Source organism: Puma concolor, chromosome C2 (assembly GCF_028749965.1).
Source record: "Puma concolor isolate L17-30 chromosome C2, mPumCon1.1.hap2, whole genome shotgun sequence".
Classification (NCBI taxonomy): Eukaryota; Metazoa; Chordata; class Mammalia; order Carnivora; family Felidae; genus Puma; species Puma concolor.
Window position 1 is genome coordinate 152,287,696 of NC_141675.1, and position 218,905 is coordinate 152,506,600.

A 218,905-nucleotide genomic window follows, 5' to 3' on the forward strand; every position below is an offset into this window, starting at 1 on the left:
CACCATGGGACATGACCGAGCTAGAGGTAGACGAAACCTTCACTCACTGGCTTGTAGGGTGGTTCTCACTCTGGGATCACTCTTGAGGGGGAGAGAAGCACAGTGTTGGTTGAATTTGAGAACCCAGCCCAGGACGGAACCTCTTCGCTCGTGAGGACACCTGTCCACTTTTGCATGAGGAGGGAGGAATGCCTTCCTGTCTGTGAGACCCTGCACACGGTGATCCACCGTTGATTCCTTAGCTCCGAGACACTTCTGTTCCCGGTTTTCCTCGGCAACAACCCAGTCTGTGAGCAATGGCCCTTGGTTTTCTCTGGGAGATTCGCCTCCCCATCAGACCATGGGGAAACTTTGGCAGCCATGTTTGTGACATGTGACACTCCCCCCATCAGTCACTGCCGACTGGACCCAGGGTGGACACTTAACCCACATTGGCCCAATCGGAGCCGGTTTTCCTGGAAACTTGCAATTATTACTAAGATATTCCCATCCCAGTTTTGTTTGGTTTCTCATACAGAGAAAGAGAGAAAATTCGGGGGCTTTCACACAGCTATTTTTCCAGTCAAGAGGAATGAAATATAGGTGAGAGAGAGAGAGGAGAGTTGTCTGATGCAGAGGGTCCCTCTGGCGTGCCTCCACCCCAGTTCTCAGTTCAGATCCCTTCTGAGCCCCTGCTGATTTCCTGTACTTCCCTTCCATCAGATACTCCAGTATCATCGAAATAAAGAGTTTCACTGGGGCGCCTGCGTGGCTCACTAGGTTGAGCGTCTGACTTCAGCTCAGGTCATGATCTCAAGATTCGTAAGTTCAGTCCCCACATTGGGTTCACTACTGTCAGCACAGAGCCTACTTCAGATCCACTATCCCCCCTCTCTGCCCCTCCCCTTATAGTGCACTCTCTCTCAAAAATGAATAAAACATTTAGAAAGGAAGAAAAGAGACTCTTATGGTTGTTTATTCCAGCTCTGACCTGCACTCAGAGTCCTCACTAATCCAGGTAAGATCACATTTCCCTTTGCCTATCTCTGTCCTGCTTTAACTCTCGAATCCCTTCCTTCCAGAGACAGGAAGGCAGACCACAATGTCTTCCTTAAGGTACAAAATGAGAGCTTTCAAAAACCCAGTTTGGTTTGAATTACTATCTATAATGTAATATGTCGCCTGTATTTGAAATTATACAATCATTATTAATTTTTAGGTGCAAAATGGAACTATAGATTTATTTTATTAAAAAAAAAAAATTCTTGGGGCGCCTGGGTGGCGCAGTCGGTTAAGCGTCCGACTTCAGCCAGGTCACGATCTCGCGGTCCGTGAGTTTGAGCCCCGCGTCAGGCTCTGGGCTGATGGCTCAGAGCCTGGAGCCTGTTTCCGATTCTGTGTCTCCCTCTCTCTCTGCCCCTCCCCCGTTCATGCTCTGTCTCTCTCTGTCCCCCAAAAAATAAATAAACGTTGAAAAAAAATTTAAAAAAAAATTCTTGGGGCGCCTGACTGGCTCAGTTGGTGGTGCACGTAATTCTTGATCTCAGGGTTGTGGGTTTGAGTCTCACATTGGGTGTAGAGATCATTTAAAAATAAAGTCTTAAAAAAGAAAAGAAAAGAAAAAGGAAACAAGAATCTCTGCAGGGCGCCTGGCTGGCTCATCAGAAGAACACACACTCTTGATCTCAGGGTGGTGAATCAGAGCCTCTACACTGGGCGTAGAGATTACTTACTTACTTACTTAATTAAATAAAAAAGAATCTGAATCCTTGTCATTTAGAGTTACATATTGAAATATTTACGCCTGAAATGATATGATGTCAGGATTTGCTTCTAAACAATACTGGAAGGCAGGAAGTGGGTGAGGGCATAGATGAAACAAGGTTGACCTTGAGCTGATAACTGTTGAATCTAGGTGACTTGGGTTCATTGTGCTAGTCTGTCTACTTTTGCATATATTTCAATTTTTCCATAATAAGAAACTCTAAAAATAAGGATGGAAATTTTTTCAGGGGAATACCTCTGAAAGAACACGAAACTATCGACACTCAAAAGTAAGAAGACACTTCTTAAATTAGCGATCTTAAAAGTAAGCCTTCAAAGGCAGTCACCTCTCACGGGAATGGGTCTTGTGCAGCATGTAACTAGCGTGTGAATAAAAACATGCCGGCTGTGGATGACCCCCTTTCCTTTGAATGAAAATAACATCTCAGAGCTTGTGTTCAACTCCTCTCTGATGCAATCCAAAATAAAATATGCTAAGATCTATAGCTGTCTTTCAAATTTAAACAAACCACATTTAACTATATACTTAGTAGTGTTTTTTGTTTTGTTTTTAAATGTTTATTTTGAGAGAGAGAGAGAGAGAGAGAGAGTGTGTGTGTGTGTGTGTGTGTGTGTGTGAGTATGGGGGAGGAAGGAGAGAGAGAGAGAAAGAGAGAGAGAATCCCAAGCAGCCTCTGTGCTGTCATCACAGAGCCCGACACAGGGCTCGAACTCACGAGCTGTGAGATCATGGCCTGAGCCGAAATCAAGAGTCAGAGGATCACCTGATGGAGCCCCCCAGGCGCCCCTGTACTAAGTAGCTTTTTGTGTGTCCCCCTGTGCAGAGGCCACGCTAATCTTGCCTGTATTGTTCCAATTTTAGTATTTGTGCTGCCACAGCGAGCACAATATACTTAGTAGCTTTTATTTTATTAAAAATTATTTGGTGAATTTAAGGGTGAGAAACATTGCTCTAAGTAGAACGTTTTCCAAATAGGTTGAAAGCATGCGTGTCAGAAAATAAAGCATCTTGAGAGTTCTCCAACGTCTCCAAAAAGCTCACTGTATCTGTGCATACCTTCTTATTTAGAGGAGCGAGTAGGAGGGAGGAGGAGGGAGGGTGCCTGTTGAGTATTCCAGAGTGTCTGATGATTCTTTATATATTCATTATGGTTAAGAGTGGGTTTTGTGGGGGGGTTGGATCCGAGGAGGAATATTGAGTTTTCCTTTTGAGTGTGGCTGTCCATTTCACCTCCAGGCCTACCCGCTTTCAAGGTGGCCAAAGTATTGTCTGTCAGAGGACCCAAGGAGACCATCCGCTCCTTGCCTGACCGATTGCTGTCTTGATTTCATGGTTACTCTCACACCGTGGACACATTTGAGGGCCCACCGCCGAGACCAGGAGTCTTCAGTTTCCTTTTTTAGTGTCTGAACGTCCATTCCTTTCACAGCACAACTTCTCAGATTGAGGGAGGGGTTTCCTTTGGACTTTGCAACACTGCCCTCCTGACTGGTCTCTCCACGGTAGGCTTTTGCTCTCGTATGACACATGTGTACTCAAAACAACATATTTTACCGTCTAAGTTCAGGCTCCTCTGCTTCCAAAGACTAAAGACCCGCTCTCTATCTCATGGAAACAGGAGGTCATAGTAAGGACATTTTTTTCATCAAAGTGCGTCAAGACTAAAAAAAAAAAAAAAAAAAAAAAAAAAACGAACAAAAACTATTTCTCCCTTCAAGAACCTAATGACCCCCTTAGTTACATCTCAGGTGTTTGTGAATTAAATGGCACTAAAACGTTAGAATTACAAGGACAGCATTTAAAAATCTTTTTGTTATGAAATATTTACGCCATGAGAAAATAAAGCAAATATTATAGCCGAGTCAATAAACCAATTAATAGTTGACATCACTTTTCCATGGAGCCGTATTCCTTTATAGACAAGGTTGTATTAATAAGAAGTAAAACCTAGATCAGGCCCTCCATCACTTCTCATCCCCAACCCAAGGTAAATGTCAGTTAAGTTGCGGATTTCAGACCTTAAAATAATGTTTTAAGGATATTCAAATATTCAAAATATTTAAGTATGTTAAATATTTAACTGTATTTAAATTTTTATCTAGCTATTCAACAAAGGAGTTTAAATATTGTGAAGAAAAACAGAAAGGCTTGTGGTGCCTGGGTGGCTCAGGCGGTGAAGTGTCAGTCAGACTCTTGGTTTTGGCTCAGGTCATGACCTTACAGTTTCATGGGTTCGAGCCCCCTCTCGGGCTCCACACTGAGAGCATGGAGACTGCTTGGGATTCTTCTCTCTCTCTCCCTCTCTCTCTACCCCTTCCCCACTCGTGCTGTTTCTCTCTCAAAATAAATAAATAAACTTTTAAAAAAAGGAAAGAAAAATAGAAAGGCTTTTCAAACCATAATTTCTTCTATGGGTTGTATTTCTATAGATGTAACTGGCTGTGAAACAAAGTCTAATACAGTTATACATAACATAATTGTTTGAGACTAACACGGTAAAAGGTAAAATTGCTCAAGGTCAGACGTAAGAAACATTTTGTGGCACCTGTTTTAGCATGTTCAGACAATAACTTCAGATATTAAATCAATGGCTTTGAATATTTTGGCCTAGGACCCTCAGAAAGAAATACTTTTTAAATTTTTTAAAACTTTATTTATTTTGAGAGAGAGAGAGCAAGCAGGGGAGAGGCAGAGAGAAGGAGAGAGAGAGAATCCCAAGCAGGCTCTGTGCTATCAGTGCAGAGCCAGATGTGGGGCTCGAACTCACAAACGGTGAGATCATGACTTGAGCAAATCCAGACCAGATGCTGAACCGACTGAGCCGCCCAGGTGCCCCTTGACTTTCTTAATAACTTTCTTGGGAGCACAAAAGTTTTTAATTTTGATGAAGTCCAATCTCTCTGTTTTTTCTTTTGTTGTTTGTGCTTGTGGTGTCATATCTAAGAATTCATTGCCAAATCCAAGGTCATGAAGATTTTCTTACTCCTATGTTTTCTTCTAGATGTTTCATACTTTAGCTTCTACATTCAGGTCTTTGATCCATTTTGAGCTAATTTTGGTGCCTGGTGTAAGGCAGGGCTCTAACTTCGTTCTTTTCTATGTGGCTGTCTAGAGTCCCAGCACCATTTGTTGAAAAGACCACTCTTTCCTCAGCAAATTGTCTTTGCCCTCTTATGCCAACTGACCACACATGTATGGGTCTATTTCTTTTTTTTGTTTTGTTTTAACTGTATAATTTTCTTTTTTTTTGCTTTAGTATTGTAAAGCCTTAACATTAGAAACATACCAAACCAAAAACAAGCAAAAATATTCCCGAGTAGAGTAGTTTAGGACACACGTTTATAAACATGTATAATTGTATGGGTTTATTTCTTTTTTTTTTTAATTTTTTCTTTTAATGTTTATTTACTTTTTGAGACAGAGAGAGACAGAGCATGAACGGGGGAGGGTCAGAGAGAGAGAGGGAGACACAGAATCCAAAACAGGCTCCAGGCTCTGAGCTGTCAGCACAGAGCCCAACGCGGGGCTCGAACTCACGAACCATGAGATCATGACCTGAGGTGAAATCGGATGCTTAACCGACTGAGCCACCCAGGCGCCCCTGTATGGGTTTATTTCTAAGCCCACTATAGACTGCTCCATCTAGCAATAGCAGAATTCACATTTTTCTCAAGCTCACATGGAACATTCACTAAGATAGACCATGTTCTGGGCCATAAAACAGACCTCAACCAATTTAAAAGAATAGAAATCATACAAAGCGTCCTCTCAGGCCACAGTGGAATTAAACTAGAAATCAACGAAAGAAAGATAACTGGAAAATCCTAAACTATCTGGGCATTACACAACACATTTCTTTTTATTTTTTTTTTTAAGTTTATTTTTTAGAGAGAGAGAGAGAGAGAGGGAGGGAGGGGCAGAGGGAGAGAGGGAGACACAGCAAACAACACATTTCTAAATAACACATGGGTTAAAGAAGAAATTCTCAAGAGAAATTTTAGAATATTTTAAACTGAATAAAAATGAAAATACAACTTATCATGGGGCTCCTGGGTCCTGGTCACGATCTCTCGGTTCATGGGTTTAAGCCCCGCGTCAGGCTCTGTGCTAACAGCTCAGAGCCGAGAGCCTGCTTCAGATTCTGTCTCTGTCTCTCTCTGCCCCTTCCCCACTCACGAACTGGCTGTCTGTCTTTCTCTCTCTAATACAAACATTGAAAAAAAAATGAATACAACTGATCAAACTCTAGCCAAGCCAACCAAGAAAAAAAGACACAAGTTACTAGTGTTAGAAATGAAAGAGGGAGACTTAACACTTTCTGGTGCTACATGTAAGAAGTTTGGTAAGCCACCACTCCATCCTAATAAGTAAAAAGCCGAACAGACTAAAAAATTAACAACTCTTCTCGGATCCATAAGAGAGAGGATGACACAAGGCAAATTGTGGCAACAAGATTGGAGAGACAGGGATGTCTGGATGGCTCAGTCGGTTAAGTGGCCCACTTTGGGTTTCAGCTCAGATCATGACCTCACAGTTCGTGGGATCAAGCCCCGCATCCGGCTCCGTGCTGACAGTGTGGAGCCTGCTTGGGATCCTCTTTCTCCCTCTTTCTCTGGCCCTCCCCTGCGCTCTCTCTCAAAATAAATAAATGTTTAAAAAATAATAATAAGGTGCGCCTGGCTGGCTCAGTCGGTTAAGCGTCTGACTTCAGCTCAGGTCATGATCTCATGGTCTTGGGATCAAGTCCCCTGTCGGGCTCTGTACTGACAGCACGGAGCCTGCTTGGGATTCTCTCTCTCCTCTCTCTGCCCCTCCCCTGCTCGTACATGGGCTTGTGCTCTCTCTCTCTCTCTCAAAAATAAATAAACATTAAAAAAATTTTTTTAAAGACCTCATAGTCCAGCACTGTGTATTGTGTGATATCTGACAGCATTTAGTTTATATATATTTTTAAGTTTTCTAGCCATTTCTGAGTGGGAAGAGTGGGAAGGCTAGATTGGTACCGCTTACTACAACGTGGCGACATGCAGAAGTTTCACAAGTTTTGATACATGCTGTTTTTAAAATCATGATTTAGCCTCCATGACTTAGGGGCGCCTGGGTGGCTTGGTCGGTTAAGTGTATGCCTCTTGGTTTTGGCTCAGGTCGCGCATCAGAACACATTATATAATTCTTACCTGTTGAAATTTGTTGAGATTTGCTTTATGGCTCAGCATATATCGCTGTTGGTAAAGACATCATGAATACTTCAGAAGGTGGGTATTTTGCACTTAACAGCCATATATGCAGGGATCTACATAAGCTAATTGCATCAGTTTAATAGCATTGTTCAAATCTTCTGCATTGTTATTGATTTTTATTATGTCACACATTGTGTTTTCCAAAGATAGCTGCAAAAATACGTTCCATCCGACAAGACATTCTAAAATGTGACCAGTCTAGTCTTCCCACCAGATTAGGTCTTATCCTTCCCTTTGAATCCGGTCGATCTGGGGTAGCTTTGACCAATTGAGTATTTTTACCATGTGACTTCCCGCGGTGGGTCTTAAATGGCAACTCCATTTCTGTCTTATTTGCTGGCATACTTATTTTTTTTAAGTTTACTTATTTATTTTGAGAGAGAGGGACAGAGAGAGGGAGGGAGAGAGAGAATCTCAAGCAGGCTCCGTGCTGTCAGCCCAGAGCCCAGTGTGGAGCTCAGTCCCACAGACCGTGAGATCATGACTTGAGCTGAAATCAAGAGGCAGACGCTTAACCGATTGAGCCACCCAGGCGCCCCTCTGATTTTTTTTTTTTTTTTTTTTTTTTACTATCTCCATGGTTTTGCTTTTTCCAGAGTGTCATATATTTGGAAACATACCATAAATAGCCTTTTAAGATTGGCTTTTTTTTTTTCACTTACTAATATGCACTTGGGGTTCCTTCACGTCTTTTCATGCCTAATAGCTCATTGATGTTAGCACTGAATAATATGCCATTGTCGGAATGGACCACACTTTATCCGCTTGCCTGCTGAAGGACATCTTGGTTGCTTCCAAATTTTGGCAAATATGAATAAAGCTGCTGCAGACATCTGTGTATGGGTTTTTGTGTGTACGTGTTTTCAATTTGTTTGGGTAAATACCAAAGAACGCAATTGCTGGATCTTGTGGTAAGAGTATGTTTAGTTCTCCAAGAAACTGCCAAACTGCCTTTCAAAGTGGCTGTACCACTTTGCATTCCCACCAGCAGTGAATGAGAGTTTCTGCTGCTCCACATCCTTACCAACATTTGGTGATGTCAGTGTTCTGGGTTTTCACCATTCTGATGAGTATGTAGCAATATCTCATTGTTGTTTAATTTCCTTTTCTTTGGTGACACAGAATGTTCTTGATGCATTTTTATGTTTTCACCCAGTCTAAGAATCTTCTCTTTAAAAAAATTTTAAATTCCGGTAAAATACACATAACATAAAATTTTCAATCTTAGGGGTGCCTGGGTGGCTCAGTCAGTTGAGCGTCTGACTCTTGATTTCACTCTAGGTTATGAGCTCGCAGTTCATGAGACTGAACCCCACTTCTGGCTCTTCACTGACAGTGTGGAGCCTGCTTGGGATTCTTTCTCTCCCTCTCTCTGTTCCTCCCTGGCTCATAAGTGCATGTTCTCTCTCTCCAAATAAATACATAAATTAAAAATAATTTTTTTTACCATCTTAACCATTTTTAAGTATACAGTATACTTAAGTATACTTAACATTTAGAAATGTTAAGTACATTTGCACTGTTGTATATCCAATCTCCAGAACTTTTTCATCTTGCAAAGCTGAAACTCTTTATCCATGAAATCACTCCCCATTTCCCATCCCAACAGCCCTTGGCAACCACCATTCTGTTTTTGTTTCTATAAATTTGACTACTCTAGAAACATCATATAAGTGGGATCATACAACATTACTTTAAGTTGTTTTTTTTTTTTTTTTTTTTTTGAGAGAGGGAAAGGGGCAGAGAGAGAGGGAAAGAGAGGATCCTAAGCAGACTCCACACAGCCGGTGCAGAGCCCCACATGGGGCTTGAACTCATGAACCATGAGCTCATGACCTGAAACAAAACCAAAAGTCAGACTCTTCACCTTAACCGACTGAGCCACCCACGTGCCCCCAACATTTTTTACGATTAGGTCGTCTCACTTAGCATAATATCTTCAGGGTTCATCCATGTCATAGCATGTGTCAGAATGTATTTTCTTCTTCATTCTGTATGTATATACTATTGTCTTCCATTGTATGTATATGCTGTATTTTGTTTGTCCATTCATCTATCAGTGAACACTTGGGTTACTTCCATTTTTGGCTATTGTGAATATGCTCCTATGAACATGGGTGTGCAAATATCTCTTCGAGACTGCTTTCAACTCTTTGGGATATATACCCAGAAGTGGAATTGCTGGTTCATATGGTCATTCTATTTTTAGGTTTGTAAGGAACTGTCATACTGTTCTCCATAGTTGTAGCATCATTTTACATTCCCAATACCAATGCCCAAGTGTTTCAATTTTCCACGTCTTCACCATAATATTGTGATTTATAACAACAAATATATATTTGACGAAAGATCCACACACACACACACGCGCTCACGTGTGTGTGTGTGTGTGTGTGTGTGTGTGTGTGTGTGTGTATCTTCACCCCCTTTTCTGGAATTAACTAAGGAACTTCTTTATTGCTCAGTAAAGGTGTCTTTTATATGTTCATGAGGTGACTTTTGGATTCCACCTAAGAGTGAGGGCTGGTTGCCAAGTAGAGCCAACCTTGTGATTAGAGAGGGTTGGAACTTCCAGTCCCACTCACTCCCTTCATTTTCAGGAAGGGGAGAGGGCCTAGACATTGACTCAGTTGATCACCAATGGCCAATGATTTAATTGATCATGCCTGTGTAATGAAGTCTCCATAAATATCCAAATGGAGTGAGTTGGGAGAGCTTCTGAGTTGGTGAACACATGGAGATTTGGGGAAATTGGTTTTCACAGAGAGAGCATGAAATCTCTGAGCCCTTTCCGGGCATGTTGCCTTATGCATCTCGTTCATCTGGCTACTCCCGCGTTACAATCTTTTGTAATATGCCAATGATCTAGTAAGTACAATGTTTTTCTGAGTTCTGTGAGCCAATCTAGGAATTAATGGAACCCAAGGCGGGGGTTGTTGGAACCTCCCATCTCTGGTCAAAAGAACTGAAGCACAGGTGACAGCCTGGTCTTGTGGCTGGCATCTGAAGGAGGGGATGCTAGTCTGTGAGACACAACCCTTAACTTGTGGGATCTGATGCTATCTCCGGGTAGATACTGTCAGAATTGAGTTCATTGCTTGGTGGTTGTACAGGAACCCCTCCCTGCCTGCCCCACATTGGAATTGAGTGCAGCACATTTTACTTGCCAATACTTGTTATTTTCTGTTTTTTTGATAGTAGCCAACCTAATGAGTGTGGACACTTGCTTTTTTTTTTTTTTTTAATTTTTTTTTCAACGTTTTTTATTTTTATTTTTGGGACAGAGAGAGACAGAGCATGAACGGGGGAGGGGCAGAGAGAGGGGGAAACACAGAATCGGAAACAGGCTCCAGGCTCCGAGCCATCAGCCCAGAGCCTGACGCGGGGCTCGAACTCACGGACCGCGAGATCGTGACCTGGCTGAAGTCGGACGCTTAACCGACTGCGCCACCCAGGCGCCCCTTAAATCTCTTAACCTTAAGATTTAAGTATACATTTTACTGCTTTATTTTTCTCACCACTTTTACACGTTTTGAATTGTATTCTCTTTCTTGGATTCCTTGCTTTTTCCCCAAAGGAAATTTTTTCAGGAAGGATGAATGGGTGATAAACTTTCTGAGTCCTGTACATCCAAACTTTTTTAATCTGTAATTTGGAGATAATATTACCTCCCCCAAAGAGTTGTTGAAAATGAAGTGAGGTGAGAGTTTTAAGCTTTTCCTAGAGTGCCTGGCACCTTAGAAGCCATCAATAAATGTTAGCCGTTGTTACTCTTGCAATGAGCCTGCATTACTTCGTAATTATTAAGAGAAACACACACGGGCATAAACAAATGAGAAAGAATAAGAGAGAGGAAAGTTAAAACCAAGAGATTTGATAGAACAGTAGAACCGGTTAATGCAGCCCCTGCTCTCGACTTAACACGTCTGGAAAAGGTCTGCCCATTTTTGCCGAACGTTTTAACCTGGGTTATGTTGTCACCCACGGTCCAGAAAGCCACGTGGGTGTTGAAAGCCACACAGCCCATCTGTCTCCTCAGAGGTCACTAGAGTTTATCAGCTGTTGTGTACCCTTAGCATGAGTCAGGAGGGTTCTGGGGAAATGTCTTTCTAGTTACAAGGACTGACAATTTAGTTCAAAGATTAATGAAACAAAATAACACTTGAGAAGCATATGTCATGTCAAATACAGAATGTGTCTCCTCCAGGGAGGAAAAAAAAAATCAGGGTATTCTTTAGACAGGCCAAAATTTCTTCAATTGATTCTTTGTTATTCATGAGCAAGGAGAGAGAACAAATTGTTATGCCTGACACCAGATTTCAGGACTGGAATTTTGTAGTGTGATTCATGTGGCTATATTTAATATTTGCAGAGTCACAGGGTGACTCCTGTCGGAGCCCAGGGAAGCCTTCACCCAAGGGATCCCTTCCCCACCAGAGCTCGGCTTAGAGACCCTCAAAGGATAATCTTCCTATGGCATAGAAGTTCGTTGCACCCTTAAACGGTGGTCCCGTGATTGCATAAAGACCAATGCTGGCAAAATACATCCAGGCCTTCGTATTAACTTAAGAATGTGTTGCCCTTATAAAGATAAGGTGTTTACTGCTCTTGACCTCGTTGAAGGTCTGTGACTAGTTTGGATTTTCTAATACTAGAGCCTCTGGTAGTTTCACGCGCTAGGAGGGTAGAATCCTGGAACCCGAGATACACAAAAAAAGGGGGAAAGGAAAGTGGTATTTCTTCAAATGTGTACGTTTGTCAGAATTAGGGTAGGGTATTGGGTTTCAATCTTCTTGTAATACACTTGTAAATGTTGATGTGTATGATATTTAAATAACAAAAGGCATGGCTTCATCAATTTGTGTTCCAAAAGCTGTCGCAGGAAAGAGGTAAAGGATAATGTGGCTAATAAAGGAAAAGCTGGTAAGGGATTTAAAAGAAAAGAACGCTCTGATGGCTTCACAACTCCTGCTGGAAGCCTGGGAGATAAGGGGAAACACAAAATAAAAGAGCTGGGTGGGCTCAAAGGAAATAAGAATGGCTTTTCCCCTGTACACACCCCCCCCCAATAGAAGCTAAGAGGAAAAAGAAAACTGCTCCAAATCATGATAGGGGAGCATTTAAGAATTCTAATATCGTAAATAGACCGGCAGGCTGTCTTCCACGCAAAACTCGAACAGGAAATAAATCCGTAAGTATCAACTATGAGACTAATAAAGAAGCAAGAGTCTATTTCCAGAGGTTTAAAGTAAATCATCCAAAAACAAAAACAAACACGAACACAACACAATGACGACATTTCATCAGGTGTCATAGATGACAACGAATATACACACCAGGTTTTTCCAAGATCCAGTGAGACAGAAAGGACTTGAGACTGTGAAACGTTATTCGAATGTGTGGCGATATTAGCATTGTTGGGGAATATAAAAGCATCGAGACCCTTCTTCCTTCTCCCATTTCCATTCTTCACGGTTACCTCAAACTCTAAGAGTTTATTTCTACCCCAAAACCCCAAAGTTTTGTAAAACCCCTAGTGTAAAACGGGACGGGCAAACCCTGGCTTCTCTCACTTCCCTTATTGTTCTGTTGTGAGAAGATTTGCTTTCTTGGTAGTTATTTAAAAACTGTTATGGAAATTTTCAAACAGATAATGAAGACTCATAGCACAAACTCCCCAGACTCATCCATCAGCTTCAATGCTCATTAGCTTTTGGCTCATCTATTTCTACCTATAACCCCACCCAGTTCCCCAACTCAAATTATTTTGAAGCGATCACCAGACATCATTATGATTTCAGTTATCAGTTCAGTTAGAAGAATTATCCTAAAAGATACAAACTTTCCAAAAAGAACATGAAGAACATGAGTAGAGCATCTTAAAATAAGAATAATTTTTTTTTAACGTTTATTGATTTTTGAGAGACAGAGAGAGACAGAGCAGGAGCAGGACAGGGAGACACAATCCGAAGCAGGCTCCGAGCTGTCAGCACAGAGCCCGATGGGGGCTCCAACTCAGGAACCATGAGATCATGACCCGAGTCAAAGTCAGACGCTCAACCGACTAAGCCACCCAGGCGCCCCTTATAATTTTTTAAACAAGCTGTTTGAGTCCATTCATTGTGATTGATTAATGTATCTCTTAAGACTTTTTTTATGTTTATTTATTTTTGAGAAAGAGAGAGAGAAAGAGAGAGCTAGCACATGAGCAGGGGACAGACAGGCAGAGAGAAAGGGAGACAGAGGATCCAGGCTTTGTGCTGACAGTAGACAGACCAATGCGGGCTCAAACTTAAGAACCACAAGATCATGACTTGAGCCAAAGGCAGATGCCCCAATGTATCTCCTAAGACTTTTATATCTTGGGGCGCTGCCTCCATATGTCTCTCTCTCCTCAATCCTCACCCCCTGGTAAGTCTGACCTAGAATCAGAGACCACCTGGTTGACTCAGCATTTTATCCCCTGTTTGAAAAAGCACTATACATCCGAGTTCCTTCCTCTTCTATTTTCTCCAGGCTTTCATGGCTCTCAGGACCTAGGAAAATTTTAGAGTCTAGGAGTAAATGAGAAATCTGTTTTAAAGACCCCTTCCAACATTATCAAAGGCATTTACTTTTCCTCACTCCTCACTAAAGCCTGTGTTGATCACTGCTATAAGAGATGGGAAAGACACTCTAGTGGAAAGGTCTGTGTACATTTAAAGTAGTGTTGTGGGTAAAGTTCTCATCCCGGAGTGTTTTAGACGGGGAGAACTTTGCACGGGGAAGCACAAGCAAAACGGAATCATGAACAATTTGTGGTATTACCTTCAGGGTATCCATAACTTAAACCAGATCATTATTCACAGACTTGGAAAACGCTGGGACAAGAAGCCATGGCTGTAAGGCAATAAAGAAAAAAAATCAGATATTTCCTTAATACCCATTTCAAAAAGAGGAAAAGCAATTAGAAAGCAGCCCATTAAAAGGAAACACCAAGCCAGTAGGTCTCCAACCAGCTATCGAATGTGCCCATAGTACAAATGATGCAACAAATATGTTCTCTTGCTTCTGCCCAAGTTTCAGGAACCGGCTCATTGAGTTTTTGAGCAGTAAAGAATTTGAGAGATGACTCCGTCTACTCTCCCCACCCCACCCCCATCCTTTGCACAGATGAGAAATGGCAGCCCAGAGGGGCTGTGAGGTTTGCCCAAAGTTGAAGCACCAATGAACTGCAGAGTGGTGGCACACGGGCCAGCTGACGCCTCTTCCGGGGGCCTCTCCACTCTTCTGCCTTCCTTCTGTCGGGTTTTGAGAGAGAATTTACAAAGCGTTCGCGGCAATTTGAAGGAAAGACCACCAGCCACAAAGGTAAGCCGGTGTCACCAGCAGTCTTGGAACCTGGAGGTTCCCCTGTGTTATGCCCAGAATTCCTGATCCCCAAAGACCACCAGGGAGCGGAGTCCGATGCAAAAGCAAAAGAGCCTTTATTCGAGCTAGCTCGAGCTCAATCCGCTACCTGCACCGACAGAGCGGTGAGACACCGGCGAGAGAGAGAGCGACTTTCAAAAGCACCAAGGTTTTATAGGGGTCTAGGGGCAGCCGATTGGCTGGGGAAGGGTCGTGGCCTCGGCCGATTGGCTGGGGAAGGGTCGTGGCCTCGGCCGATTGGCTGGGGAAGGGTCAGAATCCTGTTACGCAGGTCGCTGGGCATGTTTTGATCAGGAAGTTTGAATGGGTGAGTGGGAGGTTACTCAAGGGGAGGAGGCGTGATCTGAGGTTTCTGTGATTTTCCCGGAAAAGGGGTCATGTCGGGGACATAGTCACTCAAGGTGGAGAACACAGAACAAGATGGAGTTGGCCAGCGTAGGCCTGCCCTTTCCCCTGTAGGGGAGGAAGGACTTTCCTCTACCCTCCTAGGCTGTGTAGCTGGGTGTATGAAATAGACAACAACAGGCACATTCACAGCAGAAAAGGTCGACAGATGTATTCACTTTTAATATAAGGCACACAGGGGCGTCGTAGGGAGAAAAGAGAATACTGAAAGGTGGGTGAGACTTCAAAGCTTATGTATGTCTTAATAGGGGAATGAGGGGGGTGTAGCCAACTTAGGGGACGGCAGATGACTTTAGGGAAGCAGAAGGGGCCCTCAGAAGACTAGATGGGATGCATGACAGTTTCTTCTAGTCTCATGTCTCCAGTGATGAGAGTCTATCTTCCCTGCTGAAGACACTCCTGGGAGGGGATAGATGACCAAGTTCCTTTTGGAGTTGTCTCCAGGCAGATAAGGGCAATCAGAGAGGGTCTGTTCTGTATCTGCTGTTTTCCAGAGTCTTCAGCTCAAAACAGTCAGTGTTCCAAAGGGGCACATATTGGGGGAGCGTGTCCTGAGGTCCTTTGCCATTGAATCATTAAATTTATTAAGTGTTTGTTGAGGACTTCACAAGAATATTTTGAGGTTTCTTTTGCTTTTAACATTACACTTGTTTCTTAGACTATTTTTCTGTCTCGCGATTTATCATCACATAGATGACCCTGGAAGCGGGGTTTTCTTCCGCCCCCTTAGCAGTGGTATTTACACCACTGCCCCTGATCTGCTCTTCTCTGTGCCCTTCCCCCACCTATTTGTCTCCTGATCACAGCCAAGGATCGACTTGTTGGGTGGAGAGTGCGTCTGAGTTGAGTTCCAGGAAGGTAAAAAGGGCCATCCACCAGGTGTGGGGTGGCCACCCGCCCTTGACCTCTCTTTCTGCTCCCTTCAGAATCATGCTTTGAAAGGTACCTTTCATTATCAACCTGTTTTGCCCCCTTCTTTTTATAGATAAGAACACTGGAGCCTAGAGAGGCCAAGGGCTTCCTCAAGGTCACCCAAGGTGTCAATGGCAGATCTGGGCATAGAACCCACGTCCCTACAGTGCTGCCTTTGGATCTGGCTTTATCACACAGGAGAATCAAATCCATTCAGCTACCGAGGGATTTGTGCAGAAACAACTTCCGTTTGTGATTGAGATAACTAACACACGAATTTTCAGTCACAGAATTTCTTGGGAAGATGAGGGGGAAAAAATCCCCACTGGGAACAAATTTCAAATGAAAAGCTGTGAAAATGTATGCCTGAGAAAAGGTGTTTAACCTGCTTCCTGGAGTGACTTGTGTCAGAGATCACTCAGTGAGCACATGCTGACCCAATTAACACAGGGAAGGCAGCAAACTCCAGCCCAAGGTGACCGAGAGAGAGAGAGAGAGAGAGAGAGAGAGAGAGAGAAACAGAGTCGTCTTTTCAATAAATGTAAACAAATACCATCTCCGTTTTTTCCGTTTGATTTTGTTTTCTACAGTAATATAATAGTGCCTGGGAACAGTTCCATAGGAAGCTGAATCCGGTCATGAGGAAACCTCCAGCATGTGACCCATCCTACCAAACAACTAGAGTCCCGTCCAAAAAGTCAGTGTCATGAAAAACAAGAAAGACCTGGGCACTGGGGACTATTCCATAATTTAAAAGTCCAAAGAGATGAAACAACCAAAGGCAAACTGTGAAATTTGATTAAATCCTGATGGAAAAAAAAAATATATATATATATGTGTGTGTGTATATGTATATACACACACATATACATATATATATACATATACATATATATGTGTGTGTATATGTATATATACACACACATATATATATATATACACACATATACATATATATATATATAAACAGGATTTGGGAGACTATGGAGAATACTTAACTGTAGACTGTACAACAATCCACATAGGGGATCACAAGGGATTAGTGTTCATTTCCTTGGCTGTGATGATGATGTTCTGAGCGTGGAGGAGAATGTCCTTGTTCTCAGGAGACACCAGCTGGAGTATTTATGAAGGAAGTATTGTGATGTTGTCAACTCACTTCAAGTGGTTCAGAAAAAAATAAAATAAGGGAGAGATAAAGGTCACGTGGAATCCAGGTTAAGAGTATCTGGGTGTTCCTTGTACTCTTGAACTTTTACATACACTTGACATTTTTCAAAATAAAAGAGAAAACGGTTTAAGGCAAAAAGTCTCATTACAAAAAATGCGGTCTTCCCTTTGCCTCCACTTCCTTTTTCCCACGATACCTGCTTTCAATGCATTTAGCTGCCAGTTCTGTGTTTACCTCCCAACTTAAAAATAAACCCAGATACTGTTATTTCTTGGGTCCTACAATTTTAGATCTAATAACTCTCTGGTGTAGTAGGAGACGATGCTAGCTCTCTTGCATTCAGTTCCATATTCGATATTCTCACTATTATTACTACATGATATAGGGCCATATACTGACTAATGAGTACACAACAATTACAGTTCCTGTATTGTAAAAACTGCCTATTTTATTGGACTTAATTGCTTTCTTCAGTTGCTTTGCTTTTTAGGAGCCATTAAGTGTTTTCTTACCTAAAAATAACAGCTCTGTAAAATCCCACTCAATGCCATCTTTCCCCAGATAATCTGTATCAGTCGCACTTTCTTTGTGAGGACGCCTGGTGTGGAGTTCTCTGACCACCTGTGTGGGTCCGTACGGCATGCCCCCAGGCCTACTGCACAATTATTAACTGGGACTTTGCTTCATCACCGAGCTGGGAATCCCCAGTGTGTCTCTTCTGCATTAGATCCCCAGATTCTTGGATCGCGTGTTTTCTTTCGCCTCCTTATCTCATAGCTGTCTGTGTTTTGTTGAGGACTTGAATTCCATTCCAATTCCTGACTTTTTGTAGGTGACCTTCTTTTTCTGTCTAAAAATTCTTGGGATATTTTCTTCTATCTGATGTCCTGACATTGCACCATGGTGTTCTCTGATGTTGGTCTCTTTCCATTCATCGTGCCGGACACTCGGTGGAAGTTTTCATTTGGAGACTTGTGTTCTTTGGTTCTGGGAAAATTCATTGAACTATGTATTCAATAATTTCCTTTTTTCCCCCACTTTCTCTGGTCTATCTTTCTGGGACTCCTGTTAGCCAGATATTCAACATCCACAATGAGCTTCTAATTTTGTTACCTTTTTCTCCTGTGGGACATAGTGTTTTTGTTCTACTTTCAGAGAGATACTTTAGACTTAATCTTTCAGCTCTTTTACTGTTCTTTTCTTTTTGCTATTAGATATATTTATATCTATCATATTTGCAGTTTTCAAAGGCTCATTTTTATTCTCCAATCTGTTCCATTTTAAGCATCCTATTCTTGTTTCATGGATACAATGTTTCTCTTATTTTGCTGACATATTTAAATTTTTTATTAAGATTTATTTTGCACATAATAGAGTACACAAATCATGAGAGTACAGCTCAGTGTGAATTTATATGTAAATGTGTATATTATAGGGGTGCCAGGGCGGCTCAATCTGTTAAGTGTCTGACTTTTGGTTTCAGCTCAGGTCACGATCTCACAGTTCGTGAGTTCGAGCCCTGCTCAGGCTCCCCACTAACAGTACAGAGCCTGCTTGGGATTCTCTCTTCTTCTTTCTCTGACCCTCCTCTGTGCTTGCTCTCTCTCTCTCTCTCAAAATAAATAAACTTTTAAAAATATTTAAGAAAATACATATTTTATGTACATTATATGCTATTATATAAATATATCATAATATTTATATAATGTAAATGTATATAAATATTAAAGTGTATATCATATGATACATATTATATGATATATTCATATGTTCATAATTAATTGTAACATTTATATAATTATGTGTATTAAATTGTAAATGCTAATAGTAGGATAAGGTGTGTATAGCATATATAACATACATTCATTTATAATTTAAATGTATCCTCATAACTACCACCCAGATCAAAATAGAGAACATCTCCAGCATACCATCAGCCTTCCTTGTGCCCTTCTCCCCACAGAAATAACCACTCTTATCATCTCCATCATAATGCCCCATTTCTCTCCTCTATTATCTTTTTTTTTTTTCCTTTAGGTAGGCTTCATGCTAAGCATGGAGCCCAACTCTGGGCTTGAACTCATGACTCTGAGATCAAGACCCGAGCTGAGATCAAGAGTTGGGCGCTTAGTGAACTGAGCTACCCAGGAGCCCCTCCTCTATTATCTTTTAAACTAAATATTCTTATATAATTTTTAGCGAGCGATCTCATCATTCGCCCTTGACTTTATACAATTGGGTCTGAATTCGTACTTTTACCATTTACTAAATGCAGGAGCCTCGTGACACCATAACTCTTGTACTCCCTTCCTGCTCCTTGTGCTAATGTGGCCATGTATTATCCTCCCATGGATGGCAGAGAACACCTAAGACGGGATTGTCACTGGTTTATACAATCAACAGTCCTTTATATTTTCTCTTATTTAGCCTTTTCAGTGCTGCTGGCGGTTCTAGTTTCCTCTGAGTGATCATCTCTTTTCAATTTCAAGAAGTTCCTATGGCATTTTATTGAATCCAGAACTTCTGGCAATAAAGTCTCCCCATTTTTGTTTGAAAATGATTTTATGTGCTTTCATTTCTGAAGGATATTTTCACTAGGTATAGAAGTCTGCTGTCAGTGTTTCTCCTTTTAGCAGTCTGAAGATGTGGCTCCATTATTTTATGGATTCCATAGTTTCATTGACAAATCAGCTGTCAGTCTAATTGTAGGTTCTTAAGGATATGTTTTTTTACTCTAAATGGTGTTTTCTCTTTGTTTTTGGTTTTAGTAATCTAGACATAATGTGACTGAATACTAATTTCTTTTTATTTATTCTGCTTGCAGTTTTCCAAGCTTCTTGAACCTATAGATTAATGTTTTCATGCTCCTGCGTTATCTCTTCAGCTATGGCTTCTGCCCTATTCTACGTCTCCTTTCCATCTCAGACTCCAGTTGTACATTTGTGAGACCTTTTGCTGTGTCCCACAAATGTTTTATGCCAAGTCTGTTGCTTTTTTCTCCCTGAGCTTCAGTTTGGATTTTTTTTTCTACTGATCTCACTTTTATTTTATTATTTCTATCACCCGTTACGCCAGTCTTCCATTAAATTCTTCCCATAAGTTCTTAATTTCGGTAATTTTGTTTTCAGTCCAAAAATGTCCATGTTTCTTTTTACAGATTTCCATCTACAAATGAATTCGACATTGAAAGTCTCCATGTTTCACCCATTTTATCCATCTTTTCCTCCATTTACTTTTACACGGTGTTCACGGTTAAAGTCCTTGTCTGTTAACGACGATACTTGTAATATTTCTCGGTCTGCATCAGTTGTTTATTTATGTTTTTATTGGTTATTAACTATATGGTCTTGTCTCTTTGAAAATTTATTTTTTTACTGTATGTCAGACATTATATATAAAAGGATTGTAGAGTCTCCAGGACTTCATCTTTCCTATGTGAAATATATAGGGTGAAGAGCTAATCACCTCAATCCAGTTGGGAACTGAGATGGATTGGGGTTGGGTTGCAGTTTCAGTAAGACTCAGTTCACCTCTGGTCATACCTTTATCTTGGTGGTCTGAAACCTGACTTAAAGTATTTTATTTGCCTCTCTCAAGTGAAAGTATTAAATTAAACAATGTTGTTTTATATGTTGGGGCCTCTTATTTGGCACACAATGAATGCCACCCTCCCCTACTTGACTTGTAAAGAGTTTGAAGAAAAACAATGAGGACCAAACTATTATCTTATGAATAATGGAGGCCACGTTAGCAAACAAAGCTTTCGGCTTATTCCACAAGTTAGCTTGTCAATATTAACTCTCAGATTGGGCAGTCTTTCTTACCTAGTCCCAGGGAGTCCTTCATGGGATCAAGCCTCCTTCTATGGGGGTACTGTGTAGGCATGAGAACACAGCAGAGGACGTTTGGTCCTTGTAAGCAACTTTGTCTCAAGAAGAAATAGGGCAGAGCTGAGCCAAGCACGCTACCTCATCTTCTAAATAATGGTTCCACCTCTCTAGTGTTAGAGGAAAAGCTCTCACTATGGAAAACAGAAGTGGGGAAAAGGTATGCTCCCTTCTAGCAGTATTACCCAGACTGTGTTCTCTCTGGGGGGCCACAGCACTGAGGCATAACTACCATCCTTGCTTAAGTCATAGTTCCTTTCCTGCATTTACTCCCTATTTAAGAGTTCTAGAATGCCTAGAACATTGTCATCCAAAGGTTATCTTATGGCAGGCCCCCATACATTATCTTAGAGCGAGGGTGGGTAAACTACAACCTGCAGGCCAAATGCCAAATTGAATTCTAGAAGGTTGTGTTTTGTACGTATGTTTACTTAACACAACCATATCCTCTTGCCTATGTATCTTCTGTTTTCACACTCCAATGGCAGAGTTGAGTTTCTGGGACTGATCCTGGATGGTTCCCAAAGACATAAATATTCACTATCAGGCCCTCTGCAGACAAATTTGTTGACCTCTATCTTGAACCACGACTGGTTCTATACCAATCTTTTCTCTCTCTCTCTTTTTTTTCCCTTTTTTTCTCTTTCTTTCTTTCTTTCTTTCTTTCTTTCTTTCTTTCTTCTTCTTCATCTTCTTCTTCTTCTTCTTCTTTTTATCAACTTTATTTTCTTTATTAAACAATCAGCACACCCAGTGTGGAGCTTAAACTCATGACCCTAAAATTAAGAGTCACATGCTCTACTGACTAAGCCAGCCAGGGCACCCACCCTCCCCTTTCTGTCTGAGTTTTATTTAAAAAAAGAAGTATAACTGGATAAAAGACCAGGTTCATTCTCCTCTATTGATAACAACTGCCAACACCTTAAGATCTCTGAATATTTCTCAAGGGTGCTTCTTTCTGCCTTTTAAACAACATAGCTTCCAATCAGAAAAGCCAATACACAGTATTGACCTGGGAATTATATAGAAACAGGGCATTCATTACTCATATCAGCCTTGCAGGTTTCCTGTAAGACAAAGTCAAGCAAGGTTACCTATCAATTTCACACAGCAGTTAGTGACAAACTGATCACGAATGATAAGGTGACCTTGAGTTCATTCTCTCTAAAGCATGATCATCTCACCTTTGGACAGGTGGGATAGGTGCTTATGCATACCTTAACATCATAAATATCTCTCCATCAGAATATACTTGTCTCAATTTGACCAGGAACATCTTCCAGGCTATTTGGCAGTCACTCTGACTCATTCAGCTCATTTATTCTTGAAACCATAGCCAGGTAACACACAAGCAGCAGGAGCTCTGTTGGTTCGAATGTACTATTACTCCTTCTGGAAAGGTCAGTTGCTGGTGTCAGTTGTGGCTTTGGATATGAATTGGCTTCCTCAATGGCTGCTTACCCAAGATTTGTACACCTGCATGAAAGGCTAAAAAATGAGTTAATGTTTTTACATGTTGGGGTATCCACATATTGCTTTTAAATTATCCACCCTTGTGTAGACAGGTGGCTGAGTTCCATAGGCTCTCAGAGGAACATGGAGGCAAAATCTCATATGGCATAGACCATGCGTAATAGTGGTGACAGTGATGATGATACTATGACACTGCCTGACGTAGACTGAATTCTCAGTCAATATGTTCACTTCCAATCTCCTGGGACTCATCCTGCAGGATTTTCCTTCCCCTTGTAGGTCACACTCGGCCATAAGACTTGCTCCAGCCAAAGGTTTGTCGCAGAGAAGAAGAAGCATTAGAAGCCATCACATCTCTTTTCCCTCTATGTAGAGTCAGGCATGTCTCAAGAGAGACTTGCTTTTAGCCCAGGTCCTGAAATAAAGAATACGTGGTGCAGAGCCTCGGATCGCGGACATGTATTATGAAGAAGAGATCAGCCGCAGCAAGCCGCAGAGACTTGTTAGCACAAAGTTATGTTGTAGCATTGGGATTATTTGTTCGTTATAACCTAACTTAGTGAAAGCCAACTAATATGATGATAACTTGGATTTGGGGTGATTTTTCTGTGATGCTCAGAGCACTAAAAAGATTATATTCTCCTGGCCAAACGTAAGCAGTGTGGGAAAGGTGACTTAGACATTTTAACTTGCTTAGTGTTACCTAATCAATCAATAATTAAGATTCAATAATTAAGATAACATCTGCAGACAATCTATCCTCAAAACTCACCAACATTTCCTAAAGTAAACACTAAAGACCATACTAGTAATATTCTTACATTTCTCCCCAGGTCATTAAGGTAAAAACCATTGATCATGTTGTTCAAAAATATTCCCGGATTTTGCTTTTCATAACTGCTATGGGTCATCTGTTTGCTCAGTTGCTATTACTTGGGGGTAAAACAAGAAATTTTAAACCCGTAGGTATAGTACATCTAAATGTATAAAATGTAGATAAATGTTGTGAATGCAAAGGAAACATCAGCGTATTAATTAAATACATGTATGGTCAATTTATCGTCTGTTGCAGCAAAAAGCGCCCAGTAACAGCGATGCCTGGCTCAGTCGGTTGCAAGTTTGAGCCCCACGTTGCGTGTAGAGATCACTAAAAAATAAGGAGAATAAACTTAAAAAAACAAACAATTGTCAATTAAAAAAAGTGTACAGTAACAAACGTAATGTGACTTCAACAATGATAAAACAACAGACTACAGAGCACACAACACAGACGTAGAGTGAAAACAGCCCAAGAGAATCCTGATTGGATGATAGCACTTCTGTGAATCTCAAAAACTGGCAAAATCTATCGTGACAGGAAACGGAGCAGGGGGGTTACCCAGATACTGGTTGAGAGAGGGCAGGAGGGAGCATTCTGGGGGGCTGAAAATGCTCTATGTGCTGATCTGAGTGCTGATGGCACAGGATACACACATGTGAAAATTCCTCCAGCCGGTCACGTAAGACTTGTGCACTGTGTGTCAGTTATTCTTTCCATTAAAAAAAATTTTTTTTTTAATTTTTTTTTTTTAACGTTTATTTATTTTTTTGGGACAGAGAGAGACAGAGCATGAACGGGGGAGGGGCAGAGAGAGAGGGAGACACAGAATCAGAAACAGGCTCCAGGCTCTGAGCCATCAGCCCAGAGCCCGACGCGGGGCTCGAACTCACGGACCGCGAGATCGTGACCTGGCTGAAGTCGGACGCTTAACTGACTGCGCCACCCAGGCGCCCCTAAAAAAATTTTTTTAAGGTAACCTGCTTTAAGATTCATGAATGAAAACTTGCCACTGGGAGCATAGGGTATTCATTACCCCCTTAAGAAAACATTTAAAACCAGCATTTAAGCCCCATGGTGTTGGCAACAAGTTGACATCCGATAGTAGAGTCAAACAGTTAATAGCACTAACTCGGTAGGACACGAGAAAGCTCCAACTGACAAATAGGATGTAACTTTTATACTTAAAACTTTTTAAAGTTCTTTTCTTCTTCCAAAAAGGATGCCGTTGTAGAAATAGTAAAATTCAGATTCTTTGATTGAAGATTTTATTTGATTCTTCATATTAGGAGCTATGATTAGACTATGGAGTGATTCACTGTGATTAAGATGTATTAGAAAATGCTGTTTTAGGGGCGCCTGGGTGGCTCAGTCGATTAAGCAGCTGAATTTGGCTCAGGTCACGATCTCACCGCTTGTGAGTTTGAGCCCCGTGTTGGGCTCTGTGCTGACTGCTCAAAGCCTGGAGCCTGCTTCAGATTCTGTGTCTCACTCCCTCTCTGCCCCTCTGCCCACTCTCTCTCTCTCTCTCTCAAAAATAAAAAAACATTAAAAAAAGTTTTTTTTTTAAAAGAAAGAAAATGCTGTTTTATATGTTAAATCTTTTATGGGGATATTGTTTACCTAGTTAGTGTTTGAAGCTTACAATGAATAAGATGTGGTGGTGTCTCATATGAAGACTACAGAGGAGGACAGGTGTCCTGTCCTGAATGAGTTTACAGTGTCATTAGGATTTACCAAAAAATATGCTCAAAGTAGGTGACAGATGATGTAGATGGGAAGCCAAGTGAGTATTAGTACTAACATATCGCAGAAGCAGCGGGGCAGAGACGATTGGAAAAGTTTTCACAGAAGATTTAGGATTTGAACTTAACCTTGACAGATGGGTAGAATTTCAAGTGGGCATAGAGTTTTCCAGGCAAGAAAGAGAGCAATGTGAAGAAGAAATAAAGGTGAGAAACCACCAAGAGAACTTCTCGCGGCTGTGGTCTATGGTTTGACAGGCTGGAAGTTTGCATGAGGCAAGAACAAGGGATGTGACTGGAAAGGTGGATGCTGGCTGTGAGTGTCATGCTCATGATTTTGAACTATGTTTGCTGTGTGGAGTCACCAAAGATTTCTGAACGGGTGCTTAAGATGGTAAAAAAATTGCATTTTCAGAAGATTATTTGAAGGCTGCTGTTTGCAGGATTAATTGGACAGAGAACACCCTGGGATGCAGGAAGACCAAGCCGGAAGCGTGAGGTGGTCAAGAGAGGAAAGCTCAGCCCCATGGTGGCCGTGGTACAAGTGGAGAGGCAGGGATAAGAACCGGTGGATCCTCTAGAAATGAATGGCACCGGCTGGATGGCTGATGGGGATGAGGAGAACCAAGTGAGAGGTGAGAGGGACAGTTTGGTATTATCTATTCTCTTGTGGGCCAGTCTGATTAGCTCGTGGTAGCTGCTTGAGGTGGTGTATAGAGCAGGGCTGGGAGCCCACCTCCAAGTCCTCCAGAAAGACCAGAGTAGACAATCAATTGTGCTATTGACCTTGAATAGCCAAGGGGAGGCCATGAGTGTAAAGAACTGAGCTTTATTTAGCAGCAGCATGCTTTTACAATACCATTCAGCTTCTGACTCAGTTCTTCTTCAGTGAATCCAGCAATGCAATGCAATGCAATGCAATTCAATTCACCTCAATGTATGTGGCACATAATTGAGATCCTGAAGAGTTTTTGGTTTAAATAATCTGATCTTTTGGGCTTCCGTGTCACCACCGACTTCTGGTCTTCTTCCTCTAACACCACTTCTCGGTATCCTTTGTCAAGTCCCTTCCCTCGCCCCCCTTGGACCTTCAAATATTGGGATTCCGGAGGACTTATCTTGGGCTCTCTCCCTTCACACCTCTCTTATCTATCTCCATGGCTTCAAAAGCCATTTGAACACACAGAAATTCAGAAATTTATCTCTACTTTTCTCCTGAGATCATTTGGGCACACACCACTGTCTATTCAACATCTCCATTTGGATTAAACTCAGGAGATCCAAAACTGAACTCAAAATAATGCCTCACTAATCTACCTCTTTCAGTATTTCCTGGCTCAGGAAATGGCTCCACCATGTACCAGGAAGTCACCTTTGACAATTTCTCCTTCACCCCTTCCTCCAACACCCCACCCCGCTTCCCTTCCACAATACAATCAATCACCAAGTCCTATGAAAACATAGTACCTCTCATTATATATTATTTCTTATTTGTTTCTTTTTCTTTTTAATTTTTTAATGTTTTTTTTTAAATTTTTTTTTAACGTTTATTTTATTTTTGAGACAGGGAGAGACAGCATGAACGGGGGAGGGTCAGAGAGAGAGGGAGACACAGAATCTGAAACAGGCTCCAGGCTCTGAGCTGTCAGCACAGAGCCTGATGCGGGGCTCGAACTCACGGACCACGAGATCATGACCTGAGCCGAAGTTGGATGCTTAACCGACTGAGCCACCCAGGTGCCCTTTAATGTTTTTATTTATTTTTGAGACAGAGAGAGACAGAGCATAAGCAAGGGAGGGGCAGAGAGAGAGGGAGACACAGAATCCAAAGCAGGATCCAGGCTCTGAGCTGTCAGCACAGAGCCCGACACGGGGCTCGAACTCAAGGACTGTGAGATCATGACCTGAGCCGAAGTCGGACGCCCAACCGACTGAGCCACCCAGGCACCCCATTTGTTTCTTGAATCCATCCAATTCCCTCCAGCGCCAACACTCCAAGCCAATTGCCATGGTTTTTGTGTTTTTTCCCGGTTCAACTACTGTTATTAGTGTATTTTTTCCCAGTTCAACTACTGTTATTAATAACCAACTGTTTAATGAAATGCACCCTTTTCCTCTGTTTTTAAAAAAAATTTTAATGTTTATTGATTTTTGAAAGAAAGAGAAACAGAGTGTGAGGGGGGAGGGGCAGAGAGAGAGGGAGACACAGAATCTGAGCAGGCTCCAGGCTCTGAGCTGTCATCACAGAGCCTGACGTGGGGCTTGAACCCACAAGCTGTGAGGTCTTGACCTGACCTGAAGTCAGATGCTCAACTGACTGAACCACCCAGGTACCCCACCCTTTTCTTTTTAAAAGTTACTGTAGCTTTGTAATATGTTTTTTAAATTATTTGTTTATTTATTTATTTATTTATTTATTATTAACAAAAAAATTTTTTAATGTTTTATTATTTTTGAGAGAGAGAGAGAGAGAACAAGCAGGGGAGGGGGCAGAGAGAGAGGGGGACACAGAATCGGAAGCAGGCTCCAGGCTCTGAGCCACCAGCACAGGCCTGATGTGGGGCTCGAACCCACAGACCGTGAGATCATGACCTGAGGTGGCCGCTTAACCGACTGAGCCACTCAGGTGCCCCAAAATTATTTATTTATTTAAGTAATCTCTACACCCAACATGGGGCTGGAACTTCAAGACCCAGAGATCAAGAGTCTCATGCTCTTTCTTACTGAGCCAGCCAGGCGCCCCTTATTGTAGTGAGAATATTTTTATAAAACCAGAAGTGGTTGCTATCAAATGCTTTTTTATTGTCAATAGAAGCAACCAATTATTTTCTCTTTGAATATTTTAATATTGTAAATTGTTTTAATAGATTTTTTAATAGCAACACACCTTTTCATTTTCTTTAATGTATTCCACATGTTCATTGAAATAGTCGTGTAATGTTTGTCTGATATTTTATTTAGAATTCCTGCCTCGTCAGGTTTGTTTGTTTGTGTCGTTTGGTTGTTTAAGTAAGCTCTAGGCCTAATGTGGGGATTGAACTCATGACCCTGAGATCAAGAGTTGAATGCTCTACGGACTGAGCCAGCCAGGTGCCCCACCTTGTCAGTTTTAAATGATACTACTCTGTCATTTTGTTTATGCTACTGTAGTTGGGTTTTTGTTTTGACATTAAGCTATCATTGCAGAAAAGGTTGGGGACATCTTGTTTGCAATCTAGGACAATTTAGATAGTATTGGCATTATCTATCTATCTCTTAAAGATTGGGTCGAATTCTATGGTTAAATCCATCTGGCATTTTTTTGTGAGAGGCTTTGCCGTTTTAGTTTCCTGTCTCTTCTGGGGTCAACTTTGTTAATTTACATTTTCCATGAAAAGTGTCCATTTCTTTTTTTTTGTTTTTAAGTTTATTTATTTATTTTGAAAGAGACAGAGACAGCACAAGTGGGGAAGGGGGGAGAGAGAGAGAGAGAGAGAGAGAGAGAGAGAGAGAGAGAGAGAAACCCAAGCAGGCTCTGCGCGGCCAGTGCCCAGAGCCCGATGAAGGGCTTGAACCCACAAAGCCTTGAGATTATGACCTGAGCCAAAACCAAGAGTCAGACGCTTAACTGACTGAGCCACCCAAGCACCCTGAAAAGTATTCATTCTGGTTTCCTATGCATTTGCATAGAGTTGAGCAACGCATTTCAAGTTACGCTTTAACAGTATCTCAGGAGTTCTGACTTAGTTTTTTTTATTGTGATTATTTCTCTAGATATTATGCAGTTTCGATTGTTTTGTCTCTTATACCCGAATGTTGTTTATGAAAGAATTTTTCAACTTCCAGGAAGTAGCACCTTTTTGGTTTTTAGTGTATTATTTATATCTAGTTATACCACATTGTGATTAGGAACTGGTATTTTGTGCTATTGCTATTTTGAGGAATTATTGGTTATATGGGGAGAAGAATTGAGATTTTTTGTGATCTAATATGTTATCAGTTTTTGTGAATGTTCTGTGAGCACTTAAAAAGCAGCTTGTTGTGAGAATACAGTATATGTATCATTTTCATCTACCTCAATAATTACGTTATTCAGATCTTTTACATACTTATTCATTTCTGTTCATTTGACCTGTCATAGACAGAGAGAGTCTTCTGTTTCATTCCTTATGTTTCTAGTAATTTTTGTTTTGTGGGTGTTAATGCCTTTAAAATATCCTTTTTTTGTCTCTTTTTTTTGCCTTGAATTAACCAATGTGTGAAATAAAAATCATGTTACCTGCTCTCTTTCTTTAGCGCTTACCTCATGTTTCTTTACGGATTCTTTGATTTGCAACCATTGTGCAAAACCCTCCAGAGGGTTCCATCTCACACAGAGAGAGGGTAAAGTCTGTCTGACGGCCTGCAGAATCCTCTGTGGCCTGGCTTCCCTGATTACTCATCCGTATAGTTCTCCTCAATCCCCACTTCTTTATCAGCTTAATTTTTCTCCGTAGGACTCCCTGTCATTTGACACACCGTATATTTTCTTGTTTATTATCTGTCTCCTTCTTCTAAAACAAAGCATTTTTAGGGTAGTCATTTTGGTTCATGGGTAGTTTGCGGGCACCTATTATACACCTGACACACAGTAGGACAATAAATACTAATGAATGAACAGGTGAACCTTGCTGAGTCACTCTGTTTTAGGTATTTCTCTTGTAGACGGTTTGGCTTAGTGATCCAAATGGAGATGATTTTTTTCTTTAGATGTCATATTTTGACCCCTCACTATAAGCAATGTTAGAATTACTATTCTTCCTCCCTGTCCTTTTCCTCCTACCAATTCTACTAAATCACTAGGTTTTCTTTTGAAGTTCACCTTTATGTCTTTAAATATGCTGATCCCTCATTTATTGGCTCTAAATGATATCTTTGTATTTCTGGTTATAAAAAGGATGGAGAAATACAGTTCCCACCCTCTTTCCACATTGCCCACAGGCTTTCTGAGTTATTTCATTTTTTACATTCTCCGGAGTTTCAGTGTTCTTATCCTATTTGATGAGCACAGTCTCCCTGCTTGTCATATAGTTACATGGGCTTAATGTTCATCACTGCTTTATATGTGGTCATGCTCTCTTAGCTGGTTAAATTGCATTCTGTAGTAATTTCTTTAAAAAGCGTTCATGGGAACGGTAGTCCCTGTGTGAAATTCTGAGGTTGCATACACTTCCCTGGAGGAGGCCAGGAATGCTCATTAATTGCTGTTGTGAAAAAGTCTGGGGTTCGTGTTCTCCTTCCTTCTTGTAAGGAGAATGGCTATCTATACATCTGGTTTACCAAAGACAACCCCAGTTCATGCTGTTGCACCAATGTAACAACTAATAACCAATAACCCATTTTGACTCCCCCGGTTGTTCCAGTTAAATAACAAATTACGTGGTCATCCTACATAACTTGATCTTTTTACAGGATGCCTAAAGAAGTATCTTTGACGAACAGAAACTTTGAGATAATATAGTAATGTTTATCCTTTTATGTGTGTTTTTTCCCCCTGGAACAAGTTATTTCCTTATACTCTATAAAGTCCTCCTTTATTTTTGGAAAGTTTTCTTGAATTGTATCTTTAAATATTTTTTCGTATACTCTCCGCTCTCCACCTTGTCTTCATTGTTGTTGTTTTGTTTTGTTTTCTTCTAACAGGATGAAGGTTATGTATGTTGGATCTTATTGGTATTGGTCTTCCGTATATTCTTTCTAATCCATTAAAAATATTTATTCATTTTTATTTTATTTTTTTTCTTGCTCTTCTTTTTCCTATGTTCCATTTCCATTCTTACGCTCTCCACAATGTTCTTTCTTCTTTGCGTTGCTCTCAGTTTGACCTTCATTTCCAGGATTTTTTTTTCAATTTCCTTTCTAAGCTTTCATTTTGGGGGGTTGTCTGGGCATTTTTCCTGGCCACTTATATCTCTATTTGCACTTTTGCATTGTAGGGGAAACACATCCACTGAGCTTTTGTAGTTCAGTGTTATCTGTTCGATTTCATCTACTCTCACAGTGTTCATCTTCGTTACGGCAATATTTTTCTATCTAATGTTCATCATTTGTCATTTTTTTCCTTTTTTCGTGTACTTCTGACAATATAATTCTATCAGTTCTATTTTAATTCACTTTGAGATGAAGTAGACTGAGTAGACTAAGTTTTGTATGGACAAACACAGGTTCAGATGGAGGAGGGGCCAAGGTTATGTTTCTGAATATTAGATAGTGTGCCTGGATGCACTCTTTTCACTTTTATTTCTCCCAATGACCAAAAGTCAGCTCTGCAGTGCTGTTCCTAATGCTGAGTGTCTCTGCTCCAACTTTTCTCACTAACAAGATGCCTCTCCTGCAAATATGGCTTTTCCATGTGATTTTTATTCAGTACCAGTTCCTTGCCTATTAAGAAGGTGTGTCCATTTAAACTATTAAAGTCAGAAAAAGGGGCACCTGGGTGGCTCAGTCGGTTGAGCTTCCAGATCATAATTTCGGCTCAAGTCATGATCTCACAGTTCTCTGGCTGACAGCATGGAGCCTGCCTGGAATTCTCTCTCTTCTTCTCTGTATGCCACTCCCCTGGTTGCTGCATTCACTCTCTCTCAAAATAAACAAATAAACATTTTTTGTTTAAGTCAGAAAAAGGGGAGTCTGAGTGGCTCAGTCAGTTAAGTGTCCAACTCTTGATATCGGCTCAGGTCATGATCTCACAGTTTGTAACTTCAAGCCCCAAATCAGGCTCCACACTGGGTTGGTCTGGCAAATTAGTCTCTCTCTCACACACACACACACACACACACACACACACACACACATACACACACACAAGTAGATGGAAAGGCAAGAAATACTACTAGTGATAAAGAGGGACATTTCATAGTACTGGAAGGGTGAATTCAACAGGAAGACAGAGGAATCATAAATGTATGTGTATCTAAATGTATGTATATCTTCAAAGTATGAAAAGCAAAATTTGTCAGAAATTAAAGAGAAATAAACAAATCCACAATTTCTGATCTCAATAACTGATAAAACAAGCAAGAATAATCAGTATAATCATGGTAGATTTGAATAGCATTGGTAGCCAAATCAACCCAATTGGTATTTATAAATCATGTCACTCCAAAACTGCCCAGTAACACTATTTTCAAGTGCACCTGAAACAGTTGCCAAAATAAATCATACATTGAGCCATATATTGATGTATAAGTCTTTTCAAAAATAAATAAATGAATAAATAAATAACTCATTTATTTTGAGAGAGAGAGAGCATGTGTGCATGTGCACACACACACACACACGTGAACACAAGCAGGGGAGGGGCAGAGAGAGACAGAGAGAGAGAATCCCAAGCAGGCTCTACACTGTCAACACAGAGCCTGATGTGGGGCTCGAACCTATGAACCTTGAGATCATGTCCTGAGCTGAAATCAAGAGTCAGATGCTTAACCAACTGAGCCATTCAGGCACACCAGTGACACACAAGTCTTAACAAATCTCAAAAGACTGAAGTCACACAAAGCATGTTTCCTAACTACAGTGAAATTAAAGTTGAAATCAAAAACAAAACTAACCAGTAATATCTGAATATTAAGCAACACATTCTTAACTAACCCATGAGTCAAATAAAAATCAGAATGAAAATTGAACATATTTTGAATTCAAACCATAATACTTTTTTAAAAGTTTTTATTTATTTATATTTGAGAGAGAGAGAGAAATCGCACATGTGCTCACACATGCAAGGAGCAGAGAGAGAGGGAGACACAGAATCCGAAGCAGGCTCCAGGTTTTGAGCTGTCAGCACAGAGCCCGACATGGGGCTCAAACTCACAAACCATGAGATCATGACCTGAGGGGAAGTTGGATGCTTAACTGACTGAGCCACCCAGGCGCTCCTAGCAAAATGCGGAGGATGTAGCGAGAGCAATGCTTAAAAGAGAATGTATTGCTTTAATGCATAAATTAGAAGAAACGTTGAAAATCAATTATTTAAACTCCATCTGAAAAAGCTAGAAAAATATGATGAAATTTAACCCAAAGAAAGTAGAAAGAAATAAAATACTTAGGAGCAGAAATCAGTGAAATGGAAAAATAGGCTGACAATAGACACAATCAACAAGACCAGAAGTTGGTCTTTTAAAAAGATTAATAAAAATAATATAACATTTATCAGACTGATGAATAAAAAAGAAAGAAAATACAAATTATTAATATCAGTCATGAAAACTGAGATATCACCACAGATCCTACAGACATGAGAGCATAATAGAAGGACATTCAAAACAAAGTTAAGTTGACAGGTTAGGTGAAATGGAGACATTTTTTGAAAAAATTCATTCATCAAAATTGATACAAGAAGAAACATAATATATAGATATTCTCATATCTTTTAAAGAAATGGAATCTATTATTAAAAAATAGTCTTTCTATAGGGGCACCTGGATGGCTCAGTTGGTTGAGCACCCAACTCTTGATCTCAGCTCAGGTCTTGATCTCAGAGTGGTGAGGCCAAGCCCCATGTTGGGCTCCGAGCTGGGTGCAAAGTCTACTAAAACAAAGCAAAACAAAACAAAAGGCCCACTATAAAAACATCAGGCTCAGGTGACTTCACTGGTAAATTCTTCCGAAAATTTAAGGAAGAAATGATACTAATCTTATATTACTTTTTCACAGAAATGAGAAAAAGGGGATATTCGCTAACTCATTTTTTGAGGTGGTATAACTTTGATAATAGAACCCGACAAAAACATTGTAAAGTTATAGACCAATATCTCTGGTGAATGCAAAGATCTTAAACAAAATATTAGCAAATTAAATCCAACAATTTAGGTTAACACATCATTACCAAGTACATTTAGCATTTGAAAAGCTATTATTAACTAAAAAGTCACTAACAAAATAAAGGAGAAAAACCAAAGGGTCATCTCAATAGATGCAGAAGAGTCCTTCAGTGAAATTCAATACATCAGTCACAAAAACACTCAGTAAAGTAGGAAGAGAAGGATATTTCCCGACTTGGTGAGAGTATCTACAAAGGCCTATGGATAATGTACAAAAATTCTGAATTGTGAGATAGCAAATGCTTTTCCCTCTGGGTTCAGGGAAGAAAAAACATTTGCTCTCACCATTTATCTTCAACATAATACTGGCGGTTCAAATCAGTGTAAGAGCAGAAGAAGTAAGGGACAAAAAAAGCTTATAGTTTGAAAAGAAAGGAGTGACTGGGTGGCTCAGTCAATTAAGCGTCCAACTCTTGATTTTGGCTCAGGTCATGATCTCAAGATTGGTGAGATTGAACCCCATGCTGTTAGCGCAGAGGCTGCTTGGGATTCTGTCTCTCCCTCTCTCTCTGCCTCTCCCTTGCTTATGCTCTCTCTCTCTCTCTCTCTCTCTCTCTCTCTCTTAAAATAAATATATAGACTTAAAAAAAAAGAAAATGAAGAAGTCAAAGTGTTATTCACAGATGATTGTATACACAGAAAATCCAAAGAGAGTTATACAGTCTATTAGAACTAATCAGTGAATTCAGCAAAGCTGTGGGATACATAGTCAAAATACCGAAATCAATTGTTTATATACATTAGCCACGAAGAAATTGGAGAATGAAAACTAAAGTGAGAAATCTGTTTTAAACAGCCCTTCTAACACTACTGAAGATGTTTACTTTTCCTCACTCCTCACTAAAGCCTGTGTTGATCACTGCTATAAGAGATGGGAAAGACACTCTAGTGGAAAGGTCTGTGTACATTTAAAGTAGTGTTGTGGGTAAAGTTCTCATCCCAGAGTGTTTTAGACGGGGAGAACTTTGCACGGGGAAGCACAAGCAAAACGGAATCATGAGCAATTTGTGTTATTACCTTCAGGGTATCCATAAGTTAAACCAGATCATTATTCACAGACTTGGAAAACGCTGGGACAAGAAGTCATGGCTGTCAGCCAAGAAAGAAAAAAATCAGATATTTCCTTAATACCCATTTCAAAAAGAGGAAAAGCAATTAGAAAGCAGCCCATTAAAGGGAAACACCAAGCCAGTAGGTCTCCAACCAGCTATCGAATGTGCCCATAGTACAAATGATGCAACAAATATGTTCTCTTGCTTCTGCCCAAGTTTCAGGAACCGGCTCATTGAGTTTTTGAGCAGTAAAGAATTTGAGAGATGACTCCGTCTACTCTCCCCACCCCACCCCCATCCTTTGCACAGATGAGAAATGGCAGCCCAGAGGGGCTGTGAGGTTTGCCCAAAGTTGAAGCACCAATGAACTGCAGAGTGGTAGCACATGGGCCAGCTGACGCCTCTTCCGGGGGCCTCTCCACTCTTCTGCCTTCCTTCTGTCGGGTTTTGAGAGAGAATTTACAAAGCGTTCGCAGCAATTTGAAGGAAAGACCACCAGCCACAAAGGTAACCCGGTGTCACCAGCAGTCTTGGAACCTGGAGGTTCCCCTGTAGGGGAGGAAGGACTTTCCTCTACCCTCCTAGGCTGTGTAGCTGGGTGTATGAAATAGACAGACAACAGGCACATTCACAGCAGAAAAGGTCGACAGATGTATTCACTTTTAATATAAGGCACACAGGGGCGTCGTAGGGAAAAAAGAGAATACTGAAAGGTGGGTGAGACTTCAAAGCTTATGTATGTCTTAATAGGGGAATGAGGGGGGTGTAGCCAACTTAGGGGACGGCAGATGACTTTAGGGAAGCAGAAGGGGCCCTCAGAAGACTAGATGGGATGCATGACAGTTTCTTCTAGTCTCATGTCTCCAGTGATGAGAGTCTATCTTCCCTGCTGAAGACACTCCTGGGAGGGGATAGATGACCAAGTTCCTTTTGGAGATGTCTTCAGGCAGATGAGGGATTTCAGAGAGAGTCGGCCCTGCACCTGCTGTTCCTCAGTGCCTTCCGTTCAAAATAATCAATGTACCAAAAGTCATATGTTGGGGTGGCTTGTCCTGAAGTTCTTCATGAGAAACAGTCTTTATACAAACTCTTTCTTTTTCTGCAGTTCTCATCACCTCCCTACCAGGCATTCCAGAGTGAATCATTAAAAGCTGGGTGTGGGCGGTGTGGGAGGGTGAGGTGGAAACTCAAAAAGACTATATGGAGAGAAATGCTTCAGACTATGGACCTGGGATTCCCCAAGACAAGGGTCATCTGCCCCCCTCCTTTCTATCCCAGAACTTGCCATATTATAGTTTTTCTGGTGCATGGCTGGTCTTCCCCACTGGTCTCTGACTCTTTCGGATTTGGAGCCCCATCCAATTTATCTTTGTATCTCCCGCATGATCAGGGTGTCTGACACAGTGCAGGTATTCAAATACATGTGGAGTCAATACATGTGGCAACTTATAACTCGGTTTGTAAAAAATGACGGCTGTAGGCCCGAATGTGTCATCTAAGAGAAGAATGCAGGATGAAGGCTAGTTCTGGTTTGACAAGTTGAGACCTCCGGTTTGTTGTTGCTGTTGTTTCCTCATTTACTTATGTTTAACCACTCACTGTCTGGATTTCCTTCTTGATAAAAACTTGTAACATACAAAGTCGTGAACGGTGCACACTTGCACTCTCACTCCAGGGCAAAGGATTCGGTCCCGTTGCAGATCCAGGGATCAGAAAATAGGCCGTACTGTAATACGATGTCATGGGTATCGACGGAACAATTAACTCCCAGCTGGCTTTGATATATCCTGTGGGGCGCCTGGGTGGCTCAGTCGGCTACGCGTCCGACTTCAGCTCAGGTCACGACCTCAGGGTTCGTGAGTTCGAGCCCGGCGTCAGGCTCTGTGCTGACAGCTCACAGCCTGGAGCCTGCTTCTGTGTCTCTGTCTCTTTCTGCCCCTCTCCCCGCTTGTGCTGTTTCTCTCTCTCTCTCTCTCTCTCTCTCAAATAAATAAAAAGAAGAAAGCAGATGAGAGAAAGATTAGTAAGAAGGGAGGATATGAAAGTAGTTCCTAAGAACCTAGCAAATAAAGGGGCGTCTGGGTGGCTCAGTTGGTTAAGCATCGGACTTCGGCTCAGGTCATATCTCACAGTTTGCGAGTTGGAGCCTCACGTCCGGCTGTGTGCTGACCGCTCGGAGCCTGGAGCCTGCTTTGGATTCTGGGTCTCCCTCTCTGTCTGCCCCTCCCCCACTCATGCTCTGTGTCTCAAAAATAAATTAAAAAAAAAAAAAGAACCTAGCAAATAAGGAAGGAAACCAATATTTCTTGGATGTCCACCAGGTTCGTGGTATTCTGGCCTCATTGTTCCTTTTTTTTTTTTTTTTCCAGAAATGAGAAGTGGGAAGAAGCCTATTTTATGATAACCTGGGCCATTAGAACCTATAGAGACATAGAGCCTGTTTTTTCTCCTGATTACCAATAATTGATTGTAAAAAATTTGAAAAAAGGCACAGAGAAGATAAATGTCACCTGAAATTGCACTACCCAATGACAAATATTACAAAAATTTATTTTAATAATGTACTTTAAAAAAAAGTATGCACTTTTTATTACAAAATTAAATACTACTACTTTATAACCTCCTTTATCTTTTAACAGACTGTGATCATTTTTCTCATGTCATGAAATATTCTTTTATTATGTGTTCTATTTTGACATGGTATGCCACATTTCTTGTTTTTCAATTTTTTTTTTTGTTTGTTTAGAGAAAGAAAGAGTGGGGGAAGAGGGAAGAGGAATGAGAGAGAGAAAGAGAGAGAGAGAATCCTAAGCAGGCTCCATGCTGAGCATGGAGCCTGACACAGGGCTCGATCCCACGATCCTGGTATCATGACTAGAGCCCAAATCAAGGGCTGGGCCCTCAAATGACTGAGCCTTCCAGGCGCCCCCATGATATGCCGCATTTTTAAACCGAGGCTCCCCTGCTGGATGTTTAGGTTGTTTTCAATGTTTCAACTCGATGAAATCCTTGAAGCTTGTGAAGGAGGTGTGGGGGCTTGGCCCCGGGAAATAGATGAGATATGCAAATGTTGGAAGCCAAGGAGTTTAAACTCAGGTGGGGAAATCACAATTTTCTTGCAACATTTGAAGGCTGCCATTTTTTTAAAGATTTCATTTTATTTCATTTATTTATTTATTTATTTATTTATTTATTTATTTATTTAAATGTTTATTTTTGAGAGAGAGAAAGACAGAGCACGAGTGGGGGATGAGCAGACAGAGGGAGACACAGAATCCGAAGCAGGCTCCAGGCTCTGAGCTGTCAGCACAGAGCCCAACACGGGGCTCAAACTCATGAACTGTGAGATCGTGACCTGAGCCCGAGTCAGATGCTTAACCAACTGAGCCACCCAGGCGTCCCTTAAAGATTTCATTTTTAAGTACTCTCTACATCCAAGTGGGGCTTGAACTCACAACCCTGAGATCAAGAGTCACACACGCCACTGACTGAGCCAGCCAGGCACCCCAAAGTTTGGCATTTCTAAGAGGGGTGTGCGGAGCCAACAGGGAAGACTTCGGGTGGGTGGAAAGTCTGGGGAGATCAATTTCTGGTGCATAAAGACAGACTTTCCTCAGCCAAGGGCAGTCAAAAGTCTGGTTAGTTTCAGGAAGTCGTGAGTTTCCAGCTGGTGAAGATGCTTAAGCATAGGCTTAAGATCACCTCTGTGAATATAATGCCTTCACTATGTTTAGAGAGACTGGAGCATTTGAGAGTGTGGAATAAGTCACTTGTTCACCTATTTTTTTTGGAAGGGGAAAGCCAGTTGGGAAAGGCTTCAAAAGTGAAAATTTGAATGCAATGTGCTTATTCTATATATCAGGGCCCAATATTTGCATAATGATTGACAGTTCACAAAGATGATAAAGAATCCCCGTTTATCTTTTTATTTTTCCTGTTACTACTTTTTTATTTATAAGAATCCCCCTTTTAAAACGAGGAAAAAGATCCAGAGAGGCTAAATCGCCCAGGACCTTACAGCTGGGATGCGGTTGACCCTAGACTAGATCCCCACATTCTTCATCCCTACAACCACTTTTTTCCCAATTGCTCTGATGATTACTAAGGTCACCAACTCTTCTAGAAAGTCCAGATTCACAGGACATTGCCTATGCCCTTCTTTCCTGCAAGAAAATGAAAATCTTTTCAATGACGAATGTGACCAGCATGTCGCCATACAGTTAACAGATAAGGTCTCCTGTGTGTTTTTTCTGGCCCATAGCAGCGACTTCACGATTAGGGTTTGGACAGGTTAAGGGCCTGGCTCTTCCCATTCTGATAGCCTATGAGCTTATGATGGCTCAGGTGACTTCTGCCCGGGACAGAGCGCCCTTCCTTAGTGGTCTGAAATCATATACCTCGAACATATTGGACCCTTTCAACTCAGAACCCTGGACCCCTGGGCTTTGCCCTCCACTCTACCTGCCTCGCTGCACAGCACGTCACCCAGGAATTGGTTCCTGCTTTCTGCTTCCTCCTGAATTCTTGCCTTCATCCCAGTCCTTCTCGGACTAGACATTCTAGAAGGAAATGTCAAGGTCCCATTTTGGCAGCATCTTCAGGTGACCAGCTCCCTGCTGCACCCCTACCACCCCTGACCCCCCCACCCTCCCATCCCCCCTCCCCTCCACCCTCCATCCCTCCTCTTCCCCACCCTCCCCCCCAACCCGCCTTTCTAGCCAGAGTAAATCAGAAGGTACCATGACAGTGACATCCCCACCCCCCAAGTCACACTCCTTCCGTGCTTCACTGAAGCCACTGCAGCCTTTCCTGTGGGTTGACAACCCTCCCAGTCAGGATCCCCACCAGTCTTCAGGAAGCCTGCATCCACTGTGGGAGGGAGAGGAAAGCCGGAAGCAGATGGCCACCCCCTTTCAAGCCCTGGGTGAAGAAGTGTATTCCTCTTGGTTTTAACCATTTCCTGGTTTCAGCTGCTTGCCTACTGAAGCCACCTCCTGCTGTCTTGCAATCCTGTGGTGGTTTTATTCTCACCAGAACATTTATTTGGTAACTAGTATATGCCAAGCACGGGGGAGGGGAGGTAAAAAAAAGCTAAGTGAGTTAGGTCTCTGCTCTTGAAGAGCTTCTTTTTCTCCCGGCTGATGGAAAAGGGAGCTTTCAATAAAAACACAGGAAGGTAAAGGCTTTGGCCAGGGAACAAGGCCTTCCAGGGGGGAGAAGAGTATGCAGAAAAGAGCCAGTTATGTTCTGGGGTCTCAACTGGCCAAGAAGGACCTAGGGGTTAGATCGTGACACACTAATAAGTAGTAGAAATGTTATACCCTAGGGGCGCCTGGGTGGCTCAGTAGGTTGAGTGTCCGACTTCGGCTCAGGTCATGATCTCACAGTTCATGAGTTCGAGGCCCGTGTTAGGCTCTGTGCTGACAGCTCAGAGCCTGGAGCCTGCTTCGGATTCTGTGTCTCCCAGTCTCTCTGCCCCTCCCATGCTCGCTCTCTCTCTCTCTCTCTCTCAAAAATAAATTAACGTTAAAAAAAAAAAGAAAGACAGAAACGTTATCCTGAAAGCTAAGAGAGCCCTTTGGGTTGTTCAAATGACACAGCATTTGAGAAAAAGTCCCTGTGGCCCTGGAAAGGAGGGTGACAGAGAAAGGAGACAGGGAGGCTAGGAGGGGGCTTTTACTCTTTATTTTATTCTGTTTTGTTTTCCGCTTTTCAAACCACATACTTGAATTGTTTTTATTAAAAAAATTAAACACTATCTGGGCAATGGGATTAGTGGCTCCTTTTGTCTGGTCCTCTATACTCTGTGTGTTACATATTTAAGAAGGATATGTAATAAATAATTTTTGCTTTTTTTCCAACGTTTTTTTTTTTTTTTTTGGGACAGAGAGAGACAGAGCATGAACGGGGGAGGGGCAGAGAGAGAGGGAGACACAGAATCGGAAACAGGCTCCAGGCTCTGAGCCATCAGCCCAGAGCCTGACGCGGGGTCGAATTCCCGGACCGCGAGATCGTGACCTGGCTGAAGTCGGACGCTTAACCGACTGCGCCACCCAGGCGCCCCAATAATTTTTGCTTTTAAGAGTCTGGAAGTAAATTCAGATGTGGGAATAGACAGACGTGTTTGCTTTCCTTCATAAATGGACTTTTGACTATTTGGCCCTGCCCCTGAGTTACTAACAGTGCAGGCAGGCAGCTATATAGATGTTAAAAGACTCAGCAACACAGGGGCGTCTGGGGGGCTCAGGCAGTTAAGTGTCCAAACTCAGCCCAGGTCATGGTCTCGCCTTTCCCCGAGTTTACGCCCTGCATCAAGCTCTGTGCTGACAGCTCAGAGCCTGGAGCCTACTTCAGATTCTGGGTCTCCCTCTCTCTCTCTGCCCCTCCCTGGCTTGTGCTCTGTCTCGCTCCCTCTCTCTCTCTCTCTCTCATGAATAAATAAACCTTAAAGAAAAAATTTTTAAATAAAAAAAAAAAGAGTCAGTGACACAGAGGTCCTTCTGAAATCTCTGTCCACTGAGAATGCCCGAATTTATAGTTTCTCAAACTGGAGATACCTGGGGTGAACTGCAGACTGTGCACGAACACGGGTTTGAGAAACACTGCGGTGGTAGAACTAACTAGTTCCATGGTGATCACGAACAGAACTGGATCTCTTACGTGGAATTTTCTTTTGCTGGCTTTGCTGACTGCAACAATCTTTCCTCTTGTGCTAGAGAAATCCCATCCATTTTAAGATCAGAAGAGAACATTTCCTGCTTCTGTACAAATCGCTGGACAGTTTCCCCTAAATTTTTACAATTGCCTAAAACGTCAGATGGGATGGAGGAAAATAGGAAGCAAATGGCTAGAGCTCACCATTCATTTAAAAAATACAAAACTGAGCCTGGGTGGCTCAGTCGGTTAAGCGTCCGACTTCGGCTCAGGTCACGATCTCGCGGTCCGCGGGTTCGAGCCCCGCATCGGGCTCTGGGCTGATGGCTCAGAGCCTGGAGCCTGCTTCCGATTCTGTGTCTCCCTCTCTCTCTGCCCCTCCCCCGTTCATGCTCTGTCTCTCTCTGTCTCAAAAATAAATAAACGTTAAAAAAAATTTTTTTAAAAATACAAAACGATATTGTATTTATGGTGGACCAGATACAGTGGTAGTGGATGAAAGGCTGAAAGTGTAGGATCCTTGCCCTACGAGCACGCTGGTGGTTAAGAGACAGGCATGCAAATGCAGTATAATAAAGTGACGCCACTGCCACAATCACAGACGTCTTTTGAATTGGATAGAAGCAAAACAGCAAAAATGTTGAAGACGGTAGCAGGAAATGCACATATCCGTAAACACTGTGGGAATATTAAATGATGTCCATTACGTAGCTACATTAAAAAGCCAAGAAAACAATCCCCAACTCACGAATTGTTGAGCTAACGAAGCGTTGAAGTAAGTGACCTTTGTAGATTTCTGTGTCTTCTACCTAATTTTTAATTCCACGTACTTAATTGTTTTTCAGTTTCATTAGGGCATTTTGTCCCAACCTGTTAACTTTGAGGAAGCTATTATATACCTATGAATCAATATATTAAAGTGCATTCCTTTTCAAGTCTTGCCAAAATGTTGCAAAATACTGTTTCGGGGCGCCTGGGTGGCTCAGTCGGTTGACTGACTTCGGCTCAGGTCATGATCTCACAGCTTGAGGTTCGAGCCCCACGTCGGGCTCTGTGCTGACAGCTCAGAGGCTGGAGCCTGCTTCGGATTCTGTGTCTCTCTCTCTCAGCCCCTCCCCAACTCATGCACTGTCTCTCTCTCTCTCTCTCTCAAATATAAATAAACATTAAAAAAAATTTTTTAAATACTGTTTCAAGCTATTCTCAAACAGTGCAAAATATATACCATTACATATTCTATTTAACCATTCACATTTTCTATTTAGCCTTTATCTTGATGTCACAGGAAAAGAAAACGTTAACTATAATTCGTGCGATAATACTTGGTAAACGTTCTTACATGATAGGAAAATTATGAATATTGTCCTCCTTTTTAAAGATGGCACCGTTTGGGGCGCCTGGGTGGCGCAGTCGGTTAAGCATCCGACTTCAGCCAGGTCACGATCTCGCGGTCCGTGAGTTCGAGCCCCGCGTCAGGCTCTGGGCTGATGGCTCGGAGCCTGGAGCCTGTTTCCGATTCTGTGTCTCCCTCTCTCTCTGCCCCTCCCCCGTTCATGCTCTGTCTCTCTCTGTCCCAAAAATAAATAAAAAACGTTGAAAAAAAATTTTAAAGATGGCACCGTTAGATCCAAATCTTGGCATCGAACAACCTTGTAAGCAACCTCCTGATGCTAGGAGAATGGAGCATTTGGTCAAAGGTCTCATCAAGAGGAGGTAGGAGGGGGAGGGCAGAGGCTGAGGCAGGGAAAAGGTCCAGGTTAGATCCCCCGGGGAGACAGGAATAGAGATGGCCACAGATAAATCAGGGTGATGGGCATCTAACACTAGCCTAACCATTACATATAGCTTTCCAGTTTCCTTTCCTTTGTTCCCTTTTATTTCTTTTTTTGCAGTAAAGTTAAAAAAAATAGAAATAGAAAAATTAAAATTAGAAAAATAAAATCAATAAAATCCCACCTCTCTCCCAGATGAGCATGGAATGAATATATATACAGGCAGGGAATAAATAGCCAATAGACATATAAAAGACAGAAGACCTTAAATAGTCAAAGAAAGGTAAATTAAAACAAGAGAGTGGGAAAAGTCATTCTCACACATGACTTTTACGACTGCAAATTGGTGAAATCGCTTCTGAGGGATATTTTGGCAACAGGAATCAAAGCTTTTTAAGGATGTATGCCCTTACCTCACCCTGAGGAATAATAGCTGGACAGGCGTGTTAAATGTATTTATGCGATGTTTATGCAGCTTTACTTATTTATTTGTTTTAGATATTTATTTTGAGAGAGAAAGAAAGAGAAAAAAATGTGAGAGCGGGGGAGGGCAGAGAGAGGGAGAGAGAGAGAGAGAGAGAGAATCCCAAGTCCCTACGTGAGGCTTGAACTCACAAAACATGAGATCGTGACCTGAGCTGAAACTAGGAGTTGGATGTGTAACTGACAGAGCCACCCAGGCACCTCTGTACAGCTTTAGTTGTAATAAAAAAGGGAAAACTTCCTTAAACAATAAAGGAACAGTTAAATGAATTATGGCCCACTCAACTGATAGCATACTTGCAGCTGTTGAAACAATCACCTCAATGTTACCTGATTAACAGAAAAATGTGTTCATAACAGAATTGTAAGTAAAGAAGGCATGAAATGCACCTCTATGTGTGTATGCATTCATTCCTAAGAATGTCTGGGAGGGTATATGTCAATATGAAGATATGAATAAGGTTTATCTCTGGGGACACCTACGAATGATCTGTACCTCTTTACTGTTTTCCATTTCATAAAACTGTTTGCAGTGACCATATATCACTTTTTTTTTTTTTGGATCTCTGATGTAGAGAACTGAGTACAGCTGATCCCGGAAATGTATTTTCTCTTGTGACTTAAAAACAAATTTTAATGTTTATTTATTTTTGAGAAAGAGAGAGAGAGAGGCAGAGTACAAGCAAGGGAGGGGGAGAGAGAGAGAGAGAGAGAGAGAGACAGAATCTGAAGCAGGTTGCAGGCTTCAAGCTGTCAGCACAGAGCCTTATGTGGGGCTTGAATCCACAAACTTTGAGATCATGACCTGAGCTGAGGTCGGGTGCTTAACCGACTGAGCCAGGCTCCCCTCTTGTGATTTTTTAAAAACAATTGTCTTGTGGCATTTGGGTGGCTCAGTTGGTTAAGCGCCCGACTTCAGCTCAGGTCATGACCTCATGGCTTGTGGGTTCAAGCCTCACGTCGGGCTCTGTGCCCACAGCTCAGAGCCTGGAGCCTGTTTTGGTTTCCGTGTCTCCCTCTGTCTCCGCCCCTGCCCCTGCCCCCTCACACTCTGTTTCTCTCTCCTTCAAAAATCAGTAAACATTAACAAAATTAAAAAAAATAATAATGGGAGAGCCCCTGATAATCTTTAAAAAAAAATTACAATTTTCTTGGGGCGCCTGGATGGCTAGGTCGGTTGAGTGTCCGACTTCAGCTCAGGTCATGGTCTCGCTGTCCTTGAGTTCGAGCCCCGTGTCGGGCTCTGTGCTGACAGCTCAGAGCCTGGAGCCTGTTTCAGCTTCTGTGTCTTCCTCTCTCTCTGCCCCGTGTGCTCTGTCTCAAAAATAAGTAAACATTAAAAAAATTAAAAAAAATTCTTTTCTTTCTCTAGCTTATTGTAGGAATAAAGTTTTTTTTTTTTAATTTTTTTTTTCAACGTTTATTTATTTTTGGGATAGAGAGAGACAGAGCATGAACGGGGGAGGGGCAGAGAGAGAGGGAGACACAGAATCGGAAACAGGCTCCAGGCTCCGAGCCATCAGCCCAGAGCCTGACGCGGGGCTCGAACTCACGGACCGCGAGATCGTGACCCGGCTGAAGTCGGATGCTTAACCGACTGCGCCACCCAGGCGCCCCAGGAATACAGTTTATAATACACATGACATACAAAATATGTATTAATTGTATGTTTATGTTATTGGTAAGGCTTCTGGTCAACAATAGACTCTTAAGAGTTAAATTTTGGGAGAGTCAAAAGTTCTCTGTGTTGGCTGTAATGGGAAGGGGGTGTCTGCATCCCTAACCCTGTGTTGATCGAGGGCCAAGTGTATTAACTTCTTTGTTCATAACATACTACCATTGTCAGTTTAAATAATGCCCGTCTCTTGTCTTATTTTGTTTTTAATGTTTTATACACATGAATTACTATTAAATTCAGAGCAAACAGTAAAACTTGTATAAAGGGAGCCATCAAGGACCTTCATTCAGAAGTCTATGAGAAGAGCATGGGTGTCAGATTGCAGCCACATCACTGTGCAGGGATAAGTTGTCAATAGTCCACCTTCTCACCTGGTGGGAGGGGCAGAGACAGGAATATTTGTTAGTTTGTCCTTGGAAAGTTTGGGTTCTAATTCCTGGCAGGGCTCCAGCTAGTGAACTCCTGGGCTTAGTAGGTGCACCACCAAGATTGGTCATTAACACAAGGGGAAACAAACAAAAAATCCGGGCATCTTGGCTTGGATCTGTGAATTCGTTTGCTAGGGTTGCCAAAACAAAGCACCACCAACCAGGTGGCTGGACAGAAATTTACTGCCTCACAGTTCTGGAGGCTACAACTCCAAAATTCTGGTGTCAGGAGGTTGGTTTCTTCTAAAAAAAATTTTTTTTTAATGTTTATTTCTGAGAGAGAGAGAGACGGAGCATGAGTGGGGGAGGAGCAGAGAGAGAGGGAGACACAGAATCCACAGCAGGCTCCAGACTCTGAGCTATGGGCACAGAGCCCGATGTGGGGCTTGAACCCACGAACTGTGAGATCATGACCTGAGCTGAAGTTGGACGCTTAACCGACTAAGCCACCCAAGCACCCCAGGAGGTTGGTTTCTTCTAAAGGCTGTGAGCAATAATCCCAACTTCTCTTTTAGTTTCTGGCAGTTATCCCTTGGCTTGTAGAAGGTGGTTTCCTTTGTCTTCCCTGTGTGTGTTTCTGTCTCTGTCCAAATTTCCTGTTTTTAAAAGGACATAAGTCATATTCGATTAGGGCTTACTCTTGATTACCTCTGGTAAGAACCCAATCTCCAAATACTCTTGAGCCATCTTGGTGTGGAAAGAATATGGGCTTTGCAATTACACCTGGGTTTCAATGTTGGCTTTACCAGGTACTGGGGCTATGACCTTGGGAAAGTTTTTTGAATTACTCAGAACTTATTTTCTCATCTGTATAGTGGGGATATAATGTTGCTATGAGATTGGAGCTACCCCAGAATGTACTGGGTAAATGGAGGCTATTATTATTTGTGAGTTGGGGGGGGTCTTTGCTTTTAGAGGTTCACTTCTATGATTGGATATATCTGCCACTGGGTCTGCTAGGGCTAAGTCTCAGATGACAGTGATGAACCTGGTCAACACTGAACTGACATTTCTACCAGAGTCCTTCCTGCCTACCTGTGTTCACTTGTTTGGAGTCAGTACAACTTACATGTTCCTTTTTAGGTGAAGCCCTATGTAAAACTAATTTTACAGCACTCCAACCTGGACACGATAGTTCATTGATCAATATTGTGTAAGGCTGTCAGGCTGGGGGTAGGGGTGTTGGGGAGAAGGGATATAGCCTTCTAGATATGAAGACCATCAATGCTTTCTATGATGCATGACTATTAGCTCAAGATTCTGCCTCAACCTGATCTTAGCTCAAGATTCTGCCTCAACCTGATCTTCCAGATTGATTTGACTGAAGACAAGGACACATTTCCTGAGACATTGCCATAAAATTTTGCAGGTTACCTAGAAGTTTAATTATGCAAGTTTCCTTCATCACCAGCAATAAAAATTTGACTCAAATCTAGTGTTACCGGTTGTAAATGCTTAAGTGTTCTGATAGAAGTGAAACTGGTGAATCAGGGTGGGGTGGGGAGCAGGGAGAAGACGAGCCAGTGGAGGAAGAAGTTGATTGTGTAAGTTGTGTAAAGAGAAGTGTGAGCTTGGGAAGAATCAAGGTAGGATCTTTCACCTCAGTAGGGACATGCTTGGCTACTTCCTTCAAAAACAATCAAGTTGAATGTGGATTTTAATTGCATTAGTGAGTCAATTTTGAGGAGCAGCAATCCAAAAGAACTTAAAAAAATTTATTTAGGGGCGCCTGGGTGGCGCAGTCGGTTAAGCGTCCGACTTCAGCCAGGTCACGATCTCGCGGTCAGTGGGTTTGAGCCCCGCGTCGGGCTCTAGGCTGATGGCTGAGAGCCTGGAGCCTGTTTCCGATTCTGTGTCTCCCTCTCTCTCTGCCCCTCCCCCGTTCATGCTCTGTCTCTCTCTGTCCCAAAAATAAATAAACGTTGAAAAAAATTAAAAAAAAAAATTTTTTTTATTTATTTTTGCGGGGGGGGGGCAGGGAGGGGGGAGGAGAGAGGGAGGGTAGGGGCAGAGAGAATTCCAAGCAGGAGGAAGTGGGGCTCCAACCCAAGAACCCTGAGATCATGACCTGAGCGGAACCCAAGGGTCTGATGCTTAACTGACTGAACCACCCAGGTGCCCCCCAAGTGAACTTTTGATAACATGGAGAATCAGTCTGAAGTAAGCTATTTGCCTGACTACTTTTTAGCTAATTTATTTGAGGTTTAGTCTGATTTTTTTCAGGGCCTGGCTAATTTGAATTGTTGCCTTATACCAATGTTCTGATAAGTGTAGGAGGGAAACGTTTGTTGTAAATCATTTAAAGCAAGTATCTTTCCTTGAGTCACATAGGATAGAGACCAGTACTTATTATGGGGCCTTTCTGTACACCAACAAGATCATATCTGTTGCTAATGTATTTGTGAACAGCTTAAAAAAACTGGAACACTATTATATGACGGGAAAATAAGCTTAGAAATCAATAAATTTGTGACTTGGTGTAAAATAACACCTATTATCATCCTTTTTAGCGTAACATTTTTAAGTGCCATTTTGTTAGCATTGGTACAGAATATAATTTTTAGCCAGTGGCTGTCTACTGCTTACAATGTAGCCAGCACAGCATGGCTACTAGCATATCTAGATTTTAATGCCTGGGAAGCACACCTAGCGATATTTAGCCAGGCGGAAGGGGTATATAAAATAAAAACGCACGGAAGCCAGAATATTAATGAAGAGCGGTGGGCGAAAAGAATCGGGAAGCGGAGATGGTGCATCAAAGAGGAAAACAGGGAGTTGGGCAACCAGGATACAGTAATAGCTCAAGAGGATGAATGTTGGGGGCATTCCGTTCCAGAAGGAAAGGCTGCGCCCAGAAAGGTGGGGAGGGGTTTGGAATAGGTGGGAAAGCCTGGGAGAGCGTGCACAGCCTAAAAAAGTTTTTATGATGGCTCCGTGCATAATATCTGATCGTTGGCATCGGTTGCCGCAAAAATCGAGAGGCAGGATTTAATCAAGGTGTCAGCCGCAGGGGCATCCCGGATTCGGGCGAAGCGTCCGGAATTCCTGAGATGTCTGAAACGCGGAGGCGGCCTCTTCCCCACCCCCGCCGCGGCCTCCGTGGGCATTTTCCGGCGAGGGGGGCACGCGAACCCTTCGAAGAACAGTTGAAACGCGCGGCCGTGCGCACCCGGGCCCCCCTCCCGCGGCCGGCGCGCTCCCCGGGGATGAAGGTGAGAGCCCCGGGCCCGGGCGCCAGGGGGTGGGCTTCCCGGGTCCCCGCGCGGCCGCAGAGCCCGGCCCCCTCCCCCTCGGCGCGGGCGGGGCTGCGGGCGCACGACGCGGAAGCGCGGGGTTCCGGGGGCGGCGGCGCGGAGGCCGCGCGCGCTCCCCGGGCCGCAGTCGGCGCGGGCGCGGGCGCGGGGCGGGGCGCGGCCAGGAGGCCGGGGAGGCGGCGGGCGCTCGCGCACAGGCCGGGCCGCCGCCTCGCCCCCCTTCGCTTCCCTTCCCTCCCTCGGCCCGGCCGTCCCCCTCCTCTCCCCTCCCCCGAGCGAATCACGCGCCCTCCTCTGACACTCGTAGCGGGCCCGAGCTCCGAATTTATCCTTCACGTGACCTGAGGGGGTTGGGTGGTTGGTTGGGGACACAGGGGGAGAGGGAAAGGAGGGAACGGAATCTGCCGTTGCCCGAGCAACAGGCCCCGCCCGCCGGCTTGGGGCCGGGGGGCGGGAGGAGGACGTCAGCACGTCAGCCGGGGTTTTGCGTTTTGATTGACAGTTGCTATAGCGACCGGGTCGGTCCGTCGCCATTTTGTTGGTTGGTTTTTTTTTAAACCCTTTCGCTTCCCGCCCGAATAATAATAAAAAGCCCCATTGGAGTGAGGCGGGGGTGGCGGCGGCAAGAGCGGCGGGGGGATTCGGGGAGACTGCTGCCGTCGCTGCTGCTGATCGCGGCCCAGGTCGGGCTCTGGGAGCGGACACCTCGAGCGGGGGGTGCGGGCGCCGCCGCCGCCGCCGCCGCCGCTTCTGCTGCTGCTGTTCCTGCTGCTGCTGTTGGTGCCGCTGCCGCCGCCGGCGAGCGGGCGGGACCGGTGTGAGTGTGAGAGTGTGTGTGAGTGAGCGTGTGCGAGGGCGAGTGTGCGTGCGTGTGTGTGTGTGAGTGTGTGTGTGTGTCTGTCTGTCTGTGCGGGGACTCGGGGGCGGGCGGTTCGGGCTCTCCTGGCGGAGGAGCCGCCGCCGCCGCCGCCGCCGCTCGGGCCCCGGCGCTTCTCGCTGCGCAGGTTTGGAGCGCGCGCCATTTTGTGAGATTTACAAAATCCTCCTCGGGAAGAAGCCGCCGGGAGCGGCCGCGACTCGGCGCACGGCCTCGCCGCCGCCGCCCTCCGCGCCGCGCCGGGCCGCGCGGCCCCGCCGCCGGGAGTCGGGGTCCGGGGACTGCGGTATTTGCCGGGGAGGGGGCTGTCGCCTCCCCGGCCCCGGGCGCCGCTGGAACCGCGGAGCCGGAGAGAGACTGAGAAGGCTGCGGCTCGGCCGCGGAGCCGGGAGCGCCGGGGGCGGAGAGAAGCGGCCGGGGCGGCGCTGGCTGCGGAGGCCGCGGCGGGAGCGCAGCGGCGGGAGCCCGAGGCTGAGACTCACCGGAGGGAGCGGCGCGAGCGCCCCGCCATCGTCCCGGTGAGTGTCCGGCCCGGCCGCGGCCCCGCCCGGCCCGGCGCCCGGCTCCCCCCGCGGCCTGCAGCCGGGTCCGCGCCGAGGCCGGCCGGGCGGAGGGAGGGACCTGCCATTTTAGGAGGAGGCGCCGCGGCCCGGGGCCGGCCGCCGGGGGAGGGAGCCCGACAGGCCCGGTCCCGGAGGAGAGGCGGGTGCGAGCGGAGGGAAAGTTGCGGAGGGTGGGAGCAGGGGCCACGGCCTCCCGGGAGCCGGGGCCTGGGGGCCGGAGAAAGCGCCAGACCTTCACTGGTCGCCCGAGCGGAGGGGAGGAGGTTGTCTTCCTCCTCCTCCTCCTCCTCCTCCTCTTCCTCCTCATCCTCTTCCCCCAGCTCCTCCCTCGTCCCTCCTCTCGGTCCCCACCAGTGTGGGATCCGCCGGGGTTCTCCGCAAGGACAATGCACGGGTTAAGAAAATGGGGCTGGCTGCTGGGCGAGGCGCCGGGGAAGGTCGGGAGCCGGGTCCCTCAGCGGCCCTTGGGGTGTGTGCCGGAGCGAGGGCACTCGGCGTGCTCCGAAGTTGTGCAGTGAGTGCAAGTGATCCCGGCCACTCGAGGTGGAGTAATGACCTGTTTAGCAGCCGGAGGAGTTGGTGGTTGAGAATGCGTAAATTATAATTGATACCTGGCTATTGCAACAAAACTTCACAAGTCTATTTACAGGCACAAACCCGCTCTCGTTTGGATCCACCAAAGCTGCCGAATTTCTTAACACCTCTCGAAAGGCCCCTCCCTAGTCTGAAATAGTTAAAAATGGCAAAATTAGTGAGTGATTCTGGCTAATGGGCTCTGCTTTTCGTCCAGCACTAGATTATATGGTCCTCGTAATCTAGGTGCAGCACTTGAATGCCACCACCGTTTGGTTTTTGAATTCCGCCCAAGTTGTGAGAAAATACACCGTATGGCATTGTTTTCACACGCATTTTTTAAAGATTAGGACGAAGGGTACCAGGCAGTATTGTCGGGGTTTTACATGTATGAACTTGCTTTTCCTACCGGTAGGAAGTGTTAACCCATTTCACAGATGAGGAAACTGAGCTGTGACTCATCCAAGGTCATACAGCTGGGACTCCAGGAGCCAGGAGTCTGTAGCCAGCCTGGGCTCATAATCACTAGGTTATAACCGATTATTATAAACACTGGCAAATTTTGGAGCGATCTGTGTGTAATGACTCAGGGTTCTAACCCAGAGATTGTGCCCCTGGCAGTGTTGAGCATGGAATTAACTTTGTCTTTGCGGAAGTGGAAAGATTGAAAGGAGACCCTCTTAAAGAAACTTGTCAGATCTTCCCTCCACCCTCCCCCCCCCCCCCCAAAAAAAACCCAACTATGTAGGCAGTTCTTGAATGGAAGGAATTAAATATTTTTTGGTGCGTTTTGTTCTTCACACTTAATTTTAACTGTAGGCATCACTTAAGTATTGATGAGTCATGAGAAAGTTTTGTGTAAAGTTATTTTTAGGAATTTTTAAATCTTTGAATAGATTTCCTGTATGACCTCTTGTACCTTACATACACAAAATGTTTAAGAATGGATATATTTAATTTGATTTGGGGGAGTTCTAATAATTCAGTGGAATTAACCTTTAGGTTTTGTTTTCCTAAATTTGTCATGTCTTGATTGTTCAGTTACCTTGAGAGAAATAATTATCTTCAGACAGACTATAAATGTGAGACTAGAAGATAGCTTCAAAGAAACAGCAGTTAAGAGAAAAGTTTACTCGGTTACAGTTAAGATTTTTAATATACACATGACTTACACTTAAAGTACCCCAGTGCTTTTGGAAGATTCGTCTTGAAATAGCCCCGGTGCTTGTGTTGGCTGTCCAAATTCATTTACACTTCCAGCCTTATCAGAAAGTTAAGGACTCCTGTTAACATGTGTACCAAGTTCTGTTGTAAAGCAGTATAAAAAGTTCATAAGAGGCATAAGCTCAGAAAGTCATTATTCTAGGGTCACCTCTGTGTAAGGAGGCAGGCACGCTTTAAAATCTAAAAATGATTATGATTTGAAGGAACAGACTTGAATGAATGGATGGTCATTATTGGTAGGGGATGGGAAGTGGACCAAATGAGCTGGTGGGATCTTTGTTATAAGGAATTTGGGTATAAGATTCTTAAACATGTTTTAAAGACATTTTGGTGGGACTTACTAGAAACTTAAGAGATACACAGAATTACTGTGTGTTGGGATTCAAAAATTAACCCATTAGTCCAGTCTTTTAGGGGAACTGATGTTCAAAGTAAATGAAAATACTCCATTTTAATGCAGTGTCTTGTTTGGGAATGTGTATAGTAAAAAAAAAAAAAAAAAAAAAAAGATCCTTGGTTAGTATATTTTTACCTCCTAGAATATTGTCAGATGACTGTCCTGTGGGTTTCAGTTTATGGAGAGTTATTGTGTTGATGACTTAAAGATTGGGGGGGTGGTTAGGGAACTGGTATTTAAAGAATTTACATACATAGGTTTTTATAGTGCTGTGAATATTTATCTGCCAAAGCAAAGTCAAAGACAACTTACAACAGAAGTTATAGAAGGACCGTTGGCTTGCATTTTGTTTTGAAACTAATATGCAAAAAAACGAATATGCTAGTTTGTATCGAATTTTGGGTACTACTTGAAAACTTTTTTTTTTTTTTTTTTTAAATAACAGCTTAGCTACTTAGATTACTAGGGATGTTTTTACATGTGTGTTTATGGTTGGTAAGTATCTAGTTTGGGGAAGAAAATTTGGATAGAAGTAACTTTATTATGAGTGCAAAGGGAATTGCTTAGTAAAAGTAAGTTTAATAGGAGTCTTCATTTTTGACTTTCTTTGTATTTGTGATAAAGGTGTCAATCTTTTTGCTTCAGAATTAGCTTCTCTCTCACTTCAAAGAACTTTCACATTTCCTACGCCCACACCCCCAAGCAATTTCTCTCATTGCCCCAAGAAAAAAAAATGAAACATTTGAACCCAGCAAAACGCAGAAACTTCCAGGAAGAGTCTTTATAAAAACTTAGCACTTACACAGAATTTTATTGCTCTTACAGTTTTGTTGTGTCCCTTGTCAGTAATTCCAGCTATGAGCTAAGAATCCCTACTTTCTGTTGAGTGTTTTGGTAGGTGTACCTGTTTTCTTTTTTTTTTTTTTTAATTTTTTTTTCAACGTTTATTTATTTTTGGGACAGAGAGAGACAGAGCATGAACGGGGGAGGGGCAGAGAGAGAGGGAGACACAGAATCGGAAACAGGGTCCAGGTTCTGAGCCATCAGCCCAGAGCCTGACGCGGGGCTTGAACTCCCGGACCGCGAGATCGTGACCTGGGTGAAGTCGGACGCCCAACCGACTGCGCCACCTAGGCGCCCCTGGGACATCATCTTTATTTTTTTTTTTTTTCAATGTTTATTTATTTTTGGGACAGAGAGAGACAGAGCATGAACGGGGGAGGGGCAGAGAGAGAGGGAGACACAGAATCGGAAGCAGGGTCCAGGTTCTGAGCCATCAGCCCAGGGCCTGACGCGGGGCTTGAACTCCCGGACCGCGAGATCGTGACCTGGGTGAAGTCGGACGCCCAACCGACTGCGCCACCCAGGCGCCCCGGTGTACCCGTTTTCTATTTACAAGTAAAAATATTACTTGAAGTTATCAAACACGGTCACCTGAAACTTGGTGCTAACACAGTTGGCCTTGTCAAGGTATCGTGGGACTTGAGTATACATGGTGATTATGCCTTTAAAAATTTTTTTTTGGAACATGTATTTATTTTTGGGAGACAGAGACAAAACATGAGTGGGTCGGGGGGCAACAGAGAGAGAGGGAGACACAGAATCCGAAGCAGGCTCCAGGCTCTGAGCGGTCAGCACAGAGCCCGACGCGGGGCTCGAACTCACGAGCTGTGAGATCATGACCCGAGCTGAAGTCAGATGCCTAACTGAATGAGCCACCCAGGTGCCCCTGTGCCTTTTAAAAGACTTCTTACCGTGTATTATCTTCACCGTTGGTCAGTGTTTTGATGGCTAGAGAAATTGTGGTAATTCCTAACCACGGCTTATACAGTTTTTGAGTAAAAATTTGGGGAGGCTAAAGTTTTTGTTTACTTACTTGGAAAAGAATCATCAAATTATTTCAGGTTATCTAAAACTTCTCAGGTGCCCCTAAATGAATAAATTTTCTGAAATCTTGCCTGCAGTGTTAAGCTGGAGCTGTGAAGTTTATCGTTGGTTATGTGAAAATGAAATGGTGGCTTCACAGGACAAAATAATTAATCAAAGATTCGTATTAGGTAATTAAAGACAAGTTGTGTTCCTAACTTAGTGGCTACAGGCAGCCTGAGTTTCATTTTTTAGTGTACGGAAAGAACATGGTTTGGGAGTATTGCATTATATAGGCCAGCTAAACATTTTTCAGAAGTTAAGCTTTTGCTTTGAAATCCTTTCAGAATTGTATAACGAGTTAAAATTTTCTTTTGGAGATAATAACTTACGGTACGTTGAATGTCTAAAGTGATGTGGTTCCTGGTGGGCATACTTTGTGCTAATGTAGAACCACTTTTGGGATTTTTGACAGTTGATTTTTCTACCAGAGCTACGCACCTCTGTTCTAGAAGGGGATTTTTGTTTTATTTTATTTTGTTTTATTTTACTTTATTTTATTTTATTTTTACTTTATTAAATCTTTTTTTTTTTTTCCTTTTTAACTTTTATTCAGGTTTTGAGAGACAGGGACAGAGCAGGAACAGGGGAGGGGCAGAGAGAGACACACACACACACACACACAGAATCCAAAGCAGGCCCCAGGCTCAGAGCTGTCAGCTCAGAGCCCGACGCAGGGCTCAAACTCACGAATGGTGAGATCATGACCTGAGCCTATGACCTGAGCTGAAGGCAGATGCTTAACTGACTGAGCCACCCAGGTGTCCCTTAAAAAATCTTTATAAATGTTTATTCAGTTTTTGAGAAAGAGAGACATACTGAGCTTAAGGGGGGGGTGGAGCAGACAGAGAGGGAGACACAGAACCTGAAGCAGCGTCCAGGTGCTGAGCTGTCGGCACAGAGCCCAGTGCTGGGCTTGAACTCCCAAACTGAGATTAAGACCTGAGCTGAAGTCAGATGCTTAACTGAGCCACCCAGGTGCCCCTAGAAGGAGATTTTGAAAAATTTATAGTACCATTAAAGTTTTGACAAGGTACTTACCTTTTGCTTGAGGGATATATGCTCATATGTAATACTGCATGGTAGCTTAAAATGTATTTTTACTTTAGAATTGTTATGAATTTTCTGTTCCCATAATTAAAATGCTTGTGTAAATCAGTGGGGAGGAGCTTAGGGATCTGGTTTAACATGGAACAAATCTGGTTTTCAACATCCCTTTTATTTTACATAACATCCCTGTTCATTAAGTAACCCTGTAATTTTTCTAAGTATATCAAATTTCCAATGGCAAGAGTTGATTTTTCTTTTTTAAGTTTTATGGATATTTGTGGTTAGGGTTTGCATCTGACACCCGTCCAAAATGCGCATAATGTCTAGTTATAGATGGCCATTGGGACAGCGTGGTCCTGTGGACAGAGTACAGGCCTGTGAGATGGTGCTGGGCAGAGGCTCCAGAGTCAGGCAGATCCGGAATCTCAGCAGGTCCTGCCACTCACTGGCCGTGTGATTTTGCTAAGCATTGGTTTCTTCCTCTGTAACACGGGGTTTGTGATACTTCCCATAGGGCTCTTGTGAAGGTTGGGGCAACACATGCACATTTCTTAATAGCTTTCTCCTCTCGCTTCTCCTTCTTTTTCCTCCTCCATTCATACTCATGGTTATGGTCCCAGGATAAATGCTACTTCTTCAGAGAGGCTTTCCCCCAAACCCCAGTCTAGGTAGGGTTCTTTGGCTGTGCGTTCTTATGGGACTCTGCTTTTTTTTTTTTTTTTTTTAATAGCTCTTATTGCAGATAGCTGTACGATTATTCGTATATATTCACAGTTCTACTTATATGATGTCTGTGTCTTCTCTCCATTAGGTGGTAACATCCACCTGGACAGGAATAGTTCTTTGATCACCCTTCCAGTACAGCAGAGGTAGATAGACGTATATGTGTATAGAGGATGGAATGAGGAACCTATCTGCCGAGTCCTGTGCTAGTACCATTCCATAATTGTGCAGTCTTGGGCAGAGTAGCCTCTCTGGGCTTGGGTGTTTTATATGCCAGACGTGCACAGCACCAGCCGCCCTGCCCAGGAGTTTGAGACTGTGGAATGAGATACTGTAACGCGGTGCTTTGCAAAAGTGTAAAATGCCATTTAAACATAAGTTGGTACAGTAGCAATAATTTCAGTGGTGGGGTTACCCAAGAATTTATAATTAGAGTTTCAGCTTTATTGAATTAGTAAGAAGTTATTAATATTTGTTATACACTTAAACTTTCTATATGCATTAATTAGAATACAAGATTGGGCCTTTGTTCTGATTAAATACAGTAGCTTAAACAAGAAGTTTATTTCTCTCTCCTGGAAGTAATTTTAAGGCTAATGTGGTGGCTCCATGGTAGAGGGGACCTTGGTTCCTTCCCTGTGCTTAGGGAAACCCCACTTTCTGTATGGTAGAAGACCGTTCCCCACCATATCCACCATCTAGGAACAGATGTGGGGAAAGCACATCTCCTTTTAAAGACAAACCTGGAAGTTGCATACGTGACTTTTGTTCACATCTGTTGGTCCAAACTTGGTCAGGTGGCTAGCTGCAAAGGAGGCTGGGATATGTGGTCTCTGGCAGGGTAGCTGGTTGGTTGAAAATCTGTTTCTACTGAAGAAGAGAATGGTGGGGGGGGGGGGATTATGAGGCATTTCCTGTCACACCTTGAAATGTTTTGGAAGAAACATACAGAAATAAACCTTGAAAAGACAACTTACTGCACTAATTAATAAGACTTATTTTCCATATTTGGTCATTAATCTTTTGAACTGTGGTGTGCACATTTAAATAGATCACTATTTAGTATCTGCAATATACGCATATATGGTCAGATTAGAAAACATGTAGCTAAACTTTTAGTAGTGAAGGAATTTTGGCACGTTATTTTACTGACACTGTTTTCTAATAGAAACATGGTTCTTGATTGCTGTGACTGTATTTTATGTAACCAGTATTTGGAGTCTCAGCTTTTGAGTTTTATTTTCATAGTTTCCTAGTAGGTATTCTTATGGTATGTTTTCATACTTATACTCTCAGCAGACAATTCTGGAATAACACCTGTGTCTTGTCAGGTTTTCAGTAAATGTTTGAGCCCCTGAAGTTGTAAGGATGATAGCAGTGACGTTTAGAAAGAAGTTTACTATCCAAGTATGTTCCTCTTAAGTTTCTGTGGGTTTGAACAAAGAGAGTCTAGGATTCCTTTGAACTAGAGAGTGTTATTATTTGATCTAGTGGAGACCTGAGAAACTAACGGTTCTCAAACAGGCTTCTGGAGAACTTCTCAGAGTTGTGAGATTTCCCAAGCTCAGATACTTCTCTTTCTATAGGTTTGGGATGATGCTCTGGAATTGACTTTCTGTTCCTTCCTTCCTTCCTTCCTTCCTTCCTCCCTCCCTCCCTCCCTCCCTCCCTCCCTCCCTCCCTCCCTTCCTTCCTTCCGCATTTATTCTTAGAGTGAGTGTGCACGGGAGGGGCAGAGAGAGAGAGGGAGAGAGAATCCTAAACAGGTTCCGCACTGTCAGCGTGGAGCCAGATGCGGGGCTCGATCCCACGAACCGAACCGTGAGATCATGACCTGAGCCAAAATCAAGCCAAAATCAAGATTCAGAAGCTTAATGGACGGAGGCACCCAGGCGCCCCAGGAGTCTACCTTTTTAATTAGGACTCCAGGTAATCCTGGTACAGTAGAAACATTTTGAGAAACATTCATAGAGTTCATCTTCATTTTAGGGAAGGAAATGGATGTAAAGAAGCTAAATGACTAACCAGTGCCCCAGAATAGGCTGGTCTCCAGGGCTGGTGTATGTTTCCCCGACTCCTGGTTCTTTGTTCTTCATACAAACGCAAGAGAGGACGAAATACCAACTGCATTGGGATTTTATAGGGATATGGGTCATTCTCAAATAGTTTTTTTTATGTGTGAGCTCATTGGTAGTGAATGGTGGGATCACTTAATTGTCCTTTTAACAAATAGAGGTAGTCAGATGAATATTTAAAGGTGGGAAGTTGAGGTTTTGAATAAGGTGTCGTTATTCTCAGTGCTGTAGTGGACAGGGTCGTGGACGGGCAGTGTGAGGGGAGATGGTAGGTAGGTGCCTGCCAGGCACGAGGAGAAGGAACCAAGTAGGTCTTGTCCCCGTTCTTACTTTCTTTTTCAAAATCTGCAGTTCTCACTGTCAAATTCATTCTTTTAGATGAAGCGAAGAGCTGGATTCCCTAATTTAAGATGGAAATATTCCCAGAGGAATGTGCTTTATCTGTATATCAAGTTAACACTTTATTCTTATGAATTAGCTGGCTGTCATTTTAAAAATTGGAGATGAGCACCTGTACTAATGAGAGAGCTTTGTGGGAAGGGTGGGGGGAAGAACAGGGCACGTGTGCCCTTGCCGGAGGAGAATGAAGGGCATGTCTTTGAAAAGTGTCAGCTTGTGGTAAAGTCCTGGAAAGGTTGCTGGAGGCTTTTCTGGTGGCCAGAGGTTGGTGGTATTAGACTGACTGCTGGTCTCCTGTCACTAAGAGTGTTGGTAATGAAACTGTGGATAATTTTGAGGAAGACCACTTGATTGCTTGATTGGGAGTAGAAGGCTTTTTTTTAAATTAGCGTCCATCATTCCTTTGGAGCGGTCTTATAGCATGTCAAACATATAGGAATCGTTCTGATGACCTAGGGAATTTTAGTTCCTAAAGATCACCAAGTAATAATGTCCTCACGATATAAAAAAAAAAAGAAGAAAAAAGTTCAAGCCCTATAGAATGGTGCCTTATCACCCCCCCACCCCCACCTCACGCTCCGTAGGTCATAGTTGTTGTTTTCCTACCAGAAATGTCCTGTGCATGTAGGTGCAACTGTATATATATACATTAAACGTTTATTACATGTGTGTGTTACAAAGCTGTATGTTCAGTGTGATCCTGTTATTTTTTAAAATTTAGTATTTTTTAAGGAAATTCTACCTCCAGTGTGGGACTTGAACTCACGAGTCCCAAGATCAAGAGTTGTGTACTCCACCGACTGAGCCAGCCAGGCACCCTTGATCCTCTTTATTTTTTAAAGTGCACATTGTGATGGATTGTGTGTGTGTATAGTGTCTGCAGTTAAGAGTGAATGGGATCGTGCCAGACACACAGATTTGCATCTTAAGTGTCTTGATCTCTTTGGGCCGTATTTCCCTATCGGCCATATGATATTTGCTTGTTGTTTTTAAACGGTTAGGGAGTATTCCGTGTTATGGATGTACCCCAATTTACTCAATCTCTATTAAAGAACATTTGAATTGTTCTTGTATTTTTGTTTTAAAGTGTTCCAGTATACGTCCTTGTGCATATAACTGTGTTCTCTAGAACACTAGCCCTAGATTACATATTTCAAAGGGAAATTACTGGTTCACCAAGTATATGCACATTTGAATATGTCTTGCGAAAGTGTCTTCTCAAAAGTAGCACCAATTTCTACTTCATGAGCTGGGTCTGAGAGTTCAGTTTTCCAGATCTCACCAATACTGGTGTCGTTAGAATTTTAAATCTTTGTCAGTTTAATAGGTGAGTAATGATGTTCAGTTGTTTGGATTTGCATTTCTTTAATTATGAGTGAGTTTGAACATCTTAAGTTGTACTCGGAGTTTTGTACTTTAAAAAACGAAATATTTATTCTCTGTCAGATACATAATTAAAAATATTTTCTGATTTTCCTGCATTTCTTTGTTCTGTTGAATGAAAAATGGATGTTTTGATAACCTGTAGATGCTTGTAATTGTAAATGCTTTGATAAATTGTGCAAGGGGATTCTTGTTCCTCATCATTTGAGTAAACGTTTGACTGGCCCCTGTATGAGGCATGCGCATCGCGGTGGTAGGAGCTCTGACTCCAGAGGTGGGTGAGATTTGGTTACCTGTGCTGTTAGTGTTGACATAGCTGTTGGGTGCAGGCACCATTATCATAGTAGAGACCACGGCTGCTGACATGGAGAGGAGTTGACATGTGAAGGACTAGAAGAATGTAGAGAAGTAAGGATTCTGGGGGTTTGAGTGAGCCTTGAGGAGGAGGGACTGAGTCTTGGTGGAACCTGGGGCATTGGCAGTCTGCTGGGGGCTGTCCTGTGGGTGACCTGTGGTAGCAGGGGAAGTGAGGGGTGACTCTGGAGAATGACAGATTCGTGAGCCCCGAGTATCAGTGTGTGTGTGTGTGTGTGTGTGTGTGTGTGTGTGTGTGTGTGTGTGTGTGAGAGAGAGAGAGAGAGAGAGATCCTGGAGGAGGGATAGGGACGGTTGCACTGAGAAATGACAGTGATGGGTCTTACAGATTGTGAGGCATTTGATTTGGGGCAATTGAAGGAGTTTCCACAGGGCAGTGATGATGGGTCTGGGTTAGGGAGATGACAGTGAGAGAAGCAGGGCCTGCCTGGAAGGTAGCTTGTTCTAGGTGTATAGGCTTGGAGGAATACGAAGAGGTAAAAGGTACAAGTCAGATGGGAGAGCCAAGTTTGGAGCGCCTTGAAAATTCTCAGTTATTTACTTTTCAGCGGGACAAGTGAATATCACTGTGTTCAAACAGAAGCGTGGCCAAATTTGTGGAGATAGAAAGGAGAGAATTGAACTTAGGTAGCAGTACGGTACCGGAATGATTGGTTTAGCGGGACGGTTGAGAACGTTTCTCCCGAAGGCCTGAAGGAACTGTCAAGGAACAGAAGATGGAATTATTAGTGTAGTCAGGCTTCCATTAAGGGCAGCTGGAAATCATTTGTAGCACCATTAAAGATGAGCTTAAAAATAGGGCAGTGGGAGAAGGCAATGCTAGAAGGTGTGACTCTGGAAAGGAAAAGGTTGTATCGTAATACGTGGTTTGCGAAGTATAGAGTAGCTGAACACGTGACAGAGTATCTTTGTGTTTTCCCGAAAAGTCTCATCTTTTTCTTTTCACGTGTATCCTTATCAGGATACCAATAATCTAAAATGTATTTATCTCGTGAGGTGTTTGGGATTATTTATGGAGTACCTCCTGGTGCCATACGTGGAATTGGGGCCTGGGCGTCAGTGCTACAGCAAAGCCTACTGTGGGTGTCCTGATGGGAGTCAGGATCTGGTGGGAGATCTTTTGGGATCTCTAGAGTAGGCTCATGGACTTAGTCTAGGGTAGACATGAATCTTCATTAAAGGGAACACAGAGTCCATGAAACTGAGTGATTTTGGTGTTGCCTTTTGAAGGTCAATTTTTTGGTCTCATTTTAGAGTTCTTTTGGCAGTTAACTTTGAGTTAAAGTTTATTTGAATATAAATAGGACTCTAGTCTTTAAGACAAATTCTGTGTGCTGAAAAATTTGTTCCGATTTGATCATTTCTCCTTGAAAAGAACAACTGTCATCTCGGTGTTTTTTTTTTTTTTTTTAACTTTATCTTTACATCGAACACATTCATTACTGAATGACATTACTTCCATGGTACAAAAGATTTTGTAAAAGTTTTTTCAAAGTAGCAGTGGTAGGAAAATTATTAGGATCTCATTTGAGCATACTATTATCTAATCTCACCTTTTCAACTTCCCTATAATGGTTCTATGGTACAGTTCAAAACATCAGGAAAGCTAGGTGAATTTACCTAAGAATTGGCCCGAAGGCCCGCGGTTACTCAGCAGTATTCCAGTCAGCTATGCAGAGGGAAGAAATTGAAGACAGGAGCCTGAGGATTCAGGAGAGACCGCTTGGAGGAAGGCTTCTTGCTGAGTAAGACGAAGATCCAGACACACAAAGGATGCAGGCATGCAGGGAGAGTCGAGAAAAAAAGGAAAGTTCAATAGCATGGGCAGGAATGAAAGAGTGATCTGAGCAAATGATGAGCAAGAACAACTTTGTTTTTTTAATGTCTATTTATTTTTCATAGAACACAAGGGCGGGGGGAGGAGAGAAGAGAGAGAGAGAGAGAGAGAGAGAGCAAGCTCCAGGCTCTGAGCTGTCAGCACAGAGCCTGATGTGGGGCTCGAACCCACTGACCATGAGATCATGACCTGAGCTGAAGTCGATTGCCCAACCGACTCAGCCACCCAGGCGCCCCAAGAACAGCTTTTTAATGGTACATTGGGACTCCTGCTAGTCACAGGACCCCGCAACTGGATGGTGTGGCCCCAGCTCACTTCCACACTCTAACCTTCCGGGTCTCCAGACCCCGTCTGGGCATGTGCTCCTTCTTCGGCTGGTAGTCCTCCCCTTTCTTGAAGTCCGCTCCATTTCCTCCTTCACTTTCAGCTCAGATGTCACCTTGTCAGGGAAAGCTGCCCCCCAGCCCCTGCCACCTCTTCGTTTTTAATATCTCCTGTCTTGCTGTATTTTTCTCTATAGTGCTTATTACACTTGATAATTTTTTTTTAGTGCTTAGTTGACTAATGCCTTTCAGAGAGAAGGGGCAGTGGTTGGCCCCCTCCCCCCTTCTTTGGGATTGGCAAGTGTTTGGCACATACTGAGCACCAAGTAAACATTTATTTGTTGAGTGAATCAATGAACTACATGTTTTGATCTTTACTATTTGGTCTCAAGGACCCAAGAACTGTCTTCTTAAAGATAGGACTGGAAAACCATGTAGCCAGGAAAAATAATTATTTGCTCCTGGATTCCTTTAACAATGCCTGTGAAATACCTACTGTTTGTGAGAAGCCAGATGTTAGGAATATGGAATAGAAACATCGTGCCTTTTTATTTTTTATTAAAGTTTATTTGACTATGCTGTATTGGATTGTGCCTTCTTTATTAAAGGAGCACATCATTTTCGTAGTTTATTGAAATAGGTACAGCCCTTAGTGTTCATCTGGAGAGGTTTTAAAAATTGTGGAGGGAATCAGCCTGGATACTCTTCACGGTTCCTAGCCAGCAGAGTGAGGTTCATTCTCCAGTGATCTCTGGAATGTCAATCTGGCATTTGCAGTAGCCAATGTCGGGTTCACATTTAAAATAAGTGCTAGCTTTGACTTCATCTAAAAAGTGACGGAAAAGCGGAGACGGTGATTTGTTTGGATGCTTTTTGGCTTTAACTTTTTCAAGTTTGGACAACAGGATGAAAATGATTAGGGAAAGTTCATTGTATGGATGGATTTTTTTTCTTTTTTTAAAGAATGAGTTTCGTAGTTAGAAAATTATTGAAGCTGTTGATCTTGTCAGGTGAATGAGCCTTAAAAAAAATTTTTTTTAACATCTGTTTATTGTTGAGAGACAGCATGAGTAGGGGAGGGGCAGAGAGAGAGAGGGAGACACAGAATCTGAAGCAGGCTCCAGGCTCTAAGCTGTCAGCACAGAGCCCGACGTGGGGCTTGAACCCACAAACCGCGATATCACGACCTGAGCTGAAGTCGGACGCTTAACTGACTGAGCCACTTAGGTGCCCCCAGGTGAATGAGCTTTTAAAAGATTATAAGGGATTTGTTTAAAATAGTTCTGAAACCTTTCTCGGTGACAGGTCTGTTGTAAATATTTAGGAAAACATATTCAGAATTATTCAGTAGCTATTGAAGCGCTCCTCTCTGCCTGGTGCCATGCTAGGCCCTTGGGAGTGAGTTACACGGACATACACGTCCTTGCCCTCATGAGGCTTTTCGGTATAGCTAGGAGCTCCCTGGAGAGAAATGTAAAGGAAACACGTTCAGCATGAGCACTTCCTCCTTCCCTCCCTCCTTTTGTTTATTTCTTGAACTTGTTTTTGGTGGCAACATGTTAGGTGTCCTTCAAGCTACGTGTTGCTTTATCTCTGATAACATAGGAAGGAGGTAAAGGGGGGAACGTTTATAGTACCATGTAAAATAGAAATTTAGATCTTCAGGGTGTTGGTAGCTTTTTAAAAAAGTTAATGTCGATCAGTGAATTTATTCTCTTAAAAAATAAGCTATTTAACAATAATAATAGTAACAATAGCTATTATTAATTGATTGCCTGCTATGGGCCAGACACTGTACATATTCATTATTAGTTATTTTAATATTCTCAGCCACTCTACAAGGTGGTTGGTCATATCTCTGTTTTATAAGCTAGAAGGTTGAGATGTAGGGAAGTAAATTTGCTTAAGGATCATCATAGCAGATTGCATATGCTGCCTCCAGATAATAGAAAACTTAGTTGAATGGGTAAGTGCCGTAAAGTTAAACATTTAGAGAGAAAAGAGAGAGAAACATAGAGCTTCTATAATCCATTAATTGAAGAAATAGATACAAGTTCTGGTATACTGGGATTGATGCCTTGTGCTACTGGTTCATTCGTTTTTTCCAATAATAAACAAAAATGTGTAAACGCTTTTTAAAAAAAATGGTTTTTTTTAAATGTTTTGTTTATTTTTGAGACAGAGACAGAGCACAAGCAGGGGAGGGGCAGAGAGAGAGGGAGACACAGAATCCGAAGCAGGCTCCAGGCTCCGAGCCGTCAGCCCAGAGCCCGACGCAGGGCTCGGACTCACAAACCGCGAGATCGTGACCTGAGTTGAAGTCGGACGCTCAAGCGACTGAGCCACCCAGGCACCCCTAAACGCTTTCTGTATTTGAGGAATTCTTTATCCTAAGGGTCTTGGGGGGAAGTAGAAATCTTCAATTTTGAAAGCCTAATTTGCTCACTTTCTCTGCATCTTTTGGAGTTGGGACATGGTCGTGTGACCTGGGGCCTCCAGGCCACTACCTCAGAAGCTAGTGATTTTCAGAAGCAGACACTTTGTAAAATCTGTGTCCCGCAGTGCAAGGGGATGGCAGCTGCACCTGTTTCCCGGAGGTGGGCAGTGACAAAGATTCAGCTGTAGCGTTTGGTTCCTGGTGTCACTGGCATCTGTACTCGTTGCAGTGACTGAACCCTGTGTTGTCTCCACTGGACCAGATCTGTGGTTTGAATTTTGGGTGTTCTTCATTGTGTAGCCTTCTAGTCTGGCCCTCCTGGGGTTTTCTGTGAGTTGCCTAATATGCTTTAATAACTTCCTTTTCAGTTTCAGCAAAGCCAGAGTTAGTTTCTTTTGTTTGCAACTAAGAACCTTTACTTCCATGATGCTAATTAAGGTAATTGACAATTCCAAGAAACTCCAGGGTCAGGGTTACTTGCATCTAGATTAGAATTTATTAGTGGGAAGAGCTCATGTATATTAAGTGAAATAGTTACATGCAGGCTGCTTATTGATTTAATGAATTTGCTGATTTGAATTTGCCTCTTCTAGGTATTGGGGATACAGGAGTGACAAGATAGACAAGATCCCTGCCCTCACAGAGCTTAATTCTGTTGTGAAAAGTAGAGAAAGCAAGAGAGCAAATAACAATGGCAAAGAGTGATAAATGCCATGATAAAAATAAAGGTGGGGTAATGTGATAGATAACGGGGTGTGGGTAGGTTTAGGAGATGTGTCTTATAAAACATTTACTTTAAAATCATTCTCAGGAGTCGTGACTTGGGTTTTTGACTATGAGGCAGTACATTCTGGATTTACCCACCTTCCGTAACCACCTAGGAAACTGGACAAAATACATGAAACAACTATTTTCAGGTATTGAACAACAGGCAGTACAGAACTGTAATCCCTGACAGATGGGGAGCAAATGAGGTGCGCCCTTTGATGGCCCAGTTTTCTTGGAGGCAATTTTCAGATCTCAGTGCAGGGAGGGGGATCCCAAACAGAGCCTTTGGCCTCACTGAGTTGAGGAAGCAAAGATTGGAGTTGGGGTTCTGCTCCGGCAGAATGGTTCTGTTTTGAGGAGCAGGGTTCTGGAGAGAAGGGAGCTGGGCAGAGCATAAGTCTTAGTGGTCCTCTTCAATGATTGATTGAAGATTAATCTGTGCACATGTAGGGTGCAGTTTCATAAAGGAACAGTTCCTGGGGAAGAAATCCACTGGAAAACTGTAGGCAGAACAATTCTCAGAGCTCACATAGGGCTGGGAAATGATTTGAGTACCTTGTAGCCAGAAGACAAAAGTTCTTGTTAAATGCTGTGTTCATTGAGACTCCAGAAGGGTCATGTCTTAGTAGTGGGGCCAAATTGGTCCTCAAATAGAGGCTTCTCTAGATCTCACTGGAAAATGTTTAAAAACAAGCCTCGAAAGGCACAAACTATTCTGAACGGAATGTAATTGCCTGCAAAGTCCAATACTCTTTAAAGAAATATAACAAAAGCTAATACTTAACAGTTTAAAATGTCCAGCATCCAATCAGAAATTCCTAAATATGTGTAAAAGCAGGTTCACCTGGCTTATAGTTAGGATATCAGTCATTTGAAACCAACCCAGAACTGAAAGGTGTTAGAATTGACAGGCAAGGGCATTAAAGCAGTTATTGTAGCTGTATCCCATATGTTTAAAAAGGTAGAGACTGGAAAGGTGAAAAAGAGACCCAAATAAAACCATTTAGAGGTGAAAAGTAATGTGCGAGATGAAAAATACATTGGATGGCATTAATGGCAGATTAGACATTACAAAAGAAAAGATTAATGAATTTGAAGACCTAGAAGAGAAAACTCAATAGAAACAAATGACAGAGATAAAGGAACTAGCAAACAGGGTAGTTCAGATGGCTTTATGAAATGTAGGGTCAGATTATGGTTAACGTCGGCACCTTCATACGTGAGTTTTGCTTAAAAAGAACAATTGTGGGGGCGCCTGGGTGGCGCAGTCGGTTAAGCGTCCGACTTCAGCCAGGTCACGATCTCGCGGTCCGTGAGTTCGAGCCCCGTGTCGGGCTCTGGGCTGATGGCTCGGAGCCTGGAGCCTGTTTCCGATTCTGTGTCTCCCTCTCTCTCTGCCCCTCCCCCGTTCATGCTCTGTCTCTCTCTGTCCCAAAAAAAAAAAAATAAATAAACGTTGAAAAAAAAAAAAATTTAAAAAGAACAATTGTGAATGCTACCTGAATTTGGCTTGATGTGTAGTTAAGAGTAGTTGAAAATCAGTATTTCAGTAAAGCACTGGGGTATGATGGACGAACTTTATTATGCAACAGCGTTTAGTTGTCTTTTGGTATGTAACAGTGTTTCTCCACGGAGTTAGAAACTTAAAACATACAGGTATGATCTCATAGTTTTTGGGGGTCTGAGGCCTGGGTACAATTTAGCTGGGTCCTCTGCTTTAGGGTCTCAGGGCTACAGTCAGGATGTTGGCTGGGGCTCTGGTAACATGTGAGGCATGACTGGGGAAAGATCTCTTTGAGACTCATTTGGTCGTTGGTAGAATTCAGTTTCTTGTTTACTATTGCACTGAGGGTCTCAGTTTGTTACTACCTGTTAGCAGGCATCTGCCCTTAGTTTTTTGCCGTATGGTCCTTTCCAACAGGGCCACTTCACTTTCTCAAAGACAGTAAAGGAGAGTGTCATCTCTTCACAAGACAGATGTACACTCTTATGTATCATACCTGCAGAAGTGACGTCCTATCACTTCTCCTGCATTCTATTGGTTAGAAGCAAGGTCCCGGGCCCCGGGTCAAGGAGCGGGCCATGCCACGAGGCCATGAACAGCATGAGGCCGTGTCATAGGAGCCATGCTAGGGTCTGTCCAGTGTGTAGTGGTGAAGAGTGCATTCTGTGGAGTCTGATCTAGAAACCTGGCTTTGAATCTTAGCCCTGTCTCTTCCTAGCTGTGTAAACTGAGCCTCGGTTTTCCTTTGTATAGAATTGGGATAATAGGTGTCTACTGTTCATAGTATCGTGAAGAGTAAGTGAATGCGTATAAAGTGTTCAGGACTTTATCCTTCCAGCTCCTACTCATCTCTTCTGTCTCAGTTTAGATCTCATATATTTAGGGAGGCCTTCTCTGATTCCTCTTTGACTCCTTCTAACCTCCTGTCTACGTTAGGTTTAAAATACCGTGAACTTTTTCTTCTCATCGCTTCACACGTTTTCCACCTGAATTTTATAGCTGTGAGGTTATTTATTTATGTAGCATCTGCTTTCTTTAGCCTAAGCTGCTTGAAAGCAAGGGTTGGGTCTGTTCTGTTCACTGCTGTGTCTTCAGGGCTTGGCACATAGAAGACTCCATAAATGTTTGTTGAGTGACTGAAAGAATGAGGTGAAAATGCACGTGTTGTTGCTTTGAGAAGGCGTTTTTAGTGTCACCGTACTCTGTTTTCGCAGGTACTGGAGTGGTCAGCCTAAAAGATAAGTGGTTAGAAACATTCGTGGTCCTGTGTGCCCTGCCCACTAGCTAGCATGGGGAGACTGAAGCGTAGTAGTCTTTAAACTGATGGTAAGGGTTTCCAGAGTGGACACTAACTAGTGGTTAAAAAAACCAAAAAAACTCAAGAGAACTAAGAGGCCTAAGGGACGAAGACTTAATAAAAATCACTCCTGGTGGATCCGAAGCAGAGTACACGGTAGGAAGCTTCTCTTCTCTGTAAATGTGCTCTGCAGACCCGTCCTCAAGATGCTCTGGTGTGGAGGAAATCCGCTCGGAGAAAATTGCCTTCCTGAAGCTTCACCATGCCCATTAGCATGTTATAGCAAACCCTCTTGTCACCCAGTAATGCGGAAGGACAGTCTTTCTCAAGCGTGCTCAGCACACTGTGTGAGTATACGCCTACCACAACCTAGTAAGGTAGTATTTTATTTAATGGATGATAAAATTTAGGCTTAGAGTTGAAGTAATTTTTCGTAGTGGTTGGTAAGGTAGGATTCAAACCAGGCTCAGCCCTCACTCAGCGTTATTATTCAGTGTTTGCTTCTGTGGACTGTGTTGTTAGCAGATACTAGGTTAATTTCATGAGTGCAGAAACCATGTGTATTTTGTGTGCATTTTGTGTCTAGGACTAGAATCTTGCTTGGCCCTTAATACATGGCTGAATGTTGGCGTTTTGGTATTATTTTATACTGTGTCTCAGCTTCCCAAGTTAAATTACAGTTGACCCTGAACAGTGTGGGGATTAGGGTTGCTGAACCCCCCCTGTGCAGTTGAAAATCCACAGAAACCTTTTTTTAAAGAGAGATCTGATTTATTTTTAAATGTTTTATTTATTGAGATGTATTTATTATAATAATATAAACTTATTACTTATCATTATAATAATATAAAATTATTTATTTTATTTATTGAGTGCGAGGGGTGGGGTAAGGGCGGAGAGAGAGGGTCACAGAGGATCTGAAGCGGGCTCTGCACTGACCGCTGCGAGCCCCACGTGGGGCTTGGACTCACGAACCGCAGGATCATGACCTGAGCTGAAGTCACTCAACCGACTGAGCCATCCAGGCACCCCGAAAATCCACATAAACCTTTTGACTCTCCTCGAAGTTAACTGCTAATAGCCTGCTGTTGATTGGAAGCCTTACCAATAACAAATAGTTGATGAACAGATATTTTGTATGTTATACGTACTATATACTGGGTACAATAATACGTGTTTCTTAATTTTTTTGGTAGTTCTCGGCTCTGCAGTTCATCTGTGAATTTTTTCAAATTGTCACAAATCTCCAGAAAATTTTTCCAGTGTATTTATTGGAAAAAAATCCTCATTTAGGTGGACCCGTGAGTTTAAAACCATGTAGTTCAAGAGTCAACTGTACTTGTAAAACTTGAGAGTTTGGTAGGTAGCGGCTAGTGTAATCCAACCAGTGTAATGTATAACAAAAAATAATTTATGTTTTCACTTTGGGTGATCTAGTAGAGTTCTGTCCCCAAAGAAGAAACATTTTTGTAGTCTTGGTTCCTCTCCTGTCACTTTTAAATTTACTCTTATTACCAAACCCTCTTGAGTTTTGTTTCTGAAATAGTCTTCAATTAAGTTCTTTCTTCACATTATTGTTAATGACCTCTCCAGAGATCAGATTAGTCTCTTTTCGGCTTACTGCATTAGTTTTCTTCAGAATTTTCAGTTTTGGGGTGCCTGGGTGGCTCAGTAGGTTGGGTGTCCGACTTTGGCTCAGGTCATGATCTTGTGGTTCGTGGGTTCAAGCCCCACGTTGGGTTCTGTGCGGACAGCTCAGAGCCTGGAGCCTGCTTCAGATTCTCTGTCTCCCTCTGTCTCTGCCCCCTCCTGCTCGTGCTCTGTCTCTCTCTCAAAAATAAACATTTACAAAAATTATAAAAAAAGGAATTTTTAGTTTAACATGCGTATAATCCAAACTGAATACTAATGAAAGGTTTCTAATGAAAAAAGTTGTCCCCAGACACACCCCTCAGTAGTCCTGCACCCTAGAGCAGGTCTTCCCAAACGTTGTCACCTCAGGGTCTACACGGGCACGGTAGAATACAAGAGGCTGTCTAGGTCCCGAGGTCTTTATGGGATCTGGGCTCATCTGAAATATTGGTGGCCCTGCGTGCCCTGCCTACTAGTTGGCGAGCTCTTTTACCTCAGCTCTTGGTTTCTTCTATTCACCTCTCTGATATGCTTATTGTACCAGTCAGGATGCTTTTGGATGCTGGTATGGAGATCCGGACTCAGACTAGATTCAGTTGGAAGTCCAGAGGTAGGATGGCCTCTAGGGCTAATTGATTTGGTGGCACAGTAATGTCTTCAGGGACCCAGTTTTTCCATCCCCCCCTCGAGTCACTCGCTGGCTCCATGCACAGATTAATTAGGTGGCTGCAGCAGTTTGAGGAGTTGTATCCAGACACAACAGTGTCCACAGGAAGAGGAGAGAACTCTTTCTTGTAGCTGTGTAAGAATGTGGAAACTGCCCAGAAACTCTTTGGTAGACTTGTCTGGGTTGTATGACTGTTTCTGAAACACTCACTAGGAAGGGAAATGGGGTTACCTTGGACCAGTTGGGCATCATCGTGGAGCTGGCTACACCGTCCCCTGAGCACGTGCCTAACTGGGGTGATGTGCACATGGGTCTTGAACGAAAACCGCTTCTATTACAAAGGAAGAAAGGAGAGGTTGGAGGCTGAGTAGGTTAGATAGGTAACCTTGACTCTGTTTTTGTATTTAGCTTAAAATTTTAGATATTATTTGTTGACTTTCTATTAAGGTAGGTGAACATTTAACTTTAACCCTGCCTTAATACTTTTCTCTTTCCATCTACCCATTATAGTTACATTTTTTTTTTTCATTAAACATTTGGTATGTATGATTATGTAAGTTCACTATGGAGCTATATTGTATACTATGATTACATTTCCCTCCTTGTATAGTTTTGTTTTTCCTGGAATTAACAATTGTATTTCCGCTTGCTTTGTTTTCTAGGTCCGCGTGACTGAGTTTTCCCATACCTTCCATTAGGCTCTCAATATAGTTTTTTGCACAAACATATCAGAGAGCTAGTTCTCCTGTCCCCACAAGAATCTTCTTAGGGGACCCTTCATCAAGCCTTGCCTGTATGAAATTCTTGCTCTTTGGGCCTAATAGTATTACTTTTGCAAATCTCCAGCAGGGTTGTGTCTTCTGTTTCCTGGTTCTCTGACCTTTACCTTTCCTGTTTTTATCTTTCATTTTGCTGGAGTACAGCTTTCAGTGCTTCCTTTGGAAGGGTGCATGAAAGGTCAATTTTTTGAGACCTTGTCTGAAAGTATCTTTAATCTGTTTTCCCTCCTGATTAGAAGTTTTGGTTGGGTATGGGATTGTAGTTTGAATATAGGTTTTACTGCAAACTTCTGAGTATATTACTTCATGGTCTTCTAGCTGCATGTAGCAGATATAATTTGTATTGTGGATTCTATTAAAACAAAAACTATGGAAAAGTTAGAGAACATAATGAGCTTCCAGATACTTGTCACTCAGCATCATCATTTATCAATTCATGGCTGCTTTCAAAAAAAAACCAAAACAAAAAACCGGTATTCCTGCCTGCCCCTCTTTCACTTGAGTTTTTACAAAAACCCAGATATCTGATTTCAGTTGTGAATATTTCAGTATATATCTCTAAAAGATAAGGGCTGATTTCTAAACTATAACCCCAGTGCCATTATCAGACCTTAAAAAGATTAACAGTAATTTTTCACATATCCAGTAAGAGTTCAGATGGCCTGGATTGCCTCATAATGGTATGTTTTTAAAACGCGTGATTCAAACAGGATCTAAATAAGGTCCCTTAATGGATTGATTGCCTCTCTGCATCTTTTTTTTCCCTCCTTGACTTTGTTGAAGAAACGGTGTCTTCTATCTTGTTTTACCTCTAGTCTAGATGTTGAGTGAATCCCTGTGGTGTCACTGACATGTTCCCCTGTCCCTTGTATTTTCTGGTACTTGGTAATAAGATCTAAGGCTTGATAACATTCCATATGTAATGCTTTCTCTTTGTTTTTTGTTGGGAGGAGGGTGGTAGGTAGGGAGACTACTCCGTGGGTGGGTGATCGGTTTCCTTTGGGAGGGACACAATATTCGACTCTGTTGGCAGCCATTACATATTACATACATCCATTAATTTATTAGTAGATTCTGGTCCTTTTTGTATGACCCCTCCCCCATGTTTTGTTGTTGTTGTTCATTCTCTGGAAGTTTTAAGGATCTGTTCTTTGTCTCTGGTGTGAAGTTTTGTAGTGATGTGCTTTGGTGGCTGGTTTCATTATGTTGGACCCATCCTTTTACTTTGGAGGTACCTGTTCTTCAGATATGGGTACGTTTCTTGTATGCTTTCCTTGATAACTGCTTTTCTTTGGTCTTCTCAAGTGACGTACACTTTGGTTATCTTGTCTATTTGCTATTTGTTAATTCTTAACTCTTCTTGGGACATATTTTTCAACTTTTATCTTCCATCAGGGTTATCATTTGTTCTTTGCTTTTTATTTTTCCTTGAAGTTTATTTACTTATTTTGAGACAGAGAGAGTGTGGGGGAGGGACAGAGAGAGAAGGAGAGATTGAGAATCCCAACCAGGCTCTGCACTCTCAGTGCAGAGCTTGTGGCGGGGCTCAAACCCACAAACCAAGAGATGAAATCAGAGTCAGCCGCTTAACCGACTGAGCCATCCAGGCGCCCTGCCTTTTTTGTTTGTTTGTTTTGTTTTCTGTTAAACTAGCGTTTTGTTCTACTTCACGATAACACGTATTCTTTTACCTCCTCAAGCACATGATAGTATAGTTTAACACCATTGTTTTTTTGGTTGTTTGTTTTCCCTCTTTGTGGCATTGCCTCAGTTTCCTCTGGATTCCCATTTTTCTGCTTGTTTTGATTTCTGTCTTTAATGTTGGCACCTTTCCTCAAATATTTGGCCGTTTTCGGGCTGGTGGCTTTTACTTCAGGGTAAGGTGTGGTAAAGTGGATGGAAGCTCTTTGTGAGGTGTGAGGCTGGCTTCTTTACTGAAGGCTTGGTGTGGAGATCGAGGAACCCACGAATAGGAGTGTCCCCATTGCTTTCACTCCAGGCCTCTGGCTGTCCCTGATTGTCCCCATGCCTGGGGGAGAGGGAAGGGATACTCCTGTTGCTGGTGTTCTGGAGGCAGAATTGGGGAGGGGAACTGGAGTTCACAGTTCTGTGTCAAGACTCTTCATGGATTCGGTTTTGGTTTCCCGCCTCAAAACTGTTCTCTGTTGCACTGGATGTCTCCAGGTCCAGAGGGTCTGTTCACGTCCCCCATAGATTATGCCTTTGGGCTCTTTGCAGACATGGCGGTTGCCAGCCTGGACAGAGCTTGGGCTGCAATTTGAGATCTTGCTGCCTTATTTTATTTACTTGTTTACTGAAATGAACTCAGAAATGTTGCAGGTATAATACAAGTAACTTCTATTTCCTGAACCACTTGAGAGAAAGTTGTTGACATGATGTCTCTTTCTTTTTGAATATCGTAGCGCATAATTCCTACAAACGGGCACTCTCTTGCGTAACGTAACGGTAATACCACCACAAAAGGCAGGAAGTTAATATTGATACATCACAGCTGTCTGATCCCTAAGACCCCATTCAAGTTGCGGCAGTTGTCCCGGGAGTGTTCTTTATGGGAAGAGGATACAGTCGAGGATTACTTATGCATTTTATCGTCATGTCTTTTCAACTGTTTTGATCTAGAACAGTTCCTCATCTGTTCTTTCTTCTATGACGTTGATATATTTGAAGAATACAGGCTGGTTATTTTAGAGTCACCTATGCGTGTTTGTCTGATGTTTCTTTGTATTAGATGGTACGTGAAGCATCTTTGTAGGAATATCGTAGAAGCGATGCTATATTTTTCTCATTGCATTGTTAGGTGGTGTACTCCTGGCGTTGTGTTTCTGCTGTACCAACTTACCACAGATTGAGAGGCTTAAAAACCACAAATTTATTATAGTACGGTTCTGGAGTTCAGAAGTCCAAAATGGATCTCACCTGGGCTCAAATCAAGGTGCAAGCCAGCTTCCATTCCTTTCGAAGGCTCTGCTGGACAATGTCTGTCCTTCTTTTGCAGCTTCTAGAGGCTGTCCGTACTCTTTGACTTCTGGCCTCTTCCTCCATTTTCAGAGTAGTCGCTTTGGACCTTGTCCATTGTCTGCTGCTGTCTCCCTCTCCTTCCTCTTTCACTTTTAAGGACTGTTGTGATGATACTGGTTAATCTCTTTATTTTAAAGTCATCTGATTAGCAAGTTCCGTTTCTCCTGCAACCTTTATTCAACCCTTCGCCCTGTAAAGTAACACGTTCACAGGTTCTTAGGATCAGGACGTGGACATCCTGGGGGGGGGGGGGGATGTTATTGTGCCATATGATTTCACTTTGTCCTGTTTTCTGATAATGTTCACTTTGATCACTTGATTATGGTGGTGCTTTCAGACTTCTTCATTTTAAAGTTAATCCCCGCCCTTGTAATTAGTGTGTGTTTTGTGTAGAGGTACTTTGAGACTATGTAAATAGCCCATTATTAGTAATCAGACTTCTAATTTAGTCACTTATTTTATATCACTATGGGTACCTGATTTTCTATTTTATGTAATGGGTAATAATCCATAATTGTAGTTAGTTACTTACTTTAATGCTCCAGTTGTCCAGGATTTTGTTAGAAGAAGCTCCTTCAAGTTGGTGTCTGTGCCCTTTTGGCATGTCTCCAGTATGTTTTGAGCACTTTGCAGGCTTATCTTGAACTTCTGTCTCAGTCTGGAATTGGAATTGGACAATTTTTCCAAGGAGCCCTGTTTTTATTTTTTAAATAATCCTTTGTTTTGAAATAATCATAAACTCACAAGAAGTTGCAAACATAGTTTAAAGTCCCATGTACCTTCTTTATCCAGCTTCTCTCAATGGTGAGTTTTGTGTTAGCTCTACCAGGATACCCAAATCAGGAAATTGACATATCTGGTACATTTCTGTTAACTAGACAACAGACAGGCCTTATTCAGTTTTTAGTGTTCTTTAAACCTACGTGTGTGCGTGTGTAGTTCCTTGTAACTTTATACCATGTCTAGATTTGTGTACCTATCCCCACAATCAAGATAATAGAGCTGCTCCATCACTTTATAAGAACTCTCTTCTGCTATCCAACCCCTTTGAATTCCCAACAGCCCTACAACCATCAGTTTATTCTCCATGTCTGTGGTTTTGTCATTTCCATATGTTGTATGAATGGAAGCATACAGTGTGTAGCCTTTTGAGATCAACTCTTTTAACTAAGCATAATGCCCTTGAGGTCCATTTGTTGTTGAGTGAATCAGTAGTTAATTTCTTTTTATTGCCAAGTAGTATTCCGTAGTATGGATGGACCAAGTTTGTTCAGCCGCTCACCTCTGGCGGGACATTTAGGTTGTTTTCCAATATATTGTGTAATAATATGAATAAAACTGCTTTCAACGTTTGAGTACAGGTTTTTGTATAAACGTAAGTGTTCCGTTTCTTGGTGGTATATGCCCGGGATTGAGATGGCTGGGTCATAGGGTGAATGCATGTTTAGTTTTGTGAGCAGCTGCCAGACTGCTTTCCAGAGTGTCCGTACCACGTTTTGTTCCCAGCAGCAAAGTACGAGGGATCCCGTTTCTCAATATCCTTCTCACCATTTGGTGTTACGACTGTTTTTCATTTAGCTGTTCTGATAGGTGTAATGATATCCTGTTGCGGTTTTAATATGCATTTCCCTAATGACAGATGATGGTGAACAGCTTTTCATGTGCTTATTTGCTCTCACTTCTTCGGTGAAGTAACTGTTCATGTCTTTTGCCCATTTTCTGATTGGATTGGTTTTTTTTTCTGCTGAGTTATGAAAGTTCTTTCGCGTATTCTAGGTGCGGGGTCTTTGTTCACTGTGTGGTCTGCGCGTGCTCTCTCCCAGTCCGTAGCGTATCGCGTAGCTTGTCACTTCATCCTCTTAGCAGTTTTTTTCAGAGTGAGCGTTTTAAATTTTAATGAAGTTCAGTTTAGTAAATTTTTCTTCAGTGGTTCGTGCATTTGAGTCAAGTTGGAGAACTCTGCCTAGAAAGCTCTGGTTCTTTTCGTGGAAATGGCATTTAATACGCAAGTGCCGGGCATTAGGTATGCTCACTGCTCTCAAGGTGTGTATGCTCCCAGGCTCTCAGTGGACAGAGCCAGAGAATATGTGTGTGTCCTGAACCTTTCCAGGATCGGGGTGCCTCGTTTTCTTGGTACTTCCAAGTGTCAGCATTCATTCTGTGGCTTCCTTCATTCTCCTCTAAGTCCGCTACCACAGTCCGTCTTCTTTGCACTGTCTAAAAACCTGTTTCTCCATCACTGTCTTTCTTGTTTTATTTTCCTTTATTGATTTTAAGTAGATTTTATATTCATTGGAGTTTTGTGAGAGAGCAAAGGTAAATGCATGGATTACCGTCTATGTTGAATGTATATTTATTGAAGCTGTAATATTCCTCTCTCAGATCTTTTGCACTGCTCTTTGTCTTTGATTATCTTTTGCACTGCTACCCTTTTTCGCCTTCCACCCTGATTGTGCTATTCCACAGCCTATAATCTTTCATGATTCTCATTTCCATGGAATGAAGATCCAGTATTCAGGTTCTCTTTGTAGTTGTACCTCTGCCTACCTTTCTGATCTCTTTTTCTGCAGCCCTACTGTATTTGTTCCATGTAGAGCTATTTAAGTAGTTTACATTTCCCCACATGTGTTGCGTTCTCCTTTTCTCTGAACTTTCATTTGGAGCACATTATCTGTACTTCTTTTACAAATTTTCCGTAGAGCACAGATCCTGGCATATAGTGGGTGCTTGGTACATTAAATAAATAATACTTCCTCTAAAATAATGCCATTCAAACTGCTTTTATCCACCTTCGTTTCCTAATGGTATCATATGGTATCTTACATAAGTTTCAAAGCAACTCTGTACACCACTATTCATCTTACATAAATGCTGCTGAATGCTATGGTATTGCCCAAGGTCCATAGGAGTTCAACGACATTTAACAGGCATTTGTGTATCTTATTATGTGGCCAGCCCTGTAGATGCTACAGACCCTTGGGGAACAAAGCTGATAAGCGTGCTCCTCGTGGGACCAACGTTAGAATCCTTAAATTCCAGCTGTTGTGGGATGGGTTTGAGGGGAGGTCTTCCATAACCTTAGTTACTCATCTCAGATGTCCTCTCCTTTAGTCTTTCCTAACTCTCCTGGAAGGAGGCAGGAATGGGGTAGAAAGAACAGCTCCATCTTCTGTGTTCTCGTTAGTTCCTTTTGTGTTTACGTGTACACAGCTTTATTCTAGAAAGTGTTGGTAATACCATTATTTGTATTTGGGGCCTTTGCTAAGTTGAACTGCTGTGGGCGAGACTGGTTTTTTTTTTCTTCCTGGTGTCCAGGATGCTTGGCACATCGTGTATAATATTCTCGGTGATTCTCCAAACTCGTTGATAGAGATTGACATTTACCCATGATTGTCGTTTCCTAACAGTAGGCAACAGTACTCTTCCTTACCCCGCTGACTCTATGTAAAGATACAAATCAGTTTCAAAACCTCCACTCCATACACTCTGAAAGAGGTCATCTACGGGTTAGTTTTTAGTGCAGTTTAATAAATCAGCTGTTCTGTTTCTGGATGTGTCTGGAGGTCTCTAGTCTTGAGGTGGAGCCTTGACCCCGTCTCTGTCCAGCATTAGCCATCTGGTAGCGCCTGTGTTATTTGTCAAAGAAGTGCGTTAATACAGTCTGTTAGAATTTACTGGCCTTTTTTTCAAGTCCAAGAAGATAAATTATTTCAGAAGATCTAGAATACTTACTTTCAAACATTTTGCAGACAGGTACATTGTAATTTTCCTTTGTATTTGCATACAAAATGTTAAACTTGATCTTAGCCGAAAGGCCGAGAAGCGATTGCATGCAAAATGTTGAGGTTATCTATGGCTTTTTCACAAACCAGGCCAAACCTGGTGGCTTACCATTTCTTCGCTCACAATTTTCCAATCTGGGCAGGGCTTCTTCCTCCATGCTGCGTGGCAGCTGCGGGGACTGGAGAGTCTGAGATGACTTTGTCTTTCACACGGACGGTGTCTGGTGTGTCTTCCTCTGCACGGCTGTTTCTTCCAACACGTGCTTTCTCACGGCGTGATCTTGGGGTGCTTGGACTTTGTACGTGGTTGACTGGATTTCAGAGGTGGTGACCGGATTCTAGAGGTGCCGACGGCAGGAGCTGCTGTGCCCCCTGAGGCCTTAGGCCCGGACCCGGCACAGTGTCATCGTCGCCAGCTTCTTCAGTCCCGCAGTGAGTCTTGGGCCCGTCCGGATTCAGGCGGAGGAGACTGTAAGATGTGGTCACTGGCAAGAATGGCTTATTGGGGCCACCAAAGAACATTACACCGCACGAACAAGTATCTTTCTGAAGGGGAGAAGGGAAAAAAGATGACTTCTCTGTTCTTTTTGTTTTGTCTAATCTTACTATTAGACATTATTATTCGTTTGATAATGCAGTGTTTGTTAGAGCTTTGCTCAGATAGCTGTGTAGTGTTAGTATAATTTGTCAAATTCAGTTAGACTGTGTATGGGTAGGGTTCATAAATCCACATTTGGGGATGGGGAAGAAAAGATCATGAGTACTTTATGGGATGCTCGGCCCCAATTTACACCTAAGCGAAAGTACCGAAGTACTAGATAGAAACCTTGAATATGTACTTTGTGAAATAGGTGACATAAATCTCCTTTTGGGTCACATGTTACAGTCCATAAAACACCTCTGGCTTTTCTCCAGTAATCCTGTGCTTGTCTTACGTACCGGAGAAAGAAGAGGTAGACCGTCCTCAGATCTTCTGTAAGAAACCCAAACAGATCTCTTTTTCCTTAATGCGCAGGATGTGACAGCTATTTCACTTAAATGGCTCTCATCTGGATTCTATTTTGAGGTCATTCTGCTACTAGGCATTGGGTATGACCACGGAAATTCATCAGAAACATTGTGGCCCACAGACCATATAATCAATCCTTTGGAAAGCTTAAGGCGAGGTGCAGATTTTGGGGGTTGAACCCAGACTTAGCATATTCAGAAGTCTTAGAAGGGATCTGGGTGATGTCAAGTCTGAGGAGCAATGCATTCTCCTTGGGGGGTAATATCACCCCCACCAGGGTAATAATTGTTGGAGATGAGGGAGTGAAAAAATTAGGTATTAATGATGGTTTGTGGCCCTCTGAAAGTCAACCCTACCTGACAAAATATTTCAGGTTTCATTTTTCTTATTAAGGAGAAATTTAATTTAAATTTGATTTAGTTCTCTACCCCCCCCCCCCACCTCTGAGGATGGGAATACTTTTAAAAAGGTTGAGAAATATCGTCCTGTGAGAAATATTCTGACATCATACCTGCCCCACAGGACCTCTGACCCCCCCCCCCCCCATCCTGGGAAACTGTAGTATATGATTTGGTTAATGTTTCCTTTTTTTTTTTTTTTTTTTTTAATTTTTTTTAACGTTTATTTATTTTTGAGACAGAGAGAGACAGAGCATGAATGGGGGAAGGGCAGAGAGAGAGGGAGACACAGAATCGGAAGCAGGCTCCAGGCCCTGAGCCATCAGCCCAGAGCCCGACACGGGGCTCGAACTCACGGACCGCGAGATCGTGACCTGAGCCGAAGTCGGACGCTTAACCGACTGAGCCACCCAGGCGCCCCTGGTTAATGTTTCTTAAGACTAAGATTTTACTGACGTTAAGTGGAATTTCTTTTAAAATATCTAGAGAATGGAAAAATTTTACTCTATGGCATTTTGCATCCAAGTAGATTGATTTTTATCTTTATGAACAAAGCACTGCTGGAATGGACTCTGTTCTGGGATTTAAAAACCTTTTAGCTCTCTGTTAGCAAAAACTCTTCGTGTTATTTAGCTTGTTAACACACAGCTCGCCAGGATCCCTTGTATGCCACAGGAAAGAGGTGTTCCTGTCTCGAGGGAGTGAGGCCTGTCCCTTTGCTTCTGTCTCCTCTGTGGTGCAGGCCGTGGTGGGGGAGGAGGGCTGCGAGGGGTGGAAGGCAGGACTTCCAGTGGCCCTGTTCACGGTGGGTGGGGAGGAGGAGTGTAGGAGTAATACTGTTCCCTGGGTTTGCTGGCCTTTTCCTCTGTTTTGGGCTAGGTATAAATGGAAATGCTTTTTTGTGGGGACGCCTGACTGACTCCTTTGGTAGAGCATGCAACTCTTGATCTTGGGTTGTGAGTTCGAGCCCCACGGTGGGTGTAGAGGTTACTTAGGGTAAAAAAAGTCTTCCAAAAAGATGTGGAGTATGAGAGGATGGTGGTGGGAGAAGTAGAAGAGAAGTTTCCAATATACTACTTTCTGTAAAGAAAACTCCCACATTTTGATTTGGGTATTTCTAGGTCCTTCAAGGGAGTGTTGACATTATTTGTACTTGTTTTGTTTTCTGTGTAATTTGTGCAGGCTCAGGAGAGTTAAAGAAGTAGTACATCGAGAAAACTGAAGGCCTCTGTAAAATCCTCATTCACCTGAAAACACATTGCTTGGCAGCTGACAAGATGCTGGGCTAGATTATCTGTTGAATCAGTGAATGAAAGTCATCCACAGGTTATTTTGAAAAATGTAGTTTTCTTTTCTGTGATTTTATTTTTAAAATTTTAATTTTTTTTAATGTTTATTTTTGAGAGAGAGACAGACAGAGTGTGAGCGTGAAGGGACAGAGAGAGAGGGAGACACAGAATCCGAAGCGGGCTCCAGGTTCTGAGCTGTCAGCATAGAGCCCGACATGGGGCTTGAATCCATGAATTGTGAAATCATGACCTGAGCCGGAGTCAGCCGCCCAACCGACTGAGCCACCCAGGCGCCCCTGTTTTCTACGACTTTAGAATCCATTCTGTAGAATAGTGTTGAAGGAAGAATGAACTGGGAAGATAGAGGAATGTTGGGGGCCAGTGTTTTTCCTACTGCCGTGCTTTTGACTCTCCCTAGCCATCAGGATCCTTGTCTTCAAACTTGAGTTATTTTGTAGATGATCTTTTAAGAGCCCTTCAGGGTCCAGAATTTTATTACCCAATATCGTGACCACATTAGAAATACCGTCAGGTTGATGGAGTTGTGAGAGGGAATTCGTTCCAGTTGCCACACAGACAGCAGGGTACATAGTTAAGCTGCTGTAACTGAGAGCCGGCTAATGGATGGCCCCAAGAACAGAGTCGTCTGGAGGTGAATAGCCTGGTTGGTGGGGGTGACTGCCTCAGTTGGTCTTTCAGAGACGCAGGTTTCTTTTATCTTGGTTTGCCACCAGACCCCGAGGTATGGCTGTCAGTTGTGTTGTCCTTGCCCCAGTTTACAGAGAGACACAGAAGTGTTCACTCCGTGTCTTCCAGCCCACAGGTGGCACCCCACCCTTGTTTTCACTTTTCATTTGTCCGTGAGAACTTTGTCCCATGGCCATACTTAGGCGAAAGGGAGGCTGGGAAATGTAACCTCTCTGGGCAGCCATGGGCTTGGCTACAATTATGGAAGAAGGAGGGGACTGTCTTTGCCACAGATAGTGTAGGTGAAGCTATTTAACTTTCTTAGTATACTTTTGGGGGAAGCTTTTTTACTTAAGGTCTTTATTAAAAAAATATGCAAAAAATTATGTAATTACTATAAAGAGGAAGTTTTGGCAAGTGATGGGTTAAAATGCTAAGTAGAATATATCAAAAGACAAGTTTTAAAATTAACCAGAAACCTAAAACTAACCAGCTCTAACTGATGACACCTTTGTCTCCTCAGAGTACAAGCTAGGTAAGAGTTGTTTAATCTGTGGGGCATTCTGTGTTCATAGGAACATTCAGGTACACATTCAGTCACAGACCACGTCTCTGTTTTCTGGAGGAGTAGCCCATAGTTCATTTCAGTAAGCTAGCCCAGTAGAAGGAAGCTCCTTCTTAAATACATACCATTGGGCCTCTTGGGCTCTGAATTCTTATCAGAAGTCCCTAAATTTGGCCCTGTGTCAAAATCGCCTTAGGGCCCTTTTTCGAAATGGGTGTTCTGGCCCTACTCTCTGGAGGTGCTGGTGGTTAGGTTTCTGAATCTGAATTTTTAGCCAGCCCCTCAGGGTGATTCTGTTGGAGCTGTGAGGCGTCTGGGGACCATGGCTGTACATAGTCCGTGCCTCACTTGCCTCACATGCGAAAGTGCAAAATTATACCTATGTGGCTTCATAGGGTTCAGAGAGCACGAAATGAGTTGTATTTGTAATTATTTCACAACTAAAAAGTACCATCCAGAATTTAGGGAATTTAGAGTGGTGTTATAAGTCACGTCCGTTCCAGGAATCGAGCTTATTTATTTGCCCAACAGACCCAAGGGGTAAGTGCTGTTCTCTCCAAAAATAACTATAAGGTCGAAATCTGGGTTTCCTGATACTGCGTAATTGAACGGGGATTCAGAAAAAGTTATCTCCCAGCATAACTACCAACAGGGGAACAAGCCGGCCAGATAACTTACGTACTTTTGTTTCCACATGGTTAAGATACCATGTGTCAACTTGATGACTTCAGTTAAGTACCACGTTCGGTGTCATCAGTGTGGGCAATTTGGAGCTTTGCTCTTTGGCGAGGCCGGCCTGAATGTGACACGGTCTCTGCCCATTGGGAAGTTACAACCTCATTAGAGAAGACTTCCGAACAGAACGTGATCATGTTCTTGGGAACATTTTTTTTTTTTTTTTTAAAGACTTAATCCTGCAGCCATAGCAGGGCAGGATCTGAGTACGATGTTCGGATATTCGCGTTCAGAGGAAGGGAGAGGTCCGGCGAGGTGGAGGGCGCAGCTGGAGACGGGAGTGACTTCCCTCTTCTCTCCCCCTTCCCTGAGAGAGAGCAGCCTCCGGCAGGTCCTCGGAGGACTCCTCTCCCCCCTCGTGTCGGGACCTGGGAGGCAGATGAGATGCTAGACCAGCCTGCGGGGGTTACGGATGCGCCCCCTTCCCTGAAGTAGAGGGAGGCAGAATGAATTCGATGGTGCGGACCCTGTGCTGGGCCCTACGCGTGTCACCGTAGCCGTTCCAGCGGTCCCGCGAGTGGCACGGGCCGGATTTGTGAGTGGGAGGAGCGTGGGTCTCACAGCCTAGAAGCACTTGGTGGTGCTGGCGCCGGCTGTGGCTTCTGCGCGGATAATCGAAAACGTGGCTGTTCCTGGGGGGGCGGCTTCACAGCACATCTCAGACCCATCCTTCCTTTCGGCCTGGTGGATTTGCCTCGCTTTCGCCCGGGCAGCCTTTCGCCTGGGCGACCTGGCGGGATGCTGCGGCTGGAGATGCGGGCTCAGTAGGAAGCTGCGGGGCTTGTAGCCAGGGTGGAGCGGGAGGAGCAGGAGGGGAAACAGGCGGCATTTGGTGGCCGTGAGTCTCTACGGGAAATGGGAAGGTTGGTTTCTTTGACAGCGTGCCAAACGTTAGGGTTAAAGTAGTGAGAAGGAGAAAGATACGGTTGGTGCCCTCACGTTACTGACAGCACCTTAGCGTTTGCTGTTCGCGTTAGATTATGTGGGAGACCTGCTTGAGCTCTTCCAGGTTGGGGGGCTCCCTATCGGGTTTTGATGAGCATGAGTGGGGGGGGGATTTTACACGGTCTGTCTCCTAGCGGTTGTCTTTATTATTTATTGAGTTGTTTTTTTAAAGTTTATTTATTTTGAGAGGGAGAGAGAGAGGGAGTGAGCAAGTGGGGGAGGGGCAGAGAGAGAGGGAGAGTGAGAATCCCAAGCAGGCTCTGTGCTTTCAGCGCAGAGTCCGATGTGGGGCTAGATCCCCTGAACCTTAACTTGCTTAACTGACGGAGCCACCCAGGCGCCCCTGCTTATTATCAAGAAGCTTGAATGAACTTACCAAAAACCGGTAAGATTGCAGATCATTTCCGAGCGAGAGGTGCCCATAAATGAAACACTTTTTTACATGATCCAGGAAGACAAATACAGATTGGAACATTGTTCGGAGGTGACGTTTATAGAATGTCTTTCTTGTGTTAGTTTGCTGTGGCTGCTGTGACAAATAAAAGAACAGAAATTAATTTTCTCACAGTTCTGGACGCCGGAAGTCTGGAATCCGTACCATTGGGCTGAACTCAAGAGTGTCTGCGGGGCCGTGGCTTTGCTTCCTCAGGCGTCTCTAGGAGGCTGCTGGCATTCCTTGGCGGCTGGTCACGGCGACACTCCAGTCTCTCCCTGTGTGGTCACGTCACCTTTTCCTCTCCTGTGTCAAATCTCCCCCTGCCCTTCTCTTTCACGGACACTTGTGATGGCAGGCAGGGCACCTGGATATCTCCTCAGCTCGAGATCTTTCACTTACTCATCATCACATTAGCAAAGGCCCTTTTCCAAATATGCTAACACCTATAGGTTTCAGAGGGAAGGATGTGGATAGTTTTTGGGGGGTGACATCTTTCAACTGCCACTCCTATAAATTATTTGGAAGAGTAGGAAGGTGGCTTTTGAAACAGTAACTTTTAGATCTCTCATGAGTATGTTTCCCGTTTCAGTAAGAGTTCATAGTATGTCTTGTAACATTTCCGTGTTAGCTTGATGATCCAGATTTGGGATCCAAATTGGGAGTCTTCACCCCAAATTTCACCACGCTGCATGTCACTTATAATAATGGTTTTAAGCTACTTGTCTCTAAATAATGGGGGTTATTCTTTTAGGGCTGGCTCAAGCTGACAGTGGTAATTTTTATCAAGCATTTATTAAAAATGAATCTAAATTTAGGCAAATGATTAAATTGTTGGCACTTAATTTAGCAATCTAGGAATTTTAATGACTGAGAGGGTGCAGATTGCAGGATAGAGGGAAAAATATACTATGATTATACTTTTTCTAATGTGGCTTGGTTATATCAGACTTGAAAATGTGTTATAGTTGGACTGTTTTTTTTTTTTTTATTCTGCTCCTTTGTTTTAGCTAATTTTGGACAAATACAGCTAGCTCATTGTGGATAAACTATGAACACACATATTAAACAGCGTTAAAAAAAAAGAAAAGATGTTCGCACTTAGAGTGGATGGTGTCAGTGGAGGGTTTTTGAAGTTGTGAGCTAGTCATGGACATAAATGTGTGTATGTGTGTGTTAATTTAATTTATATAAAAACTTGGTGTGTGTGTGTTTATTAGAGAGAGAGCAAGAGGGGTAGGGGCAGAGAGAGAGGAAGACGGGATCCAAAGCAGGCCCTGCACTGACAGCTGAGAGCCCGATGCGGGGCTTGCACTCACGAACTGCAAGATCATGACTGAGCTGAAGTCGGATGCTTAACTGACTGAGCCACCCAGACGCCCTTGGTTTTATTTACTTTTAAATATTTATTTATTTTGAGAGAGAGAGAGAGAAAGTGTGCATGTGAGTGGGAGCGGGGTGGGGGGGGGGGAGCAAGACAATTCCAAGCAGGCCCCACATGCTGTGCAGATTCCAGTGTGGGGCTCCATCTCAGGACTGCGAGATCGTGACCTGAGCCCAAATCCAGGGTCAGATGTTTGACTGTGCCACCCAGATCACCCATGTGTATTAATTTTAAAACCTGGTTCTTTCTTGAACCTGCCTGTTGTTTTGTCAGCCTTTAAAAAAGTAGTCTTTTATTTCTCTGAACATCTTAAGATACATATTTTGAAGATCTTTTTAGTTACTCCTGTTATTTCTAGTTCCTTGGGTTATCTGTTGGATTTCTGTTGTGATGGAAGGTTTTTTTGTGTGTTGTAAATACTGTGCATGAGATCTTCACAGGGACTTCTGAAGGTGTTCTGTATTTTGAGGGCAGTGCATCTCTGTTTTCAAATGTGAAAGTCACCGACACTTTCCACTTCTCATAACCCATTTCCCAAATGTGATAACCATAAACATGTCTGTTTAACCTGCCTCTCGCTGAGTACCGTTGTTGCCATGGTTTTTACTGCTACATATGTTACATTATACATTATAAACTCCAGCATACAATTTTTACGAGTTCTGAGTACATGTTTTAAACTCCAACTTAAAAGTTTTTGTTCTAAACAATCAAGTCTTTTAATAAATTATGAGAAGCAAAATATATTTATGAAAATTTACTTACTTGCATTTCAGACACTTTTTATTCCTTTGTGTCGATTTGTGTTTCCATCCATTCTCATTTCTCTTCAGTCTGAAGAAATTCTTTAGCATTTTTCATTGGGTAGGTTTGCTGGCAGAGAATTCTCTCCGATTTTGAACAATCTTGCAAATGTCTTTATTTTACCTTTGTGTTGGAGGGTTCTTTTCACTGCACGTGGAGTTTCGGGTTGATCATTTTTTGTCATTCGGCACACGAAGGGTGGTGGTCCAGCCTCTGGCTCCCGTTGTTGGCTGATGAGATGCTATTGATTTTACTATGTTGTTCTTCTGTGTATACGTAGTGTCTTTTTGTGCTCCGGCTGCTTCCAAGATTTTATCTTTGGTGTTAAGCTGTTTGCCCATGATGTGCCTGGGTATGTTTATAATTTGCGAGGTATTTAGCCATGATTTCTTCACATTTTTCTGCCTGCTCCTCACAGTTTTCTGTGATTTCACTTACATGTGTCAGAACATTTTATATTCTGTAGGTCTTTGAGGGTCTGGTTTTTTGTTTTTTTTTTTCAGTTTTCTCTGTTTTATTTTTTTTTTTATTAAAAAATTTTTTTTTAAATGTTTATTTATTTTTGAGACAGAGAGAGAGCATGAACAGAGGAGGGTCAGAGAGAGAGGGAGACACAGAATCCAAAGCAGTCTCCAGGCTCTGAGCCGTCAGCACAGAGCCCGACGTGGGGCTCGAACTCACGGACCGTGAGATCGTGACCTGATGCTTAACTGACTGAGCCACCCAGGTGCCCCAGTTTTCTCTGTTTTAGAGTGGGTAATTTCTATTGACCTCTCATTTTACTGATTTTTTTTTCCCTGCTGTCTTCAGTATGCTGTTAAAATCCATCCAGTAAAGTTTTCATTTAGTTATTATATATTTGACTCTTAGAATTCCTTTTTTTTTCTTTTTTGTAGTTTTAATTTTTCTGCTGTTCAGATAATTCTCTCTGTTCACACATTAAAGGGCATTTTTTTTTTAAAGTTTATGTGTTTTCTTCCAATTCTTTGTGTAAGACATCTGCTTTAGAGTCTTTGTTTGCTAAATCTAACATCTGGTCCATCCTGGGGTTGGTGTTCTATTGACTCCTTTTTTCCCCCCCTTGATTGTGGATCACATGGTTTTTTCCTTTGCTTGTTTACTAATATTTGGCTAAATATTATTTTCTTCTTGTTAAGTGTGTTAATGTTTATTCTCGAAGGCTGGTTGGTTACTTTGAATTTATATATATTTGGTTTTATACTGTATTTTGCAAGATCTATGGAAAGCTCAAGGTGAATCCCCTCTAATATGGGGGGATGACTTCCAAACTGAGCCTTCCTTCATATCTTGCCCTGGGTTTGGTTTTAGACACTATTACTATTGGTTCATAGGCTATATTCTAGGAGATTCGGCCCTTAGTCTTGAAATGAGGAAAGGAAGTTAAGAGTATGTGTTTGTCCTGGTTTTCCAGTGAAATAGACCCAAAGGGAGATACATGATTTATTATAAGGAATTGGCTCACCTGATTATCAAGACTGGGAAGTCCTCTAAGATCTGCTGAGGGCAAGTTAGAGACCCAGGAGAGCTGATGGTGTAGTTTGAGTTGGAGTCCAGAGGCCTGGGAATCATAAGAGCTGATGACTTAAGTTCCATTCTGAAAACCCACAGGCTCTAGCTAGACTTAAGAAGAGCCAGTGTTTCAGTTTGAGTCCAAAGGCAGGAAAAAGGTTGGTGTCCCGGCTCAATGTGGTCAGACAGGAGTTCTCTCTTATTGTGGGAGGGTCAGCCTTTTTATTTTTTTTATTCAGGCCCTCAGCTAACTGGATGAAGCCACCCACATTAGGAAGAAGTTTATTCAGATGGTAACCTCATCCAGAAACACCCTCACTACACACCCAGAAAAATGTTTGACCGAATGCCTGGACACCGCATGACCCAGTCAAGTTGACACATTTAAATGAACCTTTATAAGATATTAATAAGATCTTTCCACGGTGCCTGGGCAGGGACTCCCCACATGCCTACGCCTGCTCATTCTCCATCATTTCTGTTCTGTTCTCAACGTCTTAGCAGTCGCTCTTTGCTAAGCTTTGAGTAGACTCACTCTGCCCATGTGAATTCTGGTCCTCTTGGATCCCCTTTTGCACAGCTTCCTTCTCTCTGTTGCCCTGTCCACCAAGATTCCAGCTGCTTCCGTTGTTGAGATCTTTACTTCACATCTCAGCAGGACCCCCGTGCTTTGCTTGGACTCCAGCTCCTTCCGCCTTGTTGAGAAGTTGTCCTCAGAGAACAAGGGCAAAACAGGCTCAGTGGAGGAAAGTGTTCTTACAAAATAGTAGCTATTCCCCTGGTTATATTTCATAGAGCGGGCACATTTTTAAATAATGCAGTGATGTGGGCTTTTGGGCCAGAGGGTTGGACTCTAGAGTAATCGAATTCTACTTCCTGCTTAGTGTTAGAGTCATGGCTGAGGCAGGTGTTATGGGTCCCAGGCTCTGCAGGAACATGCAGCGACGGGGGGTGCCACTCATGAACTCCCCATTAGTGGATGGCTTCATTCTTTTATTCTTTCTCCACGTGTTCTCCTGTAACGTTCTACTTATTTCTGATGTTAGTCCTGTGTTCTTGAAACACAGGAAGCTAGTCAATTCATTCCATAATTGTGAGACTTGCTTAATTATTTGAAGGCATCTACTCACTGTTCCTCTAGTCTTTCACTGATCTTGGCTGATCAGCCTTGGTCCTTCCAGATTCCCATCCATCTATTATTTTCTCAGAAGTTTTAGGTTTTCTCATTGCCACTCATTGTGTGCATCTAGAAGTTAAAAGAATTGTGAGCTTGAGAAGCTGTACGGATACAAAGACTACACATTCAGATCTCTCCTGTCATATTCTTGGCAGGAGTATTTCTGACACTCCTTTCTCAAATCTAAATTGGTTCCCCTTTTTATATTCTGTTCGTAATTCATATTTCATATCTGTTAGCCCAGTTTGCAGTCCTGTATTACTGTGATTTTTGTCTGTTTCCCACGTTGGATCATGAGTTCTCTGAGGGCAGGCGTAGTGACAGTAAATTGTGCCCTTGTGTCTCTGGTACTCGGCACGTGATCATTGAAGAAATGGTGAATTTAAAAGTCTCCTTATGTCAAGACATCATCTGATTTTTAGGATAGCTGCGTATATGCCGTTATTTGGCATTATTTTTCATTTGTTTCTATAAGTGTAAAGGATGATACTTCTGAAGTGTGTACAGATGTACGAATGTCTCTCTTTTGACTTCTCCCCACCCCCACCCCGTCACCTTCCCAGGCCCATTGTCCTAACTAGAGGTACTGCTCTTACAGCTGTGCAGTTCATCTTTCTGGACTCTTTCCTGTGTGTTTTCATTTATGTATAAGTATGCTTTTGTTGTCATTACATACGTATGCTATCTTTGTACATACTTCTGTGTAGCAGTGGGGTTTAAATGCTCGGTTAAAATGGCAATTAAGTATTATTTGACTTTTATCATTGATCGTTAGATCTTTTTCAGTGTTTATTTTACTTTCAGATATCCTAAGTAAGGCACATAACTTCTAGACTTTGGTTTCCACATCTGCTAAAGGATTGATTGGAATGAGGTGAAATTGAAGTCCTTGTAACTGTCTGATAATTAAATTTGATGTTACTATAGAATTCATCTATATTAGATATGAAAAATGTGCTATCTGCATAATATAAAAACTGTAGGAAGATGAAGAACATGACTGTGGGTAGCAAAAGGAAATGTTGGGGTAAGTTGTTAGTGTTCAGGTTTTGTCCTCCAGGAGTGGCTGGAGGATGGTGGTGGTTGCTGAAAAGAGTAGTGGGATCATCTGTTTTGGGGACTTTGGCACTAGGGAGTTGGTGGTGTATCGATCTTGCGAAGGTAGCTGATGATATCCTACAGGGGATTTATTTCTACCTAGCTCCCTGGATTTTCACACCACAGCTGTACATTTAGTAACACAATGAATGCTTCTGGAAAAATTGTGTAGAAACCCAACTTACATAGGTAAATCTTTGTTAGTGATTTATTTAAAAATATTTTATAGAAAATAGTTTCCCAGGCTACTTTAACCCCTTTTTCCTCTCCCCAAAGAGAAACAAACAAGAATAGAAAAGCAAATTTTGCTGAGTTAACGGTTGGTTTGTAAGCCCTCTTGTGATAAAATATAGCAGAATCTTTCAATTTCTTTTTGTTTCTTTTGTCAAGTAGCTCACATATTGTATGGATTAAAGAATTGTATTTCTAATACTTTTTTCATATATTATCACTTTTATTTATTTACTTTTAATGATTATTTTTGAGAGAGAGCGAGACAGAGCATGAGCAAGGGAGGGGCAGAGAGGGAGACACAGAATCCGAAGCAGGCTCCAGGCTCCCGGCTGTCAGCGCGGAGCCCGACGCCAGACTCGACCACCCCTTTATTTTTTAAAGGAACTTTTAATTATGGAAAACTTAAGAGATGCATAGGGAGAGTAACATAATGAACCATCATGTCCCTGTCATCCTTGCTTCCGCAGCGATCAGGATTTTGCCCGCCTGGTTTTTGAGCATTTTCAGTATAAGTAATACCGTAATTAAAAATAATTCTTTTTTTTTTTTTTTTTAATGAGAGAGAGCACGATTAGGGGAGGGAGGGGGAGAGAGAAAAAGAAAGAATCCCAAGCAGGCTGCACGCTCAGCATGGAGCTGGACACAGGGCTCAATCCCACGACCATGAGATCACGACCTGAGCCAAAATCAAGAGTTGGACGCTCAACCGAATGAGCCACCCAGGCGCCCCCAAATTATTCTTTTTTAAAAAAGAGTTCTGGTGTTTAGCAGGAATAAAACTGTGCCCAAGCTTTGTGTGGAGTTGATAATCCCATATTTCTTAGCACAGACAACATTCTCTGTGGCAGAACCGCTAGATTTTGTGCTTTTTGCACTGAAGTGAGTTCTAGAACTAAGCCAGCCATTAACTAAGCGAACTCCGTTGCTGCACCACTAGATTTCGTGTACCACCTAACTGTACTTCTTGTCGTGTCTTAAATACTGAAGAGTTTTAACTCACTCGTTTCAGCAAAGCAACCCGAAGCAGGTGTTTTAGGAGATGACGCGGCTTGATGATCGTGGTTTTTCTCTTGTGTATTGAGAGTCTGCTGTAGTTGAGGAAGCTGGCCTTCCCCAAGGGCGAGATGAGCAAGGCTCGTCCCATTTTCCGGGGCTGGAAGCCGGCACGTGTGCAGTTAGGTAGCTACAGTCCAGGGCCAGTGGCGTGAGGCCCGAGAGTCTCGGTGTAAACGCTGCTCTGCAGGGCTGTGGAGAGAGGGGTCTGCGGGCAGCGTGGGCCGGAGACTTCCGTGGAAGGCAGAGCTGGTGTTGGGCTCGGAGCTTGGTGTGGACACGCAGAGCGGGATGAGGAAAGCTCGTGGAACAGCCCCCGGCAACAACGTGGCCTTACCCGTTGTGGCTGGAGTGTCAGCTTGGGGAAAATTGATGGTAGGAGAGAAGACTAGAAAGGTGAAGGGTAGCGGTAGCGTGAAACGCACCGGCGGAGAGAGTCGCTCGGCACAGCTGACCGCAGTGTTGTGAATGCTTCACACGTGCTGTGTCACTGATAATAACAGCCTTACGGGATTATCCTCACCTTGCGGGTGAGGACGGACACGCAGTCATCTAGGAGTTGGAACCTGGCGCGAACCCTCCCGTTAAGTTGTGGAGCCTGGAGTTAAACTGGGGCAGGCTGGCTGCAGGGCCTTGAGTCAGCAACACGAAGTTAAGCGACACTAGGTGCTTTTTTGGGTCTTATTGCGGACAGTAACCTGCCAGTGTATCAACTGATTTTTAAAAAATAAAGACTTTTAATAGTTCATTAGCGTGAGCTTTTTACCTGTATTGGAGTTTTAAAAATTGGGTGTACTTGGAGGTGGTTCTCATAGTTGTGGCTGTGAGCTATAGATAGCACGATGGCTTTCACGTTTAAGGTGTCGGTTGAATTTCTTGGGCCTTTTTGTTTGTTTATTTGTTACTGATTGTAAGAGATGTGCTTATTTATAAAAGTTGTGATGGACAGAAAAGTATAAAGAAGAAAATTTAAAAATCACCCAGGATTTTATTAGCCAGAGACATTCATTATTAATCTTCTATATTTTTCTTCAGAGATTTTTCAGTGTATTTATTTTACTTTCCTGAGATTGTGCTTCGGAGGGAAGGTTTTGTGTTCTTTTGATACAGTGTGTGACTCTTTCCCTTAAGTCATACAGTTATCGTAAGAACTTAACTTAGAGACATAATTTCTCATGTGAATGTACCATAACCTCTGTCACCTTGTCTTTTTAGTGTTGAAATCTTTTATTTTCTGATTTCTAAATTATTTTTAATGAGACTTGTATATAAAGATGTCGTATTTTCTATCATGAAAGGGATTTCTAGATATGAAATCTGGAAATGGATCCATCTAGAGATGGAGCATGAGACATAATAGACCACAAGTGGACCACATATCAGAGCCGCGTGAAGAAAGGAACACTGCGTAGGAGCAGTACTTAGTGTTGCGAGGCTCACGTTTAAGTAGACTGTGTACACATTTGGAGATCACACATTGAGAAAGCAGGAGACTTGAGCAGGAGAAATGGACTGAGGCTGGCTAATTCAGTTTAAGACACGTCGAGTGTCTTCATGTTCAGTTGGAGGAAAGCTGAGGAGCGTTTGTGCACGTGAAGAGGGTTTTGTAGGCTGTGTGCAGCTCTTTTCCGTTTCTTCAGTGTGCAGGAGAAACATCATGAACTTAAGTTTGTCTAGGGGAATTTAGCATAGAATTTCTAACTACGGATGGACCATTTTGCTACAGTTTGTCATGAGAATTAATCTTTGAGATGGGAGATTTTCACTGTTAGGGTTTTTTTTTTTTCTGCTTAAGAAGAAAGGGGTGCTTAAGATGGTGTTCTAAAGGTTTTTCCAGACCTTTATTCCTAAAATTTATTTTAAAATTAATTTCAGCTTTCTCACCAATTCTGTGTCTCCTGGTCTCATGTGGAAATAGGAGAGCAGTAACACTATGTTAAGATTTGTAGTTTTGATTGAAAGGACAAACCAAGAGCGCAAACAAAACGCCACTCCTGTACAGCTAGAGAAGCAGCATGTTCATGTATAAAATCGATTTGCACAGCTGTGAACAGGGTCCCGGAAGTTGAACATCCACCTGGTGATGCCAATGGAATTTGAAGTATAAAGGCTGGGAAATGTTAACATTAACAAACAAGTCATGAGTATTAAGATTGTGGCAGTGTGACTGCTGATATCCATGCCGGTCCTTTTCACAGGATTTCTACTGGTTAAAAAAAAAAAATTCTAGGTTAAGATTTTAAGGTCTAGGATTCTAGGAAGATTTGGTTTCATGACAAAATGCATATTCCTTTAAGGAAAATTTGAAAGTACAAAAAATAAGAATAACAGTTTTCTTCAGTTCCTCTCTCTGGAGATCACTACTATTTATGGTTTATGGATAACCTGTCAGGTTTTTATTTTATTTTATTTTATTTTATTTTATTTTATTTTATTTTAATTTTTTTATGCACACAACTATTTTTCTGTCCTTTAAAAATGTAATCATATGGTGTCTGCATCCTGCTTTATAACTCACTTTTTCTATATAGAACAATAGTTTTCATGTTGTTTTTCATGATACCGATGTGTTTATTGAACATCTACCATGATAAAATAGAAATATGAAACTCACCAAGCAGTAGATAATATCACTGGAATAAGAGTATAACAGAAGTAACCAACAGAGCATGGTGGTGGGTCATTAAGTGCAAATTCAAGGAGAGGCTGGAGTGGCTTACAGCTGGAGGAGGGGGAATCGAGGTGGTCTTGAAGGATGGGTAGGATTTAGGTAAAGGGTTAGGCGAAGAAGGGGCAAACCGTAGGTAGGGGAATGATTTGAGTGTCGGTGCAGAAGGAGGCAAAACGGCATTTTATAGAATGCCATGCCACACTCTGTGTTCAGGACAATGAGATTTGAGCGAATGTTTTTAAGTTACAGAGGGTAAGTTAAATCCAGGTTGAAAGTGCTGTGCTTCCGGAAGATCTGTGTGGCCGCTATATGCCAGATGAGTTGAGATAGGGGATAAGCTGCCTTTACATTCGGTGGTTTCCAAAGTGGGCTGTGCTCAGAAATCACCTGGATTTAAAAAAAAAAAAAAAAAAAAAAAACTTGGGTTCTTCTGCATGCTTCCCGAATCAGTATCTTTGGGTGTGGAGTCTGCAGTCGAGTTTTGAGAACCTCCCTTAGTGTTTCTGAGAATACCACCAGGCCCAGCAGATGCTTTTCGAGGAGGATCTAGAATACCAAGTATGCAATAAGGACCTAGACCAAGGTGGTGGCAGTGGGCATGGAGAAGAATTAAGGCATGAAGCATTTTGAAAATTGGCCAGGACTTAGTGAGACCACTTCAGGTAGCTAAAGAAGTCAGTTTCTAGTGATGTCGCTGGAAGAGTGCTGGTGTTAGGGACAAAGATGGGAAGGTGAGCTCTGTAAGGAAGGAGGTGAGGGTGCGTCTTTAGTGTGGGGAGTTGAGGTAGTGACATGGCACTGTAGGCGACACCCAGCCGCTCGTTGTAATAGCTACTGAGCGGGAGGTGAGTGTGGAGAAAAGACTTCAGCATTGTTAGTTCAGAGTAAGACTTTGAAGTATTTCTTTTGGTGGGAGAGATGGATCGAGAACTGAGCGGAGGGGGCAGGGGATGAGGCTGCAGGTAACACCTGAGGTTGGGCTACAAGTGAAAGAGACATGGGGGCGTCGAGGCCACACACATTTTAGGAATTTTCTTAAAAGTGTGGCTGGGAAAAAGAAGTGAAACTAAACTCATTTACTACTCTTAGTAATCGTCACGGGCTGGTGGAAGGAAGATGTAAGCTACTAATAACTGTGTTTTTGATTATTTCTGGGCCTGGTTATTTTTCTGTATTTTGGAAATGTAAAGATAATTAAAAGCAGAGGTTTATAAAATTGTATATAATTATATATGTATAAAGGTACATGCAGCCGACTAAGTATATGTGTGCGTGCACTTATGTAAATTAATTATACATAATGTGTGTTTTATAAGTAAAATTATATGTGTGTGTCATATAAATATATATGACCACTGTAGGAAAAAAGTCAGTGCTATCAGAAAGGATAGAGCAGAGTGGTTTTCCAGAGTTCTTCTTAAAAACTAGTCATGAGAAGGACTTGCAGGCTGTCGATTGAACACACACTCTTCCTGAGAGTCTTGTGTCTGATAGGAATATATAAATGAATGAGATGAACCCAGCTGTTCAGGTTGGTGGCGGGGCGGGGGTGGGGGGGGTGGGGTGGTCACTAGGGATAACTAAGCATTAGATCTCGCTCTGATGTGAATCTCAGAGCACCTAGAAGTCCCTTAATTCCTTTTTAATTCCTTTTATGCCCTGGGATCGGTTTGAATAATAGAAGGTTTGAGTACATTATGTGTAGGTGATATGAAATATGTCTTTAAGCAAGCACATCCGCAGTAGCGGTTGGAAAAGTCTCGGTGTTCGTATTACTTTTTTTTTTAATTCCTTAATTAGCAAGTGGGTGAAAACAGGCTCCAAGGCTCAAAATTGATGCTTGTGGGAAGTTGGAAATAACCCAAATATCCCCCAATAGGTATTTGTTTAAAGTAAATTTAGGTCAGTGCAGGGGTGTATGCTCCAAGCATAGAGTAAGGTGCCGCAGATACAAATTGTTGATGTAAAGGTGTGGAAAAAAATGAGCAGAGATGCCATAGGATATCGGAATTTTGTGTGGCTTTTGGTTATTCCTATTCAGTTTCTTCTCATTCCCTTTTTAAAAAATAATGAACAATGTAGTGTTTTATAGTTAGAAATGCAGTCTGCTTATTTCAGATAAATGATGGGAGAAAAACTTGAGGTCCTTAATCTTTTTTTAATTTTTAATATTTATTTTGAGAGAGAGAGAAAGAGGGAGACAGAATCCCAAGCAGGCTCCGCACCACCAGTGTGGAGCCCGGTGCGGGGCCTGAACCCACAAACTGTGGGATCATGACCCAAGGTGAAATAAAGAGGCTGATGCTCAACTGACTGGGCCATCCAGGCGCCCCTTGAGGTCTTTAATTAAAAATTTTTAATGTTTATTCTTGAGAGAGAGGGAGGGAGAGAGAGAGAGGGAGAGGGAGAGGGAGGGAGACACAGAATCTGAAGCAGGCTCCGGGCTCTGAGCTGTCAGCACAGAGCCTGACATGGGATGGGGCTTGAACTCACGAACCGTGAGATCATGACTAAGCCGAAGTCAGATGCCCAACCCATTGAGCCGCCCAGGCGCCCCTGAGGTCTTTAATTTTAAATGGAGAGAAGACCATCGTTGTTCAGTTCCAGCTTCAGGACAGCCTGCTGGCAAGTGGTCATTTTTGTGATTGTGATTGGGCTGGAATGGTGACAGCATGTTTTGAGGCCTGCAGTTCTGATGAGAGTGGGCTGTATGGGGAGACTGGAGCAGGGAGGGCAGATAGGACCGGGAGGGCCTTGACCGTGGCAGGAACACTAAGAGGTGGAGCGATGAGGCCAGCTGGACCTTTCTGAGGGGAACCCGACCTAAGAATTTGCGGAGTGGATGTGTGTTGCAAGCAACAGAAAAGAGGTCCTAGGTGATTAAGGTTCTAGTTGGGAGATGGGGGTGACGGTGACACGTGTAACCTGAGACTGGGAATACAGGAAGGAGAAATGGATTTTTCCCCCCAGTCCTGCCTGGTCTTCCCCCCTTTTTTGTTTTGAGCAGGGGAGAAGGTTGAGGAGATTGTAAATTCAGTTTAACATGCTCCTGGGGGCACTGGCTTTGGAGTCCTTTTGGTTGGATTTGAATTTTCTCTTTACCGTTAGTCTCGTGCGACTTGTGGAGACTCCACTTCTCTGGGCTTTAGTTTCCTCACCTGTAAAACAGGGATAATAGTACTACTTACTTATATAATTATTTATGGGAGTTAAGTGAATTAAAGGAAAATATGTGTACAGTAAAGATAAGACATCTATTCAGTGGTAACCAGGAAACAATAATGCCTGGCACATTCAAGCCTGGTTTACTGGGTGGAAATGTGGGCCCGGAACTCTGCAGAGAGAGGCAGCCAACCCGGTACCTTGTAAGAGCCCGTGTAGCTCCACATATAACTATAATACTGGTGGACTTTCATCCTGCTATCTTAAAAATGAGCCTTCTGGAACTTAGGTTTGCCTGTGATATATTTCTTAGTATCTATTTTATTTGGTAGTCACTTTCTCATAGTAGGAATTAGGTTTCTGGAAAGTTTTGTGGTCTGAGAATTTGAGGAACTTAGACTAGATGTAAATATGTTGGTAGTTGGCCTATTTTGAATTCGTGACAGGGCACCTGTACTTGACGCTTACTGATCATGGCTTCCTCCCAGAAACTTTCTAGTCAGTCTCTCCTCTCTGGTTTTATTTTTTTTCAACTTTTTTTTTTTTTTTTGGGGGGGACAGAGAGAGACAGAGCATGAATGGGGGAGGGGCAGAGAGAGAGGGAGACACAGAATCGGAAGAAGGCTCCAGGCTCTGAGACATCAGCCCAGAGCCTGACGCGGGGCTCGAACTCACGGACCGCGAGATCATGACCTGGCTGAAGTTGGATGCTTAACCGACTGTGCCACCCAGGCGCCCCTCCTCTCTGGTTTTAAAAACGACATTTGTCAGTGTTATGTTACAAGTAACATGCACATGAGGCATTTCCCTCTTGTTTTTCCGTATGTATTGTTGTATACAAGTAGTGCCTAATTTTGTTGGCATTTGAGCCCAGATGTAGATAGTTCCAGAGAGGCTAAGTAACTTGGTGCTTGAAGTAGCAAAAATTTGGGGCCACGTTTATGTAATCCACTCAGATCTTAGTTCTTCAACCTTCTCTTTAATGTTTACTCAGGGTTGTGTTTTTTTCACATAGTTTCATGAGAAATCACATCTTCCTCTTTCCTTTAACATGTATGTATCTCAGGTACCTTCACTTCCAGTATGCCATTGGAGTCCTATAATTGTAACCCTTCTTCTTTTTTTTTTTTTTAATCTTGCCCAAGGCGTTGATGCTGTAGTGACTTACCTGCTTTTGGTTTATACCTTCTTTTTAGTTTGCCTCCTTTAATATTGTTTGGTAAAGGGAATCTATATATTAGTCCGTTATATGCTGTGATCAGATTTTCTCTGCTAGACTAGAGGAGAGTTTCTTTTCTGTTCTTCTGAACTGAAATGCTTTTTACAAATTAATTTACTGCCTATGAACTGTACTTTATGTTTGGGACGGTTGAGGTGGAAGATTGAGTATGGGGTCTAGAAATCAGACATAGACACCCTTTGATTCTTGGCTCTTTGTAATTTTCTCATGACTGTTTCAGCGCTTATTAACGAGGGGCATTTTGGTGTGAGACCAGAGTCCACAAGCTGTGACCTTAGGCCAAGTAGGCTGATCTCTGAATTCGCTCTCCTCATTGATGAAATGGAAGTAACATTGCCCACTTGTCGGGCTGTCAGGAGACGAAGTGTGTCAGCCTGTGTACAGTGTCTCAGTCGAGTGGTTAGTGCGTGGTGTTGAGCGAACGTTTTTTTTTCCCTGTCGTTTTGCACAAGATTTCTTTGGGATTCTCCTGTGCTTTTTGCCTTCTTAATTTTTTTAAGACTATGACTGTTTCTAGGGGTTTTGGTGGAGTCCTAAATCGTCTTGGTTTTAAGGATTTCACCTGAAATCCTGGTTAGCGAAAATGCTTTTTTGTCTGTGTTATTTGGTCATCTTATTGGGAATTAGAATTAATAGATTTCTTTTCCTTGTGTTAGGTTATCAAAACCATATTTAAAACTTTTCTTTTTGCTTTGACTCCTTTGGTTATCATGACTCTAGAAAACGTGTTCCTAAAATTGTTACGTGGAAAAAGAAGACATTTCTTCTGTCTTTTCCTTAATGTTAGCGTAAATGAACAGAAATTTACAAGGAACACCAGTCACAGGATAGTTTTTAGATAATCATGTTGTAATTTCAATGCATGGAATCAAATTGTAGTCCCCGATTTCATTTTTGTAGCCTATTCTGTTTTGGGAGTGGGTAGCTTATTTTCAGATTGGCATCTTCTGAACTATCTAAATTGCCCTTTTAAATCCTATTGTGTATTATATTTTATTTTTTCACGTGGATTAGTTTTTTTTTTTTACAACGTTTATTTATTTTTTGGGACAGAGAGAGACAGAGCATGAATGGGGGAGGGGCAGAGAGAGAGGGAGACACAGAATCGGAAACAGGCTCCAGGCTCCGAGCCATCAGCCCAGAGCCTGACGCGGGGCTCGAGCTCACGGACCGCGAGATCGTGACCTGGCTGAAGTCGGACGCTTAACCGACTGTGCCACCCAGGCGCCCCTAATTTTTTTTTTAAAGTTTATTTATTTTGAGAGGGCAGGAGGGGCAGAGAGAGAGGGAGAGAGAACCCCAAGCAGGCTCTGCATGGTCCTTTCAGAGCCCAGTGCGGAGCTCAGTCTCACGAACTATGAATGAAATCATGACCTGAACCACAATTGAGAGTTGGACCCTCACCTGACTGAGTCACCCAGGTGCCCCTGGATTAAATTTTTTAATTGTGAAATACACATGTGCGAATATACATACCATGCAAATTTAAAAGATGTTTAAAAAACAGCTGTGTGCTTCCACACGGCTTAAGAAATAAAACAGTCCCTACCAGTACTTCCGAAGCCTGTGTCGGGCTGATTCTTTTCACCTGCTACTTGTGATATACCTACTAATTTATTTTGAAACTGCATACACGTTTTAGTTGTATGTCATTATAAAACATTGTGACATCAGAGAGGAGACGTTGTATCTTCCACTTAGTTCATTAACTCCTGAGTTAATCTGGATTTGCCATATGAAGCTAATGCGTTCATTTCAAACACAGTTTTGCCGATCTTGATCTTTGAGGATTAGCATTAATTTTCTAAATCTCAATCCGTCACTGCTTTTAATTAGGTGTCTCAGTGTTCTCCCTCGCTCTCCTTCACCTTATCCCTCCCTCCTTCCCTCTGTAGAGAGAGACCTGTACTAACAGATGGAGTCTGACGCCTACCTGGGCATTCCGTGCATTTAAACTTCCGTGCGTTGAAATTCTGTCTCTGCAGATGTGCTCTAGGTTACTTTCATGCAGTGATTTTCAGACAACTAAACAAATGGTTTGTAGGTTTAGCTTCAAAAATCAGTTAAGCTCAGTTTCTGGATTGTTCATAGACTGTTTTATTGCCTTTGGCAAAATGTTTGCTAAAACATACTCTAAAAGATCTTGAGGATTATAGGAGGTTCCTGTGGTAGGGAGAGTAGAGGCTTTTCATTAGCATCTAATTGAGCGCCATCATTTGTGAATGACTCCATTTGTAGGGGGAAAGGTGAAAAATTCACTGTGGGTTTTTCTCAGAAGAATTTAAAATATGACTGGATTTTCAGACTTTAGAAAGAAAATTGTGTTTGTAGTTTGCAAAGTCCATCTGGTGTTCGCTGTTACCTACTTATTGTCATAGAACCCTGACCTCGTAGGAGCAGATTTTTTTTGAAAAGTGACCGGCCTGAAGGATATATGGAATTATCGGTAGAATCTTAATTTCAAGTAGTCCAAGGTCAAGACTTACGGAGTTTAGTATCGCTCAGTAGATGACGGTTTGGTTGCCGCGTGTGTCCTCAGCAAGTTTCGTAACTTGTAGAGATGCTTTCCCCGTTGCTAAAGGCTGCTTTTCAAATGAGTGGTGATTAATGGATGACTTTTCTCAATTGGACAGGCTTGAGGCATGCTTCTTCCGATCCTCAGATACGCAGTCCATTGTGCCGCTGGCCTGCCCGCATTTCTTACCTTTAGATATTTAATACAGTGATGGAATAATTTGCTAATTTCTAACTGCTTTTAGTAGAATAAAAAGACTGCTAATGCTTTACCTGCTTTTGCTTTTTTTCTTACGAAGTATGAAGTATTTTTCTCTCGTATCAGCAGTGTCTATCCTTTTGAAACCATTGAAGTTGGCAAAGTGTCGGTAACATTGTAAGTTAACATTTTATAGGTGAAGAATGTGATGTTGAGAACCCAAGAGATTTGATAGTATATATATAATTCATAGCTAGAGATTTAATTCACATTTCTTGTCTCCATGGTCTATGCTGGAATTGTAAAGACTTGACCATTCATGAGTGAAAAATTTTTAGAAGAGTATGTCTGTGATGTAAAAATCCTTAATCTTGAGGTTTCAAGTATTATTTTTTAAATAAAACTATTTTGAGATAGTACTTCAATGTTCATCCCTCTACCTGTCCGTACCCACCCCCTCAAAGTGGGCACCAGTCGGTTCCATGTCTGAGGTTTTACCGTAGAATCTAAACTGGAAGAGTGGTTCTTTAGAAGTGGAGTCTGGAATGTAGGTAGTGATTTTGGACATAGGCGGTTCCTAAGTTACAGATAATTCATACATTTAAACCTGTGTCCCCGAGCTGCTCTTTCCAGTTGCTGCTATTTGGAGTACAAATGTCAAGCTTTCAAAGAACTTGGGAGTTCAAAAATAGAAGGAGAAATGAGTGAAAAGCAGACATATTTGAGGGCAATAAATACACATTCAAATCTGTGACCATTTGCCTACAAACGTTTTTCTTCAAACAAGCTTGGTTGTTTTTACCTTTATTTTGTAATATGATTAGAATTCTACCAATTAGGGGTTCATTTGGACTAACTCACATCCTTGTTGAAAGTTGCAAATATTAAAGTGAATTATTTCAGTCTAGTTGATTTCTTTCTGTCACATACCTGACGTGAATCACACTGAGGCAGTAGAAGTTTTAGATAATAATTTAGGAACACAGAACTTACTTAGGAGAAAGGATTAGGAAGCAGGATGATTGGGATTCCCTAATGTAAAATTTAGGGAATTACAGACATCAGGATCGGAGAGAGTGCTAACAAAGAAAAACAACCTAGTTTAGACTTTGTTCAGATAGGGAGAGGATCTGCAGTTGTATTCTAAGGGGTCCTCAGTGCCCATGACCAATAATATCTTTCAGTATCACTTAAGTTTCTTTTGGCTGGCCTGGGAACTTGGCCAACGTGAGCAGCATTACTTCATTAGTAATATTTACTGAATTCCACAGTATCCGTTGAAAAAGTAGGTTTGTAGACTGAACTCATTTATAAGTTAGGTTGTAGCCTGTCCTTGTCCTTGTCTCTCGTCTGTTACCACCTGCTCTCAGCTGATAACATTGCGGTTGCCATTGCTTTCCCATCAGTCACTATAAAATTTGCTGCTCATTTGTGAAATACCAATGGAAGCAGTAAATAGGAAGTCCGGTGCAAGACTTACAGTAAAGTAAGAGAAGCCACTTGGGGAGCAGAAGCGGCCTGTGGGCTTAGGTGGGGGCAGTTGAGCAGTGTCTCAGAACTTCATTGACAAATAACCTTGGTAGATTGACAAGTTAATCTTAACCGTCAGGCAAATCGAACTACCTCTGATAGTAAGCCATGATGAGAAGTGAATTCACATTCATACTGATTTGTGAATTGAGGGATATTACAAAATGTGCATTTCCCCCCCAGATAAATTACATAGAAGAGTGAAATACTGACTTTATTTCATACCTAGAAATGCCTGAAGTTTTCATTGGTGGTAGACAGATTTTTGAAACCTTTTCTCCCTGGCAATGGAATACATTACATTATATATATGTATAATGGATTTTCATTAATGAAAATTATTTTCAAGTAAGCTTAATAAATGTTAGTGTACAAGTTTACAGTCACTGTATCTCTGTTTTGGGGATTGTAGTTACGTTAGATGTTCCTCAATTAGGGGTGATTGTCTTGCATCCTTATCTCTTATCATAATCTGTTTTTCTTCACACAGTGTTATAGTTTTGCTGCTGGACTCTTCCCTCCCTCCCCCCACCCCATCAGGATGATATGAGACTTGAAAGAAGACGATGCATACAGGTGACTCAAGTTTTGAAATACAGTAAAGCTATGGCTGTCTGAGCGAATGTGGGAACTGGTGCTGTATTTTGAATGTGGGTGCTTTCTGATAAACATCGTAGTGGGGGGAATTATATTTAGATCGATAAATACAAAGATAGTTGTGATATTTAATAAACTTGACTTTGGGAATCTGTTTGATATTAGTGACTGAGTAGTGTGGTATTAACACAAGTACAGCATAGTAATTGCTAGTACTTGACTTTTTCAAAAGTGGTTGGTTGGCTAATACTTTGGTAAAATTGAAGCGCTTCTGTCAAAAACAAAAAAATATTCACCTTTATGGTTGAATGCATGTTTCCTTCAGCTCCCCATTAGGATTGAGCAGATCTTTTAAGGACATACGGAGTAGGTGTTCGTGTATCTAAATTCAGACTGACAGTTAAAGTAAGGATATTATACCCATACGTATGATTCCTTGGAAAAATAAAGTCTGGGATTTTGTTTTTTTCTTCCCTTGTTCCCTCCTTCATCCTTTCCTCCAGCCCTCTCTCTTTCTCTTCTTCCTTCCTTCTTTCCTTTCATCCTTTTGTTATTTGTATTTACATGGGAGAAGCAGTATAAAGGCATTTTTGAAAGAGTATTTTTGATTGAGTTTTGTTTTTTTTTTTTTTAAATTTTTTTTTTCAACGTTTATTTATTTTTGGGACAGAGAGAGACAGAGCATGAACGGGGGAGGGGCAGAGAGAGAGGGAGACACAGAATCGGAAACAGGCTCCAGGCTCTGAGCCGTCAGCCCAGAGCCTGATGCGGGGCTCGAGCTCACGGACCGCGAGATCGTGACCTGGCTGAAGTCGGACGCTTAACCGACTGCGCCACCCAGGCGCCCCATTGAGTGAGTTATTAATTGAGGTGATCTTATTAATGGAAAATGGAAAAATGGAGGCTAGCCCATCTATGGCTGTGTTCACACTCTTGAAACTACAGGGTGGCTGATGGATAAAGTGGTAACTTTTAAACTTGTATATTCTTTAAATCACACTGATTGTGAGGCTTTTTGTTGAACCAAGTGCCTTATATTTGTAGACTTTGTCAGGATAGTCTTATTGGATTATATTTATAAACTGTTTGAAAATGTGGTCTTTAACTGGGAAAGAAGTAATGACATAAACCTTACATAGAGATTTAATTGCATTACTGGTGTAGCTCTTAAAGTTGTTGTGACTGGTTTTTGTTTTTGGTGATCTATGCTTTCTAAAGGAAAAAAATTACCTTTTTGACTTTAGAGTGGGATTCAAAAAAATGTCTCTACTATTTTGAATGAAGAAATGTGTTTTGAGTATATTTTTAAATGAAATTGTAGATGAAATAATGTTTTACCTTAATGCGGGATTCACAGAATCTTCTGGTAATTCTCTTTTAAGTAAAAGGTGACTGGGTAATCCTCTTTGATCCGTCTCTCAGACGTGCGCCCTAGAGCTGCCCCGTGTACACGTTCTGGCTGAGGGGCTCGTAAAGTCAACGTGGTGCCGAGGCTGAGTGTCACTGTCCTAGAGAAATGAGTAGGAATATTTACGGAGAAAAACTTTAGAATTTGGTGAAAATTTTGTCGTCCGATTTTATAAGTTTGACCTTTTGGTGCCGGAACAGTTTTCAGCACTGTCGGCCCGCGGATTGCTCGTCGGGCACCATAGGGCACATTGGCTTTCCCAAGTAGGTGTTCACTTTCAACCGAGGTCAGTAGAGACACCAAGCATTTGTGGGATATCTCCAGGATTTATCCATGAATAGTTAATGATTTTGGTTGGAGATGTTCCTGCATGAAATTTTGAGGTCGTGGCAAAGTTGCTCTTTTCTTTCTCCTTTAATCTCTATGAGTGAGATACAAAGGGTTCCCAAGCAGCCCTTTTTCTTGAAAGGCTTATGGATGGCATGAGGTGTCTAAAGAGTAAAAACAGTTTATTATAAAGGTTACCTAGTCACTTTTATGAATGCCGGAACACAAAAATTCTACGAAGATTCGATTTATGATCTAATGCGGGCTCTCTCATTTGGCCTTGTGTTCTTTAAAAGTTATCAACACTTAGCGGCTTATGAGGGAAAAACTCAAGAAGGAAGATCTGACTTTCTCTACATATGTATTAGCTGTTGCTGTATTTCCCTTTTAATGACTTAAAGGTTAGTAATTGTTTTTGAGCACGAAATTAGCAGCTGTCCAGATCATCATTAATTAAGGCAGCAGTCACTCTTGTGTTCCTGTGCACACATTTTATTGTACTTCACCTGATAGAACTTGACCACACAAACGCTCACGAGGAGTTCTTCCGTGAAAGCTATTTCTGGAATGCTGCTGCATACTCGAAAGTGGGTGTTCTGTTCTCCCTAGGCTTTCATGGCACTGACTCTCTCTGTTGGTTGGATGCTACGATGCCCTGCTCTGTCATCCCACTTGGGTGGTTAGGTGTGGGTCCAGAGCTGCTAGAAAGTGTGTTGAACTAGGTGTTGACTGATGATTGGTCTTTCAAAAGCAAAGGCTTTAATAATAGATTTCTCTTGAGCACCAAGCTAAAGTCAAACTTTGATGTACCTCTAGTACTTGTGTATATGGGTATTCTCATACCCTTTAGATTTGAGGGTCTTTTTGCATATTTAAAAATAAGACTATAAATGAAGTAAAATTGAATTGTTTTTAAATTTGGGGACAAAAAATTATCTGTGGCCAAACAACTGTTGGGCTCACGTTTGCCTTGTACCGGGTACTGTAACGTACCGTGATAGGTGGCCTGCCCACAAGGATCCCTGTGCCTAGAAGCTAATGGCACCGTTCAGTTGGGGAAGTGGGAAGATATGTAAACAAACGCTGCAGTGGATATTTGTCATCAGTTCTTAAAACTTCTGTATTGAATTCAAGGCATCTAGAGTAAAAACAGAAAGCTCTCTTTGGTTAACAGCATTCACAGTACTTGGCCCTCACCTGACCCCCACATGCCGACATTTCGCGAATCTACTTTCGTGTCCTACTCCTTTCTCCTGAGCTCCAGACTCCCGTGGCTGCCTCCTGGCTGGCTGTTCTGCGCACATCCCTGCCCTCCCATTCATTCCCGTTAGAGATGAGTGACAGTCTACCCAAGCACACCGTCCTCCTCAGAGCCTCGGAGCATTCTTTATCCTTTTGAATTAAGAGGTAACCACGTTTCACTTATTCAAGATGCAGAGGGGCACTTGGGTGGCTCCGTTGGTTGAGCTTCGGACTCTTGATCTCAGCTCGAGTCATGATCTCAGGGTCATGAATTCGGGCCCCATGTTGGGCTCCACACTGGGCATGAGCCTACTTAAAAAAAATAAAAGATGTAGAATCACTTACTTCTGAGATTGCATTTGGAAAATGCACTGCCTCAGAGATTTTGGTGTACATTAATATAAAAGCTCTTGCATGTTTTTTTCCAGTTTATTGGATAAAAGGACCTCCCACTCTTATTTGTTATTTATGCTCGTGAGTAGCCAGTGGAACATAATTTGTGGAAAGCTGTTGGATATAGCAGTCGATACCATTCTTGATGTTGGCATCGTCTTCTTTAACAATTAAGATTGTCGAACAATAGTGATAGGTTAGTCATTTTAAAACTTGAAAGAGTTCTGGAACATATAGAACTACAACTCTTTTAGGTGGAATGCCTTGGAAATTATTTTAAATTGTGCTGATTTGCTCATAGGGTCTTTGTCATATTTCTTAAGTGTATGAATTTAAGTGCTTAAAACTAATATGGCAGAATTTGAAACTTTAGATTCACTAATTCATCTTATTATTTATTTATTTAAAAAAATTTAATGTTTATTTATTTTTGAGAGAGAGAGAGACAGAGTGCCAGCAGGGGAGGGGCAGAGAGGGGAATCACAGAATCTGAAACAGGTTCCAGGCTCCAAGCTGTTGTCACAGAGCCTGATGTGGGGCTCGAACCCACAACCTGTGAGATCATGACCTGAGCTGAAGTTGGACACTTAACCGACTGAACCACCCAGGCACCCCTCTAATTCATTGTAAAATGTGAGTTTTCTAGGGCAAGGTTTGCATATTTAATTGTCTAGGAGTATGGCATATTATTAGGGTAGCAGTTAGAAGTCAGATCTGTAAATTAAAAGAAAAAATGAACTTTTAAATCTCATTCAGATGTAGGGTGCATTGGGTTTGCACATTTTAATATTTTGGCACATAACTGCCAGTTTGCCTCCTTTTGGGATTGTTCTTCACACAGCCCTGTGCATCTGGTCTTCATGTTTTTCCCTTCTCTAGCTTCTACTCATTTCTTAACCCTGGGCAATCAGATTCCACTTCTAATAATTCAACAAATTTATTGTTTTTGGTGAATGGTAAATCCAGTGGATTTATATTTTGCTCTCAGTCTGTTACTTTTTCTCCCCGTTTATTAAGTAATACACAGACACTGAAGAAATTTGGAAATTTGTTTTTTTTTTTTTAAAAAATTTTTTTTTTCAATGTTTTTATTTATTTTTGGGACAGAGAGAGACAGAGCATGAACGGGGGAGGGGCAGAGAGAGAGGGAGACACAGAATCGGAAACAGGCTCCAGGCTCCGAGCCATCAGCCCAGAGCCTGACGCGGGGCTCGAACTCACGGACCGCGAGATCGTGACCTGGCTGAAGTCGGACGCTTAACCGACTGCGCCACCCAGGCGCCCCAAGAAATTTGGAAATTTGTAAGAATAGAGAGAAGTAGGAGGAAGTAGACCCAAAGTTCTGTCCAGTTCACACTGGCACGTTTCCTTTCAAGTTTTTGTTTTCTGTGCCATTTTTGACATTCAGGATGGTGTGCTTGGGTTAGAATGTATTTTGTGTTATTTACATATTCTCTTTTTTTGGCTTAGCATTGGATCATAAATATTCCCCTGTGTCATTGAAAACTTAGCTAAGTTAATGATCTGCTGTCAGATCACTTGAAACTTGAAGCAAATCTGGAGCATTCGGAACTGTAGCTTTTTTGAGGGTGAAGTACTTTTAGAAATGCACTTTAAAGTGTGCTGATTTGAGGATATTTCATTATGTGATCATTTCCTAGTTGGATATCTCCTATTTGACATTGTTTTTAAATTTTTCCTTTCCTTTTTTATTTTAAAGTACTAACATCTGTGCACAAATGCTTGGTTATGTGTTAAATTACTTTCTTATAATTGAGTCCTAGGAGTGTGAGTATTGGGTTATAGAGTTTTGAAAACTTTTAAGGCCCTTGATACAACTTTTCAGAAAACTCTTTGGTACTATGTACCAATTTATACCCACTCGCATTACATGAATGTGTGTCTTTTGATGTATCTTTGTGAGCGTGAGTATTACAGTTAAAAATAACTCTAATTCAGCTGGCAAAAAGAAGAATCTCCTATTTTAGGAAATACAAAAGTAATAGTGTATACTCAATAGAGGAAAAAGTTTTAAGTTCTTCAGAAATGTCTAAAGTAATAACTGGTGCCTGGCTGGTTGGAAGAGCATGTGACTCTTGATTTCGGGGTCGTGAGTTCAAGTCCCACAGCAGGTGTGGAGATTACTTAAATAAATAAAACTTGAAAAAAAAGAAGAAATGCATCAATTAGGCAACAAAGCTAATAGTTCGGTAGATATTCTCCTCCCAGGTTCCGTCTTTCTAGCAAGTCATTTTTGTTTAATGCTTTTGTGGCATTTGCACTCGTTCGCTTAACTCTTGTTTTGTCCCACCTGGTCTGACAGTTCCCCAAGGTCAGATGGCTATGGCTTACTCTCTTTGTGTACCCTGTGTCTGTTGAGCAGGGTTCCTGGGACATAAAAATGGCTTGGTGAATTCTTTGCAAAAATAGTAACTTTCGCCATCCTTATCCCTAAATAATATTTTAATGTGAGCGTCTGCTCTAATACATTTCTTAAGATGGTTTTAAGACTTCCACATTATCTTCCCTCTCCTCTCCCTTTAGTATTTCATGTTTGTATTATTTCAGCTTCTAATCGCTACGTGGAAGCGGTTAATGATGATATGACTAAATATCACATGAAAGAACATACGATATTTATGGGAATGATGAGAAACCTAAGGGTAGCCACATTGCAGAGTTGAATTTCTTAGTCCTTAGGGCCTTTGTTCTAAGACCCAGATGAGACCAGATAAACTTACATTTGTTAATTTTAGACTTTAGGGATACTTACTATACGTATCTCCAAAGAATGTTTGAGTTCTGGGAAGATGACAGCAGGACATAGTTTTTTGAATCTCCACAGTTTTCTCTAAAAACAAAGTAACTAGAACAGCAAAACGGATACCTCGTGGACACCACCTCTACAAGATGAAGTGAACGGTGTCCCCACAAACCCCAGTGCAAGTGGGTGAGGGCCAACCCCCAGTAACTACAAGACGTGCATGGTGTCCGTGCTTGTACAGAAGGAGGCAGCAGGCCGTCTGAAGGGCCTGAGAACAGGAGAACCGCGGGGTCGCCAGCAAAAACTCCCTGGAAAGGGTGGCCAGCAGATTTGAGAACAGTAGCGGAGACAGAGATGTTTTCAAGTTTCCAGGATGTATGGGGCGTGTGGCGAGTTCTGAGGGTCAGAGCCGTCTGGTCCCTATGAACTTTCAAAGACAGTTGAAGCTCCTTTCCTGGCCAAAGCCCTGCACTTGAGGAGACACTGCTGGGAACGGAATCCAAAATACGCAGGATGGCGACGGTGGAGGCAAAGGGAAAAAAGGTCGGATGAAGTGAGGGAAGGTGAACACACAGGAGATCTCACTTACGAGGCTGTATTTCAGTACCCTTCATGGAGACATAAAAGGACCAAAGCCAGAAAAGTTCTTCAGTTTTCTAAGTTTTTTTATTTTAGGGGTGCCTGGGTGTCTCAGTTGGTTAAGTGTCTCACTCTTGATTTCGGCTCAGGTCAGGATCTCATGGTTCGTGGGTTTGAGCCCTGCATTGCGCTCTGCCCTGACAGCGTGGAGCCTGCTTGGGATTCTCTCCCTCCCTCCCTCCCTCTCTCTCTCTGCCTCTGCCCCTTCCCGTGCTCATGGTTTCTCTTGCTTTCACAGAACAAATAAGTAAACTTTAAAAAAAAAAAAGTAAAAATAAATGTTTTTTATTTTACATGAAAATGAGCAACAGGCAAGGATTGCAGTCATATTTCCCACAGAGCTTTTGTAAGAAGAAAGGAATAAGGAGCAGAGTAATATTTGTGCAGACAGTGAAAGCGTGACAGCGAGAAATGTCCATAAAGCTAATGAAAACGATAACCTAGTGTTTTAGAACAAACCCAAATTTAGAAAGCGATATGAATATAAATCCGGATAGAAATCCTAGAAATGTGGTGGTAACTGAAGAAACGGGGAGAAAGTCATTAATAAAAATCTAGAAGCCTAATTTAGAAGGAACACAAGAGTGAACAAACACAATAAAGAATTTCTTTAGCGAACTGGAGATAAATAGAAAAAAAAAATTAAACAAAAAACTGAAGAAAAATAACCATCTAGAAAAAGGTGACAGTTATTAAAGACAGGCAGTAAGGTTTCAACATATGGTAATAAGAAATCCTGAAGAACAAAAGTAATGAAACTTAATATATACTAAAAGTTAAATTTCCTGAAATTAAAAAAAAAAAAAAGATTTGCCACCACATTTTGAAAAGGTATGTTGTATACTTGTGTTATATGGGTCCAGAAATGACCCAACATGTAGACGTATTTTTTAAAAATTACTGGACTTAAAAGATTCTTGGTGGGGCGCCTGGGTGGCTCATCAGTTGAGCGTCTGACTTTGCTTCAGGTCATGATGTTGCAGTCTGTGAGTTCGAGCCTTGCATTGGACTCTGTGCTGACAGCTCAGAACCTGGAGCCTGCTTTGGATTCTGTGTCTCCCTCTCTCTCTGTTCCTCCCTCACTCACATTGTCTGTCTCTCTCAAAAGTAAAGATTAAAAAAATTAAAAAAAAAGATTCTTGGGGTATCTAGGCAAAGACATAAGTCATTATTAAAGGGAAAGAATAGGGGTGCCTGGGGAGCTCAGTTGGTTAGGCATCTGTCATCGGCTCAGGTCATGATCTCATGGTTCGGGAGTTCAAGCCCCACACTGGGCGCCGGGCTGACAGCTCAGAGTCTGGAGCCTGTTTCAGATTCTGTGTTCCTCTGTCTGTGCCTACCCAACTTGTGCTCTGTTTGTCTTTCTCTCTCTCTCTCTCTTTCTCAAAAAAACAAAACAAAACAAAACAAAACAAAAAAAACATTAAAAATTTTTTTTAAGGATTTAAAAAAAAATAAAGGGAAAGAATAATTAGATTACTTGATTTTGATAGTAACACTTTATGCCAGAAGCAGTGGGGTAACATTTAGTATTCTCAACAAAAACAAAAAAAGAAAGCCTGGAATTTTATATCCAGCTAAATGGACTAAACTATAAAAACAGACAAAGTGTTAGGAACACAGGTATGAATTTGGGGAACTTTGGTTTCTTTTTGAGCACTTCTTGAGGACTCTACTGGAGAATAAACTTGGGCAACCCAGAAAGACTGCAGGGACATGGATAGAAGGGGAGCGTTAAACAGATGCTTGTGGAACTGAAAGTGAATGATGGTTATCTGTGAGTGTGTTCTAGAATGCCCGTGCTCTCTGCAGTGAAGGTGCAGTTCAAATAACTGGAAAAATGAAAGAAGAAAGTTGCTGATTGCTTCCTAGTTCTTCATGGGGAGTAAAAGGGTAGTACTTCAAATGAGATGCTCAGAGGAGAGGACAGTTTAGGGGAGACCGCTAATCATTAAATTTTGGTGAGGATTTTAAGTAGGGGAATCCGCGGGGCCTACTTCTTCAACTCAAGACACGTAACGAGAGGGAAGGAAAACAGAAGAGGTTTGGGGCTGGCTATGCCAGAAATATGTTAATATAGAACTAACTATCAGAACAAAGTACAGAGCTCTAAACCTGTTTCTTGTGGAGAACTAGAAGCATAACGATGGTAAGAATACCTTGTAATACACAGAGTACATGGTGTGTACATAGCGCATGCCCAGGAGATGTGCTCTTATTTTTATGATTAGTGTTCTCACCCCATCCAGTCGTTACCGTACTATTCATGTGTATTGGGGGCTTGCATTTTCTTAAATTTCTCCTGAATTTGAGAAATTGGGATGTCTTTTCAAATTACACGTTAATGTCTCAAACTTTATGTTAGGCTTGTATTACCAGAGTTAACAGTCCGTTCGAATTCATATCTCATTTACATAGCTTAAAATTTGTGTTGAAGGACTGTTTTATCTATTATTGGGATTATGCTACTTTGTGGCCTATGATTTGGACTGTGGAATTAGGCAGAAAGCATTTCCAGGAGCAGGGTAGGCGGAAGGGGAAAAACTGTGATGGGTAAAGGGTGTTATTCTTGGAACCAAGATAGCTGAAAATTAACATTTTGCTTTTTCATACTTATGAAATGATGAATGTATAACATCCATTTTTACATGAATATCTTGTTGCAGTTATTACATTTTTCAACAATATCCTTCAAAATTGAAAGATACCTGAAATACTTAAGCTCTTCTTTTTCCCCATTGAGTAAGACACAACATGTTTGTAATTTTTTTCTTCCTTTGACAGCAGGGACTTTTTCCTATCCCCTCACCTTTCTTATAAGGTGGGGGGGGGGGCGGGGGCGCACGCACGTGTGTGTGTGTAACTATTCCATGAAACATAATTTATGTGCCATAAAAATTTATTCATTTTATGAGTAAATTTGAGTTTTTGTTGAACTAGCACGATTGTGCAGCTCTCACTACCACAATCCAGCTTACATACTGTTACTTAAAAATAACTCAAGTTCAGGTAGAACTTCTTTAAAGAAGAAAGTGAAAGTCACCAGTGATCCTAACATTCAGATTTACTTCGTGTGCTTTGTGGCTCCTTTAGACCATATTTAAGAAACAAAATCGGGGTCATATTTTACTTACTTTTTGTAGTCTTTTACAATTTCAACACTTCTCCATCATTAATATTCTTTTATAGCATCATTTTTAATGGCTAATTGGTATTCTACAAATTAGTTACTATTTAACCTATTCCCCATTGTTGCTAATTAGTTCATAAATAATGTTTAAGCGAACATTATTATGTAGTCTTTTTGTTCCTCTTTGATTTATTGCCTTAGGTCTAATTCCTCGAAGTTGTAGTTGTTGAATTAAAGGATATGTACATTTTAAAAGACTTACGATACATATTTTCAAATATGTTTTAAAGTACAATTGTCACTTCTGCCAGTTACACATCAGAACTTTCCCATGCTCTAGAATCCTGGCGATTTCAAAATGTTTGTTAATTTGATAGACACAGTAACTTAATTATTTTCCCTTGCACATGTTTGAATGTTAGTGAGACCGAGTATGTTCTGTGTTATTCATGTGTTATGTTTTATGTTATTCATATGTGAGTTTCCTTTCAATATTCTTTGCTGGTATTTTTTTGAGGTTGTTGTTGTTGTTGTTTTAATTTGTAAGAGATCCTCATTGAAGCTTTATTGTAATGCCAAGAACTGTTACAAGCAATTTACATTTTTTTAATGCGTGTACTCTTCATGGTAACTCTGAGATAGGCATGATAAGCCCAGCAGGGATTAGGGGGCCTGCCCCAGGTTGATCCTGTGAATGTAGCTAGGATTCAAACCTGGGAGCAAGCGTGGCTCTAGACTCTTAACCAGTTACTTAGTTACTGCCAATCAGACATTTTCCAGTTTGCATTTGTCTTTTTAATTTTTGTTCCCAGTATCATTATACAGGATTTTAAAGTTTCTGTATGGAGAAACTAGGTCTTATTAGTGTAACACCTGGGACATAATAGATTCTCAAATATTTCTTGAACAAGTGAGAACAAACCCATTAATAATCGTTGATGGTGGTGACCTTTTATTTTCTGGATTGTATTTCCTCTTTTAAAGAGATTCCCAAGAGTTTCATAAATAATTTACTCTTTGGTTTTGATAAAATATAATAAGCTTATCTGTATTAGCTTTTCTGGAAAGTCCGTGGAAGTAACTGCTGCTTTAAAAAGGAACATTGTTCTTAAGCACGTATGAGTTGTGAAGAATGTGTATTAACAACAGTGATTTGAATTGTAAATTCAAGTGAAATAAAGTATGTGTTTTGGTTCTAGGAATAATTTGATGAAGTTTAGTTTTTGTAGTTTTAGAAAAAGGGTAGATTTGGCCACTGTTTAAAAAGATTTTTGAATAAATTGTGGTTTACTTTAAGAAGTAACAAGCTGTAAAAGGAAAGCCCAAACTAAGAAAGCTGAAGGAAAAAGTTATTACGGTTTAAGATTTGGATATTGTAGATTACTTTCTCCAAAGGTGTGTAATTTAAGATTTTACCTCTTTCTAAAAGGTTTTGTCTTCCTTTTCCTTTGATATTTGACATCAGGCTACTTTGTAGTCTTTCTTTAGTTTGGTCAAGACCTGTATATCCTTCATGCTAGTCTTTTTAAAACGTGTAGCATCTTGGGGCGCCTGGGTGGCTCAGTCAGTTAAGCGTCCGACTTCGGCTCAAGTCATGATCTCACAGTTTGTGAGTGAGTTCGAGCCCCGCGTCGGGCTCTGTGCTGACAGTTTGCTCAGAGCCTGGAGCCTGCTTCAGATTCTGTCTCCCTTTCTCTCTGCCCCTCCCCCACTCACACTCTGTCTCTGTCTCTCTCTCTCTCAAAAATAAATAAGCATTACAAAAAAATTTAAAAAAACGTGTAGCATCTATATCGTTGAATGGATCTCTGTATTAGAGATTAGATTAGAGAGAAACACAGATTTATCTCCCATTTTTATACACCATCCCCGAAATACACTCCATGGAATCAAGTACTCCAAAAAGCAGACACTTGAAAATGTAAATATTTATCTTATTGTAAACCTAGATCTCCTTTCTGTAAAGTTATAAAAGTTAAAAAAAATGTGTTGGATATTTGCTGTTTCTCTAACCTGCTCGTTACAACCAGCGTTCTTTCCTCCTATTAGAAGTAGTATTTTTTAGGCTATGTTCAGCTGACATGTTAAAAATTCATATTTGTACTTTTCCTCTATATTAAGCAGTAATTACTCAGTTTACATGCGTATGCTAGTACTTCATTATGAAAGGAAGAAATAATCAGTTTTCCTTATTCTCCTTAGTGGTAAAAACGCTTTTAATCTTAAATTTTTATTTTCATTTATTTTTATTTTTTTAATTAAAAAAATTTTTTTTAACGTTTATTTTTATTTTGAGAGAGAGACAAGAGAGCTTGAGTGGAAAAGGGACTGAGAGCGAGAGACACAGAATCTGAAGTAGGCTCCAGGCCCTGGAACCCATGAACCGTGAGATCATGACCTGAGCCGAAGTTGGACATTTAACTGACTGAGCTTGAATTTTTCAATTCTTCCTTTGGTTACTTCTGTAACTTTAAATATAGTAATGTGTTTATAGCTCTGTTTTATTATTTAAAAAACTAATGACTGTCCTCCCAGAAAGACGAAATCGAATAGCTCTCTGTGCTGCTTTTCTTCCTGCCAATTTGTTGTCTTCTAAGTTTTTTTTCTGGGGGCGCTTGGGTGGCTCAGTTGGTTAAGCATCCAACTTTAGCTCAGGTCATGATCTTGTGGTCCGTGAGTTCGAGCCCCACGTCGGGTTCTATGCTGACAGCTTGGAGCCTGGAGCCTGCTTCCAATTCTGTATCTCCCTCTCTCTGCCCCTCCCCTGCTTGCACTCTGTCTGTCTCTCTCTCTCTCTCAAAAATAAACATTAAAAAAAAATTAAAGCTTTTTTTCTGTTGATTATGACTAAAATTTTATAAAACTGATTTAAACCTCTCTTTCTTGATCCATCACTTTTAGACAATTTCTCTTGATTTCCCAAGATACTCAGTGAGGATTTTAGGACCTTTGTTACATTTCTTAACTACATCACAGACTTTACCCACCAGATGGTCACTTTTACATTGTATGTACATAAGTATATATACACTTTTATGCACCTTTCCTTAACTAGAATTGAATCCCATGTTTTGTTTTTGAGATTCTTTTGAAAATTGAAAACAAAAAACTGTCCTGGAAAAGTGGAGAGAGGGAGATGTAAATATTGTGTCACTAAGTTTGTTCCACTCGTAGGTGAGATGCTAACCCTGGGACTGAGGTGTGGTGTTGGCAATATAATGGTTGGTTTTGTAAGAGGATTTAATTCTGGTACTGTATGAGTTGATATGCATTGAACTTTCACCAGAAAGAACTTTATTAAAAGCCTCAGATGCAGAGTAATTGTTTATGACACTTGTCACCTTTGGTCTGTACATGACCCTCCCCCCCCTTTTTTTTAATAGTAAATACCTGTGCACCCCTGTTGCCCAGCTCAAGAACTTCACTTCCTCCACCATGTCAGCTTCTCCCCCTGTGAGAGGACTGCAGACAGGTTGGGTGTTTATGGTGAGCCATTGGACCTGCAGGCTTCAGTTCAGCAAGTGTGAATTGGGGTCTTGGCAAGAAGGACTCATTTGTCCATTGCCAGGTTGAGGAGGCCCCAGTGAGAAGTATGGACTGCTGGGTTGCCCATCTAGCCCTTCCTAGGCACCTGACTTAGTATCCTCACAGGGTCTTTCTTTGGCCTTAGCCTGGGGGCGCCTGTGTTTCAGTGGCTGAGACCCTGTGTGTTGACTAGTGGGTACTTCCTAGAGGCACCCGGAGAGGAGTGACCATGTGGCAGATAGTTGTCTTCTTTTTCTCCAGTTTTCCTTTCTCACCCAGGATGGCACTTACCACTTCCACTGTGGTTTCTGGTGCCAGCTTTCAGCTGGAGGGCTGACATTCCTTTGATCGTTGGTATGATCCCATTGGCCTTTTGTCCTGAAGAAATCTGTCAGAATCTTTGGTTTACTGTCAAGTCCCTATTCTGTGTTTTAATTAATTGATTTTATTTTTGTGACTCCCTACTACCATTTTGGTGGATATTATGGACAATATGAATAAGTATGCTCAGTCTAGCTAGTGCTCTAGATTTTCTTTTTTAAAAGGGCCCTCTTCTCCCATCTCAGGAAACTGAACTTCTTCTAGGTGTGGTGTTGATTTCTTTTCTTGCTGGTAGTCTAAGAGGATTTTTTTTAAAGCACTATTCCAATTATGACCTTGGTTCTCTGTTTACTGGTGAATTTGGATAGCACAGTTGACCCTCGAATGATGCAGTCGAAAATTCAAGTATAATTTTTGACTCTCCAAGAACTTTACTACTACCGTTAACTACTTAACTACTACTGTTGACCAGAATTGTTGCAGGTAATGTAAACAATCGATTATCATGTTTTGTTTTGTATGTTGTATGTATTGTATACTGTGTTCTTACAGTAAGATAGAGAAAAGACCATGTTACTAAGAAAATCATAAGAGAAAATACATTTACAGTACTCTTTATAAAAAAAAAATCATGTATAAGTGGATTTGTGCAGTCAAATCCTTGTTCAAAGGTCAACTGTATAAAGAAGTAGGTGGCCTTTTGGGTCTCAGGAAAACATTCCTGCTTTAAGTAGTATACTTTAAGTGTAGCACTTAAACTTGCCCATGTGAGAAGCAGCCGTGTTGAAAGTCAATACCTGTACTTCATTTTCTGCCTTTGCGACTTTTGGTTTGGGCTCTGTTTGGAAGCACTTTTTTCTCTGTCCCTCATCTGTTCACATGTTTTACCTCCCCATGGACAGATACATGGCCTCTCTTTATTACCTTGAGTTTTGGAGGATGACTGCTTTTCTCTTTCAGGTGCTTCCCATGCAAAGCTCTTGAAAGTGAAATTTTCGGGGGTGCCTGGCTGTGTCAGAAGAGCATGCAACACCTTTTTTTTTTTTTTTTTTTTAATGTTTATTTGCTTTTGAGAAAGAGAGTGGGGAACAGAGGAATTCAAATGGGCTTCACACTGACAGCAGAGAGCCCCGTGTGGGGCTCCAACCCACAAACCATGAGATCATGACCTGAGCTGAAATCGGCTGCTCAGTCGACTGAGCCACCCCAGGTGCCCCAACTATGCAACTCTTGATCTTGGGGTCATGAGTTTGAACCCCATGTTGGGTGTAGAGATTACTAAAAAAAAAATAAACTGAATTTTTCATATTCATTAAAAAAATTTTTTTTTAATGTTTTTATTTATTTTTGAGGGAGAGACAGAGTGTGAGCTGGGGAGGGGCAGAGAGAGAGGGAGACACAGAATCCGAAGCAGGCTCCAGGCTCTGAGCTGTCAGCACAGAGCCCGATCCGAGGCTCAAACTCGGGAACCATAAGATCATGACCTGAGCCGAAGTTAGATGCTTAACTGACTGAGCAGCCACCCAGTTGCCCCTTTATTGTTCATTTTTAAAATAAGAATAAATATAAATCTGTCCTCTTGTTTTCACATGACATGGAAATTGACAAGTAAATATTTAATACAGTTTAAAGTGAAGGCACTTAACAAAGATGAAACTCTTTTATTGCCTTGATAAGCACAAAGCGAAATGGGTTTTTAACCCTCAACTTAATTTGTGAGAATCTTTTTTTGTTTTAGTGATATGCGTTAATGTAACAGTTAAATAAAGGCCTGATCAGTCAACTTTTATATTTCCACAGTACTTGGATGAGGGAGCAAAAATACATTTAATATAAAATAACGAGTATTGATAATGTTCTAGGAGTCTTTTTTTGTTTCATCAGGGGAAGGAGGAAGAAGATGAAACCATACCCCACATTGAAATAGTTGATCCACAAGGGTAAAGAATATTCCAGGCTTTAAAAATTTATGTCTTTGATACAGATTTAAATAAAAGTTTACCTTCTGTTTTTATAAGTGGACTTGATGAGAAGGAGGGGGTAAAAGAAAGCATGGAGATTCCTCTTAAGTTGGAGACGACAGATACTTGGCTTAATCTTTTGTAAAAGATGGTTAGCAAAACAGAATGGTGGCAGGCTCATTTTATGGAATGAGGTTTTACAAACTTGATTAAAGTAGTTGCCCAAAAATGTTTGAATATTTTTCCAGGTTAGATGGCTTCAAATTAATCTACTTGCCATATTTTAGAATTATAAAGTTACATTGTATATCTCCCTAAAATACAAAATCGTTATGGTATGATGTCATTTCAGAAAATCGTGGATGATTTATTATTTGGCCTAATAATGGCCTGTTCAGACATTGAGAGGTTGGAGGCTTTTTATATATATTGAGCATCATTAGTTATCGATGAGAAGTTACTTAAATATATTTCTTTTTACCATATAGGGGAGAATGTAATTGGGATACTGTATTTAAAAAATTAATGATTAAATTATTCTTAGAAAACTTATTTCCTTTAGTAGGAATTGAATTCTAAAATATATTTTAGTAATGAAGGTTTATTTAGTGAGTTAACTTTTTAAACATTTTAAGTGTTTAATTTTGGAATCTGATAGTACTAGTCATTGACACTTTCCTAAACTAAACTCCACAATTTAAGTAGCTTAAAAATTTTTTTGATAAACATTTTATTTTATTTTTTTTTAATTTTTTTCAATGTTTTTATTTATTTTTGGGACAGAGAGAGACAGAGCATGAACGGGGGAGGGGCAGAGAGAGAGGGAGACACAGAATCGGAAACAGGCTCCAGGCTCTCAGCCATCAGCCCAGAGCCTGACGCGGGACTCGAACTCATGGACCGCGAGATCGTGACCTGGCTGAAGCCGGACGCTTAACCGACTGCGCCACCCAGGCGTCACGATAAACATTTTAAATTCAGGGTGTTTTGTCCTGGAGTACCTGTAACCAGGCAGAGGATGTCTCCTTGGGTCCCTAAGCCACTAAAGAAAATAAAAGTGCCAAGGTTTTAATTTTTCCCCCTTCAAGGACAGGAAAGTTTCATGATATGAAGAATGTTTAAGAGGTAGACTAGGAAACATTCCTGTTTACATGGAAAATGCTTTGTTTACTGATGTTGATTGGAAGCTAGTCTTAGGATTGCTTTCCCAATGTGGAGGGAATAAGAGAAGTCTGAACTTGGGAGAACTAGCCAAAATGTTAAAGGCTCATGGACAAAAGTGTGAACTAAATTGATTTAAAAATTTTCTCTTATTTCTCTTCTTGCCTTTGTCCTTACTATTAAAGGAGGTTTGTAAGCATTCCAAGTAGTTAAACACACCAGATGATACCTAAAGTTTGAAGTGAAGTGACATTGAGTCTTTCAGGGAATGAATTAAATGCTTTGGGTTTGAGAGTGATTTTCAAACTTTTCTTAAGCCTTGATTAGTAGATGCTGTAGGTGATGGCAGGGGGAATGATTCCGAGCTACTCTTTTTTGAAAGCTTATATTTAAATATAATTTTCGTATGTGCGGGTAAACCAAGATGCTTATTGATACCTGACTGATCTATTGATTATTCATAGATACTGTTTGAAGATGGTTTGAGAGGGCTTTGATTTTCATCTATAGATAGGATCTTTTATGCACTATTTTTCTAAAAAGCATAGTTTCTTTTTTAATAGAATGAGAGGTTAGTATTAGATGATCTTTAAGCTTTCTTCCACCTTTAAAGTTCAGTAATTGATCACTCTCCTCCAAGAAGCTGACTCTGGTTTGGTTTTATTGGACTTTTAAGTGGTTTTCATCCAGAATCTCTAAGTGGAGAGAACATGAGAAGTTAGGAGACAATTATGGGTGGTGGGTGCTTGAAGATGGTGAAGTGGCTTCAGTTTTCTTAAAGGGGAAGATAATATGCAGTGATATAGGGCCAACATGCTGTTTTCTTTCAGTCTCGTGCTCAAAATCTGCTCTGTGTCTTAATTCAGTGTAGTTTTCAAATGCTGAAAGTCTTTCTGGAGACATTTACAGACATTGTGCGGAAAAACAGATTTTAAAATCACTAACTTCCTTGGTATGGGATGAATCTGTACTCCATTTAGAAGGAGATAATTGCTAGGATAGGTGGGACAAGTTGATCTATTTTAAAATAAAATTGTATCTTTTATGAAGATAGAATTATAAGGCACAAATGGGAACTGTGTCTCCTTGACATGTTTCAAAGCATTTCTCTGAATATGTGAGATTGAAGAAATTCTCTCAACAACTAAGAATTGTCTGAACACTGATGTTCTTTAAAATTATCTTTGTAGTTGTTAGTATGTACTGACAGAGGTTTTCTTTAATGTTTTATTCCTTATTAGAAAATTTACATGTGAATATAACGTGTTTATATTATGCTTATATTTTAGTTGAACTTGGTTCCAAAGAGTCTTGTTTACTTGGTCCCAATTTGCATATCCTAAGCCCTATAGGTTAATACTTAATTTGGGTTTTATTATTTTTAAATTATTTTTGAAGTTATATCGTAATGTGTCGTAATCAGAAGCAAAATATTATTTTTCTTCAGTCTGATAAAATTTAAGACTTCTAGCAAGCCATGTGTTCTGTTATACCCACCTTTCATTTAGCCTTCCCATAATAGAATAAATATGCTTTGTAGGATTCCTCAAAAATGTAATGTTTGAGAATCTTTTTAAATGTATAGAAAGACATTTACATAATGCTTGCTTTTGACTAGGTGGGGGAAAAGTTGAAATGTTGATTGCAGCTTCTGTTAGAAAAACTCATCTTTAGAGCAAAAAGTTAAAATGATAACAAATACACTACTTTGTATTCTGTGTGTATTACCATTGGATTGCTTTTGGAGTGGAAGGTAAAATATGATTCTAATCCTTTACAGTTGCTGTTAATTTTGCTCTAAACCTGAAAGTGTTAACAGCAACTTGAAAATGTGACAAAGCTCAATTTCATTTCTTGTTTATTGCTTGTTTTCCTATTGGACAATTGGAAGTAGCTCTGCCCTGGCAACTAAAATAGGCTATTTGCATAACCTAGTTTGATTGGCTAGCATTCCGACTAACAGTTCCAATCATATGGTGTCGGTTTAGTGGTAGGCTATGCTAATTAGCCGCTGTTGCTGGGGTTCTGGATGGTTTCTGTGTGCTGTTCTGCTGCATTGTGTTGCCTGGTGAGAGACATTGATAAATGAGTGTTTAATGATCTGCAGCAGTTCCCACTCACTGCGGGCAGGCGGATTTTAGAACAGAAGTGGAAATAAGGATTTAATTGCTCTGCTAAATACCTGTAACCAAAATATGTATATTATATCACAGAAGCTAAGTTGTATAAAATCTTCATCTAATTAAATACTTTAGAGCATAAAAGGGAAATATTTAGCTTTGTCTCAAAATATAACTCCGGTAGCAGCACTATGCACAGGTTTTCTAAAACCCTGTTAAATAAAATTGACCATTTTTTATTCCAGATGAGAAATAGTACCATTGCAATAAGTAACATACTTGACTTTTCTCATGATGTTAACCTTTCATAAAGGTACATGTTTGTTTTTCATAAATTGCTGCAAGCTTTGGGGCAGAATTTGTCTTGTACTGCCCATGTTATCTAGCAAATAGCATAAACTCGAACTCCTGGTTCATGTTCTTCTGTTCATTTGGAAGATCAGGTGTTATTCACCACCTCCTGCTATTACTGCCTTTCTAATTTAAGTCAGATGTTTTAACTGTTGCTTGTACTATATATATTTTTTGGTTTACATTGAGTCTTTATCGGGTGCTGGTAGGTGGCAGATTCTGTAGGAAATACAAAACTCAGTGCTTTGTTCAAGGAACATTAAGAGGTAAAGAATAAATACTTGGTAAATACTTGCAAAGTTAGATAAAATTGAAAACATTCATACAGAAAGTGCCATAAGGATTTATCCAGAAGAGTACAGGAAAAAAAAAATCAGGCATTTTAAGAATAGGGACATGGGGAATGGGTTGAGTGTTTGGGGAAGGCTTAAAGAGGAAACCCATAGAACTTGTTAAGGTTTTAATTTTTTTTAATGTTTTATTTATTTTTGAGAGAGAGAGAAAGAGAGCGCTAGTAGGGGAGGGGCAGAGAGAGAAGGAGACACAGAATCCGAAGCAGGCTCCAGGCTCTGAGCTATCAGCACAGAGCTTGACCCGGGGCTCAAACTCACCAACTGAGATCATGACTTGAGCCAAAATCGACTGAACCACCTGTGTTAAGGTTTTAAACATGGCTTAGGATTCAAGTAGCTGGAGAGTAATAGGAAAGAAGAACACTTGAGTGTGAAGAATAGATAGCAGTTGAATGAAAGTAATTTTTCTGGTGTTTTTCATTTGTCCAATATAGATGGTCACACTGATAGATCAAGGGCCCCCAGTGTCTTAGATATTTCAATGCCTGGGCTTCCAGGCAGGCTGGTTGTCCTTCCCTTAAAATAAGAGCTGCTGTTGTAGTGTTCTAGCTCTCATTTTCTTTGGCTTTTCTTCATTTTGTTTGGTGGCAAGCAGTGCTTTTCCCTTTTGTGTCTGTTGGTTAAAGCATAGGACTTTTTAACTTCTTTTCCTCCTTCCCTTTTGGCCCTAAAGCAGTGAAATACAAGATGGCACCAAAAATAATTCGTGTGAATTTAGATGTCTGTCAAGTCTACGAACTTTTACCCCTTTACTTGTTCTGTCTTTAAGAGTCTAGTTAAATTAGATGGATAAGCTCATTGGACAGTCTTACAGCCTTGGAAAGAATAAAAGCAATTAAACATTAACATTTGATTTGTAAAATGCTTTCCTAGGCATATATACTTCATTCACCTACGTAGTTGAAGGAACATAGACTCTTGGACTCAGGGAATTTAGAATGGTGGTTGAGGTATGTCTGTACACAACTTTATCACATGGCAGAGTATGCACACTGTAAGAGAAGTGGAAATTCGGAAGTGGGAGTAATCCTTTTTGGATCAGGACTAGGAAAAGATTCGTGGTGGAAGTGGTATTTCCCATGGTGTTGGGTAATGGATAGGATTTTAGTAGGTGACAGTGTAAGTCAGTAGGGTGTGGCTGATGCTATCTAGTTGAAGGTGGAGGCCCTTTCAGAACATTTTGTTGACTAAGGTTGATGGTAAAGAGACGGTTATTGAGGGCCCATGAAGGATGGATGGCACGGTCTTTCAAGTTTCTCTTGTAAAAAAAAAAAAAGTGGATTTTTAAATTCTTTTTAAAGCAGTATTTCAGTTTTACGAAGACATGTCTTCTATGAATGTTGACAAAGTTTAGAATAGACATTTCTTTGATTTTAAAATACTAAAACACAACACTGAATAATTTCCAGGTGTTTGATCTTTGTGACTGGAAAGTTTGAGTTGCCATCACATGAGATGGGATGTGCTGTCGAAGAAGCAGATTTGAGAGGGTGTGCCTATAAAAAGTCCTGTTTTGGATGGGCTACAGCTTCTTTTAACAGCTTTATTGTGTTATAATTGTCATATAATAAGCTTCCTCCTATTTAAATACACGATTTGATGGCTTTAAATCCACATGTACCACCTGTGAGACTTTTACCACCACCAGGATAATGAACATATCCATTCCTCCCTCAAAAGTTTCCTTGTAGTTTTTTGTAGTTCTGCTTCTTGTTCGTTCCCACCTCCCCCCAATCCCTAGGTGACTGCTGGTCTGTTTTCTGTCAGTACACATTACTTTTTCTAGAATTTTGTATAAATGGAATCATTTTGTCTGGTTGGCCTTTTTTGTCTGGTTTGCACTCAGCACGGTCATTTTGAGGTTCATCCATGATGGTAGTACATGTCGGTAATTCATTTCTTTTATTACTGAGTAGTCGTTGTGTAGATACATCACAAAAATTTACCATTCGCTTGTTTAAAAGACATTGAGTTCATTTTACAGTTTTGGTTGTTAGAAATAAAGTTGCCATGAATATTAATGTACAAGTCTTTGCATGGTCATGTTTTTATTTGTTTTGGATGAAAACACCTAATAATGGCATGACTGGATCATATGGCAGGTGTATGCTTCCTTTTTTAAGAAACTGGTAAACTGTTTTCCAAAGTGGTTGTGTCAGTTTGCATTCCTACCAGCATTGTAGAGGGCCTTTCAGTTCGTTCCTCCACATCTTGCCATATTCAGTGTGGTCATTCTTTTATATATGTGTGTGTATATATATATACATATATATATATACACATACATATATATACACATACACACATATATATGTGTGTATATGTATATATGTGTGTATATGTATATATACATATACATACATGTATATACATACATATATACATATACACACATATATGTGTGTATATGTATATATACATATACATACATGTACATACATATATATATACACACATATATACACACACATACATACATACATATATATTTTTAGTTTTAGTTTTTTTATTTTAGTTTATTTTAATTTCATTTTTTATTTTTTAAAATTTACATCCGGGGGCGCCTGGGTGGCGCAGTCGGTTAAGCGTCCGACTTCAGCCAGGTCACCATCTCACGGTCCGTGAGTTCGAGCCCCGCATCGGGCTCTGGGCTGATGGCTCAGGGCCTGGAGCCTGTTTCCGATTCTGTGTCTCCCTCTCTCTCTGCCCCTCCCCCGTTCATGCTCTGTCTCTCTCTGTCCGAAAAATAAATAAAAAACGTTGAAAAAAAATTAAAAAAATAAAATAAAATAAAATTTACATCCAAATTAGTTAGCATATAGTGAAACAATGATTTCAGGAGTCGGTGTGGTCATTCTTTTTAATTTTAGTCATTTTGATAGTTGTGTAGTGATATCTCACTCGTGTTTCCCAGTGATTAATGATGTTGAACACCTTTGCACATGTTTGTTTGCTCTGTATATGTTGTCTTTGGTGAAGTGTTTGTACGGATCTTTGTCTGACTTTTCTTCCTACTGTGGAGCTTTGAGAATTCTTGTTCTATTTTGGATACAGGTCCTTTATCAGATAATGTGATTTACAAAGCTTTTCTCATAGTCCATGGCTTACCTTTTCATTTTCTTAAAAAAATATCTTGGAAAACAGATACTTAAAGTTTTTATGAAGTGTAATTTATGTCTTTAAAAATTTTTTAATGTTTATTTATTTTTGAGAGAGAGAAAGAGACAGAGCGTGAGCAGTGGAGGGGCAGAGAGAAAGAGACAGAGAAAGAACTGGAAGTGGGCTCCAGGCTCCAGGCTGTCAGCACAGAGCCCGACGCGGGGCTCCAACTCATGAACTGTGAGAACATGACCTGAGCCGAAGTCGGAGGCTTAACCGACTGAGCCACCCAAGCGCCCCTGAAGTATAATTTATTGATTTGATCTTTTTATGGGTCATGCTTTGGAAAACACTTGCCTAATTGTCCCAAGATCTAAAAGGTTTTCTTTTTTTTCCTCCTTACCTACAGATTTTATAGTTTTAGGTTTTACATTGAAGTCTGTGATCCATTTGGAGTTAACATTTGTTATGGTTCTGCAAGGGGTAGCTAAAAGATCACTTTTTTTTTTTTTTTTTGGAAATGGATATCCAGTTATTCTAGAACCATGTGGCAAAAGGACTGTTCTCTCTCCACCTTTGTATCCTTGTTGAAAATCATTCATGGGTCTGCATCTTTTCTGTTCTGTTAATCTGTTAGTGTATCTTGATGCCAATACTGTAGTTTTTATTACTATAGCCTAATAACATGTATTGACAGCAGTGTTAGTCCTACAGTTTTCTTCTTTTTTAAAATTGTGACTACTCTGTGTTGATTGGGATTGTGTTGAATTATAGATAGTTTTGGGAAAAGTTGACATCCTGACAGGATGGATTCTTCAGACTCATGCACGTGGTGTAACTCTCCCTCTGATTCGATTTTTCTTTAATTTCTCTAAATTTTCTAATTTTTAGTGTGCAGGTCTTTCAGTGACATTTTTGTCATATTTATACCTAAGTATTTCATATTTTTGATACTATAAGTGGTTTTTAATTTTTAGTTTCTGATTGTAGTTGCTGGTACATAGGAATACAACTGAGTTTTGTATATTGATCTTGTTTTCTGCAACCTTGCTAAATCACTTAAAAAATGTTTTTTAAATATTTATTTATTTTTAAGAGAGACAGAGCATGAGAAGGGAAGGGGCAGAGAGAAAGGGAGACACAGAATCTAAAGTAGACTCGAGGGTCTGAGCTGTCCACACAGAGTCCGACGCAGGGCTTGAACTCAGGAACAGTGAAAATGTGACCTGAGCGAAGTCCAGTGCTTAACTGACACAACCACCCAGGCGCCCAGCTTGCTGAATCGCTTATCTTTAATAGCTGTTTGGTAGATGCCATGAGATTTTCTACATGATTCTGTTGTCTGTGATTAGAGACAGTTTGCTTCTCCCTTTCCGGTTTGATTACCTTGTATTTCTTTTCTTGCCTCTCTGCACTGGCTGGAACTTCCATGGAATGTAGAATACATAAAGAACATAGAATACAGTGTTGAATTGAAGTGATGAAAGAGGCTTGTCTTTTTCCTTATCTTAACAGAGAAACATTCAGTCACCACCACTGAGTGTGGTGCTAGTCTTTGCCCTTTATCAGGTTGAGGAAGATACCTTCAAGTCCCGGTTTGCTAAAGGTCTTTTTTTTTTTTTTTTTAATTGAGAATGGTTGTTGGGTTTTGTCACATTTTTTTCCTGCATCTGTTGAGATTCACCAGTGTGTTTTTTTTTTTTTTTTAAAGTTAATTTGGTGAATAACATTGATTTCTGAATGCTAAACTGTTTCTGAAATAATGGCCACTTGGTAATAATATATTGTCTCTTTTTAAATTTATTTTTATTTTTTGAGAGAGCATGGTGCTCATGCAGGTACAAGCAGGATAGGCAAAAGGAGAGGGAGAATCTTTTTTTTTTTTTCTTAAATGTTGATTTATTTTTGAGAGAGCATGGACAAGGTAGGGGTGGAGGGGGGCGGGGGGGGGGGACAGAAGATCCCAAGTGGGCTCTGCACTGAGAGCAGTGTGCCCGATACAGGGCTCGAACTCATGAACCAGGAGATCATGACCTGAGCTGAAGTCGGACACTTAACTGACTGAGCCACCCAAATGCCCAGGAAAAGAGAGAATCTTAAGCTGGGGCTCGATCTCATGAGAGATCATGACCTGAGCTGAAATCAAGAGTGGGACGCTCAACTGACTGAGCCACCCAGATGCCCCATATTGTCCCCTGTTTTTAGATTGTAGGATTCCGTTTACTATAATTTTGTTTAGTATTTTTGTATCTTCTGTTCATGGAAGTTCTTGGGGTTTCATTGACTTTTCTGTGTTGTTTTTGTTTTCTGTTTCATTGATTTCTACTCTGGATGTTCATTATTTTTTTTTTATTCTTTCACTTTGAATTTCATTTGGATTTTTTCTATTAAGGTAGAAAACAAGTCACTAATGTGGTATGTTTTGGTTTAAATGACACTGCTGTATATTTTCTATTTGTCCCATCTGTTCTTTATTCCCCACTTCCTCTTCCTGCGTTCTCTGGATTAACTGAGTTATTTTTTATGTTTTGATTTTTTTTTTTTATGATTTGATGTTGGCTTACTTAACTCTTTGTTTTTTAATTTAGTGATTGCCTTTTATCTTATCATAGTCTACTTCCAAATAATACCACATCCCTTCACATGTAGTGTATTGACTTTACCATCGTGTGCTTTCATTTATCTTTTACTGGTTTTCAGCTGTTTTTAACTAGATTTTATTTGTACATATGTTACAAATGCCACACTACATTATTTTTAATGTTGTTTAATAGTTCTCTTTTAACGAGACTTAACTTACTAGAAAAACTGTTACACATTTGCCCCTGTAGATACCTTTCCCTATGTTCTTCATTGTTTTGTTTAGCTCCTCTCTATATCTGAACTCTTTTTCCTTCGTCATAAGTGCTTCCTTTAACATATTTTGTAGTGCAGGCCTAGTAGGGACACATTCTTTCACCTTTTGTATATCTGACGGTGTTTTTATTTCTCTTTTGTTTTTGACAGATGTTTTCAGTGGGTATAAAAATTCTAGGTGATAACTTTTTTTCTTTCAGGAATTTAAAGGTGTTGCTCTGTTTGCTTGCATTGTTTCTTATAAGAATTCTTTCCTCATTTTCCTTCCTTTCTTTCTCTCTCTCTCTCTCTCTCTCTCTCTCTCTCTCTCTCTCTATATATATATATATATATATATATATGTTTCTTTTTTCCCTGCTGCTTTTAAGAGTTTCTTTTTATCATCAGTTTTAAGCAGAGCAATTTGATTATGATGTACCTTGATGTAGCTTTCTTTGTTTCTGGATCTTGGGATTTGTTGAGTTTCTGGATCTGTATTTGTAATTTTTTTCAAAATTGGAATATTTTGGCTGTGAATTCATTTAGCATTTTTTTCTGCTTACCTTCTTTTATGAGGAAATTAAGTTACATACTCATTAGGGTATTTGAGGTTGTCCTAGAACTTGAGGAATGTCTTGAATTTATTTTAGTCCTTTTTTCTGTTTTGACAGCTATTTTAGGTGTGGAGCAGTCAGTTGAAATTCTGCAGTACTTTTTATTGCTGTGTCTTCAAGTTCACTAATCTTTTCTTCTGCAGTGTCTAATATATTAATCTCACCCAGTGTTTTTAATTTTACACATTGTGGTTTTCATTTGTACATGTTCAGTTTGTGTCTTAAAAAATATTTTCTGTGATTCCCCTTTATCTATTTGAGTATGTGGAATTTGGTTATAATACTTGTTTTAATGTCTTTAGCTGCGAATTGTAAGAGCTGTGTTGATTCCAGATGAATTTTTTTCTCTCGTTATGGGTTGCGTTTTCCTGGTGTTTTGCATGCCTGGTAGTTTTGACTGTGTGCCAGACATTTGTGAATTCTAACTTTGTTGAGTGCTGAGTATTTTTACATTCTTACAGATTTTCTTGACCCTTTTTTCTGGGATAGGTTATTTGAAAATAATTCAGTCTTTTGAGTCACACTTCTGAGATTTTGTAGGTGAGACCAGCAAGTATTTAATCTAATTATTCCTCCCTCCTGTGAAGATACTACCCTGTGTAATTTATCTTGATGCTTCGCTTCCTAGCCTGGTGGTTGTGTTTATTGCCCAGCTTTTCAGGGTTTGCTGGCAACCTTTGGCATTCCTTGGCTTCTGCTGAGTTATCTGGATCCCTGCCTTCATCTTCACGTGAGGTACTTGCTCTGTGCATGCCTCTGTCCAAACGTCGTCTTCTTATAAGGGCACCCGTCATACTAGATTAAGGCCCACCCTAATGACCTCATCTTAACCAGTTATGTCTGCAGTGACCCTATTTCCAAGTAAGGTCACATTCTGAAGTACTTGGAGTTAGCACTTCAACATGTATTTTGAGGGGACACAGTTAAACCTGCAATTAAACCCCCTCCCCTGAACTACCACTTTTATGTTCTTAGAGTCTTTTGTTTTTCACTCCTCCTAGGCTGCCTGCTTTCCTTTCGTCTGCTTATCTTACTTAAAAAGACCCTACTAATTCTAATCAATCATATTTACAGGCATTTTTATTGTGCCTTTTATTATAAGTATTTACATGGCTGTTTCTTGCACAGACTTGTAATTTTTTTGAACAACTGGAGAGGACTCATTTTTGGAATTGGATTCCAGTTCTTTGCTCCCATCCCAGTACCGCCTGTAATATTTTATAACTAGTGCGTACTTGAACTGACTATATTAAGAAGTGTGTCTAAGCAGACAAGTTGTAGGAGTGAAGCATTTTAAGAAACATTTAGGAAGAGTTGGAGGCTCAGGAATCTGGAGTTAGGGAACCAGTTAGGTGATCACAGCAGGTCCGACATGCATGAATTTATTATACAAGTACTCATTGAGCTTACTCAGTACCGAATCCTTTAGTAGGTGTTAGGTAGACCTGTTGAAAATATCAGATCTGCTTCCTGTCCTTAAGGAATTTACTTTCTGTGGAGAGTTATGAGATAGGAGAACAGAGAAGATGCGTACAAAGGAATTTCCTAAGGAACCCTAGCCAGAACTTGAAGAATGATGAGTCCTTCAGGGGAGGGAATGAAGAAGAGTTAAAGAAGCATGATGTGACTCCTGGCCGGGTGGGAGAGTATTGTTAGTAGAAACGGGAAGTGTCAGGTAAAGGCATTCTCTTTCTGGGGTGGGGTGGTGGTGAAGGTGGATGAAATAAGGGACAACTCCTTGAGTTCACATTGCAGAAAATTCAGAAACGGATAGTGAATTGATGAATGTTGGCCTTGCTTTACCATGAAAGAGAGCGCGACGGATGATAGAATCAAGAGCGGGGCTTCCTGGGTAGGTGAGGCACTGCCAGTGTTCACAGCAGGAGTGAAAGGGCTAGAGAACTGGCAGGTGATACTGGGAGGATCGTTTCTGTCTTGCCGATGAGGAAACTGGGGCACAGAAAACTAAGAAAGGTACCGAAGGATGTAGGTAGTAAGTGACGGAGCTAGAATTCAAACGTGGGCAGTAATCATGGTGCTTTCAGGTGGTCATCTAGGCTTGCCTCTGATATTTTTCTTTCAGGCTGCTCATTTAATGTGTTAAGTCTTTCATAAAGAAACCGTAATACTATCAGACAACTAGAATACCAGCCTCACTTGTCACTTACAGAAGAGGAATAAAAGTAAGAAATCCAAAGCAATTCTGTTGATTTCGACAACGTACAGAATGTACACCTGAAGATAATGGAACTATTTTTGATCAGTTAGTAACGAAGGAATAGATGTCAGTTGGTTTAAAATAATGAAATGGTGTGTGATAGAAGCAACAAATATTTATTGAGCATTTATTGTGCCAAGAATTCGTCTTGGTTCTAGGTATATACTAGGAGATAAGACCTAGCCCTTGCTTTCGTGGAACTTCACATTCTAACGGATAGAGCTACACAGCAAACCGCTAAACAAGTAGACAGTAGGGGGAGGTGCAGTGTTTTGTGAGGAAGGTCAGGGGTGTTCTCTCCAAGGGAGTGCTTGACTTCTGGTTCATTTGACTTGTGTCAGATGAATACATTTATCTGTGGGTTATTCCATTTTATAGTGACAATCACAGTCATGCATAAGATCTTGAAAATCTGTTCTTGTATCCTGAACCACTTACACTTTTTTCCCACTTGGAGTAGGGGAATGACAGTTGTGCGTATGAAAGCCCAGGCAGCTCCAGACGGGAAAGTAGTGATTTGTAATTGCTGTCCATTTTGTCACAAAGCCAAGGAAGAGGTGGGAATTTAGTGTCAATATTGGCAGTCTTTTTTTTTTTTTAATTTTTTTTGATGTTTATTTATTTATTTTTTTTAATTTTTTTTTCAACGTTTTTATTTATTTTTGGGACAGAGAGAGACAGAGCATGAACGGGGGAGGGGCAGAGAGAGAGGGAGACACAGAATCGGAAACAGGCTCCAGGCTCCGAGCCATCAGCCCAGAGCCCAACGCGGGGCTCGAACTCACGGACCGCGAGATCGTGACCTGGCTGAAGCCAGACACTTAACCGACTGCGCCACCCAGGCGCCCCGATGTTTATTTATTTTTGAGAGAGAGAGAGAGAGAGAGAGAGAGAGACGGAGTGTAAGTGGGGGAGGGGCAGAGAGAGAGGGAGACACAGAATCGGAAGCAGGCTCCAGGCTCCCAGCTGACAGCACACATGTCCCACACGGAGTCCGAACTCGGGAACAGCAAGATCATGACCTGCGCCCAAGTCAGACGCTCAACCGATTGAGCCACCCAGGCAACCCTCAGTATTGGCAGTCTTAACATTATTGTTCATTTGGGGGTAAGGGCTTCTCTGCTTTTAAAACCTTGAGTAGATTTTGCTATCAGAAATGTCTTAGACATTAGGAAAAGAATGCAAAGATATGCAGGAAAATTTTGTTGCTGAAAATCCCTGCTAGTGACCCGTACATAGTCTCCATATTTGTCAACAGTTAATGTGGAAGAACATTTTAGGACTGAAAGTTGGAAAAAGTTTTCCCGAGCACTTGTCCTCTCAATTCACTCATTTTGCATAAAATAGATTACACTGCACTGCCTCATTTTATTTATCTCAAGTATTGTAGGATCTCTAAAAACAAAGGCATATTAACTTTTTTCTAAAATACACTGAACTATGTGTGTTAAAAATTATTTTTAATGTTTATTTTTGAGAGAGAGAGAGAGCGCGCGTGCGTGCGCATGAGCAGGGGAGGGGCAGAGAGAGAGGGAGACACAGAATCTGAAGCAGGCTCCAGGCTCTGAGCTGTCAGCACAGAGCCCGACGCGGGCTTGAACTCATGAACAGTGAGATCATGACCTGAGCTGAAGTCAGATGCTTAACTGACTAGTCACCCAGGTGCCCCTGTTTATGCTTCTTGATACCATATTTGCTCAGTGCCTGTTGTATGCTGTAGGCACTGTGGCCACCCCTACTTCCTGCTCTTGAAGCATAGTGTCCAGGGTAGGTGGGAGGGGCTCCTGCCCTGCGGGTGTTCTGTCTGTAATTCTTGTGCATGGTTTTGATGAGAATCACTGTTCTAGCAGTAGATACTAGTCTAGGTGACCATGCCTCCTTGTTAGCACTTGTCCTCCTTGTTCATGACAGCGATGGCTTAGGAGGGGAAGAGAGGGCACAGCTTTACGTGTGATAATCTCTCTAGTCTTTACGTGTGATAATCTCTCTAGTCTAGAAGTTAACTCTTGTATCCCCCTCCTCAATATGTGTTTTGAGTCTCATGAGCTGAGTCAGGCAGTAATGGTTTTTGAGTGTTACATGCTCGTTCACCAAACATTTGTCCGTGAATGAAGCAGCAGTTCCATCCTTAAGGACCTTGTATTATAGATGGGGTGAAAGATACAATAACACAAACACGTTTTATTTACCTATCTAGCTACAATATTTCCTATTATGTAACTATGTGTAATGTATAAATATATACACGTGTGTGTGTGTATGCGTGTGCGTGTGTGTATGAATGATAGTTTCAGGGGGCCTCATACTAACCGTACTGCTTCTGATGCCTCAAGATCCCAAATCCAGCCTGCTGCTCTTTTTGATAAATACACAGCCACGCTCACTGGTTTAGGTATTGTCTGTGGCTGCCTTTGTGCTACAAGGGCAGAGTTGATTAATTTCAAGAGAGACTTTATGCTTCACGAAGTCTAAAATATTCACACTTTGGCTTTAAGAAAAACTTGACTGACCCCTGCTCAAGACCTTGACAGCCATTGTTCTTGAAGGTACGGTTCAGCTTCAAAGCTAGAAAATAAAGATTGATCTGAGTAGCCAGCAGTGATGACAGATGGTTGGAACTTTGGGAGTGAAGGGGTAGTTTCTGTCCACTGGGTTTGGGATGGATCGCTGTGGTAAATCAAGAGGTGGGGGGGTGACTAATTTTGCTTTGAGGTGGGGAGTCTGTTATGTTTTCTGAGAGCATTTATTGTTGGTGTTTTCTAGTAAGTGTGAGTTGTGTATGGTGATTTAAAAGCTGCGCGTTAAAATGATAAAGTAATAAAAGCATGTATAAAGTAGATAATGAAAGCTGCTCTTGTTTCCCTAGGGTCCCACTTTTCAGAAGTATTAGTTATTAAGAGCTGTTAAGAGATGGATTTTTCTGTCTGTATTACCTTCTTCCAAATAATTCAAAAAAAATTTGTATTTCTGATCTTCACATTGTGACTTCTTCGTTGACTTTGTTCCTCAAAATGCAAAGAATAATGATTGCACAGTTGAGTATTTGTTACTTGTTAATGTAAAATATTGCAGAAAGGATTTTAATAGAAACTTCTCTGTTGATGAGTAGACGCTGTAGATTTTTAAAATTATCCCTTATACCAAATATTAATCATCGCTATTGTATTATTATTACTATTTTTAGAGAGAGAGAGCATGCGAATAGGGGAGAGAGGGGCAGAAGGAGAGAGAGAGAATTTTAAGGAGGTGCCACACTCAGCGTGGAGCCCGATGCGGGGCCTGATCTCATGACCCTGGGATCGTAACCTGAGCCGAAATCAGGAGTCAGACACTCAACCAGCTGAGCCACCCAGGTGTCCCATAATCATCACTATTTTATTTATTTATTTATTTTTTTAAATTTTTTTTTTTCAACGTTTATTTATTTTTGGGACAGAGAGAGACAGAGCTTGAACGGGCGAGGGGCAGAGAGAGAGGGAGACACAGAATCGGAAACAGGCTCCAGGCTCTGAGCCATCAGCCCAGAGCCCGACGCGGGGCTCGAACTCACGGACCGTGAGATCGTGACCTGGTTGAAGTCGGACACTTAACCGACTGCGCCACACAGGCGCCCCTAATCATCACTATTTTAAATCTTACAAATCTGACTCAAAATTCTTGTTCTAATGGAGAGGCCCTGTAACCAGATCACCTGGGAAGTATTTGAAAAATACTGATGTCTGGTCCCCTTTCAGACCTAAGAAAGTCCAAATCTTTAGAGGTTAGGGTGTCTTCTGTATTTTTAAAACTCCCCAAGTAAGCTGTTGAGTACGTAGCACTTTTTATACTATAACTGTGTTTTCATTATGAAAACTTATAGAAAATAAGAACATGCTTCTAGAATAGGTCATGATTTCTTCTGGAAAAACAAATTGTATACTGAGATTTTTTGAATTCAGATACTGAAAACAGATATATATCAGTAACAGGGGTTAATTTGGTTTGAAGGCTCATGTCAGTCTTTCTGTCTCCCCCTCTGCTTTTGTACCTGTTCTGTAAGAAAAAGTCTACCCTCTCAAAATCAAAAACAAATTTCTTAACTTTGGGGAGGTAATTTTGTATTAGTGCAGACCCTTACTAATTGTAAGTGGCATACGTGTGATCAATGTTTTCAAACTTGGAAAGAATATTTAAGTATATACTAGCCTTTCTAGGTAGATATTAATATCTGTATTCATTTTGGTAGGCTACCAGATGTAATAAAAATACCCAACATATCAGTGGTTTAAATCTGTACATTTATTTCTTACTCATGTAACAGCCCACTGACTTCTACCCCAGGGGAAAATTGTCCTGCTCTCTACAGTTATTCAGGGATGGTGGTGGTTTTTCATGTGTTCTATACATAGAGTATCCACAGGTCATCACCCTGGGTTTTAGCTTCCAGTTACTGGGTTGGGAAAAAGCATGTGTACAGGGGAGATTTTTATGGGTGAGGCCTGGTTGCACCACACATCACTTACGTTGATCTTCCATTGGCTGGATCTTAGTCACAGGGCCATGTTAGCTGCAGGGGAGGCTAGCTGCAGGGAGCTGAATGAGGCGAGTTGCATCAGTCAGGAAAAAGAAATGCCTTTTGTTATTGATGAGCAATCTAGTCCATATGGCAAGTGACTAAACATAGTTAGACACTGATTTATGCTATGTAGTTACTACTGTCATTGTTCCTTTGCTCATTCTCCCGTGTTTCTGCTAAATAACATCCCCTCTGCCCCGCCCACCATGATCTTTTTCTGGGGGTGGGGGTGATGGTTCATTGTTCATTTATATGTGATAGTCAAAGTTCTTGGATGCAGACAGCAGAAATTGATGCTCAGTTAAACTTGGGTAGAAGAATGTGAATTTCATGGAGGGCTATACGTTTGCCCCAGAATTGATTAGAAAGCTGGAGCCTATGCTAGAAAAAGACGTAGGAACCAAAGAGCCAGGCAGCAGAGGACACACAGCCAGGGTTGAGCCAGAGGCCCGTCTGCTGGGGGTGCCATTCCCGGCACTTTGCAGTGAGTATCTGTGTGATTATGCTCTCGGTGTCCCTGCATCTTGCAGGAGTGACCCCTCAAGTTTCTAAACTCTGACTGAACGGGAACATTTGACTGTTCAAGCTCTGGTTACCAGCAAGCCCTGGTTACCAAGGAGTAAGGAAGAGTGAATTTTTGTTGCCGTTTGGCTTTTGTAGTCGGTGCTGTAGTTTTGTTTTGTTTCGTTTTTTCTTTCATGATACCCGCAAACTGTGGTGAGTGCCCAGATTATGCATGACCAAGGAATGACGAACACTTCAGGACCTTTCCATCAGGAGATACGGCCCCATGTTATGGTATATGATAGGAGACTGTGTTCCAGTCTGGATTTGGCCACTGACCTTTTTGGACAAGTCCCTAAACCTCTCTGGCTAGCAGGTGCCTCTTCTGTATGTAAATTGCGACGGGGAAGTCGATAACTCATAGGATCTATTCATCCACTCGTTAAGTAAACATGTATTGGGTGCCTTTATGTGCTGGCCTAGTAGAGATGAGTGAGATATCCCAGCCTTCCCATAGTTCAGTGGGTGAGCAGAGAAATCATTTGCGTAGAGCTTGGGTGAGGTGCTCTCAGTAGTCCAGCCCAGGGCGGTAGGGCACCCATGAGGAGTGCCTCTTCCAGACGAGGGGGTGAGAGTGTCGTGGGCAGGGGATGCAGAGGCCGTCGTCGGCTTCACGCACGCACTCGTTTATCGTGTGGCCGCGTGAAGCCTTTGCATTGCTGTCGTTAGGGGAGTGCGCAGTTGAGACCAGACCTTCCCTCTGGGTTCTGATTGTGAGGTGGTGCCGTTTCTCGGCACAGAGCACGCTTGCTGTGGAAACGGCAGAAGACTCGGGGAAGAATGGAGCCGGGGAGCAGTTCGCTCTAAGCTTCTGGGAAGATTCCTTAGGGAAGCTGACATTCGATCTGGGTCTTGAAGTGTGAGTTCAGGATTTCTAGGAGCAGAAAAGAGGAGAACCTTTTGACAGGGAGCAGCGTCAGTGCAGCCGGGAGAACAGATGAGAGAAAGGCGGTCCGTGAGACAAGAAGTGTAAACGCTTCAACCTGGAAGCTCTGGGGTTTGAAAGTGTTGGGGGTTTTGAAACTTTCTGAGGAAACGAAGGTGACGGCATTGGGGAGAATTCAGGCGCGGAGACCAGAGAAGGAGCAGTTACTGGAGAGACCCCTGTCTTCACTTTCTTCTGAGAAGTAGTTGACCGAACACGGAAGCGAGCACATAGCTTTGTGAGACGTTTCTGAGTCTGGAGCCACAGAACGTAGTGTGATTGCGTGTGTGCGTGCGGGCGCGTAGGGAGGCGGAAGTGAGAGAGTGACCAAGGCAGAGGTTTCTAGCCTGTGTGGGTGGATGGGAGACGCCACTGGCAGATAGAAGCGGGTCATACTTGGCCCTCGTGCCTGTTCCCCAACCGTGGTGGGCGCGGCTGACGGAGCGAGCGTGCCTTCCACCTGAAGCTCAGCTTAGCCTTGGAGCCTTGGAATCTGTGATCGTGCGTGTTCCAGACGGCCACTGGCGGTCTGCGGAGGTCGGACTCGACAGGAAGCCTGGCTGCCTTCTCTGTTGTAAGGGATGGAGGGGGAGAGGCCTGTGCTGCTGTGTGGTCCCCTCCCCCCTCCACTTTCTCTTTCTCGGTTTTACTGCCTTCAGAACACCGTTTTCTGAAATGCTCACATTCACTTGTTTGTTGTTTGAGGGTTCTGCCCATCACTGGCAATAAAATACCAGCTCTCGGAGGCTGGAGACTTGGCTCATCTTCATATTATGTCCTTAATGCCACAGACTTTGTCTAGAACTATACTGTGGGCGGCTCACTCAGTTGGGCAGCCGGCTCTTGATTTCAGCTCAGGTCATGATCTCGTGGTTTGTGGGATTGGGCCCCGCGTTGGGCTCTGTGCTGACAGCACCGAGCCTGCCTGGGATATTCTCTCTCTCTCTCTCTCTCCCCCCCCCCTCTCTCTCTCTCTCTCTCCCTCTCCCTCTCCCTCTCCCTCCCTCCCTCCCTCCCTCCCTCCCTGTGCCCTTCCTCCACATGCATGAACTCTGTCTCTTTGTGCGTGTCTCTTTCTCTCTCTTTTAAATAAGTATTAAAAAAAAGGTTTCTAGGAGTCACAGTTTAAAAAACAGCAAATACAAACAGTACCATTAACCTTAGTAATATATTTTATTTCACCCAATATATTTAAAATACAGTATTTCAAAATTAAAAGTTATTTATAAGATGTTTTACATTCTGTGTGTGTGTGTGTGTGTGTGTTGTACCAAGTCCTTGAAATCCTGTGTGTGTTTTACGTTTGCAACACATCTCAATTCCTACTAGTCTCATTTCAAGTGCTCTATTAGCCATCTGTGACCAGTGGCTACCGTATTGGACAGCTCAGGTCTAGAGCATAGCAGGGGCTCAGTAAATACTTGTTGAATGAACGAGTGAGTAAATGAATTAGAAGAAGATAGATTGGTTGTTAAAGGAGCATGTAGATTCGAGGAAGAGTTTTATTTTTATAGTGAGGACATAGGGCCTGTTTCTGTGTTTGATAGAACCGGGGAGAGAGAGGTGGAAGGTGACAGGAGACAGAGGGGTTAATTGATGGAGGACGCTTCTGAGGAGGCGGTCGGGAGTGGATTCTGCAGCCCCGGTAGTGGAGGAGAGTTGTCTTTCTGTCTCCTCTCCTTTGAAGAGGTATGTTCTTTGATTCCATTTTAAGAGGCCCAAATCCAGTTCGTTTAGCATAGAGTTTATTCATTTTGAGGAAGAGAGAGCCAAGAGGGTGCACGAGCAGGGGAGGGAAAGACGGGAGAGAGAGACTGTCAGGCAGGTTGCGTGCTGTCAGTGTGGAGCCCAGTGGGCTCGATCCCACAAACCGAACGGTGAGATCATGACCTGAATTGAAATCAAGAGTCAAGACACTTAACCAACTGAGCTACCCAGGCGCCCCTAGCATAAACTGATTGGATTGTGTTATAACTATTCCTTTCCCTCATTTTAGGTATTAGAGAGTGGAGGGTTATTTTAAAAGCCTCAAAAGTGGTTTCTCTAGCGACTTAAAAACAGAAAAGACCGAATCATTATATTGTGTACCAAAAACTGATGTATGTCATTTATGCCTCAGCTAGAAAAACATTTGTAAAAGAAAGGAAAACCTCTTTTTAGGTGGAAGGTAGGAAGAAGTGTTACTGGCACGTATCACCATTTTTACCTTGGTGTCATTCAGCTATGAGAAGAAGTATTTTCTGTGTTAAAAATTAACCAAATCTGATTTTCAGCATTGTGATGATACTTGGTATTATAAAATTATGTACTGTACATGTTGGAATATAGAGCAGTTATTATTTCCCCCACATTATCCCTCAGCCCTTACATACATTGGGTTCTTAAACAGCATTTTACATAGTGTCTCGTGTTACGGGGCGTACTGTTCATGGGAGGTAAAGTTCTGTTTGAGGGGGAGACGTAGGCATGGGAGCACCTCTGTAGTAGTTTTAGATGCTCGTGGAGGTCACTGGATGTAACGAATCTGAACAAAGCGAGGCAGAGAAATGTAACACCAGTTTTTGAGGTTACGGCTTCACGGTGTCAGGCGTTGATGTTGTAAACAAAGCTTTTAAGGATCATCTTTAAAAGTATTGTAATAAATAGAAATTATGAACATATCCGTAGGATTAATAGAAAACATCAACGGTTCTAATATTAAAATGTTTAAGTCATCGGCACAGTGTCCCTGTGTGGTATCGTGCAGGGAGTCAAAAAGTGTGGTGTCCAAAACAACTTAAGAGGTAAGATTAGATGACTTTATTTTTACTATTTTTTTTAAAGTTTATTTTTATTTAGTTTGAGAGAGAGCATGAGCAGAGAGGGGCAGAGAGACGGAGGGGAGAGAGAGAATCCCAAGCAGGTTCTGCACTGGCAGCATGGAGCCCAATGCGGGACTCGAACTCACGAACCATGAGACCGTGACCTGAGCTGAAGTCAAGTTGGACACTCAACCGACTGAGCCACCCAGGCGCCCCAAACCTAGAGGACTTGATGGAAATCCAGTGACCACAAAGTCACTGGTATTGACGGTGGAGGTAGGCTCCTGACTGCGCGGAGTTGGGTACCTCTCCCTGTGTGTAGATAGATACGTAGTGCTCATCTCACTGGGAAGCGCGACATCTTCGTACACTCCCGACGGTGGTCTGCTCAGGCATGTCGCATGATGCCGGAGCTGGAAGCGACTGTGGACGTAGTCATTCAGGGGCGTTCAACCTCTTTTTCTGCCCAGGCATCTAGAGCACGTTGGGTTACTCAGTCAGAAACAGAGGCTCCCCAGGACAGTGCTCTGGAGACAGGAGAGGAGAGTGATGCATGTACTTTGGAGCCGCCCCAGATGAAGAGTGGTGATACTCCCGCGGAGAGGGGCTGTTTGGACGCGGGGCATCCCACCACGGTCATGTAGCTGCTACACGGGCTGCTCCCAGGGCCAGTTTTCTTTTTCTTGGCTCTACCCTTTTCATTCTCCTTTCATGCTTTTGTACTTTTTCCGCTTTCTCTTTCTTTTTTTTTTTTAAGTTTATTTTCAGAGAGAGAGAGAGAGAGAGAGAGAGAGAGAGACAGTGCAAGTGGGGGAGGGGCAGAGAGGGCGAGAGAGTCTCAAGCAGGCCCCGTGCTGTCGGCACAGGGCCCGCTCAGACTCACGAGTCATGAGACCGTGACCTGAGCCAAAATCAGATGCGTAACCAATTGAGCCACCTGGGCGCCCCACTCTCCTTTCTCTTTTCAACAAAGTTTTTTAACTATCACATGCCTGATAAAGTGCGAAATACTAGGAGTCAGTCTTTAAAGTTCAGATCATAATACATTTAAGGAACTATCGTCATTCAGCTTAGTACCCTTGCCTGCCTTTCTGAGCGTCATCGCTGGTTTCCCAGTCACCTAGGCTCAAAACCTCTGAGTCATTTTTACATCTGGCTTGTCTCCTCTCTTCCATATTTAGACGAGCACTCAGGTCCTGTCACCTCTACCTCCGAGGGTCTGTTCATATGTCTCCTTCCTTTTCTATCATTACCCTCCCTCCTGAAGGCTCCCACAGTCCTGTGCTTGAACTGTTGAAATAAGTCCCTGATTGATCTCTGCTTGTGGGCTCTCCCTGTTCTAGCCCCTATTACACACCAGTTCTGTTATGATCACCTTAAATAATAGAACAGTTACTGAGTACTTAAATGTGCCAGATACCACTTTAAACATTAGCTCTTTAATTTTCATAATAATCTTAAGGTGCAAGTACTATTATTAACTCATTCTGCAGATAGAAAAGGGATGCGCAGATTTTATTAACTTACCCAAAGTCACACAGTAGCTAGGCAGTAAGTGGCAAAATTGAATCTCGACACTCTAGAATGTGAATGGCTGGGGGCGCCTGGGTGGCGCAGTCGGTTAGGCGTCCGACTTCAGCCAGGTCACGATCTCGCGGTCCGTGAGTTCGAGCCCCGCGTCGGGCTCTGGGCTGGTGGCTCGGAGCCTGGAGCCTGTTTCCGATTCTGTGTCTCCCTCTCTCTCTGCCCCTGCCCCGTTCATGCTCTGTCTCTCTCTGTCCCAAAATAAATAAATGTAGAATGTGAATGGCTAGAACCAAAGCCACAACTGGAGTTGTGTCGCTCCTGGCACACCTTCCCTGGCACTCTTAACCTGTTTCACACAGTCTAAATTCCTTAGCTTGGCAAGAAGACTCTTGGGCCCGGCTTGCCCTTCTGTCCTTAACCTGCTCCTTTGTCTGTATTCTCCAAGCCAAAGTCGAGGCGACATTTGAACTCCTTGCAAGACAAGTGAGAGTGGATGGGGCAAAGTGATTGAGGCACTCAGGTTGGAAGTAGAGGAGGAGGGGGGTGTGCTTGAGAGAGTGTGGGGGTGCCTCCGAGGGAGGGAGTGTGTCATAAGATTAGTCTGCGAAGGGAGGTTGGTGCCCGAGTGTGGCCTGCTCCCTAGTCTTGCCTTCTCCCACGGGACATTTGCATGGGCTCTTTACAGAACTAGAGACACTAGAGAACTGGCCTTTCTGTTTTGTGAAACTTGATGTGAAGTCTACTCGTTTTCTCTAGACTCCTGTGTAATTTCCTCTCTCTTCTGCCACAGCCACCCACTGGTCCGTTTTCACTTGAATTCAAGCAGGGTGTGTTTGGGAAGGGGCACGCAGGCTGGGTGCCGCTTCCTGGCCCCTGTTTTCCTCGCCGGTTCAGTTTTTCTTCGCTCCTTTGCAGGGTTTCGGCAGTCTCACTTTTTAGGAGGGGTTTCCATGTCTCTTGAGCACTCTTCCGCTCACTCCTGGCTTCGGGCCTGGCTCAGGGTGGCGACGAGAGTGTTCTCTGGAGGCGCAGTCTGTCTGGCTTTCTTAACGTGTGAACCTGGGAACTTGGGGCCCCTGTCCAGCTGCTTGACTGGAGCTTCTCTCTGTGTAAAATGCAACGAGTGCCATGATGATGCCACCTCGTTTATGGAGCTTCTGGGGGTACCAGGGCATACCGGACCGGCATTTGGCACGGACTGAAAGTTCAGTGAATATTACTACCTTTACTTTCATTACATTTTAAAAATTCTGACTACTCAAGAGTATTCCAGTAAAGGGTCATGGAAACTCGTTTTATCCATACAGTTATTATTCAGGGTACTCTAAACAAAATTTGCCTGTTGGAGAGGTAAAAATGAAGTCTCCTTGTTACTTATTATTGATTGACTTTTTGACTTGCAGTTACTTTTCTCATGTACTTATTCGTTTGTGAGAATTGCATCTTTTGTCCTTTCTGAAGGGAGGGGCATATCTCGGTGTTAATTGTATTACTAGAGAACGTATTAAGGATACCGTAGAATACTTTGGACAGTAATGGGTTCCGTACTGTTTCCATCTGGCATAGAACTCAGGTACAAGTTTTGAGCACTTTGGCACAGCAGACTTGGAAGGAGGAAGACTAATGATGAGCCCTAAAATGATGTATTTATTTGCCACATAAATATATTTTTAGTGAAGGGTTACCTTTTTTTATGTTATTAAATTTTATAACCTCTATCGAACGGTTATTAACAGTTTGCTCAATGCCTAACTTTTAAAGTGTCTTTGGTCAGATGAATATCTTGCCTTTTGGCCATTTTGTAATGGAAAATCCCGTAAATATACAGTGTTTTAATTGGAATCACAAAGCCAAATGATTGCCTCATCGGGTAATTTTAAGTATTATGCTGCAATTCAATATAGGTACCCAAGTACTTAACTAGATTTAAAAATATCTTGTATGTTACAGCTGTTTAGCCAGAACTAAAAAAGAGTGAGGGGTGTGTGTATGGTTCTCTTTTCTGCTTGGGATAGGAGACAGGGAAAGTTTTTTTTTAATGTGTTGGGTTGAGTTTTTGTGGTTTGGGTCGCGCCCCCCCCCCCCCCCCCCCCAGCTGCTGTTGCTGCGCCTGCTTGTGGTATAAAGATCAGGGAACGTTTGAGGCAGCTTTCTTTCCAAAGAAACCTTCTGTGCCTGAAACTTAGTAGCATCTTCAGACATTTCTTAAAATGCCGTGGTTGTGGCATAGTCGAAGGTGATGGGCGGCCTGTGGTAGGTGACGTTCCTGCCTATTTCTATCCGCCTCTTTCCGTGTTTGGGCACAGCAGCTCCTCCTCGAGGGCAAGGCAGCTAAGCAGGCTGTGTTCAGCTTTTTAATGGCTTCATACTATTTCAGCTTTTAGATGCATTGTAATATATAGTTTCTCTTCTTTCTGTACTTCCAGGTTTTTGGAAGGCAACTTTAGTGTGCCTTACGTAGGCCTTGACAAAGTTATGGTCAGGAGATCTGAAGAAAACTGGAACAGGGTGGGAGAGGGCCCATCTCTGGGTAATTCAAGTTTTATATGTATGTGTGTGCACGTGGGTGTATACATAACATTCTAAAATTTTTCTAGGTAAATAGCATTTTACTGTGTTTTTGTATAGATTTTTTTTGAAAAAAAAGAAACAGATTTTAACCACCGTTCTTTAAAGTGCCTCTTTTAAGCTCTCAACAGACTGCTGAGCAGCCTTTTCTTTCTCTGGCAACAGTCTGTAACATTTCACATCCATGGCATCGTACAAGGGAAGGCCTCTGTGCTTTGGATTTACGTGATTGGACTAGATGACGAATTCTATTTCATGTATGAGGAAAGGGACCTGTTTGTTGCCATGCTGCACTTGATGCTTGTGCTAAGGCAGGCGAGCGGAGGGCTTAAATTCTAGTCCAGTGTATGTCAGGATCGCAAGATGAATGTTCCGGATGGATTCCTCATTTTTTTCTGTGTTCTAAATGAATGTGCTATTTGCATGCTATAGAGGAATCTGTAGGGATGTAGAAAGCAGGGCCCGGGACCAGAAGGTTTGACAAAAGTGATTATGAACAGCTTGGAACCTGCACTTACCTGTCTGGATTGTTCCAGTGTTCCCCCTTAGCTATCCCACAGATGACTGACCTGGGAGAAGTGAGGGAAAACCCTTTCTTCTGACTGCAAGTAGGGAGTGGCCTTCGTCGAACGCACTTGTCATGCTGTTGCCAGTCTGGCTGCCCTTTTGCTGTTTGGCGTGCCGGTGACCGCCGCGATAACCTGGCGTAGGTGACTGGAGTTGCCAGACCACAAGTAAGGGTCCCTGAGCTGGTGGGGCCTGTATGAGAGACCACTCTGAGACTGAGACCGATCGTGCTGAGCTGGGGAGGGTCCCTGGTGTCATTCCTCTCACTGGAAGCCACGCCAGGATCTCAGGGTCAGCCGCACCATGTGGTCGGAGCCATAGTTTCTCAGCTTGCTTGGAAGAATTCGTTCTTTGAATATGACTAATAAATTTGTCGATTTGAATGACATCATCTTTGTAAAACACTAGGAGTGTTTGTGGAAGTTGAACTTCCTGAAGGCCCGAGTGGCTGCGGTGAGAGGGTGCCTCCTCCCCTTAAAGAAGAGGCTGGCTTTTGGACCTGCCGTCTAGTCGGGACCTCGGTCACCTGCCCATTTTCTCTGATGTTCGTCTGGATGCTTGGTGGAGCTAGTGTCACAGCTTGTGTAGATCTTCTAGATCTTTTATTTGTTTGTTTGTTTATTTTTTTTAAACATTTATTTATTTTTGAGAGACAGAAACAGAGTGTGAGCAGGGGTGGGGCAGAGAAAGAGGGGGACACGGGATCTGAAACAGGCGGGATCTGAAACAGGCTCCAGGCTTGGAGCTGTCAGCACAGAGCCTGACATGGGGCTTGAACTCATGAACTGCAAGATCATGACCTGAGCTGAAGTCAGACAATTAACCGACTGAGCCACCCAGGTGCCCTGATCTTCTAGATCTTCTCAACAGTGGTTGTGGATGTTTTTCTTAGCGGCTTGGTCTCAGGTTAGCCTGATTGGTTACCCGTCGAATTAATGATATTTTATTTTATTTTATTTTTATTTTATTTTATTTTATTTTATTTTATTTTATTTTATTTTATTTTATTTTATTTTATTTATTTTATTTTATTTATTTTATTTTTTTATACATATATTTTTTAAATGTTTATTTTTGAGGGAGAGAGAGAGACAGAGCATGAGCAGGGGAGGGGCAGAGAGAGAGGGAGACACAGAATCGGAAACAGGCTGCAGGCTCCGAGCTGTCAGCACAGAGCCAGACGTGGGGCTGGAACCCACGAACTGGGAGATCGTGACCGGAGCCAAAGTCAGACACTCAACCAGCTGAGCCACCCAGGCGCCCCTGATGATGTTATTTTAATCCTTGGCTGGAAAGAAACTCCCGTAATTCAGCTCTTGTATATGTGACCAACACACGGGTTTGGTGTGATGGCACTGATATTTCCTGAAAAGGCTGCCTCAGCGGGTCCTGGCTCATTAGCTCTTCCCTTGTGCTGTTACCTGGATTCTGCTAGTCCAGGAGGCATCTTTTTCTGCCCCTCTGCAAGGCTGTCCAGTGAAACATCTAAAATTAAACTTCGGTTAGAAACAAATTCACTTTTTATGTTCTCCCAAAGGATTGGGGTGTGTGGGGGGGGGGGGTAGTTACAGTATTTGTAAATTTAAGACAATTATAAGGCAGCAAGGATCATGTGACTGCAGTCATGAAGATAAACTTTTTTATGGCATTTGCCTCAACAGCATGTTTGTGAACACTTTGTACAAGCGACCGATACTTCAGTTGTTGTGTTAAATACATTCTTTCACATATGTTTTTTCTGGTAAAGTATCTGTTTTCAGTTTTCCAAAAGTTTCGTCACAGTTATTTAAAATCATGTATCAGGTAGTCGTACCTAAAATTCTGCAACTTCTATGTTTAATATATTGCAGCGTATTAATAACCTTCCATCTTGTTCTGGGATTTCTAAATCTTCTAGTGGCAGATTCACTTTACAAACGGCGGGTGCACATTTATGTTTATGACTGTCTGTGCTCTTTATGTTCAACTGCTCGTTTAGTCACTTGGGCAGCACTTCCTTCTGGAGCTTCTTCTGTGTGCTGAGCACTGTTGTAAGTCCCGGGGATTCAGCAGTGAACAAAGCTGGACGAAGGGGGACGTCCTGGTGGGGTTTACGTCTCAGTCCCGTTGCACTAGGAGGTAGACCTTGGGCTTCCGATCACACCACCGGCCACCAACCAGCCACCAGGTTGAGTTACACAGTCACAGATCTTTATTTTCTCCAAGAGGTTGGACTTGATTTCTTAAGAGGTTAATCTCACCTGTTAAGTTTATGTCTAGAGACACTGTATCTTTGTCTACCTGTTTTTTGTTTCAAGACCCCTCCCCCACCTTATTTCTAGAAATTAAAGGATCAAAGGTTACTTAACACCTTGTTTCTGACAAAGCGGGGAAAACTTTTATTTAAATGGGCTGATTATTGATGAAACATTTTTATATTCTGGGTACTGTAAGAAAAAAAATATTGCTTTCTCTACCTGGAATTTTCATGATTACTGATAACCCATAAAATACCAGGAGGTATTATCTGCTTCTTTATTTTTACCACTTAAAAATGTTTTATAATTTTAGAATATTGGGGGCCATATAAATATAAACATATTACATGTTATACCTTGTATGGTGTAATAATTTATGGAATCCAGCAGCTATATTTTGGGTGGCTATTTTCATCTTTTTTGTGTGTGTTCCAGATGCTATTCCTAAAAATAAGTTCTTGACTTCTTATTTCTGCTGCAAGAATGTAATTTGCCTTCTGTAATTGAAAGGGTTAAGACCCGTTTAGTGTAGAGTTAAGTAAGATTTTGTGTGTTCCAGTTGTCTGTCTGTCCATCTGGTCCGTCTTAGTGGTTGCTTGCGAGCTTAGCACGTGCACCCTTAACTTACACGGTGGTGTATTTGCCTTTTATCTGTCCTATACCTGGTGCTGTGGTTGTCATCTGCATGACTTTTGTAAATGATGTAAACTCTACAGTTTGTTGTTATTTTTGCTGTAAACAATGAGTTCTCTCTTAACACTACCGACAAGAAATATCTCTACTATTTGTCTACGTATCTGCCGTTTCTGTTGGTCTTTATTCCTTAGTGTGGATCTCCGTTTCTGTCTGGTGTCATTTTCCTTCTGTGAACTGTGGACATTTTTGGAGTGCCAAGTCTGCTACTGAAGACTTTTTTTATTTTCATTTGTCTGTGGAAGAGTTTTGTCCGCCTTTTGAAGGCTTGTTTTGGTGGATACAGAATTGTAGGTTAAAGGTTTTTTTCTTTTATCATTTTAATTAAAAAATTTTTTTTACTGTATATTTATTTCTGAGAGAGAGACAGAGAGATTGATCGAGATCGTGAACTGGGAAGGGGCAGAGAGAGAGAGAGAGAGAGAGAGAGGGAGAGGGAGAAGGAGAGGGAGACACAGAATTGGAAGCAGCTCCAGGCTCTGAGCTGTCAGCACAGGGCCCTGTGCAGGGCTCGAACTCAATAACAGTGAGATCATGACCTGACCCGAAGTCCAGCGCTTAACTGACTGAACCACCCAGGCGCCCCTTCTTTTATCATTTTAAGATGTTGCTTTGTTTTTTTTTTTTCTGGTGTGCATGGTTTCTGATGAGAAGTTAGTGGTTCTGTATGTGAATGTGTATTTTCCCCCCATTCTGACTGCTTTTATGGTTTTTTCTTCATCAGTGCTTTTAACAATTGAGTGCCTTTGTGTGGGTGTGCGCACATGCTTTTTTTTTTTTTTTTTTTTTTTTTAAAGAGAGAGGGTGCTCACACATGTGAGCAGGGTGAGGGGCAGAGAGAGAGACAGAGACAGAGACTCCCAAGCAGGCTCCGTGCTCAGTGCAGAACCTGACCCAGGGCTTGATCCCACGACTCTGGGATCATGACTTGAGCCGAAATCAAGAGTCAGGCACTCAACTGACTGAGCCACTCAGATGCTCCTGTGTATTTTTATACTGCTTGGGTTGATTGATTTTGGATCTGTGGGTTGATACTTTTCATTGAAATTGGGAAAATTTTCAACTGTTATTTCTTCATAAATTTTCATTCCCCAATTTTTCTCTCCTTTTCTTTTAATACTTCCTCTAGATAGGAATGTTGGCTTGATTTTGTCGTGAAGGTTTTAGATGCTTGTCTCATTTATTATTATTTTTTCCATTGTATTTTATACTTGTTTTCAGTTAGGTTAATTTCTGTTGCATCGTTTTTACATTCATGATCTTCTGCAGTGTTTAATCTGCTGTTTGATCCATCCAGTGAATTTTTCATAGTTTTTCATTCTGTAAGTAATCTGTGCACCCAGCGTAGGGCTTGAACTCATGACATTGAGATCAAAAGTTGCACATTCTACCAACTGAGCCAACCAGGCATCCCCATTTCAATTATTATTTCTAGAATTACCATTTGATTCCTTTTTATAGTTTTCTCTTTATTCAGTTTTGCTGTTTGGGGGCACTTGGCTGGCTCAGAGGAGCGTGCAGCTATTGATCTCTGGGTCATGAGTTGGAGCCCCGTCTTGGGTGTAGAGATTGTTTAAATAAATAAACTTAGAAGATTTGCTGTTTTTTCTTATTTTGTCTACATTTTCCTTCTATTTTGAAGCCTTTGTATGCCTGTTTTTTCCTCTGCCAATTTCATTATTTCTGTCATTTCTGGATCTATAGGTGGATTTGTTTTCCTCCTGAAGCAGGCCTCCTTTTTCTGCTTCTTTGTGTGCCTAGTGATTTTAATTTTTTTAAGTAGGTTCCATGCCCAACATGGGGTTTGAACTCACAACTCAGATTAAGAGTCGCATGCTCTACTGACTGAGCCAGCCAGACGCCCTCTATCTAGTGATTTTTGATTGGATACAGGCATTAGAAATACTAGGTAGTTGAGCTTCTGGGTTTTGTTGTCCTTTGAAAGGTGTTGAATTTTGCCCTGGCAGGCTGCACACTGTCTTCATTCTTGAAGGTATGTTTCAGTGTCTGTTGGGACAGGCAGAAGGCAGCCAGGATGGCTCTACTGCTGAAGCTTGGATGTTTTTTGTGGGGGAAGTCTGCTTTGAATGTCCATGGTGTTTTTGGGTTTCTCCACCCTAGCCGATTGGAGCACTTACGTTTCCTGGTGCTGTGCGAGTTCTAATAGCTGTTCAGCTCCTAGCTCCTGGCGCATGCTTTTTGCCTCGCCTCCCGCAGGGACCTGTACCCAGCACTTGGGCAGCTTAGTATTTGGCCAATGAATCAAGGGGATTTCTAGGTGTAGGGTAATGGAGCTCCTTCTGTGCAGAGCTCCCTCCTTTCTGTGGCCTGCCTTACCAGTTCCAGCCTGGACCTCCCATCTCCATCCTCCCCACTCAGCAAGACCCCTCTGTTGTGTTTGGGCCCCCTCTCCCCACACTGGACTGTGGACATTGTCTCCAGATAGAAAGCCAGAGTGATTGTGGGGCCCCCCAGGTTTGTTTCATTTTTCTCAGGGATCACAGATCTGCACGGCCTGTCGTCTTGGGTCTGAAAACAGTGCTTTTGTGCAACTGCCCAGTTTTGCTCAAGGTGCGTGAGGTAGGTCAGTTACGAGGCATTGATGTGATAGGCTTTTAAAAGTACGTGTTTTTATCCCTATCCCACAGTTATTCTTCACAATTGAATTAAAGTTTCAGACTGAAAAATTTCAACATTTATTTGGATCTTACATGAGCAAATTTGTCGTGTTTGTAGACAACTGAATATACTATTTTGGCTTGAAGGTTAAAGCAAGTAAGTGTGTGTGTGTGTACACGTTATGTATGTACACTCATTTTGTCATGACATATACTGTCCACTAACTAGAAGGGAATAAAAAATCTATTTGTCCTTATCATTAGATAATTTACGGAGCCCTAATGTAGTTTGACTGTATCTTATTTTCATAGTTTTACTTTAATATGTATTTCTTTAACACCTGTGGAGCCATGCAGTGTGCTGTGTGCTCGGGATATAAAAACGAGTAAGAGAAATTGTCGAGCAACAGCTCTAGCCTGTGCGGTGATTAGACTATTCTTTATTTCTGACTCATGAGCCCCTCATTTTAAAAATACTTCTTCCATCCTTACTCCCTTCAGCTCTCTCCCTTCTCAACCATTTCTTCATATTCTAAATATTCCTGATAGATTCAGTTCATTATTTCACTGAACAAATATTTGTTGAATGCAGGCCACGTGGCAGGCACTGTTCTTGGTACTGATGATACCTTGATGAATAAAACTTTTTTCATGGACTCCTATCCAGTTACCCTCTTCATCACAGACATGTGTTTGTAGCCATCATTTAAGTGCAGTCAGCTATTCCTTTAACATTCTTCTCCTTTGTTATGGGTGTGCCTTGTTGCAAATGATCTTGGCACATTTTCCTGCATAATCTTGGTTGCCCTCCCTTCCTTTCTCAGGGGAGTCTGTCTCAGAAGCTTGGCCTCCTAAGAGTTTCCACATTTTGTGGATGTTATAGTTTTAATTAGCTTGAATTGTTTTTGGTCTTTAATACCGTACTTTCTCTTTAAAATCAAATGTGGTTTAAGATGTCACAAGGATGGTCCCCTATCAACGTATTAACAACAAAAGAAATTCAAGCTAGCTACAGGTGGAGCTACTTGTGGGTCTCACATCCGAGATAAATAAATGGCTTTTTTCTTTGCCGAGGGTCTTCTCCTAGGCTTTTCTCTTTGATGTGTGCTCTCTGTGTCCGGCTGCCTGTTTGAGTCTCGCCATCTCCCAGTCTCTCAGATCTGTTCATGGAATGCTTCTCTGAAGAATCACCGCTAATTTCTATAGTGTTATGGTCCCTGGTTTAGGTGTTTGCTGAAACATCGTAACTGGAGTGGAATGAGAAAGCTACTGCTAGTTGTTCTTCCTTTTTCTCCTCCCTCCCTCCCTCCCTCCCTCCCTCCCTCCCTTCCTTCCTGTAAACTACCAACAAAATTTTTATGAAAATTCAAAAACATACTTATGGTAAAAAAGCTCCATATAGTTCAGAAGGGTATAAAAATGCGCACAGGACCCCACTTGCATACTTTTTCCAGCTTCCATATTTGGCAGCAATTTAAAATACTACTTTGGTACTGAACTCCAAATAATGATTATGAAGATAATTTTGAATTAAATATTATAAGACTTGATACTACAGCATGTATTTTGACACATTCTTGAGCTAAAATATTAAAGCTAATTTTTAGTTTAGTTGGACAAGGATTACATATAGTATGGTATAGATAGATGTCACGTTAAACATATGAAATGGCTGTTTTGTAGGCCAGAGGAGGTCTAAGATTAGCAGTTTCCTACGGGTCAGCCTAATACTTTATTAACGTCATAGGATGAACTGAGTCCTTGTTCTTTTTAACATTTGACTTGAAAGGGAAGATGCAGGGGCGCCTGGGGGGGCTCAGTCAGTTGAGCATCTGACTTCGGCTCAGGTCATGATCTCACAGCTCAGCTCGTGAGTTCAAGCCCCGCGTCGAGCTCTGTGCTGACAGCTCAGAGACTGGAGCCTGCTTTGGATTCTGACTCCTTCTCTCTGTCCCTCCCCTGCTCATGCTAGTGCGTCCTGTCTCTCTCTTCTCTTTCTCCTTCAAAAATAAACATAAAAGAAAAGAAAGGGAAGAGGGAAACTTTGGAAAGACTAAAAACCGTGGCGATGGGCCTGATTATAAAATCAGGTAAAGAAGGAATTCTCGTATTAGTTTGTCTTCCTGAATGGAATCTTGTCATAGGAGAAGAATGAATGAATGAATGAATGGATAACTTAAATACTTGTGGCAGGAAATGAAACTTGAGTATCTTTCTGCATTGCACGCATAACAGTTGAACTCAGAAAGGAGACAGCATGTGGCAAACACACCTATATACAGACCATAGTTACGAGGCCCCATCACTGGGACTGTTAGTAGTTGTGATAGATGGTATAGTAAGTAGCTAAAAAAAAAAAGTACTACAAGTGAAAAACATAAAGTGATTTCTTGTTAGTCCATGTTTTGATTACCTACAGCAAAATTTAAAAAGAACATTGGATTCTTTGTCACCTAACATACCACCCTTACGTACAGGAGTGTGTATTAGTGTTTTAATAGTAATAAAAAGCCCCAAATAATTAACCAGGAAGGCAAATCTCTTGGGGGGAAACCAGCCCTATGGTGTATTGTATAGTCACAATTCTAGCTGAGGTTTGGGTTATGTGCCACTTGGATTAATTGGAAATAGCTTTCTTTCATTAAGTTAAGCAGTTGTTTTTTAGATGATGTTCGAAGCCGCTTTGGCATCGTCTGGTGGCCTGTTAGAAATGTAGACCCTCAGGCCCTACCCTAGATGTACTGAATCAGAACCTGCATTTTTAACAAGATTCAGAGGCGATTTGTAAGCACATTAATGTTTGTGAAGTACTGTTCTAGATCATGGGTGGCATTGTCACCTCCAAACAGTGTCACGTTAACCTCTCGGTGCTTGGTGAATTTAATGCACGCAGTTAATCTGTTAATTGATGGGATCTAGATTGAGAAAAGGAAACAGATATTTTGGGAGGATAGTTACAATAATCAGGCAGCAGCTGTCAGTTTCTTTGTATTTCTTTCATAGCTATCTGGATGTCACAGAATTGTCCATCCCTTCCTTAAAGCGTATCCTTGAGTCTGATTGTACTCATGCTGGATGATTTGTTGATATTTCGTGATTGTGAGTATGTGTGCGTAGGTGTGTGTGTACATGCCTGAGGCAACAACAGTATACAAATTAAAGGAGTAATGAGAGTTTGATGAGTCAAGGATGGTAATCTATACTGTAGCATATAAAATAACTGAAAAGTGGGGGCTCTGGGTGGCTCAGTCTGTTAGGTATCCGACGTCAGCTCAGGTCGTGATCTCAAGGTTCATAGGTTCTAGCCCCGCATCGGGCTGTCTGCTGTCAGCACAGAGCCTGCTTCGGATCTTCTGTCCCCCGCCCCTCCCTCAGCCCCACACAGGTGCTCGTTCTCTCTCAAAAATAAACATTAAAAAAAAAAAAGATCTCTAAAAAGTAATAAAATAATTTGTGTGTCTGGGAGGTATAAAAATCTCAGTCCAGCAGAAGGTAAGAAAGGAACATGAAATAGTTGGAGTAGATAGAAGGGTTATAAGTGTACATACATAAATGAAACCCAGGTACATACTGTTTACAAGAGACAAACCTAAAATGTAAGGGAATGGAAAGTTGGCAGCGAAAAGTGGACAAAAGGCATACCACACAAAGAATGAGAAAGTGTGGTGTGGCCATATTAAAAAAGGGAAGCATTATTGGAAATAAAGAAGGGCTGTTTATGATGATAAAAGGTTTTTATTTAAGTTTATTTATTTTAAGAGAGAGAGTACAAGCAGGGGAAGGGCGGAGAGAGGGGGAGAGAGAATCCCAGGCAGGTTCTGCGCCCTGTCAGCGTAGAACCCCACATGGGGCTCGAACCCATGAACCGTGAGATTATGACCTGAGCTGAAGTCTAGAGTCAGACGGTTCCTGACCGAGCCACCCAAATGCCCCAGGATATTTTTAATACACCTCTCTTGCTAACTGATAGAACAAGACGAGAGCAGAAATAGAAAACCCACATACGAGAGGATACTTAATAAAATTAGCAAACTCAAAAGATAGGAGATGGCCTCATTAGCCAGTCCTGAGTTGAAGGAGATAGCACTAGATTTACACCTACATTGATAGAAAAGCTTAGAGGCTGTAATGAAACTTGATGCCAGTGCATATGAAATGTAGACGAAGGAGCCATACTCTTAGAAAAATACAATTTACCAGACATACCAGGAAATACAAAATTTGAATAGTCCTCTTAAAAAAATACAACTTTCAAGTAATTATTAGCTTTTAAACTACCCACAAAGGAAATTCCAAGTCAAGATGGTTTCATCAGTGAGTCCATCACAAAAGGATGATTATGACCAAATTGTGTTCCAGGAAATGCATAGTCGGTTTAACATTCAAAAATCAATCTGTATATTTTACCACATTAACAGTGGATCAGAAAACTCATGTCATTTCAATGGATGCAGAAGAAGCATTTAATAAAATTTAGCATCCATTTGTGAGGGAAAGGTTTTAGCAAACTATGATTAGAAAGGAACTTGATTCATTTGTTAATGGTCATCAAGGAAAAACAAAACCTACATCAACCGCAGTACTAGAGATACCTTGAAAGCTTACTTTCTGAGATTGGGAATAAGACAGGAAAGTAAGTACCTGTGTCCCTCTCTGAGCCCTGCCGGGTTCGAGGGACAGTGGCAAGAAGAATGAGGTGGGGGGAAGAATAAGGAATGGGAAGGCAAAACTACCGTTCAAACGTCCAGAAGTGCTAGTGGCTATGGCAGCCTGTTACACGATGCCGATCAATTCATCATGGCCAGAAATTCTGTCGAGCAGCACTGTTGAAGAGAGACGGTGTGCAGTTTCAACCACAATGCCAACATAGGTTTATTTGTTTTGTGATTTTGGGGAGCTAATTCTAAACCATATACGGACGTGCAGAGGACTACGAATAACCCAAACCATTGCTGAGGAAGTACAGAATTCTCTACTGGATATTGAAACTTGTAAAGCTGGTTCTGGCACAAGGTTGAAGGAAATCTAGGTAGGTCTGTATCCAGTAGAATAGCGTAGAGAATCCCAAACCGGATCCAAGCATGCACGGGCATGTGATTTATGATACACATGCCTTGCAGAGCAGCAGGGAAGGTTTGTCTTTGTAATAATTGGTCCTGAGTCAGTTGAATGTCCATTATGGGGGGGGGGGGGATGCAGCCGAATTCCTGTGGTACACATGCACAGAAATCAAATCCAAGAGCACTGCCCATCTAGATGTGAATGGTGAAAACTCACCTGCTAGAAGATAACAGCATTTCTTGATGACTTGGATATAAGGGAACATTTCTTAAACGGACACCAAAAATACGAATTCTAAAGCAAAAGTTGATAAAATTAGTAGATTGTACTCATCAAAAAAACACCCTTAAGAGAGTGACCATGCAGACCACTTATAACCGACAAAGGGCTCGTACCTAATATGTGTTAAAAATAGGATGTTTTAAATTTTAGAAATGTATCAGGAATAGTCTTTCTTGATAGAAAAATGGAAAAGCAACCTAAGTGGATCTTTAAGCGGCCTTAAATAGATGAAAAGCTGCTCGTAGCCACCAGGAAATTTGTACACGCTCATGTGTTGGTGGAGAGCCACCACATACCTCCAGCAGTGGCTGAGATTAGGAAGACTGAGGGTTCCAGGTGTCAGTGAAGGAACAGAGCAGAAGGGACTTTGATAAACTTCCAGGGGAGAAACGGAGCAATTAAAAACACTACAGAAATTAGAAACTACAGCAATTAGAAGAGCAACAGAACAGCATCTCTGTATGTGCCAAAAGACCCTTAACAAGACTCGTCCTAATGACGCGGTTCATAATAGCTCTGAACTGGAAATAATCCAAGTGTCGGTCGGAAGTAGGACAGATGGGTTACCACGAAGTAACGATCGTGACCAGACTGCAGCTTATAGGCACAACATGAAGTGAACAAACCCACTTATATAAAGTTATAACTAATCTGGGTTTGGAGGTCAAGATAGCAACTTTGGGGTAGAGAGAATTGGGTATTGATTGAGAGGGGTCAGAGAGTGATGTGGGGGGTTTCTGGGATGATGCCCATGTTTCTCCCCTCTCCCCTTTAACAAGTTCAATTGATAATTATTTAAGCTCTATACTAATGATTTTTATCCTTTTTTTGCTATATTACAATAAGTGAGTTTAAATCTAGTATATAATGACACTGGTAGTAGAAGCAGAAGCTAGTATTTTGTAAAGTACCAAGATCCATTATTTGTGCTTTCTTGTGTCTTATTTTTTGAAAACTTCATAATAAACCTAAGGGAATAGGGTTAGTGTAATAATATCTCTGTTTCATAGATAGGGAAGCTAAGACCTAGAGTGGTTAAGTAACTTGCCTTTCAGTGCCTTAGTGTTTTTACTGTTTATAAGAGCTATTTATATATCAAAGAACTTAATCCTATTTATATATATTTAAATTTATTTATATTCCTTCCCAGTTTGTTTGGTTTTTGTATTTTTGTCATGTAGATGTAAAGCCTCCTTTTCCCCCCATTATTTGACATTTAGGTTTCCGTGTTTTTTTGTTTTTTTTTTTTAAATGGTTGCGGACAATACCAGGATAAACATTCTTCCGTGTCTTTGTGCACGTCATCGATTATATCCTTAGGCTAAATTCCCAGTTTTGTTTTGTTTTTTTAGCTGAACAGAGTTGTTCCATGTATCTGAATGGACTGTATTTTTTTAGTATGAGTAATGAAATGTTTAGAAAATCACCCCATCTATCATGATAGTGGCATTGTCCTTTCACTTATTCAGCAACTGTTTATTGATCATGCCCTGTGGGTCAGTTAAGGACCTCAGGCTGTAACGGAGGGGACAGAAGCTAAGGTCTAAGAGCCGTGCCAAGGCAGGTTATGTTCCAGTTTCAGTAATGGGGAGAGGACTCAAGGTTTGCTGCTTCGAAGAGTCACTCTAGCATTTTACTGAAGGGATCCAGAGCTGCAAATGGGCAGAATAAAGACAAAAAAGAACTCGTGGGGATCTGTTGTAGTCCTCTGAGTGAGACAGGGGTTCATGGAGATGAAGAGAGGGGCTGTATTTGAATGTTCTACGGGAGGTGGAGGCAGCCAGATTGGGCAGCTGTTTGCCCGAGGCTGGTCTCTGGGGGCAGAGAACTCTGACTGCAGGAGCTCTGGTTCCGGGTGACTGGGTGGAAGGTGGTGCCGTGTGCTCTGGTGGAGCAGAGAAGTGGCACTTGTGTTTGGAGGGCGCCGAGCTTTGCTCTCTCCGGTTTGGGGAGTCTAGGCGACCGTCAAGGAAGAGGCTGTTCGCCCCGCCAAACGGGTGCTGTTCCCACCAGCCATTACCGCACGGCACAGGGCAGCATCGTGGCCGGTGTGGGCCGTTCATGAGCCGCCAGAGCTGTTCCGAGTATTTTACACACCGTCCCCACAGCCTTTGCACGTTTGCTGAAATGAGGTGTGCAAGGCCACGCGGTCGAGGAGCGTGGAGCTCAGGTTCCAAAGTGCAGCAGCCTGGCCGAGCGTCCGGGCTCTTTACCGTGGGGCCTGCGCTGTTGTAGGTCTCAAAAACAGTACTTGAGGAAAAGTACCCAGGTGCTGAACGACATGGCCTGTCGTCTGGTTGGAGTTAGCTGGTTTGTTCAGGAAGGCCAGCACGGGAATTCTGGGCCCTCGGTTTGTTGGCCAGGGTTCGGCGCTTCACCTTTTGGCTTTCGTCTGAGATTACAAGTGTGGTTAAATTTAAGAAGAAACGTCTTCTTTTCAAGGAAGAATGAACTTTTATTCGCCAGCTACCCAATGCTTGTATGGACCAAGTGTTCATTTTCCATTTCTACCGTGAAAATCATGACCGTGGTCCCAGCCTTACCTGTGGGATGATTATTGGCCGTTCGTACTCGCGGGGAGCTTGCGGGGTCTGGATCCTCTCGGGACTGTGTCGGAAGAGTTGGAGGAACCCAGCATCCTGTGAATTTGTATCTGTGTATTTGTATGCTCGGGTGTTAATGACCCGTGTCGGTGGTGAGCACCTTGAGGACAGATCTTTCACTTGGTTTGGGGGATGCTGGAATATCGATCGCGTACACCCGGTGGGTGCGAAGCGGCATCCTAGGGGCGTTCCTTTGAATTGGTTTCTGTGTCTACAGCCACAGCACCCTGAACACGCCCGATCTCGTCTGAGTTAGTTTCTCTGGAGCTGATCCACTGGAGAGGCCCTTCTCAGAAAATCAAAGATTACTTACTTAACTCAAAGGTCTCGATGGAAACCTCCTATGTGAAAATAAGTATTAAGGGTTGTTACTCCTAGTGGTTTATGAAAAGACAAGATTTTCTCTTACCACAGATTTATAGACACCTTAGTCACTGTATTTTATCCCATTGAATCTAGAACTGTTGTGTTGAGTATAGTTATTTGTTTGCAGTGTGTGGTTTTAAAAACTTTTACTATTACTGAAACTCCCAAATCCTAAGGTCCATGTGGAGAGGACTGTCATCTAGGTCAAAGGATGGGGACACTGGGATATAAATACATCCTTTCAACCTCACTTACTGTCTTCTCGTAGGAGGAGAGACTTCAGCATGCAAACCTTCATCTGTTCGGCTCGCACCGTCATTTTCATTCCATGCTGCTGGCCTTCAGATGGCTGGACAGATGCCCCATTCACATCAGTACAGTGACCGTCGCCAGCCAAACATAAGTGACCAACAGGTTTCTGCCTTATCTTATTCTGACCAGATTCAGCAACCTCTCACTAACCAGGTAAGTGCGTGATGTTTCAGAAGTGATTTGCTGGGAGTGTGGTAGAATGGTAAATAGGCAAAAACGGCTTGACGGTTTTCACTTTTTCGTGCCATACGCGAGATTCTGGATTGACGAGATAGGATGTCAGGAAGTTTGCATTCAAGTTTGTCAGCTTTTTCTTTTTTCTCTCTCTTCCACTCGATTAAAAAACACTTATAAACCAACCATAGCCACATTCTCTCCTTCTGTAATAGGGAGGGGAAAAGTTCATTTTAAAGAATGTCTGTTAAAATAAAGAAACTGAGAGCTTATTTTTATAGAAAGGTGGTTAAGGAGAAGAATATAAGTTAGAGGAAAACAGGTCAGATTCCAAACTTAAGCAGAGCGGATTTTATGCCATTATAAACAACTTCAGCGCGCAGGCATTGCAATAAATATGAAACTCCTTAAAATAGAGAAGAGAAAAATGTAATGCAAATTAACCGCACTGGTCATTTTAATATTCAGACTAGAGATTTCAGCAGTTGTTTATAAAATGGACAGTATAACAGAATAAACGCAGAAATCTCTTGGTATGCACACATATACGTGTGTGTATGTACGTGTGTGTTTTGCATATTTCCTGAATTAACTGCATTCACTACATTGATTTTTGATTTGGGGAGAATTTTTGTAATGACTATAGTTGTGGTAAAGTTTCTTTCCCCACTTAGATGGAGGGTGTGATGACCACTGAAAAAGGCCCTTAGGAATTTGGGTTGCCCCTGTTTTTTAGGCCTTTTAATATATCAAGTGATGATCAGAACCTTGGGAAATTTCAATATATTTCTTACACTGGATTATTTATTTCTAATTCCATAGTATGTGGTTTTAATGAGCACCTGGCTCCAGTTAAGTAACATCATGATGAGGGGACACCCTTGTATGTGTTATAAGAAGAATTTTGTCAACAGTTGAGCTGGCTTTACATTCATAAAATATATATAGCATGTGAATAACATTCATAGTTAAGACGAATTATGGCAAGACTTAAGAATTTGTTTTACGCAGTAAGTTGAGAAGTTGCGTGTTTGAGAATTGGAGCGTGTGGTCCGAGTGTTCAAACTTGGCGAGTGTGTACCAGAAGACAGCTCTGTGGTACATCCAAAAAATAGTAAGAGCACAACGATTCGTTTGCATTGTGCAAGCTGACCCTTGAACAACATGGGCTTGAATTGCGCAGACCCACTTAGGTGTGGATCTTTTTGATACGTGCAGCCCGGTACCGTGAATGTATTTTCTCTTCCTTAGGATTTTCTTAATAGCGGTTTCCATTCTCTAGCTGACTTTGTTCATAGTAAGAATAGAGGGCATAATATGCAAAATATGTGTTAATTGTTTATTGGCAGAGCTTCTGGCTGACAGTAGGCTAATCAGTGACTAAATTTTTGGAGAGTCAAAAGTTATGTGTGGATTTTCAACTGCACAGGGAGCGTGGCTAGTGTTCCTGACTCCCACGTTGTTCAGGAATCACCTGTACTCTTAAGAAACAGAGTATGTTTGCATTCATTTTCTCACATGTTCAAAAGCAGCCTGTCAGGCAGGGTGCCTGTTTTTATTGTTTTCCAGCCAAAGGGCCTGAGCTCCCACCTGTGACTTCTCCAGGTGTTGACGCCGTAGACTTGGGGGTGCAGCCCAGGTTCTTTCTTCTTAGACACGGTGCCCTTTCTGTTGTATGACACCTGGCATCTATGGAGGGCTAGAAAAAATTCTAGTCCTTTAGTTGTAGTAGGTAATTGTAGTAGGTAATTCGGTCCGCACAGCACCTGTTTTGAGATACAACTGACATCTTATTTGTGGGTTATTTTAAAGTCAGAAATAATTCACTTAATATTTCTGTTTTTTAGTTACAAAATGTTTTTAAAGGATTCATATGATGTAAAAAGACTGTCTTTTTAAATTTTTATTTATTTATTTTTTTTAATTTATTCTGAGAGAGAGAATAGGAGAAGCAGTGAGAGAGAATCCCAAGCAGGCTCTGCTGTCAGTGTCACTGTCAGTGCAGAGCCCAGTGTGGGGCTCGAACTCCCGAACCGTGAGATCACGGCCTGAGCCGAAACCAAGAGTCGGATGCTTAAGGCTGAGCCCCGCCGGGCGACCCAAAAAGGCTGTCTTTTAAATAACAGTATTCAGCCAGGTATTTCTACCATAGTCCAGAAATTTCTGAACCTAATCAGGCAGATGAGAAGAGATTTTTCTTATAACTGAAGCGTAAAACACTGAAACTGTGGGCTGGTGTAGCATATGGTCTGCAAGTACTAAGACAGGGGCCCGGGGTCTTGACTCACGTAGTTGCAGGAGGTGGCCCTTCTGTCTGCTCCTTGAATGTATGATGGGGACCTTAGACTACACTGCTCTAAACTTACCTCTGGCTGTAAACTTGGATAATTTTATTATTTGATTTCTGTTGTTTCTTGTTAACATCCTAGTTTGTTTGTTTTTAAGGTTTATTATATAAGTAAGTTGAAATGAACTAATAACTTTAACGTTTTATTTCTGGTTATGCCAGTGGTGTGTTTTATACAGGTTTTTAAACAGTTTTGTCCAAAAGGTAAATTCAGGAAGCAAGAGAAACACAGTAAAAGCAATTGTAGAAAAGTATGCTTGGTGTTGGGATTGCTGAGTCCCTTTGTGCTGTTAGAATTTTCACATACCTTGCACAGTCCTCAGACTAGACTAAGGTATGCCCTACCTGTGCTTTTCAGCTGTTTCAGTAGCTCTCAAAACAGCAAGAAAGGCAGAATGTGGGTTTCTAGTTCTTCATTCTATATGAAACTATGAGGTAAATATAAATAAAATGGATGGAATAGGTATTATTAAGCTAGAAGACAATTTTTAAGTAACGTCCTGGAGCTTACGCTGTGTAATCTTTTCAGGAAAAAAACAGTTTGAGCTCTCAGAACTGATTTAAGCAGGAGATGCACACTATGCTTTCCTGAGCTTTGTGATCTGTGTCTTTGCCCAGAGGGGTCCAGGAGCTATGAGCCCTGGGGGTGTGGGTTTCTCCGGCTCCAGGGAAGAAGGGAGCTCGCTCCGGTCCTCTCTGTGCTCCTGGCTTTTGTGACAAGAAGCAGGAAAGGGAGAAAAAATGTCAAACGCTCAGGATTCAGCTTTGAGTCTAGCATAGATGCGTAACCGAGTGTTTGGAAAAGTCACTTCCTAATTTTGGGTTTGTGCTCTAGCAAGCAGCACGGTATCAGAACACAGAAGATTTGGCTGCCGAGCCTGAAATCGCCGTGAAAGTTAGTGGAGGGAGTGTTACTTGGTTTGTTCTTTCCACATAGTTTGAGCACCTGCTTGTACAAGGTGCCATTTGAAGCAATGAAATGCAGTCTGGTCTGAAGGCTGATTGTTTGTGGGCAGAATACCTGTGGTTTACATATACAGATGCTCCCAAAGTACTAACTTCTTTTGCAAGAAGTACATAAGAAAAGCACGGTATTTAGAATTAGCTGGGCAGTTTGGCCTCATAGACAGAGTTGGCCAACTGTGGAAGGGGTTGGGGATATTTTATAAAATGCAAGCACCTAGCGCACACTCCTGTCGAGTGTGGGAAAACCATCACTTCTTGTCGAATTTCTTGTATGTCCTGTACATTTGAAATTGTTGTCTTGATTGTGTGATTTTGGTGTTTTTGAGTGAGCATAATTGCTCCTGGAAAGATGGAGTCACTGGTTCGGTTTGTCCCATGTTTGAAACACCAGTGGAATTGTATATGGACAAGTTAAAAATTTAAAGAACCCAGTCACAGTTTTGTGTATAACTAATTTTAATAAATCCACATGCTTATTTTATTGATATTTATTAAGCACAACTCCGTGATGTTGCCCTACAAATAGCCTAAAAGCGACTCGGCCAAGAGGGTAGAATTGAGGCCTTCCCCTGACCAGGAAGGAGCTCCTGGCCCAGTGTTGTGTGGTTCAGGGCCCAGGACTTCGCAGGGTCTCAGTTCCCATCTCACAGGTGCCCTTTACGAGCTGCGGAACTCCGGCCGAGCATTTCACATCCTAGACTCCGGTCTCCCAGTTGCAAGCTGGTGACAAGAACACTGCTCGTTCTCAGGAGATCGTTGAGAGGATTCCATGAGCGATGCAGAAATCTGTGTATGCTTCTGACAGGGCGTGGAGCAAGTACTTGCTTCTCTTATTTTACTGTCAACTACTTAAGTCATTCATTTGTTTCTAACCGCAGCTACGCCTCCCGCCAAACTTTTCTTAGAGTAGTAACGAAATACCTCACTGGTTGAGGTTCTGTAAGATCTCATGGTGGGGTTTAGCCGCATTCCAGTGCTCCAAGGATGGTCTTGCCGAGTTAATTCCCTGCATGAGAAAACGTTGCCAGGGTCTTAAAAAATAAAGAAGGAAGTATGTTAAGGCAAACCTTTTTCATTATCTTAACTGCTTATAGCATTCATTCACATAAAAATAATTGACATGCTTATTACCAGTATTGTTACTCGATTAAATTACATCTCCAAGGAACAGTAGAAGAATAAAATATCCTGTGCATCTCACTGTACCTGCTCTTTATATTTAGCAAGATAAAATAACATATATTTGAAAAATTAAGTACTTTGGATTTTCTTATTACTTGCTGCCATCTTTGCAGACAAATAGTTCTAACCACCAAAGAGTTTTACCCCCTTAAACTTTATTTCGAACTTTAAGGAGGGAAAGATCATGAGGACAGAGAATGAATTAATAACCTACTACAGTAATTCAGTGAAATTACTCTCTGGATAATAGCTTTTTAGAGTTTGAGTATAGAGGCAGAGGAAACCAATGTTAATGTTAGTTTTAGAGAAAATGCACCTGGAAAACTGCCACGATCGCTCCCATCTTGTCTTACCAAGGGGATGGTGACTCTTAAGTCCACCATCACCTTACAGACCAACCCTCTGTTTTATTGGTGTGGGTTGACGTGGTTAATTATCCCAAGACCCCAGACATTTCGGTGAGGCCTTGGTATGATGCATTTGCTGTCTCTCAGCCCCTCACCTTGACCTGAGTGTCCTTGGAGAGGGGCTGTGCCAGGGGATCTGGCTCAGTCATTAGATTTTGTGGCATTGCTGTCTGCAAGAGCTAGACAGGAATCCGCGAATGGCTGGTGATGGTGACTGTAGGTACCTTGATGCACGTCATCGGTTTTGAGGATCTGTTGATGGCAAGAAGCCCTGTTGGGACCACAGTCCAGGATCATGGCACACTAGTGGAGGCATTCCTGGTGTATGTACGGAGGATGCTCCTGCTCTGGTCCCCCTCCCATCTAGCAGGAAGCTCACAGCCGAACTCTGACTACCTGTTACAGGATAAAAGGGACACCGTTTAGGATTCGGGTGGGGAGGTTGTTAATAGAATGTGGTTGGAATTAGTTTTTAAAAGAGTTTCACAAGCTTTAAAGTGTTCTCTGGAACTTACTTGGGGTCCCTTCCTAGTGTAATTGTAAGTAGAGATTTCGGTATTGTGGATTCATTGGTTTATTCAGCAGGTATTTATGAAACATATCGAATGTGCCCACCGCTGTTTTAGGCAAAGGGAATAATACACCACTGAACAAAGGAATCCCTGACTTTATGGAGTTTTTCTTGTAATGGGAGGAGAAGGAGAAAAAACTAGAACCAGTAAATGCGTAAATATAGTATGTCAGGTGGTGCTAAGTGCTAAGGCGGGGAGGGAATGCGGACAGTAAGCTGGGGCGTGTTACCCGGGAGAGCATGTTGTGTTAAAGAAACAAACGCAGGTTTCCGCCTTGCTTACAGGGCAGGTGTTTGTCAGAAGGCAGGGTCGAGGGTGTGGGGGGCTGCACGCCTTAGTGCCGGGCTCCAGTCTTGCCCCGTGGCCGCCTTGCTTTGTGGTGCCAGCGGGTCCCGACACCATGTCCTAGGAAGCTGAAAGTTGGGTTTGTCTTTGCCTTTGCCTTTTGTCAACCAGATCGGGCTTTAGGAATAATTCGGGAGAACTTTTTCCTTGTATGATGGAGAAGCCCTCTTGGGCAGTGGCGTGTGTGTCTCCTGGACTCATGGGTGTGTCTGTGATCCCACTTTAATTTGGGGAACGGGATCGAAAGCCACAGCTGGCACATTATCTTCTAATTTCACTTCTTTGTTCCAGTGGTCTTCATTGGAATCCAGGCGAAAGAGATAACTGAGAGAGAATGCATGATCTTCTAATGTAGATGTCTTTTTTTTTTTTTAATACCTGTACACAGGTTACAGAAGAGAGGGGATTCATACCAGTACAGTATAGTTAAAGTGCTAGTCTTTTCTGTCTATTTAAGGTGATGCCTGATATTGTCATGTTACAGAGGCGGATGCCCCAAACCTTCCGTGATCCAGCAACTGCTCCCCTGAGAAAACTTTCTGTTGACTTGATCAAAACATATAAGCATATTAATGAGGTAAGATGACTGATTTCTTTTAATAGCATATCTTGCAATAGAGCAGGGAAGAAAAGTTACTTTGTGGCCTTTTTAAATATACTAAACTTTATTCCCAGTGATTATAATATTGATGATTATTGTGTAGACCAGAGTGTTAATGATTTATAGGTAATGTAATTGTGTAAAAGAAAAAAACTATATTAGCAAGGACTGCAAAAAATTAAGATAATTGTAGGATGACTTCCCTTTTTTCCAAGTTGTATTTAATATATGCTGAGATCATGTTTCTGTAATAACTCTTCTCTAAAGCAAGAAAGGAGAAAAGGAGGGAATAATGACACTGTAAAATTATGCATATGTTAGAGTTTTGTGTAAATTATTATATGTCTTTCTGTTTTCGCCATGGATGTCAGGAAACTCAGAGTGAGATCTAATACCCAGTTAACAGGCATTTGGCCTACTTTATTTGATAGGTGTCTATTTCTGTGGCTTTAAATTGTCTTTTAAATTTTTAGGTGTGTGGCTTTATTGTAAATATTTGAAAGCGTTTTTGGTGGATGTAAATAGAGTAAAAAACATAGCACTTGGAATTACTCATATCACCTTGGCCCTTTGGCTCCAAACATTCTTTTTCTGGTGTCTTAGACCTTTGGCTTGATTGCCATCTGCTTCTAGCCGCAGCTCTAGCTCCGTAATTAATTATGAAATGAGCTTTTCTGGAGAAGAGTGGATGTGTCTATGCTTCCTTTCCTCTTCATGTGAGCTCTGTCTCCTTTCATACTAAAGGCTTGCCCCGTTCCAGCTCTGGAGCCATTTAACTAAAAGCATGTTCTTATGCATGTGTACAGTTTATATCAGTTTGATGCTGTTTAATGCCAGTATAGTTGTATTACTGTGGCAGTGTGGCAAGGTAAGATTAGTATGCACTCAATGATGAACATTTCTGCGTTGGATTTTGTACACAATGTGTTAGAAAAGATGTGCCAAACTAGTTTTGATTATCTGGAAAATTGTCAGCAGTTTATTAATGTCAGTTTGTTAATATCTGGGAGATGATTAACAAAGCTGCTGTTAACCTGTGGTGAAATCAGAGTTTCCCAGTAGCTTTGCTGAAGCAGGTTTTTAACCATTTTGGCACCTTGTAAACTAGAATTTTTCTGGTGTTATTCTGTGCAGTGTAATTTATAATTTCCTCAGTTAGTTACCAATTACTTGAACTATTGCCTAGTCTACCTGTAATTTTTTAACTGGCTTTAGAAACAATTTTGTAAGAAAAATAGATAGAAGGAGAAGAGCTCAACTGTGATCAGCCACAGGGTTTACGGCCCTTGGTATGGGGAAGGGGAAGGGGAAGGAGCGGCCGGCTTTCATTAATTGTTACGTTATTATAGGCTTAAAAACCGGAGTGTCTCAGACGGCCTTTTATATTAGGAAAATTTTAGTTCACACCCATCTAAACTTTCATTTTTAAAACCTTTTGCCTTAAGACCCAATATAAAATGGGGATGCAGGAAGTTGATAGGATGAAAAAGCTCTTTATTTGGTTTGGCATGTGTTGATTACATCAGTATCTACACACACACCCCCCTCCCTGCCCCCATCCCTCATATTATACTCGTACAAGCTCTGCCATCTCATTGTATACAAGTTATATCCTAGTTTAAGAAATCAATATAAATCAGACTCTGTTAGTCTTCTTGAATGGGATACTCTGACTAGTCACTTAGCATCTGTGGTTAAGATGTATAAACAATATAATTTAAAGGTGAATTTCACCGTAGACGTTTTTCAATGGTTATATATCAGTGTCATTACGTAATTCAAATAGCAACTATAGAAAATTCTTTATTTCATTTTTTTGTATTTGTTCTAAGGAATAAAAATTCATCAGTTTCTTCCTGATGGCACATTTGTCTCACGTATACTCTTGATCTATATCTCACACACACGCACGTGCACATGGCGCCTCCTCACCCCCAAAGATTTGAATTCTACACTTAACACCGGTACATTCTCATTTCAGGTTTACTATGCAAAAAAGAAGCGAAGACACCAACAGGGCCAGGGAGACGATTCTAGTCATAAGAAGGAGCGGAAGGTTTACAATGATGGTTATGATGATGATAACTATGATTATATTGTAAAAAACGGAGAGAAGTGGATGGATCGTTACGAAATTGACTCCTTGATAGGCAAAGGTTCCTTTGGACAGGTAATTTAATGGAAAATGCTGTATTTCCTAAATTAGAGCTTCCTAGTGAATCATGTCGTTATGCCTTTTCCTCAGTAGTACACTTTCAATGTCTGTAAATAGATGTAAACAGCAGATATGTAAGTATTTGGGGTTATCATGGTCCTTCAAAGGCACTAAAACTGCATCAGCTCTAAAAACTCCATTAGACTTCCCATATTTACTTTCCAGAGCTATCAAGTACTTACCTTACTGATACATGAGTTGATTGGAATCGCTAACAGGTAGTATTGCCCCTTTCATATGGATTGTGTATGGTCTCTGGATGATTCTTCACTATGGATGCAAGAGATAATTACCTTCCTATCTGATACTCCTCTTCAAAAAGAAAAGAGTTCAGTTGGTACAGCAGGTGCCCTGCCACTTTTTTAGAGGCTGGGAAAGCCAGGGGCTGTGTCCTGGTTTTTCTCTCAACTTACCTTCTGTTATCAGGCCTTGAAGTGGGCACATGGTCTTCAGGGTTTCCTCTTCCCGTTCTCACGGTACCAGCACGGCTGATACCGTGACTGTGATGGAAAGGATCATTCAGCAGCTTCTAGCTTCTAGCAGCTTCTAGCAGGAAAAGAGAGGAAGGGGCTCCCCAATAGAACTCGGTGTTTCTCTTTATTCCTGGCCTCGTCTCCACCCACAGCCCTTCCGTCCTCACCTGCCCACCCAGCCTCAGCGTAGGGCGCAAAACCCTAAATATGGCGGTCTCTTGCATCAGTTGTGCTCAGACCGAGAGCCATCGCACCTTCGTCCTTGCACTTTGAGGAAATCTTTTCTCTGGCTGTGGACCTGCCCCGCTAGCTGCTCCCACTTGTCAGTCCTATCTCATTGAGTCCCCAGGCTCTGTTTGGTGTGAGGTGTGATTTACTGCTGATCCCAGTCTCCTTTGCCTCACGCCCTTTGTGTGGTGAGGCCATCACTAACCTGCAGTTCAAACACTTCTTTGGACTTTTCAGTGATGAGGATAGAATGGGTTTCAAAATGACTTTCCTGAACCACCTTTAAAGAAAAATGGTTTTGTTTTGTTTTGGGGCCTTTTAAAACTATGGAACCCGCGTGCTCCTATTTACCCATTCCTGCTCTGAGAGAAGGAAAAATAATGTCTTTTTTTCAGCCTGTGCATGCGTCTGATCACACTTAGGACAAAAAATGTACTGTGGGCCATTAGCAGCCACCCAGAAAAGACCCAGAAAAATCTTCAGCTATTAAACCTGTAAGGAAATACGTACAAGGTTGCTAGGAGGCCTCTGTAATTCCAGTGTGGCTCTTCAAGGCCCTGGTGCCACCTGTGTATAGTATCTGCCCCTTCCCGCTTTCAAATTCCAAGTAGTTGCAGTACTTGTAAAGAACTCAGGGACCTTCTCCTTGATTTGTAACCTCTTTTTCTTTGAGTTAGGGGTTTCTCAGTGTTGGGGGAGTCCCTCTTTATGAAGTATTACTTCTTTTGTCAGAAGCAGCTCCTTCTCTCTCAGGGTCTCCTAAGGAAAGGCGTGTCTGAGGCCCAGCTTTTAGTAAGGCCGCACGCACCCTAGATCCAGGGATTGCTGGCTCCACCTTGAAAATCACACCAGCTACTTGGGCATCTGCCTTCAGTAGGACAGTTTTCTAACCCCTGTGTTGTTCACCATGGAAATTGTGCCATACAGCCGACTCTCTAAACTTCGTTTTCCATTTTGGTTTTTTGGTTTTCCCTAAATATGTAGTCTTTGAGTTCAGAGTGATGTTTTTCTCCTCCCCTTCACTTTGATTTTCTCATACTTTAATTCCTAAGAGCAAGTGAGCATAGTTAAATGATTGAAAATTGAGACCCGTTGACCTCAAACTCCATCTCATCAGGTTAGACTGATGCCTGCCTTAGGCTCACGCGTGTTCAGGTTCAGGACCCGTCACTCACCAGGTAATGTCTTCCATACTGACTTGATCAGATTTTCTCTGAACTCTGCCAGATCCTTATCAAGTAAGGTGCTCCTTCATTTCTTTAGCCAATGGTTAGGAGTCTTGATTGCACATTGAAATTTCCCAGGGAGCTTTGGCAGGGGGTGGGGGGGGGGGATGTTGGGGGGAAAGGACTGCTACCTGGGCTTGTAAACCAATTAAACCAGAATCTCTGTGGCTGGATTCTGCGCGTTTGTATGTTTTCAAGCTGCCTGTTGAATGTGTAATTCAGGGTCAGAAACCATTGCTTTAGCATTTAGCCGGTTAACTATTTGCTAAGTCAGTAAATAGTTGGGCCCGTTAGTGGCCTTTGTCCTGGAGACCATTAGGATCCGGGCGTAGAACTGCAACTCTTGGTGCCGTCAATATAGTCAGTGAAACAGAAGAATATCAAAACCGCTTGGTCAGATGTTTATAGGGGTAGCCTCCGATTTTAAAGACAGTAGATACTCTTTTTTCTAGAATTGGATGAAACCAGAAATAATTGCATTTTTCATTCCAAGTTTGATTTAAAAAAATTTTTTTTAACAAGTTATTTATTTTTTTGAGAGACACAGAGATGGCGCAAGTGGGGGAGGGGCAGAGAGAAAGGGAGACAGAATCCCAAGCTGGCAGCACAGAGCCTGATGTGAGGCTTGAACCCACGAAACCGCGAGATGGTGACTGGAGCTGAAACCAAGAGTCGGACGCTTAACCGACTGAGCCATCCAGGCACCCCTCCGAGTTTGATTTTAATTGGACCATTTGTAATATACCATTGACGATATATTTAACCTTGACTGATGTAAATCTTCATACGTTCCATTCTCTTCCTCTCCTCTAGTGGTACTCAGCCTCCAAATTGGAATTACCTGGAGTTCTACCTACATCTATCTCCAGGCTTTCTGAATATGCTAGAAAATGTATAAAAACTCTTGCCTATTCAGATTGTATGTATTATAAATATAAATTAACATTTAATCAGATTGCTCTTTCTGATTTGTGGATAGTTCTCTTTTATCAATGTATTGATTTCCTGAGTTTTTTAAATGTTTATTTTGTGTGTGTGCGAAAGAGATAGTACGTGAATGGGCGAGGGGCAAGGAGAGAGGGAAAGAGAGAATCCCAAGCAGGCTCAACCCTGTTGGCCCAGAGCCCGACTTGGGGCTTGATCTCACAAATCGTGAGATCATGACCTGAGCCAAAATCAAGAGTTGGATGTTTCTGACTAAGCCACCCAGGCGCCCCGATTTCCTAATTTTTATGTAACTCTCTTTGTTAGTAGTGTGAAACTCCTTTTAAATGAGTAAAATTAAGATGAGAGGTGTACATGGTGATTTGCTTATGAACACTCCACTTTCCTTAGCATTGATTCCTACTTTAAAACTATCAAAATCCACTAATTGTGGCTTTTACCTTATATCCTGGAACTTGCTGAGTAATTTGTATTAGATTTATTTTTTTTAAGTAAACCTATTCTTTTGTTATATACCCGTGTTTGTGAAAATCTAACTTAAGGTTAGGAAGCTTTCTGCATTTTTCAAATGACTCAGAACCTTATTTTAAATATTTTACCTGAGGGGTGCCTGGGTGGCTCAGTCAGTTGAGTGTCCAGCGTTGGCCCAGGTCATGATCTCAACAGTTTATGAGTTTGAACCCCACTTTTGGGCTTTGCCCTGACAGCGTGGAGCCTGCTTCGGATTCTCTGTCTTCCTCTCTGTCTGCCTCTCCACCACTCATGCGTACTCTCTCTCAAAAATAAATAAACATTAAAAAAACTTTAAAAAATAAATAATTTACACATATACTTGAGATTTAAACCAGGTTTTTCTCCCATTAAAAGGTTAGGAGAATTGTTTTATAGTGTCATTTAGTAAAAAAGGTAAAAAAGCAAAGCACTTGTCATGATGTAAATTTGTTTCTGGAGAAATCTGGCTTTTGTTAAGAAGGCAATATTGTGGATATTTAGAAATACTGTAAGGATACAAAAGAAATGTAACTGAAAAGGTTGACTTAAAGTTGACTGTAAAGTAGTAAATGGATGAGACTGAATGGAAACGAACAGGACCTCATCTTAGGGAGATGAGAAGAATGAGAATTAGGTAAATATACAATTAAAGTTAAATGTAGAATGTCGTGCAGTTGTTGCCATTAGTAGAGAATTATTTATCTTTTTTCTCTTTTAGGTTGTAAAAGCATATGATCGTGTGGAGCAAGAATGGGTTGCCATTAAAATAATAAAGAACAAGAAGGCTTTTCTGAATCAAGCCCAGATAGAAGTGCGACTTCTTGAGCTCATGAACAAACATGACACTGAAATGAAATACTACATAGGTAAACAAACAGGCACACAAAGCCATGTGCCCTCACATGGGCCAGAAGTTTGAGTTCATGGTTGTTTTTGAATGAGAATATGTTAATTTTTAAAGTGATAGGTTAAAAATTCAACTGTTTATTTCTGTTGGAGGGCATAGATTTTTGTCAGTTACTCGATCTGGCAGTAATATTCTAAATCTTGGGGAATGTGCATTCCTCGTGGTGTATAATTTAGAAACACAAGAATAGTATCATGTTTTGCAACTTACTAGTGCCATTTGTTTGCTGTAATGATGCACTTTATCCAGGGGTCCTCTTTTTAGCAACTTTAACTGTTTCTCCTACCCTCAGAAATTAGAAGTAAGCCAAATATATTACAATAATAGAACTAGTTTTGGAATGTCTGAGCCAAGTTCTCAGACTCCTCCTCAGGCTATCTGTCAGTTTGACAGCATTAGATGCTGTTAAGACTTATTACCACAGAAAAGAGGTAATGGCCACTATTTCTTGAACTCCTATCATATTCCTTGTGCTTTTCTTCCATCATCTGTAATAGAGTAGTCCTGTAAGGAAAGCGGTAGGGTCCTTAGATTATAGACTGTGTTTACAAAGTGTAACATACCCAGGATCCCAGGGGCTCTGCAGCTAGCATCTGAACCTACCTCTGCTGGAATCTAGACCCTGTGTTTGTTTCCTTGTCTTACAGTGTTTTTCCTGAAAACAAAAAAGAGGAAAATTCTCGAAATAGTGAAGTCAGTTGATATATGGGCCCAACAACATCTGAATATACCTTGTTTAATACTGTTCTCAGTCAAATCTAAAATGCCAAGGATTGTAAGATCCCATTATTCTATGTGCCAAGAAACAAATTGCTACCAAGAGTAAATATAAAATACCATCAAGTTTTAAGATTGAGACCTTAGGATCAACTAACTATAGAAGTTTCTCTAGGCATGTATACATAGCAACTCATTTCCAGAAATGCTGGCCTGACTTGATAAACATGAGGTTAAATTTTATTTAATAAATATCTTTTTATGAATAAGTGGGCATTATGATTCTTTAGTGTGCCCAAAATGGTGGAAACAAAAAATGTTTAAAGATGTAAGGTTCAGATACCAAGATCAGATTTCCTTTATGAAACCGCCTTCATTCCCTAGTGTTACAGTAAAATGACCTTAATATTATTAATTTTTCTTAATTTCTTCTCTGTAGAGAAAACCTGATATAATCCATAGTAATAACATGTCTATTTAAACCCTTTTCTTTTTTTTTTTTTGTTTATTTATTTTTGAGAGAGAGAAACACAAGTGGGGGAGAGGGAGAGAGAGACAGAGACAGAGACAGAGAGACAGAGACACAGAATCCGAAGCAGGCTCCAGGCTCTGAGCTGTCGGCACAGAGCCTGACGCGGGGCTGCAACCCACGATCTGTGAGATCATGACCTGAGCCACAAAGTCAGATGCTTAACTGATTGAACCACCCAGGTGCCCCTAAAACCTTTCATACTCACTGAACATTTACTGTTCAGTGTCAGTTATAACGTGTAAATTTGAGCCTGTTTTCGTTCAAAGGGCTTAGAAGCTCAAGAAGGACATTTGAAGGATACTTGACTTATAATCTGTGAACATCTTCCTCCTCACTCTTGTGTTTTGTGTTTTGAGTGTTTGCTTAAGTAGTAGAGAAAATGTTGATGGCATTACATTTGAATTCTGTCTTACGGAAAGAAAACATGGCAAATTTACAGTAAGCATTCAATAAATGTTAGTTATTCAGGTGTATATGATAATGGCTGTCAATTTGTTTTTAATAAACTGACTTTAATGATTATTAATGGCATCAATTATTATAGATGCTTTTGGGATGCGTTTTTTTTTTTTTTTTTAAAGTTTTTATTTAGGAAGGTGGTGAATGCACAGTGTCTCAAGAAACTGAGGCTCTATATTGGAAAACAAGCAAAAACTTTAAGATTAGACATAGCCGTGCCAGGAGAATTGACACTTAAAGTTTAAGATGTCTCAAAGTCATGTTGCTCTTTTGTGATGTCAGTAACTTCTTTTTGTTTTGAAGTGATTGATAAGAATCATTTATTCTAATAGTTTGTAGTCCTAGGTCTTTGAGCCTAAAAAAAAAAGTCTTCTTTACCATGCAGCATAATTGCTCACGTGGATTATTTGGTATCTGTCATGGGTCTAGTTAAAATTCACTTTAGGTTTAGAACAAAGTCTTGCTGACCCTCAACAAAGTTCAGTTAAAAAGGTAACACAACCGTATCCCCAAAGTTCGGTGAAAAAGATACATAAATGTATTTGTGTTTGAGCTTTCTTTGACAATGTCTTTAGTGCTCAGCCCATTGTAGTTACTCAGTAAATGAGTAATGAATTGGGAAGTCAGGTGGAACCAAGCGGATTGATCTTCCATTCGAAGAACTTTGTAATCACAGAGTTTCTTAAAGGAATTTTTGTAATTACACTGGAGTTTTGACATCAGTTACTTTCTACATTCTTTTTGTGGCTACTGCTTCATCAAATTAAAACTCTTGACCATGTTGCTGGGGTGTCTTCTTGCCCATGGAGCTCTGTTTATAGTATTAAACCTATGCGCTTCACTGATTAAGAGCAGATGTTATACATTCTTTTTTTTTTTTTTTTTTAATTTTTCTTAATTTTTTATATTATTATGGAGAGAGAGAGAGAGCAAGCAGAGGAGGGTTAGAAAGAGGGAGACAGAGAATTCAAAAGAGGCTCCAGGCTCTGAGCTGTCAGCACAGAACCTGATGTGGGGCTCGAACCCACTAACAGGGAGATGGTGACCTGAGCCGAAGTCGGACGTTTAACCGACCGAGCCACCCAGGAGCCCCAGATGTTATACGTTCTTAGGTAACCTTTAAGGATTCTTTTTATTTTCAGAGTGTTGAGTTGTACTGTAGACTCCTATAGAGCCGTTTAGCATTTGTATTATTTATCCCAGCTTTGGATTGTTTGTATCAAGAATGATGTGAAACCAATGTTGACGGGCCCTGCTCCTGGGGAGGCCATTCAGGAGCACACAATGTATCCCCCATTTTTGGGGACCAGAGATTGAATACCGTCATAGTTACTCCAGATAGATCTGTAGAGAAACCTGTTTTTTTGTGAAACTAAGAGACCAAAATGAAGGTAACCTTGACAGATGGTTGTTTTATGTCATTCCAGTTGAGTAACAAGTGTTCAGCTTGGTATATATAAGAATTTTATAGTGAAGGGCATCACTTTATTGAATGACCTCATCTGATGTGCAGTCAGTGTTAATACTAAAAGCACAATCTTTGAAGCAATTTAGTGTGTATTAAGCCTTTTTAGAGGTCAACACTGATCGCATATAATGGCTTCTGTACTCTTTTTTTTCTCATTCGTGAGCCTGCTTACAATTTCTTCTTGTGATTGAGCTTTATTTTCAAGTTTTCCCAAACCTTCAGTTGTGCACAAGATATCCCATGTACCAGTTTGATGAACATAATCAAATGCCTTGATTATGAACTCTAATTCTTGTAAAGCATGCTTTTCACATACTTGTTTTATTTGCCTAAAAGAAAAAAGATCTGTGCCTTCCTTTGACAATTGTTACAGGAAATTACTAGTGAGATCCAAGGCTCAGCAAAGCGGAATATGGATATATATCAGAGCCTGAGAGCCGCCTACAGCAGCATGGTCACAACCTGGAGATCCCAGTGGGTGGGGCTTTATATGAAGTTGTGAGGTTGGGCTCTCAGGGAGTAAAAAATACTTTCTCATAGAAGTGAGCAGAAAGTCACTGAAGTATTCTCAGTATTGTTTGTCAGTTTGCTATGTGTGTTTTCAGACCTGATTTCTTTTTTTTTTTTTTTTTTTTAATTTTTTTTTTTTTTCAACGTTTATTTGTTTTTGGGACAGAGAGAGACAGAGCATGAACGGGGGAGGGGCAGAGAGAGAGGGAGACACAGAATCGGAAACAGGCTCCAGGCTCTGAGCCATCAGCCCAGAGCCCGACGCGGGGCTCGAACTCCCGGACCGCGAGATCGTGACCTGGCTGAAGTCGGACGCTTAACCGACTGCGCCACCCAGGCGCCCTTTTTTTTTTTTTTTAAACTAAGCATTTTGGTGATACTTCTCACGTTATATTGCTGATTGGCAGGCACGACACCTGTTTAATTAGCAGGTGAACAATCTAGATATTCCTGACTGGTTACAGAATGTGCTGTTAGTGCAGAATGCCGATCTCCAAATTTTAACTTGGTTTTCACTCTACATTTGACGTGGAAATGTTGTTAGACTGTTTGAGAGTTCATGCATGCATACATTATTCTCATCTTATTGGTATATATAATTTAAAATGACACTTTTTCTTCCTCTTTCAGTGCATTTGAAGCGCCACTTTATGTTTCGAAACCATCTCTGTTTAGTTTTTGAAATGCTGTCCTACAACCTCTATGACTTGTTGAGGAACACCAATTTTCGAGGTGTCTCTTTGAACCTAACACGAAAGTTTGCACAACAGATGTGCACTGCACTGCTTTTCCTCGCGACTCCAGAACTTAGTATCATTCACTGTGACCTAAAACCTGAGAATATCCTTCTTTGTAACCCCAAACGCAGTGCAATCAAGATCGTTGACTTTGGCAGTTCCTGTCAGTTGGGGCAGAGGGTAAGTATATTTCAGGACTTGTGTATTAAAGTAGAATTAGGTAAAAGTGTAGGTAGATATTTGAGATATTAATGTGTATACAATTCAGAGGTAATCACAGGATGGTTATCTTTAAAATGTGCTGCTTGAATCACATTGTGTTGAAACCTATTTTGGGGAAGTATCTCTTCAAATGCAAATAGTTAGGTTTTGAATGAGAAGGTATTGGTTTTTTAGAATGGGGTTTAAAAAATGACCTGTGTGCCTAAAAGAGAGAATAGGAGATGAGCGAATTAAATATTACGTGGATCTGTGTATTTTCCAAGTAGAGGTTTTAGTATAAATTTGGGGCTATTCCAGTACTAGAGCATTGAATCCTTGCTATGAAATATTTCTCTAAAGATCAAGATAAATGTGTTTCTCCAAAAACTGGTAAGTTAAGAAAAATACAGGTAATTTTACATTACACATGGTGATCTTGTATAGAAATTACACAGTTGGTTAGTATACTTGTGTTGATAAATAAGTTTAAATCTTTTTTGCCCTGTATACATTCTGACACATGTCCAAACTGGTTTTTCTCAGACTGCTGAAGACAGACCTGTCTATAGCAATAAATGGATTTAGATTTGGCTGATGGAAGAAAGATTTTTCCTGCTATTCTTTCTAGCGTTAGTGAAAGCTACCCTTAACAGCGGGTTTTGCATATAGAATAGGAGTGATAGGTTGCTCTCTTCTTGAAAGGAAGTCAGATCCCCATTTGATGATGTTTTACTTACTTCAGACACTGTTCCTATTTACTTGAAAGTATTGAAACTGCACTTCTTAGCGGGGGGAAAAAAGGAAAGGCCACAACTGACTTTCAGATACTATTTCATGTTGGCTTTCCGCTTTTTGTTTTTCCCGATTGGATTTCTTATCCTGTGCAACTTTTCTGTTGCACAATCTTTTTGTGTTTTAAGCATGGCTGGTTAATTTAATCGTGGAGGTTCATAGCCAGTTAACAGGACTATCAGGCTTTTTGTTACTTTCTACAACTTGTCTCATGGTAGCAGTGTTCTGTAGATCACTGATTGAGATTTAGGGGAGTGGGAAGCAAAGTTTGGGGTTTCAGATGCCTCTGAAAATCAAGAGATGTGCGTAATTGTTGATGTGGATGAAGTATATTGTGAATGGGAAATACATGCCCATCTTGAACGTCATTTGAATAGATTTAGGTTTGGAAAATTTCTACGCCCTCACCTTTTAAACCTAAATCCTATGTTGTGATCTAATATCAAACACTACTGTGCCTCTCCAGCCAAATTGAGACCGCTATCCCTTTAGCTCCGTGAGGTTTAAACTATGTGAGCGTGTCAGGTGAGAGTGAGAGATCCTTCCTGAGACGCACACCCAGTGGCCCTGCCCTGCCCTGCCCTGCACTTACTGGTTCCATCTCAGAAGGTGGCCGGGCAGGCATGTTGCAGGGGATTTGGGTGCACAACCTTGTAGATGACCCAGCCGCTGCTTTGACCAAACCGAATAGACGAGTGACAGACGTAAGCTGGGAAATGAGACCTTTGAGATGTAGGGAGTCGTTGGGGCTTACCGATGCTGTTGGCCCTCCACAAACTTGGAAACGTAATACTTCTTACCTCTCCCTTTGAATTTCACTTTCTTCATTCTGACAAGGCCTTAGGTTTGGGGTTGATCTGCTTATGGGGCATCAAATTGTTTTTGGGGACTCGGCTAGAGTTTTAGGTGGGAGCCACAAAAGCATCCGTGAGAAAGCACCACGCCGCTGGCCACCTAATTGGACTGTTAAGTGTGAAGAGCTTTAGTTAGGAGGATTTTGTTTCTTTCTTTCTCTTTTTGAGTAAAACTTTGTTTGCTTTCCTGATGTTTCTAAATACAAATTTATGATGGCTGAAAATGAATTGGTCTCTAGGGACATTCTCAGATTACTTCATTGAAAATTATCCATTTCAAGATTTTTTTCCCTAAGAATTCTCAAATGGAGGTGGAGGAGGACAGGGCAGAGAAGAAGTGATTGATCAGGAATGACCTCCGGTTGCATTTTATATGGGGGTGTTTCTCAGATACGTCTGTGAAACCAGTACAGTAATAGATGTCTGAATTTTCATTTACATTGTACTGAGTTTATTTGACTTGATGCTGAAGTACATTCTGTAGGTTAATTAAAATACAGTTTAGTCCTTAAATTAGTGGCAAACCAAGTGCTATCCATGGCAGGAAAGAGTAATTAATAGGGAGACCCTATTCTCAATAATGTCTTTTTTCTAACAAAACATAATTGTTTTAAGGTGTATCTTGATTGCCAGTTAGGATTGGACTAAATGAAAGGGCTTGAATTGTATGTTTTGCATTTCACAGTGTGATTAACCACTCTCTTGAAATGTTTGTTTAGATGATACTTGTAGCATAAAGGTGAAATCAGTAAATGGAACCCCAACTTAGGAGTTAGCCAATTATTTTTTCTGTTGATACCAGATAAATGTTCTTAATTCAGTGTTGAGCACAATTAAACACAACTTATGTTGGAATTTAATATGATATTGCAATATATTTCAGATATACCAGTATATTCAGAGTCGCTTTTATCGGTCTCCAGAGGTGCTACTGGGAATGCCTTATGACCTTGCTATCGACATGTGGTCCCTTGGGTGTATTTTGGTTGAAATGCACACTGGAGAACCTCTGTTCAGTGGAGCCAATGAGGTATATGATGATTGCTTTCTAAATTCTGTTTCTGTTTTCATAATTCCCTTTTGTTTTTAATCTTTGTGTAATCTTAAAATTTTTTTTAGGAAAAGACGTCTGCTTATAATCAAGTTAAATATTCAAATGTTGGGTCAGTTTTGAATTTATATTGTTCATTTAAAAAGTTTTTCAATTCTTATAATGGTGAGTTTAGGATTTTGAGATGGGAAGCGAGATCTTTTCATCTGCTAATAAGGAGAACAATAAGTTAGATTAGAAAATGTTACACATTTTGGTTTAAATGTTACAGATTTTAAGTATAATATAACAGAAAAAGGTAACAAAGGCACGAGGGCCACTATGAAAACAGTGTCAACATTGCTGTAAATTTTGAGGGTACGATTTAGAATTTAAGAAGTGATGGCTGGCAGCCTTGATGAGATTTGATCTGAGTAATTTAGGGTGAATTACGATTATAGAATTTTAGAGCTACAGGCTATATGTAATTCTTTTAATTCATGGGTTTCCGGTCTGTTCTCAGAAGGTGTTGGAAAGTCAGAGGCAGTGCCTAGGAGGGCACGGGAGAGGCCATGCTCTCTTGTAGTCAGAGGAATTGGACTTCCATTAGCTTTAAAACCTTGTGGGTTTTTTTGTGTTTTGAAGAAAAGTTAACCATTACAGATCTTGATCAGTCCATGCATTTATAAATAAGAAAAGAAAGACCATGACTTACACAGGGTTATACAACTCTTTTTTTTTTTTTTAATTTTTTTTTTTAACATTTATTTATTTTTGAGACAGAGAGAGACAGAACATGAACGGGGAAGGGGCAGAGAGAGAGGGAGACACAGAATCGGAAGCAAGCTCCAGGCTCTGAGCCATCAGCCCAGAGCCTGACGCGGGGCTCGAACTCACAGACCGTGAGATCGTGACCTGAGCCGAAGTCGGACGCTCAACCGACTGAGCCACCCAGGCGCCCCTATACAACTCTTAATATGGCGTCGGAAACTTGTCCCTTCCATGCTTTTAATTCACTTGAACTACAGGAGTAGTGAGCTAGTCCTGGGCAGTAACTGGCATAGTGTGTGTTTGGTATTGTTTTGTTATCCTTAATATTATCCTGTAAATCAGGATCTTTCTCATGAGCTTACACAGTATTAAATTCAATTGTATGAATTCTAACTAAAACATAATGAGATACAATTAACTGTATTTTATTAAATCATGTGAAACTTCAGTGGCTTCCACCTCACCCATTGTAAGAGCCAAGTTCTTTGAGTGGTTCAAAGAATCCCCCATTCCCTGTGACTCCAGCGCTCTCTCTACGACCTTGCCTCCCCTCACTCTCTCTGGACCAGCACGCAGCCTTACTCTGTGGTCCCTTGGAAACCGTAGCCACAGGCCCATAGTACTAAGGCCTTTGCATTAGTGCTTCTCCGTGCCTGAAATGCCCTTTCCCCAGGGAGCGCGTGGCTCCTTCCCTCCCTGCCTGGGTCTTTGCTGTCATACCCTCTTCCTGGTGACACCCTGCTTTCGGTTGCAGTGCCCCTTCTCACCCTCCATCTTTGAATTTCCTCATGGTTCTTCGTCGTCATCTGACATAATGTATTTCATTATGTGTTTGTTCATTAGTGATCTCTTCCCCTATCATACGAACTTTTTGGCAGGGATTTTTTTTAATCTGTTTTGTTTACTGCTATGTTCTACTGAGCATGGCTTCTAGCATATAGGAGACACTTGGTATTTGAGTGAATGAACCTGCACTTAAAAGTATACTTTATTTGGTCCACACTTTATTAAGCCTGTGGGATTTTTTTTTGGATGGTTATTTGATTTTACGTGTTCATTTGTTTAATTGTCTGCCCTGCCCTGTGTGGAATGGTGGGCTCCAGGAGGGCAGGGACTGTATCTCTTTTGTTCATTATCGTGTGCTCAATGCCTAAGAGGAGTGCCTGACACGCACAAGATGCTCTGTTTAAAATTTATGGATGAGGGGCGCCTGGGTGGCTCAGTCGGTTGAGCATCCAACTTCGGCTCAGGTCATGATCTCACGGTCTGTGGGTTCGAGCCCCGTGTCGGGCTCTGTGCTGACAGCTCAGAGCCTGGAGCCTGTTTCCGATTCTGTGTCTCCCTCTCTCTCTGACCCTCCCCTGTTCATGCTCTGTCTCTCTCTGTCTCAAAAATGAATAAAACATTACAAAAAAATTTAAAAAGAAAATAATAAAATTTATGGATGAACGAATGAACTGGTGAGGAGAAGCAGGATGTACTACCGTAGAAGTTACAGGCGTTTTTGTTTTTATTTTTAATACAGGTAGATCAGATGAATAAAATAGTGGAAGTTCTGAGTATTCCACCTGCTCACATTCTTGACCAAGCACCAAAAGCAAGAAAGTTCTTTGAGAAGTTGCCAGATGGCACTTGGAACTTAAAGAAGACCAAAGATGGAAAACGGGTAAAATAGGGAAACTTGATTTATTTATTTATATTTTTACATATATATTTATTTAGCCTGTGTTACTTATTTCACCGCAGCTGTTGGTAGCTCACTTTGTATTCACTTGAAATCAGTGTCTCCGTTAACAATTTCATTAATAACCTAGGCGTCTGCTTTCTTCAAAAGTTGGGTATAGTTTGCCCTGGACTGTCTGTATGGACGAGTGTGTGTTTAATGGGCAGAGTTAAGGCTTCACGTTGGAAACCGTATGTCTACCGTGTGACACAGCTGATCAAATCACCGTGCCTCATTTCAGCAGTAGAATCCGAAAGTTCAGCCTCTGTCTGTCACAGTGAGTGTATATAACCACGTCACAGTAAACAGTACTGCAGCTGTGGGCAGTAGAGGTCAGGATTGCAGTAAACGGCTTTTTCAAAACAATTAGTTCCGACGGGAGAAAAGAATTTTTGACTTGGGCGATTTGTGGCAAGAATATCAACCGACTCCGTAATCCTTCGGCAGATTTCAGTTCTGGTTCCTAGCTCGGTGGCATGGACGGCAGGGATGTCAGTCCAAAACCCTTGCGGTTAAGGTTTTCAAAATGTTAGGTTGTTGTAGTAATTTTCTTCTGGTTTCAGATCGCTAGACTGCGTCAGTTTAACAGAGTGAACGATGGCAGTTTCGCATCCTGATCTACTTTTTGTTTTATATAAATGTGAAAATAATCATGTGTTTTGTAATCTAGTTTGTCTCTGGTGTAAGATGAACGTGATGTATCAATACCCGATGGTGTGTGATCTTTGCACCAGACACCTTGGGGTTGTAGTTTAAACACGTTGTTGCCACTTAGGACGATTTCCGCGCCACTTTGTATTTTGCATTTTAGCGATGCTGCCACCAGGTGTCCTTTCCAGTGAACTGAAGATGATGGTTCTTGGCTTTAATTCACCTTCACGTAGGCTTTTAATACCAAACGATTTTCTTTAGAAGATTTAAAAATACATCCGTAATTGTATCTTTCATACCTGATTGTAACTTACTGCACTCTGCCTTATTCTCTGAGCTCTAGGCAGGGCAATATCTGGCAGCCACAGTCAGCCTCCTCCCGCTAAGGAAGGGATGGCAAACACCACACAAGCATCCTGACTCCTTTTGCCTTTATCCACGGAGCGAGCTTCTCAGTCATGGCCCCTTTCCCCTTGAACCAGAGCACAGCCTGGGGATCCTTAGCTTCACCAGCATTCAAGGTAGCTCTAGCCAGTCGATTTCAAATAGAGTTGGAGGGCATGAAACCTCCTTTGTGTTTTCTCTCTCCGCAGTACAGGCGGCTACTGCTTTCTCCATTTGGAATCTTTTTGTTTTTTGTTGTTTTTTTTATCCGCCAGTGTTTTCTTTTTTTCTAAAGAAAACATTCATCCCATCCCATGCATATCTCTGCCTTATAAAACCACAGTGAAGCTACTATGGGCTGAAACCTATCATTTCTCCCAAACTGAGCTATAATTACTTTTTAACAAAATTATGGGGGGGGGGTGCATTTCAGAAAAGAGTAGATAAATCTTTTCCCTTCTTAAAACTGAAAGTATCTTAACCTGTATTTAATAACTCTTACTTAACTGTAGGTTTTATGAGATTTCCCTTAGTTGCAATTAGCAACTCATTTAAGAAACTTAAAGTATAAAATAAGTATTTGTCTTCGGACATAGGTAAGTTTTGCACCAACCAAAAACTCAAATCCAGAACCAAACGATTACTTTATGAAGGCTACACTCGGGAGTTTAACGATAAGTATGAACTCATTGCGTGTGCTGTCGTTGGGTATCTTTGTACTGTTTATTTTCTCAGTGATTTTATTTTTACTTGTAATTTCTCACCTATGTGTCAAGAGCCCCTTTTAGCTGCCTAGTAATGATATCTATACTCTGTGTATGTGTTTTTGGTGGGGAAAGTGAATGAAGAATTAAGATGCTGATTTGTTGAAGTATAGTTTAGATACAATAATGTAACCACTAGCTAGAATAAGATAACAGAATGTTATTGTGACCCTTTGTCATCCCACCCCTAGTTTCTGATTTCTCTCGTCCTAGGTTAGTTTTTGCCTGTTCATAGGCAAAATTCATATGAATGTAGTCCTATAGTATTTACTGTTTTGTTTCCTTCACTTTAACAAACATCATTTTTGGAAATTCATGCCTATTGTGTGTGTCAACAGTTATTTCATTTTACTGCTTCATAGTATTCTATCGAATTAAAATGTTGTCGTTGATCTGTATGTACCTGTCCGTGGACATTTGGGTTGTTTCCAGTTTGGAACTATTATGAATAAGGGCTCTGGGAACATTATTGCATAAATCTTTTGTACACACATGTTGTCATTTCTCTAGGGTCATTGCCTAGAGGTAGAATTGCCAGGTCATAGGGTATATGTGTGTTGATCTTCATGAGAAAATACAGTTCTCCAAATTTTTTCATCATTTTACGTCCCTACTGAGTATGAGGGTTCTAGTTGTATGACATCCTCCCCATTTGACGTGGTCTCTCTTTCTGAAATTAGCCATTCTGACGGGCGAACGTACGTAGCGGTTTCATTTGCATTTATTTCCCCATGACTAATGGTATGTGCTTTTTAGTATATGTGCTGCCGAAGCGAGCACTGGTATGTGCTTTTTAAGCATTCGTAGAGCTTTTTTTGTGACCATCTTTCCAGTCTTTTACTCATTTATTGTTGAGTTGTTTAACTGAGTTGGAGTTTTTTTTGTTTTTGTTTTACACATAATGAATATAAGTGCTTCGTCATACATGTGTCCATATTTTTTCCCTGGACTGTAGTTTACTATTTCTTTTCTTAGTGGTGTTTTTTTGATGAGTGGGAAATTTTACTATTTTCAAATGAAATCAAATTTGTCAACTTTTTTTAGTGAAGGCTTTGTATCTGAAGAAATCTTTGCTTTCCTCAAGTTTGTGAGGGTATTCTGTGCTTTCTTTTAAAAGATTTTTTGATCCTAGCTTTTATGGTTAGTCCTGGGGTTCATCTCGAATTAAGTTTTAGGGATGGAATGAGGTGTAGGAGTTGATGTTCACACCCCCAGATGCCTCCTTAGAGTTACAGCATCGTTTGTTGGATACTTGCCTTTCCCCGTCAATCTGGGTGCTTTTATTCAGTTACTGTTCTTTTTTGTGCGGGCTTGTATTTGCACCCTGTTCTGTTACATTGCTTTGTCAGTCCTTGAACCGGTACGACAGTGCTGGTTCTGTACCGTGTGGGAAGTCCCCAATGCAGGTAGTGTAAATTCACCAGCATCTTTTCTTCCGTTTCAGTTTTTTTTTTCCCCTCCCTGTTCCCCAGGTCCTTTTTATTTATGTAGAGATTTTAGAATCAGCTTATAAGTCTGTAAAAAAAAAAAAAAAAAAAATCTTGCTGGAGTTTCTGTTTGGATTGCATTAAGGGTCCATCCAGGAGAGTGGACATCTTAACAGTATTGTGTCTTCAGTCTGTGATCATGGTTTATCCATTTATTTAGTCTTTCATTCTTCTCAACAACATTTTGTAGGGCTTAATGCAGAAATTTCACACATAGTTTTAGTTCATTTTATTTAATTTCTGATTTTTTGATACAATTTTTAAAGTATCGTTAAATGTCATTAAATGTCATTTTTAAAGTATTGTTTTCTACTTTCTCATTGAAAATATGTGGAAATAGAATTGAGTTTGTATATTAACTCGTATCCTAAGATCGTGCTACATTTACCTATTTGTTCTAGTTTTTTATTTGTTTTTAGATTCTGTAGGGCTTTCTACTTACATCCTCCACAAATGAACAGTCTTATTCTTTCAATCTGTATGCCTTTATTTATTTTTCTTGTTTTATCATACTGACTAGGACCTCCGCATATTGAGCAGTTTTGGTGAGAACGGACATCTCCCCGCGTTCTCAATCTTGTGGGAAAGCATACCGATTTAAGTATGGTGCTCGTTGTGTGTGTGTCTTGTAGCTCTGTCGGCTTGAAGGAGTAGTTTCCTGTGTTTTTAGGGAAGTGTCTTGCTTGTTTGTTTTTCTAAATCATGGGTGGGTTTTGAATGTTGTCACATGCTTTCTGCACCTGTAGAGATGATCATGTGGTTTTTTTCCCTGTTACGTGGTAAAATACATCAATAACTCTTAGAATATTAAGCTCAACCTATGATAAACCACACTTCCTACATATTGCTGGGTTCAGTTTGCTAGTCTACATTGGTAGGAATATTTGTCTAAAAGTTTAATATAATGCCTTCATTAGGTTTTGATCCCAGGATTCTGCTGGTCTCATAAAACTATTGGGGAAGTATTCTTTCTTGATTTTTCTGAAAGAGTTTGTATAAGATTGGCATTATTTCTTTTGTAAATGTTTAATAGAGTTCATCGATGAAGCTGTCAGGACTGGAGATGTTCTTTGTTAGAAGGTTATTAATTGTAGCTCACATTTTTTGGTAAATATGTGGCTATTTGGAGTTTCTTTTTTGAGTCCATTTTGGTAGGTATGGATTTCAAGCAACTTGTCCTCATCTAAGTTGTTGGCTTTGTCAGCATAAAATGACCCCTGATATTTCATTATTATCTTTGTAGTTTCTAGAGGATCTGTAGTGATACAGTCTCTCTTGTATTCCTAATATCGGTCATTCCTGTTTTCTCCTTTCTCCCGTTACTCTTGCTAGTGGTTGTCAAATTTGCCAGTCTTTTCAAACAACCAGTCTTTTGTTTTTACTGTTGCTTCGTCTTGTTTCTATTTCACTGGTGCTTTTCTCTGTTATTTCTTTTTCTTCTCCTTACTTTAGGCTAAATTTGCTTTTTCTAGCTTCTGAAGGTGGAACCTTAGATCATTCATTTAAAACTTTCTTCTCATAGCATTTAATGGTATAAATGTCCCTCTAACTATTGCTTTAGCTGCATGCAGCAACTTTTGAAATATTTTAAGTCTCATTGATTTTGAAACATTTCGAATTTCCCTTGTGATTTCTTTTTACTCATTGTTATTTAGAATGTTGTTGTATAATTTCAAAATATTTGAGGATTTTCTAGGTATCTTATTGTTAGCTGATTTCTAATTCAATAGCATCATGGGTCAGAAAACATGATTTCACTCCTTTAAATGAAATTCATTGAGACTTGTTTTAGAATATAGCAGGTAATCTCACCTTGTGAATGTCCTGTGTGCCGTTGCGAAGAATTGCATTTTATACAGTTGTTTGGTGTAGTGGTCTACCGATGTCAGTATAGGTCAGGTTGTTCGATTTTTTTTTTTCATATCTTTTACATCCTTATTTTATATGTGTGTGTACATGTGTCTGCCTGTGGATATTTGTTTTATCAATGACAGAGGGGAATGTTAACCTTTAGTGATAATTCTGGATTTGTCTTAATCTCCCTTTTGTTGCTTTATGTGTTTCAAAGCTCTCTTAGTAGGTGTGTACCCATTTAGTATTGTTGTGACTGTGATAAATTGACTTTTTCATTATGATGAAATGTCTCTTTTTATCTCTAGTAATATTTCTAATTGTTAAGTCAGACTTGTCTGGTATTACACTATCTGTACCAACCTTCTTATTCGTAACATTTTCATAGTCTGTACTTTTTGTGCCCTTTAACGTCAAATCTGTCTGTATTTATATATGAAATACGGCTTTTGTATGCAACATTTAGTTGTCAAGCCTTTTAATCCAGTCAGATAGTCTCTTTTTTTCACGTTCAGTTTTTAACCCATTTAGTTATTCGGAAGTTTAGGTTTTAACTGTTATATTTGTTCTCTGTCTCACCTTTTTCCCCCATTCCTTCTTTCCTGCCTTCTTTTGGGTTAGTGGAGTACTTTCTGGTGTTCTGGTATTTTATTTCATCTCCTCTCTTGACCCTTTAGCTCTTACCCTGTGTGTAATTTTTAGTGTTATATGTACCCTTAATGCATCAGTTGACGTTCACGTAACACCACTCGATCAAGCATGCCCTTTTGTCTAACTGTCTACCTCTTGTGCACGTGGCATCATACATCACTTCTGCATATGTTATAACCCTCACAGCAGACACATCGACTGCTTAAATAAAAAGGGACTTTTGGGGTGCCTGGGTGGCGCAGTCGGTTAAGCGTCCCGACTTCAGCCAGGTCACGATCTCGCGGTCCGTGAGTTCGAGCCCCGCGTCAGGCTCTGGGTTGATGGCTCAGAGCCTGGAGCCTGTTTCCGATTCTGTGTGTCCCTCTCTCTCTGCCCCTCCCCTGTTCATGCTCTGTCTCTCTCTGTCCCAAAAATAAATAAAAAAAATAAACGTTGAAAAAAAAAAAAGGGACTTTTAAAGAAATTTTGAAACACACACAAAATAAAGATACTAAAAAGGTCTTTTCTGTTTACCTATGTATGTTCTTGATTCCTTCCCACCCTTCTTGGCTTCCGGCCTGAAGAACTTCGTCTAACTTTTTTATTTTGTAGGGAATAACTTTTGCTGATGGTGTCTCTCAGCAGTTGTTTATCTGAAAATATCTTTATTTACTTTCTTAAGGAAGATAATGGACATTTCCATGGATGTAGAATTCTAGGTTGACATTTCAGCAAAAGAGAAAAGAGGTTATAACATTGCTTTGTGTATCACGTTGTTTCTAAAGAGAAGCCAGTGGCTTTTCTAAGTGTCCTTCCCTATATGTAATGTTTCTCCCTTTCCCCCTTCCTTCTGGCTGATTTTAATGTTTTCTGTTTTTGTTCAGTTATTCAATAATTTGACTCTTAGGCCTCCAGGTATAGCTTTCTTTGTATTTATTTTCCTTGGAGTTGCTAAGTTCTTGGGTCTGTGGGTTGATCGCTTTCGTCAGTTTTTCCTAAGACTGTATCTTTTCCAGTATCTGTTGCTTCAGTCTTTCTTCTCCTTCTGGTCCTCTACTGAAATGTGTGTGACAGGCTCAGCATGATCTCAGAGGTCTCCAGTTTGTTCATGCTGTTTTCTCTTTTGTTTTAGTTTGGATAATTCCTTTGCTCTGTCTTCTGACTCACTGATTTTTTTTTTTCTTCTGCTGAGTCCAGTCTGCTGTTAAAACCATTACGTGAATTCTTGATTTCTGATATTGCATATTTTAGTTCTAACATTTCCGCATTTCCACTTACCTTTCAGGGAAAGGTTTCATTTGGTCTTCTGTAACCCCCCCATCTATTCACACATGTGCACCTTTTGAACTAAATTCTTTTACCTGTTTGTTTATCATGGTTATTTGTAATGCCGGCCTGCCAGTTTCAGCATCTGGGTGGTTTACTTATGTGGGTCTTCTGACTAATTTTTTCACTTTGATTATGGACCCATCTTTTTTAAAATTTCTTGTGTCTGTCGTTTTTTAAATGCACGCTGGACTTCGTATCTGAGAACAGTTGTGATGGAAGTAAACCCTCCCTCCGGAAAGCGATGCACCTCTTACTCTGTCATATGGGACTCCGTCCATCTCCTTTGTGGCTGACCTGAATCTGGGCCTTGCTTTGTTTGTTTGTTCGCTCCACCCAGATTCTGTTCTCCACTGTCTTCCTAGGTTTTAAGCAGTGTCTGTGGAGACCTGAGTGCTCTCTCTGCAGCCCTGCTGCCCCAGGCAGTCTGTCCGTCCTGCTGCTCAGTTCCCTGGGGGCTCATGTCTGGGCTCTCCGCCTGCCCTCCGCCTTTGGCCCGTCCACACTGCCAGGAGTTGGTTCAGAGTTGGGCTGGATTCTTCTTACCCACATCTCTGGCATTTGCTCCTTCCCTCACCTTAGGTCTCTTCTCTCCTAGAAAGGGCTTCTCATTTTCTGGAATTCAGTCAACTCTGATTTGTTTAGTTCTTGGCACTCAGATGGGTTTTTTAAATGGAATGATTTTGTGGCCTACTTGCTGGCTTGTTTTTGCTTTCAGAGTGAGAGCTGTGGTCTCTTACGAATTTCTGCATTGTCACTAGAAGCAAAAATCGGTGATGCCATTCTGAATAAATTCAATATTCATAAGCGTCTTAAGGGTTCTACCACCATCTATTAAAAAAGGAGTTTTCAGAAAAATCTCAACACGTGTTAATTTATTACTCAGCATATTCTAAATGCTTTTAATTTCTTTATCTAAATATGAAAGTGGTGGGGGAGCGCCTGGCTGGCCCAGCCTGAAGACCATGCAACTCTTGGTCTTGGGGTCATGAGTCCAGCCCCACACTGGGTGTAGAGATTACTTAAAAAAATAAACGAGGGGCGCCTGGGTGGCTCAGTCGGTTGGGCGTCCTACTTCAGCTCAGGTCACGATCTCGCGGTCCGTGAGTTTGAGCCCCGCGTCGGGCTCTGGGCTGATGGCTCAGAGCCTGGAGCCTGCTTCCATTCTGTGTCTCCCCCTCTCTCTGCCCCTCCCCCGTTCATGCTCTATCTCTCTCTGTCTCAAAAATAAATAAAACGTTAAAAAAAATTAAAAAAAATAAATAAACGAAATGAGAACGGTAAATCCGAGCGTGTAGGGTTAAACCAGTGAATCTTCACTTGGAGTGATTACCACAGCTTTGGAGAGCCACTGTTAGGAAAGGAAGTGCATCCAAGGTCACGTGTATCAGGCAGAAAAGCGATTCAGACCACTGGGCCGGAGCAGCGGTCGCACCAGAAGGTAAAAGCTTAAGGCTTTTCTGGGCTTCTATTGCATATTATGTGGTTGTGTTTGTTTGTTTTTACAACCTTTAAAAATATAAAACCCATTCATAGCTGAAGCTATAGAAAAACAGCCCAGGCTAGGCCTTTGTTTGCTGACCCCTGGGCTACATGGTCTTTATAGTCATTTTTGGTCTTGAAATTATTTTGAATTTCTCCAACAACAAGCGCATTTGGAATAGTAATGTGTGAAAATCCAGAGAATCTGAGTATAAAGCGTTCTTTTTAATAAAGGTCTCAATATATAACATATTTAAGCATATTTGAAGTTATGCAGGCTTTTACATACTCCATCACATTTAGAGAAAGCTTTTTTTTTTTTTTATCTTTCTTCTCTTCAGGAGTATAAACCACCAGGAACCCGTAAACTTCATAATATTCTCGGAGTAGAAACAGGAGGACCTGGTGGGCGTCGTGCTGGGGAATCGGGTCATACCGTGGCTGACTACTTGAAGTTCAAAGACCTCATTTTAAGGATGCTTGATTATGACCCCAAAACTCGAATTCAACCTTACTATGCCCTGCAGCACAGTTTTTTCAAGAAGACAGCTGACGAAGGTACAAACACAAGTAACAGCGTGTCCACGAGTCCCGCGATGGAGCAGTCACAGTCCTCCGGAACCACCTCCAGCACGTCCTCCAGCTCAGGTCGGTCCTTCTGATACTCGGGGAGGCCTGGAAGCGTTTCTTATTTTTGTTCCAAGGTGGGGGTTACTGTAAAGTCTTTGAAGAATTGGTTGTGGGGATAGGGAGGAATTGTTTTACCTAAATCTACCCTTTGTAGTTAGTAAAACATTTCACCTGTCCCCAAACTCTGATACTTAATTACCCGTGATAAATTCTGCTTGGCAGTTGGAAATGAAACCCTTTCTTTCTTTTTTTTTTTAAATTTTTTTTTTTAATGTTTGTATTTATTTTTGAGACAGAGCATGAGCAGGGGAGGGGCAGAGAGAAAGGGAGACAGAATCCGAAGCGGGCTCCAGGCTCTGAGCTGTCCGCACAGAGCCCGACACGGGGCTCGAACCCACAGACTGCGAGATCATGACCTGAGCCGAAGTTGGGCGCTCAACCGACTGAGCCCCACAGGCGCCCCTCTTAGCCAAAGTTTTCCTTTGGTTTCTTAAGTAGAAATACTTTGTTCACGTGCTTGAACTTTCCCCTGACTTAACCCAAACCAGACTGTCGTGTATTAGTTCACTGGTCGGTGTGAAAGAACTTAAGAGAATTGGATGACTTCCTGATACGCTTTGAGGTTCATACAGCTTTTTGTGCATGCCGTACCTTCGGTGTTAAGTGAGTGTTGGAAAACATACTTGAGCAAAGTTAACTTCAGACTTACAAGTACTGTGTTGTGATCCCGAAGGTGGATCGTCGGGGACGAGCAACAGTGGGAGAGCCAGGTCAGACCCGACGCACCAGCACCGGCACAGCGGCGGGCACTTCACAGCTGCCGTCCAGGCCATGGACTGTGAGACTCACAGTCCCCAGGTGAGCTCCCCACCGTGGAGGCCCGGCCCCGCAGCAGCCGGCCGGGGCCGCGGTGGGCGCCAAGCGCATTTCCGATGGTCGTGTCGTTTACTCCACGGGGTCTCAGTAGCTTCCACGTGTGTAGAGAATTGTGCCCTGTCCGTAACTACGGAAGCACGTCTTTGCAGTTTTCTCCCTCGTTATGTAGAAGCAGCTAACATTTCTTGGGTGCATACCAGCCACTGTTCCAGTTGTTATTCGCTGTGTTTATCTCATTTACGACAGTAGCACTTGGAGCCTTAACACTGTTCGAGTTTCCTTTTTAACTTTGGGAACTGACCCTTGATGGGTTCAGTAACTTTCCCTGGCTTGTGCTCTTCATTACTGTGCTCCGACCGCTTCCTGTGATCTTTGGTCGCTAATGGTCCTTGATTCCGGATCAGTTTGTGGTCTCTCACCTCCATGTTGTTTTGGGGTTATTTGGGGTTTTTTTTTTTGCTTTTGCTTTTGTTTTTAATATCTATTTACTTTTGAGAGACAGAGACTGAGGCGGGGAGGGGCAGAGAGCGAGGGAGACACAGGACACTGAAGCAGGCTCCAGGCTCCGAGCTGTCAGCATAGAGCCCGACACGGGGCGGGCTCGAACTCACGGACGGTGAGATCGTGACCTGAACCGAAGTTGGGCACTCAACCGACAGCCATGCAGGCCCCCCTCGTTTGTTTTTGAAATGTGTTAAAGAAGAGGCTGTAATCGGGTATTTTTAATGGGATGAAGCAGATATTGGTAGTAAAAATATTTATGAAATACTCTTTGTAAAATACTAACTCACACTGGGCACTGTGTCACGGTGCTATGTGACGAGGGGCCGGCGTATCATTTGGTAAAAGCGAAGTCAGGACAGGTTGCTGAATATCACGCCCCATTCTCGTGGCTGGGGCTGCTGGGCACTGCGGGAGAAGACCACAAGCAGCAAGCTGGCATGGTCGGTGTCGTTGCCAGTTCCTAGTGCCCAGCTTCTGGGCGGGCTCGCCATTCCTCGTGTCTCCCCCGTTCTCTGTAGGCACCATCACCTCGTGTCTCCCCCGTTCTCTGTAGGCACTGTTTCCAATGCCCCTTCTATTCTTTTTAGAAACTGACCTTTTGCTCAGCCTCTGGCTCCTGGGTCTGCTTGATTCTCTTCTGTCAGCATCTGATCCCCCCAGGTCTCTCCCAGCTGGAGCCAGCCCTCCTCCTGGCCCGTGTCTGTCTGGTGTCTGTTTGGCCCTACGTCGTGCTAGCCTGTGGTGGCTGTGTTGGGCCCGTGAAGAGTTCCTCGGTCTGCTCCGGTGGGGGACACCGTTGCTGCAAGTGTCACCTGCGGCCGCCACTGAGGAGGCCGGTGCCGGGCATTCAGAGGCTTGTCTTTTTTTGTTCCTCACCCACGTGGACAATTTTGGCTCCTCCCTGCCCTTTGAAGCACTTTCCCTCCTTTTCCCTTGACAGGATGCCCCCTGAGTTTCCCTCACTTGTCTGGCCTTTCCTTCCCTGTCTCTTTTTCTGGATTCTCTTCTGCCCACCCTGTAGACACGGATGTTCCCAAGGCTTGCCCACTTGCCGGTTGACCTCGCCCACCCTGTCTGATGCCTCAGTACCGTCTTGGCACAGGTCCCTCCTCCAGCTTCATTTCTGACCTGGACCTCGCTCCTGAGCCCTGGGCCTCTGTTTCTCTTTTGTGTTCCTCGTACAGATGGCCCTGGATTCACCCATTTGTTCAAGCCTTACACCTGGGGGTTAGGTTGGGGAGCTGATCCTTGACTCGTCTTTTCCCTCATCCCACAGTTGAATCAAGTAGTAAATTGTGTGAATTCTGAATATCCTCGATGTGCTTTTATTTTCTTCACTTCATCCCATTGCTACAACCGTCTCCAGCCCGCCTTACTATAAAGAATGTTCTAACCTGGTCTTCCAGCATCTAACTCCATTCAGCAGTCAACGCCATTTTCTTCTCTGCAGGCACATGAACATTCAGTAAAGCAGTCTGATGCGGCTTTTCCCTACTTTAAACCAGTGTTTGGCTTTTCCTTTGTACTTAAAAGGGAATTTAGACTTCCTGCGAAGGTCTCAGTGATTGCCATGGTCTGGTCCTTTTCAGGGCATTCTTTCTCCTGTTTATTTGCTCTGGTCTTACTGGATTTTTGTCATTTTTTTGGAATATACCACGTTCTTTCTTGTTTCTCACATGTTCTGTGCTCAGCCTGGAACACTTTTCCCCTCTCTCGGCTTTGGTCACTGCCACTTACACTTCAGACCTTCACTTAAATGTCGCTATTGGTTTTTGTATCCTTTTTGAGATATTGTATGCATATCCACATACAGATATAGATTCCTAATCTTTGTACACAAACGATAGCGTGCCATGCACAAGTTGATGTTTTGAGTTTGTTTTTTTGCTTGTTTTTTGGGGGGGGTCGTTATATGTTTTATGTGTATTTTTAATATATATTTGGAGCTCTTTCTACATCAGTACCTGGAGAACTTTTTCTTCCTTTTTCTTCACATGATACTCCCGTGTTTAGATATTCCATAAGTCATTTCCCCTGTTAATTTCCAGTCTTTTTTACTATTACAGATGATGGTAGAATGCCACAGACCTATCACTCATACACATTAAGTATACCTGTGATAGGAACCCCTAAATGTGAAATCGCAGGTCAGAGAGCGATGTGATCTGTAAATTTTATAATTGCTGTCAATTGCTCTCCATTTAGTTTTGCCAGTGTAGCCTTCCACCAGCAAGACTTTGGAGAAACAATCGGGGGGGGGGGGGGTGATCACCTTTGATCAGTCTGAAATGAAAAATGGTATTGGACAGAAGATATTTTTATTTTGCTTATTTGTTTTTCTTTTTTCTTTAAAAAATTTTTTTTAAGTTTATTTACTTTTTATGGAAGAGACAGAGAGGAGAGAGAGAGAGAGAGAGAGAGAGAGAGAGAGAGAGAGAGAATGAGAATCCCAAGCAGGCTCCACACCGTCAGTGCAGAGCCCGATGCGGGGCTCAATCCCACAAACCGTGAGATCATGACCTGAGCCGAAATCAAGAGTCCAATGTCTAACCAATTGAGCCACCCAGGCAACCCTGCTTATTTTCTATTTATACATGAATTTGAGTAGTGTTGTAGTTTAAGAGCCGTCAGTATTTTCTGAGAACTTTCTGCCTCTTTTTCTCCTGGATTGTTTTCAGTGGTGTGTCTTAAAGTTTGATTCTCCAGACCACTTCCGCTGAGAAAGAAACGCTTTATGTCAGCTCCTGGTAAAAGACATATTTTCCAGCTCATAAGGACAGAGTAGATAAACAAAATGAGTCAAATTAATAGAAATTGCAAGTACTGCTGATAAAAGGGATCAGGATGTGATCTAGGATGGCGATTTGTTGGGTGGGATGCATGAGGATTTGAGTAAGCCAGGCTGATAATAGACCCCACAAAATATGGTAGCCAAAGGGAGTATGACGTCTCTTTTTTGGGTAGCGGTCCCGGGAGGGCTTTCAGGTCAGTGGCATGGCTGTCTCCTGTGTCCTGGGCGAATAACTCCGGCCCTTAGGGCCTGGCTGTCTGCTGGCATCCACCAGGCGGGATGTGGGAGGTGTTGGTGGGCCAGGTCCGGCCATGACATAAAAACATCAAAACGTTCATCGTGTTGCACGGACTAGAACTCAGTCCCGTGGCCATACCTGAGCACGGGGGAGGCTGGGAGGTGTAGTGCCGCCACGTGGACAGCTGGTAGCTGCTGCCACAGGAGTTGAGGCAGTGTCAGCCAGAGTGGTCAGAGAAGACTCGAACCGAAATGGGAAGGAAGCACCCGAGCAGAAATTAGAAGTCAGAGCATTTTAGGCAGGAAGGAACAGTAGGCACAGATGCCCTGAGACGTTGGAAAGATACGACTACCGGGTGGAGGAATAGGAGGAGGACCCGGTGTTGGAGCCCAGGTAGCAAGAGGAAGGATGGCTGGAGGACAAGGTTGGCGAGACGAACGGTGGCCCCCGAGGCAGACCACCTATGGATTTTGCATTATTTTGTTTTTCTAATAAGTGCACGGAGAAATCATTAAAGGATTTGAATTTAAATAGGAAAGTGATTGGATTTGTGTTTTGAGAAGATTTTTCTTGTTATGAAGAATGGATTGGAAAAAAGGCACAAGGATGGAAGCTGGGAGCTGATTTAGGAGGCGGTTGTGCAGTGTGGGTGAGCGGTGGACGGTAGGAGCCTGGGAGAAGGGATGGTGGTGGAGACCAGGGAAGCAGCCAGGCTGGAGCCGTTTCGAAGGCACGCTCCATGGTACTTGCTGATGGTGTGGATGCAGGAGTTACTGAGCCGCTGATGAAAAGAGTGCTCTTACTGAAACGGGAAAGATGGAGAGAAGAGGGGCTTTACGGGAAAGCCAGGAATTCATTTCGAACCTGTCAAGAATGTTTATTATCTGATCCTTTCCAGAAAAAGTTTGCTGATCCCTGGCATAAACAATGCATCCCAGGAAAGAAAGTGGCCAGTGAAATACATGAGCCTGTTTATGGGTATAGCTTGCTAAAAATTGCAGCTTTCACAGTAAAATACTGGTTCACTCAAACATAACTTGGAATTTTGCGTTCTAATTTTTTTGTTTTTAATGTTTAATTTTGAGAGAGAGAGAGAGAGCGGGGAAGGGGCAGAGAGAGAAAGGGGGAGACCCAGAATCCCAAGCAGGCTCCAGGCTCCGAGCTGTCAGCACAGAGCCCGAGGCGGGGCTCAAACTCACGAACGGTGAAATCATGACCTGAGCCAAAGTCGGATGCTCAACCTACTGAGCCACCCAGGCGGCCCGGGATTTTGTGTTCTAGAACTGACACATTAAAAGTTTCAAAAATCCCCTCTCTCTCATTAACATAAATGCTGGTGTCCTAGCTTTCGATTGAAGATTAAGTAAAGCTTGGAAACAGTACTCTGAATAAATGCTTTGAAAATCTTCTTACAGGTGCGTCAACAATTTCCTGCTCCCCTTGGTTGGTCAGGCACTGAAGCTCCTACACAGGTTACTGTTGAAACTCATCCCGTTCAAGAAACAACCTTTCATGTAGCCCCTCAACAGAATGCATTGCATCATCACCATGGAAATAGTTCCCATCACCATCACCACCACCACCACCACCACCACCACCACGGACAACAAGCCTTGGGTAACCGGACCAGGCCAAGGGTCTACAATTCTCCAACGAATAGCTCCTCTACCCAGGATTCTATGGAGGTTGGCCATAGTCACCACTCCATGACATCCCTGTCTTCCTCAACTACTTCTTCCTCTACGTCCTCCTCCTCTACCGGTAATCAAGGCAACCAGGCCTACCAGAATCGCCCGGTGGCTGCTAACACCTTGGACTTTGGACAGAATGGAGCTATGGACGTTAATTTGACCGTCTACTCCAATCCCCGCCAAGAGACTGGCCTAGCTGGACATTCAGCGTACCAATTTTCTGCTAATACAGGTTCTACACATTACATGACTGAGGGACATCTGACGATGAGGCAAGGAGCTGACAGAGAAGAGTCCCCCATGACAGGAGTTTGTGTGCAACAGAGTTCTGTAGCTAGCTCGTGACTAAATTGAAACTTGAGTTTGTTTCTTGTGTGTTTTTATAGAAGTGGTGTTTTTTTCCAAAAAACAAAGTGCAAAGCTGCTTGCATCAGAAGGAGATTAACACACTGAACCGCTACAAGAGGGCAAAGCTGACTTTTTTTTCTTTTTCTTTTTTTTTTTTTTTTTTTTTTAACTTGAAAAGATTGCAAAGGGACAATGAAGTTTTTCAAAGAGCCATGTCCACAAATCCGTCGTCACGGAGAGCGCAGAGGTGTCCTCTTTTCGCCTCCCCCATTTTAACTTGCCACACCCCAGCCGTAGTGGGTTTTTTTGTCTTTTCTGTTCCACAGAAGTTAATGTTCAGATGTTGGTCTTGGTCATTTGCCAACTAATTTTAAAATAAAAAGGCACTGCACATAATTTGCATAAAGGGCCCCACGAGGGTGTTTTTTTTCCTTTTTGTTTTTTCCTTTTTCCTCCCTTTACCCGCCTCCCCCCCCTCGTTTGTTTTGTTTTGGGTGGGGGGTGGGAAATTTGGGTTTTTAAGTCCTCTAAACACACTTGGGCACGGAAACGCAGTACTGTAAGGAAGAGGGACCTCCAGCTGACACAAACATCACCTTCAGCTGTATGGAAGGGACGGTTGTTTTGGAGTTTGTTTGTAAGGCACAGTGAGCATGCTAAGTGGCGGGGATCAGAACTCTCCTGTCTGAACCTACTGAGGAGCAAAGCAGCAATTACATGGGATCCCGTGGGTCTCCTGTTGGAGAGGCCACGGTAGATAGTAATGGAACGTGACTGGTCTCCTAACCGAGGTGCACTGAGAAGCAATCAACGGGTCAGTCGTGGCCAGTCCTGGGGAGGTCTGAGTGGTGGTCTTTGGGATAACCTTTGGCCTTATGGATTTGGACTCGAAATTAGAAGAGCCTACCATTTCAGATGCAATCACTTTTGGACATGCTTTTGCAGACAGTCCTTAATGCTGAAAACACAGAGAATGGGTAATTCAAGAGGCCTTTCTTTTAAAATAGACTTTTGTGACCCACTAATTGTAAGGTATTGCAAGGTCACTTTGCGTGTGTCATAAAGTTGACTTCCTTATTGGTTGAAGGTCACAGAAGTAGTGGTTTGCTTTGATGGAAATAGCTACAGCTGTGTCCCTTCCTGCTTTTTACTTTTTTTGTTTTTTTTTTTTTGTTTTTGTTTTTTTTTGTTTCGTTTTTGCTTTTTTTCTCGGCACGTGGTATCTCCACCATTTCTTCTGCACAAAGATGTCTTCTGTTCATCCTGAACATTTTTAAAAAATGCAGAATTTTATGTGACTGCTTTTTTGCCTCACAATTATGCTGTGAATTTTACAAAAATTTATTTTCTTTTTTGATAATTTATTGTACCAAAGCTGTTTTTATAGCACATAGATGTCTGTAACCAATAATGTAGCAGTCCTGCACTTTGACACAAGGTGTAACTAGACCATTTTTAAATGTCAGTTGAAAATTATGGCTGTACTATTGCTTAAACAAAACTGGAACTGTTGTTGAATCCATAGCCAATACATCTACAGCAATCTGTGTTCTGAACATAATCGATTGACATCTAATTCAAGATGACAGCATCTGTTACATTCTAAATGTGTTCAGGCTTCTGAAGGTAAAGGGCCACTGGATCCAGAAGCTATGGAACCAGCAGTCGATTCTTGTATTCCTGATTAACCTACTTGTAAACTTGAAAGCAAGACCTTGATTGCACCAACAGGTCCAAAATATGAGCACGAGTAAAGCAAAACTCTCATGCGTGACCTGAAGTGAACAGGCTGGTGTTTAACAGGTGCCTAGTTTTGAGATTATGCTGCCTTAATGTAACACAGTCTGGCAGTTGCTAAATTTGTGTTCCCATTTTAAATTGACCAATTTTAGGGTGTTATACTTTTGAGCGGTTGAATTGGGAGAATGAAGATATAAGTAATTTATCTGTCCAGGATCAAAAGAAGCCTAGGAAAGAAGCAGTAATCTACCTCTGCCGATAACCCTGTTCAAAACAACTCAGCAGAACACCACATTACTTTTTATTGGTCAATTCCATGTGGCTGACTAGGTCAATTTTTTCTGAACAAAAAGCAGGTTTTTATATGTAAACAGTGACAAAAAGAAAGGCTTAAAACTATGTGAATGTGAATGGAAACTTGGAAATACCGTTTTTATAATCCACAAAATTTTTTTGTTGTTAATCAGGAAATCCATATTTATTTTGTAATTAAATGTCAAGCCTGTGGATGATTTTTGAACTTGGTAGTTCATAAAAGTTTACAGTGAATAAAAGGATATCATCTTGAGTATAGCAATATCAAAAGGAATCAGTAGTTACTGCTGTTTAGGACTATAAGGGGAAGATATTATATGGGTCAGGTCATTTTTTTCTGTGCTGGTTGCCACATCTTAGCAAGCACCAAAAACGAAAGCAGTTTTTAAACCGCTATTTACATAAAGGAAATCATAAAATCCAATGCTTCTGCATACTGTGTTATGTTACAGTCCAGTTTTGTGTGCTTTACTACACGGTTTGGTTACAGGACTTCTGTGCATTGTAAAACATAAACAGCATGGAAAAGGTTAAATACCTGTGTGCAGATTGTAAGATCTGGTCCGGACTTGCTGTGTATATTGTAACGTTAAATGAAAAAGAACCCCCCTTTGTATCATAGTCATGCGGTCTTATGTATGATAAACAGTTGAATAATTTGTCCTCAGACTCTTTACTATGCTTTTTTAAAATTAAGAAAGATGTAAACATAGTAAAAAAAAAATCTTCCTATGCAATTAACCTGGTCCAGGTAATGGGTCTGGTAGGTATACTGAGTATAAGTTTGGTCAAATGTGTAAGAAGGAAATGGTAGTGGCGTGGACCTAGGCTTCCCAAATCCCGGAAAGTGAAAACTGGAGGTTTTGGTTTTGATCTTTTTGATTTTCAAAATCATTTCTTTATATGAGTGATTACTATATTCAGTTTCTCTCCTATTCAGAGTGCTAATAGCTTGCAGTTTTTAGAATGGATGTGAGGGCTCAGTGGTTTTCCTTTTAATAGGGTTGGACCTTCTGGGAAACAAGAGGAAATACACGTCATCTCGTTCCTCCTTCCCCAGATCCACGTAGGGGGGCGAATCAGGGACTTTGTTGTGTGGAGTCTGGAACTCCTGCCACAGTGAATTAACGTGTAACCTAAAGTCTTTTCCTTTTACAAATTAATACGTAAGTATATATGAGGGTGGCTTTCAGGAAGGCAGAAAACTTAAAAAGTTAAATGTGATTCCGTAAAAGGCAAGTTGGCCGCACAAAGTTAGACTTCATCAGAAAGAAAAAAAAAAAAACCCTGGCTTTAGTTTTTTTCTTAGGATCTGAGCATTTTGTTTAACTTCGGTAAGTGGCACGTTTTAGATGGGATCAGACTCCAAAAATCCTAAGCAGACCTGTAAAAATCCTTAAGGCTGCGGTAATTCTAGAAGACCCACGAAATGCCTGTTGCATTTGTCCCTGTACCCTCCTCCTCAGCTCCTGTTGTGAAACTGACTGTTGCAGTAAGTCATATGATAAAAAATACATAAACAAAATACAAAGACAGGATAGCAAATGCCAGATTTTTTCCAGGGCACCTCTCCAGTTTCCTTTTGGCCTTTACTTTGCTCTCAGAATACAAGCTCAGTACTCGTTTTTATGTCCAGTTCTGTAGTGGTGACCAGAACGGATAGGTCAGATGGTTTGTTCCAGATACCAGAGGTTGGTTTTTAGTGCCATATGTGAAGACAGTTTGAAATTTTAAGATTAAGGCTTGGGCAGGGCGGGCGGGCAGGGCCCATTCTGGTATCCTGAGATGGTCTTCAGATGTCTTAGAACCCTCCCTGGGACAGCAGGTGGCCCCCGCATTGAGAAGCCCTTGGTGTCAGAGTAGAGCAGAAGCTCTCATTTTCTTAATCTTGGATCTCCTTCGCTAGACTTCATTTCCTAGAGTGAAAACATAACAGTAAGTAATTTTTAGGACAAGGAACAAGAAAAGAGACCCGAAGAAAATAGCTTATTTTCTTTGTCGTCCCTCAAAATGCATAGCAGTACCCTGTGCCCGACATTCGTCCCCCTGGGGGTCACCTGGCCTCGTAGTTTTACATGTCCCTGTGTTTCAAGCACTAGATATTTTTTGTGCAGACTCCTTTGAGCAAGGTAAGTGGACCATCGGTTTGTGTGTGTGTCTTTCTCGCTGGTGGGCGCGCAGCCTGTGTCCCGCCCGGGTTTCGGTTGCTCCAAGTGAGCAGTGCACGACTTTCGGTGAGCACCAGGTATTTATCGTCATTAATTTGTTTCCACTTTCTTACCCTAAATCTTGTCCAAAGACAAAAAGAAAGCTACGTCGCCAACTAAAACGTTCAGATTTCAGCACACGCGGGATAACCAGGGGCGAGTATCGCTCGCTTTCCGGAAGTTTGCATTGTGCCGCTCGTGTTTGCAAAAAGACTCGTGGCAGCACGGTAACGGCCTTTTTTGTGAGAGCGAAACTCCTCTTCAGATTTCCCGGGTCAGCGAACACCAGGACTCCGGGGGGGTGGGGTCTTCGGCCACTTCGGACGTGGGAAAGTTTTCGGCTGGCGGAAACCTGTGACTGCACACCTAGTGGTCTCCTGACCTGAAGGCGGTTTGTTGTTCGTGGTTTCCCACCTTGAGATGATGTCTTCTTCCTGAGAAGTCGGAGGGGTGGGGATTCAGGCGTGTGAATTTCGTGTCGGGGGTTCCCCGCCCTCCACGGGCGGGGCCTGAGCCTCGCCGCCCTCTGCCCGCCCCCCCCCCCCCCCCCCCCCCCCCCCCCCCCGCCGCGGTCAGGTTCAGCTCCCCCGGCTGGCTTCTGAAGGAGCGGAGGACCAGAGTGGGGGTCTTCTTGGCTAATACGCATTTTTTTTTAAGCGCGGAGGACAAATCATGGCAGAGTTGCTGGTGACGGATGGAGGAGGTGGGGGTGGGGCCTGGGCAGCTGTGGTTTGGGGGAAGCTTTCCGGGTGATCCTGCACCTGTATAGCCAGGCGCCTCTCAGGGCGAGGAGGTGCCTGCGGCTCATCTGACAGAAGTCTGTAGTAAAGAGATTTTAAAGTGTAGATTTATTATTGAAGCTTTTATACATATAGATGTATAAAATATAAACGAGCAACTAAGATTCATCACTTACATTGCATTATAAAATGTCACAGACAAGCCTCCAACAGAGTCAGAAATGGTCAGATGTAAGGGTCTCAGACTTTAACAATTTGTGTCTTTCTGGCATCTTCCCTTTTGGAACTGGGTTGATGTGACCTCTCCGCAGCCCTCGGAGGTCCCGTGAGAATGACATGTGTTAAGTGTCCCAACAGCGGGCCGGGGACATCGTCCTTCACGCCTTGGCCCCACTTGGTCTTTGTGAAGCGCAGGAGTTCGCCGGGCCACTGGCCCCCTGGTCTGAGCAAGCAGACGTTTGGGAAGTCCCGTGGTTGTCCGCTCAGAATCGGGTCCCGTCCTTGCTCTTCTCCTGGGCAAGTCGCTTTACCTCTCCGAGCCTCCCTTTCCTCTTCAGGAGAGTAGGAGTAGCTGTAGTATCCACTGTACGGGATTCTGCATAGGCTTCAGTGAGCTAGTAATGAACGTAAGGACCATAGCTCGGCATGGGAAGCACTCGAAAAATAGAACCTGTAACTGAATACAGAGCTTGACTCTGCAGCACGAATCAACGTACTTTTTCTATATGTGAATATAGCAGCCACCCCGGGAACTCAGGTGAGTAGTGTTTTCTGTGGATGATTCAACAGGATTATTTTCCAGTTTACTTTTATTCCTGGAGTCTGCCACTGGGTTGTAACTTTTCCTTCAGTACTTCGTTTTGCTGCTACTTACATCTATTTTACGATTCTGAGGTTGTATGTTTTGTAGTTTGCTTTGAGATAACGTGTGATATTTAAATGTCTCATAAAGGACGGTTTTCAAGTAGAATTTTCCTCTACAGCTTCAAGGAGGCTGGAGGAGTAACTGTGGAAAGGCAGTGTGGGTAGACCTGGCCGTCTTGCGTCCAGCGGCCCCTCTCCGCTCGTCCCTGTCGCCACCCCGAGGCAGACGTGTTGAGTGGTTAGCCTTCAGAGTTAGGGGGAAAAGAGGAGAAGTAGACGATCGGTTCCTGGGTTCATAAACTGATAACAGTGGGGAAGCTTTTAGAACCTAACTGGTTACAACCCACATTTTGAAAGCATGAGGGGCTAGCTACTGCTGGTTTTCTGTTTTTATTTTCAACTTATTTTGTTGATCTGGTAGGAGACTGTCTACCTCCACATCTTGGAGTCCCTCAACGTGATTCCCTTTTCATTCCCTTCCTTAGAACAAGCCTAAGGACAACACTTTCTTATGGCAAAAAGCCAGTTCATTAGCTTTAGAATATGCATGACTGGCGTTCCCTCACAGGGACGTGCACTACACGGGCCTGTGGCTTTGGATAAAGATGAAGACAATAGATCTGATAATGGGGTCTAAGTGTTCACCTGAGGTAGAGACGACTCTTTGGGGAGCAGCAGAAACCCCCCACCCCATCCCACCCCCAGCTAAAATTCAGGTAACAGACGGCCGTCTACCTGTAAAGCAAACCTCTTGACAGCTCTCGGTCTTGGGCCTGCCCTGTTTGCACGTGGCTGCCCCTTGGGGCCTGGCCTGCAGGGGTGCAGCTCCGACCTCACCCCTCTGGGGCAGCGTGGGCAGGGCTGGCCTCCCTCCCCAATCCCAGACTTGCCTGGTGCTTTGCTGTTTGCAGAGTGCTTACCCGGCATGTACCTGCTTCCCACTGCCCTCTGACCCGAGTCCGACTCTCTCCGAGGGCTTCCTCCACGTGTGGGGTGTGGACGCTGGCAAGACTGGTCCCCTCCTTCCCGGAGCTGAGAGCTTTTCCGGAGGTGTCCCCCGCCCATCGTGTAGGTGCTGTGAAGATTCAAGCTTGAGGCCTTCCCGTGTGCATGATTACCAACCGGCCTTTCTCCCCGGCTCGGCCCTGCCCCTGCGAGTCCTGTCTCGTTGGCCCTAGCAGAGGGTGACCAGGAGCAGCCGGGTATGAGGAGCGAGGCTGCACTCTCCTTTACTGGTTGGATTAAGACCAGGAGAAATATCCCTCCTGCTTCCTACAGAAGACACCCCAAACCAAAGATAGCAGTCAGTTCATCCTGGAGGAGAACATTAACGGGGATCTTGGGGCAACTGATGTGAGGACTCTAGGAGAGGAGTCCCGACACCTGTCATGTGCAAGGCACTTAGCTGTGTCTGAGGGGTGACACCAACCGGCACGTCACTGTTTGGTTTGGGGAGCGGAAGCAGATAGATGGCAAACACCTCCCAGGAAGCCGAGTGTATTCTGGTCCAGGTGCTGAGGGAGGTTTCCCTGCGGAATCGAGGCCGAAGCGGATATCTAATGGGCAAATGGGAGTCATGCAATGGGCAAATGGGGTGGTGGAAATGTTCTAGAACCTAGGACAAGACAACAGGATGTTCAAGGCCTGGTGTAATGAGAAATCGAGAGGCCTTGCCAGTGTCTGTTGATACGCAGATAGGGTCCACATACTTGGGAAGGAGAGTTGATCGATCTCTGGGATTGGGTGGACAGAGAGAGAGGTGGTGAGGGAGACAAGCCGGGCTTCTTCCAACTTGTCGACTCGGCGGCTTTGCAAGGGCAGAGTGCTTGCCGGCCGCGGGGCCTGGGGCACTTGAGGGAGAGCAGGCGGGCCGGATGCTCATGTGTTCGGTCACAGGACTCGGAGCGTTGAGGGCCTGCAGGGCATCTGAGGGGAGAAGTCCAGTGGGCGATTTCGTGCCAGAGAACGGATTGAGAGTGGGAAAGTCCGGCCTGGGGTGGGAGGTGTGGGTCCTCGTCAGGCAGGTGATGGTGAATGAGGCGATGGAAAGGGGGTTAAGAGCAGAGCCTGGGCACTTCAACACGAGAAGCCTGTCTGTTCCAAGACTTACTACCCATCATGCCTTCGATGACCCTGAGGGTGTCTCGGGGAGGTGGAGATGGTCTTGTCCCTCAGCACTCGGTGGTCCGGGGACTGGCCGCATCAGCCTCAGAATCCGCATCTTACGAGGGTCCTCGGGCGGCGAGTATGCGTGATCGCTCGAGAAGCAGTGGTCAGCGCCTCCCTTTACATTTGAGACAACCGAAGAGTTTAAGCAACTTGGTCAAGATGGCCCGACCGGCCTGCGACTGGCCTCTAGGGCAGCCTGCTGGAAGTTCTCCATGTTGACTTGACCTTGAGATCCCCAGGACTACCGACCGCTGGCTGCCCCCTCCATTTGTCGGACCACCAGAAGCAGAGTTCTGGGTGAGACTAATTTAATCTCAATTAATCCAGATTTCTCAGCTTAGGGGCTAAAAGAAGCTTAGTTATTTAAGACCGCCTGCATTGTCCTGATGAATCACCGTGGTGCTTAAAAGTTTTTATTCTGACAGGCTTTTCGTGAACTTGGAAATGAACAGATGTATCTGGATTTTTTCATCCAACTGGGCAACTAAAATAGCTTCCAGGAGGCTCTGAAGAATCCAGACGGAGAATGTGCTGCTTCCTTCCCCTCCCCCTCCCCCTCTTCCCTGGGTCATCTTCCCTGCTTCTGGTTTCCAGGGTCCAGTAATCCCTCACCTGGCGGCAGCTCCGGGGTGTTGTGACCCAAAAGCCCGGTAGCCCTTCACAGCAACTGGTTGTCCCGTGTGGCATCCGGGACCATCCGTGCCCACAACTCCAGGCATCATATGTTATCCTTCATCCAGACCTTGCCATGTGGGAGGGACCCTGGGCCGTAGCTCTGGACCAAGAGGTAGGGAGGCCCTCTCGGATTCTCTGAACAAAGGTAAAAAATAGGCTCGGGATGGAAGAGAAAATAGATGTGTCATGTTCCAGCGATCGCCAGGGAAGCCTCACTTTTTTTTTTTTTTTTTTTTTTGTCTCCCTGAAATGTTTCCGCTTGCTTTCTTGCTACTGTTACCTGCACTTCCCAATCTGTGGCTGGCATCAGGCCCTTGGCACTCCTTCCACGGTGGTGGGTCCTTCAGGAACGGGAGAGCTCTAGAAAGGCAGGGCTGACTGGCCTCTGCTTCCTGCCGTTGCCATAGACTAAGTATCAGCACATCACAGCCAGTCTGTGTTCCCGTGGCCCATCCAGGTAAGAGTGGTTTGTACCTTTTGACCGGTTGGAAAACGTCAGGCGAATACTTCACGATGTGGAAATTGCGTGAAATTTAAACCTCAGAATCCGTGAATGAAGATTATTGGAATACCATCCCATTATTCTTTTTTTTTAATTTGCGTTTTTTTCTGTGGTTGCTTTCATGCTACGGTGGCAGAGTTGAGGAACTGCCACAGAGAGCGTGTGGCACGGGTCGTTTTCCTGCTTGGGGGATCACAAAGAGCTGGGACACGGCTGTAACCCGTCGGGCTTCTGAGTGCCGCGCGTGTGGCCATGCCTCAACGTTTTGTTTTTTTCTCGCCAGTGTTTCCCATCGTGTCAAAACAAGGAAGGTGGAAAGGAAACTTCGGATATCTCCATGCCTCTCAGGCGTGGTGGAGTGTGGATTGTTTCGTTACTGATAAAGTGCCTTGATGTGGTTGGTGGCCGTCCTAAAGAATGCCATAGATGCTGGCGTGACGCCTCTGAACCGAAATATCTCTAACTCACGAGAAAGCAGTGGCCCCAAAAATGGGAAAATTTATTTATTTATTTATTTATTTATTTATTTATTTATTTATTTTATTTATTTATTTTTTAATTTTTTTTTCAACGTTTATTTATTTTTGGGACAGAGAGAGACAGAGCATGAACGGGGGAGGGGCAGAGAGAGAGGGAGACACAGAATCGGAAACAGGCTCCAGGCTCCCAGCCGTCAGCCCAGAGCCCGACGCAGGGCTCGAATTCCCGGACCGCGAGATCGTGACCTGGCTGAAGTCGGACGCTTAACCGACTGCGCCACCCAGGTGCCCCGGAAAATGGGAAAATTTAAAATTGAGTATCTAATCATAGAATTTCTTCACACACACACACACACACACACACACACACACACACACACAAATGATAGTGTTGCTACAACCAGCGTTTCTGATTGGCTCGTTCGTTAGCCAAGCAGGGGAAACCACAGACCCGTAGTGGGTCAGTTAAACCATGTTTTGATGCGGCGGCTGGAGAACTGTGCCCAGGGAAAGTGAATTCGTGTAGGACTGTGAGCCTTTCTCTGACGACGGCCTCTCCAAAGGTTGAGGGTATTGTGGGCGATGCCAACAGCCCGTTGAAAAGCCAGGCGAGTGATTTTGAGTGGCTTTCCCTGACTGTTGTTACAGGGGGTGACCTGTGGCACCAGCAAGGCTCGGTGGGTTGACGAGTCTGTGCCGAGTGACGAGTTACTCAAGACTTCAGCTCCGTCGAAAACCTGGGTGGAACATCGACGGGCAAAAACGTTCTCCAAGTGGAGGAAACGGGTTCCGTACAACCTGAGGTTGACTCAAGATGCGTCGCAATCGACGGTGGAAAATAATATGTGTGGAATAGAAAAGGCTTCCAAAGCTTGTGATGATACCAGATTTTAGAGCCTCTGGCTATTTACCGTATCGCTTAAATCAGCAGGTGTTTTGCGGAGAACATTCGAGTCCAGCGTTCTCGAACCCAGTATTATCAACAGTGAGCTGCGTTCGCTCTTGTGGACTGAACCATCCCCGGGTCCGTGGACTTTTATCAGCAGGAGGAGCGTGATATCCGGACATGGGCTGCCCCACGACAGTTCGCTGGTGTAGTAGTTTTTTTTCAGGTGAGGTTTTATTTCAGTCTTTGAGCTGAGGACCAACAAGATTGAACTTTCTCTGAATGAGAAGCACGGCCCTCAACCACCGCTCCCCAACCCCGAAGAGCTTTGGAAATTAGCTTTGGCTGCAGACTTGACCCTCTTCACTGATTCCGTCTAAAATCACAAAACAAAGCAGTGTTTTCTACGCGGGATTCAGACCAGGTAGAGTCCTCTCCACAGGAGCTAATGTCAGAATAACGTCACCCTGCTTCACTACACTTGCCGTGTTGTCAGGAGCTAACACCGAAAGCGAGGGCTCCGTTCCACACGCGTTTGCAGCGGGTATAGGACCTCCCACCGCAGTTCGAGCAGGTGCTCTTGTAGACGTGAATGCGAACCCACAAGAAATTCCCACGTTGCAAAATCCACCCAGCTTCCATTGCGGAACTCCTGCCTGACCCTTCAGTGGAAGCGATTAATCTGCCCAAAGGTAAATAAGCCTCGAGAGAAAAATCTAGCAGAATTCCACAAGTGCCTTTCAGGTGGTCAGTGTGCTTGGCTAAAAATCCCGTGCTTATGGCCTGGTACGGATGTCGTGAGGCACCCATCCACGTGAAGACTGTCTCCGCGATGAAATCTGTGAAGTCTTATTACAGGTCAGCATTAACAGATACACACGGGCAGCCGATTTTGACGAGAGGCAACTCTAGCTTTGCGCCTCAGTTCAGTGAAATGTTAAGCCCCCGCTAAAAAGAATGAAAATTGCACTCATTAGTGGACCTCAAGAAATGTGCTCAATAATTATATTTGAGTTTCGCCCATTAAATTTATTTTCTTTTGTGACGTAAATCCACAGTATCCTAGATTGTTGGCTTTTGACCCAGAAAACCTCAAAATATTTTACATCTGGCCTCTTCAGGAAAAATTCTGCCTCTCCCTTCAATCGATGGAGCAAAAGAGTTGAGGGGTGGGCGGGGGTTCGGCCTCCCCTGTCAGTGCGGCAGAAGGGCAAGTCTGGGGCAGGGATCCACGACCCTCTGGCCCTGCTCCTGGGGACTTACCTCTGCTCCTCAGAGAGTCTCTGAGCCGGGAGGAGGATGCCACCTCTGTGCCTCCGTCTGTTGGTACAGGAGCAAGTTCTGACGCGGGAACCACCTACAGGACAGCTGCGTGTCCCGCAGCGAGGAAGGCCAGCCCGACGACCAGCTCGCGGCTCCCAGTTTGTGTGCTGGCACCGTCTGCCCTCAGCTCGCGTTGCCGTCGGTTTGCCCGCACAAGGGCAGTGGAGGCGTTTATTTTTTCCTCCCGATACCAACCGATTCTCTGACCCCCTGCACACACCGGCCGGGTGTCCCAAGAATCCAGTTCTGACGCTGTCTACCTGGAGTCAGCGCGGGATCCCACCGGGCAGGGGGCTCGGCCCCACAGGACAGCCCCCACTTCAGACGCCAGTCGCGAGTCCTGAGCCAGCTTCCGAGCGACTAGCTGCGAAGCAGTTCCCGCGATCTCCTCTGGTTCAGTGATTTGCTAGAACAGTGCACAGCACTCAAGAGGGCGCGTTATTTATGTTTATTGGCTATTATGCAGGACACGAACGAATAGCCAGATGAAGAGCGTGGGATCCAGAGGGGTCACGAGTGCGGGGAGCTTCTGTCGCGTGGAGTTGGGGGACACCAGCCTCCTGGCACATGGATGTTCACCAGCTCAGAGGCTCTAAATCCTCTCGTTCGGGGGTGGGGGTGGGGCTTAGGGAGGATTCATCACATCAGTTTCCAGCCTTCCTTCCCTGGAGGTTAGGGGGTGAGCTGAAAGTAAGATCTAGGCTTCTAGTCAAAGCTTGGTCTTTCTCTAGAAAGACCAGCCCCCATCCTGAAGCTGTCCAGGGCCCCCCAAGGGTCATCACGTTAGAACCAGCGATGCTCCTGTCACTCAAGGAGTGATAAGGGACTTAGGGTTTCTGGGTCAGACACTGGGGACAGAGACCAAGCCTCTTTATGTGATACCGCAACAGTCCCTGTTCAGAAGCAACAAAAGCTCTGGGCACGTTGCATTTAATGCACACAACCTCCCGGCGAGGGGGGATGGGTCCTGTCCTGACCTTCATTTCCCAGATGGAGGAGATTGAAGCCCCAAGGAAAGAGTGTCCGTGAGTGGCAGCGATGAGGCCAGCCCCCAAGCCCAGGCAAGCAGACCAGAAACTGCTCTTAACGCCTCTGCAAACTCCCTTATAGGGACTGCTCAGAACGGATGCCCCGCACGGGAGACCTTTCTCTGTCCCTAGCACAGTCAGTGGTGAGCAAATCGGCTTTGGAGTCAGGCTGGTTGGAATCCCAGGTCTGCCCTGTACTGGTTGTGTGTCCTCAGGCAAGTTGCTTGGCCTCTCTGAGCACCAGTCTCCCTCAACTCTAAAACGGGGACGGGGACACCTGCCTCGGAGCGTCCTCAGCGTGAGATGTGAGGACCCACCGAGGGGTAGGGAGTCTGAGGCTCTCTGGTGTGTGTTCAGCGCTAAGCCCCATCCTGCTCTGCCCTGGGACAGGAGTGGTGGGGCCCCCAGACAGTGTCCCTGGTTTACGGGCGTTGCTGGCAAGGTCAGAGGGAAGAGGCGGGGGGAGTGATTCGAGGACCGTAAAAACCCCTGAATTACCGGGCGGTGTTTCACTGATCTTCTCTGGGAGCCCGGGGTGGCGTCCCCATTGTGAGCGTCTGTAGAAGCCCTTTTCTTGGGGCCGGAAGCAGTCAACGGGAGCGTTTTCCGTCGGCGGGCAACACGCCCGTTCTGTGCCAGTCTCCCCCCCCACCCCCCCCCCCCGTCTTGGCCTGGCCTGACACCATCCGGGGGGGGGGGGGGTCCCACCGTTAACGTGTCCGTTACGTGCCAGTCTGGGCCGGACACCGCACGCCTTCCTCGTCCCGGACTGGCCAGGGTACTCGACCTCCCTGGGTCTCTGCCTCCTCGTCTTTCAAACGGGCACAAGGGGCGCCTGGGTGGCCGAATCTGTTGAGCGTCCGACTTCGGCTCAGGCCACGATCTCACGGTTCGTGGGTTCCGGCCCCGCGTCGGGCTCTGTGCTGACAGCTCGGAGCCGGGAGCCTGCTTTGTAGTCTGGGTCTCCCTCTCTCTCTGCCCCTCCCCTGCTTGCGCGCGCTCTCTCTCTCTCAAAAATAAACACAACTTTTTCAATTAAAAAAAAAAAAAAGGATGAGAATACTGCCTACCCTGTGGGTTCCCGGGGATGAAATGAGCGGATACACCCAAAACTCTTAGAACAGCGTGCCGCGTGGAGCCACGCCGAGCACCCCGCCCAAGGACACGGTTTGTAGACTGGAGTCTACTCCCCTTTCCCCCAAACTGCCTCCTGGAGCCGCCTCCCACCGCTCATGCCCTGCCCACCTTTCCCTGACAGTTGTCACATACTGCCGTCGGCCTGTTCTATTTAAAACCCTACCCCTGCCACTGCCCGGAGATCATTGGAGGTTCTGGAAAATTCATCCAAGACCTGACCCCCACCCACAGCCTCCTGCCTTCCTGATCCCGAGCCTCTCAAATGTGCCTGCTTCAGCCCCCGCCTGTGATGCGCTTCTGGTCCCCGCCGGCGTCCTCTCCCCCCCCCCCCACCCCCGGTCCAGGACCCTTGGGTGGCACCTGCGTGTGCCCCCTCAGCGCCCCAGTACCTGTGTCAGAGTTAACGTCTGCCCCCGTCCCCCACCCCCTCCCCCCTCTGCTCTCTCCAAAGCTTGGTGTAAAAAGTAGGTGTGAGATGCCCGGCCTGTTGAATCTTGGAATCCGGCCAGACCAGTGAGGTCTCTCCCCAAAAAGCTTTTTGAGAGTGGTTTTTACTAATCAGGCTGGAAGTGAATCCTTCCAGCAGGGAATCTGCTAGAGGATCGACGATGGAGACGCTGTTTCCTTCTGGTACCTGGTGGAACATTCTCAGGCTGGAGAGAGGCACCAGCTACCCCAGCCAGTCCCGTGGGCCATTGAGGCGGGGGCGGGTGGGGGGAGCCTGGCAAAGGCAGGGTGCCAGCCACCGCAGGGTCAGCGTGGACGGGCGAGGGGCTGTGGCCTGAAGGGGGCCTCGGCCCAGGACTGGGAAAGTGGGTGAAGGGGAACCGGGAAATCGGGGAGAACCGCACCAGGAGAATGTTGCTTTTTGGACCCAAAGCCGATTTTTAAGAAAAGGCCACGTGCCAGCGTGTCACGGCGGCAGCTCAGGGGTTCGTAAAGATGAAAACCAACGCCCTTCCAGATTAAATATACAAACCTGGGTTGGGGAGGTGACAGCAAGGGTCAGCATATGGTCAAAGGAAACTTCAGGGGCTTAAAACCACCTCCAGGACCTTGACCGACTCAGTCTTTCTGGAAGGACTGCAGGGGACCAGCCGGCTGCCCATGTGACATGCTTCCAGTGAATCTGTCTGTGCCCCTTCCTTACCTTGGACCGTCTACCCTGAGGAAAGATTTGTTCTTGCATGACCAAATTCTCCCAAACCACACCAGCCCGCGAATAAAGCACGGTTTTGGTGACAAAACGGAATTTCTCTAGTCCCCCTACCCACCTTACGACCTCCCCCCCCCCCCCAGTTCTCCCCAAGACTGCTGGGGGGAGTTAAGTTCTCTTTGCTGCAGCTGGAAGGGCCCTGTCTCCAGGCCTCCCGGTCGGCTCTCCTGCAGGACCCGCTGGTCTGTCCCCCTCCCCGGCCTGGGCCTCAACCCTGCAGAGGCAAGAAAGTGGAGGAGCCCAGGACCCCGACACTTCCCAGGCTGCTCCCGGAAAGCTCTGGGCGCGCAGCCCGTGCAGGACTCCTCCTGGACGATTCTGCCCGTTTGCTGTCCTCCCACCTGGCTTCGGGGCCTCGCTCTGTCCTCGGGAGGAATGGTCTCCTCCTTCCCTTTCGTACAACACCTGGCAGGTGCCCTGGCCGGCCGACGGGACAGTGGTGATCCTGGGGCTTCGGGCACCGGCCGCATGCAGCGCAGCTGGGGGTGTGTGTCCACATCAGCGTTCGATTCGTGCTGTCTTTGGTATTCTCTGGAATGACGTCCACTCTGACAAAATTCAGACTGTAAATCAGTTCCTAACTGTGCTGAGGACAAACAGGCAAACTTTGGGCAAAGACAAACTTCCCAAACCAGAAGTGTTCAGAGACTTTATGAGTCCCTGCGATAATCTGCCGACATCACCTCGACTTTATAATCTTTTCTTCGCTGGAGACGTGACATTTCACCCCACGTTACTTCAGTAAGCATCTTCTTTTTTTAACGGCAGTTTCTTGCTTAAACAATATAATTATCACACCGAACAAAATGAACTGTTCCTGTCGACAGGTCCAAAGTCAAAGTTTCCCCACCGTCCCCAATATAACATTTTAGTGCTGGTCTGTTCAAAGTAGGATCCCATTAGGGCCCAGACGTTGCGTCTCATTCCGTTACTTAAGTCCCCTTAAATCTAGAACCGTCTGTACTCTGTATTTGGGGCAATAGAAAAGTTCTCCCCACTCTACTATCGTTTCATGGTTTCTTTTTTTTTTTTTCCATTTAAATCTTCCATCCGTTTGGAGTTGCTCTTATTGTGTGTTGGGTGAGGCACGGATTCAACTGTATTGTTTTCCCAGGCGGCTACCCTGGTGTCCCCACACCATTCATTCAAAAGCCCATCTTTCGCCATCCGTTAAAGATCCCGCATTTGTCATCTGTCGTACGGTGACACACAGTTCCTGGGATCTTCCAGACGCTGGTTTGTAAGTCTGTCCACCTGCCACAACCACGCAGTCTTCATGTTGAGGCCGTGTGACATCTGGCAGCCCCACCCTCTTCCCTTCAGGTCGTCCTTCCTGGCTCGTTCTCCGCCATGTGAGTTTTTGAATAACTAATTTCAGAAGAAAATGCTGTACATCATGAGCTGGGGAGATTGGACTTCTTTTGATGTGAAATTAGCATTGTATCCCGGAACATGGTACGTCTTTTCATTTGTGAACCTCACTTTCCGTGTCTTTCAGGAGTCTTTCAAAGTTCTTTGCATAAAAGCTTTCCATGTTGTATGTCATTTTTACACCGAGGTGGTTTTTCTTTGTTTCCGCTCTCAGTGGGGTTTTTTCTCTTCCACATATCTTCTAGCCGGTTGTTTTATGAACGCATGAAGGCCATTGGCTTGTTAAAAAATATTAGATAGATAGCACGAGCAAGGGAGGGGTAGAGAGAGAGGGAGACAGAATCCCAAGCAGGCTCCCGGCTGTCAGTGTCTCACCGACTGTGAGATCGTGACCTGAGCCAAAACCCAGAGTCAGTCGGTTAACCAGCTGAGCCACTCTGGCGTCCCAAGGCCGTTGGCCTTTACATTAGTTTTAGATCCCGCCGTCTCACAAAATTCTCTCATTGTGTCTTAATGGTTTTGTCCGTGGGATCTTCGTATTTTTCCAGAATGCGGCGATGCCACCTGCAGATAGGGACATTTTGTACCTGCCCGCCGGTGCTTATCTGTTTGTCGTTCGCCCGCGTCTAACGATACTGGGCAGTGCAGTTGTGGAGACGTAGCGGTATCTTTCTTATTCCTCACTTCAGTGAGAATGCATCCGGGGTTCCCCCGAGAAGAAAATGTCCCATCTTTGTCTGGTCACCGTTTTTGCCTTCAGCTTTACTTTGTAATTAGTACAGCCACGGCGGTCCTCTTTTGATTCGTATTTGCACAGCGTAACCTTTGCCACCCTTTTACTCGTAGCCTTTTTATATCCTTATGTTTTTGATGTGTCTTTGCAAAAACAGTGTCTCGTATATATCATGGACGTGTTCTTGATCCAGTCTGCAAGTCTTTTTGTTTTCAACCGGACCTTCTGTCCACTTAGATTTAATGTAAGCACTGATATGTTTGGAATTATCTATCATTTGGGATTGCACCGTCTATCTCCTCTTTCTCCCCCCCGCCCCTCCTTGTGTCTATTCCTGTGCATTTTCTTCTTCTTTTGGATTGATTGTGTATTTTGCAATTCTATTTTCAACTGTATTTTTCCATTTCAATTTTTCAATTCCCCCATTAGTCTGTAAGTTATACAGTGTTCTACTCTATCGTTGGTGGTTACTATAGAGATTTAAAGTGTGACGTTTGTTTATCAAAGACTAATGTTACTTAAGCGTGTCTCCCCTTTTCCTAGACATGGCAGGGGCTTCAGAATATTCTAAACTGTAAACACTCCTCAATTTACATGCTGTTACCATATTTTAATTCTGGATAATGTTAGCCCACAATAGACTTATGCTTGCTTTGTATACAGTCAGCACTCAGTAGGGTTCACCCAAATTCAGATTTACCCTCTTTCTTACTCCTTTATTTCTTCCTGCATCCCTGAACTTCTAATTAGGACTATTTTCATTCTGCGTGCAGAACACCTTTTAGTTTCCTCTTTATTGCAGCAGTAAATTATTTTGCTTTTTGATATTTGGAAACAAGTCGTACCTCCATTCTTGAAAGATACTAGTTTCCACTTCTAATTTTTAAATACCGTCAGGATTTTTAAGAAGTTATGAACGTAGGACAGGGAGTTCCCAGATACTTTTCATCCTGTGTCTTCAACATTGAACGAACTATGTGGTCATTAACACAGTCATGAAACTGGGAAACTAGCTGACACAGCTAATCTACAGATCTCTTCAAACTTCACCTGGTTTCTGGGCCAGGTCCCACCCAGGGCCACACGCTGCCTTGATTTGTCACATATCTCTAGTCTCCTCCTGAGACCTCTCTTTGGTCTTGTTTCCCCCCCCCCCCGCCCCATGACCTTGGCATTTTTGAAGAGCTCTGACTAGTGATTTTGTAGAATTTTCCTCAGTTTTGGCTCATGAGATGCTTCTTGTGATTAATCATGACTGCACGTTTCGGGCAAGAACACCAGGAAATGATGACGTGCTGTTTTCAGTAATTCATATCAGGAGGCGTATGCTTTTCTTATATCTCAGTCCTGGTGATGCTTTGATCGCTTCGTTAAAGTGGTATTTTTCCGTTTTCTCCATTGTAAACTTACTGATTTTCCCTTTGTAAGTAGCAGGCGTTTTGTGGGAGATGCTCTGAGACCATGCATATTTGGTATTTAATGCTACGTAATGTATATGACAAATTCCCTCCCCACTCCCAAATTAGTGGCTTTAAGAAACAAATAATTTATTATTCATGGTTTCCTTGGGCCAGGAGTTGGGAGCAGCTCCACTGGATGACCTCGGGGTGGGGTCGCTCAAGTGCAGGCGACAATAATCTGAAGGTTTGACTGGGGCTGGAGGGTCCCTGCCAAGGCAGCTCCCTTATGGGCTCTTATCTGGAGGCCTCAGCTGTCCACTGACTGTGGGCAGAAGGCTCCATTCCTCCCCACGTGGACCTCTCCAGAGGGCTCCTGCAGTGGCCTCATGACATAGCACCTCACTTCAGCCACATGAGGAGCACAAGGGAGAAGCCACAAATGTCTGTGGCTTGTCCTGACAACGTGCCACATCTACAGTATCTTCCTGGGCCACCGGGTCAGCCGTATTCAGTGTGGGAGGGGACTGCAGAGCAGCATGAGGACCAGGACTCGGGATCCTTGGTGGCCATGTCCACAGCTGTTGGTTCTTCTGGGCTCCTGGCACCACTTTCTCCGTCGTCCTTCCTTTTCCGTGAAAGACCACTGACGTTCACTGCAGAATTGTTTTCCCAGCCGTGCGTCAGTCAGGGTCCCATCAGAAGATGGAACCGAGGGGCCCCTGGGGGGCTCCGTCGGTTGAGAGTCCAGCTTCGGCTCAGGTCACAATCTCGCAGTCTGTGAGATCGAGCCCCGGGTGGGGCTCTGGGCTGACAGCTCAGAGCCTGGAGCCCGCTTTGGATTCCGTGTCTCCCTCTCTCTCTGCCCCTCCCCTGCTCACCCTCTGTCTCAAAAATAAACATTAAAAAAAATTAAAAAGAATTATTAACCAGAGTAATGGGTGATTGGCTAGCGAGAGAACTCTAAGAGCTGTAAGAGTATAGGGTATAGGCAGCGGTCTCTGCACCTGGGACTGAGAGAGACCCCCTCCCAGAGCTAACCTCCAGACCTCCTGGAGGGGGTGCGGTCATGACTCTGCTCCACAGACCGAGGTGGGGCTCTGCTCTGTTTGCCGAGGTGCTTCATCAGAAGGGCTCGCGTGAGATCCACCCTCTGCGGTGGGAAGCTGGCCGGAGGGAGGCATCGCACCTCAGAACCCTCGAGGCTGCTCCAGGAGGTGCCCCACGAGCCCCGCAAGAGGAGGAGCCTGGCTGGCCGCTTTCTTCCCTGACACTGCTTGAGGGAAGGCGAGCGACAGGCCTCCCCCCCCCACCACCCACCGTTGCTGGCACTTTACTGTGAGCCACCCAGGGCAGGGGGGTGCCACGGAAGCCGTTTGCAGGGCACTCCCTGCAAGCTGCTGGGTGTACCCGAGAAGGCTTCCGGGGAGGCGTGCTTAGCCAACAGCACTAACTAGTACCAAAGGGGCCAAATTATTATTTCTAAAAGATGTTTTATGTGTACATTTGAAAGAGAGAGAGACCGTGCATGAGAAGGGGAGGGGCAGAGAGAAGACAGAATCTGAAGCGGGCTCCAGGCTCGGAGC

General features: G+C 42.5%; 1 protein-coding gene, 1 long non-coding RNA gene and 1 pseudogene across 6 annotated transcripts; 1 reads left to right on the plus strand and 2 right to left on the minus strand.

The window, feature by feature from the left end:
- Positions 1–2,552: 2,552 nt before the first annotated feature.
- Positions 2,553–2,650, minus strand: LOC112850577 (U6 spliceosomal RNA; annotated as a pseudogene).
- A 46,147-nt stretch (positions 2,651–48,797) lies between these two features.
- On the plus strand, positions 48,798–201,261 carry DYRK1A (dual specificity tyrosine phosphorylation regulated kinase 1A). Of its 5 annotated transcripts, none has more exons than XM_086675963.1 (12): positions 48,798–48,944; positions 103,764–103,849; positions 159,967–160,163; positions 166,461–166,580; positions 168,586–168,774; positions 172,902–173,049; positions 177,407–177,693; positions 180,244–180,390; positions 182,687–182,827; positions 191,801–192,107; positions 192,823–192,947; positions 197,914–201,261. In XM_086675963.1, the coding sequence occupies exons 2-12, from the start codon at positions 103,840–103,842 to the stop codon at positions 198,532–198,534; spliced, it is 2,292 nt and encodes a 763-aa protein (XP_086532089.1). In that variant the 5' UTR covers positions 48,798–48,944; positions 103,764–103,839; the 3' UTR covers positions 198,535–201,261. The 5 variants fall into 5 exon arrangements, with proteins under 5 accessions (XP_086532089.1, XP_086532090.1, XP_086532088.1 ...); XM_086675964.1 differs by lacking the exon at positions 48,798–48,944 and adding an exon at positions 49,651–49,669; XM_086675962.1 differs by lacking the exon at positions 48,798–48,944 and adding an exon at positions 50,243–50,381.
- A 901-nt stretch (positions 201,262–202,162) lies between these two features.
- Positions 202,163–202,790, minus strand: LOC147577616 (uncharacterized). The gene is made up of 2 exons (XR_015240453.1): positions 202,650–202,790; positions 202,163–202,508 (listed from the first exon to the last, which is right to left on the minus strand). It is a non-coding gene; the product is annotated as an uncharacterized LOC147577616 (long non-coding RNA).
- Between the last annotated feature and the right edge of the window lie 16,115 nt (positions 202,791–218,905).

Coding starts and splice junctions, on each gene's coding strand:
- DYRK1A (XM_086675963.1), top strand. Junction 173,050..177,406: donor TGAAATGAAATACTACATAG/GTAAACAAACAG, acceptor TTCCTCTTTCAG/TGCATTTGAAGCGCCACTTT. Junction 192,948..197,913: donor GTGAGACTCACAGTCCCCAG/GTGAGCTCCCCA, acceptor ATCTTCTTACAG/GTGCGTCAACAATTTCCTGC.